Here is a 288,358-nt window from a genome sequence, read left to right as displayed (position 1 = left end):
TAGCAAGTGCTTGAATTATTTTTTGAATACAGTTACTCTTTTTCATACATTACACCCTGATTGGTTTGCGTATATTTTTTATACTAGCATTCCTCTTCAATTCTTTCAATGATTACGATGCTTGTACAATTTGTCACCATTTATAGGAAGATGAATTATCAAATTCAACATGCAAGGAAGTTGGTTCTATTGTTCACAGAATTTGTGAAACCATTCAAATTGATTTATTCTTGTTAATTACAAACTGTGAATCTGATGCTTTAATCAACCCATCTGATCATGATTCCATCTCTGATGACTATCATTTAACTTACCGTTTTCCTACCAACACATCCAATGGCAATTGTTTTACATCCTTTAATCTTTATGTTTTATCATCTCAAAATATAGATTCTAGCCAAGCACTTGAGGCACTTCATCCTTCGTTGATGGTTATGTCAGGTCCTCACTGTCATGACATGCCAACTAAATATGATCAGATCCAGTTTCCCTCACATAATTCTCATATTGATCTCGTGCTTATATTTGAAAATTCACCTTTTCAAGGATTTTTGGGTCTTCAAGATGTTTTTTTCGAATTCATGATCCAAACTATGATTGTCTAGAAGCATCTTACTTAGCATGCTGTTTTTCTAATAATAAGTTTTGGTCTTTTCTCATGCTTTCTAAGCAAGACAATGAAGATGAAGATGCATTCACAAGAATTCTTTGAGGTTTGTTTGATTATGGATTTATTTGAAAAGGTAAGACTATAAAATGGCTAGAGGTGGTTATTGTGACACATTTTTTTTGCCAATGGGAAATACCTTCTATTTTGTGCAAGTTATTCAAGCTCTTATATTTTCTGTTGCACGCTACTTTATATCAGTTTTAATTGGTCGTATCTTTGTGATTATAGGTTGGGAACAACTACGGTGGCTTCACAAGAAGTTTCATTACACTTGAACCTGACCTTCTAGATGGTTACGTTAGGATTAGGTCTAGTTGTATTTTAGTTTTCCCCTCTTGCACTCATTTTTTGTATCCTCTCTTGTGTTTTCTAACATTTGTCTTGCATCCTCTTTTCGGTTAGCCCCCATTTTCTTATCCTTTTTTATTTTGGTTTTGTGTTGTGTCTTGTCTCTTCTTTCATGTTTTGTCTAATATGACTTCGTATGAAGGATGTTCCCTTTGGCTCGAAAGACAATGTGGAAAAATAGAAAAGGGCTTTGTGACACTGCAACATTTACCTAACCTTCAGTCCTTCTTATATGTCTTGGTTACACGTTTTAGTCAATGATGTTTTGACAAAAAATATGATCCTTACATAAGGAAAGCTTTGTGTTGGACCATGATATCTGTGTATATTCTGGAAACCTTATGCCTACACTCAATTCTTTATGTTTCAGTGTTTTCCTCGTTTATCCGATCAAGTAGAGAAGGACAAAGGGAAAATGTAAATGAGAAAACCAATATCATAGGTTTTATATATGCTTCTATGAAAGAACAACCTCTTATGTTCTCAATAAGTCAGGATCCCTCTTCCACCCATGAAATGAATATGTGCCAACATACAATACTCTATATATTAAATAAATAAAGGGTTAAAGAAGAGAAAGTCTTCCTACACAGGGAGGTTAAACAAGCAACTTCATCAGGGTACTATCCAGGATCACTGACAATAGAGTAATGTTTATGTTCTTGAAGCGAATCTACTATGGTACTTTCCAAGTCGGCTGGCAACAGAGAAACACCAAAGATGAAATGCTATTCTCTGAAAATATTAAGATTGCAAATAACATTACCTTTCCCCTGATTCAAAACATTTCGATATAGCTAGCTTCATGATTGTGCCCAACTGAGAAAGGATGAAAGGGACTATGTTTATACACGGGGTAATTGGTGAAGCCAAAGTAATATAAACGATGAATCAATACTTCCTAAGTAACTAGACCCTGCACGTAAGATTTGACCAATGCAAAGATGTTGGAGTTCTACTAGTGTGTCTCCAAGTGTTGTCACTGTGACAAACATCCTCCAATTTTTTTCCCGTACTTGAATTTTGGAGCCTACTGTGGATCTTTTGATTGGTCGTTCTGTAGTCACTTCTTGGTCGGTTGATTCTATGTTGCCTTTGAGCTCCCTTCTTGGATTGTAAGTGTCGAATTTACCTACTCACACATGCTCAATCCATAATGGTTTCGTGAGTGAATTCCTTCACACAAGCTTGAATAAGCACAACATAGTCCATCTGTTATGAAACCAACTCACAAAAAGATAGAAAAGATAGATCAACGCCTTATAAATCAGCCTCTTCGAGGGGGAAACCTCCTTTACATTACACAAATGAACAATTCTTGGATGATACAAATGACAAGACCTCCTTTCTATATATAGGAGTCTAAGGGGTCTCAATACAATCAGAGCCTACATAACAATAATATTGTAGGGGCACAACAATAACAATAGTGGGCATCTAGGGGGCATAATAATAACAACATGGGGACCATATGGGCACAATAATACAATAAGGGGGTTGCACTAATAACATAAGGGGTTACACTAGTAGTATAGGGACCTAACATGAACCTCTCCTTCAAAAAGTGTTGTCCTCAATGCTTGAGTAGTTCTGGATGCTTCTGTATAAAATCATCCTCCTCCCATGTGGAATCTTCAGCGGGTAAGTTATTCCACTTGATGAGATACTTTGAAATTGATCGATTTCATAGCTATCAATTTCTTGTTTTTTGACTGATTCAGGATCCAATATGATTTTTACTTCCTTTTCAAGTTCTGGCCATATTGTTTGAACTGAGATCTTCTCACCTATAACCTTCTTTAAGCATGAAACATGGAAACTGGGTGCACGCGAGAAGATGCAGGAAGCTCCAATTTGTATGCCATAGTACCAATCCTTCGTAACACCTTTTACGGACCATAATACTTTGGTGATAATTTATTATCCTTCTTAGCTTGCTTGAGGGACATTTTTTTGTATGGTTGTAGTCATAGAAATACCCATTCACCTACATCAAAACTCATTTTGATGTGATGTTGATCTGCCTGTTGTTTCATTCAATTCCGCGCCAAGTGAGGTTATCCTTTAAGAGTTTGAGAAGTTGTTGTTGATGCTCAATGTGATCCTCCACTTCTTTAACCTTAGAATTTTCTTTTAAAGATGATGTGATGGATGGTGGATGATATCCATAAAGTGCCATAAATGGGGTCATTTTTGCTACAGTATGGAAGGAAGTGTTATACCACCATTCAGCTAGAGGAAACCACTTGATCCATTGTGTCTGATTATCAGATACAAAGCAACGAAGATATCCTTCCAAACATTTGTTCACTATCACAGTTTTCCCATTAGATTCAGGATGATAATATGAACTATGAGCTAATTAAGTACCCAAATATTCCACCTCTTGTACTCCCAAGAAACAATTGGAGATTTTTGCATATAATTGTTTTTCCTCCAATAGTTTGAGCACCCTGTCAACATGTTGAACATGATCCTTCCAAGACTTGATGTTGATTAGTATATCATCAAAAAATACTAACACAAATTTTCTAAGTAAGTTTTTGAAAATGTAATTCATCAAACCTTGAAATGTAGAAGGTGCATTGGTAAGGCCAAAAGTCATGTCCAAAAATTCATAATGACCCTCATGAGTTCTAAATGTTGCTTTTGGAATGTCTTCCATTTTCATTCTCATTTGATGATATCCTGAACGAAGATCCAACTTTGTGAAGTAAATTTCTCCACGTAATTCATCCTATAATTCATCAATGATAGGAATGGGAAATTTATCTTTAATAGTAAGCTTGTTGAGCTCCCTATAATCTGAACACATGCACCATGATCCATACTTCTTATGTACCAATACCACTAGAGAAGAGAAAGACCTTTGACTAGGTTGAATTATACCAACCTCTAACATTTCTGCAACCATATGTTCAATTTCACTCTTTTGGGCATATGTATATCTGTAAGCAATGATGTTTGGGGGAACACTTCCTAAAATCAAATGAATAACATGGTCATGATCACCAATATGTGGGAGGCCTTTGGGAATCTCAAATACCTTGGAATGATTGTCCAATTTTTTTTGGAGATATGGAGAAATAAATGATTTCGATGTGGGTACCTCTAGTGAACATAATTGTGCAATTTAGCCCCATTGTTCTTTCTTTAGAATATTTGACATGCTATTAGGGCTGATTATATTTCCTGGTTTCCCTGCGATACCCCTTAATTCAACCTCCTTTCCTTCCCAAAAAAAATTCAAGAAAAGTTCTTGAAAATTAAAAGCTATCGTACCCAAAGATTGTAGCCATTGAACTCCTAGTACAACATCCACACCACCCATTGGAATGGAAAGCATTGGAATATTCAAGACATATTCTTCCATGGATAGCTTTATATTATGGCACTTTCCAGATTAATTTATGGTTCCTCCATTTGCAACCATTACTTGACACTCTGGTGTTGGATATAGGAAGCAATTCAATTCTCTGACTATCTTTCAATGAATAAAATTATGGGTACTACCCGAATCAATCAACACTGTTACCTTTTTCTTCTTGATATGCCCTTCTATCTTGAGAGTTTGAGGAGTGGTAATTCCTATCAATGCATTACAAGATATGGTCAGATTCATTTCTTCTTTCTCTGGGATTGGTTCCCGGCATATATCCTCTTCTTTTGACATTTCTTGTTCCTTTTCTTTCTCCTCTTCCTGATCTATGTAGATTAATTTCTTCTCAGCACACTTATGAGCGTTACTGTATTTTCTATCACAATTGTAACAAATCCTTTTTTCTCTTTTTTCTTCCAATTTTTGTGGTCTCAACCTTGTAGGTGGTGAAAGGCTAGGAGCAACAACACTTCCATCTTTATAGTTATGAGTGGTAGGCTTCCTTGTTGCCATAATTTTTCTTTCAATTTTTCTTGCCAACCTGAATGACTTCTCCAATGAATCATGTTCCCAAAGGCAAACCTCAAGTTGAATGTTATCCTTTAAATTCCCTATGAAGACAACAATCCTCTGCTTCTCTGTAATATCATTTACCCTTATATTCAAATTTTGGAAGTCCTAATTGTGCTCTACCATTGAACCCTTTTGTTTGAGATTTATCAATTAGCTAAAGAAGGTGTTGCTCTTTGTATCCTCATAATGTGTTATCATTTCCTCCGTGAAAATTGACCAGGTGACAAGTGGTTTATGAGAACAAATCCCTTTATACCATAAAAATTGATTCGGTTCTAAATATAAATATGCAATACGTACCTTTTGTAATAGTCGCACATCATGTAGATCAAAATATTTCTCCATATGTAGTATCCCTGTTATGGGATCCTTGCCATCAAACTTCCTCATATCGATCTTTGGAATATGGTGGGTCTTTAATCGAATGTTATATTCTATGAAATCATGATTAACATTTATTTTTTTCTCATCATGAGTTTCCTCTACTACCTTTTCGTCATTAGGATGCCTTTCTTGTAGAAAATTTGTCCCACCTTCCTTCAAACCTTCTATGTCTTTCTTCAAATATTTCATGGCTTTCTTCAAATATGCTTCCCTACCATCGATATTAGGTTCCATGGAACATATAAAACTATTTATCTTATCTTCGATTTCATTCTTCAAATCATCCATCTAATTTTGCTTAATAGGTGTTTCTATTTTCTTTATTCAAGAGATTCTTTTTCTTGCTTTTAGCAGCTCAATCTTGAATCTATTGTATCTTTGAAATTTCAGATCCCCAAGTTCTGAACTTATGACCTGCAGTAACTCTCCGCATCCTCTTTCCAATGCTACCTGTCTGATCGAAATTGGATTCTCCAAGAAAGAGTTATGTCCAATCTCCCAAGATGACCTGATTATATATGTTTTCAGTAGAGTGAACTTGTATGAGGTTCCACATGTCACAGTTTCGACCTTTGGCCCTAAAGACAATACAAATAAAATTACAGTTTGTCCTCTTTCCATATCTTCTTACGAAATTTCAATCTGATGCTCAGCAAGAAAGTTATGATGAATTTACCAAGGTCACCTGTTTGGGATGTAATTCAAGAGCCTGTAGAAACCCTAAATGTATTGGACCATATCTCCGAACATATAGCGAAACAAGATCTGTGCCTGAGTTTCACCAAGCTTTCAGCTCAAATGGGTTTTAATTTCAGAGTCTGAACCTTCGTAGAAAAAATTATAGCAAAAATTCCTCGATGACCTGTTTGAGATGGAATTCTGGAGCTTTCAAAAACTGTAACTTGCTCACATCATATCTCTAAAAATATAGCAAGACAAGATCTAAAATTTAGACCCGAGGTTCATAAAGATTTAAGCTCAAATGGTTTTTTTTTTATTTTTATTTTTTTATTCTGAAACTTCGTAGAGAAAAAGTTATAGTGAAAATTCCATGATGACCTATTTGGAGCAACGAAACCCTAGAATCCCAAGCTCTGATACCAAATGTTATGAAACCAGCTCACAAAAAGATAAAAAAATATAGATCAAGGCCTTAGAAATCAACCTCTTCGAGGGGGAAACCTCCTTTACATTACAAAAATGAACAATTATTGGATGTTACAAATGACAAGACCTCCTTTCTATATATATGAGTCTAAGGGGTCCCAATACAATCAGAGCCTACATAAAAATAATATTATAGGGGCACAACAATAATAATAGTGGGCTTCTATGGGACATAATAATAACAACATGGGGACTATATGGGCACAATAATACAATAAGGGGGTTGCACTAATAACAATAAGGGGTTACACTGGTAGTATAGGGACCTAACACCATCGAGATAGTGCCTGTGTGATGATCAACCTAGGTCAACAGTCAATGCATGATTTCATTAACAATCTCTCACTTTTGGCTGCAATTGTACTTCTATTTCGGTGAATTTTCCAAAATGTCACTTTTGCGCACCTTCTCTTTCGCGAGTGTCGCTTACATGTTTTCCACTGTATCTTTCACTTTCTTTCACCTTAATTAGTGTCATTTTCATGTTATCGTGGCCCTTGAATGTGTTTCTTTCACCGTTGTTCACATATTGTAGTTGTCGTTCACACTTTTCTTTTCATATCACAAGTGTTGTCTTTTGGTGTGGGAAGTGTTGATTATTGCAATAAGTGGAGTTTTGGATTATTTCAAGGGGTAAATTTGGTGTTGATGAGTCCTATTAGTCATGTAGACATGTTTTACACTCAATCCCAAAGTTTCATGCATTGTCACACAAGTGTTGTCATTGTTGTTGCAAAGTGTATCTTTAGTGTCACACCTGGGGAAAGTCGTCGCAATGTCATCGCATTGAGGGAAGTATGTTGTTCATGTGTTCTGAATGATCAATGTTGCATCATCAACTATTCTAAGTGTGTGATCATACTTAATTTTCATCACTATTCACTTTGGTAAAACTGATCCCGCACTTAGCCAAGTCCTGAAAGCTTCCCGACTGAGTGACCTAACATCAATCAACCCTCCTAAAATACGCATTGCGCAATGTCAACCATCAAGCCTTGACATTACATGTTGGAACTGTGCACTGCATATTCACAGTGCCCAATATTGACCCTTGAGCTCTAGAACTGCATAATTTCTACCTCCTAGTCAGCCTTAACTGCGCATTACGCAGTGTCAAGCCTCAAGCTTCCAACCTGACTCCTTGAGCTACGCAACGACGCAATCCATAAGATTGTTATCCCTCCATAAATACACATTTGGAAAATTCAAGCCTCAAGCCTCAACCTTGAGCCCTTGAACCGCTCAACTATGCAATCTCCCAGCTTTTTCTCTTACTAGAAGTGCACATTAGGCAACTTCAAGCCTCAAGCCCCAATATTGAGCTCTTGAGCTCCTCAACTACGTAGTCACCTAGCCCGGGATCTCAGAACTACACATTGGGAAACTTCAAGGCTCAAGCATGAAGCTTGACCTCTTAAGTCCCTCAACTGTGCAGTTCCTTAAGTTTGTCCTTCCAGAACTGCACAATGGGCAACCTCAAGCCTTAAGCCCCAACCTTGAATTCTTAAGCCCATCAATTATGCAATCCTTTAACCCTATCCATATTGAACCGTGTATTGTTTAGTCTCAAGCCTTATTCTTGGACCTTGGTCTCTCGAACTATGCAACCCATAATTCAATCACCCAATTCCAACACTAACAAGTGATTTTATGAAACATGTTAGATTACAAGTTTTCAGACTGATGTCGTGTTGTTATGAGTGTATTTTAGTTGCAGGTACTCTATCTGATCATGACAAGATGGTGTTGGAGGAAAAGGAGAAGGAGACCATGCTATAAGAAACCTATGGAGTTGAAGAGATAATATGATCATTAGGTGAGAAGACGAAGGAACACTCGAGTAAAACAAAAGACCGAAGATCAAGATCACATTGAACAATCCTTACCTTCAAGCCATGAGAAGGAGGAAGAGGAAGAGCATGTTGCATCTCTCAAGAGGACACAAAGAAAGAAGTAACAAAGAGTGGCTTGACATTGCCATGTCATCATGAAGCCCATGTCATCAGTGTCATGTCATGTCATGTCATGAGTTATCATGTTCCACATCATTTTGTGGATTATGTAAATTCAATATTGGAGGAACGTAATGTAAAGTGGAAGTCCAAGAGTCATCCATGTAACATGGAAAGTCATGTAGGAAGTCGAAAGGTCACAAAGAAGTCAAATAGTCACGAGGGCAGTCCAAGAGTCATAAGGGAGGTGAATGATCACCCCATTTGTTATATATACATCGCCATAGCACATGCAAAGGAATTTTCACCTTGTCTCCTCCTACCAGGCATTAGAGAGGAAGATAGTTGTTTTGGAGGAGCAAGTGACTGCTCTAATTTTCCACTATTGGGCCTAGTGGTGTTCATTGTCTTGATGTACCTTGGAACTTTTACTTAATTAAGAAGCTCATTGAACCAACTCACTTTCATGCATATGTTGTGAATATTGTAAGACTATTCTTCGAATGTTTGTGACGTATGTTGTTTTCATCTTTACTAATGAAATTGAACTATTTTAGTGGCTTTGGTACTTATCTGGTTGAAGGTGTGTTTTATTTTCTTTAATAATCGTTTCTTCCTTGTGACCTATTTCGCTAGTTGATCAATAGATCATTTATATGTATATGCTTGTGTGCCTTTTCTAGATTAGCACTATTACTTGTCTTTAAAGGGCCCACTTTTCTCTTCCTTTTGGGTAGAAGGACCTTGATACTTTCCACAGCTGAACATTTCACAAGGCATACTCACTTGTTGATCCAAAAATACCTGTGTATTACTCTCTTGTGTTGAACTTTGTAGCCAAGGAAAATCTACAAGGACACATGGCAGCCGGGATGATACACCAGATGGGGCTCCTTCTCCAAATGATGTGAGGTATATTTGGGAATTCACATTGGGGAGACCCTCTTGGTTGACAGGTTTCCAGCACTGTCGACATCTTGAAAAGAGGGGAAACATGGTTAAGAGTATAATGCAAAGAAGGCTCCATCCAAAATCTAGAATAACAAGTTCAAATGAAAAGGAAAGGAAAAGAGGAAAAAAACAACAAAGAAAGAGGAAGGAAAGCCCTACTGCACTCATTGCAAGAAAGATGGGCATGATGAGGAGCACTGCTCGAAGCTACATCCAGATTTAAAGCCTCAGAGGTTTTATGGAAAAGAGAAGCAGAAGACAGTTTCTACAGTGCAACAAGACATTGGTCTTGATTCCGGTGATGAGATGCAGGTCACAACCATTGGGGTAAAAGGTAAACGTACCTTCCATGCTATTTAAATTTTTGAAAACAAAGCTCAGAATGATGAAAGAAAAATAAGTGAATTGTTTCATATAAGAGTTGTATCTAAGCACAAAAAAATAGATACACTGTTTGATCCGGGTTCTCAAGTTAATTTGAGCTCATAATCAATTTTTAGGAAGTTGGGTTTGGAAATGAGATCTTAGTACGAAACCACATCCTCTTGGTTATGAGTGAAACAATGAAAAACTGAATGTCACCAAGTAATGTAGAGTTAGATTTTCTATTACTTCAAAGTTGATAGACGAGGTTGATTTAGATATTGTCCCACTTGACATTTGTGGCATAGTCTTCGGAAGCCCATACTTATATGACAAGAAGGTAGTCTTTTTCAGGCATGAGAATAAGTACCATCTCACCAAAGATGACATGGAATATATTGTTAGAGCTCACCACATGAATTTCAATTCAACTCTTTTTAGTGCAGGGAAAACAAAGAGACTCAACAAATCCAACAAGAAGTTTATGCTCATGGTTATGAGGGAAAAAGATGTTGAAGAATCTGATGCTTTCAAAGGTTGTAATCCTTCTCACAGGAAATAAATGTTTGATATTGTCTCTAACAATGATGATGTTTTTCAGGAAGAAGGTCGATTACCTCCCAAGAGGGAAATTTAGCATGAGATCCTTCCAAATGTGATCATGTATAGTGTGAAGCAAGCATTTTAGTGTGGAGGAAATAATCAGAAGGATTTCAAAACCTTCAAAGAGAAGATCAACACAACACCAATATTATCCTTGCCAGACCATCAACCCTTACAATACCTCTAGTCACAAAGTAGACTGCAACAAGCTCGTCATTTTAGATAGGTGACTTTTCTTCAATAATTCCATTTGGTGAAGAACTATTATTTGCAGGGAAAGTTACTTTACCATCTTGGAAAGTTATGTATTCCTATAAGTGAAAGAGTCGATGTAATTTTAAAAGATGACACTTCTCTTATGTCTGGTCACTTTGGGGTAGGAAAAACCCTATCTCATTTGAAAATGTTTTGTTATCAGCCTCAATGAAAGAAATTGTAACCAAATATGTAAAGGGGTGTGTGATGTACTCTATTTGTAAGTCCACTAATAGAAAATTGGGGTCGTACACACCACTCCTTGTTACTTCTCATCCTTGGGAGAGTATCTCCATGGATTTCGTAAGGGGGTTTCCTATGTCAAAAACGAGTCATGACTACTTGTCTATAGTAGTGGATAGGAAGATGTGTGCCTTTATGCCATGTACAAAGTAGATTACTGCTAAGCAAACTTCTCAACTTTTCTTCCAACATGTATGGGTCCATTTTGGACTATCCACATCCATTATCTCAGATCAAGATTCTCGATTCCTTGGATAGTTTTGGACAATCTTTTGGGAAATGATGGATACCATGCTAAAGAGGAGTACAAATTTCCATCCATAAACCGATGGATAGAAAAAGATCGTCAACAAAACAAAGGTTCATTTACTTCGAGGGTATTGTGAAAAGCATCCTAAGTTGTGGGATGAAAAGATACATTATGTTCAACATGCATACAACAAGACTTTTCACTCTTCTACTCAAAGTTCACGATTTGAGATGTGCTTTGGGTACATGCCAAAGTCATCCTAAGATTTTGTCTTTGGGAAATATGAGGATTCCAATGATCAAAGTGATGAAGATAGATCTCACAGGTTCATTTCATAGGATCTAGATGATACATCAAGTAGTGCAGGAACATTTAGAGAAGAATCAGGCACAATATAAGGCCCAACATGAAAAGCACAGGGTCGATCATCAGTTCTAGGTTAGAACCTGATTATGGCTTCACATTAGCAAGGATAGGTTGAAGGGAGAAGGAAAAAATTTGAAACCAATTAGATATGGTCCATTCACCATATTAGAAAAGGTTGGGACATATGCTTACCACCTTGATCTACCAACTTATATGCAGATGTATTCCGTAATTAATGTAGAGAACTTGAAACTTTATGAACCTTCCATGATCATGGATCCAAAGGAGAGTGGTCAAGTTCCAATAGTGGATGATTTTTCTCTAGAGTAATTGGAAAAGTTTCTCAAGACATCATCTTAGACAGAACAACTAAGACTTAATGACATGGAGATGTGGAGATCGAGTGGGTTTTAAAGGAATGCATCCCAGTGAGGCACAATGGATTGAAAAGAAGAAAGTGAGGGAGAAATTCCCTCACCTACTTGTTGATTGATAAGGATTTTGGAGGCCCAAAATATTATTAGTGGGGAGGATTGATCTAGGAGGATCCAAAAAGGCTCAAAATTTCAAGTCCTCAAATCTCAGCAAAATCGACACCAAGTTGTATATATCATCAAGACGATTCCAATGACATGAACAACACCTCAATCTGAGTTCGTATGATAAAGTTATGCTCATCTAATTTTTTTGGCAAACATGCAAAAATTTTGGCACTAATAGTTCCACATGGCATCGCTAGAAGAGGCCATGTGGCAACATCAGGAGGTGACACATGGAAACCCAATGAATAAGTACAATCAGTAGATGGGGACCCACAACTAATGTGGCAACACACGTGGTGATGAGTTAATGATGATGTGGTAGGTTGTGTGGCATGATGATTGGGTCTTCCATGTGGCCCAATCACATGAAACCATGTGGAACCTCGAATTATAGCCAAGTGGCATTGAAGTGCGTGCAACCTTCATTTGACTTTACCTTAAATGCAAGGTTTGTTTTTAACATATATGTATGGTTTGTTTCCTATAACTACGAACTATAGATCAAAATATATATTAACATATGGACAAATTATATAATAACAAATTGTATTACATTAAATCTAAAAGGGGAGGCCTGCGGGTTTGACCCCAAGAGCTCCCCCACATACCAATGCCTTATTTTATACATGTCAACCAGTGGACTAGCCATGTACTTTGTTAAGTCATCCCCCCACAATATTATTCAAACCCATTGCCATACATATAGAGGGTTGAAACCATGGAGAGAGAAGGGAATCAACATTTAGACAAGTCTTAAGTCTAGAGGGGTTCTGCATGGTCATAAATCCCAAGAAATATTCTCAAAATATTTTCAAGCATATTTTGGGTATATTTTAGGGGAATATTCTAGGTATATTTTGATCTGTTGTGGCATGAAATTTGAGGAGGAGGTGATAGTTCCAAAACCTGGTCAAGTTGATACTCATTTATCTCAAAAAGTTTCAAGGAAACCACTGGTGCAGTTAGAATTGGGATCCGAGCAACAGATTTTTGGGTCATTCCCAAAAGTGAGGTATTGCCATGTATTTTCCATTATTTTACTGAGATAATATATAGGGCTCTCCACTTTTAATATGGGCCCAGAGACGTAGCTCACACATTGTGTGGGGCATTCTCTGTAATGTATTCAGTTTCTGTTGCTTCCTCATAGATGTTGCATTTATGGCATTTTCATGCTCTTTGAACAATTCTATTTAACATCACAGAAGGAAAGATCTCAGATCAATTAGTGTAATAACATAATATTAACCATCAAGGGGATATAGAAAGGTGATTGGTTTATATTTCTACCTTCTATATTCAACATTGAATATGTTTCAATCTTATCCTCTATCAAATCAATTTCATCTTTAGGAAAGAATAAAAACACATAATACATCATTAAAGTGACCATTAGCTACCTGGACCATTCTTAGTCCTAAACAAGTAGAGATTTATCATCACCAACAAATATTTTTTGGTGTTACATTAATTAAGACAATTTTTTTTTAACCCTAAGCCATATGATAAGAGGCTCCTAAATCAATAATTCACTTATTTGAAGAACTATAATTTGATTTAGAAGCAAAAGGAGCTTGTATTTTTGAGGAGTGATAGGAAGATTTATCCAAGTGGAGTTTGTTCTTCTTCATCGCTACTTCAAGTGCTTCCATATTTTTGAAGAAACATGATTCTAGATGAAATTATTGCCTGCAAAAGATTGCAATGCTTATTAGACTTATTCCCTTTCAACTTAAATAATTTATTAACATTATGAGAAAAATAAGGCCAAGTGTAATTGGAACTCTTATTATGTTTGTTTCTAGAAGAATGTTTCTTCTTCAAATGCTTGGGGCCTTACTTATGTCAAGGCACTAAATATTATTAGATGTACCTATGGTATTGATCATTCTTATATGCAAGAGCTTATCTTGCTCTTTAATGAGAGAATCACAAAAAGATTCAAAGGGGGAATTTTGTAAGTAGATTCTTGACTAATGGAGACTTTTTTGGAGGATTGAAAAGTGTATACAAAGATAAATATGAGTTCAAATCTTATCGAGAATAACATATATGAGTTGATCATCTTTCTTTTATGTTGTACATTCTGTAAGTAAAAGCCAAAATGTTTTAAACTTAGATAAAAAAAGTTTATGCAACATAAATTATTACAATTTAAACTAATTAATTAATTTTTGAGCTAGTGCTGTTGAATCTTGTTTTGTTTACCAAACATAGTTTCCATATTTTTCCAATCTACATTTGGGGTTTCAATCCCTTGTAGGTGAAAATGTAACTCAATAGAGTTTGACATCCCTATTAATCCACATACTAGATCATTTTTATTGTCCCATTTGAATTTCTTTCATGCATCAATGCGGGTAGTTTGTGTTCCCAAGCTAATACGATAAAGTCCGTCACTTCTTAGTAAATCCTCCATAAGAAAGTTCCATTGGAAGTAGATAGAATTGTTAAGTAGGATCACATTTGGAATGGACATATTAAAATATGGAATAAATCTAACATTAAATATAGAAATTGACCTCTTAGATAGAAAGGTATTGAAAAAATAAATAGTTTAAAAAAATGGTACCCAAAATAATGCCCACATGTAGAAGCTATGTTGCTTAGACGTTTACAAATTGTAGATTACAAGGAAATTATTATTTTAAAAATGTATTATAAATCTAAAAAGTATAAAATTTATATAAATAAACTAGGCTAATGCATAGTTCACAAGAAATTAGTTGAAAAAAGTTACTCTCTCTCTCTCTCTCTCACACACACACGCGTGCACACACACACACACGCACACACACACACACACACACACACACACACACACACACACACACACAAAAATTTATATAAATAAACTAGGCAAGTGCATAGTTCACAAGAAATTAGTTGAAAAAAGGAAAAAGTTATTCCCATTTGTAAATCAAATTCAATTTTAAAATCACCAAGTAGTGGTACTATGGTTGGTCCACATGCCCACAAGTTAAATTACTCTCTCTCTCTCTCTCTCTCTCACACACACACACACACACAAGTAGTGGTACTATGGTTGGTCCACATGCCCACAAGTTAAATTAGTCTCTCTCTCTCTCACACACACACTCACACTCACACACACACACACACACAAGTAGTGGTACTATGGTTGGTCCACATGCCCACAAGTTAAATTAGTCTCTCTCTCTCTCACACACACACTCACACTCACACACACACACACACACACACACACACACACACACACACACACACACACACACACACACACACACACACACACACACACACACACACACACACACACACACACACACAGATTAAACTTAGGACACCAAATATTATATTAATTCACCACTTGTTATATTACCAACACAGGGTTTGCATAAGTTTTAAAATACTTTTGAAAATACACCTAATGATGATACCAAGGTATATATGCAATGAAAACCCATGAATAAAGGAATGGTTTATGAAAGGGTGTTCAAGGGGGCTCTGATATGAAGGTTTGGCCCATGTAAGTAACACAAACAATGTAATCTCTAAGGTGAAGAGTTACACAAAGAGTAATATTTGGGCCTTCAATCAATGTGGCCAACACCCAAAAAAATTACAAATAGTGATGCAACTAATGCCCAAGAAGAACTTTAGTTCTCATGACATCAATAATGTGATATATTTTTAAAGCCTCCTACTCATAAATACCAACAAAAAAGAAATACAAAAGGGGCTACAAGGACAGAAAATATTCATGGAATCTTAGTATTTTGCTAGCAAAAAAAGATAGTGAATCAAGCTCAAACCCGCATATATGTTCCTAATTCATTGAATTCACACAAAACACAAAATGAAGAGAATGCTAAAATACATGGGAAATAATCATGAACTTGTGCTAAAATAAATAAACAAAAGATAATGGCGTACTAAAATTAAAATAAACTTTATAATATATATATTTTTAATCTCCTAATCAAATCATTAAAGAGAAATCCTAATATCTTGGGCAAACAAAAATTATTTGACATGAAACCAAGGGTGTTCATAATTTAAAAAATTCTCTAGATATAATGGAATCATCCTCCCAACTGATAAAAGCTGAAAAATAGAAGGAAAAAAAATTCATTTATTGCATGTAATAACATTTAATATGGATCTCAATAAACAACAAGAGTGAATCTTCAAGGTAGTTTTGATACCATGTTAGAAAATCAACACATTTCCACACATGTACAACACCTTAAGAAAATTTATCACACATACAAATGAAAGATCAATACATCAACGCTTACATTGTTAAAACCCTCAAAAAGGAAAAAGTTCCATGGCCCCAATTGATCTGGCCACTTGAGGCAATATATTAATGCAAAAAGAATAGATTACATGAATCTCTTACAATATGTCATTGGAAAATGACCCTCCATGCTCTTTAAATAGATCATGGGCCAATAAGGTGTTAATCCATGAATCAAGTGTTGTTAATATTGAGGTGTTTGAATCATTAAAATACTTGTGTAGAACATGATTGTGACCATAAAATTAGTAAAGTATAGAAGCACACGAAAAAAAACTAAAAGAACATTTTAATCTAATATTACGTTAGACCAAGTTGATCGCAACTAACTCCTAGTGTCTAAATATCCTAGAAACTTTATCCAAACTCTCACATCCATGGGGAAAAATTACAAATGTGTCATCCACAAATATTAACCATAACATTGGTTGAAGAGAAAACAAATTAGGGATTCCCCCCATAAGTACAACACATGTCAAAAAGAAACTTTGAGAATTATCAAATATTGTGGGGGTTTTAATAAGAAGAAAAAATTGCATGTGATTTGGAAAACAATGGTTGTAAACCTCTTTGATAATAACATTGATGGTCATGCTATGAAATTGTAGATACACGACAATGTTTTCCATTGCCCTCCAATTAATCCCAAATGAGAACATCATGTGTGGTATTGGGGACAAATTGAAGGGATTTTTTATGACATGAAGGAAGAAATATGGCAAGACTATTTGGTTATAATTAGGCATGATAAAGCTCCATCAAGTAACATCTATAAGGAAGAGAACATTTCCCTTAAGTAACTAAAGAAGAATGAAAACATTATTGTTATTAAAGTTGATAAATATGGGGTGATAGTTATTATGAATAAAAAGGATTATTTTATGAAGATGATTAACCATGTTAATAGTAATAAGAACTATAGAAAAATTGGTTAGAAACCCTTGTGGTAAAATATAAAGAGAGGTATTTGCCACAATTAGAAAATCAGAGTCTAGATGAATATAAAAATAAAAAGTGTTAGGATCTAGCAATACTGAGAGGGGAGGAGGGGACTTAATCAGGATTGCATGAATATTACAAGTTTTTGCAAGATGATAATTTTTTAGAATTAAAAACTTTAACAACACATGCAACAAATCAAACACAAACAACACCACATGAAGAAACCGATATTTAGGTGGAAACCTTCCAAGGGTAGAAAACCACTGGGCTATTTTCTTGCTTCTTCTTCTCTATTAATTTAAGAATCTTCATCTAGCCTCTACTAGCAAGGAGCCCCTACTCTTTAATATTTAATTTTGTTGGCCACAACAAAGAAGGAGCCACTAGTCCTACAAGAATATGGCAAGCATCCACATGTTTGAGGCCACAACCTCAACACACTTATAACTCAAAAGTTTATAATCGTTTTGAACTGGTACAACAACTACAAATACAAAATATGTCTCCTATAGATAACCCTTTAGCTGCCACTAGAAATTAGCTCATTACTTTTCTAATATCTGAAAGATAAAACAATCCTTCACATCTTTTTCTCAAGCTAAGTCTTCAATCCCTGTACAATAATATAAAGGATACTTTTCTTATCTTAGAAATAGCTCTCTGGAATTTTCTCTGATCTACTGCAACCATTGAATACAAAAGCCTACTCCACATACAAAGCATAAGCTCTCCCTCAGCCACAAAATAACCAATCTCTACTCCTTAAAGCATTCTCATATAAGTAATTTTCTGGAGTGATTAAAATAATAAATGCAATTAGAGTAATGGAGAGCTAATCATCTCTATTCATACATTACAGATTTGGTTTGGTTCATTGAAATTTCCTCCTTGACTCGATCCACCATCATCTTCATTGAGTGAGAGATATTTGTAAACTTTAATCATCTTCTAGATGAAGAGCAACCTTCCTCAAACTTTTTGACCAAATATCAAGTGTAAAAACCATAGAAAAAACCCATGGAACTAACTAAGTGCACGCACATTTCGGGAAAATCCACCTACAACTATCTTCACTTGGATGAAACTAGCCCCAAAGAATATTGTCGTTGGGATAGTATGAACATGCCAATGCAAATCTTTTTATTTTCGCTCTGTGGACAACTACTTCCCAAAGAAGATACCATAACACTTGAAGTTTTTAACCTCCCATCACAAAATTTGCAGCTTAGATTTAGGACAGTAATATGCAATCTCGAGACACAGTAACAATAATAGAAGATCATACATTAGACCAATGCAAGGTATAATAACCATGATTACAAGGCAAATATATATGAACACTTGTTGGCATCAATGATAACACTACAATGCAAACAAACTCCCCCTTTGACATTGATGTCAACCTAAACCTGATCTTCCCTCCTGAACTTGACCTTTGAAGCTGAGCATAATACTCTATCCCCCTTTGACATCAATGACAAGGGGAAATTCATAGAAATACATAGTAAGGACATAACAAGAGACAATGCATAGTCATGGAAAAGACACAATGCCAACTTTAGCATACTCCCCCTGAGAGGATACCTCATATACTCCCCTTGAGCTGTTGAACACTCTCCCCTTGCATGAATGAGAAACTATGCACCTTTTATAAGTGAGAAAGAAGAAGCAAGAAAAAAATTTCAAATTTAAATGAAGTACATTTGACCAAGCAATCACCACCAAATCTCCCATTTTTTGTTGTTGTCGATTGAACGAGCTTTAAGATAGTTGCTAGCTCCATAGAAAAAATTCTCAATGCTTTAAAAAAGGCACCACACCCATTTTTTTTTTTGTCTAAGATGCTCAAAATTCTCCCTTGGAAGTGGCTTAGTGAAGATGTTTGCAATTTGTTCATTTGTGGCCACATACCCCAACCTCACAACTTTATTGACCACCTTATCTTATAGAAAGTGATACTTGATTCGTATGTGCTTCATCTTGGAGTGAAGAATTGGATTTTGGGAGATGTTGATCACACTAGTGTTATCAAATATGATACTAAAGAGGATTAGTGTATTCAACCTGCATATCTTGAAGTGTGTGCTTCATGCATAATATGTGGGTGAAAAAAGTGGATGAAGCTACATATTTAGCTTTAGCAATAAACAATGGAATGGAACTTTGCTTTTTGCTTGTCCAAGAGACCAAGCAACTACCCAAAAAGAATGTTGCTCCTGAAGTGCTTTTCTTGTCAAAAATGCTACCAACCCAATCCACATCAGTATAAGTAATTAAACTGAAATATTTACCTTTAGGATACCATAAGCTAGGTCAAGAGTTCCTTAGAGACATTTGAAAATTCTCTTAATTGCATTTACATGACTTTCCTTGGGATTAGCTTGAAATCTTGCAACCAACCCTACAACTTGCATTATGTAAAGAGTTGAATTTGTTACATATAATAAGCTACCAATAATTGAACGATAAATAGACTAATTTACCTCAAGAGGTTCATTATATTTACTCAAATTACAACCAATCACCACATGTGTGCTAACCGGTTTGCACTCCTCCATGCCAAATTGCTTCAATTTCTCTCTTAAGTACTTGGATTGAGAGATGAATATTCCTTTATCTATTTGAGTAACTTGTAACCCAAGGAATAAGGTCATATCACCCATCATAGACATTTCAAAGTCTTTTTGCATGTATTCAACAAATTTGTGGCCCATATCCTCCAAATCACTCCCAAAAATGATATCATCTACATACACAACAGTAATTAGAAAATGATCATCTTCAAATTTTATGTATACGTTGTTGCTTGTTGATCCTCTTTTGAAGCCTTGTTGCTGTAGTTGTTTGTCCAACTTTGCATACCAAGCTCTTGGACCTTGTATTAACCCAAAAAGAATATTTTTCAACCTACAAACTTGATTCTCATCATCAGTCAACTGAAATCCTTTTTGTTATTCTATGTAAACTTCCTCTTCTAGTTCACCATTCAAGAAGGTTAAATTGACATCCATTTGATAGACTTTTAAATTCTTATAACATGCAAATGTTGAGAACATCCTAATAACATTTAATCTATATACTGATGTAATTGTCTCATCTACATCAATACCTTTTACCTAAGTATATCCTTTGCGTACTGTCTTGCCTTGTTTCTCACCACTTGACCTTCTTCGTTGAGCTTGTTCTTGTAGACCCATTCAGTTCCAATAATGTTCTTGTCCTTTGGCCTTGGTACAAGCTCCCATGTGTTGTTCTTCTCAATCTGATCCAACTCATTCATTTCCTTAATCCAGTTCTTATCTTCACTAGCCTCATTGAAGTTATTACGCTCTACTTGGGACAATAAATAAAAATGCACTTGGTTTGAGCTGCTCAACAATTTTCTCCTCATTTGAAATCCTAGCTCTTTTTTCCCAAGGATTTGGATTTTTGGATGCTTATTTTGTATGTGACTTGGTGGAGCCTTCTTTATAGAAGGGCCCTTCTCTTCTTCTTCCTCTTCCTCATCCTTGTCTAATACTTCTTGGTCCCCATATTCTCTAAAGTCATAATCAACCGCAACTTCTTTAGAATATTCAGATTAGAGAAATGGTTCATCCACTAGAATATCAATGCACTTCACTACCTTTTTAGTCCTTTTTTTGTAGCATTTGAAAAAATTTCTTTTGAATGAATACCCGATAAAGACACATTCATTAGTCCATGATTCAAAATTCTCGAGCTTGTCATCATTCCTCTTTCTGTAATACTTGCTCCCAAAAAAATTGAAGTGATCCACACTTTCCAGTCTCCCTTTTGCACAACTCATAAGGATTTTTGTCACTATTCAGCCTAAGGAGGATCCTGTTGGCAAAATATACTATTGTTTGAGAATCTTCTCCCCAAAAGGTATATGCAACACCAACCTCATCCATCATAGCTCTTGTGATGTCTTATACTAACTAGTTCTTCCTCTCCACCACACCATTTTGTTGAGATGTTCTAGCAATTGAGTGTTTCCTCTTAATCCCATTCTCCTCACAAAACTCTTAAAATTATTTGGACATGTACTCACCTCCTCTATCATATCTTAGGCACTTGATCTTTAAGTCTTTCTCATTCTCAACTAGTGCCTTAAAATAATTAAACTTGCTGAAGGCTTGTAACTTCTCCTTCAAGAGCATGATCTAGGTAGCTCTTGTGAAGTCATCAATAAGCAAGATAAAATACCTTTCTCGTATTGGGCTATTTTTCTTTGTAGGTCCACAAATATTAGTATGCACTAACTCCAATGGTCTAGAGGTTTAATATTCTTTAGTTTTGAGGTGCACTCTTGTTTTCTTCCCAAGCTGACATGACTTGCATATATTGTTGTCCAATTTAGATAATTCTAACAAGCCTTTAACTGCTCCAAATTTATTGATCCTGACTAGGTTTTCAAAATTGACATGACCCAATATTTTATGCCACAACCATCATTCATTTATTTTTCTCATGCAACACTTATGTCTAGTGTCATCAAATATATACATGTTGCTATCATTTCTAATTTCTTTTGCTACCAACCTCCTGATTTTGAATTTCTAATTTCATATTCACTAGATCTAAAGATCACTTCATGCCCATTATCACACATCTAACTCATGTTGAGAAGGTTGTGTTTGAATCCATCAACAAAGAGCAATTTTTAGCCTTAGTCTTTTTATCCAAGCTTACAGTCCCTTTTACTTTGATGGGGGCTGGAGCATCATTTTCGAAGCTAAAATTTCCTTTCCCATACTTCTTTAGATGCAAGAATTTTCTCTTATCACCTGTCAAGTGCTTGGAGCATCCACTGTCAATAAGCCACTAATCATATTATCATGAGGTGTTAATGCCAACACACATTTTTTAGATTTCTTAGATTTCTCCTTTCATCTTCTCATCACTTTTTTTCTTATTTGAATTCTCTTGAATATGTTAATTGGGAGGACTTGAAAAACTGGATCTACATTCACTTGCCTGATGGACAAAGTTCTTACATTTTAAACACTCAGTCTCATTCATTAGTGTAGAAAATGAATTTCTACCATTAGTACGCAAGATATTATAGCCTTGAATAACTCTTGACCTATCGACATCTCTTTGGGAAAACAACTTCATTCTACAATTGATGGTCTTGTTTCCAAAGCTATGGCACGAAAAACAATACCCATAAAATAAAGTTGGATATCTGACATTGTATTGCCACTACGAGGGAGTAGATTTGAAGGCCTTTGTTGATTTACTTGCTAATTTTTGGAATCTCCATGAAGACTTTTTGTTGATTTGATTAGAACACCATTGTCTTGGTTACTCTTATTGCTTATTGAAGTATTTTCTTGACGATATATTCCTTTTAGAGCATCCACATAACTAGAGCTTGGTGGAGGACACAACGATTTTATGTTCTATAAGGGAGGCTCTGAGCTAGGGTTCTGAACGACCTACCTATGACGCCGACAGTACAACAGGAAAGACCCTCACGGACGGAGAGAGGACCCCTGCAGCGTTACAGAGCTGCAGGGCATTAGCGCAACGCAATGGCACAACCTCTGGGGGGGGCGTCAGAGCCCTCCCCGTCGCAGCGCGATCCAGAGCAAACCGTTATTTTCGGATCTGTTGACAAGGAAATCTTGGACAGAGGGAAAAAACTCCAAGATGACAATAGGAAAACTGGCAAGCGGAAGGACGAAGACAGCGATCCACAAGAAGGAAAAGAAACCCCAGAAGAAGGCCCGAAAATATCCTCAACAACATGTCGACCAGTGGCCAAGGAACGGCCACGAATAGAGCTGCCGGGAGACAAGATTGACAGACGAATAGAGTACATGCGAGATCATGCCCTCATTGGGAAGTTCATAGGGTTCTGGCCGACTGAGAAAGCCCTATATGGTTGGATCGCGGCGAAATGGAAACCCAAGGGAGATGTCACACTGCAGCTAGGGCCGAAAGGCTTCTTCACTGCAATCTTTTTCTGTCTAGAGGACAAATACAGAATACTAGGAGGAGGGCCTTACTTTTTTAACTCAGCAGGATTATATCTGAGGGAATGGATTCCCAGATTCAATCCAGACAAGGAAGATCTTACCTGGGCGCCAGTTTGGATCAGACTATACTCTCTCCCAGATGAATATTGGGATGAGGACCTCCTCAAAAGGATCGGAAATGGGGTGGGAGAGTACATCAGAGCGGCAGAAGAAACCAAATCGCGTAAGTACATCTCCTACGCTCGAATATGTGTTTTCATACGTCTGAATGAAGCCCTACCAGAGTCGGTAACTCTAGCCCATCGAGATGAAGAATGGATCCAGCCACTCGACTATGAGCATGTTCCCTTTCGGTGCAGGAAATGTCATGTCCTGGGACATCTCTTCAGGGATTGCCCTCAAAATGCCAAAATCAGTACCCCTGACCCTTCTGATACCCTAACCCAGGAAGGCTTCACTAAAGTCCCAAGCAGGAAGCGCTCTCTCAAAAAACCCCAAAATGGGTACAAACCCCAGGCCAACAAATCCCATGGCCCAGTAACCAAGAACAGCTTTGATATTCTTGGTCAAACCTCTGATGAGCTCCCTACTAACGCTGAGGCCAACCTTGCTCACCCATCTTCCTCATCCCATCCCCCACCATCAAAATCCCCTCCCAAATCCCCAACCCCCATCATTATCCCCACTATCCTCAGTTGACATCAGAAAGAAACAGCAGAGATCCACAAGGAAATGGAAGTTGACGGAAAAGCAGAACTCCCCCAGAATCCAGAGAACGACATTGAAGACAGCAATCAAGTGCAACTAATGGAAGAAGAGCCAGAAAGCATAGATCTGAATGGCCTAGATATTCTGGAATTAGAACTTGCCTGCAAAAAGAAAGCATACGATTCAATCCCAGAGCACCAACTTAATAAGCTCGAAGTGATCATCTCGCGAGCCTATCATCAACACCAACTCGGGATACAACCGGGAAGCCAATGGGATGGTAATCTACGCCCAAAGGATACAAAAAAGAGAGGAAGGAAAACCGATCTCCAAAGAACGATTGAGATTGGGAAAATCCTGGTAGACTTAGGCAGATATGCTAAGTTGACAAAGTACTACAAGCCCTCTGTCAATGGTTAAATCATGAAGCTAGTATCATGGAATTTAAGAGGGCTAAACAGCCCCGGAAAGCTCAGGATGTTAAAAAATATGATAAAAATGGAAAAGCCACAAATGTGCTTCCTCCAGGAAACTAAGTGTAATAGTTCTACGCTAGGCAGCATTCTCTCAAAAGCCTGGCCAGGATGTCGTTCGGTTGCAGTAGACGCCTCCGGAGCTTCAGGAGGGCTTGCTATAGCATGGAACACCCAAGCGGTAACCCTCACAGATTTTCATGCATCTCATCATCTCATACAGGCGACCTTTCACATTTTGGGTACCAATATTCATGGCAACTTATCAAATGTATATTTCCCGCAAGACACAGGAAGTAAAGTAGCGCTCCTTGACATGATAGAAGCTCTGAGCAACAATAGAAGGTACCCACTTTGGATTGTTGCAGGTGACTTCAACATGATCACTAAAACCGAAGAGAAGATAGGAGGGAGGAACAGAATGGAACCAGAAGCCAATCGCTTCAAGGAATTCATCCAATCAACGTCTCTCATAGATATGCCGTTTTGTAATGGTACCTTCACTTGGAGCAACCGCAGGGCTGGCAAACATCAAATCGCCTCCAAATTGGATCGCTTCCTCCTCTCAGACAACGCGGTCCACTTAGGAGGAGACATCTCAGCAGCTATTCTTGCTCACACAGGGTCGGATCACTGGCCGATCGCTCTACAATGGCAAAGACCAGGTAACTTAACAAAAAGACCCTTCCGCTTTGAAGGGTTCTGGCTTACGCATCCCACCTTCAGGGACTTTGTCAAAACCACCTAGGCATCTTTCATCCCTCCAGAAGGAGCAAGAATGTATCAATTCCAGCAGAAGCTAAGATTTCTCAAAAATCACCTAGAAAGATGGAACAGGGAAACCTTTGGAAATATCTTCAAGGCGCAACAAGAATTAAATCAGGATTTGGCGGATCTCCATCAAAAAATTATATCGGAAGGGCACATAGAAGCAACACTGGAGCAGGAATGGCTCATCCATAGCCAGATGGAGAATAGGAGAAAGCAGGAAGAAATCTACTGGAGGCAAAAGTCAAGAGTCAGATGGCTGAAGGAGGGGGAGCGTAACACCAAATTCTTCCACAGAACTACAGTGCAGAGAAGGATGCACAACAACACACCCTTCATCCAAAATCAAGTAGGGGCAAAAGTAGAGAAACACGAGGAAATTGAAGAGGTGCTCCTCAATCACTTTCAACATGTCCATCAAGAGCCAATAGAAGACCGGCAACAAGCTATTAGCAAAATAATCAGCAATGTGCCAAAGCTCATCACGGAGGAACACAATGAGCTTCTCATGCGCCCTATTCTTCCCCAGGAAGTGGATGAGGCAATGTCTCAGCTCAAAGAAGGTAAGGCCCCTGGCCCAGATGGATTCACTACCACATTCTTTCACACTTTTTGGGATATGTTAAAGATGGAAGTCTGGCAGATAGTTGAAGAATCCAGGGCCATGCGCTGGCTTCTTCCCTCCCTCAACTCCACTTTCATAACTCTCATCCCCAAAGAGGAGGACTCCATCACCCCTGATAAATTCAGACCAATTGCCTTATGCAACGTCATTTACAAAGTCATATCTAAAGTCATTGCAAATCGGCTTAAACCCCTCCTACCTCGGCTCATCTCTCCGGAACAGTCAGGGTACGTGGAAGGTCGACAAATAATGGATGGTATTCTACTCACTCACGAGATCATTCACTCCCTCAAGCACTCAAAGCAAGCAGGTATGCTTCTTAAATTGGATCTTTCCAAGGCATTTGATAAACTCAGTTGGAATTACATATCTCATATGCTAAAAGCTTTTGGTTTTTGCTCCACTTGGGTCCGATGGATTATGAGCCTAATCACATCTACTCAATTTTCAATCCTAGTGAATGGCATTCCCTCGCCCCCCTTCAAACCCTCTAGGGGTATCTGGCAAGAGGATCCCTTATCCCCCTTTCTCTTTGTTCTCACGGCTGAAGGACTTGGTCGACACATTAAACAGGCCCTCCATTCTCATCAGCTCAAAGGCATCTCCGTTCACAACACTTCTGCCACCTCTCATCAGCAGTTCGTTGATGACACCATGCTTTTTGGCTATCCCTCTGTACAAGAAGCCTCCCGCCTAAAATCCCTCCTCCAGGATTTCTCGGAAGCCTCTGGCACCCATGTCAACTGCTCTAAATCACAGGTTTTCTTCTTTCACACTCCCCCTTCGGTCAAATCTGCTGTAACTCGCATCTTGGGCTTCCCCTCTGCAACCCTCCCCTCCAAATACCTTGGCGCGCCCCTCACCGCATCAGCCACAAAGCAGCCCGCATGGCGCACCCTCCTTGAGAAACTTGATTCCTGCCTCAACCTCTGGACTTATAGATCTCTAAACTTAGCTAGTCGCGTGGTTCTCATCAAATCTGTCCTTCAGGCAATGCCACTGTATCTGTTCTCTATCCTTGCTGCGCCAAAGTGGGTACTAAAAAGCATAAGGAACCTTCAGCGCAATTTTCTATGGAGCAGCTCGGCTACCAATCGCAAATGGGCCCTGGTCAAATGGACCACTGTAGGCATGCCCAAAGATAAGGGAGGCATTGGGCTGAGGGACCCAGAGTACAGCAATTCCATTATGAACGCCAAGATCTGGTGGGATTGGATCACTAACCCAGATAAGCCCTGGGTCAAAATCTGGACAGCCAAATATGCTGGCAACAGACCTCAAGAAGAACTCATCAGATTTACTCCTACGGAAAAGGGATCGCTAATATGGAATGCGGCCAAACAGCACTATCAGCTAATTCAACAGCACAGCTTCTGGGAAATCAGGAATGGACGTACGGCAAGATTCTGGACAGATGCCTGGAACCAAATGCCCAAGCTCACAAGTGTTCTTCACCCTTCTCTGATACCAGATAGACAGGAGCAGCAGCAGGAAAAAGTACAACAATTTTGGACGCAGGAAATGGAGCATGGATTCAGAAAATGGAAACAGAGTAACCAAATTCTCAACAACACAGATGCTCGGAAGGAAGAAGAGCTGGAGACAGAGTTAAGGAAAAGAAGCATAAGGCAGGATGACGGCGGGGATATCCTCAGATGGGGATACCAACCCAAGGGGACCTACACTACCTCAGAAGCCTACAAGGTGATATGCAACTTCCCCACTCCACCAGACCCTTTATGGAGCAAAATCTGGGGGCTCGGATCCTGGCCAAAAATCTCCTACTTTCTCTGGCTGGTAGGACATAAAAAAATTCTCACATGGGATAAACTTAGAAAACGTAACTTTCATGGTCCCTCTGTTTGTTACAACTGCTTTCAAAGTGAAGAAACTCTTCAACACCTCCTGGATACCTGTCCTCTTGCCAATCAACTATGGGATAAGGTCGGCTTCAGATGCCAAAAAAGATGCAGAGAGGAAAATGACATCATCAACTCCATAAGACAATGGCCAAAGCATCCCTACAAAAGCGAGATCCTCAACCATTTATGGAGCATCATCCCGGGGATCGTCTTATGGAACGTTTGGAAGGAAAGAAACCAACGTATATTTAAAAACAAACGCTCTCCTATTGAAGAAACCTGGAACAGGATACACAGGAATCTCCAAGAAACAATGTCGCTTCAATCGTGGACAAAGGAAGATCTCCCATCCACAAACAATGAAAAAAGCATTCTGGACAATTGGCAGCTGCATTTACCTCAAGAAACGCTCAAGAATAGCCCATCTAATAGCAACTTCAAGGACAACTGCCATTGGAAAGCCCCCCCTAAAAACTCATATAAACTTAATTTTGATGGGGCTTCCAAAGGTAATCCAGGAGCAGCTGGATTTGGCGGCATATTGAGGAACCATGAAGGCACTCCTATGCAGATATACTTCGGGAATATGGGGTGGGATACCAACAACTCAGCAGAGCTAGAAGGGCTTTGGCAAGGTCTCCTGCAAGCCTGGAATCTCAATCTTCAACCCCTGATTGTAGAAGGCGACTCACAGATTCTTATTAACATGGCCACTCGCATACAGAACGGCTCGCAAGCAAGGAAAGTAGCCCCCAGTTGGAGACTAGAAGCGAGGCTAAATGACATTGCACAAAAGCTGAGCAATCATAGAGCCATCTCCTTCAATCACACTAAAAGAGAGGGCAACAAAATAGCTGACCTCCTGGCCAACATTGGAGTAGAGACCGAACATATCCTCCTATTTGGAAACACGAACATCATTCCTAACATGCACCAGCTCCAGGAATGTGAAAGCCTGATCCAAGGAGAGGCCGCCTCCCCGGATGCGGGTGTCAACATGCCAGGCAGTGAGGAGCCACATGCCCAACATGTGCCACCTCGTGATCGCCAAGGGAGTTTAATGCCCCTCGCCGCCGAGGAGTTAAGACGGGAGGCACAGAGCAGAAACCTTAATGAGGAAGCAGGGTACGATGACGAGCTTGCAGAGAGTAATCAAAGCGGGCAAAAATCGAGGGAATGTCTGTTGTTTTAAGAATGAAGGAATGTTGCGGTTTTGGACTCAGAGTGCAGAGCAAGCAGCTCAGATCTCTGAGGGAAATTGTCTCTTTCAAGCTTCTGTTCTTGCTGGGAGCGACGGCATTCATATTGACGAAGAAAACTTCATGCTTGTTTATTCGGGGTACCGCTGCTTCTGTAAGGCTGAGCTCTGTCACGGAACAGTGGGGGGATGAAATTCAGTTGGGGGGCGACTCTATCCCGACAAGCCCTCAAGCGTTGTTCGGTTACAAGCTGTTGGCGTCCCTGCAACCATGGCTCGTCCCCAGGAAAGGATGCCATGTAGAAGAGGTTCTGGGCGAGGAGGTTCTTCACGTCACCCTGCGGCGGATGCCCACCATCATTGTTGCTGCTGCTACTGCCATAGAAGGGCGGGAGCCACCCCTATACCGGCCAGTCAATTCATGGAGGCCGGCAGTTCCAATGATGGAGCGCCCCTGCTTCCAGCGTTTGGCTCAGTCATATTCACCCTTGGCAGCTCGCGGGACAATCCTGGCATTAACGCACACATATCGATTCTCTTCACAAAGGTTCCTCAGGAGGAGGCCGAAGGAACGCAACCGGACATTGGAGAGGAACATCCAGAGGGCAGTGGGGAGAAACGCCTGGATGTGCAGACGGCAATTACAGAGGATAATCCAGCGGAGGAGCCTAAGCAGACCCCCACCTGACTTCAAGAGCAGGTTACGCCAGCCTCCACGCAGGACCCCATGGCAATGTGGGAAGGCTACCCAGAAGGCCATGGGTGGTGCAGAATTATTGAAGAAAATCCAGAGGAATAGTCTCCAGCAACCCACTCTGGCATACATTTTTCTCTCTCAGGTCTGGTATAGGTTCTTGGTCTCTGTTGGGGCCTGGATTAGGCTATATATCTATGTTTGTGTCTCTTTAGTTCTTGTTTATGTTCACGTTTACTATAGTCTGGGCAGTAGGCCTTGCAAGGTCTGTTACGAGTCTTTTTGTTTGATGCCCTTGCACGGGCGGTTTTGGTATGATCCGAAAACAACTTTGTGTTATGTCATGTGGGAAGCGCTGCCCCTGCGAGGGCGAATTCTGAGTCAAGAAAAGCCACCCAAAGTGCCACAGTCGGCCCTGGGCAGCCTGTCTTTTTGATTGTAATGTTTGCCTGTACATAATATAATAGAATAGATAGCTTTACCGAGAAAAAAAAAAAAAAAACTAGAGCTTGGTTGAATTTTAACATCTTGTTGAGGAGTTTCGAACCCTATGCCAGTTTTGTCCTATGGAGATCTTTGCACATTGAGAATGTCCTTCAAGACTTAAAATCCCTTCACAATTTTTTGATTTAAATAATCTTGAACTTTTGCCTTTGTTAGATCATATCTTAAGGCAACAATTTTTCCTTCAAATAAGCTTGAGCTTTTGCGTTTGTTAGGTCATATATTAAGGCAACAATTTCTGCTTCAAGTTTGTGGAAATTTTTCCCCCAATATCCTAGCTGATTAGTGAGCACTTCCTCCTTGCATTTTGTCTCATCCAACTGTGTTTTTAAAAAAAAAATGTCTTATTCATGATAGCATGGACTTTGAAACCCACATATCTTCAATTTTAAGGAATCATTCTATGGCTCCAACTCGGCCATGTTATTTTGTTGATTCTTTAGTTGTTGAACCAAAACTTCTTTGAACTTTTCAAGCTCCTCTACTTGTGTCTTTCATAAAAAATATGAGACTTATCTTCTTTTATTCTACATATTTCCTCCTTCAATAATCTATTCTTGTTTGTTGCCTTTCTCATCTCATCCAATTCACTGATGAGCTCTCCTTCATAATCTACCTCCGCTTCAAATTCAAATTCCTCTTTGGATTCAAATGCTGCAAGAACAAATTCATTGTGATATTCTTCATATGATGATGGATTTCTATTATCTTCTTGAGCGTCACTTTCCTCTTTGGAGTAAAGATATTTTTCCTTTGAGATTTACCTTTCTCATACCTCTAAATTTTGTTCTTGCCCTTCATCTCCTTCTGCTTTTCCTCCTTTTCTCCTTTTGTGAATGGACACCTTGATGCAAAATTTCCAACCCTTCCACAATCAAAACATTTGAAGAGAAGTTTTCCTTTGTATTTTCTGGAACTACTTTCTAGATTCTTATCAAACTAAGCAAATTATTGATTTGATTCACTACTGGAGTTTTCTCCCTCTTCCTTGACTTTCGTGGAGAATTTCTTGGCTTTCTTGGAAACTTTGAAGGTAACTTCACTAGATTCTGATTTCTCCTCTCTAATTCACATCTCATAAGCCATAAGATTCCCAAGAAGTTTTTCTATGGTGACAATGCTCATAATTTCCATTTCCTCAATTGTCGAGACCTTTGGATTGAACCTTGATGGCAAGGAACTCAAGATTTTATGAATAATGAACTCATGTTCAAACTTGTCATCTATACCTTTGATCAAATTAGTAACTTCCCCAACCTTGCGAAAGTATTCACAAATGCTTTCTTCTTCCTTAATCTTTAAGATCTAAAACCTCATTCTATAGGTTCGGAGCTTCACCTTCTTCACCTTTTCATTGCCTTCATAGTTGTTCCAAAGCTTGTCCCAAAAATCCTTTGCTGACTTGCAGTGCATCATCTTAATGATCTCATTCTCACTTAGTCCAACCAAAATAACATTTTTGGCCTTAACATTGTTTTTATAAACTCTCTTCCCGTCAAGATATGTAGGGAGAGTATTAGGAATTATACATCCTTAAATAACAATGGCATAAACATCAACACCCAAGCTCATCAAATGTCCTTCCATCCTTATTTTCCATATTCCATAGCTCTCTCTATAAAAAAATAGGAACTTTAACATATTTAGTAGCCATGATCCCCTTCGAATCTCCTTTCAACGATTAAGATGAACTCAAAGGAGTTGGATTTGATACCACTTGTTAGGATCTAGCAATACTAAGGGGAGGGGGTGAATCTTGTATGAATATTACAAGTTTTTACAAGATGATAAGTTTTTATAATTCAAAACTTTAACAACACATGCAACAAGTCAAACACAAACAACACCACATGAAGACATCAATATTTAGGTGGAAACTATCCTGGGGTAGAAAACCACTGAACTATTTGCTTGCTTCTTCTTCTCTATTAATTTAAGAATCTTCTCAATTACAATCTTCAGCTAGCCTCTATTAGCAAGGAGCCCCTACTCCTTAGCAATGAATTTTATTGGCCACAATCAACAAGGAGCCACTACTCTTACAAGAATATGGCAAGCATCCAATTACTTGAGGCCACAACCTCAACACACATATAACTCAAAATATTATAAGGCAATTTTAAACTGATACAATAGCTGCAAATACAAACAATAACTCTTGTAGATAACCCTTCAGCTACCATTGGAAATTAGCTCATCACTTTTCTAAAATATAGAATAATCCTCCATAATTTTTCCTCAAGCTATGTCTTCAATCACTGCACAAAGCATAATCTCTCTCTCACACACAAAAGAACTGACCTCAACTCCTCAAAGCATTCCCATATAAGTAATTTTCTTGAGTGATTAAAATAATAAATGTAATCGAAGTAATGGAGAGCTAATAATCTATATTCATATATTATAGATTTGGTTCGGTTCATAGAACTTTCCTACTTGACTCGATCCACTATCATATTCATTGAATGAGAGATATTTGCAAATTTTAATAATCTTCAATATGAAGAGAAACCTTCCTCAAACTTTTTGACCAAATACCAAGTGCAAAAACCATAGAAAAAGCCCATGGAATTAACTGAGTGCGTGCACTTTTTTGGAAATCCACCTATAACAATCTTTGCTTGGATGACCAAATACAACCTTCCTCAAACTTTTTGAACAAATAACAAGTGAAAAAACCATAGAAAAAGCCCATGGAATTAACTGAGTGTGCGCACATTTCGGAAATCCACTTATAACAATCTTTGCTTGGATGAAATTGACTCCCAAAGAATATTTCTACTGGGATAGTATAAGCATGCCAACAAAAAGGCTACTATTTTTTCTATGTGGACAACTTCTTCCCAAAGAATATAACATAACACTTGAAGTTTGTAATCTCTGCCACCATATTTGCAGCTCAATTTCAGGATAGTAATATGCAACCTTTAGACACTATAACAATCATAGAAGATTATACATTAAACCAATACAAGGCATATGAATAGCAATTAAAAGGAAAAGATATCCAAACACATGTTGATATCAATGGAAACACAACAATTCCAAAAAAAAATTGGTCATAAAGTTTTCCTCAATTCTTCACAGGGATTCCAATTGGTGAAGTAGTTCAAATTATTAATAAAATATTAGACTAAGACACTATTAAACTAGTTGAGATGTGCTCAAAATAAATAATTTTTAGTTTCCAAGGTGAGATATAGGAGTAAAATTGTGGAGAGGAAATGTGGTCTCCACTCTCCCTCATTATGGATAATTTATTCATAAAACATTTTTAAAAAAATCCCTTAGTTCCTTTCCTCTTTAACCCAAGTTTTGTGATGCAGGGTTACCCCTGCACATACCCACAGTATGCCTATAAATGCTTTCATTCAATAGTCCCAGGTATTCAACTCCCTAAGGAGTAAAATATTTAACTGTCAATGGTTAAGGCCCCTTTATTAGTTCCTTTATATCATAACATAATCACCCCACTTCAAACCCTTTATCGGGACTATTCAACCCTTCGTAACCTTCATATAAGACTTTATTAAAGCCTTCCTTCTAAATCCTTCTATCGGGACTTAAAGCCCTCTTCAATCCTTTATAAAACCATAAGCCGCACATATATCAACCTTTCCCCCTTAAAACATTGGTTAACATATATAAAAACACACAAAACCACATATCGGTGCTAAAACCCTTAAAATCCATTTACAAAGGAAAACCCCGCATTTCATACCTTTTCCGCCTTTCATACAGTCTTGGCACGCTTTTCGAGGTTGTACCTTTATCGCTGATCACAATCGGCGCTTCCGCGGGTCTTTAACACACACACACACACAATATATATATATATATATATATATATATATATACCTCATCACTCCTCCGACTCGAATCTCCGCATTTACACAGAATTACAAAGAAATCCGCCCACAAACACATAGGCTAGATTTCAAATGTTATTCAACCGCATATATAAAAATTTCGGGTCCGCACTGAAGTTTCTCCACCCCTCCGATAGACCCGAACTCTGATTGCCCCGATCGCCGATCTCCGATTATCGGATATTGCTTTATCGGCGTGCTGATACCCTGTCTTCGGCACATCAACTCTCCAATATGCGATCAATCCTTTGTCGTTCCATCAACTCTGATTCAACGACCCACATTGCATTGCACTATCGCAATCAGAGTTTGCAAAGGGTTAAGACCCGATCTATCCAGAAGGACTTCTGCCGATGTGATAAATCTCGACCGTTGATCTTATAGATCTAACAGTCACTGAGTCTTCTCGCAACTGTTTCCTCTAGTCTTGATCCCGCTTATTTTCAATGAACTCTGCGTTAAAATGATTCTTAGCCACACTATTTTCAATTATGATTCCTTATATAACTTCTCTGAGAAGTCTTTGGATAAATGACTGGGTATAAAAGCGCTCAAACACTGCTATGGAACTAAGGATACTCATACTATTTCGAACACTATTATTCATAGTTTCATGCGTAAAACAGAGAGGAAAATATAGTTTCTCCCACAGGCAAACACACAGAGAAAAGCAAAGGATCCCAATACAAATGACCCATTAACACATGCACTGAAACATTTATTCAATATAATACTATTTACAGAGTCTCGCCCTCTGGCTTGAATACAACAATAACAAAACCTGTTTCAGTCTTGAAATCCTCACTCTCTCTTTTCTGCTTCTCTCAAACCTCTCAATAACCTATCCAACCTCTCTCTTCTAGTCTAGCTAACCTCTGAATTAGACAAAAGCCCACAATTTATGCACAAGTGGATTCATGAACCAATTCTGGTTCAGATCCAGAAATCTCTCACTCTCTCCTAAAGAATCTCTTCAACTCCACTCTTTTCTAAACAAACTAAATCAAGCTTTCAAATTCCTCATATCCTATTCAAACCAAATAAATCTAACTATCTGGCTTGATCTCCACACAGGGAGGATCAATCAGACACTATACCCTTTTTCTCAAAATAAAACATTCTCACACATTTAAATAAATAAAGTTAACTAAACTCTTGCCTTCCAACCCTTTGTTAGTCACAACATGTGATCATCCCATCACATTGCTGACTAGGTCTAAATGCTCCTGCATCAGACTCCCAAGGTTGAAATATTTCATGGACTCCTGTTCATGAGTCTTTCTACTTCCTCTGTTGTAAATTTCATCAGATTTCATTTCCCAACTGGCTACCTGATCCCTTTCATCTGCAGGTGTATTTACTGCCTCCTTTGTTTCTCTTGGGTGCCAAACTTTGTGTTGTGGATGTCTTTTTGCTCTGCATTCATAAGCATCTCCTTTGCATAATGTTTTGGTGTTGATACCCTACATAAACATCACCTCAAATGACAAAAATCTCTGCTTCTTTGTTCGCTACTGTCTTGTCATCATATCAATAGAATTGATCTCCATCTTCATGTATTTTCTCCTGTCCTGTACCTGACTGTTCCTTTTGATTTTTGACTCAATCACCAGCATCTCCTTATGTCTATAAACCAATTTCTTTATGCTGTCCTGTATATCCTTCCATCTTCCCTTGATTCGCTGACTTTGACAATTCTTTATACTCATCACCTTTGTAGTTTTCATCATCCACCTATCCAATAGCTTAAGTAGAGTCCTTCCAATCTCAAAAGAAGATTGGGTTTTGGTTAATACAAGAACATATAGCCTTCCAACTATATATTGTTCTCTAGCTGCAAATATTTTAATTATTGAACTTTGTTCAATTTCCTCCATTTTCCTATCAAACTTAGTTGAACTGTTCACCCAATTTTCCAATTGCATCCTCAAGATAAACTCTTGACATTTAAGTCTTCTTTGTATTAAGAACAAAATCTGTCTGTGGACTGTACTTCCACATCCCCTGAAATCTTCTTCCTCTTCTGCAATAACTTGTTTAAGAGCTATGCCAACTCTCCTTCCTCTATTCCAAGCTTCTAAGTCAACTCATTGCTTACTCTCATCTTCTTGTTTCCATAAGGAAAACTGACTTTCTGCGGCTCTAGAATTTACACCTTCCTTCATATTTATTTGTACAAACATATCCCCAAGAGTAGTTTGTCCTTCATCTTGAAAACCACATGCAACAATTAATAATTCAAAACCAGAAAATATATTACATTTTTCATCTCTGTCCTCATTAATTTTGCTCAATAAGTTTTCTGATTTGTCATCCTCTTGATGTATATATGACATGTCAAACTTGTCACATTGTCTTGTCTTGAAAAAATCTTCTTTGTCTTCACTTTGTTCTGAATGCTGTCTAAGTTCTGAATTCTTTTCTCTGCTCTTCTCCTTAGCCTCCTTCCTTTCACACTCCTTTTCATTCTTCCTATTCCTTCCTTACAAACCTGTAAATCACCGAGTTGTCTTTTTCATTCCTCCTTTTTTTCAATCAAAATCTGCCAATCTATGAGTTTAGAACCTAAAGTTCTATTTGTTTCCATACAAGAAACAAAATCACCATATACCATAGGTTTTCCATTCCACTGTTGAGTCCCTTTCACAACAGTGAAAATTACTGTCAACACCATGAATATCACCTTCCACTATTCCCCTGGGTTGCTCACTGCATACGCATAGTTCATAAAAGCATCCTTACCTTCATCCTCTAAGATTGCCCGTATATTTTCAGTTTGTAGTTTACATTCACCTTTACTCTTTTTTCAATTTGTACAAATAACATTGTCTTCACTTTCCAGCTGTGCATAAGTGTCTTCCAACCTTTCTTCGAGTTCTTGTTTATCCTCTTTTCCTTTCTTCTTCATGACCTTGAATGGATTAACTGTACCTCCTTGGGTTAAATTTTATTTATAAATCTTGGTTCTACCATTTTCCATAATACACTCTTTAGTAAGAGTCTCTCCATTAATGATCCATTATGTCCTTTCAAGATAATTTCTTGTCCATTAACTATCAATACAGGTTCATAATTTTTGAATAAAAATTGAAGAGATAATTCCATTACCTCAAGTGTCTGTACTACATCTTCACTCTTGTTCACTCTTTTCATAAGGTCGTCTTCATACCTCTTTTCTACTTCTCCTTTTGTAATCTGCAATTTCCTTTTGTCTTCAGACTGTCTGCCATCTTTCTGCCAAGTCTTACTGGATTCATCATCTTCATCTTCTTTAGTAGTCTTCAACATTTGTCCATCTCCAGTGTCCTTGAACACATGGTTAATCAAGAATTTTTCTATGACATCCATCTCTTCTAACAGTTTCATTTCTTTAGCAACTTGCATAAACATATCTTCTGAAGGTTGTTCATCACCTGCATACATGCACAAATCATTAGTTTAAAAAATACTAGGCTCCTTTTTCTTCGATGTTTCAATCATCACATCTCTCTGCTGATTCGAACTTGTCCAACAGTTCAAGAAATCATCAATGATTCCTTCCTTAATAAGTTAAACCTCTTGCTTGTGTCTACAATAGCTATCTTCCATCTCTAACTTAGCTGCTCTGAGTTCTCCTCTTAATTTGATATACTTTCTCCTCTTTACGTGTTTCTGCAGAAACTTCTACTTTATCTTCTTCCTTTTCATAGTCCAACCATATCTTTGGTTTCCTTCACATTTTTCTAGCAGCACTATCATGTTATCCGTAATTATATTTAGTTCTGTAATTTCTCTGTCAAATACCTCTTGACTCATCTTCTCTCCTTTGCCTCTTTCCTTGACATCTTCCATTCTTCTGTTGTGGCTTCTCTCTGAACCCCTTTTATGACTATCAGTAGTCATTTCCTCATTATCTCTATGAGCTTCTCACTCACTATGAGCTGCACTAAGCCTTTGCGACAACAAGTCCTCCCTGCTGTCACTTACCTCACCAATCCCTCCTCTGGACTTGGTCTTTGGCAAGCACTGGTTCTCTATCTTTGGAACCTCTTGAGAATTCTCTTCTACTCTCTTTAGGCTTGTATCCTCAACTCACCTTCTCTTGAGAACAATTTAACTGTCCTCCCTATCCAACTTTCAGCTGGAATATTTAGGTTCACTACCGCTAACACAACTCCTCTCTTTCTTTACACTGTCTTCTACTGTGTGTTGTTACTACCACTCTCTTTCCTTTATAAAAACAATTCAAATGAACCAATCATCAAAATACAACTCATACCTTCTGATCTATCTCTTCCATCTTTCACTGGCTGCACAATACATATGTTGCTTTACTTTTCGTTGTCTGCACTTCAATCCTTCTTTCAACTGAATTCATGTTCTTGCTGAGTACATCCATATTCACCTTCTTTCCTTACAATAGTTTTTCTGCAATTTCATTGCTCGCATTCACCTACACATACCATTAAAGCTTTAAAACTTACAATATCCTTTCTGACCCTATATTCCTTAAATCCCTTTTTCCACAGTCTCTCTTGAATAACCAACTGAAGTATTCATTGCCTGTAACATGTCAGAATTCTTCTATGCATGAATCCTTGCACTCTGTTCTCCCTCTGTGTCAGATCCATTACAATGCCAATTATATATGCTGGAAATAAAATTCAGTCCCTCAATCAATCTCCACAGAGCATTAATCTTGCTCTGATACCAAGATGATGTAGGGTTACCCCTGCACATACCCACAATACGCCTATAAATGCTTTCATTCAATATTCCCAGGTATTTAACTCCCTAAGGAGTCAAATCTTTAATTGTCAATGGTTAAGGCCCCTTTATTAGTTCCTTTATATCAGAACACAATCACCCCGCTTCAAACCCTCTATCGGGACTATTCAACCCTTCGTAACCTTCATTTAAGACTTTATTAAAGCCTTCCTTCTAAATCCTTCTACCGAGACTTAAAGCCCTCTTCAATCCTTTATAAAACCATAAGCCACACATATATCAACCTTTCCCCCTTAAAACATTGGTTAACATATATAAAAACACACAAAACCACATATCGGCGCTAAAACCTTTAAAACCTATTTACAAAGGAAAACCCCACATTTCATACCTTTTCCGCATTTCGTACGGTCTTGGCATGCTTTTCGAGGTTATACCTTTATCGCTGATCGCAATCGGCGCTTCCGCAGGTCTTTAAAACACACACACACACACACACATATATATACCTCATCACTCCTCTGACTCCGATCTCTGCATTTACACAGAATTACAAAGAAATCCACCCACAAACACATAGGTCGGATTTCAAATGTTATTAACCCGCATATATAAAAATGTTGGGTCCACACTTAAATCTCTCCACCCCTCCGATAGACCCGAACTTCGATTGCCCTGATCGCCGATCTTCGATTATCAGATATTGCTTTATCGACGTTTCAATACCCTGTCTTCGGCACATCAACTCTTTGATATGTGATCAATCCTTCGCCATTCAATCAACTCCGATCCAACAGCCCACATTGCATCGCACTATCACAATCGGCGTTTGTAAAGGGTTAAGACCCGATCTATCCACAAGGACTTCTGTCGATGTGATAAATCTCGACCGTTGATCTTATAGATCTAACGACCATTGAGTCTTCTCGCAACTGTTTCCTCTAGTCTTGATCCCGTTTATTTTCAATGAACTCTACGTTAAAACGATTCTCGGATACACTGTTTTCAATTATGATTCCTTATATAACTTCTCTAGGAAGTCTTTGGATAAATGACTGGGTATAAAAGTGCAAAAACACTGCTATGGAACTAAGGATGCTCATACTATTTCAAACACTGTTATTCGTAGTTTCATGTGTAAAACAGAGAGGAAAATATAGTTTCTCCTGTAGGCAAACACACAGAGAAAAGTAAAGGATCTCAATACAAACGGCCCATTAACACATGCATTGAAACTTTTATTCAATATAATACTATTTACAGAGTCTCGCCCTCTGGCTTGACTACAGCAATAACAAAACCTGTTTCAGTCTTGAAATCCTCACTCTCTCCTTTCTGCTTCTCTCAAACCTCTTGCTAACCTATGCAGCCTCTCTCTCCTAGTCTAGCTAACCTCTAAATTAGAAAAAATCCCACAATTTATAGAGAAGTGGATTCATGAAGCAATTCTGGTTCAGATCCAGAAATCTCTCACTCTCTCCTAAAGAATCTCTTCAACTCCACTCTTTTCTAAACAAACGCTAAATCAAGCTTTCAAATTCCTCATATCCTATTCAAACCAAATAAATCTAACTATCTGGCCTGATCTCCACACAGGGAGGATCAATCAGCCACTATATCCTTTTTCTCAAAATAAAACATTCTCACACATTTAAAAATAAAGTTAACTAAACTCTTGCCTTCCAACCCTTTGTTAGTCACAACATGTGATCATCCCATCACATTGCTGACTAGGTCTAAATGCTCCTGCATCATTTTGGATGGCACATTTTTCATTTGTTCTTATGGGTGTGAAAATATGCATTGGTTTCTAAATCACCTTAATAATGTTTCAAAACACATTAAGATCATTGTGGAGGTTGAAGAAAATTTAAGCATTCCCTTTCTTGATGTCTCAACATTTTTTTGGGTCCTCAACACTTTAGCATTAAGGGCCCTTTACATCTTATATGGTGAATGCTTGTAAGAGAGGAAACTCCATCTTCTAAAGGTTTTTAATGAAAATGGTTATAGATAACATCAAGTTATGAAGGCATTTCAAAATGTCTATAAAGAGAGTCATAGTAAAGAATGAACTCAAGGCATCTCCAAGGTCTTCTTACCTTATGTTTAAGGGGCTACTACGGGGATCGTCAAAGCTATTAGGAAGGAGAATAATAGGGAAATTTTAATCCCTTAACAATGATAAGGAATTTTGTGAAGTCTATTATGGATACCATAGATCTAACACAAAGAAAACATGTCTACATGGTTTCTTGTTCATGTGGAAGGCCTATATCGGTGAAACTAGTTATTCCATAAAATTAAATTCAAATAACATCTTGTTGTCATTAATCACAACTGATTATATGCCTCTATCTTCATTGAATGTTCAAACAAGACCAAGCACCAATTTGCATTGAAGATACTAAGGTCTTAGATAATATCAAATACTACTAAAAAATGAGATTTAGAGAAGTTATTAAGATTAGAAAACATCCCAATAACATGAATTGTGATTATGGTTGGAAGGTCAATAATAACCAAATTGAAACATTATTCCATTCAAATAAGTGTGAAAGTAACTCACAATCACTTCTTTAAACTTAGAGGTTATGTATATTTTATTTTTTGTTTGTTGGCATGTCTGCAACCTATGGGACTAGCTCATGGTTTAAGAAAACATGACCTAGGGGCATATAATCCATGAAAATCACCTTGGGATTACACTTAGCCTAGGCCACGCCAACCCTTAACATGGTTGGGTTTTATTTTTGGTGTCTCCTCTCGACTACCAAGAGTTTCAAACCTTGGTTTCTTTACATAATGAAACCGTAGAAATCAAATCACGCTAGTGGGATTTGACTAGGGATTATGTATCTTAATGATAATGTAAAAGTATATTTAAATTTAACATATAAAATAAAAACTAAATATTAAAAATAAATAACATTATATTTAAATTCAATAGTAAAATTATGATGAAAGTAAAAAATAAATTACCCCATATTGGGTTATGGCATAGGGAAACATGTTGGGGATAGGAGTGCGATGAATGGAGCAGTCACCAATGAATGTAATGAGCATATGTGACAACCCTCTCTACAAGACTTGGATGTTCATGGCTTATATTGTGAAGTAGCTCTCAATCGAGCTCATGATTTGATCTAGGATGTAGGTGGATATGGGGGAATCACCCTATGTGACCCATTATGGTGTTTAGTTGAGTTGGTTTGTAATGCCATCAATGGTAGTTATGGAAATAATGCTCAACATTATGTAATGGCATGGGTACGATCCATGAAACAAGAGCGATTTTAAGCATATAAAATAATAAATTTTCCTTTTTGATCTCACCTTTCTGTTTATTTCATGGTATGCATAGTCTTCTAGTTTGTATTTTGGTCATTGATTAGTGGATGTGGATATGGATATGCTTAGCCCTCTTGAGGTCCAACAACCATAGTGGTCATTGGGATAACTTTGACTACTAGGGTTCATGTGGTGTGAGTAGGTTTTTTGTAATTGCATTTGTTATAGCCTATTTTACTCACATTGAGTCAATAGGAGAGAAATTTGACTTGTTGATTGAAATGCATGAACTTTCCTCTTGTTTCTACCCTTTTACAACATAAACACTAGTTCTTCATGGACAATATGATTCTAGACTCTAATTTCTAGTTTGTAACCTGAGCCCTTAAATGTAGGTTTTCCTTCACACTTTCATCCATGCTAAGACTTCTAGACTTTGTCATTCCCGAGGAGATCAACTCGACTTACTTGTCCATGAGTTGGCCAAGGGCCAATTATTGTAGAGGTTTCCTAACTTCTCGAGCCCTTAGGTGTCCAGTTAAATCCTCTCGTTCGTTGTTACGAGTTCATATAAAAAATAGCAAAGAAACATAAGAAAAGATAGATCAACGACTATATAATAAGCCACTTTGAGGGAACAACCTCCCTTTACATCACATAAATAAACAATTCTTAGATGATTCAAAAGATAAGACCTCCTTGGTATATATAGGAGTCTTAAGGTCAAAATATAATTAGGTCCTACATAACAATAATAATGTAAGGGCATAATAATAACAATAGTAGGCTTCTATGGGGTACAACAATAACAATGTGGGGCTACACTAGTATTACAAGGACCTAACATGCCCCTCTACTTCAAAAAAGTGTTGTTCTCAATGCTTGAGTAGTTCTAGATGCTTTTGTATAAAATACTCATCCTCCCATGTGGAATATTTAACATGTAATTTCTTCCACTTAATGAGATACTTTGAAATTGATTGATTTCGTAGCTATTGGATTCTTGTTTCTGTGATTGCTTTAAGCTCCAATATGTTTTTTCCTTCCTCATCAAGTTCTGGAAATATAGTTTGAATTGGGAGCTTGTCGTTTATAACCTTGTTTAAGCATGAAACATGGAAAACTAGGTGTACTCGTGAAGATGTAGGAAGCTCCAATTTGTTTGCCATAGTACCAATGTTACAACATCTAGTAAGGGCCATAGTACTTGGGTGATAATTTATTATCCTTCTTTGCTTGCTTGAGGGACAATTGTTTGTAAGGATGCAGCCGTAAAAATACCCTATCACCCACATCAAAACTTCTTTCACTGTGATGTTGATCTGCTTTTTGTTTCATTTGATTTTACGCCATAGTTAGGTTATCCTTTAAAAGTTGGAGAACTTGTTGTTGATGCTCTATGTGATCTTCCATTGATTTAACCTTTTAATTTTCTCTTAAAGATGATGTGATGGATGATGGATGATATCAATAAAGCACCATAAATGGGGTCATTTTTGCTGTGGTATGGAAGGACGTGTTATAGCACCAGTTTGCATAGATAACCACTTAACCCATTGTGTTTGTTTATCAGATACAAAGCAACAAAGATATCCTTCCAAACATTTGTTCTCTATCTCAATTTTCCCATTAGATTGAGTATGGTAAGATGAGCTATGAGCTAATTGAGTACCAAGACAAGAATATAATTATGTGCAAAAATTTCTAGTGAAAATGGGATCTCTGTCACTGACAATAATATTGTTAGAAACCAAAACAATACTAAGAAGGGGGTGAATCAATATTGTAGGAAATTTATTTATTTTTTCACTAGTATATACTACTAGGATACCAATAAATACTTTATCAACAATTCATATCAGCATCAAAGAATCAATCATTAGAAGCAAAAATATAAATAACAATTTCTTCAAACTTCTCTTCAATTATTTCATGAAGGCAAGCTTCTACTTTCTGTTACAAAGTTCTTTGGATACAAATAGAAGGAAGCTACTACTCCTTAATTTATCAACTACAACTAAAAGGAGCTACAAACCCTAGTTTATCATATACCACTGAAAGGAGCTCCAACCCCTAACTATTTACTAGCCAGTAGTGGAAGGAGCTACAACCCCTGATATGCAAGCTACCACTCAGTTAACGTCAATGATTCATATTTCATACAATTTTCAAACTCAAATCATGAAGGCCACTTCCTTACATAAACAGATAAATTTCTCTCTTCAATCACTTACCTTACACACCAACATCATCAACCCATGAACAAATTTCCAACCAACACACCAAAAATGAAATCATTCTATGAAATTCGATTATGTTTATATACAATTCAAGACTAATATTTTTGGTTTTAAGACTTTAGTCATCTTGCACTTGAATTTAACTTTTCAGAGATTTTGATCTCATTAAATTCTTGCTTTTCTATTTCTGGAATGTTCTCTTGATTTCCACAATAATTCTTCTAACTCTTCTCCCTTGTCTCTACCAGAAAACCTAAGTTAAACTGCATAATTTTGCAATTTTGGATTTTTTACAGATTTTAGCAGTGCTTCTTCTAAATTTGGTTGACTCCAAATTTAGAAAATTTTACTAAACTTGCTTCTAAATCAATGCATTTCATCATCCTAGTTGCAACCTCTTTCATGCTTGATTTCCAAACTCTTGGTGCTTTGCTACTTTGGTGGATTTCATTAAACTTGACATATAATTCCAAATTTCATAAGCTTTCAACTCGTTCATGGAGTTAAGCCCTTAGTATAATTGAGGTACCAAATCAATACCATAGATATATATTGATCTTGATCACTTTATGCATAAAAACCACACATACAACCATTGACTAGGCTTACTACTCTAAGATCTAAGGGCTTATCACCCGTTCATATTTTTTTTTGCACCTGTGGTCACATCGCTACACAAAACCTTGTGTTGGTCCCAAAATGTAGCTCTCACCTCTTATTCCTTGGGAGAAACCATTTTGGAAAAAAACTTGGAGGAGAACCCCTCCATTATTGCCAAGATCGTTTCTTGCGAGGTGGTGTTCCTGCCGGTCCACTTGTTGTTTGTTGGGACCAATCAAATAATTGCCAAGATGACTTGTTCGCACGATTCAATCGCATAACCTTCGAGATGATTTGTCCACCACCTCAGTGCCACCATGTCTCAGAACTAATTTCTTGGACTTTACTGCCTGTGCTCCCTTCAGTTTCTTCCAAGGATTTTTTTTCTTAGGATTGAGTTTTCTTTGAGATTACGTCACCTGTCACCGTGAAATGTCACTTTCCTAACACGTGGTCCAATCATATTTTTGCTAAGATAAGTTTTTTTTCCACATTAAATCCTCCATTTCCAGCAACCTCATCAGTTGTCTACCACCTCTTCCAGGGTGCTATGTGTCACTCACATAGTGGTTCCATGTGTCACTCACTTAGTGGTGCCATGTGCCACTCATTTTCAATCCACTCAGGTACCTGAAAATGCTGAATCTGTATGCCACTGTCACACTCTCAATGGTGCCACTCATTCTAATGTCATGCTGCCACCGTGTCCACGTTGGTATAAGGAGGTTCCGTTGCCTTATTTTGCGAGGCATTTCTTCCCTAAAAATTAAGAGCCCTAGGCCAATTCTTCTTGTTGCAAATCTCGACAATAGCTTAAGGTGTCTCTCGAAGAAACATCTGAGGGGTTTCGTTTGAGGAGGTTTCATCTGAGGAGGTTTCTACCGAGATGAGTTTTTTCTAGGGTGAGTTTCTTCTAAGGAACTGTTTCTCGCCAAGAACCTTCCAAGAAGAGTTTCTTCTGAGTAACTATTTATCACCGAGAATTGTTTCTTTCAAGGAGGCATGTACTAATGGGACCACATGGCTGACACATGGACCAATTGCATAAATTCTAGGGTGATCTATCTCTACATGCCAATCCCATCCTACTAGTTGTGTTCCCACATGGTCGTCCTTACTAACTGTGCTAAGGAACCTTGAACTTTCATTTTTGCCTTCATAAATTTGTCTGTCAATAACTTTCAATCTAGGAGGTGTTTTTCAGACTTCAATATTCCATTGGAAAGATATTTTCAAGCTCTATCCATCTAAGTAAGTTCCAAGAGCTACTGAGATGATCTTCAAAACTGGAATTGGCTCCAAATTCTCTGCACCTTGACCATTCTTCTTGTAATCCCTAGTGCCTTTGCCATCATCTTCTTTTCCTTTTCCATTAATGAAAACATATTTATAACATTCTCTCCCTTTAGAATTGATGGAAACACCATAAGTAACATCCCAAATAAAACATGAGAATAAAGAAAAAGCAAAGTGTAATTCTTACTTCTCCTTCTTCTTGCCTCTCTTTCTTCTCCCTCAATGGATGTTGCTCCCCCTATGATGCACTTCTCCTTTTGTGGTGCTACCTCTCTCCCTTTATTTTGTTTGAGGTACTTCTCCCCCTTTGACATCAATGGAAAAGAAACTAATGTGCTCCTCTTGCAACTTAGCTACCCCTATCTTATTGATCTTGTGAACCTAACACCTTACTTTGATATGATAAGTGTTTGTTGGTTGCCTTTCTTCCTCTTGAGGAGGATCTAGGGGAGGGTGTTAAGAGGAACTACTCCCAGTATCTGCCTTAAATATTCATACTCATCTCTTGGTAGAGGTTTGGTGAATATATCAGCTACTTGCTCGTTTTTAGGTACATGCTCCAACTTGACAATTTGATTTGGAACTTGCTCTCTTAAGAAATGGTACTTGTTTGGAATATGCTTTGTCTTTGAATGAAAAACATGATTGTTGGACATGTTGATGGAACTTGTATTATCACAAATGATAAGGATTGGATGATAATATAATGCTTGTACATCCTATAAAGTCTGCTTCATCCACAAGAGCTAAGTGCAACAAGAAGCCGCTATTATGTATTCTACTTCAACAACTGAGAGATAAATTGAAGCTTGCTTCTTGCTCAACCATGAAACAAGACATTCACCAAGAAAGAAAGCACCACCACTAGTGTTCTTTCGATCATCTACATCACCTACCCAATCAACATCAGTAAAAATAATTAGTGAAAAATCTTTACCTCGGGGGTACCAAATTCCATAGTCCATTGTGGCTCTTAGATATCTGAGAATCCTCTTTGCTACTAAAATATGGCTCTGTCTAGGGGCTGCTTGAAATATTCCAACAATACCAACTTCTTGCATGATGTCTGGTCTTAAGGTTGTCAAATATAAGAGGTTGCCAATAATATATCCTTATAAAGTCTGATCCATCCCTGGTGATTCATTAGTCTTGCTGAGCTTGCAACCTATAACCATTGGAGTGCTTACTAAAGAACATTCCTCCATGCCAAATTTCTTCAAAACTTCCTTGAGATACTTGCTTTGTGAGATAAAAATTCCTTTGGAATATTGTGCAATCTATAAACCAAGGAAATAAGAAAGTTATCCAAGCATATACATCTCAAATTCAACCTTCATATCAACTGCAAATTGGCATGTTAGTTGATCTGAATCACTAGCAAAAATAATATCATCAACATAGACAATCACCACTAGTAATTTGCCATCATTAGATTTCACATTTAAACTAGTAATTGCCCCTAAAGTTGCAAAGGTACACCGAAAGAATAGGAGATTTGGGAATATCATCTCGCCACTCACTCCAATGCAATGCAAACATCATTAATCGTTTCTATGAGTGGAGAAAAATCGCTTCTTGATAAAAATACGTAGATGACAAATATATAAAGCCACTAAGAGACATTAGAAATAGGCATACAAATCTCTGAAGAGGACTCCACCTATTAGATTTTACTGACTGATGAGCATAATTAGGCTTCATAGTCAGCCAATTTGACGAAAACCACTTGCGACAACCTTGAAGGTGCCATGTAATATGAAACTGAAGTTCAATGCTATAACCTAAAATTTACAACACCATTGTCGAAGCACTTACACTCATTAAATTAGAATAGAGGAAAGTGTTACACGAACTTCAACATGAATATGTGGAGTTGTGCGAAGGTGCTCTCACTAAGTTTAGGGTAGTACCTCTAAAACCTAAAAAAAAAACAACACAAAAAGCATTAAGTACTTGATTTTTTAAATCCCACAGTTAATGTTAACAAGTTATGCACACAGTCAACAAACCATACACACATTTAATTGATCATTCACACATTCAACATCTACACAAACTTAACATTTACATACTTAAAACCAAAAATGTCATCAAAAGTTAAGTGTATTATAAAAGGCCAACTAAATCACTTATTCTCTTTGAAAAATAGTTTATATATTCCCTTTCCATAATAATAAAAATTTTTTTTTTTAAAATATTAGATACCTTTCACAATTGTATTCAATCCTTTATCTATTTATATAAAATTTAAATTCAAAATTTGATAAAACCTAAACCTCATAACAACCAAATAACTTATGCCTCATAAATTGAATAATAAAATGTTATAATTATAACCAATAAATTTAATTCCCATCCATTGGAAAGGAAAGTGTAATTGAAAACACGTACTCAAAATTGATCTATGCAAATTGAAAATTGCCTATCACATTGTTTTGGAAGAGTCTCATCAATCATAATTATAGCAGTGCATATACCATATTGAACATTTAATAATTATAGCAGTGCATATACCATGTTGAACATTAAAGTTGTTTGGTGTCTTCTTCCTATCACAAACAAATAATTGTTTGAAAAGGAGAATAAGAGGTAGTACAACTGCCACTTTGAGTATGTCCAAAATCTCATTGAATCTTAGACTCTGGAGAACAGAAAAGGACTACACTTGTCCATAAATCTTAAAGATCATTAACAAAGGATTAATCGTATTTTAGATTCATTAAAATACGATAAAACTGTTAACAGTAACACCACCATCGCCATGCTTACGCAGAGGTAAGCCGACAAATCATAAGGTAATTCTTACAACAGACGCACTTCAGAAACATTTCCACGGAGCAGGCGAAACACTTCCATGAGGAATAAGCGACGACACACTCTCAAGCCAATCCTGCAATGACATCATGTGTTAACTTTTATTTTATTGAGAGGGAGGAGTCCGAAAATACGTACATCATCTTATTGGCCAAATCTGCCCAGCCACCCAAAGCCAAAGCCATCATAAGATAAGATATAGGATAGGACGTAAATATGGGTTATGGATTAATAAAGATATTGTGAAGTTAACCAAAATTAACGCATCATGATTCATTCATGTATGTATGTTTAAGTGTCGCCCAAAATTTTGGAATAAAAATACGGAGAAACATGAGAACCAGGTGGCATCCCTATCCCTGGTTGTCATCTTTAAACAACCAGGTGATATCCTCATCTCAATTTCTAAAAATGATGATTTAGAAAACATGATTTGAAATCTCACCGATTCTTCTCTTATCTTTCTTTTTCACATTCTATCTGTGATATGTTCGAATTTTTTGAGAAATTCATTACTTTTCGAACAACATTGTGTGGTCGAATGAAACTGATAAAATGTCGATATGTTCGAATTTTTTGAGAAATTCATTACTTTTCGAACAACATTGTGTGCTCGAATGAAACTGATAAAATGTCCACTAGTTAATTAAAATAAAAGAGGAAAAATGATATCGTTGGGCAAATTAAATCCCAAGGAGATATTTAATATGATTGTCTAAAAAGTTAACTTTTTTTTCTCAATAAAAAAAATTGCATTATATTATCATCAGTAAAATTTAGAATATAAAAATAGGTGGCATGGCTCCTTTAGTTTCATGACAAAAAAACACTAGAGTAAGGGCTCCTTTAGTTTCATGACAAAAAAACACTAGAGTAAGGGGTTCTAGATATAAAAAAAGATGTAACTAAATAACTATTATTTCTGATAGGATTACTAGCCTTACATAACAAAAAGATGACAAAAAAGACCAGGAACCTGAGATAACCCTGTCATGGAGGGTGGTGGGGCGGAAGTCCAAGGGAACCTACAAGAAAGCCGATTCACTCATGCATATGGAAATCAACGTGTGCCACTCGAGCCTCCCAATCATGTAGACAATCATTGAGGCGTCTCTAATTGCGTCTAATACTCTCGAGTAGCACCATTGTCTCATTGACACAGAATTCGATGTCATTAAAGTAGGCCACCAATTCGTTCTGATCTTTATAACAGTGCTCTCTCATAATGTCGAGGTTGGCCTTGATGCCTCTCAGTTGATTTGCAATGGTTTCCATCTAGGCTAGAGCCTCCACTCTACCTAGCGCGCGCTCATGAACTTGAGTGACCTCATCCGATCATTCTCCACTGAACGCATCCTTCGAAGCCGAGTTTGACTCCCTAATTTTTCGTCCACCATGGCCCTAATTCCCTCCTCCACGACAGGGATACCCACGCTACTGAGGCATGATTGACCACTCCCACATACCTCCAACCAGAATGAGTAGGGATGTTTCAGCTTCCCAAGAGGAACCAACCACCTGCGCACAACCAAACAACCACAAACAGTGTGACACACTCCCCACTTTGGCCTTACAACTCTGACCAAGCCAGACTGCCCAACGAATTTGCACAAGTACCACTATGGTAAAGCCTCTAGATGGCCCTCTTCCTCTTCCAGTCCTCAACCTTAACAGGGGAAGGCTAGCCACAAGGATTTTCCCAAAAGCACACAACTCCACTCCCAATGACTCTCTCAATTCCTCAATACAAGCAACCAAGAGACAGATAACAAGGAAATCATAAAATGCCACACCACCAGAAACACCCCCTCCTTCATGAAATTTGCCAAAGGGACTTGATAGAAGCAGGTGCCACCGAAGACCCTAAATATTTCTAAGAAAAGTGATTTCAGAAAGAAAATGTGGCCATAAACAAGGCCACTCCCGCCACAGGGAAATGGGCAACATCGACTTACTAATGACCATTGACAACAACAACACATGGAAAGACCTTAACCAGATGAAAACAATAACCTAGAAACCACCGAGTACCCACCAACCTACAGCAACCCTCCTTCGGCAGCGCTCGGGGTTCCACTTTGCATAACCAAAATGAATGCACCAGAGAAGAAAGGAACCTTCAAACGAACTAGGATCCCATATGAATGCACAAAATCTTGTTAAAGAAGCCACAATACCAAAGTTCAAGCACTTAGTCGAGGTCCAACTACCTCATAGCCCTAGAAATCTTGCTCGACTTTTAACACTCTCGTCTGCCACCCTACACGTAGAGTTCATTGCCCAAAATACAACAGTCGTTACACTGTAATCACTGCAGAATATAACAACCATAGACAGGTTTAGAGAGTTTGATCGACCGCCACCTTGTCTCGTCACCTTATGCTTCATAATTCCTTTACCCACTGTGCGCCTCGTGAGGCGAACTCCGAGGTGGTCCAACCAAGTGTTGGTACACCCCCATCTGGGTGTCTAAAAAGTTATCCTTAAATCCCAGGGAGATATGTAATATGATTGTCTAAAAAGTTAATTGTGTAATAACTGGTTTTGAATTTTTTACAATTTCGATAATTGAGAATTTGATATTTTTTCTAAAATGAATTTTCATTTATTTTATTTTCAAAATTCGTTTTTTATTAACATTCAAATTTCATTTAAATTTATGATGACTCTTCTATGATATTTAAGATTCACCAAATGTAGTAGAAATTTCATAAGTAAAGACTTTAAAATTTTTAATTTTTATAAAATTCTGGAAATTAGATTGGTAAGAAAGGAAGTAAGAAGTCTTATAGACTCGAAGGTGGATTGCATTTTTTTCGAGAATGAAGATATTGGGGATTGCACATGACATACAAGTAAACAAGAAGTAGTGAGCCCAATTCACTAGAATGAATTTTGATTTTCAAGATTTCCTTGATTTGATAAAGTTTGTATAGATTTGATCAAACTACCAACCTTTTCAATTTGCAATGCAAATTAATGAAAGTTGTTTATTAAAATTTTCAATGCTTTTTCTATAATTAAAAGTAGTGTCTACAATTTATTATTATTATTATTATTATTATTATTATTATTTTTTAAATTTAATTCATATGCTAAGTATAATTAAAAGTAATGTAGACAAAGCATTTATAAATTCGATTCATATGTTGTATAGCTTGTATTTCTCTTAATGAGTATGAAATATTTTTTTCCCATATTGTGTCATCTAAGTATTCTAATCATAATAAAGTACACTGGCATATTAATTTCTAAAATAGAAATTTTATGTAAAATTTTAGTTTAAAAAATTATATTAAAAATGTCATTTAAATATTTTAATCATAATAAAGTACATTGGCATTTTAATATCTAAACCTAAAGTTTTATGTCAAAGTTTTACTTTAAAAAGTATATTAAAAAAAATGAAAATAATTTAGAATTAAATTAATTTAAATATTATTATTATTATAAATTGTGATAATTATTATCATTATTTAATAAAATTAGCTTAATTATATTAAAAAAATGAAAATAATTTAGAATTAAATTAATTTAAATATTATTATTATTATAAATTGTGATAATTATTATCATTATTTAATAAAATTAGCTTTAATAAAGAGTTATTAAAGTACTTATATATATATATATATATAATTGATTATTAATATATATATATATATATAATTGATTATTAAATATAAAAAGAGTATTTTTTATTAATTTATTTTTTTTCTTAATTTTATTTTTTTATAAAAATATATATTTAAAAAAAACTCTATGTAATGATCTATATTTTGAAGAATAATATTACTTAAATTATTTCAAAATCGAATATCTTTGTATAATTTCAAGTCACTTTATTAAAATTTACAATCTATCAATTACTTTGTAATTAAAAAAAAAATAACATGTGTGTTTTATGGTCATGTTGTCAGGGCCTTCCTCATTCAAGCCCAAATCGCTCTATCCCACTATTAAAATCTATTCAACAATCAAACCTTTTTTTCCAGAGGGGAAATATCCTTTGAAGACGCTGTATATATTACATCATGGTACAATTTATTTACAACAGGATATTCCGAGCATATGTTGATCAACATCAACCTAACAAGTACAATAGTTGCACAACAACTTAGAAATATCTTATAAATTACCAGACCAAACAAACATTCATTTACAAATTATTCGAATTCACTTAACTGAATCAGGTTTATCTAATAGTTGAAAACCATTAGGTTGCTCAATGTATACTTCTTGTAATTCTCCATTTCGAAAGGAAAATTTGACATCCATGAGATAAATCTTAAATTTCTTGAAACAAGAAAATGCCAAAAACATTCTAATCCCTTCTAATCAAGAAACATGAGCAAAGGTTTCATCAAAGCCAAACCTTCAAGTTGTGTACAACCTTTTCAAACTAATATTTCTTTGTTTCTTACCACTTCACCACGCTCATTCAATTTGTTTCTGAAGACCCACTTCATGCTAATAACTTTATTGTTTGTTGGTCTAGGAACAAGCTCCCACGTTTGTTTTTTCTCGATTTGATCAAACTCTTCATACATGAATTTTAACCAATTATCATCTTGGCTATCATGAGAAAAATACTTTGGTTTTATCATAGATAACATAGCTACATGTTCTTGAGTAGGGGGATTTAACAATATTCTTCTTATCTGCAAGCCTGAATTTAAATCACCAACAATTTGGTCAACTAGGTGGTGTTTTTGCACATACCTTGCATTGTCTTTGGTTTGTGAACTAAGGGGATCTTCATTGTCTTCATCTGAAAGTGCCTCATCATCCTTCTCATCATTGTTGATTGAATCATTCAAGAGCTATTATTTATTTGCTAATTATCTTCAAAATCAATATGCTTATCAACTTTGACATCAATGCAATCAACTATCCTCTTTGTATTCTTGTTGTAGCATTTGTAGCCCTTGCTATTCTAAGAGTATCCATGAAAAATACCTTCATCAACCCATGCATTGAACTTACCAAGATTTTCATCGTCCTTTTTATATAGCATGTTCTTTCAAACACTCTGAAATGCTTGATTGTTGCAGGTATGCGATATCAAAAGCCCATATAGGGTTTCATTACTGTTTGATATGAAGTGTGCTTTGTTGAGAATCACCACTATTGCATGAATGACTTCAACCCAAAATAACTGCTGAATATTTCTTTCTCCCATCATGGCTCTTGCTAACTGCTAAATCAATATATTGCCTCTCTCTACTACATTGTTCCGTTGTGGAGTTACTGTTATGGTGAACTGCCTTTTCATGCCATGTTTTTTAGAAAGTCATCCAATTATTTTGAAGTTAAATAACCTCCATTATTAGCCCTTATACACTTGATTATGGCCGTCTCATTGTCAACCACGGCCTTAAAGTCTTTAAACTTTTCAAAAGTTTCTGAGTTTTCTCCTAAAAATGCAACCCACATCACCCCGCTGAAACCATCAATGATTAGCATGAGATACAATTTAGTTGTGGGTGTATAGGTTCTTGAAGGTCCACATAATTCCATATGTACTAATTTCAATGGCCTAGTTGATGAGTTATCCTTGGAATTGAATGGTACTCACACTTGCTTACCCGACTGATAAGAATTTCAAATAGTATTCTCAGGCTTTTAAAGATTTGGCAGATCTATAACAACATTATTCTTGCCCAAATTGACAATCCAAACATAATAAAGATGTCCAAGTCTTATATGCCACAACCAACTCTCATCAATCTTTGGAAAATATCATCTCTCTGTCCTCCTCTTTTATCACATAGAAATTACTATATGTTCTTACAACTTTAGCTACTATTTCTCCAATGCCCACAGATCTGATTTGACAATTTCTAGCTTTGAATAACACATCATAACCTTGGTCACACATCTGAGGCACACTGAGTAAATTATGATTCAACCCATCAACAAACAACACATTCTTTGCTTTAGCTCTACCATTAGATAGGCTAACAACTCCCATACCAACAATCTTACTAGGTGCATTGTTTCCAAAGGTCACATTAACTTTCTCAACTGGTTTCCATGATAAGAACTTACTTTTTTGTCCTGACATGTGCATGGAACAACCATTTTCAACATACCAATGACTGCCTCCATTATGAGCATAGAGGGAAATACTACATTTATCTATATTTTCCTTTTCCTTCCAGACTTTGATTTCTTGGCTTGTTTTCTTACTAACTAGATAAGGCATTTTATTTCTAAGTCTGCAATCAACTGCTCTATGGAAAAAACTATGATAGTTATAACATTGAATCAAATTATTCAAAGGAGTAAATGAATTGTTGTACTTGGGTCTTCTCATCCTTTTCTTGATAGATTGATTACTTGGCTGATAATTTCTTCTTTGTGGCCTAAGTTGTCTAAATGGCAGATCCACCTTGCAATTTGTTTCCTTGTGCCCATAATTAGTGCATGTAAAATAATATCCTGCAAAAATTCCTTCATACGTGGGAGAAAATCGATTTTTGAAATCTCGCTGGGCTACCATATGTGTATTTCAATTTTCCTCTCAAGTGTTGTTTGAATTTTGCTGAGTCAAATTCCTCCTTTTGATTTGTAGTTGTTGATTAATATTTGAATTCATATTGCACTACACACTTCCTTTTTCTCTCAGTTGTTGTGCTAGATCTCCTTTTTCTGCCACAATGTCTCAATTATTGGCTTATTGCACAAAACCAATCATTTTCTTGCTCTTTAAATAATTTTCTAAGCTTGAATCGTCCTCAAATAGAAGACCCCCTATGTTATTGGAGACCCTTTGAGCATCAAGGAGCTCAATCAAAATTTTAGTCCCTTTCCAAATTTCTCATTGAATCTCTATCGGGTTTTGGCCTTTTTTAGTGCATTCCTTAGCAAAACAATTTCTCCTTCAAGTCTTTCACATGCTTGATTTTTCTCACAGAGATGTTGATTCAATGTTTCTTGAATCCTCTTACCTTCTTCAATTTGCAGGAGCAGAGGTTCAATAGCTTCATCTTTGTCCTTGATCAAAAATTCCTTTTTAATTTTATTTTTCTTTCTCAACCTTTGAATCTCTTCAAGAGAATTGACTAGCTCTCCTTCTGTGTAAAAATTGATCTCTTCTCCATCATAATTAATGGCTTCTACTTCCATATAATCTATGGTCATGAGCATAAATTCCTTTGGACTTTCATCATATCTATCCTTATCAGAAGATTGGGTTTCTTCACTTTCAAAGGAGTTGGAATCTTGGGTGTAGAAGCTCTTCTTCATAGCTTTCTTTCTATCATTTCACACTTTTCTAAATTCTCTCTAGGAGCATATTCCTTCTTCTTTTCAGGACACTTGGAAGCACAGTGACCAATTTTACCATAGTTAAAGCACTTAAATGGTAGCATATCTTTGTACTTGCCTGAGCCTCTCTTAAGCTCCTTATAAACTCAGTTTCCTATTCATCTAATTCACACCATGAATCATCATGTTCTTCCTTTGGATTCTTATTTGCTTTGAAGAATGACTCCTTTATTGTATGATTTCTATTAAAAATTCTCATCTCATAAGTAGTAAGAGTACCAAGTAATTTTTCAAAAGTGAGAGTCTTCAACACTGTCATCTCCTCAATGGATGAAACCTTGGGATTAAATATCTCAGCGAGATATTTCAGCACATTTTCGAAACTACTACATTCTCTACTGATTTTTCATCAAGACCTCTTTTAGTGTTCACAACCTCGTCAACTCTTAGAAATTATTTTGAAATATCTTCATCATCATGCATCTTCAAAGACTCAAATTGCACTCTAAAATGTTTAAGTTTGGATTGATTTACCTCACTATCACCTTCATAGCAACTGCTCATATTGTCCCAAATAGATTTTGCAGTAGAGAAATCGATGACCTTGACTAGTCCTGATTCAGGTAGGCCATCAAGTAGGGAATTTATAGCTTTAGCATTACATGTAAACTCCATATTTTGATCTCTAGTAATCAATGTTGGAGGCTTTTGATATTATTCTCCCATTTCAACCGATACATTAGCTCCAGTGGTTGAATATAGGTTTTCATTCTAAATTTCCAAAACACATAGTTTGTTCCATTGAACATCGGTTCCCTATTGGTATATCCTCCTTCCTGGTTTTCCATGGTCCTTGATCTTTCTTCTATCTTTTAAAATGATCTGAAGTAACTTGGATTTTCTCTTATACCAATTGTTATAAATTAGGGCAACATTAAGAGGGGGGGTGAATCAATATTTTAGGAAATTCAAAATTTTCTTTTCACTAGTAAAGACTACTAGGACACCAATAAATAATTCAACAACAATTCATATCATCACCATAAGAATCAATCATTAGAAGCACCAATAGAACACACAAATTCTTCAAGCTTCTCTTCAATTATTTCACAAAGGCAAGCTTCTATTTGTTGTTACAAATTTCTTTGGATATAACTAAAAGGAAGCTACTACTCCCTAATTTATCACCTATAACCCCTAGTTTATTAGTTACCACTGAAAGGAGCTCCAACCCCTAAATTAGTTACTAGCCACTACTAGAAGGAGCTACAAGCTCTGATATGAAATCTACCACTTTCTTAACTTCAATGATTCATCTTTCATACAATTTTCAAACTCAAATCATGAAGGTCACTTCCTTACATAAACAAATAAATTTCCCTCTTCAATCACTCACCATGCACACCAACAACATCAATCCATGAACAAATTTCTAACCAACACCAGCAACTGAACTCATTCTAGGAAATTTGATTATGCTTATATAGAATTCAACACTGATATTTTTGGTTTTATAACTTTGGTCATATTGCACTTGAATTTAACTTTTTAGAGATTTTGATATGATTCAATTTTATTTCTTCTATTTCTGGAATTTTCTCTTGATGTCCACAATAATTCTTTTAACTCTCCTCCCATGTCTCTACAAGAAAACCTAAGTTAAATTGCTCAATTATCCAATTCTAGATTTTTTACAAACTTTAGCAGTGTTTCTTCTAAATTTGGTTCACTCCAAATTTAGTAAATTTTGCTAAACACACTTCCAAATCTATGCATTTCAATATCCTAGCTACCAACTTGTTCATGCTTGATTTTCAAATTTTTAGTGCTCTGCTGGTTTGGTGGATTTCATCATACTTGGTGTATAATGCCAAATTTCACAAGTTCTTGACTCGTTGACGAGCTAAGCCCTTAGTAGAGTCCCAAGGCACTAAATCAATACTGCAGATTAGTATCGGGCCTAAGTGCTTTATGCGTCAAAACCACACATACAACCATTGGTTGGTCCCACTGTTTTAAGCCCTAAGGATTTATCACCCATTCATAAAACATTTCACATCCATGGTCACTGTTGGCTTGAGGGGGCTTGGACCTAGGTTCAGAGTCAGCTGTGCTAACCAACAAAACCCTACACTACAGGCCCTTTCGGCAAGAACCCGCATAATGCAGGTTGTAGTCTCACCCGAGGCAGTATTGGGGGATGCTAGAACCATGTTTCTACATCCAGAGGACTATGTGATGTGTTTTTGCCAAACTTAAGGCTTTATCTTGACCTTTTCGAACCCTAGCCCTTGAAACCCGAAATTTACAGTAATTAATAGTTAGCAGATTTATGTCCTTCGTCGATTGCGCTAAAAATGCATAACATCATATAAATAAACAGATCTACGTCTTCGCGAATCTATTAAGTAATTTTCCTGATTAAATGCATTCAACAGATCATAAATATAGTAAATTCAGAGATAAAACAATAATACACAGATGCACAGATAGTTATTCAAAACAAGTATTTTATTATGCTTCAGATATTCAAATACCGCTTCTTTCAACCCTTCACACACAACTGCAGGGGCCTGCGCACTCAACTGCTGACTTACTAAGGTCTCTGCGCACACAGCTGTAGGAGCCTTCCCCTTCGCCCAATTATAAAATAGATAAAATTAGACCCAAATCATGCACTATTATTTCTTAGCTATCTTATGACTCTTGTATGAATTCCTTTTATATTCTTTTTCATTACAATACCATGGTCCGTGAACCATGGGCGGGTCTCAAAACAACTTGAATATTACAAACTAAGGGGCTTTGACCTTCCTAAAGCCCCTCTGACTCTTATTAACCTATGCTACTCGCGCTCCGCTCCTCAAAATGCAGAGACTTTACAATAGATTTACAAAACTTAATAAAATTTGACCCAGGGGACTCCGCCCCAACAGTTCCCCAACACAATGTCGTGACTCGTCTCGAGTCACTTTGCTGGTGTTGCCTCAACCTTTGCTTGCAGACCGATGAATTCGATCTTCAATGCTTGAAGATATGTTATTCCCTACGTGACATGGAAAAAGTCTTCCACCAATTTCTCCACTGTTGGACCTTCAACTACAAGGCCCATGGTTCTCCGTGTCTACTGAAGAGCTTTTAGTTTGCTCTAAACGATATGTGACAATTGGATTGCCTCGGTGGCCCATGGCTGCATCCTTGAGGAAATGATAGAGGCCTTTTGATGCAGCTCGTTAATCTAGGTCTATATGAATTTCCCTTCTTGAAGCCTGGTGAAACTCTGCACAGGTGCTAAGTTCTGCACTGTTTCCCTGATCTCATCAAACTACAGTTGCTTTTCATGGATGTCATCTTTGAACGTTTGCAAGTGTGGATCCTCCTGCAGAGAGGTCCACATCTCCATTGTCTGCTCAAACAATTGGTTGCAGTCCTTGACTACAGCTGCCAGAGTAGTCATATCTTCTTTAATAGCAACCTCGTGTTGCTCTCTGGCTTCTGGAGGAGTGGTTGGCTGCAACTTTAGTTGAAACTCTAAAATCTGCAACTACATCTCAAACAATACCTTTCCAATTTCCTCCTTGGATTCTTTCACTACAGAAACTAACTTGTGAATTTTCTCTACTGAGGCCACCTCTGCTGGAATTTGGAGCTCAGGGTGGTCGCTGCACACTTGGGTAAGGGCTGCCTCTAGTTGTTTATTTCGCTGCATCACCTCGTCGTGGGCCTGCACTTTCTCGGCAAAAATATGTTGATTGTTAATTTTACCTCGTCGATAATCAACAGGGCTCTTTTTTCCCAGATGTGGAGCTCATATGAAACTTCTTGGTGTAGCTTGTGCAAGGTCTGGATAGGCAATGCTGCAAGGTTGATACTTTTTTCCCAGTACTGTGCGCGCTCCTAGTCTTTGACTATCTCAAAATGGAGAGAACCCCCTGGTAGTTTCAGTACACAGACCTCATATGTGATTTCTGCAGTGATTCTAAATTTTTGCACGCTTGCTTGATCTGTGCTTGCTTGCATCACACTCGCCTGGATCGTTCCTGTCTGGACTTGCAATTCCTTTAGGACTTGTTGTACTTTTTCCAATTCCTGGTGGTATTGGTCCCTGATGTGTCCCCATATATTTTTCAGTGGCGGAGCGGGCAACATCACTTATATCATCAAGGTCCCCCTCTGTGTGGACCAATGGTGCCGTACTCATAGATTTATTAGACTTATGCTTCTTGTGAGGTCGTGTTGAACTTTGATTCTACCTCTTCCTGATCCTGAATGGGGAATCTAAGTCCTCTAATCTGAGATAGGGTCTATGCCCCCTTCATCTTCATCTATAGTTTCAACCTCAACATCGGTGCACTCTGTCTTAGGTTCTTTGAGGTTAATGGTGACCTGCGATGTTGCTGCTTGCATAGCCTTTTCCTCATGTGTCGCCTTCTCTGTCGTAGAAGCCTTTTCCTTCTGGGCTTCTTTCTCTTTCTTAGAAGCCTTCTGTGCGACTAAATATGGAAACTTGTTCCATGTTCCTGCAACATCCTTCTTCGCGCGTATGGACAGATTGTGAAAATCTGCTTTGAAGTCTGCTATATTTGTGTACTATGCATGTAGACTAGGTGACAATCGTGGTTGTTGGTTGATCACCATCCGTAACTCTGAGTCAAACAAGACCCAGAACATCTTGGTTTTAATGATGTGGTCAGGGTCCTTTCTAGCCCACACTAAAGTGAATTTCATAGCCTTGCATAAGTCTTGATCTGGCGTCGAGAACTAGCTATCCTCAAGCATCCTCCAGGCTACCAACGTGATTAATAGCAGTAACCATGCATAGTGTAACACCTTTCCATCCTCCTGGGATTCATGACAATCCTCTAGGAATTTGTGGCAGAGGTACTTTACCCAATTGAATTGGACCACCTCACTGCACTGCACAACTAAATATACCACTGGTGCCGGCACTTCATCAACACAACACTTCCTCATTATTTTTCCTGCCAAAATCTGTGCAAAAAACTGCACAATTCCATCCGATATGGAGCTAATGGCGTAGTCTCGTGACTTCTTCACCAACTCGAAGTTGCTCTTCATCTGGTCCATGAGCTTCTTTTCCTAACGTCTATAGGGTTTGCGCCCTGATAAGGTAGTGCGATGATTCTATGGACTAACATCTCGTCAATTGGAATGTGCCTTCCCAGCCAGAGGCATCCATCGTGAACCAACACCAACAATTGAAGCACTCAGATGGTATTAATTATGCTGCGGCTAAATATGGAACATATAGAATGTTGAGCAAACCCTGTGCACTCAGTACCAACCACCCACTTCATTGGTTCAAGCCTTGTGACTCCCGCTTCCTCGTAGTGGACTGATTTCAAAAATTTGCTGGGTTCTAATTGCGAAAACTTTGCATAATCGCCCAAATACTAGTCCTCCATCTTCAGAAATGGTACCCGAGCCAACAAGTCACCCTCAATAGGTATTTCCTCTGGCATAAATGGCATGAATACCTTGTATTTCACTGAGTCAGGGTACTTAATGACCTTGGCAGAGGATTTCCTAGGGGGTACATAAGGTGGCAGTGAAGTAATTGGTTTTGCGACTTCTGCATTGATATCTTCAACCCCCTTAGTCAGATCTTCTTCATCCAGATCCAGGGGTTCCGTCAGCTGCTTATTCTTATCCATATGACCCTTTTGTCTAATCTCATTTGGGTTTTTGCGTGGCAATTTTTGAATTGGAGCTTGATGTGGTTGCTTTTGCTTCTTCTCTCTTGCCATGGAGGCAGTAGGTTTTGGCCTCAGTGACCTAGGCGCTGTGGTAGGGACTAGTGGTGTTGCAGTCATCTTGTCAAGGATCTACCAGAATAGTTTGTTCTGCCACTCAGGGAAATCTGCCTCAAACCCAAGACCCATCTGCAAAAACTCCTTCTCTACCTCTTGCCAATCTTGTCTAGACATGCAACAATTGTCTTAGCTCAAAATTAGGTGCAAAATCTCAAGGCAAGGTCTCTGGAAGCAAAGTGTTCAAATGTGGAGTGGGATGCTGTATTTATATCCCTGTTTGAATTCAAATCCATTGATTCCCTCCAGATATCTTTGGTTAATGCTCTTTTGGCGGCAGATTTCCAAAGATATTCTCCTTAAATTATTTCCCCCCCTCTCCCTTTAATGGAAAAATAACCATCAAATCATCTATAATGATTTCAATGGTCATTTTCTGGTAATGTTGTATGGGACCCACCTTGCTAGCGCAACTCCTTCATCGCAGCTCCCATCTGTGCCTTTCTCTTAACCGTCACACAACCCAATTTGTTTTCCAAACTTTTCTTTTGACAACGTAGTTTATAGCCCCACACTTCCTTGCAACTGTCGGAAGTACTAAGACTGTCCTACTTCCATATAGTCATTACGCAGGGGTGAGATCTTCCCGGTACAACTTCAATTGGCTCCCATTTATTCTTCCTAGAAATAGCTCCCCATTCAGCTTCGCGAGCTGAACTGCACCCCCATCCGAATCTCCTTGATGATGTATGGTCCCAGCCAATGCATCTAAAACTTTCTTGGGAACTTAGTAAGCTTGCTATCATACATCAGCACTAAATCTCCATTTTTAAAGGTGCACTACTTAATGTGGCAATAATGCCACACCTTTTCTCGAGCCTTCGAAACCTCCTGATGAAAGCCTGCCAAGAAGTGATCTTCCTCTAACTCAAGTATCTGCGTGAGACGTTCTTCTATTATATCCTAATCTTCCATCTCTTTGATTGCAACAATCCTCAAACTTGGTACTATGTACTCCATTGGCATCACAACTTCTTGTCCATAAACCAGTCGAAATGGTGTTTTTCCAGTCAACCTTATAGGTAGTTCTATATTCCTAAAGAACAGTTGGTTTGTGCACTTCCCAATTGTTCCTATTCGCATTATAGATCTTCCTCAAATAATTTTCCAAGATCTTATTGAAAGCTTCAACTGTTCCATTTGCTTGAGGATGGTATGACGTGCTTTTCTAGTGATACATCTGAATTCTTCTAGCAGATCAACAATCATGTCATTTAGGAAATGCAAACCCCTGTCACTCATCAAAATCTTAGGGTAACCAAACCTAGACAGAATGTACTCAAATATAAACTTTGCAGCTGTAGCTGCGCTGCAATCCTTCACGGGCTACGCCTCAACCCACTTGGTCAAGTATTTTGTCGCCATGATGATGTAGCACACTCCTATCTTCTTTCCTGGTGGCTGAATAGGTCCCACAAAATATATTTCCCATTTGTCAAATGTCTGTAATGAGACTTGCAAGTTCAGAGGTAATTCATCCCTTCACGATGACTTCCCGGTCCTTTGATAGACATCACATGCCCTATAGTACTCCTTGGAATCTTTGTGCAAAATTAACCACCACAACCCAGCGCGTAGGATCTTCTGTGCAATTTCTCTTCCAACATAATGTCCTCCAAAAACTCCTCCATGTGCTTCAACAAGGATACTTTATCTTTCATAATTTGGTACATACCTGCACAAAACTTCATCTGAGCCCATTTTATACAAGTGCCCTACAATTACAGAGAAATACGCGGCCCTGACCACCAATTCCTTCTTCTGCTGTGTCGTATATCCTTCAGGGGCTACACTTGTAGACATGAATTGGATGATATCTGCAAAATTTTCATCCGCAATGCGCACAGCAAAGAGATGCGCATTAGGAAATACTTCATCAAGACTTGTAGGTTCTTCGTCATTCTCAATCCACGAAAGGTGATCAGGTCCAACATTTAATCTCCCTGGCTTCACAATTACTTCGAAGTTGTACTCCTGAAATAACAATAACCACCTACAAATCCCCCCCCAACACATGCTTGTTGACTAGGTACTTCAAAGCTAAATGACCTGTACACATTTTGAAGTACGCACCCAACACATAATGCTTGAATTTCTGGAGCACATATACCATCGCTAACCCTTCGCGCTCTATGGTTGAATAATTCTTATTTTCCTTAGACAAATTTATGCTCGCAAATGCAATCAGATGGTCGATATCCCCTGCGTCTGGTTGGGTTAAAAATGCTCCTAGCACTATGCAGGATGCATCCACATGTACATGGAATTATTTATTCCAATCGGGGAATACTAGAATATGTGTTGTAACCATCTTTTCCTTCAAAACATATAAGCTTTTCTAGAAATCGTCTGTTATCACTTAGAACCATAGTTCATGTATGTAATGTTGTCCACAAGTTTCATATAAAGGTTTTCAGTTTTGTGAATAGGTTTATATGTGTGTGTCACTTTGAAATTTGAATTTCAAAAGGTATTGATGTAAGTTCGTGTAAGAAAAAAATCGTTAGATACCCTCCATCATTGTCAGTTAAGACATGTCATGTCATTAGTACTTTGCGCAGTTTCGCAGCGCATGTTTGTTTGGTCAATTTAGCTGCGCAATGATGTTTCCGTCTTTTCGCAGCGTACTGTTTATCAGCCATTTCGTAGCGCGTCTTGTTAAGTTTGAACTGTCCGCGCTACGAAATCGGGGTTTCAGGGTTTTTGTAGCGCTTGTTCTTGGAATGTCAAATCCGGGAGGGGTGAGTCATAGGTCCGTTCATGTTTGTCAGTTGATGTCATCTCCAGGTCATGATAAATCATCATTCCGCCATAAGGTCCAGAGTCATGCATATGAATGTCAGCTTAAGGGATTTTATGAGGTATGGTTATGTCATAATGTGTTTTCATAATGTGTAAACATGTTTGCTGTATGAGAAGCCCAAGTTCTTATTTAAAGGGATCATTGCAAGCGAGCCTGCACTCCAAAGTCGAGATTGTTTTCGCGCTGTAGCTGCCATTAGTTCCCTGTGTGAAAATATTCGAAGCAAGATGAAAAAGAGGGAACATCGATCCGGTAAGTGCTTGAGGACAGAGCCGGAGGGGCTTGATGTTACACTCAGGGATGAAGGTGTCGCAAGAGCCTTTCGAAATGCTGGTTGCTGGAGGTTCTGCGAGAAGTTGAAGGGAGGACATGCAGAGGTAACGAAGGCTTTCACATTGAATTTTACTGGACTGAATTCAAAGGTGTCAATGTTAGAGTTTCCTGTGTCTCCTGAAGCTATTTCCACTGTCACTGAAATTCCGAGGGGAGGTCAAGAATGGTTCAAAAACTTTAAATTCGACATGAGTCCCTGTAAGGAATTTTTGAAGGAACCTTATGAAAATGAGGACCTCACCAAAGCGGTGCCAAGGAGTTACATAAAAGAACATTATGCTACGCTCCTCACATGCATCCAGAAATACCTAACATGCGAGGGAAGGTACAATAAAGTTTACTCCTACCACTTCAAACTTTTGTTGCATTTCATAGGTAAGGCTTCAATAGATATACCTTTCTATTTGTTCAGAAGCATTAGTAAAATGTGTGATAAAATCCAGTTAAAGAAAGATGGTTGTGAAACATCCTTGTTTCATCATGGTTTAGTAAAGTTGCTGGTGTTGGATAGTTTACAAAAGATTGGCAGAGATTGGGATTCATTTGTGTTTATGGCCGGCTTTCCAAGCAAAACAGGCCTCACTCCATTGCCTGTGAGGGAAAGGGAAGAAAGGAGTGAAGAACCCACTCTGGCTGAGCTCAGAAAAGAGGTGACAGACCAAAAGAAGCCTAAAACCAAATTAAGGAAATCAGAGAAGTCTGTGGCAGCAAAAGAAACACCTAAATCATCAGTAAAGGAAACTCCTAAGTCATCATCTAAGGAGACACCTCAGTCATCAAAGCAGAAGATCCAGAAAAAGAAGGATGAAGCTAAACCAAGTGAAGTTGAAAAGATTTCAAGGGTGAAAACCAGAGGTCAGCTAAACAAGGAGAAGGGTAAGTCAATTACTGTGGAAGAAAGCCCTATTTCAAAAGGCAGTTTAAATGACTTACTTGAAGCCATTGAACTTGAGCAAGATCAGCCAATACAGATTGAACCAATAGAGTTTGAGCAAGATCACCCAGTGCAACCAATGCATATTGACCTCACTCAATCTTCACCCGAAAGTACTAAAAAACCAAGAGCTTCAAAAAGATTGAAATTTGAAGAGCCTAGTAAAGAATATGCTTTCAAGCCACGTAGACCAGTCACAAGAAGACAAATGAAAGAAGTGGAGAAAGCGCAGAAAGAGAAGGCACCTTTAGAAGTGCCTAGTACAGATGTACTTGAGGTTTTGACCAGAACAGTTCAAGCAGCCAAAAGTAAAAACAAAGGTAATAGGGTTATCATCAGTCAAGGTGGAAATGTCATTGCTATCAAGCAACAAGCAGGAACAACACAAGAAGAAATACCTCAGATTAAAAATGTTTCTAAGGAAAGGGCAGTAAGATATGCAAATTATAAAAAGGCTGTAATAAAAGGCAGAACAAGTCTAATGAGCCAAACTGACTCAGTGTCTGATGCATATTTGTGGACGGTGCCAGCTCTGAAGCAGGCAAAAATCATGAAACAAATGAACACAAGCTTAAGAGCAGAAAACAAGGCTTTAAAGGAAGAAGTTAGCAGTTTAAAGAGGAAGCTAGGCAAACTAGCCGATTAATCCAAGGGGAAATTTGCTTTTCAAGTTTTGATAAATTTTGGCTGTCATCATTTCGAAACTTTTTGAAGCCCTTACACCTGTACAAAATAGCTGAAGAAATCACGGAGTTAAGTCATCAGTGCTTTAAGATTCATATGCTTTGTTTTGATTACCTACAGCAGTTTCGTAGCGCGCTACGAAACTGCTGTAGATGACTGTTTATGTGAAAAAATGAAATTGAGGCTGAGGTCAGCAAATCTTAAAAGGGGATGACTCGAGGCCAGCATGGAGATTATACAAAGCTATTCAGATATTCAAAAGGTGACAGGTGTGAGTATTTAAGGAAAAAGTGAAATTTTTGTCTTTTGTTAAAGTCTTCCTAAAGTTACTTTATAGCCGAATTATTAGGGTTCTGGTAGGGTTACCGAAATTTTGAGTGGTACACCTGTTCAGTTCGCAAAGTGTCCAGATCATAAGGCATATTGAATTATGCATGGTTATTAAAATAATTAAATGGCTTGGAGCATAGTCTTTTAATGCATGAAAACTAATGGGAGGCAGAGACCGTGAAAATAGGGCACATATCCTTATCAGTTGATGAGTCATCCACATATCAAGTATCCGAAGCTGCTCATTCAGTGAATGTTCCTCCAGCATGTCTTGGCTATTACTGAAGTGATACAGGTGTCAAATTTCAAGAAAGCATCAATGCACACGAGGAGATAGACTTAGAGTTTCAATGGGAATGGGACTCTATGTTTTCACAGCGCAATACCTTTGTAATTAATTAGTTTGTTTAGATATGGATAAGGCAATTAATGATAGGATTTCGAGCTCCCTTCATGCTTGTTGAGGAGTCTCAAGTAGTTGTATTTTTGGTTTTCCTATATATAGAAATGACTCTGATGTAAAAAAGGTTGGAGATTTTATACAAAAACAGAGTTTATTTGGGCCAATGTAAAGACTTATTACAGTAATAGTAAAACAGTGATTGTTTCTTCTCAAGATTCTCAATGGATTATATTGTTCGAATGTGATAGTGTTTTATTTTCTTAATGTTCTTTTACAGCCTTGTTATAGCACAATCACTCAGAATTCATATCTTATGCTCTGACTTCCTGTTTGTTTGGCAAGCTGTGGTTTTTGTGAAGTATGTTTGAACATCTAATGCAAAGAGCCTTGACTTCCATGAAATGACTGTGCTTTTGTTTACTAAGTGTGTGAGACTCCATAGCCCAATGAAGACTAATTTGATATGTGTCCAACCAGCTTTGTTTTTATAAATTTGTAAAGAGTTAGCCATCTGTTGTTGTGATTGATTTTTATCAAAAGTCTGTGAGAGAGCCCTCTCTGATCAAGGAGGCTAATCCTTGGTCTAAAGTCTGGTTGAAAGAGTTACATGAAATCTTGCTTGGCTGCAGCCCTTAGTACTGATTTTGTGATAACATCGTCATTCCAAAAAAATGTTGCATCTTTCTTCAATAACTTCTCCATGGGTGCAGTGATCTACTCATATGACTTAATGAACTTTCTATAGTATCCTCTATGGCCCAATGTAGTGCGCAACTATTTTACATTTCTCGGAGGCTCTAGATTGATAATCATTGCAATTTTAGCAGGTTCCACCATCAACTCTTGCTTACAAACAACGTGGCCCAAAATTATTCCATATGGTACACAAAATATACACTTCTTTAGATTTAGGGAGATTTGATACTTCCTACAAGTATCGAGCATTAGGTGAAGACTTGAAACATGCTTTTTAACTAACTCAAACACTGTCCAATCATCAGAGTATACCTCCAAAAATTTATGAATAAATTCCTTAAAGGTTGCGACTACCACCCTAGAAAAGGTTGTAGGGGCATTCTTAAGTCCAAAGGGCATAAATGTATATTGAAAAGAGCCCCATTTTGTGGCGAAGGTATTCTTACTTTGATCTTCTGGCGTGACCTTGATATGGTGATATCCTGAGAATCCATCTGTAAAAGAGTAGGCTTCTTGACCACCAACGTTCTCTAAGACTTCATCTGTGAATGACGTAGGGAATGGATCATGTACACAAGCATCGTTCAACTTCCTTAGATCTACGCAAATCCTGATTTCACCCTTTGTCTTCTTCTCTTGAATCACCATAGGGCTAACCCAATCTGATTCTTCTACAGGCTCAATAATTCCTACTGCGAGCATCTTATCCAGTTCTTCGTGCACCTTTTCTTTGTATTTAGGATTCAATCAGTATGGGTGCTGCTTTACTAGCTTCACATCTGGCTTCAGATTGATCTTCATAACACCCATATCACCTACTATCCCTTTGAGATCAGAGAACTTTGTTGGAAACAAGTCTTGATATTCCTGCAATAACTCAGCGACCTTATCAACTGTGTCCTCATCCTAGTGATCATATATATTCGCAAAGTTCGGTTGCACTTTCGACCTAATGTTTAGTTACTTGGTCTTTAATGGTTTTGGAATGTCAAGAACCTCTACCTTAGGCCCAGGGAATTTGAGTTTTCCCTCTGACTCAGTGATATTGATATTCCTGGGATCTTCCTCACCTTCTTCTGTGGTAACATTGTAGCATTCCAGAGCATGGCACAACTGCGTACTCCAGTCAGGTTGTACCCATGTGATAGGCTCTACAGGAATTCTGAATATCGCAGCCTTGATTTCCTGTAATGCTTCATCAATACATTTGAATTCATCCTCAAAACTGAATGTTAGCAGAAATATTTCCTTTAGAACGTCCCACTCTGCAGTTCCATGTCGCAGCTGTTTCTAAATACCAATTCATCGGAATAGTATCCAAGGTGTGGCAGAATATATGTACCCATTCAGGCTGTGGTTCCTCAACCCATGATTTCATGCAACGAGCCAGATTCTCATGCGGATCATCCTTCCTTGTATTATTTTTAGTAATACGGGTATTTGCATAGCCAAATCACAACTTCATCATCCTTCGGTACTCCTTCTAGTCTACAAAACTGTTCTTATGTGTACCCCACCATCTGGTAGGTGTACCTCTCAGCGCAATGTCCAATGCCTGGAACTGATGCTCCTCCAGTACATCCCTTTAAAATTTATCAAGAAACAAATTTACATCTTCTAAGCCATCATAATATGGTAAATTGCGTACCTCAGTGGATATACACTGGAGTGATTTAGTAAGTCTGTTGCATCACAACGTTGATACTTCATGCAATCGATTTTGCAATGCTAGAGATCCTCATTTGAATCCAAGTTGCAGGAGCTATCCTTTTCCCAAGTAATTCTTCCATCCACCGTAGGATTGATCCAATCCTTGTTCCATGTAGTAAGCTTATAGATCTATTCAATATCATCCTCCTCATAGTAATCTCACACTGGTTCACTATATCGCACACCCTCAGCTGGATCTAGTGGAACAATGACTCTCAGTTCCTTCTTCTAAAACGTCATGATGTGCTTCTTTAGGTTGATGATTGCATTCATATCAAACGCCCAATCGATTCCAAGAAGCATCAGGTAAGGATTACTATCATCCAATATTTCGATACCTCAAAATCAACTATAGTGAGCACCCCTTCAATGTCGACAGTTACTCCATGCAAGCATCCCATAGGAATAATCTTCTGTTGGTTCACCATTCGCAACTGAATTGGGGACCACCCTAGCATTGACTTTCCCATTATTTCCCAGGTCTGTTTAGGAAAAAAATTCACATCAGATCGCAAATCTAGGATCACCTGGTCCATTTCAAATTCTCTGATTTTTGTAGTCAATCTCATCTCCACACCAATCCTATTCTTAATTTTGTCTACTTTGTGCACTGCGCGTTGCTCAGGCAGTGATTTATCCTTGTTAGTGCAATTATCTATTAACTCTTGCAGTCCCTCCACTGCTTTCTGGTCCCTTAAGAGATTCATGCAGGTCTGTAAGAAGGATGTCAATATTGAAGGATTTGTTTCCTGGGCAATAATGAGTTCTTCAAGCCTCTCTGTTTGTGCACTCTGATTCTTTGATGTGGAATCTCATGAATCCACAAAGCTCTTCTTCGACTCCATACATGTTTCTTTTTCCTTATGCAATTAAAATTTAGTATCTTTGTCAGTAGCCCTGCGCACCCAAGGATTCTCTTCTGTTGTTTCCTGCGGCTTTATCTTCACCGATAGCTATACCGCTCCACATAACTATATTAACGCTAGCGCCATCCTCACATGGTTCTGACCTCATCATCTGGATGTTATGAGTGGGCTATTGGTTCTTCTTCTCTTGCATATTTGCGATGATTACAGGGAAATCGTCTATAACGTGGTCAAACTGTCAGCAATATTGACAAGACGGGTGTGTCAGGTTCTTACAATCTTGCGCATAGTGGCCTAGTTCCCCACAATTGTAACAAATAACATATCTGTGACCTCTTATAGCTCTTCCCTGTCATCCTCTTCCTTGTCCCTGGAATTCTCCAGGCATTGTAGGTGTGCCTTGATCCTTCTGCTGACAAGTATTAGCCTATACTATGTATGTCAGAGTTTTATCCATCATTAATTCATAGCTTCGGCAATTGCACTCATCGTGGCCTACGACCTTACATAAATTGTAGAATAGCTATTGGGGAGTCTACATGAACTTCTGCAACAAATGGAAATTGTTTGTTGAGTGTTTTGCTACTATTTGGCAGATAACGCACCGTGGCACTAGCCTGTTACTTGATCCAGTAGGATTTTCTGTCTTTAGGGGGATAAGAACTCCCCTAATTAGATAGTTCTGATATGCCAGGAAATGATCCTTGTCATTACCATTTCCTTTGCACATTAAGCACCATATTTTAGAATGAGTCTCATTTTGGACCTCTTTCCCCTTTTTGAGATCCCGCAATTCCATATGGAGGCTAGCCAACTGCAACTGAATCTGCTGCACTCCCAGATTTGTATCCAAAATAGGTGAAGCCTCTAATGTCATAGAAATTTCTAGACTCTAGTGCTTCAGCCTGTGATCCAACCTTCTGTTGTGACAATGTTAACCTTAAATGAGGTAACAACATAGCAATATACCAATCCTTATGTTGCTCGTACGAGATCTGTAGATTCGCCTGATGTAGTAGAAATTTCAACCTCTGATCAATATCCCATGCAGATTCATTCACCTCCTGTTTAATTTCTTTGACCTCAGTCACATAATGGGCTTGAGACTTTGGCTTTTTGAATTCATTATTCAATGCATCCTTTGTGTCTTGCAATGATGTAGTTGGATGAGTTGTACTGTACTTAATATACCAACTTAGCACCCTACCTTGCAATGTTGTGACCAACTACGCTTTCTTCACATCACCATCCATTATCTTCTGTGACTTCCACACAACATCTGCTACATCTAGAATTGGTCAGGGTCTTCTGTCCCTAGACCCTTGAATATAGGAATCTTCATAGTGGTCACCATATTGAATAGTAGAGGTGGAGGTGGAGGTGGAGGCATAGGTTTGTGAGGTGGAGGTGATGGCGGATGTGGTATTCCCACATTTCCCTAATCTACTGACATCGACGCACCTCTGGGAATATTCAGACTATTACTTTCTTCTTCGTTGTCAGATGCTCCTAAGAGAGCACTGTACTAAGTAATTGTATCTAGATCTTTTCTGAACTGTTTCCCACTTTGCGTAGCTCCCGTCAAGTCTCTCCTAAACATCAATTTAGTGACATAACTTGTTTCTCACACAATAGCATTTTAATCCAAGTTTTTAGAGACTTCATATACTTACCTCTTGGTCCTTTGAAAAACTAGCGTTCAACTTCGCTATAACTGGCAGACGTATCAATCACGAACTTAGTAATAAATCCGCCCAAAATACTATCGATCCAATAATCGACAGCCTTCACAACCTTGTTTTCTGATCCTTCCAAGCGCTTCACTAACTCTGGAGTCCACACAATAGGGTTATCCAACTTCCAGGTAGGTTGACCATCCACCAATTTAGCCAACCATTCGTATAATTCACATGGAAAAGAGAAAAAGAAAACTTTGTGTTCCTCTGTATATAGATATCTCTGCAACCACTCTTCTTTTGATAGGCGCAAATTCCTGTTTTCTTGAGCTGCAAACTCGTGCAACTTCCAATCTATCCACTTCTCAATCTCCTTCTTAGTCGGTATCCACTTATGCCACATCACACATTCCTTAGATAGATCCCGGTCTCGGCAAAAAAACAATTTGTTGGCTTGAGGGGGCTTGGACCCAGGTTCGGAGTTAGCTGCGCTAACCAACAAAACCCTACACTACCAGCCCTTTCGGCAACAACCCGTGTCGTGTAGACTACAATCTCACCCAAGGCAGTATTGGGGGAGGCTAGAACCAGTTTCTTCATCCAGAGGACTATGTGATGTGTTTCTTCCAAACTTATGGCTTTATCTTGACCTTCGCAAACCCTAAACCTTGAAACCTGGAATTTACAATAATTAATATTAGCAGATTTATGTCGTTGTTCAATTGCGCTAAACATGCAGAACATCATATAAATAAAAAAATCTATGTATTTGCGAATATATTAAGTACTTTTCCTGATTAAATGCATTCAATAAATAATAAATACAATAAATTCAAAGATAAAATAGTGACATGCAAATTCACAGATAGTTCTTCAAAATAAGTATTTTATTTTGCTTCAGATCTTCAAATACCGCTTCTTTCAACCTTGCCCACATAGTTGTAGGGGCCTGTGCACTTAGCTACAGACTTACCAAAGTCTCTGTGCACACAGCTCCAGGAGCCTTCCCCTTCGCCCAAGTACAAAATAGATAAAATCATACCGAAATCATGCATTATTCTTAGTTAGCTATCTTATGACTCTTCTATGACTTCCTTTTAAATTCTTTTTCATTACAATACCATGGTCCGAGAACCATGGGTGGGTCTCAAAACAAGTTGAATCTAACAAACTAAGGGGATTTGACCTTCATAAAGCCCCTCTGACTCATATTGACTTGCGCTACTCATGCTCCACTCCTCAAAATGCAAAGACTTTACAATAAATTTACAAAACTTAACAATATTAGACCCAGGGGACCCTGTACCAACAGTCACATCGTCGCACAAAACCTTGTGTTGGTCCCAAAATATAGCTCTCACCTCTTATTCCTCAGGAGAACCCTGTCGACAAAAAATTAGTGGAGCACCCCTGCATTATCACCGAGATCATTTCCTTCAAGGTGGTTTTATTTTGGGTCCACTTGTAGTTCACTGTGACCAATCAAATAACCACCAAGATGACCTATCTTCACAGACCAATTGTATAAACTTTGAGATGATTTGTTCGCTACCTCGGTGCCACCATGTCCTGAAACTAATTTCTTGGAATTTACTTCCTATGCTCCCTTTAATTTCTTCCGAGGACTGAGTTTCCTTTGAGATTACATCACTTGTGACCGTGTGCTTTCACCTGCCTAACACATGGTACAATCATATTTTAGCCAAGATAAGTTATTTTTCAACGTAAACTACTCTATGTCCAACAACCTTGTCAGCTGTCTGCCACCTATGCTAGGGTTCCACTTGTCACTCACTTAGTGGTGCCACATGTCACTCATTTTTAGTCCACTCAGGTACCTGAAAATTCTAAATTTGCATGCCACATTTCATACCCTCATAGGTGCCACATCATGGTAATGTTATGGTGCCACCATGTTTCCTTCGGCCAATCAAATCTTCCCATGTCGGCAAAAGGAGGGTTTGATACCTTATTTTGTGAGGAATTTATTCATTAAATATTAAGTCTCCCTGGCCAATTCTTTTCGTTGCATAATCTTGGGCTGCAAGTCTCGGCTATATATCAAGGTGTCTCTCAGAGAAATATTTGATGAGTTTATTCTAAGGAGGTTTCATCTGAGGAGGTTTCTGTTGAGATGATTCTTTACCACAACGAGTTTCTTTTGAGGTATTATTTCTTGCCGAGAACCTTTCGAGAAGAGTTTCGTCCAAGGAATTGTTTCTCACTGAGAACTATTTCTTTCGAGGAGGCATGTACCTATGGGATCATGCCAATGATACATGGACCAATTGCATAATTTCCAAGGTGAGCTATCTCTCTGAGTTATCTTCATGTTCCAATCCCATCCCACCAGTTGTGTGCTCACATGGTCATCCTTGCTGACTATGCTAAGGGACCTTAAACTTTGAATCTTGCCTTCATAAATTTGAATGTCAATAAATTTCAGTCTGGGAGGTGTTTTTTCAAATTTCAATATAGAGTTGGAAATATTTTTTCGAGCTCTATCTATCTGAGCAGGTTCCAAGAGCTATTAAGATGATATTTTGAACTGGAATTGGATCCAAAGTATTTGCATGTTAACTATTCCTCTTGTAACCACCTGTGCCTTTTCCATCATATTCTTTTCCTTTTCCATCAATGCAAGATATTTCTAACAAATCTTTGGGTTTCCATTTAGCTTTTGAATTGTTTCCACAAATGAAATAGTGACTGTACTGGATTTGAAAGGATGAGATAGTGTACAAAAGTGTGCATACATGGTAAGTCTATCATGATGACACTCTATCATTTTGACTTGAGTAAACCTATGATAAAATCCATTAAGATCTCCTCCCAATGCTGACTTGGAATGTATAATGGCTGTAAACGATGAGTCTTAATTGTATCAACTTTATTTTGCTAGAAAACCAAACATTCAACGACAAACTTCTGAATATTATATTTAATGTCATCCTAAAAACACTCCTTCTTGGCCCTATGGTAAGTTTTTAAAAATCCTAAGTGTTGTCGTATAGGAGAGGTGTGCAATTCCAAAATAACCTTTTGTTTGAGTTAGAAGTTCTTACAAAGATATAAGTGATATTTCTACCACAGTGAATCACTTTTCCAGATAAATGTATCATATGCATTAGGATGTTTTTACAAATTCTGAATGAGTGTCCACACTTCTTCATAATTCTTTAATTCTTCCCTTGCTTCTATTATCACTTTGATAATTCCTTTGAAGTAATAAGAAGGAAAAACCAAAGGTAACCACTATCCACTTTTGGAGATCAGGACCTAGCCTTCCTGATGCTCAGAGAGGGCTCTCTCTTTAAGTTTTAACTTTGTTTTAGTTAAGATGTTTTAGGCTAGCTATGATTGTTCAAGGGGTTTTGTTTTTGTTTGAAATTGGGTGGTGGTATCTATTAAACATATGGATAAATTGATGTCTTTCAGGCCATTGGGCTATGGAGTCAACTGATAAGGAAGCAAGGATGGATAAACTCACTAAAGGGGATGTTCCAAGGGCAAGATAGCAGAGTGTATTTCAGAATGTTTGAGATAGAGGGGTGAAAGGGTTTCACTTGGGGTGAGAGAGAAGTTAAGGGTTCTCAGACCCGGATAATGAATGAAGAAGGGAGGGATAATCAAAATCAAAGGGCAGTTAAGAATCCTTTAATCTAGATTATTTATGAAATCAATTTAAACTAAAGAGCAATTAAGAATTCTTTAATTTAAATATCAGAAGAAAACATTCAAATGCTTAATTGTTAAAACAAAGTGTGATTTAATCAAGTTCTGAAATACCATTCCAGTTATAACATTTAGATTGAAACACATAGATTATTAATAACTTTGAGAAAATAACAAAAACACATGAAAATACTTGTCTGAAACTCGCTCAACACATGAATCCTTGGAACAATATGATCTTTATTAATCAATCTAGCTTGCTGGCTCATCAACTGATACAATAAACTTCTGGTTCTTCTTTATCAAAAAGTCTATAGAAATGTCTAATAGAATCCACCCTACATACTTTGAATTGTGAAGTATTTATACAAAAGTTTATTACAAAATATCTCAAAACAATTTTAGATTTAATCTAGGAAGTAAAAATATCTTCTTGCAAGAAGATAGAGACAACTATTGAACTACTTCATGTTGTCTCTTTTATTTTGGTACTGCTGGCTTTTATGGTTTGATTTTGGCCCTTTATGCTACTTTGTTGTTTGATCTTTTACGCTGGAAGCTTCATTTACTTTTGGATTTCATCTGATACACTTTAACTCTTCTGATTCATCTTCATCTTTTTATCTAGTTGTATTACTTTTATTGCACATTAACCTTTTTACTGCATATTTCTTACAGTAAATCAGTTAATTTCTCCCATGCTTCAGCATCAGGTAATTGAATTTTTATCATCCTCCTATATATTTCATATGCCTCGGTGTACTTGGAAAAAGTAGGCTTATTGATAAACAAGTGTTTTACCTCATGCTGGAGGTAAAACAAGTTTTCAAATGTCTGGTAGAGTACTTTTCTTGTTGGTAATGCTTTGATTGATGATGTACTGACTTGTTCTTTTGATAGCTCTCTGATTTTGCTGTTGTAATCCTGCTATGTCATGAGCTTGTCATTTATCACTAAGGGACTGGGTAACCCTTTCTCTCTCAAAATTTGAAACTTACCCATAAATCTGTCCATGTCTACCTGCATATTCTAACACTTGTCCTCCAAGTTCAGCATTAAGTTTCTCTTGGAGAGGACCTTTCTCACCTCCAAAATTGTTTCTATTCTGTCCTCTATTTCCAATTCCTGAAGCTCATACTTATTTTTACTGTTAAGGAACTGGATAATTCTGGTGGCATCTTCTGGCATTTCTCCTAATTATTCTTTTACTCTTTGGATAGCCTCTGCAACCATCTTTATTAAATCTATCTACTAAAAAATCACCTAAATGGATGGCCAAATATCATTGATAGAGTCAATGATATTGGCCCATAGTAGTTCCTTAGCTTTCCCAAGGGGTTCCTTTAGTGTTAGGTCCTTCTCCATGGCTTTCAATCTCTCACTCATCCTGACAGCTTTTTGCACTTCTTCTTTATGCATGATTTTGGCAAGCTTGTAATTAGTTTCCAAGCTTGTCACCTTTTCTTTGAGCTTATTCATCTCTGTTGCCTGTATGGACATCTCTTCCATAGCTCTAATCAAATTTGCTACTTCTTAACTTGATGTACCTACTGCTGATGTAGATTTTTTTGAAACTTGTTGTGCTGTGGCCATAGGAGCTGTGGGAGCCAATGAGGCTGCCAATGTGGAAGGAACAACCATTGAGACTGCTGGGATGGCACATTGATGTAGTGCCAATACCAGTTTTCTTTAATTGGATTAGGCTGTCCAATTGCTTCTCTATCTCCCTTAACTGATCATTTAGTTTGAGGACTAAGTCCATCAACTCTTCATGCCTGGTTTGGATTTCCAAAACTTCCTGTGTCTGGGGAAGCTGTAGTTGAGGTATTTTCAATTGCTTTTTAAGTGCTGCAATGTCATTATCCCTTTTCTTGACCAATTGTTCAATAGCTTTGATGTCTTTGGGATCATGTCCCAATTCAATCACTAAGTCTTCCAAAGATTTGATTCTGGTGTCTTTGGCCTGTGAGGAGGCCTTTTCTGATTGATATTGGGTTGAAATGTTGTTCAATGAATTCTGCAATTGATGGGCAACTATGGCTTTTCCAATAAGGGTGGAGTAAATCATTTCTCCAGCTTGTTTGTGAAATTAAATTTGGTCAATGGGATGAATATCTCTTGCCAATACCTCAAAATCAATCTTCTTGAAATCTGCTGATGTTCTTGGTTGTTGTACAATTGGTTTTGTGAAGGACATCTGCATCTTTCCTCCTTGATGTCAAAAGTTGACATCAACCTGGTTTGGTTAGTAGGTGTAAGCTTGAGATACTGTGCATAATACTGTGCCTCCAGTTTCTCATTTCTCATCTTGATTTTCTTGAACCTATCCTTAATGTCCTTATCCCTATCAACATGCCTACTAAATGAGGAGACTTCTACACTAAGCTGTTTTCCAACATTTGAGTTTGTGAAGTAGAGGGCTCCTGTGTTTCTCCAGATGTAGCTGTGCCCTTGCTCATATCAAACTTAGTATTGGTTACTTCCGCTGAGCCTTCTGTGTCTTCCTGTTCTAAAACAGGATTGAGCCTTGGCCTTTTGCTCTCGCTGGCTTCATACTGCACATTTGAAGTGTCCATACCTGAACGGGAGGCTCCCTCTCTGTTCCTCTTGGGATTCTTTTCCTCATTATAAGGTGCAAGTAAGTGCTGATGGATGGTATGAAGGACCAGTGGTACGATGACCGGTGAACGAAATAACCCAACCCAAGTCAATCATGGAGATGTAGTGAAAGTGTCATGTTCAAGAGTGACTTGCTACCATAAATTCTTCAAGTTTTTTCCCTTTTCCCCATTCATTGCTGACCAGTACCTCTTTATTTTTGTCAAGCTTGAGGAGGATAGCATATACTTGATCTATAATTCACCCTTTGAGCAAACCTGTTGCTATTTAATGTTTTAACAAGTCTAGTGACAATGAAACTCGGTCTCGTCTAGATGGACAAGTTTGTCGATATTATTTTAACGAGTTTAATGACAAAGATAACTCGGTCCTTTTCATGTTTATAGAGTTTGAAAAGGGACGAAAAGAAAACTCCATAAGTTATTTTTTGTAAAATAATCCCTCACGTTCGAAAAAGGATAAAATAATACAGGAGGGATGACATTTCCAATACTTTAACGAGTTGGAAAGGACAAACGCTCGACAATATTTTCATGTTTAAAGAGTCTAAAAAGGGTTTAAAGACGACTCTATTTTCAGGAACGAGTGGTGTCTAGGGTAGCAATTGGTTCCAATGATGCTGGAACTTCTCAAAACATGTTGATTTATGTGAAGAGGCTGGCTAATAAGACCACTCATTGCAACTGTTCCTCAAAAAAGGGTAAAACAACCAAGTGAAAGCGTATGATCGGCCAAAGAGATGGTGGCGATGGGATGAAAACAACCAAGGCTCATCTGATAGAAAAGGCTAATAGAATGGCAATCACGAGGGTTAAAAATTGAAAATGGGTTCATTTTTAGACAAGCTTGAACCATAGGGAACTATGCTTGGATTTAGTTTCATGTTTACACAAGCTTGAAATGAAAAAAACTATGCTTGGATTCAGTTTCATTTTTACACAAGCTCGAAATGAAAAAACTATGCTTGAAAATGTTTTGCATGCCCCCAACATGATGAAAAGGAGAGTCTCCTGTAACCAGATGGAAGTCGTTGCGATGAAGCAGGACGGTTATCCAACACTTTTTTGGCCTCGTCTAGATAGACAAAGGTGAAAGGGGGATTCCCTTCACATAACCTACAGGGAAACTTAACTTTTACCATTAGGTGCATGGTGGTTATCCAACAACTTTTTGGCCTTGTCCAGATAGATAAAGGTGAAAGGGGTGATTCCCTTCACATAACCTACAGGGAAACTTAATTTTTACCATTAGGTGCAAGACAGTTATCCAACACCTTTTTGGCCTCGTCTAGATAGACATAGGTGAAAGGGGTGATTCCCTTCACATAACCTACAGGGAAACTTAAATTTTACCATTAGGTGCATGCCCCCCAAGCTTCATTACATTCACCTAAGTAGATTACTCATGGCTATCAGGTGAATGGAATGAAGGTTCTTTTATGAGATCAAGTGAAAAACTTGACTGAGATTTTACGAGATCTAATCAAAGACTCGACTTGGAACTTGCTCAAGGGGTCCTTGTTACATTTTTTAACCATCTTGAGACAAGACAAGGAACTTTGCTCATACCCTTTTGTTTCATTTTTTTAACGAGGTTGACACAAGATATGGAACTATCCCCATATCCTTAGTTTCATTTTTAAATGAGGTTGACACAAGACCAAGAACCATCCTCATACTCCTTGTTTCATTTTTTTTTTAAAATGAGGTTGAAACAAGACAACAAACTATCCTCTAACTCCTATCACAACTCATAAGAGGTCATGAAGGAGAGATCTGGTTCCGATGCCCCTAGTACAAGATGTACAACATTACTAAATTGATCGTCAGTTGATGTAGGTATGGAACAGGTTGCCACATAATTAACTCGTGGCGGGGATAATACCGTTGGTACATAAAGGACCATTTAGGGAAGATGGTTGACTAGGTGCCATATTTGGACTGAGAAATGAAAGTTGGTCAATGGTGACAATTGTGCCTTCATGCTGGAAACAAATCACTCAAAAGAGTGTTGAAACAATAGCTCCCATGCCATAAACATAGTCGCGCCCAAGAAGTAAATTGTAATCTAGAGGGCCTAGGACTACCATCATGTTCAGATAATCGGTTTTCCTTTCCAAAGTAATAGGTAACTGAGAAAGGATCCCTAATGGTCGATTGTTTCCTCTGTTAAAGCCCAACAGATTCTGTGTAACATGTATAAGCGGTGGTGAACCAAGTGCTTTCCAAGCAGTTGAGGAAAGGATACTCACTGATGCACCTTCATCTATAATGGTGCCAGATACAATCATTTTACAAACTTATACTATGATCTGGAAAGGCACATAAGAAGGAAGGTGGAATCTTGCTAGTTGATTCCAATCAAAGGAGGTGAATAGACTACTTGGAGGGGGTACAATAGAAACCAGAGGATTAACCCCTTGGGTTACGAGAATTGGAGGATTTTCCTCCTGTCTTGATGGAACAGGTGGATTTCCCCCAAGCTCATTGGAATCTGAAGAAACAAAAAGAACTCGAATGGTATCATACTCACTCTCTTCGGGAAAGTTGTGATTTACCGAAGGTGAAATCGGGTCACCTGTTACCTCGACCTGTTGATTTTGGTTGGGTATAGACTCATAGGATTCACTTTCAGAGAGAGTGGTTTTGACTGACGGTTGATTTTGGTCAGTCGGTTCACCAACTAGTGAAGGATTTAGGGAGAGTTTCCTGTAACCAGATGGAAGTCGCTGCGGTGAAGCAGGACGGTTATCCAACACTTTCTTGGCTTCATCCAGATAGGGACAAAGGTAAATGGGGTGATTCCCTTTACATAACCTACATGGAAACTTGACTTTTCCCTTATTTCCATGAACTTTACTATCACTAGTTGATGGTATGTCACCAACATGATCTCCAGAGGTTGATGACACAGGATGATGTAAACGGGAAGACCATTCTCCTAAGATCTGAGGAATATCAGGACAATTTCAAAGAAGATGGTCTCCCACACAAAGTTTGCATGGATATTTTATTTTGTGAGGCTTAACGGATGGATTTTCATTAGATGTTGCATTCAAAGCAATGGTTGCTTGGTTGCCCCCTTGTTGAATTGGCTTCTTCTTCTTCTTCTTCCCTTTCTTCTTCTTCTTAGCCACTTGGTTACTAGTACCAATACTTTCACCAAGCGAAGAGGAAGAAGGGGAGGGAGAAACAAACGAGGAAGAAGGCAAAGGGTCAACTTTAGGATCAACTGGAGGTTGATTTTTTCCAGTTGGAGGTGTACTCGATTTCAGAGAAGTCTCGACATTTTGAACCAAGGAGGTTGAAAACAGCCATACTGGCAAGCCTATGGTAAATCCTAAAAGGGACAATGTAGCCATATAAGGAGCACCAATATTTCCGAAAGAAGGAAAAGGAATAGGATTCCCATCAAAAGGAATTCCTTGATCGATGGAATCCATATTTGTCGCCATATGTTTCAACCTAAGATCAACTAAGGAATAGGGATGTTATTTGCGATCAATTAATTTTAACGACACTTGGACACAAATTCGCTTTTTTAGTTTTAAAGAGTTGAGAAAAAGCAAAGATGACACTAGTCTCCAATTTTTAATGAGCTTGAAATGACAAGTGATCAGATGTACCTTTTCTTTTAGAGAGTTGAAAAGGAACGAAAGTGACTACTCTGGAAAATCTAGACAAAGGGATTACCAAATCAATCGCAAAACTACAATATACACCTTGGTGGTAAATTAAAGAGAAATTATCAAGGACTTATGTACGACAGTCAATCTTCCTGAATGCTGTGTTCAGTGCATTGCGATCAATAAGGCGGTAGACTCGGTTTCCTATGGATAAAGGATTTAAGCCTATTGTGGTCTCCCAATATATATGTGATGGTACGGGGAGCACAAGTTTGAGCTAGCACTTGTCGTATCAAGGAGGAGGAATCACCCAACCTTCAATGAAAATGATAGCCACTAGTTTTAACGACGCCAGAACACGTCACTAGCCTAGACCCCTAGATATGTTGCGTTAAGTTCCAAAGCATTATTAGGTTCATTGAAATTCATTTTAAAATTGATCTTGTTTAGAGTTTGCATTTCAATGGTTCATCACATAATGATGATCTGAAATTCCTAAGATGCAATCTACAATGATAAATAATCTTTGTTTGTTTGAGCAATGAAAATCCTAGCTACTAGGGAAAGAAGATAACAGTGCTTTTAAGCAAAGAACAAAGAGCACACACAATTGAATTTCCCTAAATCATATTTTCGCACACAAATAAAAAATGCTAAATGAAAATGCATGTATTTTTTTTCACTCTCCTTAATGTGAAAGATGCAAAAAGGAAAACTAAAAGCAGCAAAGATCTAAAATATTGTACTCAAAATGACATTTTCGGCAATTTTTCTTCAAAAAGAGAAAGGAAGAATCAAGACGACACTTTCAATTTTGAATGAAAATGCTTTTGACACTTTGAATGTACAAAAGTCAAATCAAATGCATCAAGAAAATTTTAATTGATTATCAAGGGAAGGAATAATTTACGACACTTCTATTTTCGACAAAAAATGACAATTATGACACTTTTTGTATCGAAGCGACAAATCGACTAAAACAACTTTTCGACAAAGGATTGAAAATGAGGAACAAATACACAAAAAAATTCACTAATCCTAATTTAATTGAGGCTGATCTAAGTGATGCAAGTAAGCTTCAGTGAAGAGGCACTGTTCATTTGCAGCAAAACAACCAAACAAAATTGAAAACAGGTCAAAAACCCTCAATTTCTAGATGGAAAAAGAGTCTAGTCAATCATCGCACCCAGGCTTCACAGAAATTGAGATGCATCACAATTTCTACACTCGGGAGGTGGGATGCATACTAGAACACAGTGGAAGACAGTGCGATGGTCCAGGGAGTGCAACTGAGAAGGTTTTTGGCTCAAAAGTGGAGCAATTTTCAATGAAATCAAGATTGGTTTTGATGAACAATAATGAGCAAAGTATGATGGAATGCATTGAGAGGTTACTGAACTACCAAAAGGGCATCTAGATGTGCTTGCAAGTCAAATGTTTAATTCATAAACTAAACTAGATATTGACTGAAGCAACATTCATCTACTATGCAATTGCAAAGAAAGAGCAGTTCGAAAGCTACTTGGCTGGCTTCAGACTCTGTCTATAGTTTATCAAATTGAACATAAAACAAGCAATAACAACAAACAAACATCTATTCAATCCCCAGCGGAGTAGCCAATTTGTTTCTGGGAAAATTAGTGTCTTGTTGAACGACTAACCCTCTAGGTTTGGTAGCTACCCTAGAAACAACAGTTTAAAGCAATTCAATGATTTTTCCTATGTGTAACAGATAAGAAAAGATAGTGGAACCAACCTAGAACTTCCGCTTAATCCTTTGCTTGATCTCTCTCTCCTTTGGCAGATCCTGCAACTCCTCCCCGTACTTAACACGCTTGGAGAGTACCTGCACAAGTAAAGAAACAAAGAACCATCAAAGCATTGTGATCTATTACAACATAAACATTACAAAATCAGATATATAATGAACAAAATGATAGCATTCACAATTGCACAATCATATGGGAGAAAAATTGAAGAGCTTTATTAATAGAAAGGAGAATTACAACCCACTTGTCTGATCCAGCACCATCCTCCCAGTTTCAATCCTTCTTCACCTCATGAAATAAAAAGATCACAGCAACAAGAATACAATGCTCTCTCCTCAATTACAAACTATCAACACTTACTTTCAATTCACAACATTCCAGCCTCTTGATCTCTTGGATAGGAGATCCTTTTATAGATGTTTGCAAGGGTGTGAGTCACCCATGGGGTTTGATTAGTGTCATTCCACTTGTTACAATTGGTTCCATAAGAGAGGGGAATTGGAGATGGTTTCCGAATTCCCTTGGTCATCCTTGGGCGAATTCAGAGAGGCAAGTGGCACAAGAGAAGTTTCTAGAAGATTCTGTGAGCAACCAACTAACAAATTTTCCCAGAAATTGGTCCATCTTCGCCCATCGCAACTTATAAAAGGCCTAAACAGTATGCATCGCACCCTAATAGTGTACCAGTTAGTATGCATCGTAGTTTATCAGTGGAGCAGTCAATACGATCCAATTTAGGCTCTTTCAGGGTGATTTCTGAAGTGGAGCTTTTGGGGAATGATGCACTCAGATGACTAAGTTCCTTTAGGGTATGAAACAACTCTTTTAGGGGTTGATGAGCCCAATTTTATCGACATATAAGTTTTGGGTTGATGTGCCCAAATATGTCTATAACATGAGGAGTATGCAAAATAGTAGGGGTACTCATGGTTGCTTCTTGTTGTGGTACCTGCAGGAATGAGCTTTCATCAAGCTGTCTTTCTAAATTAATCAAGCTATTTTCCACATCTAACTTTGTACTATCCCTGTCTATGAGAGTGTTTTCCAACCACTCAGATTGATTGGCATATCTTTCTATCTCTAGTATGGGGTGATGAATGTAAGGCCCCAGTTTGACCTTTTGTCTAAGTTTAGTCATAAACCCTTGAGGGTCATATCTCCACATGAAACTATTTTGGAACTTCATTTGTTGCAGAATCATATCTTCTTGCTGCCCTGCTTCTCTAGAATTGCAAATGCAAGGGCCTAACTAATTTTTGACTTTGAACGGAGTTCTTTTCTTGGTTGAGACAAAATTGACTTCATCAGAGTTCATTATTTGCCTATAATACTCTAGAGAAAATAAACTCAAGGGGAGGTATTTGGGGAGTTTGTATGGGGCAAGTTGGCAACCATATATTCTTATTTTAGTGTGGTTTTAGTAAAGGTACCAATCTCCCACCTTACTTTGCTTGGAAAATTGGAGGACCCTTTTGATTTCTTGACTTATCCTGGGTGGAGGAATTCCTATCAGCATGGTCATGATTGGATGGACAAAAGAGTCAATGAATTCTGTATAGGTGAATGGTGATGAATATTTATGGAAAAGTGGTGTCCAAAATATGACAGACCTGGGTTGGCCTTTGGTATCCAGCTTCTGTAGGGTGAAGGGAAATTTGTCTGACTGATAAAAACATATGGTATAGTACAGATGAGTATTTGAATACTCTATCATTGTGCATTTTGGTAATTTTTTCACGCATTCTTTCAGCTATGAACTGGCATAATTGTACAAAGTAGCAAGAGGCTTTCTTGGGGTGAAAATGGACATGAAGGCCAGGATAAGCTCATCAACAAATTCATCAGTGGTGCAACCCAAAATACATGATATCATAGTCACAATATGCTTGCCCCTTTCAGAGAAAATGGCAGAAACATATGGAGGGGCATCTTTAGGAATGTTCTGCTCTTCTATAATGAAAGTTTGGAATATTTGGGCTAGTATAGAGGGAGTCATCTTGGTGTACAGGTCTAAAAAATCCCCAATGGAGAGTGGGGTCAGGTTTGGACTTTGTTGGACTTGGAACATTCATTAATCGATTCAGCTGTAATTGTGAACAAAACCTTTTGGTCAGGGGACATTATAGCTATTTGGCTAGGAATCTAACAAGCATGGTAGATATGGACAATTTTAGGAAAGATATGTACTTGGGGAAACTGGTATTTGGGAAAATTGGAGTCCAAATGGCCAATTTCATCAGAATGGTTCAGATATCTGTCTTTACTCAAACAATGAATTTTGAGCAGGACCTCATATGCACTTGTGTCTCTGATTTGAAAATTTGTGTCCGCCAGGGGGAGGTGGTCAAGGTCCAAATGGGGAGTTGTGATAGGTCTAACATCCATGGTGAAGGGAGAAACCATAATTCAGTTCTTGTGGATTTGAATTTGGATTTCACAAGTTTATTCAGAGGTTTTGAAGGAAACTGGAAGCTTTTAGAAGGGTTTGGGGACATACTTTTAAATTTAAAGTAATTTCAATTAATTTTACTTAATTAAAACACTTCTAAAGATTGAACGCTTTCAAATTTGGAAGGGTGACTTGTAATTTGTGTTCAAATACCTGGAATTTGGTGAATTAACTACAAATTCAGTGTTCTTGACAACTGCAGGAGTTTGAATGGCTTTGGTACGGACTGAGAGGTTGATTGGGGTATCTGCTGCTTCTTTACGAGTGGAATTTGAGGTTAATTGATGAATTCAGCATTCACAGGTGTCGCAATGGTTCACAAAGGTTCACAAATAAAATGAAAAAAAAAGGCGAAATAAGGCTTCTCAACCTTTTTATTGAGCAACGGTCACTTTTTGGCAGGTAATTTTACAGATGAAAAGTGGGCGGTTTTTCGGGTTTGATGGGGAGGCGGTTTCCCAAGCCATCACATCGCTTTCATGGAGGGAGTGGTATTTATGAGGGGTCACCCGATCTATTCCAGCGCTTGAGACGTAGCAATTGGGGGGCCGGGGAAAACCACCTTATCGGGCCGGTAAAGGTCGGCCGTCGGGTGAAGCCGATATGGCTGTGGATCGTCGGATGAGGGCGATGATGATCGGATGACAGTCGGGCGAGGGATGTGTGTGGATGATATGAGCATAGGTTTAGGGGGGGCCCAGGGCTTTAATCCTTGGTGGTTTGGGATTAATTAGGATTTAATCATGGGTTAAAACGATCGGGCGGGGTTTAATGACAAGATTTATCGGTTTTGTCAGGATATGGGGTAAATTGTATAGTTTATATTAAAACTAAGGGTTGGGATATTTATATAGGGGATTTAATTAATATACAGGAAAAGATATATCAGGAATTATATAATTAAGTTAAAAATTTATATGAAATGAATGTGCAGAGTAAACATACCATTGAGCATAAATGTAATATTTGCGCACTTTATTTACATACACTTCATACTTAGGATAAAATGCTTTTGTGGGTTTTTTGAATGTAATGGAATTCAACATGGGGCTATTTAATTTTCATAGGAAAATTGAGTTTAACCTTAGGAAAATGGGTTTTATTAGGGTAATGAGGGGAAATGAATTTTATGAAGGGAATTCTAACACTTGATGTCCATAAGTCATTAAGCCGAGGGTCCGGTCCCACCAAAAGTCAGAGAAATGCTCTGAGCCTTTATGACTTGAAGGATTTAAGTACTAGAACTTACTTGTGGATGGGGAAATTAGTAAGTAAAGGGGTGAAAATAATGAAGGGGAGTTAATTAAATGAACTTGTAAACCATTGTTTTTGCCTTCTTAACTACTCATGCACATTGAAACATATAATCAAGCATGATAAATGTGCTTTTATCCAATCAACTTTATACTTCAACAACCTTTCTTCTACTTACCCATTACTTACCCTACCATTTTTTCTTCATTTTATTTGGGTGCTTTTTGGGCGCATTTAGACGAGCAGACCCTTATCATTCATTTTTATTTTGAAAAGTAAACTATCTAATTCTAACCTTATATCATCCAAGGGCTCAGATTAAACTGATGAGCTCCTTTTATTTTTCTACCTATCTAATGATTTGCCAAGATTAAGCTGTTTGTTCAGATTTTATTCTCTAACTATAAACATAAAATTCAAAGCATGAAATAGTTAATATTAAGCAGTTTGATTATCATGGGTTGTGGCATGTATGACAAGCTGCACACAACCATTATTTAAGATAGTAAAGCAGTAAAATAGTAGTGGCATTTAGACTTGCACACTTTCATGATCTATTTTTGTTTTTGGGGTTCATATATTTTCATTTTTTGATCTTTTCTTATTCTTTTTGTCCTATTATGTTTCTTTTAGGACATACCCTCTTTACATTTTTAAAAGTTTTAATATGGAAAACATTTGCAGAAAGCAAAGGTATGTACAATATTACAAGGCTCAAACTTAGCCAATTCAAAATTATGAATCCTATCGCTATAGGACTCTGACAGTGGCTCCACTTGAGGGTGGAATTTCCTAGTGAAATGTCAAGAACTCTAAAGATCAGTAGCCTTTGAATTGTGGCCAAAGTTACCTTGCAAAGTGTCCTTTTGTGAATTTGCATTATTGATACTTATGACAGTAAATCTTTTAAAGCTTAGGGCCTTCTCTTCGGGCTTAAACTTAAAAGGATTACCATCCAATCCAATCTACACTTTGAAATGTTATGTACAATGATGGAAAATAAAATGGACTACTATAAGTCAGTGGAAAAATAGTGCTTCAGCATCCTACCATTAACATGTCCTCCTGGTAGATCTGATCCATCAATGTTTCTCAAGAAAAAGGCATTGTTTCCTTTGTAGCCAAAAATGGCTTAAGGCCCCTACCATAGAAAATCAAATTTTCCATGCTTGCCTTTATCTTCCCTCCTTGAATCCCATTTCTGGACTTTGTCTCCTATGTGAAAATCATCTGCTTTAGTCTTTTTATCAAAGAATTTCTTGATTTTTTCCCGGATTATCTGTGATTTTACATAAACCTCTTCTCTGGTCTGCTACAGGTGTATAGTTTGGTTTATTATTCTTTGAATGTCATTCGGTTCCACCTGTAGTTCCTAAAGGATTTTCATGACTGGAACTCCCAACGATGATGGGAAAACTGCATCCATTCCATAAACCAGTTGACAGGGTGATGTTCCAATGGAGTTCTTAGTAGTTAGTCTATCTACCCATAAGGCATTGACTAACTTCTTGTTCCACACCTTTTTATTATCCTCCATTAACTTTTTGATAATATTGACCAGGCTTTTGTTGGATGACTCTGCTAGTCCATTACCTTGAGGGTAATAGGCTATGGAATGGTCAATGGTGATATGGTATTTATTACAAAAATCTATCATTCTTTTGGACTTAAAGGCTACTGCATTATCAGTAATGAGTTTTTGGGGACATACAAATCTTGGAAGGATATTACTCTCTAGGAAGGTGATTATGACAGTGTTTGTGGCTTGCCTAGAAGGTGTGGCCTCTATCCATTTAGTAAAATAGTCTGTGGCTGTTAGAATCCACTTGTGCTGAGCTGAGGATGGGGGGTGTATTTCTCCAATGAAGTCTAACCCCCATTGTTGAAATGGAATCTCAGTGGAAATTGGTTTAAGAGGAAAGGGTAAAAGTTTCCTTTTTCCCTCAAAAATCTGGAATTTATGACAAAAGGTCACATGTTTTTTAACATCTGCAAACAACATAGGCCAATAAAAACCAACCCTTAGAATCTTGTCAGCAGTACTCTTCCAGTAAAAGTTTCCTCCACATTCCCTTGCATGAAACTCTTGCAAAATTTTGTCAGCCTCATCTTTTAATAAACATGTTAAGAGAATACCACTACTGTCCTTCCAAAACAATGCATTATCTATAACACAGTATCTCAATGACTTCATTTTTAAGAATCTAGCTTTGGTTCTTGTCAGTCCAGGAGGAGCTTGTAAATTTAGTAATAGAAATGTAATATCTACATACCATGGTGATTCAGTAAAGGGTTCATTGATCTGTGGAGTTGCCATCTCCTCCTGATCATCCAAAGCACTAATGAAGTTGATATCAAGGGCCTGACAGTTCGATTCAGCCATGAGTTTGGCTAAACCTTGGCCTTTGATGAGCTTGGTAGGTTTTATCTCTATGTCATATTCCAATATTGTGGCAATCCACTTGCCTCTTTTTCCTTCAGGCCCATTTTGAGTCAAAATGTCCTTAACTACAGAGTTTGGAACATAAGCAATGATGTGAGAGTACAAAATGTATACTCTAAAATCTTTGATAGCTTTAACCAAAGCCAATGCCTATTTTTCCATGATATTGTATTTTAGTGTGGCATCTCTTAAGGATTTACTAAAGAATGCTATTGGTTGTTCATATCCTTGATTGTTCTTTTGCAGCAAGACTGCTGCAATGGTGTGCTTTGAAGCAAATGAAAAAATAATAAAATATTTGCTAAAGTCAGGACTAATGAGGACTGGATTCTTGGTTAATGGTTCCTCAATAGCTTCGAATGATTGTTTGGCCTCCAATGTCCACTTTATTGATGAGTCCTTTCTTAGCATGCTATTTAATTCCCTAATTAACTCTGCTAGATTTGAGATGAATCTTCTAAGAAAATTAATCTTACCTAGAAATGATTGTAGCTCTTTTATGTTTCGAGGATGGGAAATGGTCAAAATAGTTGTTATTATAGCAGGGTCTATCCTAATCCCATATTTATATATGATGTGTCCTAACAACTTTCCCTCTTCTAGACCGAAAAGTGTCCTTTTAGGATTTAAGGAAATCCCAAATTTCCCGCATTTGATAAATACTCTTCTGAGGTGGTCTAAATGTTCATTGTCTGAACTGTAATGTCATCCTGGTATACTACTAATAAATCATGGATTTCTTTGGCAAAAGCTATATCCATAGCTCTCTGAAATGTGGCACCTGCATTCATTAATCCAAAGGACATCTTCAAATACATGAAGGTACCCCAAGGAGTAGTAAATACAGTTTTGGGTTGGTCCTCAAGTTGGACTAATATTTGGTTATAGCCAGAGAATCCATCTAACAGTGAAATCCTAGATGAGCCCACTACCCTTTGCAATATATGGTCCATTTTCGGTAAGGGGTAGTTGTCTTTTAAAGAAACCTTGTTCAAGTTTCTAAAATCTACACAAAGTCTAATTTCACCTATCTTTTTCCTAGTTGTAACTAAGTTTGAAATCTAGTCTGAGTATCTAATGGGTGCTATTATTTGAGCATCAAACATTCTTTTAACCTCTTTTTCTATGGATGGCATAAGAACTGGGTTTATCCTTCTAAGTTTCTGTTTGAAAGGTTTATGATCTTCTTTTAGAGGTATTTTGTGTTGGATTATGCTGGTGTCATAAGATTTTAAGTCTTCATAACTCCATGCAAATACATCCTGGAACTCTTTAAACATATTTATATATTTGACATTTTCCTCTGGGGGTAAGGCTTTAGATATCTTGATGAGTTTTGTATTACCTTCAGTTCCTATATTAAATTCTTGTATATCAGCCCTTAGAGGTTCCATCTTGGGATTTCTAGTTACATCATTAGAGTCAAACAAATCCTCTAAAGGTACTAATCCTTTAGGCAAGAAGTTATCTTTCAAATAAAGAATCTCAGGATCATCATCCATTATTTCATCTATCTCTACATTCTCTAAACTATCTAATTTTACCTTAGAAATTTTTTACATCTAAGATGCTTTCTACATTACCGTCTATTGTGCAGTCAGTATCTATCTTATAGTTTCGAAATTCACCTTCATTGTTCATGAAATCATAGATCTGAGAGTCCTGGGAAAATATATGCCAATACCTAAGGTTATCTAGTATAATAGGCCTGTGTCTGACTTCTGCTGTGTACTAGTGGTTTGGTTGAAATGGCAATTTACAAGTACTAGCAAATGTAGCCAAACTATGGGCCTGCATGTTTTGTTTTCTGGGAATGGCAACAAAGTTTTATTCCAAGAGGTCCTTGACCAAGTCTAAAACAATATCCCTATATCTACCAAGCCTAGGGTTGTTGACAAAATATTCACCACTGATCTGTTCCATATTCAGCTTTGAGTCTCCCATGATAGAAACTCTTTTGGCTCCCAATTTCCTAACCAATTGTAACCCTAGAATCAGGGCTTCATTTTCGGCCATGTTATTGGTACATTTAAAGTTCAATACAAAAGCATGACCCTCACCATGGTTATTTTCCATATTATGGATCTAGACTCCTGCAACAGCGCCCAACCTATTTATAGACCCATCAAAATCTAAATGCCAAAGTGATTCATGGAATATGTTCTCACTATCAACTGTTCTGTACTTAAGGTCTTTGGCTGTGATTTCCTTTTTATTAGTTTCTGCATTGTATAAGATGAAGGAGTCCATATCTAAGTGCATGGAGTATTTGGGAAAGTTTTGGGGCTTCTCCTCACTACTAACCATGTACTTCATTAATGTCTCCCTATATAATTTTCTTGGTTGGCCAAAAACGTATATGGTGGCATAAGACATATCCAATTGCAAAGATCCTTGCAGTTTTGCTCCCCATGAGCGAGATAGTAGCATTCCATATTTTGGTGGGATATTTGCAACTACAATTTCCATTAGAAAGCTCTTTGTTGGGCATTGAACAAGAGTCACACATAAGTCTTTGATCAGACCAAGGCATTTAACTTGGCTGGAGTCAAAAGAAAATAAATCCTTAGAAGGCCTAGTTATGTCTAGGTTCAATCTTTCAATTATTGCTTTTGGCATGAGATTTTGGGATGCTACTGAGTCCAACATAATGTTATGAAAATTTTTATCATGAATATTTAGGCTGATGTAAAATGGAGGAACTCCCCCTTGCTGATGAATTCCATTGGACTCAAGGCCAAACAACAATTCAGGCTGGTCATTGTTCAAATTAACAGAATCCTCTCCCTCTCCTATGTTTAATGTCTCAGTTATCTGTGACCTATAAGATTAATTTTTTACCAGTTCAGTCAAAGGAACTGATATATTTAACTTAACTATCTGATTTTTAATATTGAAATGGAGTTGAGGTTTGTTTGCTTGATTCAGATCTTCCTTAATGTGTGCAGTTTGAGTGTCTTTATCGTGTTTCTCAGTGGTAAGCATTTCAGTCTGTATTTCCACTGTTTTACCTTGATCTATTTTATCTTGATTGTTTTCAATGATTGACTCAGTTTGGGTTTCATTAGAGGTTATATCTACAATCCTAGGGGTTGCAGTTTCAGGTGTTCCCCTAGGGAGAATTTGCAATACTTTTTTAACTGGAGTTTCTTTTATTATCTTAGTCTGAGTTTGGATGGATCTTTTAATGGGAGTCTCGTTATTCTTCTTACTTCTCAAGCTATATTGTTTATGGACCTCATATATAGTAATATCCCTGCTTGAAATCAAAAGATTCACCAGATTCTAACTATCACTGCTGAAGCATATATAACTCCTATTCTTCTTGAGTAAGAAAAAAATGTCTTCCTCCGTGGTTTCCAGCAAGTTAATCTGGGTATCATCCTCTTCTTCTTGGCTTTATGATTCCTCAACATAGTTTTCTTGGAAGGGTGGCCTAATATGTTGGTCTGGTGTAGCATTTTTTGCAGGATTAGGGTTCTTCCTAAAATTTGGGTTTCTTATTGGGAATTGTTGTTGTTGATTCTCCCATTGATTTTTCCTATCCATGGTATCTAACCTATCCATAATTCTTTTAGAATTTTGTAGAATTTTTCTACACATCAGCTAGCTCTAATACCATTTAGAAATTTCACCTGTAGAACAAACTGATATATGCAATGTACTAAAGCATAATACTTGTTCTACTTCTACAAAACATTAAGCAGAAGCATAATCGAATTCATGAGCAACATCAAGTAGAAACATGCATAACAGATCAAGAGAAATCAATCACACATAACATAGAATATATCACCGGGGAAAGCACCAGCATAAAACCCCAACACTGTATTATCAATCAAGTGGAAATCCTCTTCAACATACAAAAAGAATCAGCTCAATAGCTATCTTGCTCTCTCTGTACTCTGATGATATTCAATCATAAGATGAAAATCATGGACTACCTAGGCCTCAATATATAGGCCACAAGTCCTCCAATCTCATATAATAGATCCTTCTCCATGCGAGGAATACTTACTAGAAATATCCAAGCATCTGATAATACACTGTCCCACATCTGATCTCAACTGGGTCTCTGATAGAACTGACATGCAACAGTTATCCATGAGTGAATTCTCAGTTATCTAAAATAATAGTTGTCACATGCATGCAATCATTAACAAACTATATTTTATTGTTTTAACAACTTGCTAAAATAATCTAACTGGACTTAACTAGTTAGAACTAAGTCAACTGATTCTCTCATTATAGAACTCATACTTATTCCCTCAATCGGTGGAGGAAATTAAGGATAAATTCCTCAATCAGTGGGACAACCCATGTGCATGCTCACAAAGACTTCAAATTCGAATTTCCTTAACTAATTAACTCAACTGAATTAATTAATTAATATTTCCAATTGCTGTTAAGACCAAAATTAATTTTACTTCCTATAGATAGACTACGGACTGCTATAAATAGAAGGGACCAAGAAATGCTATTTTTAGAACTTTCTATTTTTAGTAGTTTCACCACTCACCCAATGTGGCCAGTGACCTCACTGGCCAAACTGCTATTTTTAGACATGCTATTTTTAGCACATTCTAAATTTAGCATTTCTTGTTGCACATTTTTCAACAATTCTTCCGAAAATTTTAGCTAAAACATCTACTTTTCCATCTGAAGTTGAAGCTTCTTCTTTAAATACAAATTTCTTTTCATTCCTCATTCGTGCTTTCCTAGCTAACAGGTTGGCTTCTACATTGATAGCATTACTCTGCATTTGTTCAAGTGTTTCAGGATTTCTCTCCCTTAGCTGGTATGACATATCAACATCAAAACCATCAGGGAAATTAATCATTTCTAGGTTAGGTGGAGGATTTATGTTGACTGGAATTGCATTATAGGTATTATTAAACCTAGTTCAATAGCCCTGAACTGACTCGTTGGGAGCTCTCCTAAAATTGTCATATTCAGAAAGTATTTGCAATGAGTTCTTTTTTTTTCCCACCTATCAATGAATAACCTTTGAAATTTTTCTAGGTCTGCAATGTGGTTGGTAGGAAAGGCTTTAAACCACTTCTTGACATCACCAATTAAAGTTTGGGCAAAGAGTCTCATTTGGACATCTGCCGCATCTATTTCATGCAATTCAAAAAAGTTAGACATCTTGTTTACACGCTGCTAGGCAGTGTAATGACTAGTAGCATCAAACAAGAAAATATTACTCTGATAATCTACATGCATGGCATGAAGTTGGGCATGTAAAACAAGAGGAGCATATCTTTTTACCATTGCTGTGATTCTGGTTTCACTGGGGGGTAAAGTTAAAGTGGTTGAAGAAGGGCTTGAAACTGATGGAGGTGAAATAGATGATGATGAAGATGACCGATTAATAGGTGATTTAGGTGATTGAATTGTGGTAGATACAATTGATGAAGTTGTGGTAAATGAAGGTGGATTTACAGTGAGTGACGATTGTGAAGAAATTTGAGATGTAGTAGCAGTAAGGGCAACTAGCTCTACATATTGCTAAAGATAAGCACTATCTATATTACTGATCAACGTAGAGGTCAAGGCTTCTAATTTGTCAAAAGCATCTAAGACAAATTTGTCCAAATATGGATGAATAACCCTTTTTGATTCTATGAGTTGAGTAAATTCAGGGTCTAAAACTATTTCATGGATATCATTCTCAGATTTGGTTCTAAATAGTGAGAGGTCAAATGACAAATCAAAAGGGACTTCTTCTAAAGTTGAAAACTCCTTAGGGAGTGAATTGGCTCTGTCTAGCTGGCTACTACTAGCTTGAGTTTATGTTGTTTTAGGTTGTCTTAAAATCCTCTCTGGATTATCCACTACAGTTGTAGGGTTTGGATCTGGGTTGGCCCTAGTGTAGTGAATCTTTTTAGGAGCCAAAATTTTAAGGTTTTAAATTGTTTTTATGAAATTTTCTGAAAACTTACTTCGGGTAATGACCTTAAGGGGCTCAAGATTTGATTGAAGGTTTCCTTAAAGTTTTTATGAGACTGAGGATTGAAGTCCCCAGTATGGTTGCCAGAAATGTTATCACTCTGATAATTCCTTTGAAGTAATAAGAAGGAAAAACCAAAGGTAACCACTATCCACTTTTGGAGATCAGGACCTAGCCTTCCTGATGCTCAAAGAGGGATCTCTCTTTAAGTTTTAACTTTGTTTTAGTTAAGATGTTTTAGGCTAGCTATGATTGTTCAAGGGGTTTTGATTTTGTTTGAAATTGGGTGGTGGGATCTCTTAAACAGATGGATAAATTGATGTCTTTCAGACCATTGGGCTATGGATTCAACTGGTAAGGAAGCAAGGCTGAATAAACTCACTAAAAGGGATGTTCCAAGGGCAAGATAGTAGAGTGTATTTCAGAATGTTTGAGACAGAGGGGTGAAAGGGTTTCACTCGGGGTGAGAGAGCAGTTAAGGGTTCTCAGACACGGATAATGAATGAGGAAGGGAAGGATAATTGAAATCAAAGGGCAGTTAAGAATCCTTTAATCTAGATTATTTATGAAATAAATTTAAACTAAAGAGCAATTAAGGGTTCTTTAATTTAAATATCAGAAGAAAACATTCAAATGCTTAACTGTTAAAACAGAGTGTGATTGAAACAAGTTCTGAAATATCATTCTAGTTATAGCATTTAGATTGAAACACATATAATATTATGAATAACTTTGAGAAAATAACAAAAACACATGAAAATACTTGTCTGAAACTCGCTCAACATGAATCCTTGGAACAATCTGATCTTTATCAAAAAATCCATCTTGCTGGCTCATCAACTGATACAATAACCTTCTGGTTCTTCTTTATCAAAAAGTCTATAGAAATGTCTAATAGAATCCACCCTACATACTTCGAATTGTGAAGTATTTATAAAAAAGTTTATCATAAAATATCTCAAACTAATTTGAGATTTAATCTAGGAAATAAAAATATCTTCTTGCAAGAAAATAGAGACAGCGATTGAACTGCTTCATGTTGTCCCTTTTATTTTGGTATTGCTGGCTTTTATGGTTTGATTTTAGCCCTTTATGCTGCTTTGTTGTTTGATCTTTTACGCTGGAAGCTTCATTTACTTTTGGATTTCATCTGATACACTTTGACACTGATACACTTTAACTATACTGATGTGTCTTCATCCTTTTACCTGGCTATTTTACTTTTACTGTACATTAACCTTTTTACTGCATATTTCTTATAGTAAATCAGTTAATTTCTCCCATGCTTTAGCATCAGGTAATTGGATTTTTATCATCCTCCTATATATTTCATCTGCCTCGGTGTACTTGGAAAAAGTAGGCTTATTGATAAACAAGTGTTTTACTTCATGCTGGAGGTAAAACAAGTTTTCAAATGTCTGGTAGAGTACTTTGCCTGTTGGCAATGCTTTGATTGATGATGTATTGACATGTTCTTTTGCTATCTCTTTACTTTTGCTGTTGTATTCTTGTTGTGTCATGTGCTTGTCATTTTTCACTAATGGACTGGGTAACCCTTTCTCTCTCAAAATTTGAAACTTAGCCATAAATATTTCAATGGCTACCTGCATATTCTAAAACTTGTCCCCCAAGTTTAGCATTAAGTTTCTCTTGGAGAGGACCTTTCTCACCTCTAAAATTATTTCTGTTCTGTCCTCTATTTCCAATTCTTGAAGCTCATACTTATTTTTACTGTTAAGGAACTGGATAATTCTGGTAGCATCTTCTGGCATTTCTCCTAATTCTTCTTTGACTCTTTGGATGGCCTCTGTAGCCATCTTTATTAAATCTATCTGCTAAAAAATCACCTGAATGGATGGCCAAATATCATTGACAGAGTCAATGATATTGGCCCATAGTATTTCCTTAGCTTTCCCAAGGGGTTCCTTTAGTGTTAAGTCATTCTCCATGGCTTTCAATCTCTCACTTATCCTGGCAGCTTTTTGCACTTCTTCTTTGTGCATGATTTTGGCAAGCTTGTAATTAGTTTCCAAGCTTGTCACCTTTTCTTTGAGCTTATTCATCTCTGTTGCCTGTATGGACATCTCTTCCATAGCTCTAACCAACTTTGCTGCTTCTTCACCTGATGTACCTTCTACTAATGTAGACTCTTTTGAAACTTGTTGTGCTATGGCCATAGGAGCTGTGGGAGCTAATGAGGCTGCCAATGTGGAAGGAACAACTGTTGAGACTGCTGGGATGACATTCACTGATGTAGTGCCAATACCAATTTGCTTTAATTGGATTAGGCTGTCAAATTATTTCTCTGTCTCCCTTAACTGATCATTTAGTTTGAGGGCTAAGTCAATCAACTCTTCATTCCTGGTTTGGTTTTCCAAAACTACCTGTGTTTGGGGATGCTGCAGTTGAGGTATTTTCAATTGCTTTTTAAGTGCTGTAATGTCATCATTCTTTTTCTTGATCAGTTGTTCAGTAGCTTTGATGTCTTTGAGATCATGTCCCAATTCAATCAATAAGTCTTCCAAAGACTTCTGGTGTCTTTGGCTTGTGAGGAGGCCTTTTCCAATTGGTACTGGGCTGAAATGTTGTTCAATGAATTCTGCAATTGATGGGAAGCTATGGCTTTTCCAATAAGGGTGGAGTAAACCATTTCTCCAGCCTATTTGTGAAATTCAATTTGGTCAATGGGATGAATATCCCTTGCTAATACCTCAAAACCAATCTTCTTGAAATTTTCTGATGTTCTTGGTTGTTGTACAATTGTTTTATGAAGGACATCTGCATCTTTCCTTCCTTGATGTCAAAAGTTGACATCAACCTGGTTTGAATAGTAGGTGTAAGATTGATATACTGTGCATAAGACTGTGCCTCCATTTTCTCATTTATTATCTTGATTTTCTTGAACGTGTCCTTAATGTCCTTATCCCTATCAGCAGGCCTACTAAATGAGGAGACTTCTACACTGAGCTACCTTTCCAACATTTGGGTTTGTGAAGTAGAGGGTTCCTGTGTTTCTCCAGATGGAGCTGTGCCCTTGCTCATATAAACTCAGTATTGGTTACTTCTGCTGAGCCTTCTGTGTCTTCCTGTTCTGAAACAGGATTGAGCTTTGGCCTTTTGCCCTGACTGGCTTTACACTGCACATTTGAAGTGTCCATACCTGAACTCGAGGCTCCCTCTCTATTCCTCTTGGGATTATTTTCCTTATTTTGAGGAGTTTGCAAAACAATAGGGGTACTCATGGTTGCTTCTTGCTGTGGTACATGCAGGAATGACCTTTCATCAAGCTGTCTTTCTAAATTAATCAAGGAATTTTCAACATCTACCTTTGTACCATCCTTGTCTCTGAGAGTGTTTTCCAACCACTAATATTGGTTGGCATATCTTTCTATCTCTGGTATGGGGTGATGAATGTAAGGCCCTATTTTGACCTTTTGTCTAAGTTTAGTCATAAACCCTTGAGGGCCATATCTCCACATGAAATTGTTTTGGAACTTCATTTGTTACATAATAAGGTCTGCTTCCTGCCTTGCTTCTCTAGAATTGCAAATGAAAGTTCCTAACTGATTTTTGACTTTGAATCGAGTTCTTTTCTTGGTTGAGACAAAATTGACTTCATCAGAGTTCATTATTTTCCTATAATACTCTAGAGAAAATAACCTCAGGGGGAGGTATTTGGGGAGTTTGTATGGGGCGAGTTGGCAACCATATATTCTTATTTCAGTGTGGCTTTAGTAAAGGTACTAATCTCCCACCTTACTTTGCTTGGACAATTGGAGGACTCTTTTGATTCCTTGACTTTTCGACTTCCTATCAGCATGGTCATGATTGGATGGACAAAAGAGTCAATGAAGTCTGTATAGGTGTATGGTGATGAATATTTGTGGAAAAGTGGTGTCCAAAATATGACAAACTTGGGCTAGCATTTGGTATCCAGCTTCTGAAGGGTGAAGGGAAATCTGTTTGACCGATAATACAAAAACATATGGTATAGTACATATAAGTATTTGAATACTCTCTCATTGTGCATTCTGGTAAATGTTCATGCATTCTTTCAACTATGAACTGGGCATAATTGTACAAAGTAGTAGGAGGCTTTCCTGGGGTGAAAATGGACATGAAGGCCAGGATAAGCTCGTCAAAAAATTCATCTGTGGTGCAACCCAAAATACATGATATCATAGTCACAATCTGCTTTCCCCTTTCAGAGAAAATGGCAGAAACATATGGAGGGGCATATTTACGAATGTGTTTCTCTTCTACAATGAAAGTTTGGAATATTTGGGCCAGTCTAGAGGGAGTCAGCTTGGTGCACATGTCTAACAAATCTTGAATGGAGGGTGGGGTCAGGTTTGGACCTGGTTGGACTTGCAACATCTCATTAATTAATTCAGCTGTAATTGTGAACAAAACCTTTTGGTCAGGGGACATTATAGCTCTATGGCTGGGAATGTAACAGGCATGGCACATATGGACAATTTCAAGAAAGATATGTACTTGGGGAAACTGGTATTTGGGCAAATTGGAGTCCCAAAGGCCAATGCCATCAGAATGGTTCATATATTTGTCTTTACTCAAACAATGAATTTTGAGTAAGACCTCATATGCACTTGTGTCTCTGATTTGAAAATCCCTGTCCTCCAGGGGGAAGTGGAAAAGGTCCAAATGGGGAGTTGTGATAGGTCTAACATCCATGGCAATGGGAGCAACCATAATTCAGTTCTTGTGGATTTGAATTTGGATTTCACATGTTTATTTAGAGGTTTTGAAGGAAACTGGAAGCTTTTAGAAGGGTTTGGGGACAGACTTTTAAATTTAAAGTAATTTCAATTAATTTTACTTAATTAAAACACTTATAAAGATTGAATTCTTTCAAATTTGGAAGGGTGACTGGTAATTTGTGTTCAAATACTTGGAATTTGGTGAACTAACTACAAATTCGGTGCTCTCGGCAACTACAGGAGTTTGAATGGCTCAGGTATGGGTTGAGAGGTTGATTGGGGTATCTGTAGGTTCTTCAAGAGTGGAATTTGAGGTTAATTGATGAATTCAACATTCGTAAGTGTCACAATCGTTCACAAAGGTTCATAAAGAAAATGAGCGAAAAAGGCGAAATAGGGATTCTTGGTCTTTTTATTGAGCAACAACCACCTTTTGGCGGGTAATTTTACAGATGAACAGTGGGAAGTTTTTTGGGTTTGGAGGGGAGGCGGTTTCCCAAGCCATCGTACTGCTTTCATGGAGGGAGTGGTATTTAGGAGGGGTCACCTAATCTATGCCAGCTCTCAACACGTAGTAGTTGGGGGGCCAGGGAAAACCACCTTATCGGGCGGGTGAAGTTCGGCCATCGGGTGAAGCCAATATGATTATGGATCATCGGATGAGGGCGATGATGATCGGACGACAATTGGGCGAGGGATGTGCACGAATGATATGAGCATAGGTTTAGGGGGGGCCCAGGGTTTTAATCCTTGGCGGTTTGGGATTAATTAGGATTTAATCATGGGTTAAAACGATCGGGCAGGGTTTAATGACAGGATTTATCGGTTTTGTCGGGATATGGGGTAAATTGTATAATTTATATTAAAACTAAGGATTAGGATATTTATATAGGGGATTTAATTAATATACGGGAAAAGGTATATCGAGAATTATATAATTAAGTTAAAAATTAATATGAAATGAATGTGCGGAGTGAACATACCACTAAGCATAAATGTAATATTTGCGCACTTTATTTACATACACTTCATACTTAGGATAAAATTCTTTTGTGGGTTTTTTGAATGAAATGGAATTCAACATGGGGTTATTTACTTTTCATAGGCAAGTTGAGTTTAACCTTAGGAAAAGGGGTTTTATTAGGGTAATGAAGGTAAATGAATTTTATGATGGGAATTCTAACACTTGGTGTCCATAAGTCGTTAAGCCGAGGGTCTGGTCCCACCAAAAGTCAGAGAAATGCTCTGAGCCTTTATGACTTGAAGGATTTAAGTACTAGAACTTACTTGTGGATGGGGAAATTAGTAAGTAAATGGGTGAAAAGAATGAAGGGGAGTTAATTAAATGAACTTGTAAACCATTGTTTTTTCCTTCTTAACTACTCATGCACATTGAAACATATAATCAAGCATGATAAATGTGCTTTTATCCAATCAAATTTATACTTCAACAACCTTTCTTCTACTTACCCATTACTTACCCTACCATTTTTTCTTCATTTTATTTGGGTGCATTTAGACTAGTAGACCCTTATCATTCATTTTTCTTTTGAAAAGTAAACTATCTAATTCTAACCTTATATCATCCAAGGGCTCAGATTAAACTGATGAGCTCCTTTTATTTTCTCTACCTATCTAATGATCTTCCAAGATTAAACTGTGTGGTCAGATTTTATTCTTAACTATAAACATAAAATTCAAATCATGAAATAGTCAAGATTAAGTAGTTTGACTACCATGGGTTGTGGCATGTATGACAAGCTGCACACAACCATTATTTAAGATAGTAAAGCAATAAAATAGTAGTGGCATTTAGACTTTCACACTTTCAAGATCTATTTTTGTTTTTGGGGTTCATATATTTTCATTTTTTGATCTTTTCTTATTCTTTTTGTCCTTTGATGTTTCTTTTAGGACATACCCTCTTTACATTTTTAAAATTTTTAATATGGAAAACATTTGCAGAAAGAAAAGGTATGTACAATGTTACAAGGCTCAAACTTAGCCAATTCAAAATTATGAATCCTATCACTATAGGACTCTAACAACTTCAATTATCCAATCAAGTTGGATAATAGAAATAACACAGAGAAATGCATCCACAAAATTATCCCTTCTTGAGAGTGCATCTACAAATTTTTTTTTCTTCCCTTTCTTGTATATGATTTCAAATTCATAACCCAACATTTTTGTGACCCACTTTTGCTGCTCTTCTAAAGATAATCTTTGTTCTAAGAAGCATTTAAGACTACAATGATTTTGTTTTACCTTGAAGTGCCTTCTTATTAGGTAAGGGCACAATTTATTCAAGGCATGTAGCATTTCCAACATTTCATTCTCATAAATAGGTTTGTGTAAATACTTTCCCTTGATTAGGAAACTTACATAAGAAACAGGTCAACCTTCTTGCATTAAAACAACACCAATTCCATTTCCTGGTGCATCACATTCCACAATAAAGGTTTTTGTGAAGTCTAGTGTAGCTAAGACTGGAGCTTGGCACATTGCCTCTTTAATATGTTCAAATTCCTTTTTCTTCCAGAGTCCAAAAAATGCATCTTTTTTCAGTATTGTTGTTAGAGGTGTTGCTATTTTCCCATAGTTCTTAACAGAGTTGCAATAATAACATGTCAACCCAAGAAATCCTTGAATATGCCTTAAGGTTGTGGGGATTTTCCTTTTCTTGATGGGTTTAATTTTATTAGGGTCTACCTTAACACCCTCATGAGATACAATATGACCCAAATATTCTGCTTCTTGTACCCCAAAGAAACATTTGGAGGGTTTTGAATACAATTGTTCCTACTCCAATAGATTGAGCACCCTGTTAACATATTGAACATGATATTTCCAGGACTTGTTGTAGATTAGTACATGAACAAAAAATACTAACAAAAATTTTCTAAGAAAGGGTTTGAAAGTGGAATTCACCAAACCTTGAAATGTGGAAGGTGCATTAGTAAGGCCAAAAAGGCATGACCAAAAATTCATAATGACCTTCATGAGTTCTGAATGTTGTTTTCAGAATGTCTTATATCTTCATTTTTATTTTATGATATCTTGAACAAAAATCTAGGTTGGTGAAGTAAATTTCTCCATGTAGTTCATCCAACAATTCATAAATCACAAGAATGGGAAATTTATATTTAATAGTGAGCTTGTTGACCTCTTTATAATCTGGACACATACACCATGATCCATCCTTCTTATGCACGAATACTACTGGAGAAGAAAAATAACTTTGGCTAGGTTGAATTATACTTTCCTCTAGCATTTTTGCAACCATACATTCAATTCCAGTGTTATGGGCATAGGGATATTTGTAAGGTCTGATGTTTGGAGGAATGCTTCCTAGAATCAAATGAATAACATGATCAAAATTGTGAATAGGTGGGAGACTTTTGGGAGTCTCAAATGCCTTGGAATTATTATCAAGGACTCTTTGGAGATATGGAGAAATGGATGACTTATATGTTTGAACATATGGTGAGCATAATTGTTTAATTACCCCTCCTTGTTCCTTATTCCAAATATTTCAATGAAATTAGAGTTAATTATATTCCCAGTTTTCCCCGCAATACCCCTTAATTCAATTTCCTTTCCTTCCCATAAAAATTTCAAGAAAATTTCTTGAAAATTAGATGCTATCATCTCCAAAGATTGTAACCATTGGACTCTTAACACAACTTCAACACCACCCATTAGAATGGAAATCATTGCACTATTCAATACATATTCCCCCATGGTTATATTTATATTATGGCACTTCCCTAAGCAATTTATAGTTCCCCCATTTGAAACTGTCACTTGACACCATGGTGCTTGATATATAAAGGAATTCAAATACTTGGTTATCTTACAATGAATAAAATTATGGGTACTATTATAGGCCATTTTGTCACATCCGATAAATAAGCCTCCTAATGGTATCAATTGACATCATATTCCCCCTTGTCACCATTTTTCAAAAAGCTCTAATCATGTGCCTTTCATTTCATATAATTTCATCCTTAAACTACATCATCTGAGCCAGTCTGAGGACCAACGCTCCCTGTAATACTACTGGGGTGTAGTCACTAGCAGGTTGCTCCACTATAGCTTGTGTTGGTCACCAACATGTTTCTCCCCTTTGCACTTGTGTTGGTTCTAGAAATCTAGGAGAATGATCGACATTTCGAAAGATTCCCTTTCCAGGAGTTTCCAGATTTTGTTTCAACTACTTACCTTGGATTAAACATTCAAATCCTATCTTTCCCTAGATTGGAGTTTTCACCACTTATCCTTTGATCCTATCCATCCATCAAAGGTGGATATCTTACACTAGATTGGTAATTGGATAATAACTCCCAACTTACCATACTTCTCTATATATTCCCAACCTTTTGTATGGTTGGGAGTTGGATTTGGCAGAGTAATTTTGCCCTTATGCTGCTGTAGGGAGTGGTCATCATATCATGCATTTAGGATGATTGGAGGTGCATATTGTGACAAGGAAAGGACAAGTCAACAACTTGGAGGAGCTCTTCTACAAGATAAACTTCTACTTATGGTTTTAATATCCTTCCATGTATACTAATGCAAAGAATTCATTGTTTTCCTATATGTGATGTTGTTATTTCATATATTTCAATACCATGTTAATCTATTGAATGAAGTACTTAGATGATACTGCATAGATCTCATAGTTTCTTGGCTTGTGTTATCTGGCTGTGCAGGTTCTAATTTTCATAATCAGAGCTAGAATTGGAGCTTCGAAGCTAAAGAAGGAGCGAAGGATTCCAGGTAGGCCTCACTCCATCATCTATTTACTTTAAGGAAAAACATTGTGTTCCTTGTCTCTCTATTGTTCTAGTTTAACCACCAACCTAGGGTAGATACTTTTGTCTACAATCATAAATCCCGTATAACAAATTGGTGACTCCAGTGGCGAGCAAAGAATTCCCTTGGTGGTATCTTTGTCCATTGTGTTTGATTACCTCCTTGATAGACCTTTGTTGTATCATCCAACCAATAACAAACCTAGGAAGTGATTTCATTGAACCTTTTTTGCAATTTTTGTTCTAGAATTATTTCTCCCAGGCCCAACGTACCCCCTATGCCTTTGACAGAGCATTTCACCTCACCCTGGCCCACTATGCACCAACGTTTCAATGCACTGGTTCCTCTTCTACACCAGCATTGACCTCTACTTTTACACAAATTTTGCCTTGCTTCTTGAACCTATCTTTGGTCAGCCTACTTCTAGTTGAACTTCCCTCAGTCTTTAGTGTCTTTTGGTCTCTCTAAAGCCTCCATTTGGTTTGAATTTGTGTTGCTTTCCTTAGGTAAGAATTTCTTTTGATTTTTCTTCATTCTTATCATTTGGTCGCTTGCAAATTGTTTTCGTTTGATTTCTAATCTCTTGGATGAGTTATTGTTTTAGTCCTTAATTTGAAAAGTGTAATTGAACCAGTAATTAAACATTTATATCTCAGTTTTCTTTATCTTGAAAATTAAGTGTGGTGAAAAGAAAAAAATTGCATCGAAATTTAGGGTTTTGCATGTGCATTAGTATAAGAACAATTGCATCGGAAAGGAAATTTCATCTTGCATCTTGTTTGCTGCATACTGTGTGCTGCATCTTGATTGTTTCTTCCCTTCCCTAGCTAGATTTTCATTGAAAGAGAAAGGATTTCTATTTTCTCATGTGACATTTTCTTTTTAAGATATTCAAGTGACATTCCTGGTGAGCCTTAAAACTAAAACATAATCAAAGATAAACAGTAAAATTTATTTAATCAATCTAAGGTGCATTTGTAACATTAGCGCAAAAATTTAGAGGTCTAGGCTATAGATGTGTTCCAATGTTGTTAAACGTAGGAGTTGTCATTGTTTTCCAGCGTTGCATCTTGGGGGTGAAATCCCATTCAACGTATGTGAGTGTATAGGACCATACTCCACGTATCTTTGGGTATATTGGTGGCACTCCACACATGTAAAGTATATGGGAATTCTCTCATTGAACGATTACACATTAGACAACACTACTAGGGGTTGAACTCCCACGTAGCTTCATGTATATTTTGGGAGTCCCCAATAAGTTGCTATCCATCCATAGGTAACTAAGTCTTCCACCATGTATACCATGATACACCGAACACAACATTCAAGGAGATTGGTTGCTGTATGTTAAGCCCTTGGTTTTCCAAGGTGTATATTGCAATTCATGATTGCTTGGTAATCCTTTATGCATAGATAAACCTCTTTTTGATTTATTTCTTTTTGTGTTAATAAAATTTATTGTTCAACATGGAAGAATAAAATCCCCCTCCTCTTCGTTCATGCAGAATGAAAAATAAGCCTCGTCTTCCGCTAGAGGCTACTCCTAACCATCGTCCATGGCATAGAAAAGTGAAAACTATCGAATTGGGAACATCTAGAACTACTTCTAGCCCCCCACACTATATTGATTAGCCAAAATAATCTCTTCCTTTGAGTTCTGAACCCGAGATTACATCTATTCGTGTTGGTGACACTAACACAAGTGAAACATAAGTCCTTGAAACTTTATTACTTGAGGTCATTGAATTTGATCTCCCTTAGGCAAAAAACTTTATTTCTTGAGGTTATTGAACTTGAGGAGCCTCAACCATGTTTACCTGAGTCTTTGGGACCTTCCTCCTCTCTTCCTTTGTCTCAGATAGAACCAATATATCTTGGGCCTGATAGTGAGCCTCTTCCATACAGACTTATAGGTATTGAAGATACCCGTCAAGAAGAACCTCATACTTATACTCATGTTCATTTGGAAGGACTTTATTTATATCAAACCAATCCTCTCATGTCTCTTCAATCACCGACACAATAACTTTACCTGATTCTTTGGGCTTACCCAGAGATTTCTCGCGACAATCTTCGTTGGGATCGTTAACCATTACTAGAACTAATTCAAACTCCCATCCCATGTCCACCACTATGGTTGGAACAACAAGCGTTTCATCCTCATCTATGTTTGTAACATCACCAGACGCTCATTTATATGGTGACCCGTCTGTCCCGCCTGGCTATGAGTCATTATCTGGTACCTTTTTTAGTGTGGCTTCCAGTCCTTAGACCTCTCCCATGTCATCCAATTCGAGAATAATGTCTGGTACTTCTCTTATGAATTCCACATAGTCTGCTCCTCTTCCTCCATCCACACCTACAATAAAACAACATGATGGACCTTATATCAACTGGAAAAGCTACCCTCAACAACCCAACCCTCCTTATGTTGGGTACCCTCCATTTGGATCGTTGTTGCCTCCATCATCCCCTCCTCCAATGGAAGGGGGAAACCTATTGTTGGTATACCTCAATATGCTGATCTGCTTAGTTATAGTCTTGCTTATCTTGGAATGGATTCTAGTGTTTGGAAACCTATTTTACCATTACAACCTGGTTCATATTGGGATTGATTGTTGAATCCTCAAACTGTACCATCTTCATTGCAAATTCCTACCTATCAATCAACACCTCAACAAGCTCAATTACATGTGGCCAACATTTACAACCCATTCCAACGGTGTCTGGTTCTCCCCAGATAGCGATTCATTAACCTATACAAGGTTCATCACCTTCTCAATTGCTTGCACAAGGTACTCATGTTTCAGTAGGTCAAATTATTCAAAATTTTGCATAGTCTAAATCAAGCTCATACCAGGGGGCAATGAAAACCCTTATTGAGCAACAATATGGATCACATCAAGTGCCTTTTCAAGGCTAGAAAATCCAAACCCAACTATTCCAACAAATTTATTGCCATCTTGGGGGTGGAAAACAAACTCACTTGTATGCTGGTTATCAGAACCCTCCATATTCTGGTAACCAGGTTCCTTATTATTAGAACCCTCCTTGTCCAAGAATGAAAGTGTTTATTTCCTAGGCTATCCCTTCATATCCAGGTCATCCACCTATAAACTTTAATCAATTGTTGCTTTTTGTGGCAACTCTTGAATTGTCAGATTTAACTTGGCTTACTAATGATCCCATCGCTCATTCACCCCGTGGTCGATTATTCCCACTAATTTTCCTTCTGATATCCCAAAGTTCAATGGGAATCATGGAGAAGACCTGTTGACATATGTTATGACGTATCATATATGGTGTTCATCCAATTCACTTAATGATGATTCCATTTGACTTTGTCTTTTCCAATGAATGCTTACAAGTACCACAACTAAATGGTATATTGAATTACCTAGAGCATCGTTTCATGACTTCAACAATTTAGCCACTACCTTCCTCACACATTTCTAGTTTCCCATTAGATATGAAACTGGAATAGAACTATTGAATAACTTCAAAAAATCAAACTCTACTCACATTTCAGATCACATTCATTAGTGGAGACATCATCGCCAGTTGGTCAAGGCTTATGTTCCTGATCAATTGTTAGAAGAATGGTTTGTCAAATCTCTGTTAGCTCCCATAACAAAATATGTGGCCAAAGGTGGAGTCGTGATTGAAGAGAAAGTTATTGATCATGCTCAATATTTAGATCTGGTTTATACCCAATTGGGCATGCTCTATGATAAGATACCAAATGTTCCAAGACCTTCGAATACTTTTCCTCCTCCACCCGGTAAATAGTGTCATGTTGCCGATGGCATTATAGGTTCCGCCAGTTCACAGTCAGTGAGTAAACCATCTGGTATTGCTCTTACCACTCCTGCACAAAACCATCCATCTCATCTTCCTATGGCTTCTTCTTCTGAGATAAATTTCGTCTCATTTGATAAAGACAAGTCTCAACAACAACCTAGAAGCAAGAAGAAAGGTAAAGAAAATAAGAATATATATTCCTCATTGAAAGATAAACAAACAAATTCATCTTCTGATGAGAAATGAAAGCCTCGATACCCATGTTTGATTTGTAATGAGGATCACTTTACACTTGATTGTACGCAATGTGCTAAAGTGAATCGGTTCCTTAAATCATCCACTTCTGTCGCTATGCTGACTGACCCGTTTCCCAATCAGGAGATTCATATGGTTTCTCAGGATGCTTCTTCCTCTAACACAATTTTGATGCTTTCCTCCTCAAAGTTGAAATCTGATGTCTTGGTGGCCACTTAGAATAAGGACTATGGTAATGTGAATCCACTGAATGGACAAGCTACTAATAAACTTGCTAGTTTGACATCACCTACATCTAATCGTGTTCCACCTTGGTTCCTGCAAAATTGACTATCAAGCCTCAGAAGGGTGTTATCCATAAGTCTAATTTCAACCCTCATTTGAGGGTCACTCAAAATTACAATGTAGTTGAAGACTTGGCTCAGTCTCCTTCGGTTATGCCAACAGTTGAGGTGTTGCAGAACTATCCTACCCAAAAGAAGGCCTTTTTATCATCTATCATATGTGTGGATCCTTCAAATTCCAAGATAGTGGTTTTCTCTCATGAAAACTTTACCCCTTGACTTCTGACTTAGTTAGATTTTATGATCCAAGTCGTTGTCCATGGTAAGAACATTCATCGTTATATTATGGATGAGGGAGCCTCGACTTGCATCATTTCCTTGTCTTGCTGGAAGGCAATTGGTTCACCCCAACCGAGTCAATCAACCACCACATTAAAAGCCTTTGATGCAAGGAAATACAAATCTTGTGGGGTTTTGTATTCCCTCCAAGTGGAATTAGGGGGCAAAGTTGTCTATGTTGAAGTAGAAGTTATTGATGGACATTTGGATTATAATCTTCTACCGGGACATACATGGGTTTATGCTATGGATTCGGTCGCTTCAAATTACTTCTGAATGATAGCCTTTCCTCATAAAGGTGGGATAGTGGCCATAGATCAACTCATCTTTTCCAACTCTGATTGCAATGTTACTGGAAGTGTCCCTCTTGTAGGGAAAGCCCTACATTCCTATCAACATGTTGGAATTGGTTTATTAGAGGATGCATTGCTTATAGGAACTTTTTCACTCCCAGCTCCTCCCCTTCCATTGCTTATATCAACATGATATCATCATTCACGATCCTGGTCAATCCATGGATTATACCTGATGAAACTGACATCAAAAGTTTTGGCAACCAAATGTTGCTTAGCCCCGTTGAGTAAGATTACAAAGCCATCTACTCGGCTTTTGTAGCCCATACTTTTTCATCGATCAATTAGGTAGATCGATCACTAGATTATGGCACACCCTATAATCCTTTCTCGCATACATTCTCTACTAATGAAAGCATCATGGAAATCATGATGTTAGACGACACACCGTGGGACGAACATCATCATCGTTCCTCCTTCTCGGATACCATTGAAGCTAATCTCAATGGTGTGTACCTACCTAATTTTATTGAACCCTCTATGAATTTTGTCTCTATTCATGAGATTGACTCTAAAAATAACCTTTTGAATATCGAAGAAATCGTTCCTCTCGATATTTTGATTAAACCAGGAATAGTCGAAAATTTGTACATTGAATATTTTCTTCGTTATAGACATTATAACATTTGAATTAACCCACATAAATGTGTGTACTATGTTGGTTTTGGCTGACTCCTTGGTTTCATCATTTTGAAACAAGGAATTTGTATTGATCCTTTAAAATTTTAGGCAATCATTGATTTGCTTGCATCCTCCACTCTTGTTCAGTTACAAAGACTCCAAGGGAAAGCCAACTTCTTGAGGAGGTTCATCCCTAACTATGCTGAAATAAACAAAGGATTTACTTGCTTACTAAAAAAAGGGATTCCCTTCCATTGGAATGATGCTGAAAAGAAAGCATTTGATGCCTTGAAAGGTGTACTGGTTCGGGCATCTCTCTTATACCCCCCTGACTATAAGCCTGACTACTTCCTGTATCTTGCTGCCACCATCTCTACTATACCTATGGTGTTTGTCAAAGGAGACGATATGGGGATTGGAAATCCCATTTATTATCTGACTCAGAACCTCAATGATACTGAGATTTGATATACTCATGTGTAAAAGTTAGCTTTGGGGGTCGTTCAAGCCGTCCAAAGATTTCACCATTACATATTGCTTCGTAAAACTACGGTTATTTCAGATTGCAAGCCTATGACATATATATTTTCACATCAATTTCGGGGGGGGGGGGGGAAATAATCTAAATGGATTGTTATTATCAAGAGTTTGACCTGGAATTCATCAAATCCAAGTCGAATAAATCCTTAGTTTTGCTAAGCTAATGTGCAATCTCCCTTGCCTTGATGTTGAATCTACATCTAAAGATTCCATCCAAGATGATTCATTGTTTTTGATCTCGTCATCTGACCCATGGTATGGAGATATCTTGATATATCTATAGACTGAGACTTTCCACCTTAATACCTCTCATTTCAAGCAATGACGCATCTGGTACTAATCTCGAAATTATGTGATTATCGACGACACCCTTTACCGTCATGGTATCGATATGATTTGATGAAGGTTCCTCACTCTTGAGGAGACCAAGAAAGTCTTGAATGAATGCCAATGCCACTCAGGGGCATGCGAGAAACACAGATATGGTTACACTACTGTGCAAAAAATATTACGCGGCAGGACTGTATCCTTGCAGTCCATAAATGTCATGCATACCAGATCTATGATCGAAAATTTCGCACTCGGCCTACTCTGTTGCATCTCGTTATCGCTGTTGGTCCCTTTGTGAAATGGGGCATATATTTTATGACATGTAACCCTCAATCAGCGGGGAGGGGGGTGGGCATGGATATACCATTGTCGTTGTTGACTACTTTGCTAAGTGGGTTGAAGCGATGCCTACATTCAATAATACCAACGGAATAGTTGCATACTTTTTCTTCAACCACGTGATTGATAGGTTTGGTGTTCCCCAAGCAATAGTAACAGATCATGATAAGTGCTTTTAGAATCATATGATGACCGAATTAGTTGCCAAATTGGGAGTTTCACATGAAAATTCCACTCCCTATTATCCTTAGGCTAACAGACAAGTTGAGGCGATTAACAAAATTATTAAGACTATGCTTTAATGCATGATAGGGGTCCACAAATTAGACTAGAACTTGCTTCTCTTTGCTACCTTGTGGGCATATCAAGCCTCATTTAGGATTGCTTCTGGATTCACACCCTTCTAGTTGGTGTATGGTCTGGACGGGATCCTCCCAATCGAATGTGAAATTCCATCACTGAAACTAGCTATCGAACTTATTTGTGCTACTTCCTCAGAGGAGGAGCATCTTTTACATCTAACTATTTTGGATGAAACTCAACGTGATGCCCCATTAGCCAATGAAGCCCATAAAATACACATCAAAGAGTAATCTGAAAAAAGTGTCAAGCCTAGAGTCTTCTCAGAAGGAGATATTGTTCTCTTATATTACCAGGAGGCCGACAAGTTAGGTCGAGGAAAGTTCCAGCCTATGTGGTTGGGCCCATACATTTTCAAGGAAGTCCTTGCAAAAGGGGCTTATGAGTTAGTAGATCTCGATGGAATCCCACTGGCGCAACTTAGAAATGGTTTGTACCTCAAAAAATACTATGCTTGATCCCATCCATAGTACATTGTGTACATATTGTCTATATGTGTGTTGAGTGTGTTTATTAGAGTTTCCTATGATTTCTGTTGATTCTTTTTACTTTTGAATTGCAAATGTCAACCTCTCTCGAACTGTAAAGTGGTTATGCTGATGGTGCTACCCGTAGTACTCAGAATCTATCCTTTACAGCGTGGTCTATCTTTGCTCCAAATGATGAGCTAGTGAGAATGCAAGGGATTTGCATTGGTTTCTTGGCTAACAAAATTGCTGAGTATAGCACAGTGGTTGAGATGATTTCTAATGCTATTTTACATGGTATCCACTATATAGTCATCTGGCTTGACTCGCAGCTCCTAGTACTGCAACTCACAATATCTATTCAGTGAGAAATCTCTCCATCCTTCGCATGGTTTTGAGAGTGTGTCTTCTGGAAAGAGATTTATATTTCATACGATATGAACATATTTCTAGAAATATAAACACAATAGCAGATGACCTAGCTAATTTTGTTTTAGATCGACATTTCCAAATACCGTGAATACTTTTCAATTCACATCACATCATATTGAAAGCAAATAGGAACTGGGAAACACTAAATATATATATACAGTTTTTTTTTTACAAAATGTGCCTTGAGACACATATGGTTACATCGCCCATATAAAAAATACATGGAAGACATATAAGTAGACAAATCAATAGTGCTCATGATGAAATGACAGTAGACGAGCTATCTTGTGTAGTAATTGACCAATATGACTAGGCACTCTGATTGTGTGTTGCTGAAGTCACAATGGAATTTTTTCGACCATGTTTTGATCAATCCCATGTGTCAATCCCTCCATGTGGCACTCTATCTTTGACAAGATCTCTGCTACATCAGGATCTTGTAGCACATCCCTCAACGACCTATACTGGTCTCACTACCTCCTCATGTGTTGTCTCTCTGTGTGAAGAAGATATGTAGCACCTACTGGTCGAACAGGTCCCATGTCTGCATGGAAACATCAAATTTTTTAGTCTCGGGAACATGAAAAAACACAAAAAAATTATAAAAATCTCAAAAACTTAATGGTCAAAGTATCTTACCTGAAGCATCCATCGCTCACCCTCATGCAACTCGACCTCGGGGATCATCACAAAAATCCATCCATACATAAGGATAGTCATCGATAATGATGAACTGCCTACATAGTCATCCAAATAAGGCCGGTGAAAAGTTGATCACTGATGGGCCTACATGTTGGCTCATATGGTCTATCCACCTCCTCATCCGTGGGGTCCTTGGATCGATGGGCTCAAGTACAATCTACTGAGGCTACAGTAATGGCACCCGCTATAGAGTAAAAGAGACTAAGACCGTGCCATAGCCAAAGTTCTTCAACTTCCCCTCCTTTGCTTTAGTATGTTGTTCCTTCAAATTGACCAAGACACCCTCACTCTAGTTGAATATTGTCGGCTCTAGATACTCTATCCCATACTACATGTATGATTTGCTTGCTACAAGTAGTGTTGAGCTACCTGCGAATATTTTGATAATAAACAATATTATTCTCAGAAGTAATTAGGTTACATCCTTTATGCTGATATTTCCATCCCTAGTAGGAAGGGCTCAAGGCCTGCAATAGGTAGCAATATAGTATTTCATGTGTCACCGCCACTTCTTCCACCGAGAAGAGAGACAGGGGCACCTTGCTTTGACAATCCTGTCAGAAAATAAATGTCCTCTACCTATATCTCGAGTAGGTTCTCCCCAAAACTGAATTCCTGTGCCTAAATATCTCTGAACGGACAAGGTACTTCAAAAACTCCATTTGTTGCCTCATACCAGGAAGCCAGAAAAATTTCAATAACCCATAATTTTTGAGTGCTTGGATGGTAGCAAGGTCATTTTATGCATTCAAAATTGTTCCTCATGTTCTCTTTATCTCCAGATGAATGCCATTTTGTGTTAATGGGTACCCAAAACATAAACAAGGAATCCATTAGGCTCTTTCCCATGAAAAAAACCTGGCAAAATTTGAGGCAAAACTAAAATAAAACTTAGACAAATGCACCCAACGCACCCTAGAAGTGCTTACCAGAGCATTGCGCATCTGCCTATAGTGTTCCCCTGCCTAGGTGCAATGCAATTTTTGACACAGAGGGGGTGAGTTGGTCCTAGACCATTTTTTATGAACTCCAAGGGCCTCAAAACCTTAAAATTTTTGCATGAAAACACAAAAATGAACTGTAGAAATATAGATAAAGGTTTAAGTTCCTACCTGGAAGCAACGACACTTGAAATGGTTCCCTGGATTGGCTGCAATAAACTGCACAAAATCAAGGGCAAAAGGGCTCCAAATACTCACTATTGAAGGTAAAATGTGAAATGGTAAAAATGAGAAGTAATTTTGAATATTTATGGTCATTTTCTCGTTATTTTATTCATTTTTAGTATTTTGACCTAGATATGTTTCATTTTTATTATGAAACATGTATGTTTAATCCTTCTTGTGGTGTTTTGAGCAGGTTGAAAACTGTTAACAGGTTCGTATTATGTTTGAACAAGTTACTTTGACTACAAATTACACTTTTATCTCATTTTCGGGCTCTTTAAAACTACGAAAAAGGAACCCCCCTGCAATCCTCTTTCAACTCTTTTCAGACTCCCAAAATATGAAAAGATTATCGAGCACTTGTCTTTTCAAACTCGTAAAAGTAAATGAAAATACATATACTCAGTATAAGTTTAATCCTTTTCCGAACTGAGATAGACTAACTACGAAAAATGAAAACCTTAGTCGAACGTGTCTAAGAGGTTCTCTTGGGTTTTGCTTTCTACCTTTTCGAACCTAAGTGAATATCTACGAAAAGGGACATCTGGAGTTTCCTTTATCACCTCTTTTTCAAACTCTCTAAACATGAAAAAGAAGTCGAGTTTTGCCTTCGTTGGACTGATTAAAACATTAAACATCAATGGACTTGTCGAACATGACAAGGCTGAACCACTCCTTCTGAGGGTTCGTTAAATATAATCGGAGGGATTCATCCAAAGGATGAACTTATAGATCAAGCATATGTTATCCTCCTCAAGCTTGTAAAGAAATAAATAGGTACTGACCAGTATGTTTGGGGAAATTTGGAAAATAGGGTATTCCATTTTACTAATGTAAATGAGTCACTCTTGGACATGACACTCTTCCACTTCATCTTCGTGGCTATTAGGTTGGGTAATCTTCTTGTCTTTTGGTTATCATACTGTTTTTCAGAGCCTGCATTTCTATTTTGTGCCAATGTTGCCAAATCCATTTAGTGTCGCTGGTGTGTTCAAGAGAAGTCATTTAGTTGATCTCAGCTACAATGCTCTTAAGCCTTCATTTCATGTCTACCTTTCCTAATCTAGTTCCATGTCATCATCATTCTGATCATTCTGTCTCACTCATCATTTTGTGTCATTTATGGGGGATACATCAAGGCCATCTTGCGATAGGTCGCTTCTTGTCGACACCAACACATCATCTAAGAAATTGAGTTAGAAACACACCTTTGGTACCTTGGTTCTTTCATACATCAATGACAAGTTTCCTCACTCTCGACGATTAGTTTAGATCAATGGCCTTCGACCGAAATATTTTGTGTGGTGTTCGACATCAACTCATTCATTCACAACATACAGATTGTACTATAGTACCTTTAGAGCCATTAACACCATCAATGGTTTCTATCGCATCTGTTAATGACTTATATCATTGGTCGGTGATTATATGGTGTCTACCATGTTCAACTCCAACTCAATCATTCAAATGGTTAGACTCGTACATTGGTTGGTCGTGTGAACGAGATAGAATACCCTGGATATAGTTTCATCCATCTGGGCTGAGATTTAAGGAATTATACAAAGATCATAATGTGTGACAACTATGATCATATTAACAAACATCCAATCACGGGTCCACTAGTTGCATCTATGGACATGTCTTTTGATAATTGTACATGTTATGTTAAGTTTAGGAGCTAAGTATGGGTATGCCTCCCTCAACAAATAACAATGTGATGTTGTAAATGTACTGTAACAAATGAAGCTCGCCAGTTATCCTTGATCTTGACCTGTCATAAGGTAAAGCACTTCAGTCATTAGTCATCATATCTGACTTTGTGCTTTAGGCGACATTCTATTATAGGCCATTTTGTTACACCCAATCAATGACTCTCCTAATGGGATCAATCAAAATCCTATTCCCCCTTATCACCATCTTGCATAAATCCCTAAGCATGTACCTTTCATTTCCCAAAATTTTAGCACTAAATTGCATCATCTAAGCCAGTTTGAGGAACAACGCTCCTTGTAAGCCTACTAGGGTGTGTTCGCTAGCAGGTTGCTCCACTATGGCATACATTGGTCACCATTAGGTTGATCCCCTTTACACCTGCATTGGTTTTAGAAATACGAGAGAGTGATAGGGATTCCAGAAGCTTCCCCTTACAGGAGTTTCTTGAAGTTGTTTCAACTACTAACCTTAGATTAAAAATTTAGATCCTATCTTTCCCTACATTGGAGTTTTCACCACTTATCCTTTGATCCTATCCCTCCATCAAAGGTGGATCTCTTACCCTATTTTGGTAATTGGATAAGAACTCCCAACTTACCATACTTCTCTGTATATTCCCAACCTTCTATGTGGTTAGGGGTTAGATTTTGGAGAGTAAATCTGCTCTTATGCTATTGTAGTGAGTGGTCATCATATCATGCATTTAGGGTGATTGGAGGTGCATATTGTGACAAGGGAAGGACAAGTCAACAACTTGGAAGATCTCTTCTACAAGATTAGTGACCACTTATGGTTGTGTTGACGGTGCTGGACCCGCCAACATGTCAAGGGGATCTCCCCAGTAAGAAGTCCCAATTAGACCTTAGGCCATTTGGTGTAGGAGTCCCAACAATGGGTCGTAAGGTAATGCCTTGACCGCGATGTCGCATAGAGGCAAGTAAGATAACTCTATCAGTAGCAAGGGTGTGACTGCTGCAGTGAGCCAAGGAAGATGTATGAGAGGTTCTTGTTATCACCCCAAGAAACTCTCCTAGGTTGTATCTCAGAGATGCTCAGGAACATTACAAAATCAACAAAAAGTTGGAAATGGATGAATGGAAGGAATGATGCTTGTTCAAGCCAGATAACCACTTCTACTATGCTTAACTCCAGACATGGGTGAACACCCCCAGACTACAAGGCTTTAGACCACCAATTACTCATAGTTTGAGGATTAGGTGTACATGGAGAATACTGACCACACTAGCAGATGCACAAGACCATGTGATGGCCAACTACAACCAATAAAGAGGTCTACAAATCTACTTCTTAATGCACAGACAGGATGATAGCTCTCTAGCACTAAGTAAATAGAAACCTGCATAACACATTCAATGATACATACTAGTCTTCAACACAGAGGTGGGATGACAGCCCCTCAAATGCTAAATATCAAGAGTACATGAACAAATGCATAACAGGCACAACCTAGAACATAGTATAAATGGAAAGTGAGCAATTAACAACAAAAGAAGCTTGTATTAGCTGAAAATGAAGACCAGACACTGCAAGTATCAAAGTAGTCACAGTCTCCAAAATTTGAACCTTACATCAAAACTACAACCATCAACCATCATCCCCCATTACACCAATGTTCTGGGTATATATAGAGTTTGATTACAAAAATGCTCTGTTGATCAATGCGTGGAGGGGTCATAATTGACCACCAACCGCTTTGACTATCTAGTATGGGTCTCTGCTGTAATCTATTTGCTTTGGTGAATGGACTTGATCTTCTCTGATATTCTACTGTCCTTCTTGAGCAGGTGGAATGTCTTATGAAAGAATGCTCCATAACTGTTGAATGAATTCAACTGCTCGAGGCATGTCCTTCTCATCCTTCGGCCATACTACTCTTGAATGCAGTTGTTGAGGAGTAATTGCTCGGAGTACTGAATGCTGGCCACCTTTGTCCTTCAGATGCATGGTACGGGCTATGGGTGTGAGGACTGCATGGCAGATGCATGGGCAGGATGGGAATAAACATCAGCTGTTGGATCAAACAAATGAACGAAAAAGATCTCTTAGCGGGAGGTATCGAACGGAAACAGGAGGCGGACAGTCGTGAGCCGTTGGATATGGACGCGGTGGATCCAACAGTCATCGGACGGGAAAGATGTGTGGTGATTAACCGGTGGGGATGAGTGGATTAAGCGGTATTTATAACACCACCTTAGGGAGGTGAGCGGTAAACATACGCGGGGGAGCGATCCCATTCATCGCACGACGCATGGTGGACGGGACGGGACCAAAACCACTTTCCCTACAAGCTAACACATGGGAAACTTATGGGCGCGGGAGGTTCGAATGCCATCCGATTGCGGCAGGGTAGATCAGATGGTGCGGAGGAAACGGGCAGGTTATTTGTGGCGGGGACCGTTGGATCGGGCGATGGATGATTGAACGACGGGAACTTAATTGTACGACTTTGACTGATGTGAAGGAAAGAGCTTGTGAACAACACACGGTTATGTGATCGTGGTTACATGACAGTTACACCTCGGCACCCGGGAGCTAAATAAAAATGGGTTTATGCCGGCTTTTGGAAGAAAATAGAGATGGCGGGGGGTTATGAAAGTATAAGGAGAATGAAGGAGTAGGAGAAGAATGACTAATGCGGGTCCCTTGTAAGCATAACCAACACTTCCAGACCTGTTTTTGATCCATCAAATGTTAAAGAATGTAGCAGAGCTAACACTGGCTCCTTCTGGGGATGAGATCCTCCCTATGAGGTCTCAAGAACCTGCAGATCAATGCCTTTCCGATGAAAACAAATTAGAAAAATTCCTAGTGTTCCATTGGGCATGGAGTTTGACTGAACCTACACTAAGACTGATAAAATAAAATATTTACAACTTTAAGGCCAAAAAACCTTAAACCAAATAAATTTTCAGAAAATGCCCATTAACTGGGCCATCAAAAACTGCTTCTCCTCCCATCTTTTTCAGCATGAAGGTATTGTTCTCTTGAATCTGAGAAATGATAAAAGGCCCTGTCCAGAAAGCATCAAACTTCCCATGGTTGCCTTTCTTTTCTTTCAGTGCATCCCACTTCAGAACCAAGTCTCCAATCTGAAAATTATCTAATTTTGTCCCTTTGTCAAAATCATCCTTAATCTTCTTCTGATGTGCTACAGACTTTTCAACCAACTGTTCTCTGATTTGATGTACCTTTTCCAAATCTGCGATCCTTTTTTCCATGTCTTCTTCCTCATTTTGTTCTTCTTGCAAGAACTTTGCCACAGGGAGAGTTAACTGAATCAGGAACACAGCCTCAGCGCCATATACCAACTTGAATGGAGAATTCCCTATGGATTTCTTAATGGTGACTCTATCAGCCCATAGTGCATACTTGAGCTTAGAATCCCAATTCTTTTTGTTGTCCTCCAACAACTTTTTGATTATACTTATCAGGCTTTTGTTAGAGGATTCTACTAGATCATTGCCTTCAGGATAATATGAGGTGGAATGAACCAGTTTAATGCCCATTGAATCACACATATCCACCAATTCTTTTGCCTTGAAGGTTGTTGCATTGTCTGTGACTAATTTATGTGGACAACCAAATCTGGTAAAGATATTTTCTGTCAAAAAATTCATGACCACATTATGATCAACCTTTCTGGTAGGGATTGCTTCAATCCACTTAGTAAAATAATCAGTGGCTACTAATATCCACCTGTGCTGGCCACTGGAATGTGGATTGATTTCTCCAATGAAATCCAAGCCCCACTGCTGATAAGGTCCATTAACATGTATTGGTTTCAAGGGAAAGGACTTCAATTGCTGTCTTCCTTCGAATCTTTGGCACTTGTCACAAGATTTAACAAATGAAAATACATCAGAAAATAAGGTGGGCCAATAGTACCCAGCCCTGAGGATCTTATGGGTAGTGGTTTTCCAATAATGGTGTCCTCCACACATGCTGGAATGAAACTTCTGCATAACTTTCATTGACTGTTCTTTGTCCAAACACCTCAAAAGAACTCCAGATGGATCCCTCTAGTAGAGTAGATTTTCATGGATACAATATTTTGCTGCCCTGAGTTTAACAATTCTGACTTGACTTTGAGTAAGGCCTGGAGGGATTTCTAGCTTCAACAGGAATTTAGCTATTGCAGAGTACCAATCACAAGAAGCTAGATTTTCTGCCAATGACTACTTTCTCTTTGGTTCAGCTGCTTCCTCTTCTTCTGTTTGATCACTTTCTGAAATTGAGCCCATGAGGTTTATGTCCAATGTTCTGCCATTTTCTTCGGCTAACAATCAGGCAAGACCCTGACCTCTGACAAGTTTGGTGGGCTTCAGTTCTATATTAAATTCAATAAACTTTGCAATTCATTTAGCCCTTCTTCCATCAGCATCAAGCTGTGTTAGGACATATTTTATTGAAGCAGAGGGAACATATGCAATTATATTGGAATGCAGAATGTAAACTCTGAAAGCTTTCAAGGATTTGATAAGAGCATATGCTTGTTTCTCAATAATATCAAACCTCAGCTTAGCATCCCTTAATGTTTTGCTGAAAAATGCCATCAGATGCTTTGAACCTTCTTCATCTGCTTGCAATAAAACCGCTGCAATGGTGTTTTCAGAGGCAAATGAAAATATATGGACTCCTTGCCGTAATCTAGACTGATTAAAGTATGAGCCTCCATAATAGCTTTTTTAATGGAATCAAAGGATTTTCTAGCTGCATTAGTCCATTTGATTTCCGACGCCTTCTTCAACATGGAGGTAACATGCTTCACGAGTTCTGCAAAATTTGGTATAAACCTCCTCACAAAGTTAATCTTGCCCAGAAAGGACTGGATGTCTTTCTTTGATCTCAGGACAGACATGGTCTATATTGATTTTACTCTTTCTAGGTCAATTCGGACACCTACAACAGAAACAACATGTCCTAACAACTTTCCTTCTTCTAAAGCAAATTGTGATTTTTTAGGATTGATTGAAATCCAAAACCTTCTGCACTTCAGGAATGCTTTCTTTAAATGCTGCAAATGATCATGATGGCTTCTGGAGTATACTGTTATATCGTCAAGGTAGATAAGGAAAAACTTATCCTTCTCTCCCACAAATGCTATATCCATAGCTCTCTGAAAGGTGGCTCCAACATTCATCAATCCAAAAGGCATCTTGGAATACATAAAAGTGCCCCAAGGAATGGTGAATGCAGTCTTCTCCTGATCATTTGTATATATAGCAATTTGGTTATAGCCTAAAAATCCATCCAGGAAAGACATTACTTTGGCTCCTGAGACCTTCTACAACAAATGCTCCATCTTAGGTAGAGGATAGTTGTCTTTTTTAGAGCATTTGTTCAAGTTTTTGAAATCAAAACAAACCCTGATTTCTCCACTTTTCTTCCTCACTACCACCAAGTTGGCTACCCATTTTGAATATCTGAGAGGGACTATGATTTTGGCAGCCAACAATTTTTTTATTTCTTTTTCAATCAAAGGAAGGAGCAAAGGATTTAATGTTCTCAACTTCTGCTTAAAAGGGATGGTGTCTTTCTCTAAGGGGATTTTATGTTGGATGATCTTCTTATCATAGGTTTTTAGGTCACTATATTCCCAAGCAAACACATCAGCAAATTGCTTCATTAATTTGCAGTATTCAGAACTTTGGTCAGCAGATATATGAGAAGAAAGATTTATGTATCTAGGCCGAACTGGGCTCCATATGTCATGCTTACAGACTGCAGATTGATCTTCTTTTTGGGTGGCCTTGTACGACACATCATTTTGGTCAAACAGTCTTTCTAGAGGAATTAAACCCTTAGGTATGTGATTGCTGCGAAGTTTGACAATGCTATCTTTACCAATTTTGTTTCTAAGATGGGATTTGGGGCTTTCTTCCAAAGCTTCATTTTCTTGGTCAATTTTCATTTCAGAGAATTCACCAATGACTTGCAAGAACCTATTCAATTCATCATCATCATCAAAAACTTTCCAATGGTGTACATTATCAGGCAAGGATGGCCTATACTTCATTTGGACTTCATAAACTAGCCCAGGAGGCATGGGAGGGATAAACATGCTAGCAGACATAGCAAGGGAATCAGCAAGCTGATTTTTGGCTCTAGGGATATATGAAATACATAAATTATCAAAAGATTCTTTGAGTCTCCATACCTCATCTCTGTATGCTTTCAGCCTTGGGTTCTTTGCTTGAAATGTTTTGTTTACTTGCTGAATGATCAAATCAGTATCTCCAAACATCTTTATGTTCCTGATTTCTCTGTCCTTTGCTGCATTAAGGCCTAATGGTAGAGCCTCATACTCTGCTATATTGTTTGTGACTTGAAACTCTAGTGCTTTCTTGTTCTAGAGATACTAGCACCACCCCTGCTCCTGCAGTCTCCCTGGAACATGCTCCATAAAAAAAAATCTCCCAAACTTGACTTCCTTGGCCTGATTTGTTGGTTTCTTGAGCTGTATTGAGGACTTCTGGGATTCTTCTATTTGGAGGATACATGCTCCAAAATCAGTGTCCACAACATATATGGGATGATTAGTAGGATTCTTCTCATCACTGATGATGTATGCCAACTGTGCTTCCCTGTACAATCTCTTGCTTTCTCCTCCAAAAACTAGGATAGTGGCATAAGATAGATCATTCTGTAATGTCCCACCTAGTCTTTTAATCCATCCTCTGGACAACAACATGCCAAATTTGGGAGGGACATCTGCTACCACAATATCCATCATCATACTCTTCATGGGCAGCTAAGTTAAGGTAATGGCCAGGTCTTTGATTAATCCTAGGCATTTCACTTTCCTTGAATCAAAAGAGAATAAATCATGATATGGTCTAGTGATATCAAGGCCTAACTCTTCCATGACAGCTTTAGGCATCAAATTGTGGCTGGCCCCTGTATCTAGCAGGCAATTATGGAGGATTTTGTCATGAATGGTCAAGGAGACATAAAATGATGGAGAATTATTATCAGCAGGTTTGATCATAGGGCTAAGCACAACCGCAGGCTTGTCATCTTGAAAATTTATAGAGTTAGTGGAGGTTTGTGTGGTTTCCAGCTCAAGAGCTTCAAGGATAGGCTTTCTAAATACATCACTCTTTACCAACTCTACCAGAGGCACATATATTTTTAACTTTTGGACTTCTAACTCAAAGCTGAAAGAGGAAGCTATCTTATCAGAACCTCTTACCTCTTGAACTGGAGCTTTGAGGATGACTGGATCAGCCGCTGGTCTTCTTTGCCTGATATTCTGTGACTCTGTTTGGACAACAACTCTTTGGGCAAGATTCCCCTTGACTTTTTGTGCATTTGACCTGAGATTGTATCTTTGTTGCTCACCAGTCTGCAGAACAACTTCTGTATCCCATTCTTGACTTATTTGGTCCTACAACAGTGATTCTTCATATGCAGCCAATTTCAAAAAGGTAGCACTGCCTTTATCTTCCATGCAATGAATTTCATCCTCTCCTTCAAGTTGTTCCTCCTCCATGACTACATTTTGAAAAGGAGCTTTAACCTTCTATTCTTCATTTGGTTCTTTTCCCCTCTGAATGATTTACAACTATTCATTTGCTCTTCTGAATGGATTTGGATTTCTTGGAGCAAATGCGTTCGAGAGCCTTGTCTTTCCTAAGTTATGTTCAACCTTTAGCTTAGCTACCTCAGCAGCCAATGACTCTATCATTCTAGTCAGTTTGTCTAATTTAGGCTCTGAAGATGAAGCAGAGGAAAAATAAGCCTCACCTCTCTACCTCCTTCTATCAGCATGACTTCTGAGCTTTTCTACAGCCATAATATTAGACTCTACTTCTAGTGCTGCATCTTGCATGTCAGCCAGAGTAGCACATCTTCTTTCTCTCAACAACAAGCAGAAATCAGAGTCAAAAGAATTGGCATAAGTGAGTTTTGCATAGGTGGGGGTAGGCTTTACTTCAGCTGGTATCTTACTATACATACGATTGAATCTTTTATTAAAATCAGGCAATGATTCCCCATTTTCCCTCTTCAAGTTACCAAACTCAAGTATGGTAATACAACAAGTCCTTCTTATCTCCCCAGTGTTTCAAAAATGCTTCATCTAGGGCTTCAATATCAGCAATAGATCTAGGGGCCAATTCTTTGAACCACTTTCCGGCCTCTCCATCAAGGCTCTATACAAAAACTCTCATCCACACATCATTTTCACTTATATCTAAGTTATCAACATAATTATAAAAAGCCTCAAGGTGTTCTTCAACTGTTACTCTCTCTGTGCCAGTGAACTTGGGCATATATTTTTGATATTCTCCTGCAGGCATAGCGTTCAAAGGAATAGGCAAGACCAGAGGTCCATACCTGGCAGCTATGATTCTTTCCATCTTCATAAGTGCTTGCTGGCCTGCCATGACTCGAGTATGTGGAAGGATACTGGCAGATTGAGTAGTATAGGACAATGCAATGGATGACAGAGACACAGGGATGTTAGGGACCATATGGAATGCTTTCTTTGGACTGAGATCCAAAGGGGAACTAAGCAGATAAGGAGCTTTATAAATCTCTGCAGGTATTTCCTACTAGCAATACTAGGCTTCAAATCTTCAAACTGTGTATTCTCGACTAAAAAATTCTCATGCAGAGACAAATAAGATTTCTTGGGCTTACCTGATCCTGATGCTCCTTTTTGTGGTTTTCTCTTTGGTTTAAAAATCTTCTCAGGGTCAAGCACTGGGATAGCTGGTGATTTCTGAGGATTTCTTCGAGTATGCCTCACAAACTGAGCCAGGACTATAATGTGGAGTCGCCAAAGGTTGGTCTTCTTCCAGTGGAGTTGCCAAAGGTTGGTCTTCCTCCAGTGGAGTCGCCAGATAGATGATTACAACCAGAAATGTGCCCAAACTTTGTCTATCATCAAAATCTGGAACTGTGTCATCTCCTAGGGAAGCTGAGCTTTAACATCCTCTCCCTGGCAACGGCGCCAATTAATGTTATCACCCCAAGAAACTCTCCTAGGTTGTATCTTAGAGATGCTCAGGAACATTACAAACTCAAAAAAATGTCGGAAATGGATGAATGGAAGGAATGATGCTTGTTCAAGCTAGATAACCACTTCTACTATGCTTAACTCCAGACATGTGTGAACACCCCCAGACTACAAGGCTTTAGACCACCAATTACTCACAATTTGAGGATTAGGTGTACATAGAGAATACTGAACACATCAGCAGATGCACAAGATCATGTGATGGCTGGCTGCAACTAGTAAAGAGGTCTGCAAATCTACTTCCTAATGCACAGACAGGAGGACAACTCTCTAGCACTAAGTAAACAAAAACCTGCATAACACATTCAATGATACATACTAGACTTCAACACAGAGGTGGGATGACAGCCCCTCAAATGCTAAATATCAAGAGTACATGAACAAATGCATAACAGGTACAACCTAGAGCAGAGTAGAAATGGAAAGTGAGCAATTAACAGCAAAAGAAGCTTGTATTAGCTGAAAATGAAGACCAGACGCTGCAAGTATCAAAGTAGTCACAGTATCCAGAATTTGAACCTTACATAAAAACTACAACCATCAACCATCATCCCCCATTACATCTTTGTTCTGGGTATATATAGAGTTTGATACAAAAATGCTCTGTTGATCAATGCGTGGAGGGGTCATAATTGACCACCAACCGCTTTAACTATCTAGTATGGGTATCTGCTGCAATTTGTTTGCTTTGGTGAACGGACTTGATCTTCTCTGATATTATGTTGTCCTTCTCTAGTAGGTGGAATGTCGTATGAAAGAATGCTCCATAACTGCTGAATGAATTCAACTGCTCGAGGCATGTCCTTCTCATCCTTCAACCATACTGCTCTTGAATGCAGTTGTTGAGGAGTAACTGCTTGGAGTACTGAACACTGGCCACCTTTGTCCTTCGGATGCATGGTACATGCTATGGACATGAGGACTGCATGGCAGAAGCATGGGCGGGATGGGAATAGACATCAGCCATTGGGTCAAACAAATGAACGACAGAGATCTCTTGGTGGGAGGTATCGGATGGAAACGGGAGGCAAATAGTTGTGAGCCGTTGGATTTGGACGCGGCGGATTCGACGGTCATCGGATGGGAAAGATGTGCGGAGATTAACCAGCGGGGACGAGCATATGGGCGGTAAGCGGTATTTATCACACCACCTTAGGGAGGTGAGCAGTAAACGTACGCGGGGGAGCAATCCCATTCATCGCACGACGCGTGGTAGACGGGGCAAAACCAAAACCACTTTCCCCCCGAGCTAACACGCGGGAAACTTAAGGGTGCGGGAGGTGCAAATGTCGTCCGATCGTGGCAGGGTAGATCGCACGGTGTAGAGGAAACGAGCAGGTTATTTACGGTGGGGACCTTTGGATCAGACGATGTATGATTGAACGATGGGAACTTAATTGTACGGATTTGACTGATGTGATGGAAAGGGCTTGTGAACAACACACGGTTATGTGATTGCGGTTACATGACAGTTCAAACTCGGCGCCCAAGAGCTAAAGAAAAATGGGTTTATGCTGGGTTTTGGAAGAAAATAGAGATGGCGGGGGGTTATGAAAGTATAAGGAGAATGAAGGAGTAGAATAAGAATGACTAATGAGGGTCCCTTGTAAGCATAACCAGTACTGCCAGACCTGTTTTTGATCCATCAAATGTTAAAGAATGTAGCAGAGCTAACAATTCTAACACATAAGGGGGGAGATAAGGGTGAAGGTGAGTTCCAGTTGAAAGGGATTAGTCCCAACTCGGCTAGGAACAAACAACACAAAAGGACATACATAGCTTCTGGCGGAGGAGTCCACTTGGATGCGGTAGTCACAACATACAAGGTAAGATAACATGTACAACACTCACAGATCAGTCCGAATGAGTGCAATGGTTGTTATAGCAAGGTTCATATGAAAGGTCTGTCTGGTGTCCAGCAGAGCAGTCAACATGGACGGTGATAACATTAATAGCATATACAACACATTTTCAACAAGATTCATATAATTGCATGTGAATCAGTTCATACACAAATATGTAAGTTAAACAACATATATCATTAAGGCAACTAGAGATGTCCAATTGCAATGACAACATATGCATTAAAATGTGCTGGCTCTTATTATATAAAGTGTAAGTTCCAATCATACAATACATCCATGTAAACCTGCTAGCCCCATCAGTGAAATGTTACAACCACATCCGTCTGCTCCTCCAAAGAGATGTACTAGCTCCGTGCAGTGGAGAAGCTAAGGCGCGTTACAATACTGTCTAAGCTTTCTTCAAGATAGTATTAATAGAAGCTTGGCTAACCAAAACTCGATACAATGAGTTATGAGGGACTATTTATAGCAAAGGGTGCGGTGACCCTTGACATTCCCCTTTGCGAACATTCAACTACCCTCATGAATTTTCACCTACTCTATGACTATTGCATCCACTATTGAGACTTGAATTACACTTGACATGACTCAACATTACAATGCACATGTACCCATGTGAACACTGGCTTGAAAAAGCCAAACTAGACACCATTATGACTTAGACAACCATAGAAGTCCAACTGCTCGGCATCCTCATGCTGATCAACAATAACATATTGATGCCAAGATTGATGGTCCTTGATAGTGTCCATGTGTTCTACTGTGACATCCATCTAAAACCTAAACCTTGCCTCCATAGCATCTGAGTACACTGCTCGAGCTCCTTTGTCCATATCATCTGAAAGCATGCACATAATTGTCTTCAATGTGGCCAGACAAGAAACATACTTGCACATGATGTCTGCACTGATAGGCAAGTCTAGGCTGGTAGCGGTGCGGATCAACTCATTGAAGTACGAGTCAAGCTCCTGTCAGATCTGCTTCTTTATCTTCGCCTAGATGAGAGTCCCAAGTGATGGGATCGCATGAGTGTGCACTATAACATCCATGCTTTGAATAATCGTGCATGGGAAGCCTGTATGCAAGTGATGAGTTGCGGTAGGTCTTCATAGTTTTGGATCTGACTTCGGATACGTACTTGCAACTTGATCGCATTGGCCTTCATCATCTTTGGCAAGTGAAGCAGGGCTACCTTGTACTTCATTGTCCATGCTTGCATGTTATCAACAATAGCATGTATGTTCTTCAAGATGCGTTCTATTCTCGTGCATCTCTATTGCCATCCGTGGAGATGGACAACTGCATGGTGCATGGTACCAAACTTGGAGTACAATGCTCGCATAACTGTATCAAGGGACAATACTTCATCTAGTATTTCCTTCTTCATTTCAGCTCGGGAGGACATTGTCACCAAGTCTCCTCCTTGCTTGGCCACCTGTAGTTCCTTTACCATTCACTCATTCTCAGCTATGAGGAAATGAACACTTGAGTTAGTGGCTTCAGCATACACTCTAGTTGAATTAGACAAAGTAGTTAGATGCTTGTGCACACCAGTCATGATCACTTGTTCTTCAACTTGCACAAGGGATGTTTTGTCCTTCGGAGTCAGTACTCTCTGAGACTGCACAACTCTGTGATGAGATTCATCAAAGGAGATGTTGTGCATCTATACTTCTGTGTAAACACTAAGGATCTCTGTACCTCCTTGGTCATCCGAGAATTGCTCATCATCTGGATGTAATGAAGTGGGTGAGTCGACCCCTTTGTGGTGAGGCATGAGGTTGGTGTCCTATTCCAACTCCTGTTGCTCCATGTCTTCATCGAACTGTTCAAGTTCCTGTTCTATCTCATGAGCAAAGTCTTGCCCCTGCAATGGTTCACCCAATTCACCTGATGCCAGCTGTTCAGATGAATCATCTACTTGTACGGGTGCTACTTCGTCTATTTGCACATGATGTGCCCCCTGCTATATCTGTTGTTGCTGCATTTCCTTCTCCTGTTCACACAACTCTTTTTCTTTCCATAGTTTCTCCCTAAGCTCATGCAACTCCTCTGCTTCTTCCATTCTCTTCTTATCCCTCCGCCTTCGCGCTATTCACTTGTCACACTACTACCTCTTTTCCTGAATAGCCATAGTTGCTTGTTCTACAAGTGGATCTGCTCGAAACTTGCATCTTTGTTCCTCCTCCATGCGGTCGAAAATCTTCCTCTTCCCTTTGTCGCCCATAGGTATGCTTGACTATGCTGCCTCTGCTGGTGTTGCTACTACTGGTGCTCTCTATGATGCTGCTTCACGCTACTTTGCTAACCACTCAATGGCGAAGCCGACCTATTCATTGGGTTTGGAGGAATTGTAGCAATACCTCCATGAGTCTTTCTCGGCCTAATGAAATGCCCCATGGATCCAGTTGAACTGAACTCTCATGCATCGATCCTTCACAATGAAATGTGGGTCATACAGGTTGAATCTTCAGAGGCTTCTTCATCTATTCTGCTTCGACATCCTCTTGCTTGATACTCCGGATCTCATATAAACCAATCCACAACGGAAGAGTGGGCCAAGGTTCCTTCTTCTTTCGCTATAGTCTAGCTGTCAATCCTGCTAAGATGTGATACACTACTTCCTGCATGACAAGTACATCCAAGGAAAACTTTGGCAGAACATGAAGAGGCTTCTCTACACTAAACCTTCGAATGAAAGTGCAGGACGGTGAGGCATACCAATCTGCAATGCCTAAAAATACCTCCATTTCTCACTTTAACATGCAGGGTGGATCCTATTCGAATATCAACCTGTACACCGGGGTGAAAAAATGGTCGGACAACTGTATGATTACTCTCCTGAAGCTGCATTTGGACAACAACTTGAAATATGTGTTCACAACAGTCTCCGCGGGTGACCATGCCCACTCCAATCCCAGGAACTTATGTCAGGCATAGACTACATCTAGGATGTAGGTAGACATATAAATCTCTACATGCATGCCCTCGGGTGGCTGTCGAGCCTTTGTGACTTGTTCCTTCAGCTGATGAGCCAGTATGCTAGACTAGTTGCATGGTCTTCCTTCTCAAGCCAGTTGGTCCAATGTGATCACCCAACTTTGAGGAAAGGTTTCAATGCTTGCTTGGCCATTTAGTGGACATGTGAATATGACCAAGTATTGGTACGCCTTCCTCAATATCTTTGTCTTGTAGATCTGGTTGGGTGTCATCCTGAAACGAGCTGACTCCTTTACCCAATCCTTCAAAATGTCTCTGCAGTTACCTCTGCTACTGGGCAAGATGAATGGAGGACTCATGACAGTCACAGGCTCTGACATCTGGTACACCTCAGCATAATCTTTTGCCTTGAAGGATGAAAACTTCGTCCCAATGAAACTTCTCAAGGTCATCATCTCAGGGTTAGTGTGAGAGATGATCCAGTGAATCATGTCCGCGCATGGGAACACGGGGTATCTGCATGCAATCCGGTATTAGCCAGACTTGTCAATGTTCATGTACACCTAACGGTCTTCGAGGTCTTCCCCAAAAGTGCCTACGAATGTTGCATTGATCTCTTGCCACTTCAGTTTGATGTCATTATCTAGATACAACTTCATATCTTCATAGATTGACAGACTAGAGGACACGTGCTCAACTGCTGCTCCAACTGCAACTCCATCAGCGTCCTGTGATCCTGTTCTCTTGGAAGCCATTGAGATAGATGAATACCTGAAAGTTTTGGAAACAAGCAACATGCATGGAAAGAAATATGTCAGTGGAAACAAAGCAAATCAGGGGAAGGACACATCACATGCTGGGAAACCGATGAGCAAGATTGCACAAATTTTATTGGGAGGCTAGGTGACTGTCTACCAGAACTGCACAAAAGGTAGTCTGGGTTGTCTGGGAGTAGGATTGGCTGCTGGATCTATGAAATGCGCAATCTAGTCAGGCAGTTTGCTGCTGGGATTGCAAAATGTGCAATTCTAGCTGGGAAGGACTGCTAGCCCAGGGAGAGATTTGCGCAATCTCTTGGGCCAAGTAGGAACTATCCTCCAGAAATGCGCAAAATAGTCCTGGAGGCTAGTGCTGGGCAAGAATGCACATTTATGGAGAGGAAGGCGAGCCTTCCTTCTATAGATTGCTTAATTCAGCCTTGGTGAAGGCAGAGCCCGGGCCAAGGTTGGCCCAACTCGCTGACGGGGAACTCAAAGCAAATAAGACAATAAATACATGGTGACACTATGTGATAGTAGAAGTGATTGAAAGTGCATGCAAAACATGAATGAAAGATTCAACAAATAGATCAACATGCATGTGGGTGAGGCAGTTCGCTGGTTAGACGAACGTCCATGCAAAACAATTTCATGCATGTGACATCAGTGAGCTAGCAATGAAAACTGAAATAGAGCTAGAACAAGCTAGTAAACATGTAAATGACAGCAAGCGTTAAAATAAATCAAGCAAACCTCACTCACACAAGCGAATACACAAAAAGCGACAAAAATGCTAAAAAAGACAAGTTGAGGCCACTTACCCGTGAATAGCTGAGCTGGATGTGTCGAAGAGTCCTGGATGTGCTGTGGGATGTTAGAGATCCAAGATCAATGTGAATTAATGAGCTCTGATGCATCGAATAAATAAGTTTGGTCTCATGACGTGCATGCCACAAATCTAGGAAAAAGTGACACTCGGAGGGAAACTTCTAAAAAAACTTTGCATGTAACCCCCAACTGCTAAAAATAGCTCCTTGAATCATGGGATGCCTTTTTCATGTTGTGTCTTTCTATTCTAGAAAGAGCAAGTCATGCATGCATGCAAGTCAAGTTTCCTCGGTCCCAGGTAGTACTTGTCAACCAGGCTGTTCATGCATGCAGTTACTCAACTGCTTGGGAAAAATGCACATTCCTGGCTGGGAGCTGGGCTGATTTCCTAGGAGGATTGTGCAATTTATGGGAAAAGCAACTGACCACTGCCTAGATTTGCTTAAATCCTAGGCTGAGCAGCCCTATTGGGGAAATTTGTGCAAATCCCACTGGGAGGGTTGGCTAGCAAGATTGCGCAATCCTGGAGCCCAGTAGGCTGCTAGAGAGGATTGTGCAATTTTTGGAGGGAAGGCTGGCTGCCCTCTAGAAATGCATAATTTTCAAGGGGAAGATGCTTAGCCTAGAGCTAGACCAAGTCCGGGTGAAAAACGTATGAGGGGAATGGATCGACTGTGATTGAGAAACTGCTTTTGTGCGAGGAAAACACTGAAGCTTGAGTACTTGATGAAGCGAGACAAAGTGCCGTGAAAGGTTGGTAGGGGGGATCCAAAATAGGCTAAGGTAAAATTTTGGAGGGTGGTTGTAGTCGCTATAGCACTTTGCGACACACTGGTAGAACTCCAACTCTCTGAATAGAACTTGTTCGTGAAAATCAAGTCTAACACCTTTAGAAGTATTGTTTAGTTCTCAACTCATCTTGGCTTCACACTAACTTGATTGTAATATGTAGCATCATCTAAACCCTTGGTTGATTGACACAAATTCCAAGCCAAGGCAATGCAATTGTTTTGATTGGGGTTGAGGGGTATATAAGTGCAAAAGCAATATGGTCATCAGAGTCTTAGTTTCATCTCTAGTGTTGCTCCACTGCCAGCAGGCTTGGACAGTACCCCAGTGGAATCACATAGGAACACAAGCATGGATTCGCTACCGGTGAGCCTGGTCAGTACCCCGACAGAATTACTTGCATCACCTCCTTGCGTAGGAAGCCTTTCTCTTCTTTCACCTTATTTATTTTTCATTTTCACTGTGCATAACACTTATTCATTTCAAAGGCGGAAGAGGGATCTTGACTTATTGAGAGCAGAAGAGGTTGCTCCAGTAGAGAAGTAGTCTATTGTATCTTTGACATCCCTGTTGAGGTTTTCCTCCTCACCTTACTCTACTTGATTGAGCTGACAAGGGTTAACCCAAAAAAAACTGACTAGAGAAGGTGGCACCAGTTAGCGCGCAAGCGTTGTGTTATAACCAAGGTTCACTTTGAAAAATACGTATTTTCCCTCAACATAGCATGGACTAAAAGTAACAAGCTCATCATACAGAGGCAAGATGACAGATAACCAAGTAGTGATAGTTGTACAAGCCCTCTTGTACTTTACCCAGCTTGCTTCAAGAGTCATACATGGTTTCACGCAAGACTAACCTACGAGTGAAACAAACGAGCTAACAAACATCAAAGCAAATAAAAAGCAGAATCGAAAGTGTAAGCAAATCAAGTAAGCAAACAAGTAAGCAAACAAACAAGCAAACAAGCATGCAAGAAAACAATTGAAAGTAATCACTACTCCGACTCCTACACTAATGGTTCATGGGCTGATCACGTGAAGTGATACTTCCAATGTAGCCACTGATGCATTGGTAGATCCATGTTGGTGAAGTATTGGTCCGCGAGCAACCTGATAGTGCGAACTAGCAAGAAAGAAAGATATAACAATGAAGACGACCACACTTCGTGTTTCAAAGTTCCCACGGGACATAAGTAAGTGCAAGTGCATGCTAGATAGTCCGTGGACTTATCATGGTGTTGTGTGACACTACGTGCAACTTTGAAACATAAGCACATTCTTGATTTTGAGAGGTAAGCAAACGAAAGAAACAAATATAACTTGCATCGCGCACGAGTGCTTGCAATGTAAGACTCCTCCAATGCATGAGAAATGGGATCGTGCAGTTCGAGTGGAGGAAGTGTGATCTATGAGTGAGATGGATATTCAATGCATACATATGAGTGATGAGGAGCCTTGGGTGATTGAACAATTTCATGATCGGAAGTGAGACTAATCCCAAGAGAGAGAGGACCTGACATAACCATCAGCTTGGGCTGAAGTGCCTCGACAGTCTTGGGTGTCTCAACTTCATCATCAAGTAGATCATCATAAACTGGTGGCTTCGAAAGATAAACTGTGATAGATTCATGAATGTGAGAAAAATGGAAGCAAATGGATCACGACCGCTACGATCAGAAAAATCAATGAACTCTTCAGCATCCTCATGATTATATGAATCAAACAGAGGGGTAGATTAAAAGCGAACAAACTCATCCTCTATGTCTCCAGTAAAGATAGATGAAGGATCAAGTGGATCTTCAGTGAGTAACTTATCCTCTTCGTTCCCAAATGATGGACTAACATCTGGTGAGTCCTGCGAGTGATCAACAATGGGTGCATCTGTGGATGAAGAAACACATGCAAAATCATGGATGGTAGGTTCACCAAAGAGGTTAGGAAAGAATGGAGGTGGCTTGGATAGGAGGGAGTCATCCTTCGCCGAGTGTTGATGCTCAAGCTCCCACTCATACTCTTCATGACTGACAGTGCATGTTGGTTGTGCAACACCAAATCTGTCAATGGGTTGTTCCTTATTCACAACAAGTGAAGAGTCCGGAATGGACAAACATAAGACAAAATCATTTAGAGGAACACCCGAGTGCAAAGATGGAGGTCGTAGACAAGTATGCATATGAGAACTCGAAGGACTCACAACCAAATCTTCGCGAAAATTGAGTGAAGTGATGTTGGGAGAATGTGAAGGATGAATAGGTGTGTGAGAATGATCCTCAACATCACTGGGCAATGGTGGTGGAATTGTTGAATGAGAGGAAGGTGGATAGTCAGTCGATATAATGCCCGCACCCACATCAGATTGCACAGCTCCATCAATGAAGAATGTTGAGCAACGCTTGATCTCAAACTTTCTCTTGGGATGGGAAGATTTCTAATGGCAGTACTTGAACCAGTCCTAGAGATAAGAAAATTTCATTTGGCTCCTTGGAGCTTGAAATTGCAAGTCATGTAAGCACTGCCAAAAATCAATAACCGATTCATGTGGAGCCCTTGGTTGCTGTAATAGTTTCCGGTCAAGATGGTCTGGATCAAAATGCTTAAATGTGTGTTCAATGAGATAAAAAAAGAGCTCAAATGAGTGCATGGTGTCAACCGGTAGGTGAGCACCCAATGAAATGAAGATTCATGAAGTGTGTATGCAAGCATCAAACTCGCATGTTTGTTAGAAAACTCATCTTCCTCATGAATAATCGAAAGAAAGTTATGTAAGTGTTCAGGCCAGGCCACTTCGCCTTCACCATCATACATGTGAGTGGAAAAGAGAAAAGCTTCCCCGTGATGGAGACACCTTCACGATTCGAAAAACACCACCGAGGAAGAAGAGTGCAAGACTCCATGAAAGATGTGAAAAGGTTCAAAACTAGATGAGAGGAAACAACTTGTCATCAGGCCCTCCTTCTAGCGCTAGAAATGTTGACGGTGCTGGACCCGCCAACATGTCAAGGGGATCTCCCTGGTAAGAAGTCCCAATTAGACCTTAGACCATTTGGTGTAGGAGTCCCAATAGTGGGTCATAAGGTAATGTCTTGATCGCGATGTCGCACAGAGGCAAGTAAGATAACTCTGTTAGTAGCAAGGGTGTGATTGCTGCAGTGAGTCAAGGAAGATGTATGAGAAGTTATAACACATAAGGGGGGATATAAGGGTGAAGGTGAGTTCCAGGTTGAAAGGGATTAGTCCCAACTAGGCTAGGAACACACAACATAGAAGGACATACACAGCTTCTAGAAGAGAAGTCCACTCAGATGAGGTAGTCAAAACATACAAGGTAAGATAACTCGTACAACACTCATAGATCAGTCCAAACGAGTGCAACATTTGTTACAACAAGGTTCATGTGAAAGGTCTGTCTTGTGTCTGACAGAGCAGTCAGCATGGACGATGACAACTTTAATAGCATTTACAACACATTTTCAACAAGATTCATATAATTGCATGTGAATCAGTTCATACACAAATACATAAGTTAAACAACATATATCTTTAAGGCAACCAGAGCAGTCCAACTACAATAAAAACATATGCATGAAAATGTGTTGCATCTTATTATATAAAGTGTAAGTTCCAATCATACAATACATCCATGTAAACCTGCTAGCCCCATCAGTGAAACATTACAACCACATCCGCCTGCTCCTCCAAAGAGATGTACTAGCTCTGCGCAGTGGAGAAGCCAAGGCACATTACAGTACTTTCCAAGCTTTCTTCAAGATAGTCTTAATAGAATCTTGGCTGACCAAAAGCTGATACAATGAGTTACGAGGGAATATTTATAGCAAAGGGTGGGATGACCCTTGACATTCCCCTTTGCGACCATTCAACTACCCTCACGATTCTTCACCTACTCCATGATTGTTACATCCACTATTGAGACTTGACTTACACTTGACATGACTAAACATTACAATGCACATGTACCCATCTGAGCAATGGCTCGAACAAGCCAAACTAGACATCATTCTGACTTAGACAACCACAAAAGTCCAATTGCTCGACACCCTCATGTTGATCAACAATAACATATTGTTGCCAAGATTGGTAGTCCTTGATAGTGTCCGTGTGTTTTGCTATGACATCCATATGAAACCTAAACCTTGCCTCCATAACATCTGGGTACACTACTTAGGCTCCTTTGTCCAACCCATCTGAAAGCATGCACATCATTGTCTTCAATGTGGCTAGATAAGCAACATACTTGTGCATGATGTCTGCATTGATAGGCAAGTTTGGGCTTGTGGCGGTGCGCATCAACTCGTCAAATTACGAGTCAAGCTCCTGTCGGACCTGCTTCTTTATCTTCACTTGGGTGAGAGTCCCAAGTGATGGGATCACATGAGTGTGCACTCATGCATGGGAAGCCTGTATGCTAGTGATGAGTTGCAGTAGGTATTCATAGTTCCAAATCTGACTCCAGATACGTGCTTGCAGCTCAACCGCATTGGCCTTCATCATCTTTGGATAGTGAAGCGGGGCTCCCTTGTACTTTATTGTCCATGATTGCATGTTATCAAAAATAGCATGTATGTTCTTCAAGATGCGTGCTCTTCTCGCACATCGCTACTACCATCCATGGAGATGGATGACTGCTTGGTGCACAGTACCAAACTTGGAGTAAAATTCTTGCATAATTGTATCAAGGGACAATAATTCATCTAGTATTTCCTTCTTTAGTTCAGCTCAGCCAAACATTGTCACGAAGTCTCGTCCTTTCTTGGAAACATGTAGTTCCTTCGCCATTTTCTCATTCTCAGCTATGACAAAATGAACACTTGAGCTAGTGGCTATGGCATACACTCTAGTTGCATTGGCTAAAGTAGTTGGATGCTTGTGCACATCAGTCACGATCACTTGTTCTTCAACTTGCACAGGGGATGCTTGGTCCTCCGGAGTCAGTACTCTCTGAGATTGCACAACTCTGTGATGAGATTTGTCAAAGGATATGTTGTGCATCTTTGCTTTTGGCTGACCACCAAGGATCTGTGTACCTCCTTGGTCATTCGAGACTTGCTTATCATCTGGATGTAATGAAGCAGGTGAGTCGAGCCCTTTGTGGTGAGGCATGAGGTTGGTGTCCTGTTCCAAATCATGTTGCTCCATGTCTGCATCCAATTGTTCAAGCTCCTATTCTATCTCATGAGCAAAGTCTTGCCCCTATGATGATTCACCCTGTTCGCCTGATGCCAGCTGTTCATATGAATCATCTACTTGTACAGGTGCTACTTCGCCTGTTTGCACATGATGCACCCCCTACTATATCTGCTGTTGCTACGCTTCCTTCCCTTATTGGCACAAACCTTATTCTTCTGAAGTTGCTCCCCCAGCTCATGCAACTCCTTCTCCACTTCTTCCATTCTCTTCTTATCCCTTTACCTTCGTGCAATTCGCTTGTCACGCTGCTGCCTCTTTGCCTGAATAGCTATAGTTGCTTGTTCTACAAGTGGATTTACTCGAAACTTCCAGCTTTGCTCCTCCTCCATGTGGTCGACAATCTTCCTCTTCCCTTTGTCATGCATAGGTATGCTTGGCTCTGTTGCCTCTGCTGCTGTTGCTATTGCTGCTACTGCTGGTGCTCTCCATGATGCTGCTTCATGCTGCTTTGCTAACCACTCAACGACAAAGCCGACCTATTCATTGGGTCTGGAGGAATTGTAGCAATACCTCTATGAGTATTCCTCGATCCAATGAAATGCCCCATGGATATAGTTGAATTGAACTCTCATGCATCGATCCTTCACAATGCAATGTGGGTCATACAGGTTGAAGCTTCGGAGGTTGAACGGTTACTTCTTCGTTTATTCTGCTTCGACATCCTCTTTCTTGATACTTCGGATCTCATATAACCCTGTCCGCAATGAAAGAGTGGGCCAAGGTGCCATATTCTTCTGCTACAGTCTAGTTGTCAATCCTAATGAGTTGTGATACGCTACTTCTTGCGTGACAAGTACGTCCAAGGAAAACTTTGGCAGAATATGCGAAGGCTTCTCTGAATTGAACATTCAGATGAAAGTGTCAGACGATGAGACATACCAATCTGTAATGCCTAACAATGCCTCCATTGCTCGCTTTGACATGAAGGGTGAATCTTGTTTGAATATCAACCTGTACACTAGGGTGATGAAATGGTCAGACAACCGTATGATTACTCCCCTGAAGCTGCATTCAGACAACAACTTGAAATGTGTGTTCACAACAGTCTCCATCGATGATCATGCCAACTCCAATCCCGGGAACTCATGTCAGGCATAAACTGCATCTAGGATGTAGGCGAACATATAAATCTCTGCATGCATACCCTTGGGTGACTGTCAAGCTTTCGTGACATGTTCCTTCAGCTGATTTGCTAGTATGCCGAAGCAGTTGCATGGTCTTCCTTCTCTAGCTAGTTGGTCCAATGTGATCACCCAACTCTGAGGAAAGTTTTCAGTGCTTGCTTGGCCACTCAGTTGACATGCGAATATGACCAAGTATTGGTACACCTTCCTAAATATCTTTGCCTTGTAGATCTGGTTGGGTGTCATCTTGAAACGAGCTGGCTCCTTTACCTAATCCTTCAAAATGTCTCTGGAATTACCTCTGTTGCTGGGCAAGCGAAATGGAGGATTCATGACATTCACAAGCTCTAACATCTGGTACATCTCATCATAATCTCGTGCCTAGAAGGTTGCAAGCTTCATCCCATAGAAACTACTCGAGTTCATCGTCTCGGGGTCAGTGTGAGAGACGATCCAGTGAATCATGTCCGTGCATGGGAACGCGGGGTATCTGCATGAAATACGGTACAATCGAGACTTGTGAATGTTCATGTACACTTGATGATCTTCAAGGTCTTCCCTAAAAGTACTTGCGAATGTTTTATTAACCCCTTGAAACTTCAGTTTGACGTCCTTGTCTAGATACAACTTTCTATCTTCATAGATCGGCAGACTAGAGGACACCTACTCAACTATTTCTCCAACTACAACTCCATCAGTGTCTTGTGATCTTGTTCTCTTAGAAGCTATTGAGACAGATGAACACCTGAAGGATATGGAAACAAGAAAAATGCATGGAAATAAATATGTCAATGGAAACAAATCACATCCGAGGAAGGACACAACGCATACCTAGGAAACTGATAGGAAAGATTGCACAAATTTTACTAGGAGGCTGGGTGACTGGTTTCCAGAACTGCGCAAAAGGAAGTTTGGGCTATCTGGGAGGGAGGATTGGCTACTAGATCTGCGAAATGTGTAATCCTGTCATGTAGTTGGCTGCTGGGATTGCTCAATGCGCAATTACAGCTGGGAAGGATTGCTAGCCTAGAGACAGATTTGCGCAATTTCTTGGGCCAAGCATCCACCATCCTCTAGAAATGTGAAAAAAGTCTTGGAGGCCAGTGCTGGGAAAGAATGCACATTTCTGGAGAGGAAGGTGAGCCTTCCTTCCCCAGATTATGCAATGCAGCATTGGTGAAGGCAGAGCCCAGGTCAAGGTTGGCCCGACTCGCCGACGGGAAACTAAAAGAAAATAAGATAATAAATGCATGGCGACACTAAGTGATAGTAGAATTGATAGACAATGCATGCAAAACATGAATGAAATATTCAACAAATATATCAACATGCATGTGGGTGAGGCAGTTTGCCGGTTGGGCGAATGTCTATGCAAAATTGTTTCATGCATGCGACACCAGTGAGATAGCAATGAAAACTAAAATAGAGCTAGGACAAGCTAGTACACATGTAAACAACAACAAGAATTCAAAGAAATCAAGTAAACAACACTCACACAAGCGAAGACACAAAAAGTGACAGAAATGATGAAAAAGACAAGTTGAGGCCACTTACCCGTGAATAGCTGAGCTGGATGTGTCGAAGAGTCCTGGATGTGCTGTGGGATGTCAAAGCTCCAAGATTGATGTGAATGAATGAGCTCTAATGCATAGAATAAATATGTTTGGTCTCATGAAGCACATGCCACAAATCTAGGAAAAAGTGACAGTCGGAGGGAAACTTCTAAAACAACTTTGCATGTAACCCCCTGCTAAAAATATCTCACTGAATCATGGGATGCATTTTGCATGTTGTCTTTTGCTATTCCAGGAAGAGAAAGTCATGCATGCATGGAAGTCAAGTCTCCTCGGTCCCGGGGAAAACTAGTCAACTAGACTGTTCATGCATGTAGTTGCTCAACTGCTTGGGAAAAGTGCGCATTCCTGGCTGGGAGCTGGGCTGATTGCCCAGGAGGATTGCACAATTTCTGGGTAGAGTAGCTAACTGCTTCCCAGATTTGCGCAAATCCTCGGCTGTTCTGCCCTACTGGGGAAATTTTCTCAAATCCCATTAGGAGTGTTGGCTGGCAGGATTGCGTAATCTTGGAGCTCAGCAGGCTACCAAAGAGGATTGCGCAATTTTTGGAGGGAAGGCTGGCTGCCCTCCAGAAATGCACAATTTTCAAGGGGAAGCTGCTCAGCTTGCAACTGGACCAAGTCCGGGTGAACAACCTGTGAGGGGAATGGATCGACTGTGATCGACAGGCTGCCTTTGTGTGAGGAAAACACTGAATCTTGAGTACTTGATGAAGCAAGACAAAGTGTTGTGAAAGGTTGGTAGGGAGGCTCCAAAATAGGCTAAGGTAAAATTTTGGAGGGTGGTTGTAGCCGCTAAAACATGTTGTAATTTCCTTCCATTTATATTAATGCAAATAATTCATCATTTTTATATATGTGATGTTGTTATTTCATATATTTCAATACCATGTTTATCTATTGAATCAAGTACTTAGATGATACTGCATAGATATCATAGTTTCTTGGCTTGTGTTATGTGATTGTGTGGGTTCTAATTTTCGCAATCAGAGCTGGAATTGGAGCTTCCAAGCTAAAAAGGAGCGAAGTGCATGAAGGATTCCAGGTAGGCCTCATTCCATCATCTATTTAATTTAAGGAAAAACATTGTGTTCCTTGTCTCTATGTTGTTCTAGGTTAGCCACCGACCTAAGGGAGATACTTTTGTCCACAATCATAAATCCTATATAACAGGTACTACTGAAATCAATTAGTACTATTACCTTTTTCTTCTTGATATATCCCTCTATATTGAGAGTTTTAGGAATGTTAATTCCTGCCAATGCATTGCAAGATATGGTCGAATTCATTTCTTCTTTTTCAACCCCCAGGGTTGGTTCTTGGTGTATATCGTCTTCTTTTGTTGTTTCTTGTTCCTTTTCTTCCTTCTCTTCACAATCTATGAAAAATAATTTCTTCTCAGCACACTTATGACGTTTAGTGTATTTTGTATCACAACCATAACAAATCCATTTTTCTCTTTTTTCCTCAAGTTGTTGTGGTGTCAAACTTTTAGGTTGTGGGAGGCTAGGAGCAACAACACTTCCATATTAATAGTTGTGAGTGGTAGACCTCCTTGTTGCCATAATTTTTATTTAAACTTTTCTTGCCACTCTGAATGCATTCTCCAGTGAATTAGGTTCCCAAAGGTGAACCTCATGTTAGATGTTATCCTTCAATGTCCCTATGAAGACATATCATATGCTCCCCTGAAATATGAGTTACCTTGATACTCAATCTTTGAATTTCCTCAATGTTCTCTGCCATTGAACACTTTTGTTTGAGATTTATCAATTGGCTAAAGAAGGTATTTCTCTTTTTATTATCATAATATGCTATCAATTCCTCCGTAAAAAATGTCCAAGTGATAAGTGATTTACGAGAACAAATCCATCGATACCACACAAATTGATTGGGTTCTAAATATAAAGATGCAATGCATACCTTTTGTGTGTCTTTCACATCATGTAGACCAAAGAAATGCTCCATCTGTAGTATCCATGTTATCGAATCCTTTCCATAAAAATTCCTCATCTCAATCTTATGAATATGGTTGGCCTTCAACCCAAAGTTAGAGTCTCTAAAAGAATGATTCACATTCCTTTTGTTCTCATCATGAGTTTCATGGAATACCTTATAACAAAATTTTCAAACCTTCCTTCAAAACTTCCATTTATGCTTTTAAACCATACTTCATACCTTCCATGTCTACTTTTAAAACTTCCATGTCCCCTTTTATATCTACTTTCATTGCTATTAGTTCATCTTGAGAGCGAAATTTGTTGCACTTGGTCTCGTGATTTTGATATATCATGTTGCATTTCTTCCTCTTCTTCATGTGTCACAATAGATCTTTCTGAGGGATTAATGGGTGTAGAATTTTCTTTTTTGGGAGGAATTTTGGAACCAATTAATGATATATATTCTTCATTATGCCCTTTGAATCACTTCAAACTAAGTTTTGACAAAAAATATGTAAATTTAAAAATAAACACCTTTTAAGAGCTTGATTTTGAGCTTGTCGATATGGCTTAACTTGAAACTATTCTATATCTGTAATTTCAACCTCCCAAGATCTGAAATTGCATCTTGAGGTATCTCTTTGTGTCTTCTTTCTAATTCCACAAGTCAGACTAAGATTGGATTCTTCACAATAAAGTTATGCCAAATCTCCCACTATGACTTGATCATGGATTGGTTGAGTAGAGAGAATATGTATGGAATGATGCATGTCATTATTTCCACCTTTAGCCATAAAAATCCTACCTAAAATACTACAGTGAATGAAATTTCATTTACTTTTAATAGAATTCAAATCAAATTCTTGAAGAGAAAGCTATGACTATTTTCCCCAGGAAACCTAGTTGAGACTGATTTCCAGAGCAATAAAAAACCATAACTTCCTTGAACCATATCTTTGAAAACATTGTGAAACAATGTATGGGATTTTAACTAGATATTCATCAAGATTTTGGCTCCATACGGTCAAAATTTTACCTTCTGAAACCTCACAGAAAATAAATTATAGTAAAAATTCCAAGATGACCCATTTGAACTAGCAAAACCATAGGATCTGGAGCTGTAATACCAAATGTTATGTATTCAGACAAAAAATTGCATGGAAACATAAGAAAAGATAGATCAATGACTAGATAATATGCCAATTCGAGGGGGAAATCCTCCTTTTACATCACATAAATGGAAAATTATTGGATGATTCAAAATTACAAGACCTCCTTGGTATATATAAGAGTATAAAGGGTCAAAAATATAATTAGGGCCTACATAACAATAATAATGTAAGGGCACAACAATAACGATAGTGGGCTTCTATGGGGCACAACAATAACAATATTAGGCTTCTTTGGAGCATAAACGTAACAATGTGGGGGCTACACTAGTATCATAGGGACCTAACGATGAGTGCAACGAGGCTACATAATTTGAGCGTGTTGAGAGGAAAAGAATTAATTCAAACTTGAGAGAGAGCTATTTCGTATTGTTTAGGTGCTTAGAGACCATGTTTAGGAGGAGACTAGGATTGTGAGTTGGAAATGAGGTCTCACTTGCTTGAAGGTATTATTTGATTGATCAATAAAAGTTTATAATTCCAATCCCATATAGTTTTTGTGTTTATGCTATTATGGTTGATACAATTATGTTTTATATGTTCTACTTTGCCCTCTATGGAAGGAAATATTTTCCTTGTCAATCAGTGTTTTTGTGCAATAATTTGGATCAAGGTGCCTAGGAGTGAGATCTTCATGTAGGAGCAGGTTATTTGATGTCAATTTCAGATTTAATATCTTGCACAATCCTATGATGGTTTCATGTGCACATTTCTTGGATTTCCATTTAAAAGAATATGCATGTGTGTTAATTGCATCTAGGGTATTATCACTTATTTTATCACACACTTGTGTGGTGAGTCCTGAGCAAGACTCAAAAAGAAACAACTTAGACTAGAGTTATTTCAATTACAATAGAATTTCTGTATTCAAGCTTCTGTGATCCATAATGAATTAAAAAAATTCTTTCGGTAGAAATCACATGAGAGAATTTTTTGGTCGATGCATTTCGAACCAACAAGTGTGGTTCATCATCAGGACCAGATGAAGAGGCAAACAATGGCAAAGGCTTAAATAGAGAGCAATGTAGAGACATAATTTCAAGTAACGGAAATTGGCGACTTCATTGGCGACTCTAAGCCTAGTGTTGTGCATCTCCTCTTTTGGATTTAGATCTAAGTATTTTGTTGGTTTTTGAGTCCTTCTCTTTTGTTTTTAACCTAGTCTTAGTGTTTTTCAGACTAATTCCCCTTATATATGAATATATTTGCGCTTGATTTGATCTTTCTAAGCATTTTGTCCAAAGATGTGGGTTTGTACTAAAAAAAAAGTGTATTTCACTGGAAACTTGTGTCTGGATCCACGAGTTTTACAAAGGTAGCATACGTCTAGCTTCAAAATTTTAGTTTTTGAGCAATTTTTCCTCATATATTTTTCTCAGTTTTCAAATATGTTATATATTGTCTATATAGGCTCAAATTTGTATTATATTTTCCTTAGAAAAGTTTTATTTGCTTTCAATATGATTGTTTTTGCAATTTTATGTCTTTTTGATCTTCTCATCTAATTAGATCTTGAAATACCTTTTGCTTTCCAACCTCTCATGTCTTGGCTTTGAATTAGGGTGTAGTTTTTTGGCCTTTATAGATCATTATTACTGAATGATTTTTTTGTCTCCATTGAACTACAATCCTAAAATTTTCTTTACACTTCCTTTTTCTATTTTTATGTGTGTGATAAACAAATTTTAGTGCTCTTTTTGTTTTCAAAGTCAAGTTTGAGCTTTTGAGAGCTTGGTGTTCTTGCTTGGTTTTTGTTTGAACTCTTTTTGTGTTTCTTCTTGAGTTTTTTTTGGATGAATTCTTTGCTATTAATTTAGTGATTTCACGAGTGAAAATTGAGATTGTGCAAGGTTGTTGTCTTTATTTTGAAAAGGAAAAATGACTCTCTTCCCTTCTATAGCTAGATTTCATGCAAAAAAAAGAAGAAAAAAATGCATTTCCATATAACTAACATCAAGGTTTGGTCTTGAGTCATTACAAACCATATCAATTACATGCCGCTTCCTTTTAGTAAATAACAACCCAAAAAAATTAATGATTAATAAAATTCATTTGAGATTTTTACTTTTCTCTAGTAGTACACCAATAACAACTTAGGTTAGGGTCTTGGATTAGGGGAGTGAGGAAAGTTCTCCAAGAACACAAAAACAAACCTAATATATTAAGTTAGGGAGGGAAAATCCATTTGTAGTGGCATGTTCCCTAGGAAGCCCTTCTCACACTAGGGTCAATCACGAGGTCACATCAGGGCCAACAAACGATTATATACCTTGCTTCATTTGGTCTTGGTGGCATTGGTTCCAATAGTCTTGGTGGAATTACTTGAGAGGCATATGACTCACTTTGAGAAATCTCTCAAGAGGCTTCAGGTTTAGTTTCCCTGCCTTTGCATGTAAACCTGGCTAACGATTTTTCCCGGAGGTCGCGTTGACATACATGGTATCCTTAGTGGCAATAATTATAGGTTTCTTATGTACACGAGTGATGATGAGGGGGGCGTCCTTGCTTTACCTAGGGTAGACATTGGTTGGACTCACTTAGATCTCCTAGGGGGTACCACGTGACTCATAAGGGCACGTGTGTTGGGTTTGAAAGAATTGTTAAGTAGGTTTCCAATGTAATTGTCTCAACCACATCTTGACTATAGACTTGGGCCCTGATCAAATAAGATATGGGAGTGGGAGTATCCCTTTCCACTCTCTTGGTTTCTTTGTGGTTGACTCTGTTAATACTCAGATTTTCATTGAAGTTGTTAGAAGAAGGAAAGGGGTCCGAGGTAACCACAAACCAATCTTTTAAGTACAGAATCTAGCCAATATGTACTCAGAGAGGGCTCTCTCTTTATGATTTAGCTTTATTTATGGGATATTAGGCTAGTTATGAAAGCTTGGGGAGTTTTGATTTCGTTTGGTGGTGGAATTCAAGAGCAGATGGATAGAACAAGGTATTTCAGGCCATTGGGCTATGGAGTCAACTGGATGATGGCTTAACTAGATTAGGTTGATTCAACAAAGGAGAATTTCACAGGGCAAGATAGCTAAACAAAAGACAAATGGTAGCTTAAAATGGGTGGAATGGTCTTGAACAGGGAGGAAGGGCAATCAAGAATCCTTCAACAAAATCCAAGATGAAAGAAAGAGGGTGCTCATTAACAAAAAGCAATTAAGTATTCTTTGTTAAATGGTCACAGTGATAAACTATGAAAGCAGGGAGTAGTTAAGAATTCCCTACCTATAATAGCTTGGAAGAAAACATCAAGAAAATAAACAATTTTAAAGACAATGCAGTGAAGTTTTTTTTGAAATATAACTTTTCGTTTATGAATATTGATTAAACCAGAAAAAATATAAAAACACAAGATATATAATACTTATTTGATTTTTATTAATGAGCACCCTTTTTCTTTCATCTTGGATTTTGTTGAAGGATTCTTGATTGCCCTTCCTCCCTGTTTAAGACCATTCCACCCATTTTAAGATACCATTTGTCTTTTGTTTAGCCATCTTTCTCTGTGAAATTCTCCTTTGTTGAATCAACCTGATCCAGTTAAGCTATCATCTAGTTGACTCCATAGCCCAATGGCCTGAAATATGTTTTTCTATCCATCTGCTCTCGAATTCCACCACCAATTGAAATCAAAACTCCCCAAGCTTTCATAACTAGCCTAATATCCCATAAACAAATCTAATTCATAAAGAGAGAGCCCTCTCTGAGTACAGATTGGCTAGATTCTGTACTTAAAAGATTGGTTTGTGGTTACCTCGGACCCCTTTCCTTCTTCTAACAACTTCAAGGAAAATCTGAGTGTTAACATGGTGGCGACCGTACTGGGGAAGGACAATTCCTCAGTCAAAACAAATCTTTAAGAAAATTTAAACCTTAAATCTAAAAGCATCTTAAAGAAATCATAGAAGTTGTTTTGATATCTGTTAAGAAAACCAAAAACAAAACCCAAAAATCTGGCTTCAGAAAGGACTCGTTACACTAGATCTAATCCCTATCCCAATCCACCAAAAGTGTTTGAGAACCCTAATCTGATCCCTATAATTCTTAGAAGACAAGAAAGTTCTGTTAGTCCTCGACCCATATTTAGATCCACATCTTGTCCTGTTAAGTGGATTTACCTCAAATACCTACCCTTTGATGAGTACTTTAGAACCTCTTTGTTTAGGACTTCATCCGACTCTGAATTAGTAGACCTAGTCCAAGACCCAGAGTTCATCTGAGAACTAGAAATCCAAGAAGCCAATTTGTCAATTGATAGACATTCACATAGCTCACCACAATCTAATATTACCACTGAAGGAACCCCTAATCCCTCTGTAACCACTTCTGTTTGTGTAAACTCATTATCACTCCCTCATATCTCTCAACCTCAAGCCACTCCACATCTAACCATCACCTCCAGCTCTCCACCCACAACTCAAACATCCACTGTTACTCCAACCCCAGCTTTTGTTTCACCATTACCAACAACAATGGCCAACCGATATGCTCCCCTGGTACTACCAACAAACTTAGGTGCCATGCCCCAAGACTACCAAAGTAAGATCACTACTTTTGATGGCACTGGAACCTATACAACCCAACAACACACCAAGAAGATGATTGATTATTTTGAAATTTATGAAATAGATACTGCTAATGTGCAAATGAGAATATTCGTTCAAAGTTTATCTGGGGAAGTTAGAACCTGGTTCAGAGCCTTAACACCAAATAGTATAGACAGCCTAAGAACTCTCTATCAGCAATTCCTGAATAGGTGGGAGAAAAGGAAAGACCCCCTTCAGATTCTATCTGAATACGAAAACCTAAGAAGAGGACCACAAGAAACTGTGTAGGACTATTGCACTAGATTCAACAGTGTGTATAATGCTATCCCACTAGATCTTAGACCCTTACTTGGTTTAACCTTAATCAAATTCCCAAATGGATTTGATTCTGATATGGCTTTCCAGCTGAGAGAACGAAACCCCCCTACTTTGGAAGATATGAAAAGCATAGCAGTCAATGTTGAAGCCAACCTGCTATCTAAAAGAGCCAAGGCTAGGAGTGAAAGGAGGATACCATTAAAGGAAGAGAGCTCACCCTTTGAACAAAATCTAGATGCCATAATTAAAGGAATGGATAGACTAGGAGACAGAGTGGAGACAATTGAAAGGAAATTTCCTTGGGATAGCCAACAAGCTAATACAGGGAGAAATCCTAATTTCAGGAAAAATCAAAACCAGAACACTGGAAAGAATGGTCCTGACCAAAACATTAGACCCCCTTTCCAGGAGAACTATGCAGAAGCTTCTCACTCTGAAGGCCTAGAAGAAGATACTCAAATTAATTTGATGGGGCTTGATGATGAAGGAGAAGTTTTCTTATCCCAAGATGATCAAGAGGCCCACATACTTAAACAGTTCCAAACCCAATCAGGGGAATCATTCGACTTTAGAGAAGGATATGACTCAACCATCTTTGAGGTGCACAAGCAATACAATCTAAGAAGTAGGAGAATTGATGTCCCTGAAACAAACAAGCAAACGGTTCCAAATCAGCCTAGAAAAGGTAAGACAATAATCAAACCTGTACAAATTCTTTCTAGATCAAACATTAATCCTTCTAACCCCATAATTGAAGATGTCTTTGATAATCAACCAAACAATAAACAACCCTCCACTTCCCTTCCTTCCAAGGAAACTATGGAAGAACCTCCAAAGGTTGATCTAGGAGAATCAACAAATCATGATTCTACTCCTCAAAAGGAGAAAAACATAGAAAACACAGAAAACAGAGAGAATACTGCTGCTCGAAATCCAAAAGCCCAAATAGAAAAACCCTTTAATCTAGAAACAGAAGTAGGTAAGCTAAAAATTTCTGTCCCATTATCTGAATTAGCTAAACATGATGCCTACTGAACTCAAATCAATAGATCACTAAAAATTATTGGAACTGAAGATTTAGTTAATCTTTTTGATGACCAGCCCGAATTAATCTTTGGCCCAGAAGTGAATGGAAAACCATTGGAAGGAGGAATTCCTCCCTTCTATGTTAGCTTAAACATACATGATAATATTCTTCACAATGCCATGTTTGACTCTGGTGCATCTCATAATCTCATGCCCAAGTCTGTCATGGAAAAGCTAGACCTAGACATCACTAGACCATACAAATATTTGTTTTCTTTTGATTCTAGTCAGGTGAGATGTTTAGGACTGATAAAAGACTTGTGTGTTTCATTGGTTCAATACCCTGCAAAAACAATTTTAATGGACATAGTGGTAGCAGATATACCACCCAAATATGGCATGTTATTGTCCAGATCTTGGGGTGCTAAGCTTCAGGGATCTCTTCAATTGGATATGTCATATGCCACTATATCGGTTTTTGGACAACCTAAGAAACTATACAGAGAAACATTGATGAAATACGTAGTAAGTAGTCAGGAAAGACCCCAAAATTTCCCCATCTACTTAGTACACTCTGATATGGATTCTTTCATTCTTTACAATGCAGAAGCCAGTCCTTCCAATACTTTAGAGGTTTTAGCAGCAGAACCAAAAGAAATTGAAAAAGAAAAATCAAGTGTTCATATTCAGGAAATATCAGATAACAAAGAAAAGTCAGATGACAATGAAAACCCAGATGCCATGGTTAAACAAGTTCCTACTACGCCAAACACAAATTATGAGCATGAAATCCTTTGGCATTTAGGATTTGATGGCTTAGTCAATAAACTAGGAGCAGGAGCAGGAGTTTGGGTGTACAATTTATAAAATGATCATACTGAAGGTCATGCCTACAGATTAAATTTTAGATGCACCAATAATATGGCAGAATATGAGGTTCTCTTGTTAGGTCTTAAACTTGAAAGATTAGGAGCAATCAGGGTCTCTGTCATAGGAGATTCAGAATTAATAATTAAACAGATCAAAGGGACTTACTCAACCAGGGATCCTAGACTAGGATATTATAGAGGAACAGTCATAGAAATTCTCAACACTTTTTTGGAAACCCAGCTTGCAACTATCCCTAGAAAACACAACATGCAAGCCCATAGCCTGGCTATGTTTGCTATCACCTACAAATTACCTTTTCAACCTAATCATCAGTATACTTCTGAGATTAGGCATAGACTAGCCATCCTTGTTAATCTGAAGAACTGGCAGGTTTTTGATAGTGATAAGCAGATCAATAATTTTTTAACTTTAGATGAGGAATTTTCTAACATTAACATAGATGTTGATATAGTTACTAGTTCTAATCAAATAAATAAGGTAGAAATTAAAATTTCAGAAGAGGATTCAATAGATATGCTTCATCCTACCAAATTCACACAAGAATAAATTCAAAACCTGAAATAGATGGACCTAGATGAAATAATTGAAGAAGAAACAGAGGTTATCAACCTAAAGGACAATCATTTACCCAAAGGATTGACTCCTCTAGAAGATTTTTTTGACTCTAATGACATTCCCAAGAAACCTAGAATGGAGCCATTAAAGCAGATATTGAAGAGTACAATTTAGGAACACAGGATAATCCAAAAATGATAAAATTGTCAAAATCTTTACCTCTTCATCAGAAGCTAAAGTATGTTGGACTTATGAGGGAATTCCAGGATGTATTTTCCTGGAGTTATGAAGATTTGAAGTCCTATGACACCTCTATCATTCAGCACACTATACCTCTGAAAGAAAATCAAAATCCCTTTAAACAAAAACTCAGAAGAATTAACCCTATGCTATTACCATCAATTGAGAAAGAAATCAAACACATGTATGAAGTAGGGATTATTGCCCCTATTAGATTTTCAGAGTGGGTGCCTAACTTGGTACCTACAAGGAAGAAAACATGGGAAATAAGGTTATGTGTTGATCTAAGAAATGTAAATAAGGTCTCTCTTAGAGATACCTATCCTTTACCCAAAATGGATCATATTTTGCAAAGGGTAGTGGGTTATAGAATTTCACTTTTAGATGGGTTTTTAGGATATAACCAAATCTTGGTTCATCCTGATGACCAAGAGAAAACTGCTTTTACAACACCATGGGGTACTTTCATATACATCAAAATTCCATTTGCACTAAAAAACGCAAGAGCAACCTTCCAAAGAGCAATGGAAATTTCCTTTGCCAAAGAAATTGCTGATTTTCTTGTTATATATCTAGACGATCTAACTTTTTTTTCTAAATCAGATCAACAACACTTGGAGCATCTCAGGAAAGTCTTTTTAAAATGAAAAAATATGGCATTTCTTTGAATCCAAAGAAGTCCTTGTTCGGTTTGGAGGAGGGTAAACATTTAGGTCACATTATTTCCAAGGATGGAATTCGAATTGACCCTTCCAGGATCGAAGCTATTTTACATATAGCCCATCCAAGAAGTATTAAAGAACTTCAGGCTTTCCTAGGGAAGATAATTTTTTTAAGGAGATTTATTTCTAACTTAGCTAAACTCATTAGATCACTAAATAACATGCTAAAAAAGGATTCAATTATCAAATGGACAGTAGAGGCCAAGAAATCATTTGAAGAAATCAAAATGGCCTTAACTAGAACACCAGTCCTCACAAGTCCACAGTTTGATAGAGACTTCATCATTTTTTCTTTTGCATCAAAACACACCATCGCTGCAGTTATACTACAAAAGGATGATCAGGGATGTGAAAAACCTATAGCCTTTTTTAGTAAAGCACTAAGAGATGCATCATTAAAATACAAAATAATGGAGAAACAAGATTTTGCACTGGTAAAAGCTGTTAAAAATTTCAGAGTCTATATATTATACTCCCATGTAATAGACTATGTTCCTAATGCAGTAGTTAAAGACATCCTAACTCATGATGGATTTGATGGTAAAAGAGGAAAATGGATAGCTACTATCTTAGAGTACGATATAGAGATAAAACCTACCAAGCTAATAAAAGGTCAGGGATTGGCCAAACTCATGACATAAACTAATTGTCAAGCCCTAGACATAAATCTCATTGTAGAGCTAGATAACGAGCAGGAGATGACGACTCAACAAATCAGCCAGGCCTTTTCAGATTCACCATGGTATGCTGATATAATCTACGTTTTACAAAACCTACAAGCTCCTCCAGGGTTATCCAGAACCAAGAATAGGTTTTTGAAAATGAAAGCTTCAAAGTTTTGCATCTTAGATAATACTCTTTTTTGGAAAAATCATGAAGGAATTTTGTTAAATTGTTTATTAAAAGATGAAGCTAACAAGGCTCTCCAAGAATTTCATGCAGGAGACTGTGGTGGACATCTCTATTGGAAGTCAATTACAAACAAGATCCTAAGGGTTGGATTCTATTGGCCAACCTTGTTTGCAAATGTGAAGAAATTTGTAACTTCTTGCCATAAATGTCAAATCTTTGAAGGCAAAAGAAAATTGTTACCTTTACCCTTAAAACCCATTTCCACTGATAAACCTTTTCAACAATGGGGTCTTGACTTCATTGGAGAAATTCATCCACCCTCTTCTGACCAACACAAATGGATACTCACTGCAACTGTCTATTTTACTAAATCGATAGAATCCATTCCCTCTAGACAAGCCAATGACACTGTTATCATAGGTTTCCTAGAGACCAATATTTTGTCCAAATTTGGTTGTCCCACTAAAATCATTACTGATAATTCTGTAGCCTTTAAGTCAAAGAAAATGATTAGTTTCTGTAACAAGTATCACATTACACTGGGCCATTCCACAACTTACTACCCCCAAGTGAATGGAATTGTAGAATATTCCAGCAAGAGTCTAATTAATATCATCAAAAAATTGTTGGAAGAAAATAAGAAAACTTGGAACAAAAAATTGATCAATGCTTTGGGGGCAGACATGATTACAACCAAAAAATCCATTGGAACCAATCCCTATGAGTTAGTATATGGCATGGAGGCTGTTTTTCCTTCATCATTAGGGGTTCCTCTCATGAAAATACTCTAAGAAGCTCAAGTGGAACCTAATGATATACAAAGAAGGATAAACTAGACCATCAATTTGCAGCAAACTAGGGAGGAGGTGTACCAAAGATCCCAAGTATTGCAGGAGAAACTTAAGAAGATATTTGACAGAAGAACCAAGGCAGAAGATTTCTACCTTGGAGATAAAGTATTAAGATGGGATTCAAGAAGAGAGGACAAGGGGAAACATGGGAAGTTTGACTTCCTGTGGAAAGGACCATACATCATCTATGCTTTCAAAGGAAACAATGCATATTTTCTTAAAGAGTTAGATGGTACAGAAGTGGAAGGAGGACCAATCAATGGTCAGATGTTGAAGCATTACTTTGATCCTAGTTACTAATGTTACCATGTTCCTAACTGTACATATTATATCTTTTGTAATGTCAAAGTGTTGATTGGACAGTAAGATTTTGGAGTTGAAGCCCGAAGAGAAGGCCCTAAGCTTCAGAAGTATTACTGTCATACATATACATAAAGCAGCAGGCAAGAGGAAGATTGTAGAGCACAGTCAAAGTCATTTAGAGGCCACTGATCTACTATTCTTGACTTTCCACCAGGAAAAGCCATCCCCAAGTGGAGCCACTGTTATGCCCCTATACCAATAGGTGTCATATATCATGATTGACTTGGTTTAGCTTTGAAATATGTTCATACCTTTACTTGTTGAAAAGGTTTTCCATATTTTGTGAAAAATAAAAAATTTAAAAAATGTAAAGAGGGTATGTCCTAGAAAAAGACTAAAAGGACAAAAAGAAACAAAGAAAAGTTAAAAAAATGAAGGAAAGTGAACCCCAACAAAAATAAAAGACCAGGAAAGTGTGCAAGACCAAATGCCACTACTTTTTTACTTTTGTATAATAAAAGATTATGTGCAGCTTGTCACCTATGCCACAATTCATGAGTAGTCAAACAGTCTAAGCTTGACTAGCTCATATTTTCAATTTCATGTTTTAGAAATAGAGAATAAACATCTGACCAAACAGTGTAAACTTGGCAGATAAGTAGATAGGTAGAGTGAAAAAGGAGCTCAATAGTTTAATCTGAGCCCTTGGATGTAATAAGTGTAGACTTAGATAGGCATCACTATGTAAAAGAAAATAAAGTTTGATAAGGGTTTTCCAGTCTAAGTGCACCCTAATAAAGAAGTAAAAATGCTAGGTTAAGTAGATGATTGGTTGCAGAATAATGTGTGGTGAATGATAAGTTTAAATGTTTAAATATTTTACTTTCATCACTAGGCAAAGGCATGTATCACATCGAAGGAACATCAACATTCAAAGTCAAAATAATTAACTTCCCTACTCATTCCCCTAAAATCTTCACTAATTCCCTAAGTGCTAAAGGTAATTGCCAGAGTTAGAGGGGCTCAGAGCATTTCTCTGACTTTTGGAGGGACTGGACCCTCGGCCCAATAATTGGAAATGCCTAAAGTACTTAAGTCCCTTTCATCAACATTACCCCCCCATAAGATCACTCATTCCTTTGATAAAACTTTTCCTAAGTAAAATCCTATTTTACTTAGGGAAATTGAAATAAATTTGCATAAAAACCCTTTTATACACTTTAGCCTAAGTAATATGTTATATGATGAAACACTTTCGGAAAACATTGGACTTAGCGCTTTCCCATTCATTTTGGTCATATTAACCACTAATGTTTTATTATATAATTCCCCTATAAAAAAAATTACCCACGCCTGTAGTATATTATTATACAGAACCCCAAATCATTATATATCCCGCCCCTCGGTTAAATATAACCATAAAACAAATAAATAAACTGGATTAATTAACTAATATGTAGTTAATTAAGAACCCGACCTCGCCACCATTTAATGAGGATTAATTACGTCATTCAGACTAATTAATAACTCGATAACCAATCGAATCACGTGACCCCCGATGTGATTAATTTCTTTAATTTATATTGGGCCCACCCTCCATATCTTCCAGTCACTTCATCTCCCTGACCATGCGTCCGATTGGATCCCGCAGATCTGACGATCATCACGCATATCACACGGGCCTTTGTGGTAGATTTTTAGTATGCAATGGTGAGAGGTTTCATGAATTGTACCGTTGCTATGTGTCAACCAGTGTATGGAATCACGCGGTCCCTCCCAAATACCACTCGCCCTCCAATAGCAGTGCGATAAAACCCACTTATTGCCTCCCGCTAACGACAAAATGTCAGGTCGCCTCCTCGTTGACGGCACCTGTCCATATCACGAACCCACCAAAAGTTTTGACTTTGCATAAAAAACAAAGTGAAAACAATTTTCCATCCTTATTCTGAAAACTCATGCATGCAACCAAAACGTAGAAGTTGACCAGCTCGTACTCCAACCGTCAACCACCCTAAAATTTGCAGTCCGACGCCGCTCCAGTCCACCATTTGCACCTAGTGAACCTACACTCCATTTCCCGTCACTTAAATACATGTATTTACCAATTTTCTTCCAGAAACCCTGTAAATACTTGATTTCCTCTGTGATTACGTTGAAAACCCCAAAATTCATTACAATTTAGTTGCGGAATTTAAAATTGAAGACTCCCAGGACCCTCTATTTTCACCAACTCTACTTGAAAACCCCATTTTCCTATCTGAATCCACAAGAACCAGAAATTGAAACCCCCATGGCCCTCAATATACCTCCTATCACTACTCCTCATAGAGATTTGGATTATCTGCCCTTAGAAGATAAAGATTTTCAAATAAAAGACCTTGAAATTGATAAAATCTCCTTGAAAGTATTTTTTCAATGCCGGGACAATTACATGAATGGCTCTGATACCATAAGACTTTGGGAATAAAATCTCCCAAGGTACATGCTCCCCTCTGTGCACATTTTCCCTGACATTATCCATCAATGTCAAGCCAATTATAATCCCACCCTCAGAGCAATAATGTCCCCAAATCAAATTGTTCTCTTCACAATTACTTCAGATTAAATCAATGAAATGCTACAGTTTCAACTCGGTCAAGACCTCACCCCCATTTCCCTTGGGGAATTACTAGAGAAAGCTTCTAAAATGTCCAAGTTGAATTCAGTTGCCTTTTCTAGACTTTTATGGATAAGCAACATCAACCCAAATATCCTCCTCCCTACTGTGGAGCGATAAAAAGGTGTCTTTTTAACTCCTAATTACCTTCACATTAATTATCAACTCAGGGACGACTTTTTATTTCAAGAGTGTACTCAGTCTGAGGCGGCTATTTACTCAAGAGGAATTTTTGCAGTATAGTGCTTAAAATGCAAAAGTAAATGAAAGCTGGAAAGAAAATCTAATTGGAACAGCAAGAAACTGAAATGTTCTAAACTAAATCATTCACTCAAACAACCATCAATCGAGGATACAGTAGCAATAACTCATTCCTCTGGATATTGAGGCAATTGAAATCAAACAGGAACAAGACAATTAATCTAGGAACGAGGAAGCAATAATCAATGTTCTCTACAGTCAAAAGTCCTGCTTTAAAGAAATTAAAAGGAAATCGAAATTGAACTAAAGCTGCCATTGATAGTAAACTAGGAAAAATCTTTAAAAGCAAACTATTGCAATTAATCAACAGAAATGAACAACAAAGTAAATGGGTAGAAAACTATAATTAAAGGAATCTGAACAACAAACTCTAATTAATGGAAATCAACAACAAAATACCTTGAAGCCTAAATCATTCATTCGGAAAAATAAGCAATGTATCAGTCAAGGGTTTGACAGCAATAGCCCGTCCATTTGGAAACTGATGGAAAGGAAATTAGAGCATGGACCACGGGTCTGGGAGCTAGGCAGTGAATGCCAAGGCTCACTACAGTCACAGATCGTCTCTCACACCAAAAAAAAGATAATGCAAATAACAGGAAATGGATCAGCAGATTAAATATGAATGTACAACAATCCAAATCAAGCACGCAACACACTTATCATTAAAAGGGACAGTAATCCGAGCTTCGATACAATATGCATGAATCATAGCTATAAAGTAATAGCAAGTGTAACGGAACAACAATCCCGAATAAACAACAGTCACAATTTAAGAATACATCATACAGTTGTACCGATTTAGGAACATACATCGCAGTTAATCTGTAATCGAATGACAATCTGTAAGGAACAATAATGTTATATCAATTATCAAAAGGAACAACAATGCGATACAAAGTTAAAATGATAACATAGCATTCCTGTTGCAGATAACGATAGTATCCAATCAAGTATATCTAATAGTGCTGATATGTAAAACAGTAAAGTGCGTCAGATTACTGAATAGAGTAAACGAAAGAGATCAAACCACACATGAAGCATAAAGATATAATACAACAGCAGTGTACTCCACCAGAGGCTGGGCCCTTAGCCGCCAGCGGATGCTGCTGGGTTACTTCAGGATCAAAGATCGAATGGAAACTAGATTTATATTAAAATATCAAAGCAGAGTTACAGTGGATTACAACAAGAAGTCTCTCAATCTCTCATCCATTATCCATTCTCTCTGCCATCCTCAATTCTGAAGCTCTAATTCATCCTCAATTCGATCATTCGAATCCCTCTGAAATCACCCCATCTCTGATCTCTATTTTCATTTAAATAGAGAGAGATCAGAGAGCAGTTACAATAGAGATAACTACAACATGATTTCTATTACAAAATTAGATTGTTTCCAACCAATTGATAAACAAGAAGATATATTTCCATCCAACTTTCAAAAAGAGCAAGACGAATTTGGCTTTGCAGCTGAGATTTGGAGGACGGCCGCAACAACAAATCTGAGAAAATCGTGCTAAAATAACCCTGCGTTTCTCTCAGTACAAGCCGAATTTGGGCAAACCATTCTTTGAAAAAGTTAATTGGGTCCGTTCTGGACAAAACCAATGTTCCAGATTTTCCAGATTCGGCTTCATTTGCTCAGAATCTCAACCGCAAAACCGTCACTTCTTATTCCAGCGAATTTCTGAGTTGGCACTTTTAATGATCAAATCTTCAATCTGGAAATTATCTTGGAGGCTAAAAATGGTGAATAATGTTACAACTGATTTATTAAAACTATCATTGATAAAATCATGCATAATCATCAATTTATTAGAAATAAAGGAGAATAAATAATATTCATTCATAGAAGCATAAATCATCATAAAATGGATTTATATAATAAATTATAATAAATGACATGATGAAGAATAGTAGAAATGGGTGGAATAAGTGTTCAAAAGTGATAATAATAATGGTATATTAACGGCCCAACACCTACGTGTCATATTTCTTCACAGAGATAGGCGAAAATATAGTCAATATGATTGCTGCAGTCATGGGTTTCAATACTAGTGAGTATGTAGATGAATTCACTCTAGCTTTAATGTCCATTTTTACCCCTGGTCAGCCTCCTGCTGTCAAATATAACTATGTTGCTTTCATTGCTGAGAAAATCCATGACCAGTTCATGAGGCTAGAAAATGAAAAGGTATTCAAGTATTCTATAGTCATATATCACCTTTTCCTTTATTACCAGTCTGACAAGTTCCCATTCTCTGTGAATAAACTTGATACAAAGGGTAATCCTAGATCAGTCTTTTTCTGGACTTCCATCTTCCACTACTCTTACACCTGTCTCGATTCATACAATGAATTCATTGACCAGTTTGTCCACCCTGTGACCACCATGCTGATAGGAAGTCCTCCTCCTAGGATTAGTGATGATATCAAGAGAATCCTTCAACTGTCAAAGTAGTACAAGATATGTGACTGGTACTTGTACCAGAATCACACTGAGATCTGAATCTGTGGTTGTGAACTCCCTCCTTTCAAGTTACCTAAGTATGATCCTATGAGATTGTTTTCCCTGGAATATTATAGGAAAATGTTAAACTCTGATCAAATTCATTTCACCAAGGCAAAGAAGAAAGACCAATTGAGGATTAAAGACCACTTAGGCCCATTTTTGTGCAACAATAGAGAAGCAGGGAAAAGAGCAAAAGAAATCATAGAAACAACAATTAGACTAAAGAAAAGCTTTGCTTGGAGATATGACCCACAAGGTTTCATTTGTGATAGGAGAATGAAACATAAGATGTCACCCTATATCCATCACAACATCCCTGAGATAGAACGGTATGCAGATATGGATGAATGGAGGGAAGGAACTCTAGTTGAAATGGATAGTGATCAAGTTGAGGTAGAGAATGTGATGAAAGACTTAGAAAAGAGACTTGACCTAGACTCTTTTGAACAGGTACCAGTTGAATCTACTCAAAGGCCAACACCAGAGCCTAGTTCCTCTACAATAGAGACTTCTCAAAGGCACACACAGGAAACTAGTGCTCCCCGAGTAGAACCACCACAGGAACAAGACCAGGGAACAAGTACTCCAACATCAGGACAGCCACAAACATCAGAACAACCAGAGATGTCAAAGCAGCCTGAAATCTCTGAAGAACAAGCTCCACCACAACCTCATCCAGCTCAAGTTAATATGGGAAATCCCCTAGTTGTGCAGACTCCTCTGAATGAGGAAAAGAACTTGAAAAGAGACAGGGAAGTAGCTACCCCTGCCAGTGGTCCTTCAGACCAGCCTGGTGCTAAGAGGCACAGGCTAAATCCATATTCAGAGGAAGAATTATTTGAGGAAACAACAGGGAGTTTGAGAAAAGAAGGTGGAGATAGTGTACATACATTCCCAACAGGTGGGACCCCTTCCAGTTCACAAAGACAAGAGCTTGAAAGACAACAAAGTGTAGAAGTTTCATATTTTAGATCTTCATATGAGAAGATCATAGACATAAAAGGAAAATTCAAGGAGATAAAGACCAAGAATGAGCAGCTGAAGGCCAAAGCCTATGCTAAATACTTGAAGATGGCCCCTACAAATCAAACTAGATTGATGTCAGCTTATGACATCAAAGAAGGAAAAATGCAGAAGAGCTTTCTAAAGCCCACAATATAGTAACCAAAGTCATTTGCAGACTACCTCAAGACTGATTTTGAGGTCTTAGCTAAAGACATCCACCCCATAGATCAGATAGAATTACATAAACAAATAGGGGAGATGGTTTATTCTACACTGACTAGCAAGGCAATGATGGCACATAGGTTGCAAAATTCATTGAACAACACTACTGCCCAATTGCAACTAGAAAAGGCCTCCTCATAGGCAAAGGACAATAGAATCAAATCATTGGAGGAGTTGGTTATTTAGTTGGGCCATAACCCAAAGGATATCAAGGCTGCAGAGAGCCTAATAAAGAAAAAGAATGAAGATATAACTACACTGAGAAAACAGTTGAAATTGCCACCACTCATTCACCCTCAGACTGCTGAAGTGATTGAGAAGAAAAATGAAGAAGAGCTTATGGACCCGGTCCTTAAGCTAAATGAACAACTAAAAGAGACAGAGAAAGAATTAGAGAAAACACTACAAAACAGGCAGAGTGAGTCGACCACACAGCCTCAAAATGTAGTGCTAGTAGTTTCTGCAGTTGTCCCTTCTACATTGGCAACTGCTTTAGCACCAAATGTCCCTTTGGCAACAACTGCAACTACAGAAGCAACAGGTACAGGTACATCACAGGTAGGAACCTCAAATCAGAGTACAAAAGAGTTGATCAAATCCATGGAGGAAATGAAAAGTTCCAAGTCACTGAACTGCAAAAAGTAAAAGAGAAATTCATTACTTTAGAGCAAAAATATGATGTATCAAAATTCAATTTTGTAGAAGAGATGAGAAAAAACAAAGGCTTGACCCAAAAGATTAAAACAGTGGAAAAGGACCTTACATTTGAAAAGCCTTTGATTGATATCAGAAAGATATTATGGACCAATATCATGAATTCCATCAATGATATTTGGTCATCAATTCAAATCATTTTTGAACAAATTGACTTAGTGAAAGTTGCTCTTCAAGAGATTGAGAAAACCAGGGAAGAACTAGGAGGGAAGCCTGAAGAAGCTATCAGATTAATAAACTTTCTAAACAGTAGAAATAGGCATCAGTTGGAACAATTAAACATTGAGGATAGGACTGCTACCATCCTCGAAATAAAGAAAGTATTGACCAAAAGGAGTCTAATGCAAGGCCTAGAACGCAAATGTCAAAATATGCAGGAAGACATAGATGAGTTCATGGAGAAATTTGGCATCTTACAAAGTAAAGGACTCCCAAGTCCTTTAGTCATCAATGAAAAGCTAATGTTTTAGGATGATTATGTCAACAAATTACATCAGCAAGCTAACAGTTAGGCCAGTTCATCTGTAGTCAAGGCATTGCCCATAGGGAGAGTTCTCTATGATGGTTTGGAGAACCTTTTTTACATTGAGCATGAAGTGAAGCACTTATTCCCAGTGCAACCAAATTTTGTAAAATATACAGAAGTAGATGAAATCTATAGAAAATTGACAAGGACAAGAATACCAAGAGATGATTGGTGGACCAGCATGACAGACATCTTATGATTTAACATGGTAAAAAGTGAAGTAAGTTGAAGTATTTACCATAGTTAGCTTTGGTAAAAAAGGATGAATGATGGTAAAACAGGTAAAGAGTATCAGTCACAGGTAAAAGAGTATCAGTGAAAAGCTAAAATCAATCATCCATCACAGAATTACGAGAAAGATAGCAATATGCATATTCATAGGACCTGCCTCTATCTCCTTCAACAAAAACATGGATAACAACATTCAATTCACATTCAGTTTCCACTTTCGAGACCATCTGTCTCTATATTCATGTAAAAGATATTTAGTTTTCCTAGAATGTATCTCTCTTAGTTAGGAGATATTTTGATGTAAATTTTGTATAAGTACTTCCTTATTCGAAGTACTGAGGGTGGATTCTTAGACATTTCTGTAGACAATTTACTTTTGGAATTGAAGTGTTGTTGAACAACTTTTGTATGGCTAGCTGGAACAAAGTAATAAAGCAAAGGACTTTTACAGGATACCTGTGTCAAACAAGAAACAAATAAGTATTCTATATCTTGTGTTTTTATAGTTTTTTTGGTTTAATAAATATTCATATGTGTTTCATATCTGAATGATAAATGAAAAGTTATATTTCAGAAAGATCTTTACTGCATTTTGTCTTTAAAATCATTTATATTCTTAATGTTTTCTTCTAGGCTATTATAGGTAGGGAATTCTTAATTGCTCCCTGCTTTCATAGTTTATCACTGTGACCATTTAACAAAGAATACTTAATTTCTTTTTGTTAATGAGCACCCACTTTCCCTCATCTTGGACCTTGTTGAAGGATTCTTAGTTGCCCTTCCTCCCTGTTCAAGACCATTTCACCCATTTGAAACTATCATTTGTCTTTTGTTTGGCTATCTTGCCCTGTGAAATTTCTCCTTTGTTAAATCAACCTGATCCAGTTAAGCCATCATTCAGTTGACTCCATAGCCCAATGGCCTGAAATACCTTGTTCTATCCATCTGCTCTCGAATTCCACCACCAAACAAAATCAAAACCCCCCAAGCTTTCATAACTAGCCTAATATCTCACAAAACAAAGCTAAATCACAAAGAGAGAGCCCTCTCTGAGTACAGATTGGCTATATTCTATACTTAAAATATTGGTTTGTGGTTACCTCAGACTGTCCCTTCTTTTGATAACTTCTAAGGGAAAATCTGAGTGATAATAGACTCATTAGATTTGATAGCATGTGTTATTTGGTCCGAGGCGAGTTGGCCATAGGGGTGTATTAATTAATTAAACATTATAATAAAATATATTCACTGTGGGTAACCAAAATATTCGACATTTTCATAGACTTTGAAAACTTTTTCCTAAAGAGGAAGGTCCACCAACTAAGAGATGTAAGATAGCTCTAGCAATGGAGGAGTTAGACTATACTCGAGTTGAAGGAGATAACCTTGGTCCTTGAGGGGGGAGGACATAGTTATTGTTGAAGTGATTGGTGAAATTCCACCACCACATGCCAACACACCTTTACCAATGCTTTTGGCCCTATTCGTGTGCAACCGAGACTTTACGGTTCTGAACCGTTTTCTTTATTCTCCCATCATATTTCTAGTGAGAGTGGTACTTCTACAAAAGGGCAGATGGGTCCCCCGTTACCTTCTACATCGACAATCTCTTCTATCATGTTCTCATTACCAATTTTTAGTGTGATAGGGACCACTCCTCCTACTTTGATAACACCTTTGTCCTCTTCATGGGGCATTACACTAGTTACATCTGTGACTCCTACAAGTTTACCAAATTTGTTTATATCTATGCCTTCATCTACCTTTGTGTTTGGAATGGGGGAAAACCTTGGTCAATGAGTAAGAGATGGGATATTTACTCTTAGGTCATCTATAACTATGGTTCCTTTACCTAATATGGACATTTTTACTTTGGGGAATATGCAGGGGGTATCTACGTTTGCCTCTATCCAGGTTGGGGACACTAATGTTTTTGGGGGAACATATCAACCTTGGAGTAGTTCTATGTTATGCAGGATGCCTTTCTCTCATAGTTCCTTTTTCTTTGGAGGGGTTATTTCACTTTTGGGCATTATCCCCACTAATGACACTCTGCCTACAAGTTTTTATGCTTACAACTGTACTTTTACACAAGGAGGTCTTTCTTCTAGTGTCAGGTACAATCCCATGAGTAGTTATGCCTTTGGGAGTCCCTTGTTCTCTAGGGGAATTTCCCCTAGAGGATAATATCCTTTGACAACATATGTTGGGCTAGGAGCTCATTTTGATTTAGTTTAACTATAACCTTGGTACATATTCATCCTCCATTAACTATGTTATGGGGGGACCATATGGTATGTCAGGGGGCATCCTTTTATCTCCTGATCCATTTAATCAACATCAACTTTCATTCTAGCATCCCTTAATTTACCAAATTTGGATAAAATCATAAATGACCCCATATGCTATGATCGTAGGTGGGCACTACTGCCTGCTAAAATACCATATGATATTCCTAAGTTCAAAGGGAGGCTAGGAGCAAACCCATCCATGCGTATCACCACCTACCATTTATGGTGTTCTTCAAATTCCTTGGAATATGATTATATGAGGTTACATCCTTTCCAATGAACCTTGATGTTGTTAAATGGTACATTGAAATCGATAAGGTGTCCTATAATAAATATGCTTCCATGGCTTGGACATTTTCAACCATTTTCAGTTACCTTCAAGACAAGATCTTGAGACTGACCTCTTATCCACAATTAAGTAGGATAACTCTAATCACCTTTTTGATCATATCCATGAGTGGAGGAGACGTAAGAGATTAGTTAGAACCGAATTCCTTGATGAGGTGCTTAAATACTAGTTTACCCAATCCTTGCTTCCACCTACTTCCAAGGATGTTGCTATGGTTGGGGAAGCTACTGAGGAGTAAACCATTCTACATGCTCAACATCTTGACTTGATTTATTCTCAGTTGATCACTTTGTACGATGTCATTACTAAATCTCTTCGACCTTTGAATAATCCACAATGGCCCAAACCATGACCACAATTTGATGGTATCATCGGTTCCATTTCCTATGATGTTATGAGCCAAATAATTTCCTAACTAGGGAAATTAATTATTACATCCCAAGCCCCAACAAGTGAATATGGTTCTGAATGAGCATAGTCTTCTAAGAAGATTGTCAAGGTTCTCATAGTGAATTACACAAAACTAAAGAATCCTCAGCAACCTAGTGGAAAAAGAAAAAGTAAAAGTAAAAGAATAACTCTAAACCTTCTTAGGAAATAAAACCAACCCAACTAGGGTTGGGGAAAAATGAGAAATGTAGTAAGGTTAAATTTCCTTGTAATATTTGTCAGGGAGATCATTTGACTCATGAGTTCCCACATATGGATGAAGTTTACCATATTCCTACACCACCAATAACCACCCAACAAGTCATCCTTTCCTCACTCAACCATAACCATAAATGGTTGTGCAAGCTCATCCACCTCTACTTGGGGGAAATGGGGGAAAACATAATGTTCATGCAGGCTATGTGCCTATACATATTTGTACTGAACAAGTTAACTTGTCCATGATAGCTAAATTTTACAATGCTCCTAGGTTGAGTTATGCTCCTAGGAAACTAATCATCTCTATTATGCCCACTTGACCTCTCATGCTAGATAAGTCTTTGGAACCAATACATCGCCAACTTAGGGGTCTTTTCCATAACTCAACACATAACCATAGTGCATGGGTTGCTCAACACTATAATATTGTTGAAGATGTATCCCAAGCACCTTGTGCCATGTTTTCTTTAGAGGTTTTGCATATATTCCCTATGAAATGCAAAACCTTATTGATTTTTATTGAAAACATTGACCCCTCAAAGTCAAGTTTGATTGTGTTTGACATTGATGCCCCTCATTTTAGACTCACCCATAAGTTCACTTTCTCGATGCATGTTTTCAAATATGATATATTCCACACTCTTGTGGATGAAGGGTATTATACTTGTGTTATGTTTGGGTCATGTTACAAAAATACTCATTCTCTAACAATCGTCAAGTCAAGCACTACCTTGCAAGCCTTTGATGGTCATACCTTTGTGCCTCAGGGTGTTATTCCTTCATTTTCCATCAAGCTAGGGGGAAAAATATAGCTTTCAATGTTGAAGTTGTTGACACTCCCTTAGATTACAATCTTTTCCTTGATTGTATTTATTTCTATGCCATGAATTCTAACATGTCTTTGGTGTTCCGTGCACTTCACCTTCCTCATGAAGTAAATATTGTTGCAATCAATTAGTTAGACTATTGTGTATAATCTACCAAGTATACCACTACAGGAAATTATATGTCATTCTTTGGAGATATCCCTACAACTTATGAGAGTGTTTGTGTGTAATTTTTTAGAAGCCCATCACTTATTGATGTATTTCCTTTAGCCTAGCATGATGTGCATTCATATTTGATTTCTCCTATGTAAATTATCTCTTATGTAACCTATAGACCCCATCTATCTCCTGACCTTTTTCTAGTTCCTTCTCCTTTGGAAATAGATCAGTATGATGAGCATATGCCTTTAAGTCTAGTTGATCTTGCTTATCAATGCATCCAGTTGGCATATGAGTCTTTGAGTTGAGTGACACACATCATGAACCACTCGATGATTATCTAATGTTTATTTGGGTGGTTTACCATCCACAATCTTGTGAATTTCTTGACACTAAAATTCCTATTGATGAAGCAATTCTGGAAGTCAAGTCAGTATCATATCGTCGTTGGGGGGATCTTCATCATCGATTATATTTTCTCTCTCAAGTAGATAACTTGGATGAGTCATCTAAAATATTGGCTTCATTTAGTAATGATGAGTTCTCCTAGTACCCCATCTTTATTAAACATGTCTTCTTGGAAGGGAACTTAGCAAACATCTCGAAGACTATACCCATCAACAATGCTACGAAACCAAGTGTCATGGAAAACATTATGATTGGAGTAGATTGTATCTCTCAAGAGATTGAAACTTAAACTACCCTTTTCAAAGAATTCAATAATGTATTTGCTTGTTCTTACAAACATATTTCTAGTATTGATCCCCAAATTTTCCAACACAAGTTCAAAACATATGATGGAGCTAATCCTATTCAAAAAAGGCTTCGACTGGTTAATCCTTGGAAAGCAACTTCTATCAAAGCATAGGTTCAACAATTGTTAGATGATGGTTTTATTAATATGGTATCCTTGACAGAGTGGGTTTCTAATCATATTCTAATAAATAAGAAGCAAGAGATGACTATGGTTTATGTGGATTATAGATATTTGAATTTGGATTTCCGGAAAGATAATTATCCCACACCATTTATTGACCAAATTCTTGATGAATGCGTTGGAAATTCTATCTTCTCCTTTATGTATGGTTTCTGTGTCTATAATAAAATCCAAATTAAACTAGAGGAACTACTACATATAGGAATACATTTTGATAAAAAAGTGTGATGCTATGACTAAAATTTACTATACCATCGAAAATTACAAGAATAATGTCATTTTTTTGTCTAATCCACCTACATTTGTCCATCTTACGAAGAACTAGCTTTATGTCATCGGTCTTGCGATGGTTTCCTGGTTTAACAGAAGACCGATGAAAATGTAATTACAATGAGGCCTTCTATCTGTTGATATATTCAAATGATCGATCACTATTTTTTACTGGTCAACCTTGAGCTGGTCAACGAACATTAGAATTCTGACAGTACACAAATTTATAAATATGTTGCATTTAATAGACATTGAGACATTTTCACTATAATTACAATAGTTATAAAAGGTTATAAAGTTTCATTCTCGAGCAAAAAACATACTTATTTTTATTCATCAATTGCATTACAAAAATATAATAGATATAGTATACCACTAAATTTTAACATAATAATCACATAATTTTTTATGGGAAGAATGTCAAAAAATTTAGTAGGGAAAAAAATCAAGCGGATGATGGGAGATGCTATTGCCCTTGCCTATATGTGGGATCTTATGTTTCATAAAAGTTTTAAAATAAACAAATAAAAGACATTGTAGGAGACATGGGCTCATTGAAGAGCGACTGAAGGAATATCATCCCTTGGTATACATTCATTATATATTGTGTTTATATTAATCATATTTGTAAAATTTTATATTGTTATAATATTTGTTATGCATACTAATTTTTCATGATTTTTTGTAATTATAAAGTCAAGTTCTCCCCCTTGGTGTCTGAATGCACCAAGTAGTAGTACAAATGATGTTGTACAAGTTGAGGAACATGGAGCAAATATTGAAGGTGAAGTTAATGATCCTATGGAAGAAGATGACAATAATAACATAGTTCAAGATGATGGGATAAATGAATTGATCCAAGAATAGTTCGCTCAATCGGTCAATGATAAGGATGAGGAAAATGATGATATTTTTGATGTACCTCTGCTAGAAAAGGAAACGACACCACTTGTTGGAGGGGCTAGTCGACTTAGTCAACTAGCCCAGTGGAGTCAGAAAGAATACATTGTAAAGATGACTGTTAAGCTTGTTACGATGATAACTAAAGTTGGATTAAGTTAGATTTTGGTTGGACAGTTAGACTGTTGTAACTGTCCCGACATGATATAAATATCTCTCTATGCATCAATGTATCAATTCGGATTGGATTTTAAGAGATATAATATATATTGTGCTTCCACTGGTTCTTCATGACTTGTGTCTCTTTTCCTTCTCTTCACTTATGTGATTTTATACGTGAACGATTGATGTCCTTACTACTGGTAACCATGCATACTTTTCTCTAGATTACAACATTGGCTCCATTTCCGGTAATTTTAGACTCGAGTCATGAAAAATATGCAAGCATAATTGTTAACATTGGAAGAGATATAATTGTGGTGGGAGATGAAAATTGATAACTACCTAAATAATAATGCACATTGGAATATATTGTCATTAGCAAAATCTAGAGCCAACGTTTTTACAAAAGTGCATGAACAGTTTATGGAAGATGCCCCAAAAGAAACAAGAAATTCCTTGACTGAGTTGGTCATGAAAAAAACCTCAAAGTGAATTTGATGTCTGACATTTATTGAAGCTATCAAACACAAGTCAAACGTGAGTCAATTTTAGATGATTTTTGTGAATAACGAGCAATAGAAGAATGAAGCTCTATTGAACACATCAAAGCTAGGTTCTTCGACAATTTGCATGATAAATTATTTTTCTTGATTCCACCCTTTTTCATAAGTTCCTCCTCGAAAAGGGTGCCAATGATATTTTCGAGTCCCGACCTTAATTATAGAATCCAATAAACAACGACCGACAGAAAATGAAAACCGACCAGAAGAACTTCCTTGATGCCCAATGTGAAGATACAAAAGAACCTGAGACTACTTTTTAAGAAAATAAACATGGTTGTTACGTACTCCCTTGCTAAATGACACTAAGTTGAGTCAGCATGGGAGGGGGTATCAAGTCATGAGAAATAAATAGAAAGAAAGAGAAAGAAGTAAAATTTGGAGAAGTAGTTAAAACTTATAAATATGGAAGGAAGAAGGTCGATTTCCAGAAAACAACATCAAGGAAGTACTCGACAAAAGAATAATTGATAATAAAAGTAGTCGACCGATACTTAGAAAATAGAAAGGGACAAAAACAACAATGACGTCAACAAATAAGAGAAAAATCCTAGAGGATGAAGATGCAAAATCGAGAGCACGTGAGTGGAGAAGCATGGGACTCCTCATATGAGTTGAGAGGTGTAGCACTGCCTAGTTTGAAAGAAAATAATGGCATACAAATAAGCCTTAGAAGGAAAATAGAGCAATGGAATTTGACAACTCTAGTCTTGCCATACGACAGATTTTGACTATATCAATAGCAAGTCCCACTATTAGAGAATTCATTTAGAAAACATCACGCAATTATTTAGACATACCTGTTGTTTGGCATAATGAAGATGAACAAAGAAATCAACCATAAGTTGTAAATTCTGATGATAATCAACCAAATAGTGAGAATAAAGAAATTGAACAAGTACTTCTCCAACTCAGTAATCTCACTTTCATACCCTCCTTGCTACAATTAGTATTAGTTGAAGAGGTCAAAGGTACAAATCTAGTCGGTAAAAAGTCATGATCCGGAGTGAGTCAGTTTTCCGATTACATAGTTAGAGCATTCCATACCAATGAGTCATTCTAGAAATATATAGTCGACAAGCATGAAAGTAGTACACCTAAGAGAAATCAACCCACCATTGATCCTACCTTTAATGATCAGTCAAGGAACATATACAATGTTGAAATATTTGATAAACAAAATGGGATTAAAATACATACCCCTCTTTGAGGGTGATGAAGACCCGAAAAAACATTAGTTTGTTTGTGAAAAATTATAGTCTGCAAATGATATTATTGATGAAAATAAATAGATGGCTCAATTTGTAGTAACCTTGAGGAAACATGCATTGACATGGCTCATGAATCTCACTGGGAAGAAACCAAAATCAAAGGATGAAATTAAAACCAACTTTCTCACTTTCTTTAAGGCCCAATATGTAAAACATCTGGCATCACAGAAGATAAAGGACATTAAACAATGACCCAATGAAACCGTGAGAGAATATGAAACAATATTCAAATATTTGTTGAGACAGATCCCATATATCACCGACGAAAACTTATTAGTTCAATGGTATGTGGCTGGTCTCCTTTAGAAGATCCATGACTAGCTGAGAATGCATGAATTTAAAACTTGTGAAGAGGCTCTTAAGTTGGCTTAGTGTATTGAAACATATGATGAAGGTCAGTCGACTATCTCATTGATTCATAATAAACTTGAAGACAAAATTGAGCAACTGCAAAATTTGTTGTTGGCGTTGACACATCAAAAGGATAAGTTATAGTGAACTAACTATCAGACTAAAGCCTACATACCAATTAAAGGGCATACTAAGGATACTTGTAAATATGTGGAATACTTTGACCAAGATGTACGATAGATACAATCTGACATATGCTATGATATATGTTAGACCACTTCAAATCATACAACTAAAGATTGTTAGTACAATATTTGTAATTCTAAGCCCAAATGGTGCACCATTTGCGAAGATAACACACACTCAACGCAAGAATGTACACTCAATGGAAAAACCAAGCCAAATTATCACGTAGTCTACCATACACAATATGCAGATCAATTTAATGAGGCACCATCATATGGTTGATGAGGAAACAATCGAGGAGGTTATGGCGGCCGACAAGAGGGATACAATGGCAAAGGCCAAGGTCATGGTCGAGTTCAAGGAAAATTTTACTGCTTTTCTTGTTGGCAAGAGGGACATACAACCCCAAACTTCCCATTAAAAGATATTATTGACCTATGCTTCAACAATATGTGCGGCTTGGGGGATCATTCCATGGAATATTACCCTAAGATCATTAACTGGTTTTTGAATAAAATAACTATGAATTTGCTCCAAACTGTTCCAAAACAAGATATTTTGAATTCAAAAAATATTCATGTTGTTACGAGGTCAGGCACTAGAAGAGATAATAATAGTCATAATTAGCAAGTTATTCGACCAACACAAAATATGACTAGACATCCAGATATGTAGGTACAAAATGACATAATGGCAAGAGTAGTCATATTATTTCCTAAAGAAGTTGACTCACAAAAACTGGAAAAGGATATCATATTAGAATAATTCTTGGAACTTCTAAATGAAGAACATTCAATTGGACATCTAGTAGATATTCTGAACATGCTAAAATACTGCAATGAAAGCACGGAGAAATGTAAAAATGTCTGATAGCTATCACAAGGAAAACAATTTGAAGACCATGACTCACAAGTCGACCTTGAAATAAATGGATATATGGTGAAACACGTCATTGTCGACTTCGGGTCTCAAGTTGAAATACACCCTCAAGAAACAAGGATTAGCATAGGTAGACCAAATCTACATAAGATGAATATGATTATCTTAAACTTGTTGATCAAAGATTCATCAAACCTATTGGGATGTTAAGGAAATAAAAATATGATTGTGGGCATACCGACAATAGTCAATTTTGAAGTCATTGACTTAGTTGATGGAATACTTTCATATCATGCACTATTCAGTAGACCATGGGGACAAAGGAAGAAAGAAAATATATCATTAGAGAAATAAAAAATTAAGATTAAAGGCAACAACAAGAAAATTATTATTCCTTTGGACTCACGTGAAGGAAATCCATGGGTTGAAGCTTGGGAAGAAGAATAAAAAATTAGAACAATGTATCAAGTTCTACATGAAGATCGAGATAATGTGGAACAAAATACCTTGGTGAGATTTTGACAGGTTCACCCCTCTCCATTGGTCAAAATTCTGACATAGAGCTCTACGAGTGGTAAGTCAAAAACTATGAATCAAAATCCAAAGAATGTTGGATGATTGAGGCAATTCCTATGATGAAAATCTAACCTTGTTGTTCTATTAAAGCAATGCTTGTTCTTAAAGAAAAAATTGTAGAGGAACACCATCATTACTCTATACTAATTTAACGCAGGAATCGAGTAGTATGATTTGTTTTAAAGAATGGGCCTTGCATGTTAACCACATTAAACAAGTAACAAAAGATATTGGTGAACCAGGAAGGATGCAAAGTCTGCTAAAAACATTTATGGGTCGAGCAACAAGATGGTGGGACAAACAGTCATCTCGACTTCAAATGTGGACAACAACAATGAAATATTTCGTTGAACGATTTGGAGGTCAAAAGCTTTCTACATAAGAAAATGTACCCATCTTTAGCCCCAGATAGGACCCCATCCTTCACATATAAAATTGTGAGGTAGAATGGCACATGATAAGATAAAGAGATGGGAGAGTTTGGCCTCACATGTTTTTGGCTACTTTGGATGACTTGCCTAACAAGTGGTATAAAATAGAACAATATCGAGGGTAATATTTACAATGGAAAGAGTTGAGAGAAAATTTCATCATGGATTTTGAATTTAAATCGAAGGAACAAGAATTGAATGACCCAACTTAGAAAATAAAGGAATTTATAAAATAAAAACAAATCTACAATAAAAAATTAGCATTCGATATCTCATTGATTTGTAATTTTGTGTCATGCACAACACAACAAAAAATGACTAGTCAATTAGAAATGGAAGAAGCACTTATCCCTGGCCAAAGCTTTTGTTGGAATAAATATCATTCAAAAAGCCACAAAAGAATAAAATCAGTGTACAACTTGATAAGCAAGAATATGAGAAACCTAAAAAACCATATTTTCCACCCGCATACTAAGAAATGAAAGTCGAAAACTAGTGACTGAATGAGTCAAAGGCACCCAACTAGATGGACACAAAAGTGAAGATATGAGAAGCCAATATATCAAATGATGATCGGACAACGATCGCCTGACAAGGTGACTATTGGCCGAACAAATAAATAGTGGAATTTGTTGACTTAATCAAAGAATAACAATATGTATCGCTCATGACTATAAATATTCAAAAGGACTTGTAAAAGAAACAGGGGAGATGAATATCAACCTCATTCCAAGAGCTAAGCCGATAAAAAAGATACCTTATAAGCTCGATCATAAGTATAAAAGCATAGTATAGAAGGAAATAGAGGGAATGCTTGCCACCGACATCATCAACCCAATAAAGACATTAGTGTTGGAAAGTTCCAGGGTCATGCAACCCAAAAAGAATGACCCAACTAAACTACACATACATGTCAATTATCGCGGGTTGAATAAATTAATAGTGACTGATCCATTTCCTACTCTATTCACTGATGAAATCATAAATGAAGTCATAGGTCATGAATTTTATTCCTTTATAGATGGTTTCTTAGGGTACAATTAAGTACCTTTTGTAGAAGAAGGAACAGAGAAGACAACGCTTGTCACTGAACTTTGTTCTTTTGCTTATCAGGTAATGCCTTTTGGACTAGAAAATGCTCCAGTTATATTTTCATGAATCATTGTTGAAGCTTTCCAAGAATATATTTATAAGATAATATTGGCAGTCTACTTTGAAAAATAGACGGTGTATACATTGCTTAAAGGTCACATAAAATGGCTAAGATTAATGTTGGAAAGATGTGGACATATTAATTTATCATTGAACATAAAAAATTGTATCTTTGCAACACCCATTGGAATACTATTAAGCCATGTGGTTTCAAAGGATGGAATAAAAGTTGATATGGAGGAGATTAAAGTGATTTTATACTTGAAGCCTACTGTGAATCAAAAGAAAATTAAAATATTTTTGGGCTACACTGGTTACTACAAATGATTCATTAGGCACTACTCTGATATTACATTTCCCATAGATGAAATTTTAAAGAAAGATGTTCCATTTATCTGGTCAAAGGAGTGTGATGAGTCATTCCAGTTGGTGAAAAAGAAATTAGTCGAAGCACCCATTCTCAAGTTTCCCGACTGGTCAAAGCAGTTTCATATGCATGTTGAAGCATTGAATGTGGCAATAAAAGAGGTTTTGGCGCAACTTGATGATGAATCGATAGATCACCTGAATGCCTATGCCAGTCAAAAGCTCAATAAAGCCGAGAGGAATTATTCAACAACTAAAAGAGAAGCTCTACCCATGATTTTTTTTTTTTGCAGAAATTCTGACACTACCTCCTCACGAACCCATTTATATTATATACTAATAATCAAGCACTAAAGTACCTCTTTAATAAACCGATTCATCAAGGGCGCATTTGTTGATGGTTATTATTATTTCAATAATTTAAATTTGAAGTTATTGTTCAACCAAGCATGAAGAATGTCTGTCCTAATCATTTATCTTGATTAGAATATGGATAAGAGTCCACTGATATTGAAGATGACCTCCTAGATGTGCACATGTTTAGAAGTAAAGTGATCATTGCAAAGCTAGCTGAAATATAAATTTTTAACACACTATAAAGGCACTTGAGGGATTATCTGAAAATAAGAAAAAGGTTTCTCACGATCAAAGAAATTCCATTTACAATAAATGGACAATTATATAAACTTGGTATTGGTGAGGTACTGTGAAGATGTGCTTTGGAACAAGAAAGGAAGGATATTATTGATGAGGCACATAAAGGGCGAGTTGGAGGCCATTATCATGGTGACACAAACACAAAGAAAATACTATGAGTAGCGTTGTGGTGACCAAAAATATTTCAAGACTGTTGACTACATATACAAAAAAGCGATATATGCCAAATATCTAGGTGACGACTACCTAAACACCATATGTCGTTACACTCAATTATTTTGTTGCTACCCTTTGAGATCTCAACAATCGATTTTTTCAAAGCATTTACCAAAATAACTAAATGTACAAGAGAAAAATACATCATAACAAAAATATCTAATAATGTGGACGGAAGCAGAATGATCTGAAATCACCTATGAAGGATCTCAATTAATTAATGAAGGTATTACAGACTCATGTTTTGGTGTGTGCCTATGTTATTTTAAGAAACAGATCAATAAGATTGCGAAATACATAGGCAATTGGAAAACAGTAAGATAAACACAACAATTTAATAAGGAGTTCACCCAATCCTCTTGGGCTATGTCTCCTGGTCCAACTTTTAGTGGTGGCCTTTTCTATTGTGTCTTTAAGCAAAGTTTTTATAATGAGGAGCTCAATTTCAGTCTCCTGAAACAGATGATGCTTAGTAGGGTGGTTCTTGGATTCCCCAAGCCACTAGAGTGCATAGACTCCCCCTTATTAAGTCTCAACCTCAACTGGTCTTAATGGGATGATTCCAATTTGGTACTCAGTTCCCCGACAGATATCCTCACAGGGATTGCTTGAACCTCTCAAGCCCTCTCGGTTCTGTCTGCTCGACGCTGCCTTAGCTTTGCAGGTCAGCTCAACTTCTCTGTTCTTTGCTTCTTGCTTCACTCTCTATTTTATTTCCTCTGTCTCCCCGTCTGTTCTCTGTCTGTTCATGGCTTAAGGCCAATCCGTCCCTTGATTGTTCGCTTCCTCTTCTGGCCCTTCAGATCGCCTACCTCTGTCTACTTGGAATTCCTTGCCTCTGTGTCATCGCCACTGTGTAATTTTTCACAGAGAGGTGGTCACTTGTCGCTTCACGAACTGAGTGCCAACTCTTCCTTGAATGGTTGTTATTTGGGTTATTTTGTGAAATGATTCATCCGCCAGCTCAGCGGTCAAATCGAACTTCAAATCTTTATATGCCTTAGCTTATTCTTCTGCCAAATCCGATTTCCCATCGGGTGCAATCTCCGCCGTTTGATCTGGAACCTCCAGATCCTACGGTCATCGCTTTTATCGTGCGGGCGATTTTCTCGACAATTAGCCCGCGATGACAGTGGTTTTCTCTCTCATCTGCTGGACACACGTCATTCAATGTATGGCATCACTTGGTCCTCTGCCAAACCCACTTACCACCCCAAATGCCTCTGATATTCTACTGGTTTTGGAGGGCGGGACCCGCTTGTCGGTTTTAGTACTTTTCCCACGGTTTTACCTATTTTCCCACATGACCAGGTGCTGGGGCTTTTCCTTCTCGAGGGGTTTTTCCCAGTGATGTGCGATTAGCACTTTGATCAGAAACAACCTTCGTTTCTAGGTTTGAGCTTCTCAACTGCCATTTTGCGCCATGCGTAGTTCCCATGGGCCAACGGGCAGCGCGCTTTGACTAAAGGTCCTTGTTGCTCCGTGATGGCTGCAAATTACTATTATACAGAGGTTATTTATGATAACTCGTTGTTTACAAGATTTTGAAGTCTGTCATGATTTGAAACAGTCATAGAACTCTAATAATTTTCATGGATCCAATTCAGATCACAGCCTCCCCACTGAAGCTTTTGGACCACCAAAATTTGGTTTTCAATCATCGACTAAGTGAGGTTACAATTTTCTCACTTGTCCAATCTCTATCCACTTTTCACTGCTCGGCTTTGAACCCCTGAGCCAAATTCTGAGGTACTCAACATCTCCCCTGCGCGTCGTTCTCACCTTCTAGTCCAGAACTGTGTCTTCCTATAATTCATTAAGATATTCAGGTAGCAAGTCATCAATAGAAGGAAATTGACTCTGTTCATTAGGATCTTCAATTAACGAGGGTTCAAATAATCTCAAGCTGTCTGCATTGACGACTGAGTGGATGTGCATATAAGCTGGCAAATCAAGGCGAAAAGCATTCTCACCAATTTTCTCAAGGATCCTAAAAGGTCCATACCTGATAGGCTTTAGCTTTTTACCTTCACCTTGCATATTTTCCTTGCTGATATACAGCCAGACTTGATCACCAACTTGGAAACTATGCTCCATCCGATGCTTGTCATGCCTTGGCTTGTATTTGTCTTGGCTCTTTTCTAGATTTTCTTGTACTGCCTCGTGGATCTCTTGGATTTTTTCAATGAACCTAGTTTCCCTGTCTACATCATTGTGTCCTTACCAAAGACAAAATCCAAGGGAGACCTTGGTGTGAAACCAAAACAGGTCTCAAAAGGAGATCTCTATGTAGAAGAATTTTTGGCTCGGTTGTAAGCATGTTGCACGTAACACAAATGTTCATCCCAAAGCTTAGGATGCTTGCTGCAATTTCCCCTGAGCAACTGGATCACTGTCCTATTGACTACTTCTATTTGGCCATCGGTTTGTGGATGGAAAGCTATGCTTTTCTTCAGTTTGGTGTCCATTAGTTCCCACAAACTTGACCAAAACTTTCCCACAAATCGGGTGTCTCGATCAGATATAATGGAAGTGGATAATCCAAAATGAACCCATACATGTTGAAAGAACAATTTTGCAGTTTGTTCAGCTGCAATCTGTTTATTACAAGGTATCAAAATACACATTTTGCTGAACCTATCGACAAAAACAAACAGATAATCATGACCTTTCCTAGATTTAGGTAGTCCTCCAACAAAATCCATGGAAACACTTTCCCAAGGATGAGAAGGAACTGGTGATGGAGTGTACAAGCCTAGTTTTCTATTGTTGGGCTTGCTTTTTGCACACGTAGTACACCCTATTGCATATCTAGAAACTGTCTTGTTCATTTTTGGCCAATAACAAAATCTTTGCAGCTGTGCAACTGTTTTACTTACCCCAAAGTGACCTGATATTAGAGAAGTGTGTGCTTCTCGAATTATCTTTACTCTTTCAGTTTGTGGAATTCATAACTTCCCACAATGATATAAGAGTTGGTCCTTTACATGGTAATCCAATTCTTCTACTCGTTTGCCTGTACTTAAAGTTGCATATACATATTTAAAGTCTATATCTTGAGCATATTGTTCAATGTAGCTCTCTTGTAACACAGAATTATGCTTAAGTATAGTAGATGCATTTATAATGGGTCTAGAAAACATATCTGCAACTTTATTGTGTATGCCCTTTTTATATCTGATGACTAAATGAAACTGCTGTAGAAAACCCATCCATCTATAGTGTCTTGATTGTTGCAACTTAGTTTGGGAGTGTAGATATTGAAGTGGTTGATGATCAATATGTATAACTGTTTCTTTGCCCATTAAATAATGTTTCCACTTTTCCACACTCTATACTAGTGCATACAATTCTTTATCATATGTAGGATAATTAACTACTGCATAATTAAATGTCTTAGAATGATAACATATGGGTTTACCGTGTTGTGTCAACACTACTCCCATGGCATAGTCACTGGCATCCATTTGGATCTCAAACGGTCTTTGAAGATTTGGTAGTGCTAGTATTGATGCTGTACTAATATTTTCTTTCAAGGTGTTGAAGGCTTTTTGCTGTTTGCGTCCCCACTGAAACACCTTGTTAAATCCTGTTAAAGCATGTAAGGGAGCTGCAATTTAGGAAAAGTTAAAAATGAACTTTCTCCAATATTGTGCTGCTCCTAAGAAGCTCCTAACTTCTGAAGCAGATTTGGGTTTAGGCCAGTTTACAATCACTGCCACCTTAGAGGGATCTATCTTCAGTTCACCACCCCCTACTATATGTCCCAAATAATTCAAAGATGTTTTGCCAAATTCACATTTTGAGAGTTTAACATAAAGTTTCTCTCTTTTCAAAACATCTAGTGTCTGCTTAACATGCTTTAAATGTTCTTCCCATGTTTTGCTAAATTTCAGAATGTCATCCAGATACACAATAACAAAATCATCAAGAAAAGGTTTGAGTGCATCATTCATTATTCTCATGAAAGTAGCAGGAGCATTAGTTAAGCCAAAAGCCATAACCAACCACTCATACAATCCCTGCTTTTTTTTGAAAGCAGTCTTCCATGCATCTTGTTCTGCCACTCTGACCTGATGATATCCACTATGCAAGTCTAACTTGGAAAAATAAACAACTTCTTTCAATTGATCTAAGAGATCATCTATGCAAGGAAGGGGATAATGATTTTTTATTGTTATCTTATTCAGTGCTTGGTAATCAATGCACATTCTCCATGAGCCATCTTTCTTTCTCACCAAAACGATTGGTGACCCACATGGTGATGTGCTAGGTCTGATGAACCCCTTCTCGAGCAACTCCTGCACCTGCTTCTTGATTTCTGCATTCTCTAAAGTGGACAACCTGTACATTCCAATGTTAGGCAATGGAGCATCTTGCTGCAAATTAATTTCATGCACTATTTCCTTTTTGGGTGGCAGACCTTTAGGTTCTTGAAACAAGATATCATACTCTGAAACAACTTTTTCTAAATCAGCTTGCTGTTTAGCATCACAGCCCTCAAATACATTGGTTTTATCAGGTTTCTTTTCCTTTACAACCATTAGTAAAAATTGTTTGCACGAATTTATCATTCATTTCATCTGCCCTGAGTTTATGATAGTATAATTATTTTTGAGCTTATGAGCTCTTACAAAGTATTCAATCCCATCTTTAACGAGTAGATACTTGTTCTCAGATCTATAGAAAACAACTTTTCTGTCATACAAGTAAGGACTTCCTAAAACAATTCCGCATATATCCAAAGGAATTATGTCTAACTCAACGTCATCTACAAATGATGATCCAAAAGAAATCTCGAGTTTGCATTATCTAGTCACTTGTAGTTGTGCTTTATCATTTAACCAACCTAATGGGTATGGTTTTTTGTGAGGTGTAGTCAGTAATCCCAATTTCTTTACAATTGCTTCAGAAATTAAATTTACTTGTAAGCCACTATCAAACAAAGTATCAATCTTTTGATGTTTGGAAATAACTCGAATATGGAAAAGCTCATGTCTTTTTCTTTCATTTTGTTCATCAATAGTATATTGTGCAGAATTACTAGTAGATGCTTCAGAATTCTTACCTTTTATACATGTGGTTGAAATGGTTGTTTCATCTCCTGAGTCCGACCCCAAATCTTTCTGAATAGCTACAACAATCTTCTTCTTCTTGCCCTTGAACTTCTTAGGTCTCAGATTTAGATGCAGAATCCAACAGTGCTCATCATCATGCCCATCCTTCTTACAGTGGGTGCATGAAGACTTGCTTTTCTGTGCAGTGTTGGCCTTCCTTGCTTTCCATTTTTTTTTTCTTTTCTCCTTATTCTTGCTTGCAGTGGGTTAGGATGATCCCCTAACTTCTGGGTTTCCATTATTTCCTCTAGCTTCTAGATGCGTAGCTTGAGCAGATACCTCATCTATACTAGTGGGATTAAACATGAGGATAGTGTGCCTCATGTAGCTGTGTAGACCATCGATGTACTTCAACAGAGTCTCAGGTGAGTCTAGTGAGATCCCTAGAATCAATGCTATCTTCCTAAACTCTTGGGTGTAACCTTGTACACTTTACCCTTTCAACTGACAAAGAGTTTGCCAGCTCATCATGGCTTGCTGCATGTAGGCCAGTGGATAGAATTTCTTTTTGATTGCAGAAACAAATTCACTCCAGACAGAAATAGTCTTACCATGTCTCTTCATGTCAACTTGGGCGCTGCCTTCCCACCAAACCAAGGCAGTGCCTCCAAGGCGTAGGCTGGCCAACTGAATCTTGCTCTTGTATGAATCAATACTCTGCAGTCTGCAATAAACATCAATTTGTCTAATCCAATTGTCCAACTTTTCTGCATTCAACTCTCCATCATATATTGGTAAATCAAATTTAACATCTAGTTTAATTAAAGATGTCTTCTTTTTATGTTCAGGGCTATTAGGAGGTGTGAGAAAGATTTCTTCTTTCCCCTTGCCTTTTGAGTGGTCATGGAGGAGAGACTCTTCTTCTCCTTTATCTTGTTTGGAGCCTGATGAGTCTTCATCTTTGTGTTTTCTAAAGTCCTTATACATTTCCTCTACCATGGACCTTATGGCCAGGAAACTATCTATAAATTGAGGGTCTGACCCCACAGAACCTTCCTCTGACATTGTCTTCTAAGGATAGACTCTTCCAATTTCAGGATTAGTTTCGACCAACTCTCCTTCTCCTAATTTGAGCTTTGATCTAGTTAGCATTCAACAACTAAATCCAACACAAGCTTGTATAACCTTAACAACCTAGAGCTCTAATACCACTTGATTTTAAATCACCTATGAAGGATCTCAGTTAATTAATGTAGGTTGTTAGAAAATTATATATTACGGAGCGATGGAACACATAAAATATTGCAGAAATATAAACACAGAAAACACACAAAACAAGAGAGACACAGATATACGTGGTTCACCTAGTTTGGGCTACGTCCACCCCGAACAGCCAGTCCTTCCTTTCTATTATCCAGCAAAATGAAGAGACACAACCTACAACAAATCCGTTGTAATATCCTCTGTTTTCTCTCATAGTCTCACCTCTCTGTTTCTCGCTCACAGAATACAAATCTATTTCACAGCCTTAAATACAATACCCTCATACAAAGGGAGGGGTTGCCTTCTAGGGCAAAAAACCCTAAACTAAACATAAGTTCTACCGTAAGATCATCCACCTAATTAACGACCCAGATTGACTAGAAATTACTATACTTTTACAAGGCAATTTTACATTTGTTTTTAGCTTCGGGGGCGCTGCCCCCGAGCCCCCGCCGGGGGACTGCTAGCCCCCGGACCCCCCAGCTGGGGGGGATCGCCCCCCCCGCACCCCCCCGCATGGAGGGGTGTACAAGACTTCCTGGGGTATACATCCGGCTGAAACAAAGACCTTTGAACAATCATGCTCCACACACAACAATCTCCCACTTGGAGAATGATTGTAGCAACTCCACTGCTGCTTCATTTGCTGGACAATGACTCCTCTTTGGACCTGGCTGTTTTTCATCTTCATCGTCATCCTTGAAGACCAATTGAAACTGAGCATATTCTCAGTTTCTCCCTGGTTACAACTTTTGTTAGCATATCTGCAGGATTCTGGCTAGTGTGTATCTTTTCCAGCTTCAACTCTCCATCTTCCAACACTGATCATATGAAATGGTACTTGAGCTGTATGTGTTTAGTCCTGGAATGAAATGCTGAGTTCTTTGCAAGATGAATGGCACTTTGGCTATCACTGTATAATGTTCCCATATCATGCTCCTTACCCAATTCACCCATAAACCTTTGTAACCAAATCATTTCTTTACTAGCCTCTGTAGTAGCAACATACTCTGCTTCTGTTGTTGAAAGTGCAACAACACTTTGGATTTTTGAAACCCAACTGATAGCTGTTCCTCCAACAGTAAATACATATCCTATAGTGCTCCTCCTGTTATCTCTGTCACCTGCCATATCTGCATCAACATATCCTTGTAGGGAGATGTTTGAACCACCAAAGCATAATGCTTGATTTGTGGTACCTTTCAAATATCTGAGAATCCATTTCACTACCATCCAATGTTCCTTTCCTGGATTGTTCATGTACCTGCTTATAACTCCCACTGCATGTGCAATATTAGGCCTTGTGCAGACCATTGCATACATTAAGCTTCCAACTGCTGATGCATATGGAACTTTAGACATATAATCCATGTCTTCTTGGGTCTTTGGGCACATTTCCTTGCTAAGTTTGAAATGGCTAGAAAAAGGTGTACTAACTGGTTTTGAATTGTGCATGTTAAATCTTTTCAACACCTTTTGTATGTACTCATTCTGAGACAATGTTAATTTACGATTTTTCCTGTCTCTAGTTATTCTCATACCAAGGATTTGTTTTGCAGCTCCCAAATCCTTCATTGCAAATGAATTTGCCAATTTTCTTTTAAGCACATTTATTTCCTACATGTTAGATCCTGCAACAAGCATGTCATCTACATACAATAACAATATAATATAGCTGCCATCATTTTGCTTTTTCAAATAAACATAATGATCAGAGTGACATCTAGTATAACCTTGTTCAGACATAAACTTGTCAAATTTTAGATACCACTGCCTTGGAGCCTGTTTTAAGCCATACAAGCTCTTCTTCAACCTGCACACTAGTTTCTCCTTCCCTTTCACCTCATATCCTTGTGGCTGCTGCATATATATCTCTTCCTCCAAATCCCCATGGAGAAAGGTTGTCTTTACATCTAACTGCTCAAGATGCAAATCTTCAGCTGCTACAAGACTTAAAATAGTTCTGATTGAAGTCATTTTGTTATGAAACCAGCTCAAGAAAAGATAGAAAATATAGATCAACGCCTTAGAATTCAGCCTCTTCGAGGGGGCAACCTCCTTTACATTACATAAATGAACAATTCTTGGATGATACAAATGAAAAAACCTCCTTTCTATATATAGGAGTCTAAGGAGTCACAATATAATCCAGCCAACCTAACAATAATAATATAAAGCCACAAAAATAACAATAGAGGGATTCTATGGGGCACAGAAATAACAATATGGGGGTAATAGGGGCACAACAATATAAATAAGGGGTATAACTACAATAGTAATGGGATAATCACTAGTATTATAGGGACCCAACATGCCCCTCTCCTTCAAAAAAGTGTTGTCCTCAACGCTTGAGTAGTTCTAGATACTTCTGCATAAAATTCTCATCCTCCCATATGGAATCTTCAGCGGATAAGTTCTTCCACTTGATAAGATACTCTAAAATTGATCGATTTAGTAGCTGTCGAGTTCTTGTTTCTATGACTGCTTCCGGTTCCAATATAATTTTTCCTTCCTCGTCAAGTTCTGGCAATATTGTTTGAATTGGGAGCTTGTCACCTATAACCTTCTTTAAACATGAAACATGGAAAACTGGGTGCAATCGAGAAGCTGCAGGAAGCTCCAATTTGTATGCCATAGTACCAATCTTTTACAACACCTTGTACGGACCATAATACTTTGGTGATAATTTATTATCCTTCTTAGCTTGCTTTAGGGACATTTTCTTATATGGTTGTAGCCGTAGGAATACCCAATCACCTACATCAAAACTTCTTTCACTGTGATGTTGATCTGCCTGTTGTTTCATTCTATTTTGTGCCAACACGAGGTTATCCTTTAAGAGTTGGAGGACTTGTTGTTGATGTTCGATGTGATGTTCCACTGCCTGAACCTTAGAATTTTCTCTTAAATATGATGTGATGGATGGTGGTTGATACCCATAAAGTGCCATAAATGGGGTCATTTTTGTTGCTATATGGAAGGAAGTGTTATACCACCATTCAGCCAGAGGCAACCATTTGACCCATTGTGTCTGTTTATCAGATACAAAGCAATGAAGATATCCTTCCAAACATTTGTTTACTATCTCAGTTTGCCCATTAGATTTAGGATGCTAAGATGAGCTATGAGCTAACTGAGTACCAAGACAAGAAAATAATTCTGTCCAAAAATTTCCAGTGAAAATGGGATCTCTGTCACTTACAATAATCTTTGGGTTTCCATGTAGCTTTTGAACTGTTTCCATAAATGCAGTAGAAACTGTACTAGCTTTAAATGGATGTGATAATGCACAAAAGTGTGCATACTTGGTAAGTCTGTCAACTACCACCATGATGACACTCTTTCCCTCATACTTGGGTAAAACTGTGATAAAATCCACTGAAACCTCCTCCCAATGTTGGCTTGGAATGGATAAAGGTTGTAATAGACCCGATGTCTTAATTGTTTCAACTTTATTTTGCTGGCAAACCAAACATTCCGCCACAAACTTTTGAATATCTGATTTAAGGCCATCCCAAAAAATTCCTTCTTAACCCTGTGGTAAGTTTTTAAAAATCCTGAGTGCCCTCCTAAGGGAGAAGTGTGCAATTCCATAAGGATCTTTTGTTTTAGCTGGGAATTCTCACAGATGTATAAGCGATCTTTGTACCATAACGAATTATTTTGCCAGCTAAATGTATCAGAAGTACTGGAATCTTGTTGTAGCTTTCGAATAAGTGCCCACACTTCTTCGTCATTCTTCCATTCCTCCCTTGCTTCGTTTATCCAATCTGGTTGGATAATAGAAATGGCACACAACAATGCTTCTACATCCTCATCCTTTCTTGAGAGTGCATCTGCCACCACATTTTGATTCCATTTTTTGTAGATGATTTCAAAGTCATAACCCAACATCTTTGTGACCCACTTTTGTTGCTCTTCAGAGGATAATCTTTGTTCTAAAAAGTATTTAAGGCTATCATGATCCGTTTTTACCTTGAAGTGTCTTCCCATTAGGTAGGGTCGCCATTTCTTAAGTGCATGGAGTATTGCCAACATTTCCTTCTCATAAATAGCTTTGCTTAAAAACTTTCCCTTGATTGGACGACTTTCAAAAGCAATGGGTCTTTCATCTTGCATTAGAACAGCACCAATTCCATTTCCTGAAGCATCACATTCCACAATAAAGGTTTTTGTGAAGTCCGGTGTAGCTAAGACCGGTGCTTGGCACATTGCCTCTTTAAGATGTTCAAAGGCCTTTGTTGCTTCCGGAGTCCATGAAAATGAATCTTTCTTCAATAATGTTGTTAGAGGTGCTGCTATTCTCCCATAATTCTTAACAAACTTGCGATAATACCCTGTCAACCCAAGAAATCCTCGCAGATGCTTTATGGATGTGGGAATTTTCCATTCCTTAATGGCTTTAATTTTTCTAGGGTCTACCTTAACTCCTTCATGAGATACAATATGACCCAAATATTCCACCTCCTGGACTCCAAAGAAACATTTGGATCTTTTTGCATATAATTGTTTCTCCTCCAATAGTTGTAGCACCCTGTGAACATGTTCAACATGATCCTTCCAAGACTTGCTGTAGATTAGTATATCATCAAAAAATACTAACACAAATTTTCTAAGGAATGGTTTGAAAATTGAATTCATCAAACCTTGAAATGTTGAAGGTGCATTACTAGGTGTTTGCATTTTCTTTCCTCGGGGCATCAGTTACCAATAATAATGCTTTACTATACCCTTTGAATTCCGTTAAACCAAGCTTACACAAAAAAAAAAAAAAAACTACACACCTTTTTTCACTTTATAGAAGCCTAATATTGAATCTGATGTATCTTTGTAATTTATGATCATCTAGTTCTGAAATTGCTACTTGTAGTAGCCTTCTACGTCCTCTTTCCAATGCCACAAGTCTGAGCCAAATTGGATTCTCCAAGGAAGAGTTATGTGAAATCTCCCACAGTGACTTGTTTTTAGACTGGTTCAGTAGAGCGAACTTGTATGACGTACCACGCGTCACTGTTTCAACCTTTGAATCTAAAACACACACACAAGAAACTACAGTCCGTCCTATTTCTGTAACTTCTTATGAAATTTCAATTCGATCCCCAAAGAGAAAGTTATGATGATTTTCCCCAGGTCACTTGTTTTGAATCTAATTCAGGAGTCTGCAAAAAGACCAACTTCCTCAGATCATATCTCCGGAAATATCGCGTGAAAAGCTCTGAAATTCGGACCCAAGGTTCAGTGTGATTTCTTCTCAAATGGGGGTTTTTTTTGTAACTTCTGAAACATCACAGAAAAAACGTTATAGCGAAAATGCCACGATGACCTGTTTGGAGCAGTGAAACCCTAGAATCCAAAGCTTTGATACCAAATGTTATGAAGCCAACTCAAGAAAAGATAGAAAAGATAGATCAACGCCTTAGAATTCAGCCTCTTTGAGGGAGCAACCTCCTTTACATTACATAAATGAACAATTCTTGGATGATACAAATGACAAAACCTCCTTTCTATATATAGGAGTCTAAGGAGTCACAATATAATCCAGCCGACCTAACAATAATAATATAAAGCCACAAAAATAACAATAGAGGGATTCTACGGGGCACAGAAATAACAATATGGGGGTAATAGGGGCACAACAATATAAATAAGGGGTATAACTACAATAGTAATGGGGTAATCACTAGTATTATAGGGACCCAACACATTTTAACGACAGGAGAAAATATTTCATCAAAATCAATACCTTTCTTCTGTGCAAACCCCTTCACCACAAGTCTAGCTTTGTACCTCTTTTTTCCTCCATCTTCTTCCTTCAGCCTATAAACCCATTTATTCTTCAATGTAGTTTTTCCTGCAGGCAACCTGACTAAATACCAAGTCTGGTTATGCATTAAGGAGTCCATCTCTTCTTCCATGGCTACCTCCCACTTCTTCCTGCTTTCAACCTGCATTGCTTCTTCATAACATTCGGGTTCACCAGAATCAGTCAACAATAAATAATATAATGAAGGAGAGTATCGTTCAGGGGGTCTACTTATCCTGGTAGATCTTCTAACACCACTTTCAGGTGTTTGGGGTGCATGTTGTTGTTGTGGTGGTTGCTGTTGTTGTGGTTGTTGATTATTATTATTTTCAGGCACCTTTACCTTTTCAGTGATTTCATCAAGAACTGCGTATTCCTTGTTTTCTTTTTCCTGTTTCTTTTCCTGCAACTGATTCTTATACAAGACCTTTTCATTGAATATTACATCTCTGCTCCTAATGATTTTGTGATTTTCATAATCATATAAGCGATAACCAAAATCATTAACACCATATCCAATAAAGGTACATTTCTTTGACTTTGCCTCAAGCTTTGTTATATTTTCTTTATCAATATGGACAAAGGCCTCACAACCAAAAGGCTTTAAAAAGGAGTAGTTTACCTTTTTACCTGTCCATGCTTCCTCCGAAACACCACCATCCAAGGAACTTGAAGGCCCTCTGTTTATTAGATAAACAACAGTATCTACAGCATCTGCCCAAAACTGTAAAGGCAATCCTGCATGCAATCTCATGCACCTTGCATGCTCCATGATTGTTATGTTCATCCTTTCTGATACACCATTTTCTTGTGGTGTTCTTGGAACTGTATTCTCTCTGCGAATTCCATGTTCTGAACAGTACCTATCAAACTCTTTGCTGCAATATTCACCTCCATTGTCTGATCTAAGACACTTCAATTTCTTTCCTGTCTCAATCTCAGCCAAAGCTTTCCATTTCTTGAAAGTGTCAAATACATTAGATTTATTCTTAATACAATAAATCCAAGTTTTTCTAGTTGCATCATCAATAAAAGTAACATAATAACGAGAGCCACCGAGAGATGATACCTGAGCAGGTCCCCATACATCTGTATGCACAAGCTCTAATTTTTCATTCTTCTTTTCTTTCCCAACTTTGAGAAATCTGACTCTCTTCTGTTTTCCATAAATGCAATTCTCACAGAAGTCCAAATCAACATTCTTCAAACCCAGCAAAAAATTCCTTGAGTGAAGAATCTTCATCCCCTTTTCACTCATGTGTCCGAGCCTATGATGCCATAATGCTGCATCTGCTCCTTTGGAAGTTAAAGCATTAACAGAGTTAGAAATACCATTGCATAAATACAATGTACCAACCTTTTCGCCTTTTGCTATTACCAGGGCTCCTTTGGTGACCTTCCAAGCTTTATCTGTGAAAATTGTCACACAACCTTCACCGCCTAACTGCTCTGTTGAAATCAGATTTTTCTTTAGATTTGGAACATGCCTTACCTCCTTTAATAGCCATTGGTTTCCATTCTGTTGTTTTACAAGAACCTTACCCATTCCAACGATTTTACAGGGTTTATCATCACCGAGACGAACTTGTCCAAAATCTCCTTGAACATAGTCATGAAAGTATTTCTTATCAGGAGTGGCATGGAATGAAGCCCCTGAATCTACCACCCAGGAATCAGTAATATTTTCGAAAGAAAGAATCAAAGCATCTTGTAACACCTCACCTATCACATTTGCTTCATGATTGTTTTCTTGCTATGCATCTCCTTCTTTTCCCTTCCGAAATCTACAATATTTCTTTAGGTGTCCTTTCTTTCCACATTTCCAGCACACTATCCCCGATCTGGACATGGATCTGCCTTTCCTTGATTTACTGTGATATCCTGAGCTCTTTCCTCTTTCCATTTTTCTTCCTCTAGACTCTGCACTCAAAGCATTTCCCGATGTCTCACCGGAGCTTTTCCGTCGCATTTCCTCACTAAGGATAGCACCGACAACATCATCAAACTTTAAAGTACTAGATCCAGAAACGGAGTTACTAATGGCCATTACCAAACCATTCCAACTTTCTGGTAATGAGCACAAGTATAACAGAGCTCTAACTTCATCATCAAAGTTTACCCCTACAGAACTTAACTGACTTGTAACTGTATTAAAATCATTTAAATGGTTTGCAACAGATCCACCTTCTGACATATTCATATTAAATAACCGTTTCATAAGAAATACCTTGTTTGAGGCCGAGGGTTTTTCATATAGTTTCGACAACGTCTGCATCAAACCCTTTGTCGTGGTTTCCTTCGAAATGTTGAAGGCAACTGACACAGCAAGGCACAACTGTATTGTTCCGAGTGCCTTTCTATCGAAAAGGTTCCATTCTTCGTCTTTCATACCCGTCGGCATCTTTGTTTTTCCGCCCAATGGTAGGTATAGGTCTTTCTGATACAGATAATCTTCCATCTGCATTTTCCACAGTGAGAAGTTTTGGCCGTTAAATTTCTCGACCCTAAACTTACCATCTTCCGCCATTGCTCCCACTCGAACCAGGAACCCTTCTTTCCTGCGAGTTTATCAGCCAAATAGACCTTCAGCTCTGATACCAGTTGTTAGAAAATTATATATTACGGAGCAATGGAACACATAAAATATTGTAGAAATATAAACACAGAAAATGCACAAAACAAGAGAGACACAGATATACGTGGTTCACCCAGTTTGGGCTACGTCCACCCCGAACAGCCAGTCCTTCCTTTCTATTATCCAGCAAAATGAAGAGACACAACCTACAACAAATCCGCTGTAATATCCTCTGTTTTCTCTCACAGTCTCACCTCTCTATTTCTTGCTCATAGAATGCACATCTATTTCATAGCCTCAAATACAATACCCTCATACAAAGAGAGGGGTTGCCTTCTAGGGCAAAAAACCCTAAACTAAACATAAGTTCTACCGTAAGATCATCTGCTTAATGAATGGCCCAGATTGACTAGAAATTACTATACTTTTACAAGGCAATTTTACATTTGTTTTTAGCTTCGGGGGCGCTGCCCCCGAGCCCCCGCTGGGGGACCACTAGCCCCCGGACCCCCCAGCCGGGGGGGATCGGCCCCCCCACACCCCCCCGCGTGGAGGGGTGTACAAGACTTCCTGGGGTATACATTTGGTTGAAACAAAGACCTTTGAACAATCATGCTCCACACACAACATAGGTATTACAGACTCATGTGCTAGTGTGTGCCTATGTTATTTTAAGGAATAGATCGATAATATTGTGAAATACACAGGCAATTGGAAAACAGTAAGAGAAACACAGCAAGAAAAATGCAAAACAAAACAATTTAATAAGGAGTTCACCCAATCCTCTTGGGCTACGTCTCCTAGTACAGCTTTCAGTGGTGGCCTTTTCTATTGTGTCTTTAAGTAGAGTTTTTACAATGAGTAGCTCAATTTGAGTCTCTTGAAACAGTGGATGCTTAGTAGGGTGGTTCTTGGATTCCCCAAGCCACTAGAGTGCAAAAACTCCACCTTAATACGTCTCGACCTCAACTAGTATTAATGGGATGAGTCCAATTTGGTACCCAGTTCCCCGACAGATATCCTCACAGGGATTGATTGAACCTCTCAAGCCTTCTTGGTTCTGTTTGCTCGATGTTGCCTTAGCTCTACAGGTCAGCTCGATTTCTCTGTTCTCTGCTTCTTACTTCACTCTCTATTATGTCTCCTCTATCTCCCCGTCCATTCTCTGTCTGTTCATGGCTTAAGGCCAATCCGTCCCTTGACTGTTCGCTTCCTCTTCCGGCCCTTCAGATCACCTCCCTCTATTCACTTGGAATTCCCTGCCTCTGCATCATTGCCACTGTGTAACATTTCATAGGGAGGTGGCCACTTGTCCCTTCACGAACTGAGCACCGGCTCTTCCTTGAATGGTCATTATTTCGGTTATTGTGTGAAATGATTCATCTGCCAGCTCAGTGGTCAAATCAGACTTCAAATCTTTATATGCCTCAGCTTATTCTTTCACCAAATTCAGTCTCCCATCGGGTGCAATCTCCGCCGAATGATCTAGAGCCTCCAGATCCTGCGGTCATCGCTTTTATCGTGTGATGACTTGCTCGACCATTAGCCCGAGATGAGAGCGGTTTTCTCTCTCATTTGCCGGACACATTTCATTCAATGTATGGCATCGCTTGGTCCTCTGCCAAACCCTCTTACCACCTGAAATGCCTCCGATATTCCGCTGGTTTTGGAGCGTGGGACCCGCCTGTCGGTTTTAGCGCTTTTCCCATGGTTTTACTTGTTTTCCCACATGACCGGGTGTTGTGGCTTTTCCTTCTCTAGGGGTTTTGCCCAGCGATGTGCGATTAGCGCTTTGCACTAATCACATATCAGAAACAGCCTCCGTTTTTGGGTTTGAGCTTGCCAACTGCCATTTTCACACCATGCACAATCCCCATGGGCCAACGTTCAGCACGCTTTGACCGAAGGTCATCATTGCTCTGTGTTGGCTACAAATTACCATTATACAAAGGTTATTTCTGATAGCACATTGTTTACAAGATTTTGAAGTCTATCATGATTTGAAACAGTCATAGAACTCTGATAAATTTTCATGGATCCCATTCGGATCACAGAACCAGTCGAATCATGTACTAAAGAAGTAGCAAAAAAAATTATATATGAAAATATAGTAACTCTATTTAGCTATCCTATGGTAATAATTTGTAATAGAGGGACTCATTTCGTGAATTATACAATTAAATCATTAATGAGTAACTTTATGATCAAACATAGGAAGATTATTGCATACCACCCGCAAGCAAATGGTGTCATCAAGTCATTTAATAAAACATTACACAAGGGACTAAATAAAGGTTTGTAATTTAAACAAAGATGACTAGGATGATAAGGTACCAACCATCCTCTAGGCATACCACACAACCTACAATCATTCGACAGGATCGACACCTTTTAAACTTATCTACGGACAAGAAGCAGTTGTCCTGCTCCAATGTTCAACGAATGTAGTAAGTGTATCAACGATATTGAAGTATAATACAAACCCATAGAAGGAACAAATCCAACAATTACAACACTTAGAGGAAGAATGAATCCATGCACTCTATCACCAGCAAGTCAGTAAAGATAAACAAAAGGCATGGCATGATAGAAATTTGCAAATGAAGAATTTAAAAGTCGATGATTTAGTCTTTTTATATGGCGTCTGAGTGAAGGGTAAACCTAGAAAACTAGAGATTACATGGTTGGGACCCTTTGTTATTGAAGACATACGTCCTTCAGGAGCTGTACAGTTGAAGACATTGCAAGGGCACCTGTTCAATTCACTTTTCAATGGTGCCTGACTCAAGAAGTATGTCTCTTAACAGTAATGGTGTGTTCCTAGTGAAAACCTTTCTGAGGCACCAGGGACATGGGTTAGCTTGAAAACCACTTTGTGGCAGGCTAACCGACCAAACAATTTGTAAAATTAGTAGTTTTCTTTCTTAAGTAAAATTTAGCAAGTTCATTACAAAAATAAGTTATATATTAGAAATAAAGTAACTGAAACAATAGTTGGCGATCCAATAAAGAGAGAGAAAACACAAATCAAGTAGACAAATATGATAGAAATATGGAACAAGAACTAGATCTACGTAATATCTTAAATAGAAAAGCTAAACTAAATATGGATTAACATCATTCTAAGGATGAAAGACGACAAGAATGCAGAGAAAGATTCAAATATTATTATAATAAATGATTCAACTTAGTAGAAAAACCGAGAGAGCAAGCTTGAAGCATACCCGAAGAAAAAAAACCATTCGACTGAACATGGCCATAAAGAACATCTTGACAAGACAAATAATCAAGATATAGGATTTGATGACATGTCAGAAGGGAGTATCATAAAAGTAGTTGCAAATAAATTCCAAGTACTTGAGTCTAATAGCACAACTCACAAGACATAAAAATTAAAATTTAAAAATCAAAATACTCGATTGCATCAATCCACTCATAACAAGTTACATACTCCACAAGTTGCATCATCATTAGAGGTATGTCAACCATAAACTCAAATAATCACAAAATCATTTAGCACTCTGCAAAGAAGGTGGTGATCAGGTGGCATGCACGCGCTACGTGATGTTGGAAGATCGAATCAAAATTCGATGAGACAATTCACGGAAGAGGAAGAAAGTGGGAATGATGGAACATTTAATTCCAATTCCATAAAAAAATGATGAAGCCTTGGGTGTGACTAACATCTTGTCAGAAATATCGTTAAGTGTCAATTATGACCTTGATGATATTCCAGACATCCTGAGCCCTATGATATCCAATTCCAAATTATTAGATTGTTTGAGAACTGCAAAATTTTAGAGTAATTTTACAATGGAGAAGAGGAAAGTTCACTTTGAGGATGATTATGTTATAGTCGAGCCAAGAACGAAGGAAATATTTGATCTTGTAGGAAAAACAGAGCTTGAAGTTCACATGCATCATATCAAATAGGCGAAGTAAGATGAGCCATCTTTGGAGAAGCAATATGAATCATTTCTTCAATGGGAGAAGTTGAATAATTAATGGAATTCAAGTTTGAGTGGTTGGAGAATGCAAGAATTTGTGACATTATCAGTGCCATGATGGTGGCAGATATGTAGGGCATGAAAGAAGAAGCTGCAAAATAACTTATAATTAGATACCACAATGGGGAGCTCTAGTTTTCCCAATTTCTGGGATCGCTATCCACTTGATTATAGGATTTCCATATAAAGGAGAAAAGATGCCTAATACGGCTGACTACAACAAGTGGCGTACAAAATCCACTAGTGGGTGGTCTAGTAAGAATTCAAGAGGTTTAGTGATTAGTCAAGTAAAAGACACTCTAGTAATATGGACTTGTATGATTGTAGCCCTTTACTTTACACCTGCTGGTTAGGCCTTAGATGTCAAATTAAATATGTTGGAAGAAATTGGCGAGATAGTAGGCTCTGGGAAGATGTACAATTGGGAAGAATATGTTGTGGACCTAAGAAAAACCAATTGTCAAGAGTGTTAGAATTTGGGTAAACATATTCACTCCCCTTATTTTCTTATTTAGTTAGCCATGAAGTCTAGTCCACCGGTTGGAGAAACCAACTTCACTACGAAGGATATGTTGCTGATGAATAATTTTAAGATTTTATCACATGGTTGGTTAGGGAAACCCAAGTCTCTGGGCCCCCATGATTTATTTAGAAATTGGTTGTTGAATATTAAGTTGTCCTCCAACAAATGGAGAGTAATGCAACATGTTTGTTGGGTATTTCCATATATTTCCCACATATATTTATGTATGGATGTTACCAAAGTTTGGTATAATAATTTTGTTGAGGTGGATCCTTGGAATTGCCTTATTAGCACACTATTAACCAAGTGTTTGAAAAATTATGTCAACAATCTAACATAAAGTTTTTTATTCCTGCTGGAGTCTTAGATTCATATAAAGACATTATTACCCTACTTTTTGATGTAGAGTTGGAAGGGGAGAAATAAGTTGCATTGTATTTGCAACCTTTCAAGGTTAACTTGTTAGTTCCTCTAGTAGAACCATTGCAAAAGTCCAATCAGAAAGAGTCATAGGGTCCCAAGGACACTCTCAATTCCTTTGAAGGAGTTCGGTGGGAAGAGGCACTATCAGAAATTCATTTACAAATCCCTCAACAAAACCAACAACTTGATGAAATGGTTCAAAAATTTCTTGAATCTACTAAGGCTAAAGGTAAAGGAGTTAAAAGGCCTCGAAAGACAAAAATAATAGTTTCATCTGTTGAAACCGATATACAACAAGCAGTAGGAGACGCTAAGGACACTTTTATGGAGAATATCCAAAAAAAGATGGAAGAAATATATCAACCTTCATTAGGACATAATCCTGTGTAGAATGGCACCTCTAATAATGATCAAAATGGCAGTTTTACTCAGAAACCAATTGACACTTTTGGTCAAGAACAAAACTAGATAGAGAAGGATGCAGGCACATAGTCCAAGACTCAAGTTACTAAAATTAATCTAACCAATGATACACTGACTAACTCTCTAACAAATTTTGAAGAGGAGACAAATTAATCGGATCAACATAATTCACAGGGTAATTCATTAGAACGTACTCTATCGTATGACATAGTTAGAACCGACAATGAGCAGACTCAACATATGGTGACTATGCTAATAGATCAACCAAAAACAATAATGACTGATATGCCATTAATTAATCCATAAATTACATAGTTTACTTTGACCAACAAAATTTCATTTGAGATTACTTCAACAAGTACGCCATGAAATCAAGTTAAAAAAAAACTTATTGATATTTGTAGTAAGTATGTCGACTTAAATCTAGCTAGTGATAAGTATATTTTTAAATTTGTAGAGAATTTTGTAAAAGCAGCCAAATTGTGTATGAAAAAGAGGAAAAAATATAGCAATAAGCTTCAACAAAGACAAGAACGAGAAAGGGATATTTTGATAGATTGTCAACACTAGGCAACAAGAAAAGCTAACGTCAACATTCCAACTAAAGTTGATGATCATCTCATCGACTTCCAATAGTTGGTGCAACAGTTGATTAACATGAATGGGCATCTTAGTGCATAGATAACAAAGTTACATTCCAAGATAGTAGTGGCAAGAAGTGAACAATTGACATTGATACTCCAAAAGGCTCATCATGAATTCCTTACATCCAAACAAACATTGGAGCACACACGCAACAAAGGAGTTGCCTTAATGACCACGTTGAATAACTAGCCCACCTATTTGGCATCAACCCATATTCACATCAGAGAACATGACATGGTTATTTGTGAGCTGGCCTTGAGGGAAGTTGAAGATCCAAGAGCTAAACATCAACTAGATAATAAGCTGGAACAAAAATGGGAAATCTATGCACAATTAATGCAAAACGAGCACGAGTGGCTCAAAGAAGGAAACAAAGCACAAATGGAAGCAAATAATGATTTAGATTTTTTACATGGAATACTTAATCATCTCCAACAGCTCAAATAGGTCAAGCCTTTCAACCAAAGGGTATTAGAAGAAACCTTGTTGGAAGAAAGAGTTTAGTTTCTGGCAAATCTTAAGGAACCAAGTGCTCAGGAAAGGGTAACAATTTGTGAGTGGTCAATCTTTGATGAGCACCTTCAAAATATCACACCAGTTATTTAACAAACTACTTTCTTGAACATGCCACCACCACTGCCAGTTCATTCTTCACCGCCACAACTACCATGACCCATACATCAGTTTTATGCACACAATGTTTCAACATGTGTTGCAACCTCATAACAACAATCAGATGAAGTCGAAGTGGACCAAGAAATACATCAATTGACAAAACTAGTTCATGAAACTCTGAGTGAGCCTTCAAAAGCACCTGTCAAAGAAGCACCAAAAGTTCTACCTTAATTCATCTTTTATTTTAAATTGTAATCTATTTTGTATCAAAACTTTGTAAAATTTTCAACTCTCAAAAAACCAACGAAATGAATTATATAAGTTATAATGATTTTTCTATACCAAACTTTGTAATTTTTTGTATCACTCCAAATCTCCCCTTCTTTGAGACAAAGAAGGCTTTGAGGGTGGGGGAGATGTTGGAGGGGCTAGTTGACTTAGTCGACTAGCGTAGTCGAGTAAAAAAGAACACATTGTAAAGATGATTGTTAAGCTTGTTAAGATGATAACTAAATTCGAATTAATTTAGAGTTTGGTCGAATAGTTAGACTTTTGCAACTGTCCCCGATGTGATATAACTATTTGTCTATGAATCAATTTATCGATTCTGATTGGATTTTAAGAGATATAATATAAAGTGTGATTTTGTTGGTTCTCCACTACTTGTGTCTCTTCTCCTTCTCTTTACTTATGTGCTTTGCTATGTGAATGCTTGATTTCCTTACTACTGGTAACGATGCATACTTTTCCCTAGATTACAACACCACCTTATGAAGGATCAAGAGAAAATCTTCTCTCCACTACATTATTGTTGGTGAACTTAAAGGTTTTGAATGGTTTGTAAAACACTTTTATGACATAGATTCTAAGGTATGTAATATGTTTGATCACATATTATGCATAAATATTGATTTTTTAACTTTTTATTCGTGTTAATTAATGTGTAGAATAAGAATGCAATATTTATGATTAATATTCTTTACACTAGTGATTTTTTATGTTGTAGATTGTTAAGTGAAATTTTGTTACCATTGTCAAATATTTTACCTTGCACATACCAAGATTTATATGCCATTATGAAAGAAATTGGAATGGAGTATCAAGCTATAGATGCATGTTCTAATGATCATATTATATATTATGGAAAGCATGCATCCTCTTCACCATGATGCCAATTGGCCACCTATGCTGACTAAACTTCCCTAAGACATCCCTAAGTTTGAGGGGAATCCTGGAGAGGGACCATCTAACCATATAATTTATTTCCATGTGTGGTGTTATTAAAACTCCATTATGAAAGACTCTATCTATATTTGACTATTTCAACACACCCTCACTGGCATTGTCACGAAATTTTATGTTGACCAGCCACGTGACTCACATCAAGTGTTCGTGACTATTGCAAATTATTTCTTATCCTATTTTTAGTTACTTTTATGTCATGATAGTGGCACCGAATGCTTGACCAATTATCGCCAAACCTTTTCTACCCATATCTATGATCACATTTATGAGTGTTGCAGAAGGCAGAGCTTGTGCAAAGCTCTAGAATTTGAAGATTGTGTCTTTTTGGACTAGTTCATGAAATCCTTGCTTCCTCCCATTGCCAAGGATGTCACATCTAAATTCCCAAGAACTGAGGAAAAGTCCATCTAGAAGGCTATGAAATATGACCTAATCTATGCCTAGTTGGGTTATCTTTACATTCAATTATGCCAAATGTCCCTCACCTTGGTGCTTCTTCTCCATCGAGGTCATCTCATGCTACTGACTGTGTGATTGGGTCAATTTCCCACCAACATCCTTCCCCAAAAGGACTCATGGGACATGTCCAGCCCCAGGGGGGCTGATACCTCTTACTCTTATAATCCCCTCGATCCTTTGTGTGTTACTTCATAAGGGGCCACAAGTAGCTCCTATGCATATACCCATCCACATGAGCATGTGCCTAGGATAGTGAGTACTCAACCCATCTATCAGAACGTGACTATGAATTCTTATTATCCTTATGCACCGCCAAGTGCCCCAACCCCTCTGGCACTAGTACCCTAATCTTCCATGCCTCAGGCCCCTCTACCTCAAAAACAACTTCCCTAGTAGGGCCAGGTGTATGCTTATTAAAATGTTTTCAATCCCCCTAATCAAAAGAAAGGAACAAAGGGAAAGGAATTCTTTATCAACAACTTCAAGGTAATCTAGACAGCTAAGGCTAACAACCTAATTCCAACTAGGGTAATAACTCTAATACCATGACCCAACAACAAGGTGACCATACCAAGTAGAAAGGATCTTCACATGAATAAACCTTGTGCATGATGTGGTACATATGGTCATTACACACATGATTGCCCCTTTCTCCCTTAAATATGTCATGCATGGGAAAATTAAGAATTTGCATCTAAAGGGAAGCAACTTGTTTCCACTTAAGCTCCTCCCTCTATGGAGCTAGCAATGTTTTAGAATCCATTCCCTACTAAAATATATATGGCCACTCATGATGGTCAAAATCCTCTAGTTCCACCCACCCATCAACCTAGACATGGAACATATCATATCCCGATGAAGTCAACTACTCCACTCGGTCACGTCAATATGGTCCCCCTCCTGAGACACAATTAAAAGTGACCATAAAGCCTTTATCATCATCAAATGGTACCCTACAGATCCATTTGCCAAAGGTGGAGGTTCCTCCTAAGATCACCGAGGAACCATTACATCAAAATGCTACCAACTCCCAAGTCGCTCACCACTATAACATGGTAGATGACATGGCACAATATTTTGCTACTATGTCATCTTTGGAAGTGCTCTAAAAGTGTCCTTCACAACGTAAGGATCTATTATTTTCTTTGGGTGTTGTGGATCCTTTGGATGATCATATGATTTTATTTGACGTTAATAAGGTAGATAATCCTCATCTACCCCCATCAGTCACTTTCCCTATCCCAATCTCCATAAAGAACATTGTTGTTCAACAATGTATCATAGATGAAGAGGCATCCACATGTATGCTGTTTGTGCAACTATGGAATCAACTTGGATCTCCGAATCTCTTACCATCTACCATCACCCTTCGTGCACATGATGGTCACCCCTCCCAAGTTGTAGGCTTGTACCAAATTTCCTGATTGCATTGGATGGCAAACAAGTCTTAATAGACACTAAGGTTATTGACACCCCCTTAGACTATAATCTCTTTCTAGGACATAGTTTCATGTATTCCATGAAGGTAGCATGTTCTATCTACAATACCATGAGATTCCCCCATAATGGGAAGATAATCACCATTAATAAAATAACATAATATGAGCCTCAACTTCAAGATCATATTAAGGATGTCATTTCCTCGATGGATGTAAATGATATAATGCCTTCCTTCACTGAGATCAGTCTTAGAGTATATAAGAATTCCTCATTGCTTGGGGCATAGTATGGTCCACCACCCATTCCAACTACACCCAGCACCTCACAAGTGTGCATATTGTCTGGGCCTTGAGTTGCTCAACACCCTAGTCCCTCATCCCAACATCTAGCTCATCAACAATATGTTGCTCCAAAATCAACTAATGTCTTGGGAGGTTTTCCTCCTAGTCATCATCCATTAGATCAATTACCTTTCTTATTCCCATCACCAAGAATAGTTAGCACACCTATGATGGCTATGATGAGTTTTCAAAATCTCACATTGGTAATTCTAGTTTGGTACATGGATCCTTGTACCAACGCTCCTCTTGATCAACTTAAACCCTATGTGGTTTTGACACCTTTTCAATTGGTTCCAACAACCCCTTCTATTACTTCAATTCCATTGCAACCTCAACAAGAGTTTCTCTTGCTGTGAAAGAAACTGGAGTGGGGGGTAAAGCCAAGAAGAAGGGGTGCGAGGATAAGACAACTCAAGAAACAACCACTCAAACTTTTTCATCTAACCCTACTCCACCATGTGCTTTGTGTGATATTTATGTCCATGCCACCAATAGTTGTCATACTCTCCCTCTATTAAAAGGGTTTCATTTCCTTGGATGAACTTCAACTAGACCCAAATGTACCTAATATGCAAGTACCTTTGCCTAAATCATCTAATAAGAACAACTTCTTATGCACAAACCACCCTTTCACTTTGTGCAAGACATACGGTCATTATTCGCATCATTCCCTCATCTCTCCTATTTTCATGACATAGCCATTGTTCTTCATGATATGGATGCCACTCATAGTGGTGATTCCACCCCTCTACTTATGACCTATGGCACCTTGTATTTGCCAATGTAAGAGACTAGTTATCCCATTTTTGTGATTGGTAATCCTGATTTAGATATGGTAGAGACTACTGTACATATAATTGATTTTTCATCATTAATGGGATTTACATCTTCAGACCCGCAAGAGCATCTGTCTATGAACCTATGGAAATATCTTATGTCTCTGAAGTGACTTCGATCTCAACATTGGTGGAGCTTCAATCCACTAGTCAATAGTATCCCTCCATATATATTGTGCATGTGAGACTTGTCATCCATGGTGATGCCCCAAATACTTCTTCATCATCTATATCATATGGTCAATCATAACCTTGCATTCTAATCTTTCACTCACATGAATACATTATGGAGTCGTTGACCATGCCAGATTATCCATGGGATGATATGCATCATCGCTCCTATTTTCTCCTGCAATAGCTCTATCCAGTTGCCCAATATCTTATGGAATAAAAAGACGCCATTCATAGTCAAGTAGATTAGTTTCATAACCCCTTGATTTAAATGCAATAATTTGAACTACATCCACCTTGTGGCGATTACATTGCCACATAATGTTTGGGTAAGGGGGCATCCATTTTTTAGGGTCCAAAAGAAAAAATTCTCCTCAACTCTCATATTACATATGGTAGTGTTAATTGTAGTACCATTACTCTTCTCCATTCCAAATATTTTATAAAGTCCAATATCACTCTAGATCACCCTAGGGATGATCCACTTCATCATTCGTACATATTACATCAACAACCCAATCCCATTGACATTTTTGTTGTTCATCCACAATTTCATCTAGGTGAGCATCAATTCACTATATCAAAAGCCACTGCTTGGTATGGTGACACATATTTGTGAACTTAGATATTTAGTCCCTTTGACTCATATATGCAATATCCGAGATTGACACTCCACCATTTCCCTTATCGTACTATATTCGTCATTTCTTCCCATAAGAATATAACCAATCCACAACAAATGATAGCCATAGATATCATACATAACCATATTATGTACGAGTGTTTGGAATCCTCTATTCTGAATACACCTGACATGTCCATAACATGCCACATATGCATCCAATAGGGGGCCATCATTCCCAACTTTGTATACATGATCAGTTACCCATCGTCATCATATGTTAGGGGTAGTATCTCATGCATGGTGGCATGATACCCCCTAGCCATTTTATCACTTGATTATTATCCACTCTCAGCCTAGGCCCAAAGGTCTAGATAAGGTTGATTATCCTCTCATTTATTTGCCCTAGTTTATCCTATCGACCTCTCCGACAAGCCATCTAGGCATCACATATAGTCACTGAATGATACCATATATTGAAACATTCTACTCTATGTGATTCCACTATTACCACCCGGTCCCAATGTTTGACTTGGTTGATGGGGATGACTCTAGAACTCCTCCTAGTAGTTCATTCCCTCACGCTTTCTAACCTTAACTCTTCACCAGAAACCACATTTCTAAGAAGCATTCAAGCCATTCTATTTGGCCCCTTTGGTCCTTTTTGAACCATTATTATGACAGGTAAGGTCACATACATGAAATTCACATATCTCAATTACACTGGTTGCTTTGTCATCTACGAGCTCACCAAGATTTAGGGCCTCCTCCTCTTCTCCAAGTTCACCACTAGCCGAATGCACTAATGAATTGGAATTAGAGGGGAATCCATTTATAAAGGAAAAATACACCTTTTTTCATTGGACATTATAGGATAATATGAGTTCCATTTTATGAACCATCAACACCATTGGAAATCTCTTTTCGAGTTCTATAATGAGTTAGCCTTAGTTTTTGTTGATTTGATACTTCATCTTGAAGCCATTTTTTCTACGAGGTGTCATGCGTTCCCTCATTTAAATCAAAATTCTCCATATTTGTCACTCGTACTATGACACCACTTTATTTTTTAACTTTTTGACTCATAGGTCAATTTTTGTCGTGAGTAACCATTGTTTACTCATGTTTTTAGGGTCTTCTTTTAGCCCATTCCCTGTGGAATTTTACAATTTAGTAATGTCACCTTATTCAATGCATTTTTCTATCATTCAACAGATATCACCTTAGGGACCACCACACTTCGATAGGTGGATCATCCCATCCATCTCTTGAATTTGACATCTATCGAGTGTTAGAGTCTACCTCACATGGGAACTCTAGCACCATTACCCCTCTTTGTTTTGGTTCCCATGTTGCTCGATCCCCTTCGCTTTGGGAGTTTGGTTTGTTTTCATAAATAGAGTGAACTTCATTGTGTTTCTCAATTTTATGATCACAACCCATGTCCCCCCAAACTCCCACCCTTGTATTACCTCTTGGCTTATCCAGAGAAGGTCTTATACCACTTGTACTTAGGTTAAGTCAGTGGCAACACCATTGAATCACCCTTGTTCAGAGAATCATAGATGAGTCACCATTATGTCCCATGGAGTTTAGTCGTAACCACATTAAGTCTTGTGATCGTATGTCAACACCTTTGTGTGTCGTACTCATTCTGTATTGCTAAGATTTGACCTCCAGATGTCCTAACTTGTCTTTGAAAAGCTTTTTGTTTGGGTAATCAACCGTCCACCTTGGAATGTTTTCAAACACTACCATTTTAACCTTTCATGTTATGCTTTGACAGGGAATTCATAAGCCCACCCATAATACCACTTTCTTTCCCACCCTTGGGGTCAATCTCTATCAGTAACATTACCTTTCCTCATGCCCTAGTTGATGAGGACTCATCATTGCCTTAGCATTAGGTCCTTCCCCTTTTGACTTCAACACATTTATTCCAGGAGAGTGGCTTAGAGGAAAGTGTACCTTAGATCCAATTATTTCATTACCAATTGCCTCTGATCAAGAGAAATGAAACATCATTACCCTTTGAATTGGTTTTCTTCTTGCGTGCTCGACTCCAACTAATTATCACACAATCGAGAATCGTACACTTGATGGTCAAGTGATCGTAGAATATACTCGAATTTACTAGGCATGTGTGAGATGTTCCTAGAACTCATAAGGGGGTTTCCCTTCAGGCAATCCCCCACATTCCTGACCATCAACAGTTCATGATCCAACCTTAGCTATCATTTAGTAGATTTGACTAGCTTGATTTCTATCGATTGTAAATTCTAGTGCATGAGCCCCACTTCATTTGGAACATTCAAATCTTTAGAGAAATTTCATATTCAGTATGTCTTCTCCAGTTTTTATCTCCCTCCTCTCATCAGGTTATGGGAATTTGGTCCATTGTACTTAGCTCAAAAAAAATATTGTATCAGACCTAACCTTTTTATTCCATGCACATGGGTATGGGAATCTCTGTATCATTCTATCATTTTTTGGCCCATTGATGCCAACAAAGTATGTAGTATACATTATATTTCTCAAACCCACTTTGTTGGGAATATCATCATCTATACTCAGTTGTCCCGACGAGTATGGGTATTCTTCCCCCACCTCATTGAGATAATGTGCACACCACCTAGAGACTCTTCTCTGACAAGTAGATATCACCTCTTCCTCATGTGATTCTTCCCTTGAAAATAATGACTTTCCCTCTCTCCATGACCTCCTCTTGTATTTCATGAAAGGAAACCTACAATGTATTTTTTTCATATGATAACTCTTAACACTCATACATTAGGGGAAATCTTTTATCACCTAAAAGTGATCACTAGCCATTTTCACTGGGTTGATCAAAATGTACCATGTAGTATTGGTTTTACACATTAAAACCCACATTCACCATAGGAAATCATTTAGTGAACCACTCTTCCTAAGTTATTTCCATTTAATTAATTTATGCACATGGAAATAACCTAGAAATTCATTTAATTTCATGTTATTTTCATATTTACCCATTCATGTGAAAATAATTAAAAATATTTTCACCCACTTTTATTATTTCCATAAGAATAATTAAATAAATAATTATTTATTTATTATTCCTTAATCATTTCAGTTTTCTCTTAGGAAATAATAATTAAATTAATATTTAATAATTATTTCTAACTCATTTAACCGTATCACCTAGGAATAATTAATAAACCTATTTTTATTTATTAATTATTTCACCCTCTTTTCTTAATTAACTCAATTAATAACTATCTTTTGAGTTAGTTAAATAAATAAATATTATTGACCACTTCTTTAACCTTTTCCTCTCCCAAAAATAATAAAATACTCATAATTATTATATCTTGATTTGTTAGCCTCACTCTCTTAAAAATCAATAATAAATCCAATTATTTAATTAAACAAATAAAATCATGAGAATTCCTCAAACTAAGGAGTCTAGCTTGAATGAGAGATTGATCCAGGTCCGGGTGTGACGAAGGACCCTTCCAAGACCTTTTACTTTCGTGATGTGTTAAATTGCATTTTAAAAGAGCATTAATGAATACATCTGCACGCTGTAAATAAGAGGAATAAGACAATCATCAACACATGAAAACATAAGCTTTGATAATGGAGTTCGTTCAGGAGGAACTATATCTCCGGGCCCCGGTGTCAGGATGGTGTAGGCCGCTGCATTAAGTGTTGTCAATAATGATGATGTACATAGAGGGACGTTGATATCATACAAGGAAAAATTTCCTCACGCAGGAGTGGCCCTAAGAGATGATCCACTACTGGAGCTCTCAGTCAAAAGACTCCTATCAATATGACACAAAACTCATGCATGATGAGCATCCCGCCAACATGGCATAAAAGGGATTTCAATGAGAAAACATGCATGACGAAAACAAGAGTATCCTAGCAACATGCAACAAAGGGATCTCAACACATAACATGACGAATCATGACAACAAGTACATCACATAGAATATTTCGCATCAAATCAAGCAAGGAATCATGGAAACATGTAAGAAACGAAATCCCGCATCAAACATTAAAAAGGATCTGTGCAGCGCAATGCATGAAGAAGAAGTACATGAACACATCATATACCTCACAACCAAGGGCCATATGAAGAAGTGGATGTCACACTGCTGAAGCTGTTTAGACCATTGATCTCACGACATTAATCGCATGAAAATGACTTCTCACACATGAATGTGAACATCTGCACTAGCACTTAGAAAAGTGGTTGAAGAACATAATGAGTGAATGACAAATCTGAATGTAGCATCAGATTTGTGGTGTCGAATAGTGCAAAATTGACTGTCCAAAATTTGAATTCTGAAAGTTGAGAATCTGGGGCTCAAGGAATCTTTTAGATTCCCTCGGGATTCCTCAAAGATTCTACTACATGGGTGGATTGGAAATCTGCAACTCAGATGGCGAATCTGATCTCGCCATTGCAATCCCTGCTAAAAACCATGAAAAACAAGTATAAACTTGATTATATTCCGACATGGAAATTTTTTACCTCCTTGAGAAAATATCAAGGCTCATGGTTCCGCTCCCTGTTTTCGTTGAAATCATGGTTCCACGTGCATTCTAAAAATGACCAAAAAGTTCAAAACTCTAATGGAAAAATGGATAGTGCCATTGCATTCGTGGTGACGAGAGGTGTTGAATCCATATAAAATTTGTCAATTTCTGACAAAGTGAAAATTTTGCCCTCCTGCAAAATTCATGGTTCCTGCATTAAAAAATAATTAATTTGTCTCGAAAAGCGTGCCCAATCCTGGTTCCTCCATCTGCATCGAATTGTGTGCAATGGTAAAAATTTTGGGTTTAATTAATGAATTTACCAACAAAATGGTAAATTTACCAAGAAAATGGTTATGGTGTGTTGGTTAAAATTTCTGGTTAATAGGGAGGAGGTCGGGCGGTCAAACCCCACCTCCTCCATTTTTGCAACAAATTCATTTTAATATAAAAATTCTGGGTGTCTAGGCTCGCTTTGGGCGGCCTGCCCTCGTACTCTCCTCCGCATGGTATGTTGCATAATCGATGGGCGGTTATACATTAAGGTTGGCGTCATGTGATATTTTATTGGACTTTGTATCGAGGTCGCTTGCTTGGGGGCCGACCATCTAGGCCAGGCGGGTTCAACCCCCGCTGTTCCCTTAACTAATGCTATCAGTGTGCATATTTTAAGTTCGGAGGCGGTTAGGCGTTGGGGTGTGAGCCAGGTCCACCGCCGGTGGCCTGCTCACCCCATTTACAAGATTTAATGTTTCGTTGCTTGGAGGAGGGCTTGGTGGGGTGATGGCCGCTGAGCCAAATTTTAATAATTTTTGTTTATAGTTGGGGTTTCAATACGGCGAGGTCATGGCCACTCACCCCTTTTTTTAATATAATTTTGTTATGCGATGGGTTTTGGGGGTGGCGGGGGTGGTGGCCTGCCACCATAAGATCTCTCTCTCTCTCTCTCTCTCTCTATATATATATATATATATATATATATATATATATATTTATTACAAAATAGAGGGGATTTTTAAACTTTTAGAAAATAAGGGTCATTTAGCAAATTAACAAGGCCACAATTTCGACTGATTTCAGGAGCTAGGTTTCATGCCTTGGGGTCAGTCAAATTGTAGGACACTTAAACTTGGTCCACAACCCAACTTTGACCAAAACTTTGACTAGCCCCTTCTCCCTCAGACGAGCTTGGATTGACGAACCGTTCACACCTCCACGATCAGGAGAACGAGATCTACACTTTGGTCTTGGGTCGAAGTCATTTTGAGCACTTTTATTTTTGAGCGTTCATAAGCCCTCTTTGTCCTGTGTGTCTCTTTGGAGCCACCTAGATCAATCCTCCCCACTGAGGAGCTTTTGGTCCTCTGAAAGCATGAAAAATAATCTGCAACTTTCTTTGTACATTGCCTGCATCCCAAGCGTCCTGAAAAGGTCTCGCTTCCATTTCCTTCACCTTTGTTCTTCGGAACCTTAAGCGACGATCTGACACCTGCTACCTCTGCAACCTGTAGTACATTTTTTTTCAAATTAAATGCTTGAATGACATGACCAACTAATGACCCAAACGTCCCACACTTGCTACAAGTTTATAACACATACTTGGTGGTAAAGTTTACATTAAGATGGATGCAATACCTCAACTTTGACAACAAGGCCAAATTATCATTGTTGCTTCAACAAGTGATGGAAAACACATCATCACTGCAACACATGACTTACATACATAAGGCCAAACACTATTGTTTTGACAAGTGATGGAAACATAACATCACTTTCAGAGTGTAAAATGTGACTCAAAATAAGACCAGATATCATTGTTGCTGAACAAGTGATGGAAACATATCATCACTTGTACATTTTAAAATGCAACAAATGATTTACAAAAGAATGACCATGAAACGAAAACATGTCTAGAAACCATTTTCACTTATCAATGTGAATGGGTCACCTCCTTGAGGTGGTTTTTCTTGTCAAACATCGGGTTCACACATCGACGCTTTGTCTTTAAGGCGTTGCTCTGGATGGAGCCTCCAACGAGTGGCTCTTTCATGGCCACTTCTATCGCAATGATTGCAATAGGTTTTCTTCCTCCATATCTACTTAACCTATTTATTTTCATGCTGTTGAGAGGGTCTTTCACACCTCATCCTTTTGAGTGCTGCCATTCTTTTCCAACATTTAGAAAATGTATGGTTATGGAATCCACAAAAGGTTCATGTTTTTTGATGCCATGTTTTACGTTCATTATTAACAACATGATCATAATCGAAATGAACATTTGAAGATCGAAAGTGGTTATACCTTCCCTTGCTGTCTTTGATGTCAGTATGGAAATGAGAGCTTGCCTTAGCTCTCTCCCTGTAATGGGCACTATCGTGGGATGATGGGGATGTGTTCCCATCATTCTCTTTCCTCGATAATTTCATCGATGTCTCAGATGACTTTGACACCTTCGAGCACTCTCATTTAGTGTATCTCGAGCCTACAAATCGATGTTCGTGCAAAACCTCCAAAGGTTGAGTGATGCCTTGGTTACTAACACCAAGTTCTTCTTTCTCCTCGAGCCTCATCCTTGTAAGGAGCCTCATGTTTGTCCCTGTAATTAGGATCTCCAAATCTCCAACAGACATCATACTATGTGAGTATGAAATTGAAAGGAAATCAACATCTTTTACCTCCTCTTTCGATTTGGAAAGAACTGATGAGGTTTGCTCATCATCTATTGCTGGTGGTTCACTAACTGTCGTGGCACATTCCCCATCTTCCTTTCTGACATACCCAAGTCTTGTTCGACACGGTAATTCCTCTACTTTGTTGGGATTGACAATTCCTTGGCCATTAACTCCCAAACCTTTTCCTTCATACACCATTCTCTTCAACAATTTGGAGCTAATTCCTATGGTATGATTTTCAAAAATAGTGAAATCATCATCAAGAAATATACGTGAATATGGAGAACTACTTTTTACCTCACATGGGTCTCACTACAGCTTTTCCAAGGCCTCGTACTTTTCTTGCAGCTATCGTAGCAAACTTTGTTTTTTCCTCTTTCTCTTCATGTAGACACATCTTCAATTCATTGTTTTCTATTTGAAGATTATGTTTGTTTTTCTTCAGTTCTTCCAGGGCCTCTTCCGTGGCTTGCAACTGAAGCTGCAATCATTCCTTTTCCACTGTCTCTTTCTGTAGAGTTTCATACATGATTTCCACTCTTTTGGAAATGTTGACCATGGTCTTGTACATCGCTTTTTCATCCTCTATCACTGCATGTTCCATTGTTTACGCTGCAATTCACATCAACACAAAGATTGCTCTGATACCACTTGATCCAGGTCCGGGTATGACGAAGGACCCTTCCAACACTTTTACTTTCGTGATGTGTTAAATTTCATTTAAAAAGAGCATTAATGAATACATCTGCATGTTGTAAAGAAGAGGAATAAGACAATCATCAACACATGAAAACATAAGCGTTGATAACGGAGTTCGTCCAGGAGGGACTGCGTCTCCGGGCCCCGGTGTCAAGATGGTGTGGGACGCTGCATTAAGTGCTGCCAATAATGATGATGTACATAGAGGTGACATCGATATCATACAATGAAAAATCCCCTCACGCAGGAGTGGCTCTAAGAGATGATCCACTATCGGAACTCTCAGTCAAAAGACTCCTATTAGTATGACATAAAACTCATGCATGATGAGCATCCCACCAACATGGCATAAAGGGGATCTCAATGCGAAAACATGCATGACGACAACAAGAGTACCCCAACAACATACAACAAAGGGATCTCAACACATAACATGACGAATCATGATAGCAAGTACACCACATAGAAGATTCCACATCAAATCAAGCAAGGAATCATGGAAACATGTAAGAAACAAAATCCTGCATCAAACATCAAAATGGATCTGTGCAACAAAATGCATGAAGAAGAAGTACATGAACACATCATATACCTCACAATCAAGGGCCATTTGAAGAAGTGGATGTCACACTGCTGAAGCTGTTCGGACCATCGATCTCACGACATCAATTGCATGAAAATGACTACTCGCACATGAATGTGGACATCTCCGCTGGCACTTAGAAAAGTGGTTGAAGAATAGAATGAGAGAATGACAAATATGAATGTACCATCAGATTTGTGGCGTCGAATAGTGCAAAATCGACTATCCAAAATTTGAATTCTAAAAGTTGAGAATCTAGGGCTCAAAGATTCTGCTCCATGGGTGGATTGGAAATCTGCAACTCAGATGGCGAATCTGATCTCGCCATTGTGATCCCTGCGGAAAACCATGAAAAACAAGTATAAATTTGATTATATTCTGACATAGAAAATTTTTACCTCGGGAAAATATCAAGGCTCATGGTTTCGCTCCCTATTTTTGCTGAAATCATGGTTCCATGTGCATTCTGAAAATGACCAAAAAATGTAGAATTCTGATGGAGAAATGGATAGCACCATTGCATTCGTGGTGATGAGAGGTGTTGAATCCATATTAAATTTGTCAATTTCTGACAAAGTGAAAATTTTGCCCTCCTGCAAAATTCATGGTTCCTGCATTAAAAAATAATTAATTTGTCTTGAAAAGCATGCCCACTCATGGTTCCTCCATCTGCCTCGAACTACGTGCAATGGTAAAAATTCTAGGTTAATATAAAATTTTCACCGGTGGATTTACCAAGAAAATGGTTATGGTGTGTTGGTTAAATTTTCTAGTTAATAGGGAGGAGGTCGGGCGGTCAAACCTTGCCTCCTCCATTTTTGCACCAAATTCGTTTTAATATAAAAATTCTGGGTGGCTGGGCCCACCTTGGGCGGCCCACCCCCATACCCTCCTCTGCATGGTATGTTGCATAATCGTTGGGCGGTTACACTAAGGTTGGTGTCATGTGATATTTTGTTGCACTTTGTATCAGGGTCGCCCACTTGGGGGCCGCCCACGTGGTCCCGGCGGGTTCGACCCCCGTCGGTCCCTTAACTAATGTTGTCAATGTGCATATGTTTAATTTCAGAGGCAGTTAGGTGTTGGGGTGTGAGCCGGGTCCACTGCCGGTGGCCCGCCCACCCCATTTACAATATGCTTTAATGTTTCGTTGGTTGGAGGAGGGCTCGGCAGGGTGATGGATGCCGAGCCAAATTTTAATAATTTTTGTTTATAGTTGGGGTCCCGTGGTGGCAGGGTCATGGCCGCCCACCCCCTTTTCTAATATAATTTTGTTAGGGGTGGCAGGGGTGGTGCCCTTATATATATATATATATATATATATATATATATATATATATATATATATATATATATATATATATATATATATATATAACAAAATAGAGGGGATTTTTAAACTTTTAGAAAATAAGGGTCATTGGGCAAATTAACAAGGCTGCAATTTCGACCGATTTCAGGAGCTAGGTTTCATGCCTCGGGGTTGGTCAAATTGTAGGACACTTAAACTTGGCCCACATCCCAACTTTGACTGGTCCGTTCTCCCTCATACGAGCTCAGATTGACGAACCGTTCACACCTCTATGATCAGGACTATGAGATCTATGCTTTGTCTCTGGGTCGAAGTCATTCTTAACACTTTTATTTTCGAGCGTTCATAAGCCCTCTCTGTCCTGTGTGTCTATCTAGAGCCACCTAGATCATATATTCTCTCCAACTAGCTCTCCTAAATTAGTGTGAAAGTTGAGAAATTGTCTCAACCAAGTGATTCTAAGATAGATGCACTATATTAAGACCACTTACTCATGTATTTATATGTATTATTAAATTTTTTGAATAATGTGAATTACATGAGCATGAGAGACCACATGATGGCTCTCTGCCTTTTCCGCCAGTTTATTTTTTGTGTGTTAATTTGTTGTGCATATGGTTATATGGCTTTGTGATTCTTCTTCATGTGGTATCAGAGCCATAAGGTTGAGTGTTGAGTGAGATTCTTTGTAGCTCATTTGAGAAACCGTCGTATTGCAAAAAGCGAGTGTTACTGCGAATTTGCATGAGAGTTTGCATGTGAGAACTTGTTATGTGCGATTTTAAGGAATTAATTGTTGCATGTGTGCTACTGCATATGAGAGCAAGTCAAAAGGGTGAGAAAGGCCGTTAAGGAGGATCTTTTGCAAGGCCTGGAGCGTTAGGCGAATTTGGATCGATGTCTGTTGCAAGGCTTCGTTGATTGAAAGCTGAAATAGCATTTTTTTAATAGTGTGATCGCAGGAGTTCGAGTTTAGCAAGAAAGAGTGCATCTCATGTTGATTTAATACACAATGGTGTTTTCTAGTAATGTATACACAGTGCATACATTGATGTTTGCATGACTCTACAAGCTGGGAGGTTGAACACTGCATTTTTTATTGGATATTTTAGATATATGACATGGAATCATATGGTCACTTGAAATATGCAACTCCATGATATTCTGATCCCTGAAAATTTGGTCTCTCATGCCCTTATGGAATCGAGGGACAATTGAACTTTTTTCATTGCAATATTTATCTCGCGAATCGTGATCACTGGACGATTGGTTTTCTCCACCAAACCTGCCAGTATCTTCTTTATCAAAATCCTGATATCTACATCCAGTTAAATTTTAGAAGTGCTTTCCGTGCCGCCTTCTTTCAATCCTAGATCTCTGATTTCCATCAGAAAGAGAAACCCTGTGCAATTTCTATGATATTTTTCCATTTGTGATGCTGGAACAGAATGCAAATTGCTCCAAGAAGAGGAATGACGATTTTAGAGTTCAAAGGTAACTAGTTGACTGCAAGATGCATCATCAGATATCCTACTAAGGATACGCTTTTTCAAGTCGTCATTAGATTCTCAATGACAAAATTCATTCACCTCCAAAGCAGTTAATGATCTACAATGGTGGAGAATGAATAAAAAATACAAGATTTCTTTTGATCCTTGGTTTGTGACTCTTTCATATCCCATTCTTGCTCAATTTCCCCGCATTTCTTAAAGTCATCCCAATGCCTGTATATACCTCTTCCTCGAGATTTCAAAGAGTGATTCCCCATGCCCTCTCCATTTGCAATAACTTCCACTGACTATTTGCCCATTTCCCTGGCATGCCTTTCTTTGATCACCCGTTGTGCTGTTCCATTTCTGATGTCATCCTTCCCAATTATATCTGATTGGCCATGTCTGATGCGTAGGGAAATACTTTGGTTACTATTCTTTTTTATTTTCACATAGGATTTAATTTATGGTCCCTTTTTCACGTTATCTGTATCAAATGTATTTTCAATGTGAGAAGTAGATTTTTGGTTGCAAAAATCATTTCTACATTCTTGATCCAAACCTCTTTTATCCTTTAGATTCAATTTTCCAAAAGTCCTGCTGCTTTAGTTTTTTCCATGGCATTCTCGTCACAGTGATTCATATTTTATATCATCCATAAACTGACCGGATCGTGCATCACGTCCACTCTAATCGAGACTCACCTCCTCCATTGATTTCTTTTTTTATAACTACTTTCAAGGGGCTAATATGGTAAACAAAGATTGCCGATACACAGTAAGCATGGAGATCTATCAAGCAACATCCATTAGAGAGCACCGATTGTGATCTAACAGAACACGCCAATCCAGATTTGATTGCAGAGCTCACATTTGTTTCTTTTGTAAGTTTACAGTTGCGCCAAATTGCCTAATTCAATGGTGACTACTCTTTGAATGAATTCGCTTATTCAAAATAAATTGGTATGACAAATTTGTGATATGCCAGCTTCAAAAGATGGTGTATGGAAATAGTGACCGCTTCCATTAAATGCCATGAATAAAGTGACATTTTTTCTTATTGTATTGTGTGTATGAAATTTTCATTCCACCAATTTGTCTGATTGGTCATTATTTTGATGATTGTTGTGCTCACCTCAGTTTGAGCAGCTGTGTTCAGGTCATGCATGCAAGCATCTGATCTAGGATTGAAGGCAGGATTGTGTATAATCCAATTGTTTTTTATGGACTTTGGATTGTTATTGTAGGAAAATAGCTAATTTTCATTTTTGGGGGTGTGGAAGAGATCATATCATTCAGGCAAAGCATTGCTTCCATAAATATTGTTTCTTTTTAGGGAGTTTTGATTGGTATTGCAGGAAGCATAGCCATTTTTTTTTCTTCTGTTGATAAAATCATACAATTTGGAAAAAAGATTTATTTAGATTCAGATCCTTTTTATTCGAAATTCACGAATTAAAAGTAGAGTTTTTATGGAGCTTTTGGAGAGATAAGGTTATGAAAGCATTTTTTTAAAGATTTGTAATCATGATAAAGTTATTGGAGTCATAAGATGCATATTTTTGTATTTGGAGTGATAAGGGAATATTTTTTTTGTTGTAATTCAAAGTAATGTTTTACTTTGAGAGAGATCGAATCAGTGAAAATCCAATCTTTTGAAGACAATTTACCTCCAAGGAGTTCTCAAACTTTGTGTTTGAGAAGTTCCAATGAAGAAGTTGTGACATTTAAGAATGATGTACTCCAGTGATTAATAAAATCGTAATTTTTGTGGTGTTTGTGTCCTAGATCCGCCCGAAATTGAATAAGGGGATCGTAGGTACACCGTGTGCAATGAATGTGTGTGCATGACTTGTATTCAAATTCTCAAAATTCTCTCTTTGTATTATGCTTAAACAACTACATGCACATAAGCAAGCTTCAATATAAGAATGCTTAATCAAGCTCCTATAATCAATTAAGTTCATAAGCACAAAGCATCACATCATCAACTTGATAAAAGTAATATTCTGCAGCAACATTTCACACTAGCTAATTCACGCCATCAAGTTAAGGACGCTACAAAATTAATCATTTCAAGCCAAGACAACATTTCTACATCAACATCCAATCAAGTTGTCATCTCCATCAACAATTTTTTCAGCCATTCAACAATAATTTTTTTTGGAAATTTCACTTGCACCATCTTTTAATAAGCTCAATACAAAAATGTAACTTGCAAATCATAATTTATAAGTTGGATTGTAATCAAGGAAAAATTGATTTGTAAGGGTGCATTGTTGGTTGAAACCCACACTTGAGCTTGAATTAATAGAGAATCAATTAAACCCAGTGAATCCATTATTTTTTGAGTCATTCAAATCATTGTAAGCATTTCTCTTGGGTGCATTTTCGATAGTATTCGACACCCTTATTTTGATCAATCAAGAGTGTGAGTTCAAGTAAGTGCAAAGTTCACAACAAGCGAACCTGTGTAAAGTTCATTAAAGCATTCATAACGTTTCATTCAAGAAAATCTCTCAGCATCAAGCGAGCGTGAAAGCAAGCAAGTGTGAGTTCAAACAATCAATTGTTAAAACAGGTTCAAGCGAGTGTGCAAAAATCAACCAAACATCAAGCGAGCGAGTTCTGAAAATCCAACAAGTCTTAAAAGCAAGCGAGTGTGAGTTCCAACAAGTTCACATGGTGAAAAGAATTCAGTTGTTAAAGATTCTTAACAATTTGATCCTCTCAACTGCTGAGGACATGGTGCAACTCAGCAAATCAACTCTTGTTGATATTTCAATGAATCTACAACAAGCACATGAAACAATTGAGTTTCTTCAACTAGAGTCACAACTTCAAAGAGATGAGTTGCAATAGAAGTGTGTTGCTTCCAAGTCTTTGACCAATCTAGAGACAACTGATCATTCGTCTTCATTCATCCAACCAACTTCAAGTGTTGAAGTTGTTCTAGTTCAACTTTCTTCCAAACCCATCATCAAGCCATGGGAAGAAATTCAAAGTAATCGAAATCGACACAGCTTATGATATGTCAAAGATAACGACAACTTACATATCCCTGATTATTCAAAGTCCATTCAGTTCGTCAGTGCCAGATTACTTGAAAAAATCACCTTAGCAAGTTCTCAGCAACTTGCAGACCAATGTCAATGCACACAAACTAAAGTTGCAGACAAAAAGAAATGCACACAAACTCAAGTTGCAGACAAACTGACATGTTCTCATTGTCAAAGAACCGGTCATCTGGAAGATCAGTGTTTTTATCTCCATCCTTGTCACCATTGTGGCAAGCAGAATCATTCATTAGAGAAATGTTGCAAACAAGACCAACCTGCCAGATTAAAGATTGATTATTCATGGATTCACTCACACATATTGCAACCAATAGTCAAATGAAGATGGTACTCTTGTGCAGTTGAATGGGGGAGTACACCAGTGAAACGCTCCTACACCTATAGGGGGGAGTTCAGATATATTTTGGAGAAGATTGCCTCTCCTTTCAGCTGAAAAAGGGGGGAAAATGTCAATGAAATTGACAAGTGGTTGTCAAACTGAAAGTCTCGACAACATCAATGAAGCAGCCAGTGGTCGTATTCATCAGCCAGTGGGCGATCATCATCAACAAATACGCCAGTGGGCGTTCATCAAATTGCGTCAGTGGACACCAGATGTTGTTTTCAAGCAAAGGACAGTTGGATCTTTTTGTGGGTTGGCACATGATGGAGTTGTCAAGCGACATTCAGAGGTGAATCAGTCATGTAGCCGATTCATGGTCTCTTCATATTTTAGTTTCTTCAACATCCAGCTTTGGCGGTTTTTCAGGCAAATGTTTTCTTTTAGGATCAACTTGAGAACTTGGAAGATGGTTCCTTGTTCATTTTGGATTTATCATTGAGGGGGGTAATTTGAGCCTCACTCTCTTAAAAATCAATAATAAATCCAATTATTTAATTAAATAAATAAAATCATGAGAATTCCTCAAACAAAGGAGTCTAGTTTGGATGAGATATTCTCTCCAACTAGATCTCCTAAATTAGTGTGTAAGTTGAAAAATTGTCTCAACCAAGTGAGTCTAAGATAGACGCACTATCTTAAGACCACTTACTCATGTATTTAAATGTATTATTAATTTTTTTGAATAATGTGAATTACATGAGCATGAGAGACGACATGATGGCTCTTTGCCTTTTCCGCCAGTTTATTTTTTGTGTGTTAATTTGTTGTTTATATGGTTATATGGCTTTGTGATTCTTCTTCATGATTTGGTCTACCAAATATTTTATTATGTATAGAGAGGTTTTTCTCCATGACCACTTATCATCATGGAATTTATGGTCTTAATCGATTTGAGTTCTCCACCTGAGTTCATCTCCATTTTCTACTCATTTTCTTGCAAAATATTTGCTAACACAAATCTAAGAATCCTATGGTTTTCTTCAAGGTATTAGGGATTATCCATTCCTTCACTACTTTGATTTTGTTAGGACCCACCTTGACACCCTTATGTGATATAATATGACCAAAATATTCCGTTTGTTGAACCCCAAAGTCACACTTGGAAGGACTTTCTTATAGTTTTTTCTCTTAAAATAATGTTAATACCATTTCAACATGTTGTACATTTTGTTCCCAAGGTTTTTGTAGATTAGTATGTCATCAAAAAATACTAACACAAAATTTATAAGGAAGGGTTTGAAAATAGAATCAATCAAGCTTTGAAATGTTTAAGGTGTGTTTGTAAGTCCAAATGGCATAACCAAAAACTCATAATGAACTTCATGTGTTCTAAAGGTTGTTTTTAGAATGTATTCTTGCCTCATTCTAATTTGATGACATCCATAATGGAGATCCAACTTAGCAAAGAAAGTTATTCCATGCAATTCACCAATGACATGAATAGGAAATTTATATTTTGTTGTCATTTTGTTGAGCTATTTGTAATCTAGACACATACACCATGAACCATCCTTTTTGATAACCATCATTATTGGTGAAGAGAAAGTGTTATGACTAGGTTGAATGATACTAGCATCTAACATTTCTTGAACCATATGTTTAATCTTACTCTTATGTGCATGTCGATAGCTATAAGGCATAATGTTAGGTTGTAATAGCCCTAGTTAAAAAATCCATGTAAATATAAAAATATAAGACAATGGTCATGGGACACATATTCCAAGCTGAATAGTGGGCAAAGACATCCTAGTGGGGTGTCACTTCGGTTCATCATGGCTAAGGAAATTGGCAAAGGCAATGGAAAAGTCTTTGGAAAGGCATGAGACATTTATTGGAATTTTATTTATGAAAATAAAGGAAATTAGAAGACAGGGAAGGTGAAAGGTCACATGTTGCATGTGAGGAGAAAATTGAATGAAAATAAAGAAAATAGAGGCCTCATTGATAAAGGTCTTATGAGGATCAGTGGGCAAGCTTTTGCTCAGGCTTGGTTAGTGTAGTTTTTTGTCAGTTTAGTTTTCGAGCTCTGATTCTATTCTCTCTCTCTCATACTCTTGGACACTTAGATTTTTCTTGGAGAACTCTTGGAGAGTCTGAAATACTTGGATGCTTGGAGAAAGAAGGTAAAGGAAGAGTAGGAAATTGCAAGAGGACATCAGGATCAACAACTATAGTGGGTTTTTCTTGCAGGTATCGAGTTGCATGTATGTTTTCCTCATTAGTTTTGGCATGCATGGCATATGCATGTGGTTTATTGGTCATGATCTATCATTGGCATGGAGGATTTCCTAGATTGACATTAGATTTGTGTAGCCTTGTCATTTCCCGGATAGCCATGGTGTTGTGGGTTCATTTCTTTGTTTTTCTAGCTAGTTCTCATATTTCCTTTAGCTTGGGTTGAGTTACTAGTTCTTGGAAGCCTTGGTTGGAAAAATTCTCTAGAATCCCTGTAACAACTTGGGTTGAGTTACTAGTCCTGGAAGCCCTAGTTGTAAAAACGCTCTGGAAGCTCGACAACATATGTGGGTTGAGTTACTAGTCCTGGAAGCCTTGGTTGGAATAAACACTCTAGAGCCCTGGAAGGCTTGGGTAGAGACCTATCTAGTGATGGTTTGTGATGTTTGACTGTGAGGTGGAATCACTGTTTGATGGGTTTAGGTGGTTTTGCCTCTAGAAGCCCTGGTTTGGTTTTGATGGATTATTCCATGACATCCCACATTCATGCTTGGAATATGGCACGGGGGTGATTGGCTGAAAGAAATATTTGGTTCATCCAATCTATGGTTAGGTGGTTCATGGAAGTCCCAAACCTGGTTAGGCTTTGCATCATTAATATGAGGTTATTTCTCCTTGTTAATTCATGAGTGTTATATTGGTTTACATGTGGATTATATGGTTTTTGTTTCCTTGGTATTTTTGTTGTTAGTATGTCGGTTATGAACATGTATTATGACAATGGCTATGTATGACACTCATCATGTTTTTACTTGTAAACGAATGAACAATGTATCTATGGCCTAATAAATGATAATGCAACTAGTGTGATAAGGAAATGATACCTCATAGTGAATCTCAGATAAGTATGAGACCCCTATGCTCATCTCTGCTGTTAAGACTTGTAAATTTCATATTTGTGATATGTTTGAAGAAATGTCTGTCATGGCTAGTAGGGGTCTAGTCTAGTCCTTGTTAATATTTTTGAAAATGTATCTTTGTTCTTCCGTGAAATTTCATTTTTGAAGGTGACATTGAATTTTGGGTAGTGACCTGGGCTTTGGGCTTGAAAAAGTGGAACAAATCCCTGAGTCGCGGGCACAACAATGGGTAAACAAATTCCCTGGAAGCTCCCTTTGCCTTTCTGTGAGAGCTTCTGGAGCCTCCTAGATGCACCCTGGTCCATATCAAGGGAGTGTACAGGGGTTTGATGCACTAAAATTTTAGTTGGTCTTAGGGGCTAGTTACCTGAGTGGTTAGGATGGCTCCTAGGAGTTTTATTGTTGATGTGGAAGGTCTGTGGCATGATTTCCACTAGTTCCACATCCTTAACTGAAACATAGGGAGTCAAATCATATCATAGTAACTTCTTGTCACATGTTTACCCCTGTTGGTCAGTTACATGGCTAAATGTGGGAGGAGGGTGTTACAAAGTGGTATTAGAGTGGGTTGCACTCTCTTTGGGTCATATATAATACCATAAGGAGTGGTATCAAAGTGTGGTTTCATTCTCTTTGGGTGGTATCTGGTTTCTGGTCTCTTTATGTGATATCTGATACCACATAGTGGTATCAGAGTAGGTTTCGTTCTCTTGTGGTGGTTTTTGGTTTCTGTTCTCCTTGTGTTATATATGATACCACTGAGTGGTATCAGAGCATGGTTCACCCCTTGGACTGGATGGCCAGAACGTGTTTGTCATGAATGCATGTAGGTTATATATGTGTTTGTTGCATTTGCATGGTGTTGATCATGGTTATAGTGATGTCTCCATGTGAAGGTTTATGGTGTTGTTGTGGAATGTGTCATCATGAGTGTATGGTTGTATATGCATTTGTTATGCATGTCGGTGTCTATATGTTGTTATGCATGCATTTTCATGGTGAAGGTCGTTGTGCATAAGGTCATTGTATGAAATTAGGTCATGATGATGATATTGGTATGTTATTATGCTAATATGTTGGCTGAGATAGAGCAGGAGATGTCGATAATTAAAGTGAAGTTGCAATAATGGAATTCAGGGTAAGAGAAAATCATCATATATGTTTGTATGGTGGGCATGCAACTATGTTGGTTAATGTTTGTTATAAGCATTAGGGTTACTGATTTGCTTGTCATGTTATTATTATTATGGTTACATGTATGATAAATACTAGTTGATTAGTGTAGCCATATGCACATTTGTCGGATAGTCATGAATGATAGTATCATGTGGTTGTATGCATTGCTATTGTTGTTTTATGATAGTTAACTTGATGATTATGTTATATGTTGTTGATGAGAATGTTATATGTTAACTTGTTTTTGTTAGTTAATGATTAGGGTTATTGCATTAAGATCTTGATGTTATATGTATCATGCTAAATTGGATTGGACTATGCAGATGGTCAGGGTTATGAAATTAAGGCATGAGTTTGATTATGTCATCTATTTGATGTTTGAGTGTTTGATTATGTCATCTAGTTGATTTATTTAACCTGGTATGTTTGGAGTTGGTTGAATGTTTGATGAATTGCATAATATGACTATGTGTATGTAAGATTTCTGAAAGGAATGATCTTGTTTTAAGATGGTTTTTCTCACACATATGTGTTGAGACAACCGATATGTACTTGAGTGTAAGTAGGTGTTAGTTGTAGCATTATGTCTAATGACTACGAGTTGACTATGGATTATGACATGATCGTTAGTCTTGGTAAAGTTTGATTTCAAATTAGTAGATATGTTGCCTTGATCCTTGGAACATGTGGTAACATGTGTGAGTAGTTGCAGTGAAACATGCTTGGCACAACAACGTAAAGTAATTGGTGTAATGTTATGTTCATTTATTCATTGAAATTCATGTGTTTATGGTAGTATGAGTCAAGGGATTGCTGGCAAAAGAGATTTCCATGAAATCTTAAAGAAGGTTTGGGCTGAGCTTTCACTTGGAAGCATTGGAAACTCGTGGGGATGGAGTCATGGTGTATGTTTCTAGTCTTATGATTTTTGTCTTTTGTGATTTTTTGAGCTTGATTTGTGGTTTTGTTATGTCCAGTGCATGATCATGTCACTTTTTTTGCGGTGTCATATTGTTATCGGTTTTCATGATTTTCTTCTTACTTGTTTCTTGTCTTGCCTTTTTAGGTTTTGAGGGTGTTGGGAATTGGTTGGGAAAGAAGAAAGTTGATGGAACTCTGGGAGAGTTGTGTGAAACCCAACAGGTAATGAAAGACTCGGATGAAGTTGTTGCATGTGTAAGGACAACTAAAGGTAAGAGTATGATAATTGACTAAGTTGGTTGGGTCCATTAGTGTAAATGGATGGTGGCAGGACAATCATGAGAAAGCTAACATGAAAGGTAAAGTGAATAGATGTGAGGCTTCTGATTCCATGGTTATGTTGGGAATGGTTGTTCTCAATGTTGTGCATGGATAAAAAGAGTTCGCTTAACCTTGACCATATGATATTTGGTAATTATGTTGTGATCATGTTTATCCTAATGTTTTTATATATGCATGTATATATGTACGTATGTATGTCATTGTCTGACAAGATCATGATTGTTTTATGTTGATGTTTATTTGTATATATATCTATATATATCTATATCTATATATCATATATATATATATCTACATATATATATATATATATATATATATATATATATATATATATATATATATATATATATATATATATATATATATATATATATATATATCTATATATATGTATGTATGTATGTATGTATGTATGTATGTATGTATGTATGCATACCATTGTCTAACAAGGTCATCATGAACCATTCTAGTGGAAGAATGATTGCTTATGTAGGTGAATGACATGAAGGGATTCCTGGTTCATGAGGAATCAATTGGGAAGAGTATCTTGACAGATCTTTGAGGTCAGTACCATATGGCTATGAATTGATATTATGTGATTAAACTATGTCTATGTTTATGTTATGGACAAACTAATTCTAAAAGATACATTAACAAAATGAAAACAATGTGATCCGTTACATGTTAGGATAAGCATGGATGGAAAAGAGACACTAGAAGCAAGGGTCTTGGTAGAGGCAGTGTGGTCTTGGAGTGTAGTGCTATTGTTGTGTATATGTTGTGCATATTTTATATTCAGTGATTGCACCTATTTTGTTGTGTGCATATTTCATATGCAGTGTTGGGTACATATGGTGCTATGTACATGTTGGATATGTGGTGTTGTGTACATATTGTATTGTGTGCATGATGGATATGCAACATTGTGTGCATATGGTGATGTGCGCATGTTGGATATGCAGTGTTGTGTACATATGATGCTATGTACATGTTGTATATGAAATGCTATGTACATATGATGTTATGTGCATGTTGTACATGTGGTGCTATGTACATATGGTGTGTGTGCATGATTGTACATGTGGTGTTGTGTGCATGTGGTGATGTGTACATGTTGTAGATGTGGTGTCATGTGTAGATGGTGCTGTGTACATGTGGCGTTGTGTACATGTGGTGTCGTGTACATGTCGTGCATGTGGTGTACATGTGGTATTGTTTATGCATTGTACGGGTGGTGCGGTGTACATGTGGCGTTGTGTACACGTTGTGCGGGTTGTTCCATGTACATGTGATGTTGTACACATGTTGTGTAGGTGGTGCTATGTACAAGTGGTGTGTGTACATGTTGTACATATGGTACTGGTGTAAATGTGGTATTGTGTGCATGTTGTGTTGCAAGAATACGATACTATGTATATGCATTGTGCAGTCGTGGTATCATGACATATGTATTCATTGTGTTGTACTACGTGTACATATTTGTGTTGTGTTGTACACTAGGTGTAGGTGTATGTATTGTGTTGTGGTGTACACCGGGTGTAGGAGTGTGCATTGTGTTGTGTTGTACACTAGGTGTAGGTGTATGTGTCGTATGGCAAGTGTAGGTGTATGTATCGCATGGTGTTGTATATTGTGTGTGGTTATATGTGTGTGATGCACACTATGTGTATGTGCACATGGTTGAGGAGAAGGCACTGGGTGTTTGTCAAGTGTGGAAACCAATCGGTGTGCGTACGGAATAAGGACAAAGGTAGAAGCTAATGATTGATTACAGTATAAGTATAAGTACTTTATTTCAGTTTTATTATGCATGTGATTTATGATTTTGGTCTATGATGATTACATGTGATCTATGATTCTAGTTTACGATGGTGTTGATGGTGTTGGACTCACCAATAATCAGGGGATCTCCCTGATATGAAGTCCCAACTAGACCTCACACCGTTTGGAGTAGGATTCCTAGCAGTGGGTGGTCATGTAATGCCTTGATCGTAGAAACACACAGAGGAAAGTATGATAACTTTGGGTGAGAGCAAGTGTGTGACTCTACGGAGAGTCAAGTGCGATGCATGAAGGTTCCAACACACAAAGGGAAAAGAAAGTGCGCCCATTAAAAGCTTGTAATAGTACACAACTTGAAAGGAACACATGAGCGAAATGACATCACAACCTAAGATGCAGAATAATCCACAAGTTAAAGTGATGAGTTAATCCAACAACACACATTCAACAAGATTCATACAAATGAAAACAAAATAGTTCATAAGCATATGCATAAGTTAAATAACATACATTTCCAATACAACAAGAATAGTCCTACTATATTAACAACATATGCATGAAAGCGTTTTGGATCTGATTTTATTATTATAAGTGAAAGTTCCATCCATACATGCACCATTGACAGCCACTAGCCCCAATAGTGGAACATTACAGTCAAGAACACTTTCTCCTCCAAAGAATTATACTTGCTCTACGCTATGGAGAAGCCAAGGCTCTTCACAATACTCCCAATCTCTTTCTAATCCTAAGCCTAGCCAAAGGATTCACTCCCAAAAGCCTATTACATGAGTTATGAGGTTCTATTTATAACAAGAGGGGGTGAATATTCAACTCCCCTTTGTGACCTCTCGACTACCCTCATGAAAAACGAACAGAACTTAGTGACAATGTGAGCTTGATTGCAGATCTAACTAAGTTAGAATAAATTGATGAAAAGTAAGTGCAGAAACTCAACAAACAGAAAGAAACTCAAGTATGTGAGGAGAGTCGCCGAGACAATGACCGTTGGTGCAAAAACAAGAAAATCAATGTGACACTTGTGAAAGGAAAACGATAGATTGAAACAACACTTCTACAAGCTAAAGAAAGTTAAAACTCCAGTAACCAAGAAGAGAAGCAAGTGAAGCAACACTCACACAAGCGCAATGGAAAAAAGCAACATAAAAGAAGTAAAAAGAAATAAAAGTAAAACTCACTCGGAAAAGTGACGACAATGCTCCAAAGGTTCCTTGATCTCCTTGGGAATGCTAGATCTTGATGATCAAATGTACAAATGAGCTCTAGAGGCATCCATTACATAGAATTGAGAAAATTGGAATTTAAGACGTGCATGCTTAAAGTCAAAGGAAAGGTGACACATGGAAGAATTTTCTAAAAATAGTGAAAGTGCCTCCTTCAGGATACTAAAAATAGTTCCCTATTTCCTAATAATGCTTTTTTCCCTTTAGTTTTCTTTTTTTTTTTTTGGGGGGGGGGGGGGGGGGGGGGGGGGGGGGGGGGGGGGGGGGGGGGGGGGGGACTTTCCATGCAAACTACTGGGAAAGGCAACATAGTTCCAGGAACTGGGAAACTTTCCGACTCAGTGCACTACATAGTTTTAGATCTCACTAAGGGTTGCGTAATTTCTGCACTGCCTTCCATGATTAGGAAGTTTCCTAAACTCAAGTCTCACTAGTATTCAAGACTGCGCAATTCCCAACAACAAGGCTAGTTGCCCTCAAGAATTACACAGTTGCCAGGGGCAAGCCGAGAACTGCTGTGGGACCGAGTTAGGAGATTAGTTTGTGAGTTGGAAAATCAACTCAGTAATAAAAAATAAGCCAAACTGAAAAGATAAGTCTTAGTCGAAGCACAAATACTTGGATCAATGCGAGATGAACTATTGTGGTTAAGAAGGAAGGCCCCAAAATCGAAGCATAGGAAAATTTTTGGAGGGTGGTTGTAGCTGCTACAACAAATGGTTACATGTTATTTATGGTTTTGATCATGGTTGTATTTTGTGATAACTTGATGTGATATGTTTATACATGATGATTTGGTCAAATATGTTAGTTTGACTTGTTGTGACAGGAAATGAATAGAATTGCAAGTGTACTTTATTGGTGGGACAAAAATGAGGCATGATTTGAAGTTATTTCAATTATTTTGAATCTAATGGAAATTATGTGCTTGGTACAGGAAATCATGAAATGCCCGGTTCAATGGTCGAAACTTAAGACAAGCATTAGCAACAACAACAAAAAGAATTGGAACATGCAACAGTATGTTGGTAAAGCACTTCAGGAGTAGGGCCATTGTGGGACATTGTTACCCAATAGTTTCCATTGATTTCCATGAGCATGTTATGACCAATATGATGGTATGATGTAGGGATATGCATTGGTTTCTGGACCTTCCGATGTGAGGAAACCTTGTCAAGGGATGGACCACCCGGGATGGGGGTCCTAGCGGAACTTGGAAGATGTGTGACTGCACGAAAGGGGGTGACAACATTTCCCGAGGGACTATGTAGAAGAGAAGGGAAGGTTGAGGTTATATTTTTTTTGGTCATTAGCATTTCTATATGGAATCAAATGCACATTGGGAGTGTGCCATGGAACAATTATTTGGTAACTGTTCGCTAAGATGACAAGTAGCGTTGGATTGTAGCATTGGACATTGGATGTAGTTTGACTTTGGCAATGAATTCTAGACTTTCTAGGAAGGAGGTGAATCCTAGTATTACTTTGAGGGTGGAGGTTTGAGACTCTGTATTCCCTTGTTGTGGATGCAAGCATCATATCCTTTTATTTTTTGGTTTAGAAAATGTACATATGTGTATATGTGTATATTATTGTAAAGATTGTATCGATATGGATTTATAAATCTCCATAGACAGTATGGTTATTTTCTAGTTGAAGTAAATGTGTATAAGTATATGTGGTTGTTATTATAAATATTGTAATGAGATGAGTTATAAAGCTCGAATAAATAGTATGTTTGTCATGTTTTAGTGGGTGGTCATTGTAAATACTGCAACAAGTTGAGTTATAAATCTCCATGGGCAGTATGTTTTGTTTTCAGCGGTCTTGCTGGTTATAGGTGTCATTGAACACCGAGGATGGTGTTCCCCTAAGGGGGAGGGTCCTGTAACAACCCTGGTTAAAAAAATCCATGTAAATATAAAAATATAAGACCACGGTCATGGGACACGTATTCTAAGCTGAATGGTGGGAAAAAAAGTCCTAGTGGGGTGTCACTTCGGTTTATTATGGCTAAGTAAATTGTCAAAGGATTTGGAAAGGCATGAGGCATTTATTGGCATTTTATTTATGAAAATAAAGGAAATTAGGAGAAAAGGAATGTGAAAGGTTTCAGGTTCATGTGAGGAGGAAATTGAAGGAAAATAATGGAAAATGAAGAAAACGGAGGCCTTATTGATAAAAAGGATTCGGTGGATCAGTTGGAATGCTTTTGCTTAGTGTATCTTTTTGTCAATTTAGTTTTGGAGCTCTCATTCTATTCTCTCTCTCTCATAATCTTGGACACCTAGAGTTTTCTTGGAGCACTCTTGGAGAGTGTGACATATTTGGATGCTTGGAGAAAGAAGGCAAATGAAGAGAAGGAAAGTGCAAGAGGACATTGGGATCAGGAGCTACAATGGGTTTTGTTTGTAGGTCCTGAGATGCATGTATGTTTTCCTCACTAGTTGTGGCATGGATGGCATATGCATGTGGTTTATTGGTCATGATATGTCATTTACATGGAGGATTGCCTAGATTGATAGTGGATTTTCCTAACCTTTACATTTCCAGGATAGCCATGGTGTTGTGGGTTCATTTCTTTGTTTTTCTAGTTGGTTCACATGTTTCCTTTAGCTTGGGTTGAGTTACTAGTTCCTGGAAGCCTTGGTTGGACAAACGATCTTGAAGCCCTGTAACAACTTGGATTGAGTTACTAGTCCTGGAATCCTTGGTTGGAAAAATTCTCTAGAAGCCCTTGGTGGTTTTAGTTACTTGTCCTGGAAGCCCTAGTTGGATAAATTCTCTGGAAGCCAGATGAAAGCTATGGGTTGAGTTACTAGTCTTGGAAGTCTTGGTTGGAACAAATTCTCTAGAGCCCTGGAAGGCTTGGGTAGAGACCAATCTAGTGATGATTTGTGATGTCTGACCATGAGGTGGAATCACCGTTTGATAGGTTGAGGTGGTGTGGCCTCTAGAAGCCCTGGTTCAGTTTTAATGGATTGTTCCATGAGATCTCACATTCATGCTTGGAATATGGCATGGGGGTGATTGGCTAAAAGAAATATTTGGAAGGGTATGCTTATAGTTTTTTCTCTTAAAATAGTTTTAATACCATTTCAACATGTTGTACATGTTGATCCCAATATTTTTTGTAGATTAGTATGTCATAAAAAAATACTAACACAAAATTTTTCAGGAAGGGTTTGAAAATAGAATCAATCAATCTCTGAAATATTTAAGGTGTGTTTGTAATTCCAAATGGCATAACCATAAACTCGTAATAGACTTCATGTGTTCTAAAGGTTATTTTTAGAATGTATTCTTGCCTCATTCAAATTTGATGACATCCATAATGTAGATCCAACTTCTCAAAGAAAGTTGTTCCATGGAATTCACGAATGACATGAATAGGAAATTTATATTTTATTGTCATTTTGTTGAGCTATTTGTAATCTAGACACATACACCATGAAGCATCCTCTTTGATAACCATCATTACTAGTGAAAAGAAAGTGTTATGACTAGGTTGAATGATACTAGCCTCTAACATTTCTTGAACGATATGCTCAATCTCACTCTTATGTGCATGTCGATACCTATAAGGCCTAATGTTAGGTACTTCTAGGTTGCAAATGAATAGAATGGTTGTGATCTCAGGTAGGTGGAAGACCCTTAGGAATATATCCAAATACCTTATAAGGATTGCTGATAACTTTTTAGAGATCCAATAGAGTAGAGGATATAGATATTTGAAAATATAATGAACAAAATTATTAAATTACACCTCAATGTACCCTTTTAAGCAGTTTTTCATGATATTAAATAAGATCAATTTATTGAGTTTCCCTTGGATACTTCCAAGCTCAATTTTCTTTCCTTCTTAGAAAAATCTCATGAAAAAATGTTCAAAATTAGGAGCCACTATTCCCAATGATTGTAAACATTAGAACCCTAATACAACATCAACACCATCCATTTTGATTAAAATGATGGAAATAACCAATAAATACTCCCCCATATTCAAATTAATATAATGGCACTTCCCTAAACAATTTATGGTACCTCCATCTGCAATCATTGCTTGAAATTTTGGTGTTGGATATATAAAGCAATTAAGAAGTTTCACTAATTTGTATTTAATGAAGTTATGGGTACTTCCTAAATAAATCAATACTATTAGCTTTTCTCTTTTTTCATATATCCTCTTATCTTGAGGGTTTGTGGAGTGCCGATGCATTATTATGAAACCAGCTCATAAAAAGATACAAAAGATAGATCAACACCTTAGAAATAAGCCTCTTCGAGGGGGAAACCTCCTTTACATTACGCAAATGAAAAATTCTTAGATGATACAAATGACTAAACCTCCCTTCTATATATAGGAGTCTAAGGGGTCACAAAATAATCAAGCCGACATAACAGTAATAACATAAGGGCATAGAAATAACAATATTGGGTTTCTATGGGGACAATAGGGGCACAATAATAACAATAAAGGATACAATGACAATAGTAATCATGGAATTTAAGGTCGGCGGAGGTGGTTGGTTAGTAAAGTTAGACTTGTAAAGGCGGTGAGGTCTTGTGCTCAAACCTGAGCGAGGGCGTTGACTAGTCCCGAGGAGTGACTTGCCTGGGCCAAGCCCGCTCACCTTTAAAGGTCGACGGTGGCGACTGGTTGGTAAAGTCAGACTCGTAAAGACGGTGAGGTCTTGTGCTCAAACCTGAGCGAGGGCATTGACTAGTCGCAAGGAGTGACTTGCTTAGGCCAAGCCCGCTCACCTTTGAAGGTCAACGGAGGCGGCTGGTTGGTAAAGTCGGACTCGTAAATATGGTGAGGTATTGTGCTAAAACCTGAGCGAGGGCATTGACTAGTCGTGAGGAGTGACTTGCCTGGGGCAAGCCCACTCACCTTTTTCCCGCAGGGGTTTGGTCTCGTGGTCAGCAAATGGTCTGCTAAGTCGTTCGTGCCATTGTGCAGGTCACAGGTTCAAGTCTCGTCTTACCCTGAGGGGCCGTTCATTGTGGGATGGGCGGTTCCTCCTAGCTATTATAGTGGCAGCTAGTGGGATTTGACCCCGTGTAACATGTGTATGATACCACCGCTGTTGTCGATTCAGCTAGGTATCAAAAAAAGAAAAAAAAGAAAAAGACAATAGTAATGGTGGAAGCACTAGTATTATAGGGGCCTAACAGGCCCCTCTCCTTCCGAAAAGTGTTGTCGTCAATACTTGAGTAGTTCTGGATGCTTCTGTATAAAATTCTCACCCTCCCATGTGGAATCTTCGGCGGATAAGTTCTTCCACTGATGAGATACTCCGAAATCGATCGATTTCGTAGCTTTCGAGTTCTTATTTCTGTGACTGCTTCTGGTTCCAATATAATTTTTCCTTCCTCGTCAGGTTTTGGCAATATTGTTTGAACTGGGAGATTGTTGCCTATAACCTTTTTTAAACATGAAACATGGAAAACTAGGTGCACTCGAGAAGCTACTGGAAGCTCCAATTTGTATGCCATAGTACCAATCTTTTACAACACCTTGTACGGACCATAATACTTTGGTGATAATTTGTTATCCTTCTTAGCTTGCTTGAGGGACATTTGTTTATATGGTTGTAACCGTAGGAATACCCAGTCACCTACATCAAAACTTGTTTCACTGCGATGTTGATCTGCATGTTGTTTCATTCTATTTTGCGCCAATGTGAGGTTATCCTTTAAGAGTTGGAGAACTTGTTGTTGATGCTCGATGTGATGTTCCACTGCTTGAACCTTAGAATTTTCTCTTAAATATGATGTGATGGATGGTGGATGATATCCATAAACGGCCATAAATGGGGTCATTTTTGCTGCAGTATGGAAGGAAGTGTTATACCACCATTTATCCAGAGGCAACCATTTGACCCATTGTGTCTATTTATCAGATATAAAGCAACGAAGATATCCTTCCAAACATTTGTTTACTATCTCAGTTTTCCCATCAGATTGAGGATGATAAGATGAGCTATGAGCTAACTGAGTACCGAGACAAGAAAATAATTCTGTCCAAAAATTTCCAGTGAAAATGGGATCTTTGTCACTTACAATAATCTTTGCATTTCCATGTAGCTTTTGAATTGTTTCCATAAATGCAGTAGAAATTGTACTGGCTTTAAATGGATGTGATAATGCACAAAAGTGTGCATACTTGGTAAGTTTGTCAACTACCACCATGATGATAGTCTTTCCTTCGGACTTGGGTAAACTTGTGATAAAATCCATTGAAACCTCCTCCCAACGTTGACTTGGAATGGATAAAGGTTGTAATAGACCCGGGGTCTTAATTATTTCAACTTTATTTTGTTGGCAAACCAAACATTCCGCCACAAACTTTTGAATATCTGATTTAAGGCCTTCCCAAAAAAATTCCTTCTTAACCCTGTGGTAACTTTTTAAAAATCCTAAGTGCCCTCCTAAGGGAGAAGTGTGTAATTCCATAAGAATATTTTTTTGAGTTGGGAATTCTTACATAGGTATAAGAGATATTTGTACCATAATGAATCATTTTTCCAGCTAAATGTATCAGATGTACTGGGATCTTGTTGTAACTTTCGAAGGAGTGCCCACACTTCTTCATCATTCTTCCATTCCTCCCTTGGTTCTTTTATCCAATCTGGTTGGATAATAGAAATGGTGCAAAACAATGCTTCCACATCCTCATCCTTTCTAGAGAGTGCATCTGCCACAACATTTTGCTTCCCTTTTTTGTAGATTATTTCAAAGTCATAACCCAACATCTTTGTGACCCATTTTTCTTGTTCTTTAGAGGATAATCTTTGTTTTAAAAAGTATTTAAGACTATCATGATCCGTTTTTACCTTGAAGTGTCTTCCCATTAGGTAGGGTTTCCATTTCTTAAGTGCATGTAGTATTGCCAACATTTCCTTCTCATAAATAGCTTTGTATAAATACTTTCCCTTGATTGGATGACTTTCGAAAGCAATGGGTCTTTCATCTTGCATTAAAAAAACACTAATTCCATTTCCTGAAGCATCACATTCCACAATAAAGGTTTTTGTGAAGTCTAGCGTAGCTAATACCGGTGCTTGGCACATTGCCTTTTTAAGATGTTCGAAGGCCTTTATTGCTTTTGGAGTCCATGAAAATGCATCTTTCTTCAATAATATTGTTAGAGGTGCTGCTATTCTCCCATAATTATTAAGAAACTTGCAATAATACCCTGTCAACCCGAGAAATCCTTGCATATGCTTTATGGATGTGGGGATTTTCCATTTCTTAATGGCTTTAATTTTTCTAGGGTCTACCTTAACACGTTCATGAGATACAATATGACCCAGATATTCCACCTCTTGTACTCCAAAGAAACATTTGGAGCTTTTTGCATATAGTTGTTTCTCCTCCAATAGTTTGAGAACTCTGTCAACATGTTCAACGTGAACCTTCCAAGACTTGATGTAGATTAGTATATCATCAAAAAATACTAACACAAATTTTCTAAGGAAGGGTTTGAAAATGGAATTCATCAAACCTTGAAATGTAGAATGTGCATTGGTGTTTGGTGCTAAAAGGTGTCTTTTAAAACTCCTAATTGCCTCACATTAATTATCAACCTAGGTAAGTCTTTTTATTCCAAGAGTGTACACAATATGTGCAAGCTATAATTCCAGAGAGTAATGCTTTAAAATAAGTTATTAAATTCAATACAAGAGTAAACGGATGCAATCATAAATCTCAAGCTTGTAACTTTAAGGGAAATAATTCATCTAAGCATCATGACTCAATCTCAAACAAAACCATAATTCAATCTTAATCAACCAATTCGAATGATAATCAACCGAGAGCACTGTAGCATTAACTGAGCTCTTTCAGCTGGACTTAAACTACTGGATAGAAGGAAATAATTTAATCAATAACGATCTATTCTTTAATTAATCAGAAATGATTCTTTAACTAATAAATAATTCAATCCACGATGTGAATAAATAAAACCAACTAGGATTGCGCATTAATGAAATGAATACAAAAAATCCGAATTAACGAAAATAAATCAACTGCAAAGCTATAAAGCACAATAAACTTGCAGGAAACGGAAAAAGTATATGTAGAAATTCTCACTGTAGATCAATAGATTATGCAATATACTAAAGCAAAATACAAGATCTACTTCTACAACAAACTTTGTGGAAGCTTAATCGAATATGAGCAAGATCAAATAGAACACATATAACTGAGAATGAGAAATCAATCACACATGAACACAGAAGAATAACCTGGGGAAAGCCTCAGCCTAAAACCAAAATCTCTGTATTATCATACAAGTGGAAATATCTTCATATTACAAAAAGAATCAACTCACAAGCTATCCTTCTCTCTCTACAATCAAAACAATACAGCTCACAGACTGAATAGACACTAGATATGCCTTCCCTTAGCCCTCCAAGCCTCCTATTTCCTTGCACAGTTTTCCTTGGGGTCCAGTGCTACCACCTGTGTGAATTGGCCTCTTCACACACTCACTAACATCTGATCTAACTGCGCAATCCTGAAGGAGATAATTCCTTTTGCATGGATGAGTTTCCTATATAGGAAAAATCCTCCAACTAATAGTACATTGTCCCTTCCTCTGATCTCAACTGGGTCTCTAATTGAACTAACATGCATGAGTTATTTATTAGAGAATATTCAGTTACCTAAAGTGCAACAGTTACATGCATGCATGCATTAACTAACTAAACTCACAATTAGTTCAACAAACTATTTGAACTAATCTAACTGGACTTGACTCAGTTAACTGAGCCACCTAATTACAACTCATCCTTATCTCTTTAATTGATGGATACATTCCTCAATCAATGGGATAACTGTTGCTTGTCCCCACATAGACTTCATGTTTGATTTTCTACAACTAATTAACTTAAGATGAATTAATTATTTTACAAACAACTTCTAAGATCAAATTCGAATTTTACTTCTCAATTTTAGTTCAGGGACTAAATAAAATTGGAATCTATCCCGAAATTCTATTTATAGCAATGCTATTTTTAGCACTTCCATTTTTCATTCCTTGTTGCTATGCCCAACACTGGTACCTGAACTGTTATTTATAGCAGTGCTATTTTTAGCACTTCTATTTTTAGCATTTCTTGTTGCTATTTTCAACACTCCCTCTCAACAATAAAGGAATTCAACTCGAACCCGATCCTGAACCTTTGGAATGTTGTACATGCAACACTTCTCCCAAGTGTTGTTGCTCCAACAATTCTAGAAACAAAAATTTCCCAACTGACCTCCCTGTTGGGCTAGAAACATCCTCTGATGCTAAAGCTTCCTCTGCCGATGACAAGTGCTCCCTCTATGACCTCTGAGCTACTACAACACTCCATGCATCTCGCACCATTGCACACATCTCTGTGCCATCCTGCACTGGTGCAACACTCCTGTGCCTCCCGCATTATTGCAACCTGCTAGCTCTTCACTGTTTGGGGATTCCTACATTGTAGCTCTCTCCGCTGCTCCATCCGCATATGCCTCTACCCACTCAGCCAATCTTGCTACTCCTCGTCGGGGCTCCCGTAGCAAGGTCTAATCAAAGAGGCTGGGTACCTCAATGATCCTGCCCCTATTCCAGCCTTCTTAGGATTGTCACTCCACATCGCCCTGCCTCCGACCTGGAGATATGGATGCATGTGATCCCTCTGCCCACTTGGCTCGAAATTTCTCCCTACTAGAGGTCTCTACATGAGTAGATGTCTCTACTTGATCTCCTATCAGCTTCTCTAGTTGTGGCTACTCCACAACCTCCTGAAGCTGCTTCACCAATTGTGGCTCCTCCACAATTGTCTGAGACTTCTTTTGGTGCTGCATGTTGAGAGGTAATTTACTCTCCCTCTCAACCACCAAGTCTCCATCAGTTGCGTTGCTCCTCAAGGCTTTATATGCATCTTGAACCTCAAGAGCATACAGGTTCTTGACTCATGAACTGATCTGCTTCACTTGTCTTGTGGTGATGTGTGGAAGGAAAACATTTCCCTTATTGAAGACTACATCATAGCCTTTGTCTTCCAGCATTGCGACCGACAACAATTTTTTCCTCAGTCCTGGTACATACTTGAAATTGGTCAAGGTAATGCGAGCTCCATGCTCCCTCTAAAAAACAATTGTGCCTACACCTGAGACATTATACTTTTTATCATTACCCATTGCTATGAGTATCTGGAGATCTTACTCCTCCAAGGTACTGAACAAATTATTATCGCCGGTCATGTGGAAAGAAGCTCCACTTTCAAGAAACCAACCACATCCCACCATGGATGAAACCATGCATGCAAAGAGGGTGAAATCCAACTCGAATTGTGAGGCCAATGCCTCATCTTCATATCATTCCTTGGATCCCATCTTGGATTTCTTCAATGGACAATTTGTTGCAAAATGGCCCACCTCATGACAATGAAAGCATCGCACTTTCGATTTGTCAAACTTCTTCCCACCATGGGAAGAAATCGATTTGGGATGAGAATCCTTCTCCTTCCCTTTCTTTTCCTTACTTGTTAAGGCGTAGTTTTCTTCATCCTCCTTGGATGAAGAACCATCTCTGGTGCTTCTTCTTGAAATTGAGATGTGATAAGAACTCGATTTCTATATTCAGAAACCTCAAACTTCAAACTTCTCCCTTCTTGTATACTGTTCTTCGCTTTGATCACCTTTGCTCTGATACCTTGTAGAAATTTTTCTACAAAAGCTCGCTCTGATACCATGTAGAAATTCTGACTGTAGACCAACAGATTATGCAATATACTAAAGCAAAATACAAGATCTACTTCTACAACAAACTTTGCGGAATCTTAATCGAATATGAGCAAGATCAAATAGAACATATATAATTGAGAATGAGAAATAAATCACACATGAACACAGAAGAATAACTTGGGGAAAGCCTCAACCTAAGACTCCAATCTCTGTATTATCATACAAGTGGAAATATGTTCAGATTACAAAAAGAATCAGCTCACAAGTTATCCTGCTCTCTCTGCAATCAAAACAATACAGCTCACAGACTGAATAGACACTAGATATGCCTTCCCTTAGCCCTCCAAGCCTCCTATTTCCTTTCGCAGTTTTCCTTGGGGTCTAGCGCTACCACCTGTGTGAGTTGGCCTCTTCACACACTCACTAACCTCTTATCTAACTGCGTAATCCTGGAGGTAATTCCTTCTACATGGATGAGTTTCCTACATAGGAAAAATCCTCCAACTGATAGTGCACTATCCCTTCCTCTAGTCTCAACTGGGTCTCTGACTGAACTGACATGCATGAGTTATTTATGAGAGAATATTCAGTTATCTGAAGTGTAGCAGTTACATGCATGCATGCATTAACTAACTAAACTCACAATTAGTTCAACAAACTATTTGAACTAATCTAACTGGACTTGACTCAGTTAACTGAGCCAACTAATTACAAATCAATATTACAACTCATCCTTATCTCTTTAACTGATGGATAAACTCCTCAATCAATGGGATAACGGTTGCACGTCCCCACATAGACTTCATGTTTGATTTTCTACATCTAATTAACTCAAGATGAATCAATTAATTATTTTACAAACAACTGTTAAGATCAAATTCGAATTTTACTTCTCAATTTTAGTTCAGGGACTAACTAAAATTGGAATCTATCCCGAAATGCTATTTATAGCACTTCCATTTTTCATTCCTTGTTGCTATGTCCAACACTGGTAATCAAACTACTATTTATAGCAGTGCTATTTTTAGCACTTCTATTTTTAGCATTTCTTGTTGCTATTTTCAACAGTATAAAACAAGGAACAACATTAAGATCCACCAGAGATCGGGCCCTAGCCACCAACGAATATTTCTTAGCTACTTCAGAATATTTGAATGAACAACAATGCATGTTGTATATTAATCATCAAACTCACTTGTCATTACAATAAGATCTCGTTCTTTAGAATCACACTTCTGTAAATTAAAATTACAATTGAAGTAAAAGACAAGATATCCCTCTTCAGTTTTCCCCTTTATAGTCAAAAGGAAAAAGATAAATGTGATCCCTCAGGATCAGGAGATCCTGATGGATTCACAACTCAATGCTATCTTCAGACAATTCTTTCATCTTGCACTAATCTTCTTGATTTTTTCCTTGGTTAGACCGCACACAACGCGTCTCATTTCCCTTTATTAGATTTTTTTGTTCCGACTTTGGAACAACAATTGTTCCATCTGCTATTTTTCTACATAAAAAGCAATGAGAGTTAGTTTGAACGGTCAAATCGTATCAAGAGTAGTTTCATTCATTCCTTATCAAAATCCTATCAATATGTGATTATATCATGGCACAAAATGGATAAGCAAAGAGGAAAAATATAGTAATCAAGAGTAAATACATACCTCTTTCAAGGCTCAACATACTCCCTTGCTTACATTTTTTCATGTCCTCATTAAAAATGAATAGTTTCTATGTAATGTAGCTAAGGAGTAAGCTGGAGAAAAGGTTTCTTTATCAAGCTTGAAACCATGATGTTGTTCCAGATTTGCAAATGTTGTGTTTTTGTGTCCTTCAGGTAACTCATAGTTAGATTGATACCCTTCAGGAGGATACCAAATAATGGGACACCTAAATCGACATCCCAACCAGTAAGGCCCTTCCCTCAAGATAAGATTGTTGTATGTGATTAACCGACTTGTAGCAGCTTTGAAATTCCCATAATTAAATGGTTCTCTTTCCTTAACATTGTTAGTTGAGACCGTCCATCTCATTTTGGATGCAATCAAGGATCTTTCCTGAATGGAGAGGAAATATGTTGTTCCTTTTTGTACAATTTCCTTATGTATGGGCCCTAAAATTTGAATCACACCTTCTTGTGTCATCAGCCTTTTATGTTTAGCAAATAGTTGCAAAGGGTGAGTAGGCTCACTCCTTACCCAGAGATCCAACTCGTGTTCCTATCTTTGGAACGAATTATAAGCCTTAAACCACTTAAGTTGATTAACTGCAAAAGAGATAAAAGCCTGGAATTGAATATCTCCAACAAAAGGGCTAGGATTCTTATCCACTTCTTCTTCTAATATGAAATTATGTAGATAAAATTCGCAAAGAAGTCTTTGGACTTTTGCCCCATGTTCCTTACAACAACTTATAAAATCTTTAGTTGTCTTTAATTCGATTGGCTTGCCAGCTCTTACAGCTTTAATCTTTAACACCAAGTACCGTTCTAATAAGAACAATGAATAATTTGTGGCAGGAGACCTACATGTCAAGACATCCGAATATCATGAGAAAATGGTGTCTATCTGATTCCTGACTCTATCCAGCTTGGTCTTCACCTTCTTCAACTTTTCTTCTTCCTGTCTAAATCTGTCAAAAGTCCCATTCTCAGTTATGGTTAATTCCCTAAACTGCTTCTACAACTCCTGATATTTTTGCAAGGGAACTGTCTGATAGAGGGAATTACTCCCCTAGGGCTTTTTGGGTTGAAACCCTAGCAGAATGAAAGTTATCTATTCAAAGAAACATGCATTCATACAACCATTATGCTATTATAAGCAAATTCTATGACAAGGGTACGTACCTTTGGTCCTACGTTTGAGAAGGCCTTTAGGGCCCAAACCCTTCTTGGAGTTCCCTTCTTCTCTTTTGTCCTGCAAAACAACCAATTCAAAGAACACAACAGTACATGGACAAAACTTATAAAGAAACCATCTTAATGTTATAAAGAAAGGTAGTTAGTTATGGAATCCAAACAACCATTTACATATGAATTCTAAACATGACTATCATTAACATAAAGAAGATTCATTTCGGGAACCAAGACATGTGTTTCTTTTATTATAGACAAATAAAGTACATAAAAAGGAATATGTTCACCTGAATCACCTTTAGCAGGCTCCAAGCAAAGCTTCCTTCCGGATCCGTTCCAGACTCAAGCCTCTAACAAAACTCCTTCCATGACTCTCTCCATGATGTCATAAATGGTGGATGAACATCAACACACAAGGAAACAAAGGTTTCCTGTACAAAATGGGGGAAGTGCAGAAAGGCACAAGGGACTTCAGACTTGGTCAAGGGAAAAATCTCAGCATAATAACCTTTCTCTCTATTCTCTCCTCCTCTAGGCCTTCCCTTTGAGATCTTTTTATACCATCTCCAAAGTAGTTTTTTAGTTAGGAGTTGGTTGGGAACAGTTGGGCCACGGGCACTAACAGGTGATCAGCAGGTAAAACCCGCGATCTCCGCCCGAAAATGAGGAGTTTTATATTTTTTTAAGTGTTTTAATACATACACGCGGGTTGGCTATACACATACCCGCATATACACGCGTTTAACTCAGGGCAATGTCGCGTATAAGAGATAAAACACTGTTTTTTAAATTTTAGGACCAGGTCTAGAAGGAGGGGTTTCCCTAGGCCATGAGTACAACATCACAAACCATAAGAGTGAGATTTGGAGCTATAACAGATGCCCCCTAATATATGAGGTCAGAAGGGGTACATGATGGCCAAAATATCTTATGCGAGTACATGGAAAGGAAGTCTGTCAAAAACCAAGGAGGACTTCACCAGAATTCAGCCTGCCAAGCCACCAAAGGAGATCAGAAAGAAACACTGTCTGAGGCGGGCATACCCATGCTCAGAAAAAGTGAAGCATGTATGCATATCAAGTACAAGTGGATCCACTAAGTATACAAGTATAAATAATTGAAAGATACATAATGGATCATCTGATCATAATGAACAAGTACATGTTTGAATATCACATATAAGACTGTCAATGATGCTGAAAGATGCAACGGATCACTGATATCAAAGACTGATCCCAAAAGGTACCAACTGAACATGATGGAAAAGGATGGTACTACACTGCAAACTCAGGTGCCAGCATATAGAATGTCGCCATGACTGACTGCAACATATAAAGTGGAGTGGTATCAACTAGCAGCAACAGGAGCAAATGTCAAGTGAACCAATGAATGCTGATACAACCTGAGGTCTTCACCGACCGCCATGGTACATTTCTACAGCATGGGAATAAATGATCTGAAGTCGACCATGTGAGAAATCATTTGATTACCGGTCATTAATGTATACCGTTAACAAACGCGAGACTACTCACCGATAATGATAATGAGCGTCAAGGTACCCAGTACAATCTAACAAGTGTGAATAGATGAGCTGGAGTCGAACACCTGTAAGAATCTATCGATCAGGAGACAATGATGGTTTCCCACTGTCGATAGTGAAGGATCTACCACTAATGACTGCAAACCCCAAGGTACTGCCAAATGGACTCTAGATCTTTGCCCCAGAGCAATGAGTCGGAGTCTATAGGGAAAGATCCGCTAGAAGGAAGGCATTAAGGCATCCTTCATCAATCTAGCGTGAGTGTAACCTGTAGGCCAATAATGTGGAAGGAATCGGACGAAAAAGATGTAGTAACCCAACCGAAGTACGTTTCCGGCGTACACAAGATGTGGCTAGCGCACGGCAGAAACCCTTTGAACCAACCAATAATGAAAGATGACACAGAGGCGAGGTATCCACCAATAGGATCAAATGGAAACCAAGGTACTACACGAATCCCAATGTGTGATAATGTATGCTGATGTTGAACACAAGGGAAACCACTCAGTCAAAGACCCATGATACTGATCGATGCTGAGCACAAGGTAACCTATCAATAATGAAAATAGGGCCAGGGTGCAGCTCTAGGCCTGTCCTCAGAGCAAGATGCCGTCGTCGATAAGGACAAGACCCGCCAGCAAGAAGTCAATGGGGACCTTCTCAAACCAGCACGAGTAAAGGACCAATATAACTGATGTGATGATAGACATGACACTGACAACCAGGGATGGCCGGCTGAAAAATGAGTCAAGAGACACCGCAGAGAGGCCGACTCAGGCTAACTTCCCTTGAACAAAAGCACGACTCAATGTGACTATGTGGCAACATATGATGACTCTGTATAAGTTCGCCATGCAGGAGGCATGAACGAACCCTCCATATGATTGGAAGAGATAACCAATCGGGGGAGAACTAACTCAACAACAAGGTTATGGTGTACCTAAGTCAAACTAAATCCCACCCATACGGAGGAGACTTTGTTTTGAGTGCTTTGTTCAAGGGCGACACGACTGACTCTAGCTGCCAACAATAAATGAAAATAATGTCCCGTTCCCACTCTTTTTTGGAATATTTAATTTTTTTGTCTTTTTCTGTTAAGCCGGAAAAAGAATAAAAGAATGCTATGGTACAGTGGAAAGAACGAGTGTCGGTGAAACAGATGATCTAGTTCCTGGGAAAGGAACGTTCCTATGCTCAATGTAGGGAGGTGAAAACTAGTCAGTGACACTCAAAGGTATGTTCCTTCCACGGGTCAAGGTGTGTCAAGCTGCAAAAGTCAAGGGTATGCAAGGTTGATTTTGTAGATGTCATGGTCAAAAGTTGGCTTAAACACGAGTCCAAGTGAAGCCGGCTCTAGGCCAAAAGGTGCAAGTGGTCAACATGCAATGCAATAGTATAACTCAACACAAAGGGGCCTCTAGGGTATATGGCCAGAACAAAGCGGAGAAGCCAAGAGGAATGAGTCTTCAATGCATAAGTCATGGCGGGACTACAGAGGACTCCCGAGCCTACTCAAAACGAAGCAGCATGGGCGACAAATGTCAGTGAGGTGCTAACTAGGATGCCCATGTAAAGGATGGCTCTACCATCGTGTCATGATTTAAAGAATCGACGAGTGAAGATGGCTTATGAACCATAACACGATGGGATCGACCTTATGCCAGATGTATCGGTCAAATGGAGGCTAGTATGCATAATGCAACGGAAAAATGGTGTCCCTAACCTATATGCCAGTGAGAACACGATACCTGCCATGACGGGTTAGCAGTCATGGAACCGTCTCGAAACTGAAAATCGTCCAAAATGTCCTGAAAAACAGACCAATCTCGACATTCCAAGCTCCCAAGTTAAAAGTCACATGAGGCCAAACAAAATAAAATTTTGAAAAAATTTTGCATTTTCAAAACTTATAAAAAGCATTTTGGACTCACCATTTTTACCATTTGAGTTTGAGAGCAAAAGATTTGGAGCAAAAGGAGCAAACTTCCCACAGCCAGATTCAACCATTCAAATTCGTCGAAAACCTCCAGGTAACTCTTATACTTAGCTTGCAATTGATTGTGACAAGTTTTAGGATTTTTGATTGAGGTTTCACCGTTGAACTTTTGTCCAAAATTTCCTCGCGGCGTATACGCGGGTTGGTAATATCGAACCCGCGTACACGCGGGCCCTATACGCGACTGTGTGCACAGGAACCCGCGTATATGCCGCGAACCATTTTAAACAAAAACTAACGGCTTTGAATCAATTTTTTCTCAGGATGCCTGTCACGTGGCGTGAAAGAGAGCACGCAGCGGTAGATAATGAATTTATGAACAGTCTAGAAGCATTAGATGCCCTACGGGGATGCGGTTTGCTTAAATTTTTCAAATTGCCAAATATGAAAGCGAACACGCGTCTGCTTGAGATGCTCATTGATTATTGGGATGTCGATGAGGAAGCTTTTATGATCGATCAGATGCCGCTCAGGGTAGAAGTGGAGGATATTTATTTTATCACGGGCCTTTCCCGAAGGGGAGAGGTAGTACAATCCCGGGGCAGGACACGAAGTGCCCTTTCGATAGAGGACTATGTACAGATATACTGCCCGGGACATCCCAAGAAGGTTGGGAGCTAGATTTCCATCACACATGTGGCGAGTTTATCACTTAGGATAATCCTGTTTACCATGGCTCGGGTGAACGGATCATCCTCTCTGCATCAGGCGTCACGGCAAAACATGAGCGTGGCAGTTGACTGTCTCACTACTGTGTTTGACTGGTGTACTCCTCTTCTGGCCATCATGAAGGGCCAGCTCACTTATATCAGGAGGGGTTAGACTAAAAATTTTGGATATGGGAGCATCTTGTGTACTTTCTTTTTCGAGAAGGTTCCCGCACTCCGCCCCAGGGTAGCAGTTTCCATCAGCACCCCACGCGATCCACGCATGGGCCGGTGGGCTGATCTGATGAAACGTCTGGGGGGTGGGGAGGTCCCAAGGACTGCTTTCGACGATGACTTCTTCACCTGGTGGGATCAGCAGATCATCGCCGTAGATGACTACCCCTATGCTGGGCTGGATTTCCGAGGAGATCCTGACCTAGTGTTACCACCGAATGCAGCATGGGGCGAGATTGGTAAGATTTTTTGATTTTATGATTTTTTTTGGATTTTTCAAATATAATAATGAATTTTGAAAAATATTTTTTGATGAGATTCAAATGACTGATATGGTGATCATGTTCCAGACATCGGGCCGGTACGACCAGATGGATTCCCGCGGCATGGACGGCGCGACCGAGGAGCCGAAGAGGCGGCTGCTGATACAGAACGGACTCTGAACAACGTCCAGCGACACTTGGCGAGGTTGAGCTGCCGAGTACCGATGGCCATCATAGAGGACCTTCCTGAGGATATGCAGCGTCATGTGGTTGGCATGCCACGTGACTGGGTTCGCATTTTTCGGCGCGTGGCCAATGCTATAGTGACATACTTAGACGCTCATCCTGAGCCGAGGCATTAGATATGCCGGACATGATTATGGGCATTTGAGTCCCAATTTTGTATATTTTTTGGACACACATATGTACACTCGAGACGCTTTACGATATATATATATATATATATATATATATATATATATACAGTTTGACTTTTTGATGCTTGATTTTATTGTGATGAATGATTAATATGCCAGTCTAATGCTTGATTAGCGATAGAATCAGCTAACCAATTATGAGATCTTGGAATATGCAAATAATTAATATAAGTAAATGATCTTTGCAACAACCTCACTCTTAAATATTGGCGATATAAAGATGGATCCCGTACCCGATAAATGTTATTTAATTGAGACACTATCAATTGAGAATCAAGATATACTACCAACGAGTCGATCCCATGAGAGATTGCCTCGGATAATAAATTAATAACAACAGTATACTCGGCCATATTGTTTGAAGCAGGACCGATGCACACGCCTCTTGATGCCATCAATTGACCAGTTGGATAATAGAGTACCCAAGCTGCGGAAGCAAGATTCCGAGTGTGCCGACTAGCACCATCGGCGAACCCAAAATAGACCAAATCATCCATCAACACCTGCCACAGCAGACCAAAAAGTGCTGATATCAGAAAACTCTCGATGATATATGTACAAATATACATAAAATACAAAGAAGCCATTGCCTGGTCAAAACTAAGCAAAGTACTTCTTTAGGTAGAGCCCGTTTCGGGGCTCTGCCAGCTTGTTTCCCTCGAAATCAATTAACTCATACGATCCTTTTTCTAAAACTCGTTTAATAATGAAAGGACTGTACCACATAGGCTTAAATTTTCCTGCCCCTAAGGCGTCCTTATCTTGGTCATAGACCAGGACAAGGTCACCTTCAGAAAAGACTCGAGGACGGACAGACTTATCATACTGCGTTTTAACCCTTTTCTTATGGGCCTCATTCATCGTGGCGGCATCTCGACGCTGCTCATCGAGATGTTCCAAGTGAACTAGGCGCTCTTCGAGACTCGAAGTCTCAGGAAGAAGCTCAACAGCCAACTTAAGAGATGGAATTTCACATTCGACCGGAAAGATAGATTCCATCCCATAAACCAACTGAAAAGGAGTAAAACCAGTAGCCATTTTGACGGAGGTTTGGTATGCCCAAAGAGCCGAATACAACATAATGTGCCAATTGGACCGATTTTTATCGATTGTCCGTTGGAGTATCGTCTTAAGAGTTTTATTGACTGCCTCGACCTGTCCATTGGCCTGAGGATAATAAGGGGACGAATGCTCCTGACGGAAACCTAATTTAAGAGCCAATTCAGACATTAGTTGATTCTGGAAATGACTGCCATGGTCAGCGACAATCTCTCTTGGGATACTGAATCTTGAGATAACCTGATTGAAAAGAAACAAAGCTGCCGTGTCACTATCGTTCTTATAAGTAGGCATGGCCTCGGCCCACTTTGTAAAGTAGTCTACAGCCACGATAATGTACTTGTGATTCGCCGCTGAAGGCGGATTACAAGTTGTAAAATCAATACCCCACTTAGTAAAGGGACCGATGGTGACAACGGGGAAAAGAGGAGCTGGATGCGCGCGCATCTTCCGAGTAAAAATTTGACACGGGTGACAGAGTTTGACCACTTCCACACAGTCTTTAAAGAGTGAAGGCCAAAAATAGTCGGCACGTGAGATGCGCTGGGCTGTAGCAAGATCTGATAGATGACCACCACAAGCTCCACTGTGGCAGTCATTGAGCACAGACTCTGCTTCCTCTAAGGTTAAGCAACGCCGAAGGATTGAATCGACCCCTCGACGATATAATGTGTCACCAATGATAACATAGTTTTTAGCCAGGTGACGTAATTTTCGACGTTCATCCTTGGAGAAAGTAGAGGGAAACTTCGAAGTTTGGAGATAGAAAATGATATCTCCATACCAAGGTTTGAGTGAAGAGATGAGGAATAAATGTTCGTCGGGAAAACTTTCCTCATAAACAGTATCCTCTCCACAAGGAAGCGCAGAAATTAGCTCCGCGAAAACCATGGATTTCTTAGATTTGGCAGACAAGAACTCGAGATCGAATTCTTGCAAAATGACTATCCATCTATTATATTTGCCCCCAATCACTCGCCTACTGAGGACAAATTGAAATGGATTGACCGCTGCTAAGACAAAAGTTTTGCGTAGCAAAATATAATGACGGAGCCTCTGGACAGCGTGAACAGCTGCCAAGGCCAACTTCTCAACCGGAGAATAGTGAAGTTCAGGACCTATTAAGCCTCGGCTCAAATAATAAATCACGTGCTCGGTGAGAGCATCGTCTTCTTGAACGAGAACCATACCAATGGTTTATTCTACTGCAGCGAGATATAAAAGGAAGTCTCTACCATAATCCGGTGGACTCAAAAGCGGGGCAAAGACTAATGCCTTTTTCAAAGCATCAAACGACCGCTGCGCAAAGTCGTCCCACACAAATGGAACTCCTTTTCGTAGCAAACGCATGAACCCTTTAGTGATCTCGGCATAGTTTGCTATAAACCGTCTTAAGAAATTAGCCTTCCCTTGAAGACTTTGAAGTTGTCGAATTGAGGACGGGGGAGGCAATTGAACTATTGCCTCAACCTTGAAGGGATCAACCCGAATCCCTTCATTAGACACAATGAACCCTAACAACCGACCGGATGTAACCGCGAAAACGCACTTGTTGGGATTCAACCGGATTTTATAAAAACGACAACGTTCAAAAACCAATCGAAGATGACTAGGATGATCAGTTCTCTTTCGAGAACGAGCAGCGAGATCATCCAAGTATGCGTCGATGACATGTTTGACGTCGTGGAAAGCATATGACATGGCCCGATGAAAAGTGGCTCCAACATTTTTAAGACCAAAAGGCATCTTTCTATATGCAAAGGTACCCCACGGACATATAAAAGCTGTCTTATGTTGATCTTCAGGATGGATAGAGATTTGATTATAACCCGAAAAACCATCCATGAAGGAAAAATTTTCATTACCCGCACACTCGTCGATAATCTGATCAATGAATGGCGTGGGGTAATTATCTTTCGGACAAGCCTTGTTTAGGTCCCTAAAATCGATGCATACTCGGATTGTTCCTTGATTTTTTTCCACAGGGACTGGATTAGAAACCCTGTCAGTAAGAGGAACAGGGTATATGAAACCCGCCCTTAGCAGCCTCTCAACCTCAGCTTTGATAGCTGCTGCTTTCCTAGGGTTAACCGGCCGAAGCCTTTGACGAACCGGTTTCATGTTTTCATACGTCTTGATCTCATGTTGAACAATAGAAGGATCAATGCCAGGCATTTCCTCATAAGACCAAGAAAATACATCACGATATTCCTTAAAAAGGTCGGTGTAGATTTGAATTTCTTCAGGGGAACACTCAATTCCGATGAAGATATTCTCGATGACGTTAGGGTCCCTAGAGATGTTTATATGTATCATTTTTGAAATTACCGACATATTACCTTCGGCACAAATGTGTGCTGGAGCCAAAGGGTTTGACACCGTACAAACATCACTAGTGAAGAGCTCGAAGAATCTAGATTCTACTTCCTGCAATGGAGGAAGAAAGTATGAATGATGGTGTAAGTCTTCCCAAGGTCGATCTATACCCATCATTACTTCAAGGATTGCTTCTTCAGAAGGTAGAACCGAATCTAAGCAGTCCAAGGCAGAGGTAGAATCAAGGCTCCAAGCCGGGGCCACATGACCATCTAACTCCTCTTTGGAAAAAGGAGTAGAGTGGTTTTCTGCAGAGTCTACTATAGACTGATATCTAAGCTCAGCTGCAGATATAGGGAATGCCATTCCATTTACTTGTCCTTCAACTAATGTGGTCGTAGGTGAAGGCAAGGTCCAAGGGTCTGAAAAATAACGAGTTCGAAAGAACTCTTCTCGAGGAGACTCCTTAGATGATGAAATAGCATTAATTTTAGCGAAAGGAGAGGGAAGATCAAATGTACCCATCAATGAGGAATACATCCCTACTCCTAAATTCTCAGTTGGCGGGCGAGGGTTATCCACTAAAGGGACAGTAGAGTCAGAGCTTGCTTGAGGATCGACTGGACAATAGTCCAATTGATCAACCTTAACGATTTTCCCCTCATGAGGAAAGCAAATGACACGAAACAGAGTCGAAACAACGACATCCATCTCGTATACCCAGTTCCTTCCTAATAGGAGATTATAGTCTAGGTTAGCATCTACGACCTCTACTTCAATATTGACGACCTTTCCCCCAACACATATAGGAAAGGCCGGGATAATCCCATGCGGCTTATGAGAATGACCATCAAATGCAGTCAAAATGGTGGGTGAAGGAACAGCCGAAGGTGATCCAATAGCCTTCCAGCATGACATCGACATAACGCATGTGGAAGCTCCTTCATCTATCACGGTGCGAAAAATATTGATTTTTCGGTATGTAGACTTTATTTGGAAAGCCATATGATGAGGGAGTCGCTTTTTGACATTTAACATGTCAAAAGTGAGCACTAAAGAGTTACCTGAATCGACTGCTCCAGTTGCGGAGAGTAAAGCACTTCTCTGAGCCGGACACGACTGGAGAACCTCTAAAGCGGACATGGCGCACAGACTCTGAGCCAGATCCTCCACAATGGAGTAATTCTGGGCGGCCCTAGCATTAGGATTAATCGTCGCGCGTTTAGCAGAACCTTTCGGTATCCGTGGTATAGTCTCGACAGGGGGTCGCTCAATATGAAGTTCAGTACTTCTGGGAACAGTCTTGTCCTTGGAAGTTTTGGCTTCACCATAATCACGTAACCAAGTAGCCACATGGACATTAGAACCCATCATGAAAACATTTGACGATTTTTCCCCTTCCTGGTTGCCCCCAGCGGAGGTTCCAGGATTTGAACTCGCGCCAGCAAGAAGTTGCTGCCCTTGGGGAAACGGGTTGGTTAACACATCTTGAGAACTAGAAGTCCCTTGTTGTCCTAACAAGCACTGAGCGTCTTCAATATTAGGGCAGAGATGAGTTAGATGGTCTCCACTGCACAATTTGCAGGGAAAGTTGACTTTCTTTCTCGACTCATTTCTACCACCACCGGCATTGTTGCCGGATTTATTTGCATCAGGCTTCCCATCCTGGTTACTTTTCTTACCTCGTCCTTTCTTTTTCCCATTGGAATTTTGATTTCCTTTGGGGTTATCAGATTGGACGACATTTATTGAAGAAGTTTGGGAAGTGGGGGGATTAGAGGATGTGACTTGGTTGTTAGAAGCAGTTTGCAAGGACAACTGCTGCAATTGATTCAACAAGTTCACGGTAGTTGTGTCTACTGACCCGACGATACCATCCGCGTGCGGACCTGGATTCGACTTAGCTACATCAACCTTAGATCCAGGAGCATCTGGCAAGTACTTTTGTAGGATCCCAGACTGAGAGTAGATCAATTCTAATTGCTGGGCCCTAAAAATGGCTTGCTCCTCAGAATAGACCCCAGACATGGAGACATCCTTGGAGATCTCGGGTTGTAAAGACTTCAAAAACCACTCGAGACAGTACTCCGGAGGGATTTTGGATTTAATGAGCCTCTTTCTCTGTCTCCATTCTTGAATATGGTCAGAAATGTGGGTTGCCTTATCCTGACGAAAGGTGGCCAGAAGTTCAGTTCTGGCATCATAGCAGACAGGCAACTGGAAGTGATTTAAGAAAATATTGGCTAAGTCAGCGAACGATGTAAAGCTGCCCCCTGGCAACTCTATATACCATTTGGCCGCATTACCAGTCAAGGTGCGCTGAAAGAGTCTCAACCTAATCGAGTCATTGATAAGGGAGTTAGATGAGCACCACAAATGGAATGTGGTTACATGGTCGCCTGGGTCTTCGCCACTCTTCCCTTCGAATTTTAGAATGTCCAAAGGGAGTTTGGTTGGGACCGGAGGCCAGGCCGGATTGTACTTGATTGGTCCATTTGTTAACTTAGTGAGATCTAGCAAGTTTAACATTGCCAGAAACGGAAGCCTAGGAGGACCTTGGGGATTCCATCCAGACTAGGCAGAACTCCCAAAGCTCTGAAAAGATTGTCCTGGAATTTGGGAGGCACCAAGCTGCCCGAAGTAACCAGTAGAATCGGCTGAACCAAAAGGCAAGCCTTGTGGTCCAGCAAAATTCAGAGTTTGACCAACTTCGGCCGTATAACCTCCATAACCAGCAAAGTTTCCTCCTAAAGGATTGTAGGGAGTTGATAACCCCTGATAGGGATTCCAAGCTGAAGCAAGGGGAGGAATACTTTGAAACATACTAACCGTGGAGTACGGCCTATTCCCTTGTTGGCCGATAAATGGATTCCCAGTTCCCGCGCTACTAACCCCAGGGTTATTCCAACCTTGGAAAGGATTGCTGCTTTGTCCCACAGAAGAAAAAGGCATGGATCCTACCGTCAGGTTGGAATGTGGTATATGACCACTTCCAAAAGGAAAACCTTGGAATGAAGCCGATCCGCCCATCATGGACGTAGCGGCACTAAACGGAACCGATGGAATACCATGTGAATGGGTGCCAAATGGGAAGAATCCAGTACCAAAAGCATTGGTTTGGTCATTTCCACTCGTGGACGGAATGGAGGTAGACCCAACTATAGACGTGCTAGCAAAAGATCCAAACAAGGAAGCAGAGGAGATGGAAATGGTTCCTCCCCCTTGCACTGATGTTGGGGTTTGCATAGTCGTAGCACTCGTAGAAGCCATGCTTCCAGTAGTGGTCATCGATGGTAAGCACATAGGGTAACCTGGACTTGACGGTCTATGCGTCGGAGTCCCAACGTATTGTAGTATGTCTGCATGACTAGATGGTAGTGGAGAATTTGGAGCTGCTAACGACTCTGAAAGTTCTTCTACCTCTATGTTATTCTCCGCTTGAAAGAGAACTCGAGAAAGGACTGGAGTGTCCCTCTCTTGTTCAGAAGTGTCAGGCCTTGCTTAGCCGCTAATGCCCCCGAGAGGAGGATCAATCCCCGATGTGTCAACCGGCGTGGGATGGAACCCACCGGTAGTATTGCCTCTGCGCCTTCTAGGAGAAGGCTCTAAACTTGGTGGCAAGAGACCACGAAGTCTTCGAGACCATCTTGGAGATCTGTCAGCCACTTTGAATTTTTTGTTATGATCTAACTAAAGACTCAAAAAATTGAAAGCTAGGCCAACTAGGAGCACAGAGCACACACTATAAAGTCCCTAAAGATACAACCAGTCAAGCAACTTCCAAGTATTTCCGCTCCAGGTGATTAAGACCGGACACCAAAATACAAGAAAGTGAAATAAGGGGCCTTCCGAAGATAGTATGGGATGATGAGGGCCCAGTCCTATCAGCGAAGGTATCAGAGGAAGTTACGCTGACCTCCTAACAATAGCCTCCGCCGGTGCAAGCCCCCAAGCTTCGCAAGGGTGCCCTCCAGTAGTACTATCGAGAGTGATGCAACGTCAACCTCAGGTGCCACGGGATTCCCCTCCGTAGCCACCTGTGTAGTTCCCTAGGAGTAGCAACTATGGATACCAACTCGTCGCAGAAGCCAGGTGGAACAGTCGTGAGGTAAGTTCAGACAAGTAGGAGAGGGGGTATCTCTCTTCCCTGTCTTCACAGACCCTCGTGCTTAACTCCCAGACCCGGAGCTTTCCTGGTCTTCCTAACGCTATTGGATTTTCTCTCGTTATTCAGACTCCTACGTTTGACGTTTATATGGCCTTGGAGAGTTAAGTCTCCACTCGCCTAATCCAAGGCCCTAGAATCCTAATCTTGTTGGTGTAACTGACTAAAACAAAAAGTTCTAGTGAATTTTAGTTAGCGCTTGATTTTATTAGGCTGTTCTTTAAGTCACAAGGTAACGAAAGTGAAACTAGTGGTGTTTTTTGACGCAAAAGAAATTAACTAGCATTTGCACCTAATGTTGCAAAGGAAACGCCGTAAGGCATAGTGCATGGAAGAATATTGAAATGTGAATGAGCTTTTTTGAAAGCAAGGGTCGATGATAATGATTTTGAATTGAGGAAACCATGCCGAAAACCCTATTCGAGGGTTAAAGTGGCTATGAAATTGAATAAAAGTAGTCATACATATCCATTGAACTTGTTTAGATACCTTAAATATTGCCTAGTTGAAGGTGAAGTTAAACAAATTAATTCACGCGAACAACAACTAGGTATCCATATCGATATACAAAATTTTAAGGAGAGGTATGTTAATCTTTTCAAACAACATTCTAATGTATTTGCCTAAAAACATGAAGACCTTAAACCATGTCACATTGTGATGAACTGAATCCCTGCCAAGATCTATTCCTTATGACGCAGAGAAGCTACAGGTGGTTGATAAGGAGGTGAAAACAAATGCTTGGGCTCATGAAGGAGCTCTGTATTGTCCTCCAGCCCACATTGTTCCTATGCCTATTATATTCCATGGAAACATCGTACACAGAGACATCTCTTGCTCATATCTCCATTGGTACTGCCCAACAAAACAAAGGAGAAGGAGAAGATTAAAACAAAAGGTATAGCTTTTAGACAATGATTTTGAAGTTCTTCCAACTTTGGAACCAAATGAACACAGATTTCCTTTGGACCTCATGTGGAAGAGCAATATTAGTAGTTGAAGATATGGAGCTCGAATGTAAGGACACAATTACTTATCATAAAATTATGCAGTTGAAGGAGATTTGTATTGGCGTGCTAGTTTTTCTAAGGTTATGGTGTTCATGCATGTGTTGTTTTTATGATCCTTGCATAACCAAATCTAGTGGAGAAATCAAACAATGTGTGAAGATACAGTTTGTTGTATTTATCATAAGCCTCAATGTTCAATTCAAACTCTGGTGTGATATGAAGACCTTAAACCATATCACATTGTTATCTGAAACTCTATTTTTAGCGAGTATGGTAATATTGACTAACTCTGCCTGTGTCACAAATCATATAAAAATGGATTTCAGTTAGCTCCGTGGTCCTTGGAGAATAATAATATATACAACTTTCATCCATCATGGCCTCTCAACAGTCCAATTACTTAGCTAATTGCAGACCTATCTTGAAGCATTCTATATGATGCCACTTTTATTACAGGGATGCAGAAATTAGATTTTAGAATGGGAATTGTGCTTCAGCGTTATTTTCATTCAAGCGGCATTTGTGCCAGTTATGTCTTTTGGACAATTATGGTTATTCTAAATGGTAATGCTATGTGAAGTAGTATGTGCTAGCATTTTTATTTTTATGATGAACGTTGCATATTATGTCATTTTAAACAAGCATAATCTGATTTTCATGCTACACTGCAATTTTTTTTATATGCATTGAATTGTTTTTCTGCAAAGTATCTAGAAGTTTGAATGCCCTAAAGAATTGTAGCCAGCAGACGGGGGGGTTCCAGTGCATGTCAATAGGATCAGGAGGGATGAAGATTGTCCTGTATGTTTTCATTCCATTGCCCAATTCATGGCATGCTAGTTTTCTAACCCGGCAAAAACTATAAATGCATTGATGATGGGTGACATCCAGTGGAGTATGGTACCATATGTTCTATTAAACTGTGCTGAAGACAACCATTTGAACTCCACAGCTCGGAGATTTTCTATAAGCTCTTTAAATTTTTCTTCCCATGCTTGTAATTTGATTATTTTCATACTATTAAGAATTTCAGATGTTATTCTGAGTCTTTCATCCTGTGCAGTCATGAACACAGCTTGGCACTTCTGGGGGGTTTTGGCTTGGAAATTTGAGTTGTAACTTAAATTTGTAACATTATTCAATCATCATTCTACATCATTTTAATTTGATATTTCAACTAGTACTTAATGTTTACATTAGTGTTGGTACGATGTCTAAAGATATCTGCTTTTAATGATAGTTATTGGTGCTATATGAGAATCACTAGAAATTTATGTGGATCATTCAAAATTTGGAGTCATTTATAAATTCCTGTCAGTTAACGGACTTCATGTTAAGATAAATTTTAGGTTACATGGGGACTTCATGTTAAGATAAATTTTAGGTTACATGGTTACAAATTTTCTGTTAGTTAATGAAGCTTCCTATAAAGCCTAGTTATCTGACATGAAGATTACTGATGCTAAAGTGGGATAATCAGCTATAAAAAGGGTTCTTAGGCATTAGTGTAGAGGGTTTTTCAGAGCCATATTATTGCAGGTAGCATGTCACAAACAAACAAAAAAATGAAGCAGCGAACATACTTCCCTTGGAGTTGACCTGAGTTGGCATCCCTATGTTCTCATGAAGCTTTCAGTTTTGTGTGTTGTGTATTTTGAGTAACCAGTTGCTGTTGCCAGTAACTACTGCAGACTTGATTATGCAATTAGTCCTCTAGAATCAGTTATCAAATGTAATGCTGAACATTGCTGGAATTTCTACTGTTATTACTGCATTGTTGTTGCTGGTGTTGAGTTTATTCCTCATGTTTTTGCTGTTCTTTACTATTGTTAGCACCCTATTAGCTTCAGATTATAGATAATAGTATCCAGTTAATAGTTTTATACTGTGAGTCTCTTATGGTTTTTGAAATAAAAACATATCTTGATTTAGGTTCATAACAGGGATGAATACCAACTATGGCTTCATTCTAAGTTACTTGTGGGAGGATAATTGGAGGACATAAATTACACTATCAAGGACTCACTTGAATACAACAAGGGACACCATGGAACAAATGAACCAAGCCCTGTGTATAATGATTATATCAATTGACAGAAGGATACAGGTAGGCGAGAGTAGTGGTGAAGGTCAGCAAAGACCCCAAGACTACAAAAGGGGGGTGAATAGAAATGATCATGATTGAAACCCCTTTGAAAGGAACATTAATGGGAGAATGGTAAATCATGGGAATCATGACAATCAAGTTAAAAAAGAAAGAAACCGTATCAATTAGTGGCATCTTGAGAGTGTTCCCAATCCCAAGTTTGATAGGGTCAAAAGAGAGACTAAATCAAGCGGCTTCAATAGGAAAATTGTCAAGTTTCTTTCATTTAATCATACGAAGGATTATCAGGAAATCCAATTTTCCACCCCACACCAGGAAGGATCTGCATTTGACAAAACACAAATAGAATGAAAGGGTGACTACTAGGGCTGAATTATGCAGTAATGATCGGTGACATCCAGTAGAGTATGGTACCATATGTTCTATTAAACTGTGCTGAAGACAACCATTTGAACTCCACGGCGCGGAGATTTTCTATTAGCTCTTTAATTTTTTCTTCCATGCTTGTAGTTTGATTATTTTCATACTATTAAGAATTTCAAATGTTATTTTGAGTCTTTCATCCTGTGCAGTCATGAACTCAGCTTGGCACTTCTGGAGGGTTTTGGCCTTGGAAATTTGAGTTGTAACTTAGATTTGTAACATTATTCAATCATCATTCTACATCATTTTACAATTTAATTAATTTAAAGTTGATATTTCAACTAGTACTTAATGTTTGGGATAATCAGATATAAAAAGGGTTCTTAGGCATTAGTGTAGAGGGCTTTTCAGAGCCATGTTATTGCAGGTAGCATGTCAACAAAAAAAAAAAATTGAAGCAGCGACCATACTTCCCTTGGAGTTGACCTGAGTTGGCATCCCTATGTTCTCATGAAGCTTTCAGTTTTGTGTGCTGTGTATTTTGAGTATCCAGTTGCTGTTGCCAGTAACTACTGCAGACTTGATTCTGCAATTAGTCCTCTAGAATCAGTTATCAAATGTATTGTTGAATATTGCTGGAATTTCTACTGTTATTACTGCATTGTTGTTGCTGGTGTTGAGTTTATTTCTCAAGTTTTTTCTGTTGTTTACTATTGTTAGCACCCTATTAGCTTCAGATTATAGATAATAGTATCCAGGTAATAGTTTTATACTGTGAGTCTCTTATGGTTTTTGAAATAAAAACATATCTCGATTTAGGTTCATAACAGGGATGAATACCAACTATGGCTTCATTTTAAGTTACTCATAGGAGGATAATTAGAGGACATAAATTACACTATCAAGGAATCACTTGAATACGACAAGGGACACCATGGAACAAATGAACCAAGCCCTGTGTATAATGATTATAGCAATTGACAGAAGGATACAGGCAGGCGAGAGTAGTGGTGAAGGTCAGCAAAGACCCCAAGACTACAAAAGGGGGGTTGAATCCCAAGACTACCAAAGGGGGGGGTGAATACAAATGATCATGATTGAAACCCCTTTGCAGGGAACATTAATGGGAGAATGGTAAATCGCGGGAATCATGACAATAAAGTCAAGAAAGAAAGAAACCGTATCAATTAGTGGCATCTTGAGAGTGTTCCCAATCCCAAGTTTGATAGGGTCAAAAGAGAGACTAAATCAAGATGCTTCAATAGTAAAATTGTCAAGTTTCTTTCATTTAATCATACGAAGGATTATCAGGAAATCCAATTTTCCACCCCACACCTGGAAGGATCTGCATTTGAAGAAACACAAATGAAATGAAAGGGTGACTACTAGGGCTGAATTTGTGACTGCCTTTTATCACAACTCTGATGCTTACACCCTAGATGATTGTTTCTTAACCCTCAAAATAAGAATCAGAGAGGCCGCATGAAAGAGTTCTGCCAAGGCACCCCACTTGTAGAGATTATTTCTCCTCTGCAAGTAGTTTCCATGTATATGGATGGGCTGAATAGTCCATCCAAGGATATGTCAAAGCAGTCAAAGCCTTAAAGCCTACTTGAAGACATGTATATTTAGAGATTGCCAGAAGTTGCTTTACAACAAAAGATTATTTATTAAAAAAAAAACAGCGAGGGCTAATACTATGGGAATTGAAAATCTCCTATAGTAACCACTGTCCGACAACCTAATTAAAATTATTTTTCCTGTTTAATGAAGCCTTAGCCTACAAACTATGTGCTTCTACCTGCAACTTCAAAAATATCAGTTCAGAAATGATAGCACTGAATGATATCCAATAAAAAGAGTTACAATCCATATTAGAAACCATAAATCCATGCTTAATGCTGTGATTTCATTGATATCAACACAAGCAATTTGATAAATACAAGCACTGCACTTTGATTTTGGCAGTCGATAATAATATTACATCTTTACATCAATTTTGGTTTGAACCTGTGAAGCTCAAGGCCCAAATATAACTCCATGCTTATTGGGTTTTCATGCTCTTGACATGGCTTGGAACCTCCGCCCTAGCCACTTACAAGAATGTTTATTTGCTACAGATTTGAGTAATAGATGAAACTGACACTTACAACAGCAAAAAATAAATCATACCCGAATGTGATGGGCGCCTTCACCACCGTTCCATTCTGTGATCCATCTCCAGGAGTCAGATAAAGAACATCCTCCACTAAAGTTCCTGCAGTGGATGTATCTTCTGAGAGATATGTAACGTTGTATGGGCATTGATCACTAGATTTGGAGCATTGATTTTGTAAATCACACAGAGTATTATTACAAGTAACTTGCTTGCTTGTCTTAGAGGCTGATGGACTGTAAGTCTGCAAATCGATGTCCTGTTGAAATCATAATTAAATCACAAACTAAATCCCACTCCAAGTTGAGGCATAGAAATGATTAATTCTTTTTCTGAAGAATTCCATATCAAGGAAACGCACAGAAGCACAAGATATGAAGAAGACTAAGCATGCAACAAAATGGCCTTTTTGGGAAACCCTTGTGGGAATTCCCCGCGATTCCTATAAATCCAGCACATTTCCAGATTGTTTGACCATACAGGCTGATTTGGAGACCTCTAAAAATCCCAGGGAAGTTAAAAATCTGTGAATAGGAAACATTGCCAGTGTGGAAGCAGGATTGACCACTGGATTCAAGTCGGAACCGCGCCTGAAATGCACCGGCAAGAGGGCCATGTTGTTGCACATTTATCCTACTTCACAAGATAATAAGTTATTTTGTACTTAGGAATCATTTTTACATGCTTCATTCACACTGCAGAGGAGTTATTTTGCCTGACAAGGAAGAATGCAAATGCATTTAGTAAGTGGAGAGAATGTTGTGCATATGAAAGAAACATTGTCACTATGCCATAATAAATAGGGTTCTGAAAGGCCAAGCTGATGCTAATGCCTGCCAATTTCAATGTTCAGCCTTAGAAAATGTACATTGATGAGAATGGTGGTAGTACCGTAGTATATATGAGGTTAGTGGTATTAGTATTTTCTTTCCCAACTATAGATAAGGTGTTTCAAATAACTGTGATTCTAAGGTGTTAGAAGGATGGTGCAACTTGAAGTGACAACCTGTAATTCAGTTCCTTAAGTAACTTTGTGCAAAATAGCATCGGCAAAAATTGGTCCAGGGTCAGCAACTTGGGAAGTCAGCCAACTAGGATAAAAAATATGCAAAAAATGGGCAAAATTTGGCAAAGCATAAACTCTGACCTACAAAACTCTGTGATTCGTTTTGGGTAAGACTACTATCAGTTGGATTTCTAGGGATTAGTTCCTTGTTAAATCTAGCATTCATGCTGTAATCAGTATTAGAAATATGTGACTAAAATTTTTTAACAGTATTTAGAGTTCTTCACATCAACCTATATCTCCAAGTAAATTATATTAATCTCTTTTCAGTAGATTTAATTATTGGAACGACCTGCAAGTCCTTAAAGCTAGGTCATCAACTACGAGAAGAGATGGTTTAAAAGAAATCTCTTAGCTTGAATTGATTTTCAAAATCTAGTTTCAAGCATCAGATGAATCAAATAATTTTATTGTAATCAAGCAACATGTATAGTCGCTCTTATATGTCTTTTCCCTAGCTGTTTCTTATGCAATAAAATGTTTTCAATTGAACTTGGTTGCTAAAGGTTTGACAATTTGTCTTTGGAAACAACATAAACCTCTGGTTGGTGGCCTATTGAAGAAAATAGCATCAAGCCAACCAAACTGCCCTATCAAGTTTAAAAGGCAGTGCCAATAGTATGCACCCTGTTGACCTCTGTTCTTCTGCAAAAGCAACGGTTCTTGCTTGTCTTTGCAGATGTATCTTGCACTTCAGCTAGAGATACAGGTTTTGGAAGGCTAAAGAAAATTACTGATTAATACAGGAAAAGTTGTGGAATTTTGGGAATGTGAAGCACCAAAACACAGGTAAACATCCTCACAGATTTTTACTTTGGAATGGCAAAGCTCAGGCAACAAACATGACCCCATTATGCACCCATGTTCTCACTTTGGCTCAGGAAATCATCAAAACACAATCAAGACACCCTTATATGGAATTTTACTTTGAGCGGTGAAGCTTATGAATCAAACATGACTCTATGCTTATTATGAACCCATGTTCTCTCTGTGGCTCGGGAAATCACCCAAACACAATCAAACAACCTCATTGAATTTTACTTGGATATGGCAAAGCTTAGGGATCAAACATGACTCCATGTTTATTATGCACCCATGTTCTTACTGTGGCTCGAAAATCAGCACTGGCCACTCACAAATAATTTTCAACCATCCCGAATTTTTTACTCTCGAAAATATGTTCAAAAGGGTTCCGTTTTCTACCTTTAATATTTGATCAACACCATGCCCATGGAAAAAACTAACAGATGGGCACAATAGCCCATTGCTGATAAGAAGAATGAAACCATAGTCTAAGTGGAATTCACAGCCAGTGCAATCTCACATAATTGTTTATCATAAGAATAAAATTCAACATTAATGTAATAGGTCAGTAGGTTTAACAGGGAGAAGCTGAAAATGCAATACATACAAGTCCATAGCTAGGTGCAGAAGTAGGAGCACACTGTTGGCAATCAAAAGGCACCCAGAACAAATCGCTGCCCATATCAAGTGCTACAAGTAAAGTTACATTAGGTGTGCCCACTTGAACCACAGTGTAGTACAAACTGTCCAGATCACAGAACAGGAAGTTAGGAGCGTAATGAGCGATTAAATTAGAATCAAACATGGAACTTTAGCAATGCAAATTTCCCTGTACTTCCCTAAACAGCAAAGCCCAGATCTCCAAAGCTATATTTTCTGAAATCCTTGCCTTTTGAGGGCCCTCTTAGACCACACCAACAACGTCATGCCATAATAGGCAATGCATGCCACCAGTGCCAGTACAATAAGGCCTGAGGGCTATCCAGTCTTCATGAAAGTGTAGGTCAATCCCAGCACCCCTGCTCCTACAATCAATACCATTTTCGACTGTAACTATGTCGGGATTAATGGAGGCTACAAGGAATCAGAGTATCTTCCATGAATTCAAAAAACTGTTAACCCCGCACCCACCCTTGATCTTCATCTTCAGAAGTTTTCTTCCCACACCAAAAACCGCTGCTGACCCAAATCATGCTGACCCAAATCAGACGAGAAGACAGAGATTCAGAAGTTTTCTTCCCACACCAAAAACCGCTGCTGACCCAAATCATGCTAACCCAAATCAGACGAGAAGACAGAGATACAAAAATGTGAGAACCAGAATCATAAAACAGGAAGCAGATAAAAAAATCTGGAAACTGGGGATTCGGTTCCAAAAATCTGAGAATCCAAACCAAAAATGGTCTGAATACCGCCACCCACTTCGATATACCCATAAAATTTCCCCGTGTCGCTTCAGACCTCAGGGCCATAAAATTTCCCCGTGTCGCTTCAGAGCTCAGGGTGTGCAACTCTTCACTGATCAGAATGTTCTCCACGGATGATCTAATGGCTGGAGATGATTTAATCGTCTAACAATCCATTTAACGGCCCACGTTGAGACACGGTGGCATGGAGGGGAGTTCGTCTCAGAGGGAACGCCTTACGGCGTAATAAAAGCTTAACTACATGCACATGCACTTTTTCGTTTTTTGATGAAGACCAATTTCTATAGGGTTCAGAGGTACTTCTAATAAAACAAATTTTTCTTTTCTTTTCATTAATTCACACTTCACACTCACAAAAGTTAACAAAGCTATATGTGCCTAAAAGGGGATGCAAATCTATCCTAATGCAACAACTATATGTGGATGCAAGATCTAAAACTACTCTAAAAACCAAAAATGAAAGTTGCTTGCTTATCAATCTTTATATTGCCACTTACAATGCTTAGATGGAATATGAGATGTTACCATTCATTTCGTCTAAACACTAAAAACAAGTTCTAAGACAAACATAAAGCACTTTCACTTCACTAAAAGGAAATCAAATGAAAAGCAAGTTCAAGAAAGCAAAACTAAGATTTTCAAAAGATTTTCTTCAAAGCAACAAACAAAAAAGTCTTTTCAAAAATTGCTCTCAACAATACTGAAACTTGTGATCGAAGAATAGGCAATTAAACACTTTTGCGAATCAACACCACTCAATGGATGAAAACCCAACAAAAATAAATGTGTTCGAAATCTCTCTTAACAATCAAAAGCATCAATGAAAGCCTTGGCAATGAAAACCAAAAAGATCAAAAAGACAAATTACAAGAAAGTGTCAATCAACAACTTTCATGAAACAAAGAAGTGGATGGTCACAAAAAGCGGTTTTGTCAAGCAAACAAAAAGTCACCAAAAGCAAGATTAACAGAAAGATTGAATTCAATCTCCCTACCCTGATGAAACAGAGCAGCCAAGATTCCTAACAAGAAATCTTGCGTGCTTTAGCCAAAAACGATGACACTTGCAATCAACAAAAAACAAGACCAATACTCCTTATAATCAGAGAGAATTCAGAAGGAGATGCTCGCTGTAAAACAAATAACTGATACTGGAAAATGACTGTTTCAGACTGACTCAAACCACTAGACAAGCCTTCAGAGACTAAAAAGATTTATAAATCTTGAAAATTGCAATATATACGCGACTGTACTTAAGTACAGATTGTGTGTATACGCGACTGTGTTTGAGGAAACCTGCGTATACGAGGGTTCACTCAAAGAAATAAGCGTATATACGCCTCTGTATCTAAGAAAAACAGCGTGTATGAAAAGCTTCAAGAAAAATAAAAAACAAACTGAAGAAACTGGCAAAGCTTAAAATTCAAGAACAGACCAGACAGTAACAGCAAGCAGACAAGGCAGCTGAGCCCTGATTGGCTTGAAAAATACCCAAACTAGGAACAACAAGAGTGTTGTCCCCAGTGGAGTCGCCAATTCTGATAGAGGGAATTACTCCCCTAGGGCTTTTTGGGTTGAAACCCTAGCAGACTGAAAGTTATCTATTCAAAGAAACATTCATTCATACAACCATTATGCTATTATAAGCAAATTCTATGACAAGGGTACGTACCTTTGGTCCTACGTTTGAGAAGGCCTTTGGGGTCCAAACCCTTCTTGGAGTTCCCTTCTTCTCTTTTGTCCTGCAAAGCAACCAATTCAAAGAACACATCAGTACATGGACAAAACTTATAAAGAAACCATCTTAATGTTATAAAGAAAGGTAGTTAGTTATGGAATCCAAACAACCATTTACATATGAATTCTAAACATGACTATCATTAACATAAATAAGATTCATTTCGGGAACCAAGACATGTGTTTCTTTTATTATAGACAAATAAAGTACATAAAAAGGAATATGTTCACCTGAATCACCTTCAGCAGGCTCCAAGCAAAGCTTCCTTCTGGATCCGTTCCAGACTCAAGCCTCTAACAAAACTCCTTCCATGACTCTCTCCATGATGTCATAAATGGTGGATGAACATCAACACACAAGGAAACAAAGGTTTCCTGTACAAAATGGGGGAAGTGCAGAAGGCACAAGGGACTTCAGACCTGGTCAAGGGAAAAATCTCAGCATAATAACCTTTCTCTCTATTCTCTCCTCCTCTAGGCCTTCCCTTTGAGGTCTTTTTATACCATTTCCAAAGTAGTTTTTTAGTTAGGAGTTGGTTGGGAACAGTTGGGCCATGGGCACTAACAGGTGATCAGCAGGTAAAACCCACGATCTCCGCTCGAAAATGAGGAGTTTTATATTTTTTTAAGTGTTTTAATACATACATGTGGGTTGGCTATACACATACCCGCGTATACACGCGTTTAACTCAGGGCAATGTCGCGTATAAGGGATAAAACATTGTTTTTTAAAATTTAGGACCAGGTCTGGAAGGAGGGGTTGCCCTAGGCCATGAGTACAGCATCACAAACCATAAGAGTGAGATTTGGAGCTATAACACTGTCTCCTGTTCACATCGTTCTAAAGCAAGCTGGTCTTCCGTCAGCTCTTCATGTAGCTTTAGAAGAATAGGGTCTTTGCTTGATAGGATATCCTTGGCTTGCTCTTCTGTCTGAGTGCCTATGCTACGAGAGGATATTTCCTCGGTTTGTACTTCCTTATTGTGGGAGGACCAACCCTCTGTCTGAACAGCTGCATCCACTAAGTCTGCATGCAAATTTTCCTGGGTGGCTATTGTTTGAGTAGGAATGAGTTCGGTTTGGGTTTCTGTTTCCCTACCCTTACATATTTCTATTTGCGTAGCCATAGTGACTACCTCAGGAGTAGTGTTCTGGGCTTTTCTGTTTGCAATTTCTTTAATCTTCCAACGTAGCCTTTTAACTGTCTTTTGAAGCTTTTGGTATTTTTGTCTCAACTTCTTTAGTTTTGCTTCAGCTACTCGCCTCTTATGAGGAGCATCTTTTACACTAACAGGCTTGTCAATAGCTTCTGTATCTAAAGATTCTTGTTGTTTATCATGCCTGTGCTCTAATAGAATTGTGTCACCAGACTGGTTGTCGGGTTCATGAATAAATTTTGTGTCTGCTTCCTTTTCCTGGTCTGTAACCTCTGAAGAAGGTAGAATTTCTGTATGCCCAGAATCCTCTAGGGATTGGGCTTCCATTAGGTTAGGATCAAGTGATCCTCCAAGCTACATGTATGCATTCAGATTTTCCAGGACCTGGGCCATCCTTGTCTCAAAATCCTGCAAAAGATCATTTTGGGGGCTCATGGTTGATTTTTGAGGAGGCCCTTATTCATTTTCTAGTTCATCATCAAAGTGCTGTGTCGGTTCTTGCTCTGAGTCCGATCTATCCTCTTCCTTAGGTTCTTGTTCTGAATTGGCCTCTTCCTCGGGTTTTGATTCTAAATGACATCCTTCCCCTTGTTCAGGTTCTTCCTTTGACTCGGGCTCTGAATTATCCTTTTCTTCTTGTTCTAGCTCAGAATTGCATTGTTCCTATGGTTTTGACTCAGAGTCCTGTATACTAATTGGTTCGGATGGCTTCGCAGGTTGTTCAACGCTATCCTGTGGATTTACAGACATTCCCTGGGCTATATTTAACCTTGCAGACTACCTGCACTTTTGAGTTTCAATGTTTGAGTGGGTAGTTCTTTTCCTTTTCAGAATAGGGCTTTGCTGGCTCATCTCCAAGATTGCAGAATTTTGGATTACAAGGTTTTGACTAATCTCTAGGGGTGCTATGAGACCATCCCAAGTTAATTTTTGTTGAACAAGGTTATGGCTAACAATTAGTCTAATCAATCCATGGTGGCTAACTACAGTTTTAGGGTGCCTAGCCCATCTTATTCTATCAGCGGTATCATGCAGTAATGAATTCAAGAAAGATGGCAGATTAGCAGTGAGCTTTAGTTTTAAAACATCTAAGAGTTTGAGTTGTTGTGGTCTTACCATATCTCGTCATCCATCACAGGTAATGTACCTCTGGACAACACTTTCCAACTCACGCCATGGTTCTGCCAGAGAATATGGTTGGATTCCCTTGCCTTTCTTGGTTAATTCCTCGCCTGCATCTCTGAAAATGTCCACCATGTCTTGCAACATTACATGTTTTTTTGGCCATATAGTTCCTTCCACCGGTAGCCCAGATACTTCATCTATTATAGCGCCTGATATTGTGATTCTTCTACCTCTCACCAGGGATTGCCCATTTTGTAGATGCTGTAGAATCTCAAGACTGATTTCCTCACTAGGGGGCTGAAATCTTATGAAATATGATATCCACCCTATGCGGACCAGAATCTCCTTGCCTCTATTAGAGACTTCCAAGAATAAAGGATCTTGGCGCACCGTCTTACCACCCATAATGCTTGAGTTCTTCCTACTATTGCAAAGGATTAGTGCAGTGGAGAAAACACAACAAAAAACAGCAACAGAGAGATAGAACAACAAGTATTTGTAACAGCTAAGTTTTACAAAGATAAATGATATTTCTATTAGAATTAATTAATTCGAGGACTATTATTTTTCCACATGCCGCGTGATCATGGAATATCATATCAACCTATGAAGTCCAATAAAAAAACCATAACACATACACGAGTGTAATGGAGGTCCCCTCCCTCCTTCAAGATGAGAGGTCACCTACGACCAAATGGATGGGGAAATGCTGTTATGACAGCAACGTACAAGGGTGAAAGATATGACAGTAAATGAGACAAAGTACGTATATTAATGAAAGGACTGTAAAAGGTATGGATATAATGAAGGCGAGGTGTGTAATGATGGTTATTGATAAGAGACAAGATGCTTTGGTTGATGATAGGTTATGCGGTAAGGAAAAAGGACATCAATATGCAATAAAAAGATTCTTTTTTGACGATATTCCAACTGAAAATGATATGATTGATTAAAAACATTAACTCATGCATAAAGGTTCAAGGTAGGGGAAATTAGGGAAATAATCTATCTGATAAAAAGAAAAGTAAGAAGAGGGTATTATAATAATTATTAATGTTGAAAATGGAACTTCAATACCACAAGCAGAGCTTCTGTTGCCAGTAGGCATCCATAGCCTCGACAGAGTTGCTTTTTAACCCCTATGAGCTAGGATCCTCAATTTATAGTTGGAGAATTCCATCACTGTTTCTACAGAGGAGATTAGTGTGCTGTCATGGTAACCAGATGACCACATTGCCATTCGCTGGGAAGTAGCAAAAGTGATTAGGTCGGCTCATGATGAGACCTCCTGTTCCAAGGATATTTTAGCCATCCAATGGATCATAACCCTGGTGTGGTGGCCATAGTGGGAATGTCACATTGCTACATCCTTATGAACATGGTAGGCTGGCTCTTAATGAGACCCCCTATCCTCTATCTGTAGGCAAAATTTTGTTGTTATTACACATTTTTATAATAAATAGAGGGAGGCTCAGTACTCCTTAAGAGTAGGGATGGTGGAAGAAGTTGAACATGTCAATAGAAAAAATATACCCATAATCTCACTTATAATAGACAGAGAGGATTATAACCAGGAGGGGTGGAACCAACATGGTAAAGATGATCAATCAGTATCATATACAACATAAATCAATACAGTAAAGTAATATATAAATAATTGTGTCCCCCTTTATTTTTTTTAAAATCTATCATCAAGAAGTTGTCTTGTTAAAGATCATAATGTTAAGGGTATTCACCTGCTTCAATAGAATCCATAATTCTTGTCCTCATAAAAGTATTGTACTTCATGCCATGAAAGGGAATCATAAAAATGGGGCTGAGATGAGCTAGGAATAATTCCGAAAGTGTTGTTCAACATCAAAATAATGCAAGGAAAAGGATGTTGTTTAGAAAACACATGACTTCAAGAAGAAAAAATGTTGTTCCAAAGATGGAACAACAAAACACGCTAAGAGAAAAAGGTGTTGTTCAAAAGTTTGAACAGCAAACAACAAAAAGTGTTGTTCCAAAGTTGGAACAACAAACACGCAAAAAGTGTTGTTCCAAAGTTGGAACAACAAAAAAATTCAAAAAGTGTTGTTCCAAAGTGGGAACAACAAAAACGGAAAGGTGTTGTTCCAAAGTGGAAACAACAAAAACGAAAAAGTGATGTTCCAAAGTGGGAACAACAAAAACAAAAAAGTGTTGTTCCAAAGTGGGAACAACAAAAATGAAAAAGTGTTGTTCCAAAGTGGGAACAACAAAAATGAAAAAGTGTTGTTCCAAAGTGGGAACAACAAAAACGAAAAAGTGTTATTCCAAATTTGGAACAGTAAAAACGAAAAAGTGTTGTTCCAAAGTGGGAACAACAAAAACGAAAAAGTGTTGTTCCATAGTGGGAACAGCAAAAAATAGTGTTGTTCCAAATTGGGAACAACAAAAACGAAAAAATGTTGTTCCATAGTGGGAACACCAAAAACGTAAAAGTGTTGTTCCACAGTGGGAACAACAAAAACGAAAAAGTGTTGTTCCAAAGTGGGAACATCAAAAATGAAAAAGTGATGTTCCAAAGTGGGAACAACAAAAACAAAAAAGTGTTGTTCCAAAGTGGGAACAACAAGAACAAAAAAGTGTTGTTCGAAAGTGGGAACAACAAAAACGAAAAAGTGTTGTTCCAAAGTGAGAACAAGAAAAATGAAAAAGTGTTATTCCAAAGTGGGAACAACGAAAATGAAAAAGTGTTGTTCCAAAGTGGGAACAAAAAAAACGAAAAAGTGTTGTTCCAAAGTGGGAATACCAAAAACGAAAAAGTGTTGTTCCAAAGTTGGAACAACAAAAACCAAAAAGTGTTGTTCCAAAGTGGGAACAACAAAAATGAAAAAGTGTTGTTCCAAAATGGGAACAACAAAAACGAAAAAGTGTTGTTCCAAAGTGGGAACAACAAAAACAAAAAAGTGTTGTTCCAAAGTTGGAACAACAAACAAATAGAGAAAAAAATGCAGAAAATCAAATCAACAATCATATTTATAGTTTTTACAAAAATAAATAACTTTTTACAAAAATGAAGTTGTCAAAGGATTGCCTTTTGCAGCTAGAACTTGCATGGTGGAGTCCTCGCGTATTTGCTGGTAAAAAGATTCTCTTGTAAGTGGTTTTTGGTAGAGGCGCACCCAATGCCCATTTGCTTTAAAGGAAAAACCAGACCCATCAATGGTGGCCAATGTAAGAGTGCCATTTTCATGCACTTCCTTTATTTCATAGGGGCCTAACCACCTAGTTTGCAGTTTACCAGGGAAGTCTTGAAACCTGGAATCGTAAAGAAGTTCCTAGTCGCCCTCATGAAATGTCATTTTCTTAATCAGGGAATCGTGCCATTTGGCTCTTTATTGTTGAATGAGTGCAGTATGTTGTGGATCCAATCACTGAATTTCATCTAATTCATTTATTTGTTGTAGTCTGTTAATCTGGGCTTCAGTTAAATCCAGTCCCACTTCCTAAGCTATCCTTAATGTTTGTATCTCAAATTCTATGGGGAAATTGGTTCCTTACCAAATACCATCTGATATGGAGACTGTCCATTAGTGTTCCTCCAAGTCGTGTGATATGCCCACAAGGCCTCTGGCAGTCAAGTAGCTCAGTCTTTTCTGTGCAATGAGACTATCTTCATTAGAATAGCTTCAATTACTTTGTTGGTACTCTCCACCTGCCCGTTCGCCTGCGGGTGATACAGAGAGGTAATTCTGTGCATAATGTGATGATTCTTCAGTGTAGCAATGATCTTGTGGCCTACAAATTATGGCCCCCCATCAGTAATTACTTCTCTGGGTAAGCCATATCGTAAAAAAAATTCGAAAAGAAAATTAATCATTGTTTCCTCTGTTGCTCTTGGTAATGCTACTGCCTCCACCCATTTAGTCACGTATTATGTTGCAACCAATATATATGATTTCTGATTGGATGATGGGTTGATCGGCCCAACAAAATCTAACACCCATTGCTCAAAGCATTCTATCACCAGTTGTGGATGTAGGGGAAGCTCATCAGATTGGCCAGGGCGGCCCATCCTTTGGCAGCTATCGCATGCCTGGACAAATTTCTTAGCATCCTTAAGAATCGTGGGCCAATAGTAGCCCATTTGCAAAATTTTATGTCTAGTTCTACGGTCTGTAAAATTTCCACCGCAAGGTCCATCGTGGCAGGATTTTAAGATATCATAAATTTCGTCTTCCCTGATACACCTGCGGATGTGCATATCAGCCGATGTGTGAAAAAGGTATCCTCTGATCCAGGAGAACCGAGTGCCACGTTGCACTATTAATTTCCTTTCCCTAGGTGTCAGATGTTTGGGAAGTTTTCCAACTACTAAGTAATTCACCACATCTGCATACCATGGTGTTTTTACGGCCACAACAAACAGATGTTCATTCTGGAACTAGTCTTCTACTGCCATTGCATCGTTTGTTCTTGGCACTTGGGAGAGGAAATCTGCCACAAGGTTTTCCCTCCCTGGTCGATCATTTATAGTTATGTCAAATTCTTGCAAAAGTAGTAACCAACATATCACTATTCCATTCATAATGGGTTTATTAGCTAAATATTTAATAGCAGAGTGATCAATATATAGGACTATAGGGTATCTAGTTATATAGTGTCTGAATTTATTAATAGCATAAATAATAGCTAGAAACTCTTTCTTTGTTACCTTGTAATTCAAATCAGAAGGAGTTAAGCTTTTGCTAATGTAATATATAGCGTAGGGTTTCTTATCTTCTTCTTGTCCAAGAACTTCTCCAATGGCTGAATCTAACGTGTTTGATGAAATCTGGAATGGTATATCCCAATTCGAGCCTTGTAATACTAGTGTTGTTGATAGTCACCATTTCAACTCTGTAAAGGCAATGTCACATTCGTCAATCCATATAAAATCAATATTTCCTGTTAAGGCATATAATGATGTAGCAATTTGTGAGAATTTCTTTACAAATCTACGATAATATCCAACAAATCCCAGAAAACTACGTATCTCTGTTTGAGTGCAGGGAGTAGCTAATAAGAGGATTACATGTACTTTTGCTGGATCTACCTGAATTCCAGCTGCCGAAATGAAATGACCTAGGTTTAGGCCCTCTATCATCATCATATGGCACTTCTCATGGCTTAAGCATAGCCTAATAGCAATACACCACTCCAGGACTTTCTCCAATGTTCGTAATGCTTGTTCGAAGTCATCTCCATAGGGTGTGAAATCGTCCATGTACACTTACAATCCTTCATTTATCAAGTCTGCAAAAATACCGAGTATGGATTTTTGGAATGTAGCAGGTGCGTTGCACAATCCAAAAGGTAATACCATGTAAGCAAACGTTCCCCACAGGTAGGTAAAAGTAGTTTTATCCTGGTCTTCAGGGGCAATCTGAATTTGGTTGTAGCCACTGAAGCCATCCAGGACCTAGGACTTGAATTTGGTTCCTTGCTAGTGTATCTAGGACCTGATCAATGAATAGAAGGGGAAAATGGTCTTTTTACATTGCCTTCTTGATCTCTATGTAGTTGAAGCATATCCACCATTTCCCATTCTTTTTGGGGACCACAACTAATGGAGAAACCCATTTACTGTAAGATATAGGATAGATAAAATTCACATCTAATAGTTTTTGAAGTTCTTCTTTAACAATATCCTTTATGTGAGGATTTAATCTACACTGAGGTTGTCGAATGGGTCTTGCATCTTCTTCAGTGTAGATGTGGTGCATGCATAGCTGAGGGTCAATTCCTTTCATGACTGAGTAATCTCAAATGAAAGCCCCTTTGTATTTTCTAAGGACTTGAATAATTTCTGTTGCTGGTCATCACTCAGAGTATTGTTAATATTCAGGATCTTCCCTCGCTCGATTTCAATAGGTTTTCTATTATAGACAGCAGTTGTTGGTATTGGTTGGTCATTGATATCTCTTAGGGAATCTTCTTCAATTTCATTGTCAAGGACTACTTTAATCATGTGACATTTAAAACTAGACACTGTAGCAGGGTGATTGATAAAAGTATTAATGATATCATCTTTGGTTTGGTTTTTAAATTCAAGGGCATATGCCACAGTCAATGGTGACGAATATTTTCTACTGAATATGTTACAGGTTGCTTCCTAGTTTTTACAATGGTTAGGCTTGGCTAAGAAGGAGGGTATAAGGCTAGATTCTTCACATCATTCCCTTTGGTTATGGTCATACTGCCTGTCCGAAAACTAATATAAGCATTAGTAGTTGTTAGCCAAGGCTTTCCTGATATTAAGGGATGTCCATCTAGCCAGTCCCTAGGGTTATTAATAAAAAAATCTATCGGATATTCACAAGTGTCTACAGAAACCATCACATCTGGTAATGTTCCTTCTGGCTTAATGACTGAGTAGTCAGCAAGTTCCAACAAGGTAGTTGTTGGTTCCAAGGTTATGATACCAAGCATTTCGCAAGTTGTTTTGAGAATGTTAATGGATTCCCATAAATCAACTAAAGCATTGGGAAAAGAGTGGCCATTTATCTATACTGTGACAATGGGGTTTCCCGAGTCTTCATATTTTATAGGTGTCTCTTTGCCTAGTAATAAATCAGACAAAGTCCCGACAACATGGACAGTTGGGGTTATTTTTGTTTTCCTCACAGACTTCTTTATACACAATTATTTAATAGTTTTTGCATATATTGAAATGTCTTTAATAGCCTGGAGGAGGGGTATTTTTATATAGATATTCTTGAGTTCACCCAGAAGATCAAAGTCGGGATATTCAATTGGGCACGGTATCATCAATCTTTCTGGGAATGGGGGGGAAGTAGTTATGATCTGTTTGGGATTTTTCTACCTGACTGTATCTTCCCCTTGTTTTTTTTGTTGATCATCTATAGTCAAAGGCTTATTTGGGTGCGGTTCTTCAAGTTGTAGATTTTTATCCTCGTCTGGAGTGATTACGCATCTAGATCTTAACTTGAGTTCATTACACTCTCTCAACTTAGTTTCGGGGTCCAGACCCTCAATAATTTGTACTGATTGGATTGGTCTATTGTTAGGATTTGGGTTGGTTTGAGCTGGAAGTTGTGATCATATATTAGATTAAGGATTCTGCTGCAACGTGTAAGGTGTTGGTAAAGTTGATTGAGACAGAGGAACTATCCCCATAGGTTGGTTCATGGATATTTGCCAATTTTATTGCCAGTTCTTATTTTGTGAGGTGGAAGGGGACCATTGAGATGAATAGGGGTTGTTCTGCAAGAATGGTGGAGGATAAGAGGGATTTGGCCAATTATTGTTTGGATTTGACTAGTTGGGCCATGGTGACATAAAAAATGTTTGAGGTGGCCAAGTAGAAAAAGGTAGTTGGTTCTTCCATGTTGCCCCTGAATATTACTGAGAATTATATTGCGAGGGAGGAAAGAACGAAGATGGATAGGTAGTCATATCTGTCTGACGTGCTTGCCATTGACAATGCTGGTTCAGTAGATATACTGGTTCCACTTCTTTCACTTCCTTGAAGACTGCATTTAATCCTGGGAGCGATGGGCAACTTTCCGTGGCATGCTCCTTAGTGCATATGGCACATGTTTGTATCATATCTAATGGGAATTCTTTATGACTATGTTTCTTTCTGCAACGGGGGCAGAAAATATCCAGGTTCTATTCTTCTTCGGCTTGATTTCATTTAGCTTGCATGATATCCAATTGTGTTGTCAGGATCCCCAGGATATCAGTCTTGAAATCTTCCAATAGATTGCCAATTTCAACTCTTGTGATGTTGGGTGTGGAGCCTGATTATCTTCTGTATTCAAAGGTATTGCCACATTGGACCCCAGTTCAAAATGGGGTGGCAACGCTGCCCATAAAATATTTTTTGCAGGGGGGTCCACGGGGGGCAGTTGCGACCTTTGGGGAGCCCCCCCCTGGCAAGGGGTTTCGGGGGCAGCGCCCCTGAAGCTAAGAATATATGTAAAATTGCCTTGTAAAGGTATAGTAATTTCTAGTCAATCTGGGCCATTCATTAGGCAGAGATCTGATGGTAGAAGTTATGTTTACTTTAGGGTTTTTTCCCTAGAAGGCAACCCCTCACTATATATGAGGGAATTGTATTGCATCTATGTAGATCTATATTCTTAGTGAGAAAGAGAGAGGAGATTGAGAGCGAAGAGGGTGTTACAGCAGATCTACTGTAGGTTGTATCTCTTCAATTTGCTGGATAATATAAAATGAAGGACTGGTTGTTTCCCCATGGACATAGCCCAAACTGGGTGAACCACGTATATCTGTGTCTCTCTTGTTTTATGCGTTTTTTGTGTTTATATTTCTGCAATATTTTATGTGTTCCATTGCTCCGTAATATATAATTTTCTAACAACCGGTATCAAAGCCAAAGGTATTTTTGGCTGACAAACTTGCAGGAGAGAAGGATTCCTGGTTCGAGTGGGAGCAATGGTGGAAGATGGTAAGTTTAGGGTCGAGAAATTTAACGACCAAAACTTCTCGCCGTGGAAGATGCAAATGGAAGATTATCTATATCAGAAAGATCTGTACCTACCATTGGGCGGAAAAACAAAGATGCCGACGGGTATGACAGATGAAGAATGGAACCTTCTCGATAGAAAGGCACTTGGAACAGTACAGTTGTGCCTCACAGTGTCGGTCACCTTCAACATTTCGAAGGAAACAACGACAGAGGGTTTGATTAAGGCATTGGCGAAACTATATGAAAAACCCTCGGCCTCAAACAAGGTATTTCTTATGAAACAGTTATTTAATATGAAGATGTCGGAAGGTGGATCTATTATAGACCATTTAAATTATTTTAATACTGTTACAAGTCAGTTAAGTTCTGTAGGGGTAAATTTTGATGATGAAGTTAGAGCTCTATTATTCTTGTGCTCATTGCCAGAAAGTTAGAATGGTTTAGTAATTGCCATTAGTAACTCTGTTTCTGGATCTAGTACTTTAAAGTTTGATGATGTTGTCGGTGCTATCCTTAGCAAGAAAATGCGATAAAAAAGCTCCAGTGAGACATCATGTAATGCTTTGAGTGCAGAGTCTAGGGGAAGAAAAATGGAGAGAGGAAAGAGCTCAAGATATCACAGTAAATCAAGGAAAGACAGATCCAAGTCTAGATCGGGGATAGTCTGCTGGAAATGCGGAAATAGAGGACACCTAAAGAAAGACTGTAGATCTCAGAAGGCAAAAGAAGGAGATGCACAGCAAGAAAACAACCATGAAGAAAATGTGAGAGGTGAGGTGATACAAGATGCTTTGATTCTTTCTTTTGAAAATATTACTGATTCCCGGGTGATAGATTCAGGGGCCTCATTCCATGCCACACCTGATAAGAAATATTTTCATGAATATGTTCAAGGAGATTTTGGACAAGTCCGTTTGGGTGATGATAAACCCTGTAAAATTGTTGGAATGGGTAAGGTTCTTGTAAAAAAGCAGAATGGAAACCAATGGCTACTAAAGGAGGTAAGGCATGTGTCGCATGGAATGAGTCGATCTTGCAGACAAGATAGACCTTCCTAGAATCTAAAGAAGACCTAACTACAAGCAAACCAACCAGACACTATCTTTCTCTAAATATGCTTCAATAAACAATAGCAAACAAGTGTATTTAGGGCCTACCTTTTGTTGTTGGGAAAAGTATCCAATACGGAATGACCCTATCCCACTCTAAGGGTGATAGTACCTCAGCAACAACCGAATGCAAAGCTATTCAAGATTACTTCTTTATGAGATGTAAGAGAGAGGAGAAAGAGATCCACTAACCGTTATCTTCCGCTAATGATTGATCCAATCTTCCCTCTTTGCTGCTTGCTCCTAGCTCCTTGCTCTTTCACTGGCCCAGCTACACAAAGATCCTGCAAAAGCACAAGAAAAGGAAACTACAAGAAGCATACATCCATAACTGATTCAAGGATTAGAATAAATCAAATATACAAGCATCAATATGCCACAGAGACACATGCATATAGAAGAACCTCAAATGCTTTATTAATGGAAGAAGTAAAGTTCTGAGAGTGTTACAACCATAAGAGGCCCAATCCAGCAACACCTCCCAGTAGAAAGAAATCTCCTCTTCACCTCCTTCAAAGCAATCACCCAATAGTTCTATGCACAAACCAACAGCACTTCCTTACATTCACAAGATTCCAGCCTCTTTAGACCTCATGAGAGAGCTCTATATATAGGAGTTTTGGAGAAAGGATGAGTCAGCTTGAGGCTGGCATGAAGCTGACTAGTGTCCTCTCCCACTTCAGTTATTCTTCAGTTCTTGAGTCCACTTGGAGTCTCTTGCTTCCACTTGGAGATCTAGATCCTCTTACTCATCACAAGGCGATTTCCCTGATCCAAGTGTCATTTTGGAAGCTTCCTGGACATTTGACACCTTGCAGAATGACTGTGCCACTTGGCCAATCTCGCCCAGCGCAGGTAGCCTTCATTAGAGTTGACATTCAGCGCAGGTACAGAGTGGAGCAGTTGACATTCAGTGCAGATGCTCAGTGGAGCAGTTGACATGATCCAGAATTAGCTTGTTTTTGAGTGTTTTCAGGTGGAGAACTGATATTCAGTGCTGTGGTTTGCTGACCTTGTTTCTCTAGGGGTAGGAACAACATGTTTAGGGACTTTGGATCCCTCAGATTATTGACATTTCATGCTTCATGCTGTAAGGCACAAAAATGTCTATAACAGTTGCCCCCTAAAGTATGAGGTCGTTTATCGGGTGAAATGCTTTATCAGGAGGATCCGAAGTTCATTCAATCGCTGAGAGGTGTCCTATAATAAAATACAATACAATACATTATGATTCATTCTGCTTTCATGATCTAGCTGAGGCGGGCATTCCCATGCTCAGCTTTATAAATTCATTTTGGTACATATAACAGACGATCGTCTGATGATAGACTGATAATTCTCTGCTGAAATTATCATCCTTTGATTAGGATGATCATCTGCTGCAATGATGTACATATCAAATGTCTTTATTTTTCCTGAATATATATCGCAGCCCGGATGGATGAAACTAGATCCGGGGTCTTCAAACTCGTTCGATCTTCACTCTAAGTACAAGTCGGTCCATGTGAGAATTGCGCTGAAGTCGAACATGGAAAGACATCGCTTGATTACCGGTCAATAATGTAAACCGTTAACAAGCGCGAGAGGAATCACCAATAATGACAATGACCCTCAAGGTACTGCAGTACAATTCACGTGGTGTGAATAAAGGACTTGGCGTCGAACACCACGCAAAATCTTCTGGTCGAAGGTCATTGATGTATACCTGTCGCCGGAAGTGAGAAACTTGCCATTGAGGCATGCAAGCTTCAAAGTACTGGGGGGGGTTGTTCCTAGATCAACTTCTTGGATAATGAGCTGAAGTCGACAAGAAGCGATCCGTCAAAGGAGGGCCTTAATGAATCCCACATCAGTGACACGGAACGGAGCTAATGATTTTAGTGGAGGTGAAAACAATCTGTGAAATATGATTTAGGGTGGCGATCATGGGTGGATGAAGGATAATGTATGGCAGTGGATGGGACACGGTTGACTCTTTCTGAACAACATCTCTTGAACATATAACGACACTAATGTGATGGATCGGTAGCATTACCCCAAATGTGGATGGTTTGGCGAAGACCATGGTGATGAGACCGGTGAATGAAACAACCCAACCCGATGTGATACGGAGGACAAAGTGTCATGTTCAAGAGCGACTTGCTACCATTAAAGCTTTGAGGTTCTCCCAATTTTTCCCCAGTCATTTCTGACCAGTACCTCTTTATTTTTGTCAAGCTTGAGGAGGATAACATATGCTTGTTCTATAACCTGCCCGTCGGGCAAGCCCATCGCTATGTTTTAACGAGCTTAGCGATAGGGAAACTCGTTCTCGTCTAAAGACAAGTTTGTCGCTATTTAATCATTTTAACGAGTCTAACGACAAGGAAAACTCGGTCCTTTTCATTTTTAGAGAGTCTGAAAAGGTACAGAAAGTTAACTCCAAAATTCCTTTTTCGTCATCTAATCCCTTAAGTCCGAAAAAGTATAAAACAATACAGAAGGGATGAGTTTTCGATAACTTTAACGAGCCGAATAAAACAAGCGCTCGACCTTTTTGTGTAATAATCCCTCAGGTTCAAAAAGATTAAAATCTAGAGGAGGGATAGCCCTTCCGGTCACTTTAACGAGCTGGAAGGCCAAAACTCGGCAAACTTTTCATATTTTACGAGTCAGAAGAAAAGAGCTCAAAGAAGACTCGTCTTTTGAGGAACGAGTGATAAACAGGGATAGCAGCAGATTCCAGGTACAGGTTGGAATTTTCCAATCACGGCAGTGTCACAAGGATGGCTAGGTGGAATCACTCTTCGCAGCTGTCCCTCAAAAAGGGTAAACAATCATATGGAGGTAAACGATCGGCCAAATGAACGGTGGAGGTGATGGCTGCAGCAAAACACGACCAAGGTCTTTTTACGGTTGATCAGGGTACATTCTTAATGGTTATTTACCGGGAAGTTCATTTTTTAACGAGCTTAAACTTGCTCAGCTTATGTTTAACGAGCATGAACTATGACGCTAAAACTGCTCGGATCTCGCTTTTCTATTTTTTAACGAGCATAAATTCCGCGGTAAAACTGCTCGATATACCAGTCATTAGATAAGAAATGTCTCCTGCAGGATTCCATTTTTTATAGAGCTCGCACCTCACATAAGCTATGCTCCCACTCCCCCTTTCTTTATGCAAGTTCGGAAACGGCTAATCCCGAAAAATAGATAAATAACCGCTCTTAGCTTGCACTCCAAAAGGTTTGCATGCCCCCAGGTATAAAGTACAATTTCAAGGCTGCCCCTCCTCTCCTCCACCTCTGTTTTTCTTTGGGTGTTCACAGCTACTTGTCGTCTTGCTAGTCTAATGTTAACGATACTTGTCTTCTCGTTATTTTTAACGGGTCTTACGCGGTACTTGTCTTCCCGTCGGCCCAACTTTTGACAGCTCTTTTGCAAGATCGCAAGAGAACAGCTACTTGCGACAAGAGAGCAGCTACTTGCGACAAGAGAAGAACACTACTCAAAGACAAAACATTAATGTTATTGAGGGAGGCTTGCCTCTTTCTGGTTACCCAAATATTGTTTTGTTAACACCATCAAATGAAAACATTTCCTCGGCACTGTCTACCGAAGTAGACAATGGTGAATGACTGTTGTCAAACAAGTAACCTTATCAAAAGAATCTTGTTCTAGAACAACCCCTCTTCCATCCACGGACGGGGTACGGACTAGTCATATTCTTTCGCGGAAATTCTACCTTATACCCAAGGTTTCCTCTGCCCGAAGCAGACCAGGATGCATGCCCCCTGGGTTCCAGTCCCATCTTTCCGAATCACTCGCACTCATCGGGAAGGAGGACTGGGGGTGGAGACATTTCTTGGGTGAATAGACCATTGAGGGTTGGTATTTGACTATTTGCGATGCGTGATCCCGGAAATGAAAGTTGGTCTACGAGCTTGACCATTCTTCCTTCGTGTGGAAAACACATTACTCTAAAGAGTGAGGAGACTATAGCTCCCATGCAATATATATAGTCTCGTCCAAGGAGTAGGTTATAATCCAAGGGTCCTTGAACGACCATCACGTTCATTTGAACGGTCTTCCCTTTCAATGTAACAGGTACATTGGGGAGGATCCCTAATGGTCGACTGGTTCCTTTATCAAAACCTGAGAGATTTCTTATCTCAGGCAAAAGCTCCGGGGAACCCAGTGCTTTCCAAGCAATAGAGGAAAGGATACTCACAGATGCCCCTTCATCAATGATAGTTCCAGCCATTACCATTCTGTAGATTTGGACTATGATTCTGAATGGTATACTGGCTGGTAACCGGGGTCTGCCCAGTTGGTTCCAATCAAAGGACACAACCAGGTTGCTTGGTGGTGGGACCGAATACACGGTCGGATATGACCCTGACGATGTTCCTTCCTGCGATAAAGGAATGGGCGCATTGCCCTGATGCTCATCAGAGTCGGTGTTGATGAAAAGAATCTGGATGGTGTCATCCTTATTCTCTCCAGTGAGGGTGTCATTTGAAGATGAATCTTCATTGACGATGTCATTTGAAGATGAAACCTCTGAAGGCGGAACCGGTTCAACTGCCGCATCGACCTTTAGACTTTCGTCTGGTCTGGATTCAGTAGGTTCATTTTCAATGACTGACACTTCAGCTGACCACTTGAGCGGGCCAGCTGTATTTTCAACCAACAAAGGACTTGGCACGAGTTTTTTGTATCCAGGAGGAAGTCTCAACGGTGAAACCGGGCGATCTTCCAAAACTCTCTTCGCTTCGTCTAAGAAGGGACAACGGTGGATGGCGTGATCGCCTTTACACAGTTTGCAGGGGGATCTTGCTCCCCCTCTTTGTCTTGAACCTTCACTTTCGCTGGTTGACGGTAAGCAATCAACATGGCTATCAGAGGTTGATGCTCCCGAATTGTGCAACCGAGGGGACCAGTCCCTTAGTATCCGGGGAATACAGGGACAATCTCTATGGAAGTGGTCTCCTCTACATATGACACATGGCGATTTAGGCCCGGTCTGTGCTGTGTGGATTTTTGTCAGATGTCTTTTGCTTGCCCCTAGTCGCCTTAGGCTCCTTCTTCTTCCTCTCCTTCTTCTTCTTCTCCTTCTTCTCCATGGGAGCTTGGCTTTTGCCGGCTCTACCTTGCGAAGATGAAGGATTAGAGGAAGAGTTATAGGAAGTAGAAGGCTGGTGGGTAGCTCTAGACTCATCTAACTGTTGACTCGACTGTTCAGGAACCATGGTGGTCCGAACTACATTGGTTGAGAATAGCCAAATAGGCAGGCCAATTGTCAGTCCTGGAAGCGACAATGTGGCCATGTGGGGTGCACCAACTTCTCCCCAAGAGGAGAATGGACTAGGATTCCCATCATGTGGAATTCCTTGGTTGGGGCGTTCCATGTTCTCAACCTAAGATCAACGCGGGAATAGGAGGTGATTATGTTCCGTTTAAAATAAATTTTATAACGACGCTTTAGACACAACTTGCTTTTTCACTTTTTAAGAGTCGAGAAAAAGCTAAAGATGACTCTAGTCTCCTTCGATGTTTTAACGAGCCCGAAGTGACAAATGCTCGGATGGACTTTTTCAGTTATAGAGTTTGAAAAAGGCCAAAAGAAACTGCTCTGGAGTTCTAGGCAGAGGGTGTGCCAAACTTTTCGCAAAACCACAGAATACGTTTTCACGGTACGAGTGGTCGATCTTCGTGAATGCTGTGTTCACTGCATTGCGATCAGTAGGGCGGCCGACACGGCTTCCTATGGATAAAGGCTTTGTTCCTATAGGGGTCTCCCAATATATACGCGACGGTACGTGGGATCACAAGTCCGTATTGATACTTATCGCTTCACCGTGGAGGAATCACCCAACCACTCAACGCTAAGATATCACGTTTAACGACGCCGGAACACGTCTCTAGCTTAGACCTCTATGTGTTTGCGTTATGTTTCAATGCGTTGTTATGTAAATTCAATTTATTTTAAGGTTGATCTTGTTTAGCAGTTTGCCTTTATGGATCACCACGAGATGTATGATAACACTCCTAAATGCAGTCTAAGATTATAAGCAAGCTTTTCAATCTTTCAACTTTGAAAATCTTAACTACTGAGGGAAAAGAAAGATAACATCTTTTCGCACAGATCATAGAGCACACACTAATGCACTTTTTCCTAAATCAACATGCAAGCTGTCATAATGCACATGCACAATGCAAGTATTTCTTTTCTCTTTCTTAATGTTTGTGCGACACAAAAAGAAAGCTGTTGTATAACTTTGAATTCAATTTCAAGTGAAAGCAAACAAGCTTGTCCAAAACCAAAAGACACCTTAAGATTTACTTGTTTCGACACTAGAAAAATATAAATTCAAACCATATGACGAAAGCAAAAGCTCAATCAGCTATGAACAGCAAACAAACTAACTCTTAAGACCAATACGACACTTTATCACAGGTCTAGATCTAAGAGGCCACAACAAGACTAGTTCACTTTCGTTATGGGAAAATGTAAATGATACAAGAAATACACAAAGAACAAACACAGTTTATTTATACAACCGAGGCGGAATAGTGGCAAGGAAAGTTGGTTTCAGATAGGTACATTGACTGGTAACAGGCAGCAAAAACAAGAGTGAAAACAGGGCAAGAAACAGCAGGAAACCCCAGTAGCACAAGGCCAAACTGGTTCAGCGCAGGTGGTACACAGGCAGTTTGACCTTCAGTGCAGGTAGCCCCTTCAGGAACTGCGCTAAAATGCAGACAGCCTTCACACAGCCTGCACTGAAGAACGAAACTTTCGTTTCTCTTGGTTTCCGGGTCACAGATTGCTAAAAAATTCACAGTTTTTGGCCAAATCAGAAGCTATCAGTCAAGGACACACTAAGGGATGACAAGGAGGATGAAAAGCTATCACTAAGAGCTTATTAGAGTCCTTGTGGATCAGCTCTTCAAATCATAAACTTGCCCAGAAACTGAGCTAGAGTAGCTGCCCTCTACTTTGCATTTGAAAAACTCAAATGCAGTTCGATTCGGTACTCCCTGTGTTTATGAAATGAATAGCAAAAAACACAAACAACCAACAAGATACGATCCCCAGTGGAGTCGCCAATTTGTTGTTGGGAAAAGTATCCAATACGGAATGACCCTATCCCACTCTAAGGGTGATAGTACCTCAGCAACAACCGAATGCAAAGCTATTCAAGATTACTTCTTTATGAGATGTAAGAGAGAGGAGAAAGAGATCCACTAACCGTTATCTTCCGCTAATGATTGATCCAATCTTCCCTCTTTGCTGCTTGCTCCCAGCTCCTTGCTCTTTCACTGGCCCAGCTACACAAAGATCCTGCAAAAGCACAAGAAAAGGAAACTACAAGAAGCATACATCCATAACTGATTCAAGGATTAGAATAAATCAAATATACAAGCATCAATACGCCACAGAGACACATGCATATAGAAGAACCTCAAATGCTTTATTAATGGAAGAAGTAAAGTTCTGAGAGTGTTACAACCATAAGAGGCCCAATCCAGCAACACCTCCCAGCAGAAAGAAATCTCCTCTTCACCTCCTTCAAAGCAATCACCCAATAGTTCTATGCACAAACCAATAGCACTTCCTTACATTCACAAGATTCCAGCCTCTTTAGACCTCATGAGAGAGCTCTATATATAGGAGTTTTGGAGAAAGGATGAGTCAGCTTGAGGCTGGCATGAAGCTGACTAGTGTCCTCTCCCACTTGGAGTCTCTTGCTTCCACTTGGAGATCTAGATCCTCTTACTCATCACAAGGCGAATTCCCTGATCCAAGTGTCATTTTGGAAGCTTCCTGGGCATTTGACACCTTGCAGAATGACTGTGCCACTTGGCCAATCTCGCCCAGCGCAGGTAGCCTTCATTAGAGTTGACATTCAGCGCAGGTACAGAGTGGAGCAGTTGACATTCAGCGCAGATGCTCAGTGGAGCAGTTGACATGATCTAGAATTAGCTTGTTTTTGAGTGTTTTCAGGTGGAGAACTGATATTCAGTGCTGTGGTTTGCTGACTTTGTTTCTCTATGGGTAGGAACAACATGTTTAGGGACTTTGGATCCCTCAGATTATTGACATTTCATGCTTCATGCTGTAAGGCACAAAAATGTCTATAACACCTTTGGTCCAATGCAAGCTTGTGGATGCCCTCACTCCTTTGATCCAAATGAGCTCCTTTTCGCGAATCTACAAACACAAACAAGGCAAACAAATTAAATAGCACCTGAAAAACCAATTGCATAAAACATATTTAACATGAAAGTCAAGGAGTCCATGAAACAAATAACATAAGATACTTGTTGAGAAAAATGAGTTTGATTGTATTAATTCAAAAGAAGAAGAACTTTACAACCTTTGCCTTGACGCTGTACAAGCTCCTCCCAGGGTCCAACAAGATGTCTCCTCTACTTTGACAAGTTTCACTCACTCTCCAATGGAACCAAGAGGTATGTGATCTCTCCTCTCAAGCTCAACTAAAGAGTCTTAATTTCACCAGCATTTACCCTCAAAATGTTCAGCTTCTAACCTCTCTAGTCCTCACCCCAATGCCTGTATTTATAGTGCAATGGAGGGAAGTTACTAGGTCCTCCTTCAAAGGGATAAATCCCTCCTTCAAAGGGATAGCTCCTTTAGTCAAGGGATTAGCTCCTTCTCTTTTGGGATGCATGAACCACCTCAGAGCGAACAATCCACGTCAAAATTCCTTCTAGAAAACTCTAGAATTAACCCAAAGTGAGTTTTTTAAGATAAAACTTGCGCCTTTTGACTTTCACAGGGGTTCGCACCTACACCGTTAGGAACAGAGCGGGTAGGTACGTAGCTTTTGTACAAAGAAGGTGCGGTACCACAGGTGACCATGAGAGAAAGTGCGGAACCAGAGTTACATTGATATTTAATGTCTTTCTCCCACTTCTAAAGCTTGATTTGAAGAGCTGAGGTCTTAGAATTGCTTAGGAGGACAGTACAAGTGATGATAGACCCATACTGACTGCAAATAATCATGGTGACGATATTTTTGTGTAACAGATTGCCCCCTAAAGTGCGAAGCCTGTAGTAGATGAGGATTTCATTTATCATATAGGAAGAGTGAAGTACTTTATCATTTCGAGGATCATCTTGTGGAGAGCCCGGTCGGAACCTGTAAAAACATTTAATGCAAGATATATATATGGGATCATATCATCGCTGAGGTAGGCATTCCCATACTCAGATCAAAACTAACTAGAAAACTATCTACTGCTCTGATATAGGAATGATCCTGTAAAACATCATAAGTATAGACTCGTGTGAACACAGTATGGACGCAGCCATCTGTTTATGAATAGTCCACAACATAATGAATACAAAATTCCTTGCAGCCTGGATGGTGGAAACTAGATCCAGGGTCTTCATTTCTACTTCCCGAAAAAGTACGATTCTATCCATGCGAATAAATGTGTTGATGTCGAACATGGTAGAAACCACTTGATTACCAGTCAATGATGTAAACTGTTAACAAGTGTGAGAGAAACCACCAGTGATGTCAATGGCTCTCAAAGTACCCAGTACAATCCATGAGATGTGAGTAAATGTGTTGATGTCGAACATATCACGGAATCCTTCGATCGAAAGTCAATGATGTAAACTGTCGTCAAAGGTGAGAAACCTGCCATTGAGGCATGCAGATCTCAAGGTACTGACGATTTCTAGATCATCTTTCTAGATAATGAGCTGATGTCGATAGAAAGCGATCCGTCGTAGGCAAGCCCACAACATGAAAGCATAGATCAAGTTGAAGAAATTTAGTTGCAAGGACTGACTCAGGGATGGTCAAGATGGATGACAGATATTTTGCAGATGAATGGCTTATTGCCAGTGACCTCTTGAACACATAACGACACGACAGATGGCTTGGTGACAATTGACCCAAAGTTAATACCCAGAAACTGGCTGAAGACTTTCAATGTGGTTTGATCAACTGTTAGGCAAAGGATTTCCCAACCCAGGTGAATAAAAGTGTCGTGTTCAAGAGTGGTTAGAAAGTATGACAAACAGACTCATTTTCCTCTCTTTTCCCCCACCATTTCTGGCAAGTACCTCTTTATTTTTGACAAGCTTGAGGAGGATAACATTTGCTTGATTATAAGCTCATCCTTCAGATGAGTCCAACTTAGTTTAGATTCGAACCCTAAGAAGGATTGGTTCGTTCCTGTTTGTAATTGAACAGGTCCTTTACTGTGAAATTTTAACGAGTCCAGTATAGGAGAAACTCGGCGTTTTTCAATTTTAGAGAGTCTGAAAAAACTTAAGAAGACTCCAGGGTTGACCTTTTTCGTAAATTTGTGTCTCCCAAGCCCGAAAAAGTATAAAATAATACTTGAGAGAACCGCTTGATCTTTTACGACCAAGGAGTACTTTTCGTTATTAGTGTCACTGATCCGAAAAAGTAAAAAAGCGATCAATGACCCGTCGTTTTATAACCAATATTGAATTCGAAACGACAAAAATCTGGCAATCTTTTCATGTTTTTACGGTCGGAAAAGAGCTGTAAGTAGACCGTCTTTTAATTCCATTTTAACGAGTGTAAAAGAAACGCTCGGCAATCTTTTCATATTTTAGGAGTCAGAAAAGGGCTTAAAGATGACTCTACTTGTTTTTTCGTTGAAAATGATAGATTTCGCCTGAATAATCCTTTATTCTGCACAAAAAAACACAAACATTACTCATACCTGTTTGAAATGGATAAAAGCGTTGCAAAATACCTTTTCAAAGTGAAACATAAACAAATTTGCGATTTATTTACTCAAAAAACTTATAAAAAGGGCCTTTGTCAATTCATTTTTACCGTTCGAGTTTGGGAGAGAAAATAGTGCTTTTGCTTAGAAAACTTCCCGTGAAGATTGTGGAAAATCCAACCGTCGGAATCAAGCGTCGTCTTCTCCAGGTAATCCACATCATCCTACTCTTCATTTTCAACCGTTTAGTTTTTTGATTTATTCCTTCATTTCATTTTTTGGGAGGGTTTTTAGGCGCAAAACCCGTGCGCGGGGGTCCACAGGTTTACCATTGCGGACCCGCGGACCCCGACTTTTTCTCCATTGGGAAAAAGCTCGGGGTCCGCACCTTTTGTGTAGACAAAGTTCGTACCCACGCACTGTGTCTAACTCGGAGGGTGCGTACCCCGCCGCAAGGGTTTTGAACCCAAAATTTCTCAAAAATGGACCAATCAAAATGTTTTCTAGCAATTTAATTAATCTTTATACTTGATGCAGAGAGTATATCATGCTAGATTGGCGTGAACGAGAGCACGAGGACGTGGATACCGCTGCATGGAATCATCAACCTTCACCTGATGCTTTGAGGGCGTGCGGATTGTACAAATTCTGGACCATTCCTGGCATGAGGGCTCAGGTGGATTTCTTACAGTGGCTGGTTGACAGATGGAGCATACAGGACCAGTGTTTCTTCATTGGCGGGCACCGGCTCGAAATCGAGCCGGAGGACATTTATTTCTTGACTGGTTTGCCTAAGAGAGGCAAAGACTTGACTCTATTCGGGACTAGGCCAGGTGGCCAGTCTGTCGATAGCCTCCGGCTAGAGTACTGCAACAACCAGGCTAAAGACAAAGGGATAGACATAAAGACCATATCCCGTCCTAAGCTCATGGTGATTGCGTTTACTGTCACCAGACTTTGCGGAGCTGCCGCATTACATGTTGCCACCAGATCCCAGATGCGTATGGCAGTTGATTGCTTTCGAGGCACCATCTTCAACTGGTGCAATGTTGTGCTGGCCAATGTGAAAGGCCAACTGACCAGGGCCAAGAGCGGACGACTAAAGACCTTTGGTTATGGGGCTTTGGTCGTGAGTTTTGGCCTAGAGAGGGTTCCTATGCTAATCCCACAGCACCTTACTATTGGAGCTGGGCTTCCTCGATATCCCAAACTGATGCGATGGGTCGCAGTCATGGCCCGTCACCCGGACGAGAGGACAGAAGTTGCTCGGTTCAAACCTGAGTATTTCCAATGGTTGGAAAACCAGGTCTTTTCCATTCAGGATTTCCCTTACACTGGGATAGATTTCCGTGGTGACCCAAACATGGCTCTTCCACCAGAGAGCAGTGGGACAAGCCAGGTAAAATCCTTTTCAATTTTTCCTATTTTAATTTTTTTTTTATATTTTTCATCGTCTCAAAACTGATAGTAAAAATTTCAAATGCAGATGTGGGTCCACAGCGACCAGCCGCTCTCCGGCCATTCGAGAGGAGGCAACCAGTTGCACCCGCGCTAGCCCCACAGGACGAATCAACAGAGGTTTTGGCCGAGTTGGAGGGTCATCTTGAGCGCTTGACAGGGGATATTCCTGAAACCACTATAGACGACATTCCTCGTCGACTTCAACGCTATGTGATTGGAGTCCCGGGACCTTTTAGGAGGTTCCTTTGCAAGGTGGCCCGGGCAGTGGTTTCTTATAGAGATCATCACCAGTGATAGGATGATCACCTTTTGTGGGCACATGTGACATTTTTGTTTTTTATACTTATCATTTTTGCCGATCATAAGGTGTTTTTCAACCTATGATCGAAGACGATGTATTTTTTTTATGACACACTCCTATATCTATATATATCACTATTACCGGCTTATCTTGTAAATCATGTTATGAAATGGTTTTAAATTTACATGTATGATTATTGCAAATGTCTATTTAACATTCGAGAAGCAATTGCATCTGCTAATGTATTTAAAGACCTTGGAATATGCTGATATTCAATGTAATCAAACTCACGTTCCAAGAGACGCACTCTCAAAAATAATCTTAATAACACTGGATTTCTAATGGCATACACCCTATTAAGCTGTAACACAACGAGTTCAGAATCTAACCTCACTATCAAACTCCGAATCCCAAATGAAATAGATTCAGACAATAACTCAATCACTGCACTGTACTCTGCAATGTTGTTTGTTGTTTGACCAAGGCTTACCCCATGCATAGAAACTAACTCGTCAGAGGGTGAATAGATAACCCAAGCTGAGGAAGAGATGTTCCGTGTATTACGACAAGCACCATCAGCAAATCCAATGTATGTTTGGAGAGGCATCGACATCTGCAATATCAAGAGTAAAACCAAGATAAGCAGGAATAATGACGGAAAAAACACTCTCTAAACTAAGCACACTTTGTAAACTAAAACACACCAGCTAGAAAGAAAAACTATCCTAACTAAAAATCTCCATACCCCATTCTTTTAAGCATAGTACCTCTTCAAGTAAAGGCCATTTCTGGGTTTACCCAAAGAGTCCCCATCAAAGTCTACCAATTCATAGGCCCCTTTTGCTAGCTTTCGCTTAACAATATAGGGACCATGCCACATAGGAACGAATTTCCCAGCGCCTAATTTATCATTAGCTTGATCATACAATAACACTAGGTCTCCTTCCGAAAAATTTCGAGGGGTCACATTCCGATCATACTGAGCTTTCATACGTTTTGCGTGAGTCTCGATCGCCAAT

The 288,358-nt window shown here is 38.5% G+C and overlaps 2 protein-coding genes across 2 annotated transcripts; one reads left to right on the top strand and one right to left on the bottom strand.

Annotated features, from left to right (window-relative positions):
* Window positions 1–24,466: 24,466 nt before the first annotated feature.
* LOC149191552 (uncharacterized) lies at window positions 24,467–25,189 on the top strand. Its single transcript, XM_089406692.1, has one exon. The coding sequence runs from the start codon at window positions 24,467–24,469 to the stop codon at window positions 25,187–25,189; it is 723 nt and encodes a 240-aa protein (XP_089262818.1).
* A 106,700-nt stretch (window positions 25,190–131,889) lies between these two features.
* On the bottom strand, window positions 131,890–261,298 carry LOC149191551 (aspartyl protease family protein 1-like). Its single transcript, XM_089406691.1, has 3 exons — window positions 260,442–261,298; window positions 257,982–258,223; window positions 131,890–132,097 (listed from the first exon to the last, which is right to left on the bottom strand). The coding sequence occupies exons 1-3, from the start codon at window positions 260,637–260,639 to the stop codon at window positions 131,890–131,892; spliced, it is 648 nt and encodes a 215-aa protein (XP_089262817.1). The 5' UTR covers window positions 260,640–261,298.
* Window positions 261,299–288,358: the final 27,060 nt, after the last annotated feature.

This window comes from Pinus tabuliformis, chromosome 2_2 (assembly GCF_031772625.1).
Source record: "Pinus tabuliformis cultivar Carrire ecotype Pingquan chromosome 2_2, CPIR1, whole genome shotgun sequence".
Lineage (NCBI taxonomy): Eukaryota > Viridiplantae > Streptophyta > Pinopsida > Pinales > Pinaceae > Pinus > Pinus tabuliformis.
Note: the sequence above shows the minus strand (reverse complement) of the source record. Positions and strands in the feature narration are given on the sequence as shown.

Bases quoted from the DNA above. Each gene is read 5' to 3' on its own strand.
- LOC149191551 (XM_089406691.1), bottom strand. From the start codon at position 260,639: ATGTTTGATTCTAATTTAATCGCTCATTACGCTCCTAACTTCCTGTTC. The intron at 258,224-260,441 runs GTATGTATTGCA...TGATTTCAACAG, and splicing joins CTGCACCTAGCTATGGACTT to GACATCGATTTGCAGACTTA. The intron at 132,098-257,981 runs GTATGATTTATT...CAAAACTTTCAG, and splicing joins AAGGCGCCCATCACATTCGG to GTATTCATCTATCTCAATGG.
- LOC149191552 (XM_089406692.1), top strand. From the start codon at position 24,467: ATGGAAAAGCCACAAATGTGCTTCCTCCAGGAAACTAAGTGTAATAGT.